Source organism: Cygnus olor, chromosome Z (assembly GCF_009769625.2).
Source record: "Cygnus olor isolate bCygOlo1 chromosome Z, bCygOlo1.pri.v2, whole genome shotgun sequence".
NCBI classification, from domain to species: domain Eukaryota; kingdom Metazoa; phylum Chordata; class Aves; order Anseriformes; family Anatidae; genus Cygnus; species Cygnus olor.
In genome coordinates, this window is record NC_049198.1 from 45,586,825 (window position 1) to 45,875,182 (window position 288,358).

General features: G+C 41.1%; 6 protein-coding genes and 2 long non-coding RNA genes across 31 annotated transcripts; 6 read left to right on the plus strand and 2 right to left on the minus strand.

The window, feature by feature from the left end:
• Positions 1–811: 811 nt before the first annotated feature.
• S1PR3 (sphingosine-1-phosphate receptor 3) lies at positions 812–36,672 on the plus strand. Of its 8 annotated transcripts, none has more exons than XR_005815291.1 (3): positions 1,581–2,128; positions 15,692–15,743; positions 36,631–36,672. XR_005815291.1 is itself a non-coding variant. In XM_040541173.1 (2 exons), the coding sequence occupies exon 2, from the start codon at positions 7,786–7,788 to the stop codon at positions 8,926–8,928; it is 1,143 nt and encodes a 380-aa protein (XP_040397107.1). In that variant the 5' UTR covers positions 1,580–2,128; positions 7,605–7,785; the 3' UTR covers positions 8,929–10,905. The 8 variants fall into 8 exon arrangements, 5 of the variants coding, with proteins under 5 accessions (XP_040397107.1, XP_040397108.1, XP_040397110.1 ...); XR_005815290.1 differs by lacking the exon at positions 36,631–36,672 and adding an exon at positions 16,156–17,725; XR_005815289.1 differs by lacking the exon at positions 36,631–36,672 and having other exon boundaries at positions 812–2,128; positions 15,692–17,725.
• On the minus strand, positions 17,729–81,679 carry SHC3 (SHC adaptor protein 3). Of its 3 annotated transcripts, none has more exons than XM_040541172.1 (13): positions 81,130–81,206; positions 80,831–80,992; positions 57,084–57,154; positions 45,113–45,176; positions 42,386–42,505; positions 39,100–39,153; positions 34,927–34,978; positions 28,521–28,647; positions 27,267–27,420; positions 26,158–26,254; positions 25,037–25,231; positions 22,480–22,775; positions 17,729–19,434 (listed from the first exon to the last, which is right to left on the minus strand). In XM_040541172.1, exons 2-13 carry the CDS (start codon positions 80,978–80,980, stop codon positions 19,306–19,308), a joined length of 1,509 nt encoding a protein of 502 aa, XP_040397106.1. In that variant the 5' UTR covers positions 80,981–80,992; positions 81,130–81,206; the 3' UTR covers positions 17,729–19,305. The 3 variants fall into 3 exon arrangements, with proteins under 3 accessions (XP_040397106.1, XP_040397105.1, XP_040397104.1); XM_040541171.1 differs by having other exon boundaries at positions 80,831–80,995; positions 81,130–81,187; XM_040541170.1 differs by having other exon boundaries at positions 80,831–81,679.
• Positions 70,146–71,385, plus strand: LOC121061808. Its single transcript, XR_005815292.1, has 2 exons — positions 70,146–70,564; positions 70,721–71,385. It is a non-coding gene; the product is annotated as an uncharacterized LOC121061808 (long non-coding RNA).
• A 31,957-nt stretch (positions 81,680–113,636) lies between the features above and the next one.
• On the plus strand, positions 113,637–116,531 carry CKS2 (CDC28 protein kinase regulatory subunit 2). The gene is made up of 3 exons (XM_040541750.1): positions 113,637–113,815; positions 114,970–115,097; positions 116,265–116,531. The coding sequence occupies exons 1-3, from the start codon at positions 113,724–113,726 to the stop codon at positions 116,315–116,317; spliced, it is 273 nt and encodes a 90-aa protein (XP_040397684.1). The 5' UTR covers positions 113,637–113,723; the 3' UTR covers positions 116,318–116,531.
• A 1,148-nt stretch (positions 116,532–117,679) lies between these two features.
• On the plus strand, positions 117,680–144,473 carry SECISBP2 (SECIS binding protein 2). 8 transcript variants are annotated; one of them, XM_040540420.1, is made up of 18 exons: positions 117,680–117,831; positions 118,575–118,720; positions 120,562–120,751; positions 122,770–122,899; positions 123,326–123,549; positions 124,276–124,363; positions 127,680–127,828; positions 128,394–128,549; positions 131,001–131,102; positions 132,217–132,336; positions 133,513–133,645; positions 136,054–136,223; positions 137,863–137,998; positions 138,684–138,813; positions 139,959–140,179; positions 140,920–141,074; positions 141,964–142,162; positions 142,969–144,473. In XM_040540420.1, the coding sequence occupies exons 1-18, from the start codon at positions 117,790–117,792 to the stop codon at positions 143,076–143,078; spliced, it is 2,601 nt and encodes an 866-aa protein (XP_040396354.1). In that variant the 5' UTR covers positions 117,680–117,789; the 3' UTR covers positions 143,079–144,473. The 8 variants fall into 8 exon arrangements, with proteins under 8 accessions (XP_040396354.1, XP_040396355.1, XP_040396352.1 ...); XM_040540421.1 differs by having other exon boundaries at positions 127,683–127,828; XM_040540418.1 differs by having other exon boundaries at positions 117,685–117,831; positions 120,493–120,751; positions 122,773–122,899.
• A 1,470-nt stretch (positions 144,474–145,943) lies between these two features.
• SEMA4D (semaphorin 4D) lies at positions 145,944–241,126 on the minus strand. 7 transcript variants are annotated; one of them, XM_040540430.1, is made up of 19 exons: positions 240,951–241,126; positions 188,586–188,649; positions 181,464–181,855; positions 179,009–179,154; positions 177,691–177,753; positions 175,736–175,834; positions 174,407–174,500; positions 173,363–173,476; positions 171,914–172,065; positions 169,988–170,163; positions 169,727–169,883; positions 168,763–168,985; positions 168,206–168,321; positions 163,891–164,063; positions 163,624–163,667; positions 159,527–159,733; positions 148,541–148,750; positions 147,052–147,149; positions 145,944–146,481 (listed from the first exon to the last, which is right to left on the minus strand). In XM_040540430.1, the coding sequence occupies exons 3-19, from the start codon at positions 181,555–181,557 to the stop codon at positions 146,437–146,439; spliced, it is 2,211 nt and encodes a 736-aa protein (XP_040396364.1). In that variant the 5' UTR covers positions 181,558–181,855; positions 188,586–188,649; positions 240,951–241,126; the 3' UTR covers positions 145,944–146,436. The 7 variants fall into 7 exon arrangements, with proteins under 7 accessions (XP_040396364.1, XP_040396363.1, XP_040396358.1 ...); XM_040540429.1 differs by lacking the exon at positions 145,944–146,481 and having other exon boundaries at positions 146,665–147,149; XM_040540424.1 differs by lacking the exons at positions 145,944–146,481; positions 147,052–147,149; positions 148,541–148,750 and having other exon boundaries at positions 158,915–162,526; positions 240,951–241,122.
• A 34,514-nt stretch (positions 241,127–275,640) lies between these two features.
• On the plus strand, positions 275,641–277,690 carry LOC121061990. Of its 2 annotated transcripts, none has more exons than XR_005815363.1 (3): positions 275,641–276,059; positions 276,684–276,807; positions 276,987–277,690. It is a non-coding gene; the product is annotated as an uncharacterized LOC121061990 (long non-coding RNA). The 2 variants fall into 2 exon arrangements; XR_005815364.1 differs by having other exon boundaries at positions 275,641–275,830.
• A 512-nt stretch (positions 277,691–278,202) lies between these two features.
• GADD45G (growth arrest and DNA damage inducible gamma) lies at positions 278,203–279,953 on the plus strand. The gene is made up of 4 exons (XM_040541637.1): positions 278,203–278,379; positions 278,494–278,595; positions 278,691–278,904; positions 279,271–279,953. Exons 1-4 carry the CDS (start codon positions 278,327–278,329, stop codon positions 279,379–279,381), a joined length of 480 nt encoding a protein of 159 aa, XP_040397571.1. The 5' UTR covers positions 278,203–278,326; the 3' UTR covers positions 279,382–279,953.
• Positions 279,954–288,358: the final 8,405 nt, after the last annotated feature.

Here is a 288,358-nt window from a genome sequence, read left to right on the forward strand (position 1 = left end):
TTTCCAGGTCAGAACAGACTCCATCATTGGGCAACTCAGCTGCTAACCTCCTGTTGCTACGAAAATTGATCATTGTTCCTTGTCATTGCTTTCTATTCCTTACCTGATTAATAACAATTTTACCCCACAAAAATGCTATTTCTTTTAAGAGTGCTTCAACACAGTTGAGAGCTTCTTGGAAAATTGAGCACAGTATGCATGTCCTTCGGGCTGCTACAGGATGTTCGGAAGTTAACCGGGGGGTTGTGCTGAGCTACCCCAGGGCTCTTGTTGGGCTGCTTTGGCCTGAAATACCATCCCAGGAAAGTCCCTGCCAGCCTCTGCACAGGGACTTTCTACCAGACATTGCTCCTGGGTGGCTTCTCTATCTTGCTCTGCGCTGTCCTGTGCCTGCCTTCCCAGTGGCAACAGCAGCCTCTGCAGCAGCCACAGGGTCTGAGAGGCAGCTGCAAGAAACCGCTGCTTGCTGATCAGATGGACACTGTTCCAGCACTGGAATGAGAGGGGAGCTGGGGTGTCAGATCCTCCTGCTCACTGGCGTGACCACATTGCTCGAGGTGCTTTGTAGCAGAAGAAGGGCCTTGGATACCAAACGTGACCTTCAGAGTTCTCAGAGATAACATCTGGTCTGCACCATCACTACAGCACTTCCCATGCACACACACTCTGCTGCAGCGAAGAGCAATTTCCTTGCACTGTGGTGGGGTCCTGCTATTCACCGCTATTACCAGCTTGTGGCATGCCCACGGAGGAAGCCAAATAAAAATCCACTGCAGGCAACAGGGCACAGTGTGGCACCTCCTGGCACCGTTGCCCAAAAGATCTTTCTGGTGGTGGATTCTTGAGACCTTACCTACTCTACTCAGATCAGCAAGGCTTTTTCCTCTGGCTCCTCTCTCAAAGTAGCAAAAAGGCACTGAAGGAGAAACAAGGAAACAGGGAAAAGGAGGAGGAATAATAGTAGACCACAGAGCAAGGGCAGGGGCTGCTTACTGAAACATCTGCGCTGCAAGAAGTGGGCCTTGGGAGCATTGTGGTAAGTGGCTGCCATGAGGACTACAGAGCTTCCTGGGGTGGTTTGTGGGGAAATAGTTGGACAACGCTTTTCTGTGGAACAGGAGAGCCCCAATTCACAGGCCTTGAGCCCCCTTTGCTGTAAAAAAAGAAGTTTGTACTTTTACACAGTGCAGAAGGTGTCCACTGCTTTTCCATAGCACAGAGCTGCCGTCACACAGCACACATGATGGGGAGACCAGGAGATTAGGGCAGTGCCACCCCGCTTCACCACATAGGACTACCCATAGCTAAGTGGGGCCATATATACTGTGCCAACAGCTTCAGAGCAATTTTACCAGTCTTGTGCTCTCTGCAGCCCTTATTTTCCTATCAAGGTCCTAAACCAGAAGTGTGTTGTGTGTTGTTTTTTTTGTGTGTGTGGTTTTTTTTTTTCGTCATCTTCAGTCGGATAAAAAGAGGTGACAGAAAACCACCTTGTGTTCTGTTACATTAGCTTTGTTTAAAGTTCTGGCTTTTAAAATCCTAGTTCTGCTTTTTTTTTTTTTTTTTTTTTTCCAGGTCTTTTCTTCCCTATGGAGTAGCAGCACAGGAGACCTGACAGCCGAGCCCGTGGCATGAGTCCCAGCATGACGATGCTGAGCTCCAGACAGGAGGCTCCCAAGAAAAACACTGCAGCAAGACAAGGCAACCCTACACGCCTGCCCACACTTAGCAGCGCTGCCGTGGCGCTCCTGCTTGCCAGCTCGCTCTATCTGCTTCTGACAGAAAGTTTTCACTCTCCGACAGAAGGTTTTGCTGTACCCACGGGTATCTCGCAAGTTTGTCTGAATTAGAAGGCTCTAGGATCCCGGATTCAACTTCTCTGGAGAAGCGTGGATCCTGCTCCTGAAGCAGTCTGCGTGCCTATCGCTACCCTCGAGTTGCTTCTGCTCGGTGACGCTGCCAAGATGTACCTCGCTGAGGACCTCCTGTAAGTGGCAGCTCAGGGCAGAACCACCACCGTTTTCGCTTGGAATTTCAGAATACTTCACTCACCCGGTGTCACCCCTGTCCGGCTGAGGACCGCACAGAATATTAGGCACAATGAAACTCCAGGGCAGAGGCAGGAAAGGTAAACCGCACTCTCATTAGCACGTTAATAGCTCGAACTGCGTAAGGACTACCCAGATTTTCCTCCCCCTCTCCCCCCACCGCCATTTTTACGGCCCCAACAAGCGCTCCCCGCGGGCTCCGCCGCCTCGCCCTTTAACCCGGGCTGCTCGCATCGCCGGCTGCGTCCCGGCCAGACGTGCCCTCGGACGGCACGGCACGGCTCGGCACAGCTCAGCACGGCCCGGCACGGGGTTAGGGGGCCGGGGGAGGCGACGGCGAGCCGTGAGCACCGAGCCGGGGCCCGGGGCCGGCGGGACGGAGGTGAGAGGGGGCGGAGAGAGCTCGGAGGTGAGGAGGGGGCAGGACGGACGGGGGGATGCCGCGGTGGGCCAGGGCCGGCTCCGGGAGCGGCTCCGGGACCACCCCGTCCCGTCCCATCGCACCCAGCCCCGCCCGGGCCGGCCCAGCCCCGGCGCCGCGCAGCCGGCGAGGTCGGGGTCCGCGGAGCGCCGGAGGAGGGAGCGGGGCCGGGGCAGGTACCCGGCTCCCCCCCACCCCAGCAGGTCGCCCCTGTCGCCGTGTCGCGATGGCGGCGCCCTCCTGCGCGGCCACCTGGCGCCGCGGCGCTGCCCCGGGCTCGCCGGGGGCCGGGAAAAGTTTGGGAGGCGGCGGCGGCGGCGAGCGCAGGAGGCGGTGCGGGGCCGCGGGGCTGAGCTGCGGCCCAGCCGGAGATGGTGAGTTGCAGGGGGTCCTCCCGACGGGGGTGCGCGGTCGGGGGCGCCGGGTTTGGGGCGGGGGGCGAGGGAAGCCTGCCTTCATCCCACGCGCGGCAGTGCGGGATCGGGACGGGTGGGTGGGTGGATGGGTGCACGCGTGCTGCCGGGGACTGCGAAGCGCAAACCGGTGTCTGAAACACGGACGCCAAAAAAAATAACCGCTCATTAAAGGCTTTTCCGAGGCCGAAAGCTGCCAGCAAGTTCACTTCAAAAAAAAAATAATTTTTTTTTTGAAAGTTTATTTGAGTTGTCGAGGACATTGTTCTGCAGCAGATGTTTGTTGTCTAAACTCCGTTTACATCCAGCACGGCATAATTTCGTGGTGGAAATGTGTATTGTAATGTGCTGTGGTTCTCAAAAGCCTTTTCTCTTCTAAAATTTAGCACTGCCAGGGTGTGCCAGACAAATTGCACGTATTTACTTTTCATCTGGAAAGGCTTTAAAAATAAAATATACAGAAGTTTGGCAGTGGGTATGCATTCTTGTCTTTCCCTTTGCCTTTCTTTAAATTGTCATTTGTGGCCAAAGCATATGGCCGTGTGTGAAAGAGAAGGGAGAACAGGAATGTGTGTGCTGGTGTTGGTGGTGGGGGGTGGTCCAGCCCCTTTGGCCAAGGCTTTTTGTGGATGTCTGGAAGGTAGGAAAATACGGACTCCAGCTGAGCTGCAGTGGGTGTACTGAACATATTGCTTTGTATGTTCTTGTGAAGACAAATGTAGGAAGCCGTGAGTTAAGTCTTGTTTTCACTTCTGTTGACTTCGGGCTATCGTGAAAATTAAGAGCAGTTTGGCACACTGTTTTGAAGACACAAATTTATTATTTTTCCTGCTCTGAAGTACCCAGTGACTCCTGAGATGGTAAAAGCCCTCAGCCCCTTGTTGTACTCTTACTGGAGTGCCTGTTAGGAGCTGAGGGCAGAAATACTGAGGGAATAGCTGCTGACAGGCTTGGCATCCACATTACCGCCAGCTTCCCATTGCCTCCTGGCACCTGTGTGGAGCTGGTGAGAGGTATGGCACTGCATCCCTGCCTGTGCTGCTGTGTGCTGGGGCTGGGAAGGGTGGTGGAGGTGCCCCTTTGCCATTGGGCAGGGCAAGGCGTCTGCACAGCACTGCCCTTCCCACAGCGCATGCAGCACAGGAACCATAAGTACCCTGTCATACCCCAGGGACATGAGCCGTGGTGGAGAGACCCTGCTCCAACCTGGAAGGGTGCTTGATCCTGTTAGGACCCTGGAGCTCTGCAGAAGACCACACAAACAGCTATGGAAACCACAAAGCATAGCAGTGGGCAGGGAGATTTCCCAGGATGGGCACATCATGGGCTCACCCGACTGCTCCCTCCATCCACGGAGCAGGGAGGACAAAGGTCAGCCAAGCAGCTGAGGAAGGCAACTGAGTTGTCCTCCACAAGACTCTGACTCTCAGTGTTGTAACACTTCCTTTATTTGAGCAGTTTGTTGAACACTGCTCTGGCCATCACATCCGCACGAAAGCATAGACGGGTTGCCCCTGCTCTGCCAATAAGTTTGCATTTCTAGTGGTACCTGGTGGTGCAGCAATAGGGACTCTGTTTCCTTTAGAGGGAATAAAATGAATTTCTGGCAGTATTGAGCGCTCAGGATATTGAGGTACCTAACCAGGGGAATGCCCAACACGCACAGACAAGCTCTTCAGGTCCTCTTTTTAGTATTTCAAGCTAAGGACCATACTTTGCAACTAGTAACTAGTCTTCTGTGTATGTGTCTGGGACAAAGACTTTTTGAGGAGTAATTTGTAGGGCTGTCATGAAGCAGTGGTTCAGATATCCTGGATCTGACTGCTGCTATCTTGTTACTATAATATACAACCAGCCGTATTCTTGCTAACTGTTAGAAAATGAATGTTCTTTTTGAGTTACTGGCTACAAAGGAGGAGAAAAAAATGAAAGCATTTTTTAAAAAGTAGCATGGCTGAAAGATATTACCTTGAAATGATGCTGCCAGAAGGAAGTAATTTACTACATTATTATTTATATTAACTTTCAAGTGGCTGGTGAATGAGATTCATTCCCTGAGAGTCCTGGCAAATACTGTTACAGCCTCCAGTGCCTTGCTGCTGGGCTGTCAGAAGCAGATTTACTTTTGTGATACTAAATTTGCTGTAATAATTTTAAGGGAAGGAGTAATTATGAACAATGGAAGAGACCCAGTGTGATTTCTGCTGGCTAAGTACACTGTCTATGCCTTCAGCCAGGGGAACTGGTACAGCGCCATAGCCTTTAGTAGAGTCATGACAGTTTACATCCATGGAGATATGGCTGATACAGTCCTATGTCTTGCATATCATTTTCCCCACAGAAATAAACATATTTGTCCTTTGGTAGAGGAGTATGAAAACTCTACATGGAAGAGGCTTACAGAAGCACGTATTTTGTTGCATGTGGTGCTGAATATGATGCTCTCAGGCATTCTGATGAGTATTGCTAGTTAAGCTATTGTTAACAAATGCTTTTCTAATAAAATATAGTTGTTTATTGTACAGTGGAAAGCACTTGCAATTCATATGAACACAGTGGCATCTTGTTATAATCCAATACAATGAAAGACTGTGATAATTTCTGTGACAGCAGTGTGTAGATTTTAACTGACTTACAATTAGATTGAACCTTAGCTGAGGTGAAGTTCTTCTGTTGAAGAGCTTCACTGTTACTGCGCTTCAGAAAAAGAGTCAACAACTTGAGGGCCAATTTCTGCTCCTTGGAAATGAATGAGGGGGTTGCCATCATCTTCAGAGAGTAGAAGACCTACAACACTAAGTGACAACTGTGTTTCTTGGATGATGTATCTCTGTCTCCCTATGGGTCTCATCACCAAAGCAGTTTGGACCTAAAAAATAGAATGGGCAAATAATAGTAGTAAATTACCCTCTCAGAAAATCATTTTAAAGCATCCTGAATGTATTAATGAATTCAAGTCATCTCACCATAGGCTTTTTTTCAGATAAATTCTCTTCTGACTGAGAGAATCCAGGAAAAGGAAGGGTGGGAGAAAAATGGTGTGGGTCATCCTTTAAATCCCTTTACATTCATCTGGGACCTGGTTTGCTCCTCCCCTCTTTCACAAGGCACTTGAAAAGGTATCTCCCACTCTTCAAGTGCCCCGGCCAGAGTGCTGGAATAAGAGCAGCTCACATGCTTTTGTGATCTTCAGAAACCTGCGTGTTTTCCAGTGGAAGTACAAACACTTCTGTGTTAAACCTAAGCCTGCTGACAGTGTGCTTGCTATGTTACACAGAATAGTAAATAAGAGATTCCTTGGGATGCACAGGCCACAGGTTGAAAACTATTGTTGTGCTGGTAGAGGCTGAAATCTCACTTTCTTCTCTTGATACCCTTCTTTTGAAAGCTTCTTTCACAAGTTTAGGAAGTGTTCATGACCTTTGTGTAAATAAGGAGTCAGGAGCTCTCTTCCCTAAACTAAGCTACTTCATTTGGGGGCAAAAGAAAGTGACCATCCTGCCCATCTAGCACAACTTTTTTTTTCATTTTTCCCAGAAAAAAAAAATGAAACCTTTACAAATTTGGTTCCAGTGGAACCAGTTCTCTTCTCATCCCCATCCTGGCTTGGTTACCAAGCTGAAAAATTGGCTCTCAGTTCAACCTTACTGCATACATTTGAGCCAAAAGCACTGATTCTCATTGGAGTATGCAGCCCCTAAACTGTAATGTTTCTGGTAAAGTAGTAAGTGCTTCTGGCATCTCCTGATATTTTTACAAAGCTGTGCAGATCTCTTCCAATACTTATGCTTGGCAATGGAAAAAAAAAAAAAAAAAAAAAAAAAAAAAAGACAGCTAGGAGAATCAATCTGCTGTGAAAAAGCAGCATAGCAAAGTCCATGGGAAAATGTTGCAGTTAATCTAAGTCATGATTTAAAGAAAAACAGAAGTAAATTGAAAAGGATGATCTCTCATTGTATAATACTTTAAAAAAAAAGTTAAATGGATGTCTTTTATACATATTTAAAATAGAAGAAAAGTGAACCAGAATGAAACATGATATTTAGAAAGATATGATTTACTTTTTTTTTTTTACTTTTTTTTTTCCAAGTAGTAGTAAAAAGCCAACTAATTTGAATTGGAAATAGGATTGGTTTTGTGATGACTGGCTTTCAGAGCACCTCTTTAATTGTTAATAGAATAATTTTGTATCATTAAGGGTGGGAAGCTATCTTAGGCATTGGCAGTGTGCACATTTGTGTCAGTGCTGACTTTCTCAGGCTCTTTAATACTGAAGGTTTGCTTGGGGAACAGGATCAAGCTCAGAAAGCAGTGACTTTGCTGTGCTACTGCTCAGGCAGTGAAAGTTGGGTGGTGTTTTGGTAGTGCCACATACACTTAGGTCTTTTTGGGAAGGAGTGAGCCAATTGCTGTGAATATGTGCTTGCCGGGAGCTTTTGCTAATCCTTTTTGACACTACTTCATATTTTTCATATGGAAATTTTGTAGGAGGAAACACTTATTAGCAATTCTCCACATTGGCATCATACTTCCACAGCAAGAGCTATGGCTTACCCACCACTGCCTTGGTAAACGCACAGCAATGCTAGACTTCGGCACCTCATCGTGGTCAACATCCCTCTTGGCTCCAGGGTTTGTGTTACAGCTTGAGCATCCACACAGGCTGTGGGTGACATGCAATGACAGTGAAACTTATGTTGCATTTGTTGTTTTTATTTTCAGGGCCTGGTTTCTGAGCCATTCTCCCAAATTAACATGCAAGACTCACTGGAGCTGGGGATACCCGCTGCCCGCCCAGAGGAGTACTTGGAGGAACGTGGCTTGATCTCCCTCTTGTGGAAAATTATTGGAACTAAATTCTTGTGATACTGAAGAAGGAATATCCCACATCAGCTCATAAACGATGTCAGCAGTTACTGTGCCCCCTGCTGATGTTGTTGGCCCTCACACAAGTGAAGGGATGGACTCTCTGATCGTACTGCATTATAATTACACAGGAAAGCTCATTCTAAGGGAAAAGGCAACTGATAAAATAGACCTGACCACTATTGCATTTCTGATCCTATGTAGTTTCATAGTCCTGGAAAACTTGATGGTGTTGATTGCCATATGGAAAAACAATAAGTTTCACAACCGCATGTACTTTTTCATTGGCAATCTAGCTCTCTGTGATCTTTTAGCTGGGATTGTTTACAAAGTAAACATTCTTATGTCTGGGAAGAAAACTCTGAGCTTGTCCTCAACAATCTGGTTCATTAGGGAAGGCAGTATGTTTGTTGCACTGGGAGCCTCCACCTTCAGCTTACTAGCAATAGCTATTGAGCGGCATTTGACTATGATTAAGATGAGGCCTTATGATGCAAATAAGAAATATAGAGTGTTCCTTCTCATTGGAACATGCTGGCTTATTTCAATTTCCTTGGGTGCCTTACCCATCCTTGGCTGGAACTGTATAAACAACTTGCCAGATTGTTCAACCATTTTGCCTCTTTACTCCAAGAAGTATGTTGTGTTCTGCATTAGTATCTTCATAGCCATTCTGGTGGCCATTGTTATCCTTTATGCACGCATCTACATCCTGGTAAAGTCCAGCAGCCGAAATGTCACTAACCACAATAACTCGGAGCGGTCCATGGCACTCCTTAGGACTGTTGTGATCGTTGTTAGTGTCTTCATTGCCTGCTGGTCTCCATTGTTCATTTTGTTCCTCATTGATGTAGCCTGCAGAGTCAAGGAGTGCTCTGTCTTGTACAAAGCCAACTGGTTTATTGCTCTGGCGGTCATCAATTCTGCAATGAACCCCATCATCTATACTTTGGCCAGTAAGGAAATGCGTCGGGCTTTCTTTCGCCTTGTTTGTGGTTGCCTGGTGAAATCCAGGGTAGCCAGATCTTTGCCTATTCAGCCCACGCCAGATCACAGTCGAAGTAAATCCAGCAGCAGCAATACCCAGAAGCCAAAGGAAGATTTCCCTCAGATGAGCATTCCCTCGTGTGTCATTGAGAAGCGTGAATCTTCATTTCACAACGGAAACTTCTGTAAGTAAGGGACTCTTCAAGTCAAGGACCTTTCTGTGGCTTAGAATTAAACTACAAGTGTAGTTTAAGTATTCATGCACTTAAATCATAGGGGAAAACACTAACCACTTATTTAACTCTGAGGACTTAATTATCAACAATCATTTGCTTTGTGTGTTCTTTCAGTAACACACCTGATTCAGAAAAGCTTTCTGTGCTACCCAACAGCCAGTACAGAGTCCATGTACATCTATTGACATTGTGCACCATGATGGCATTGCATGATAAGGTTGCATTTGGCACCACCTGATCCTGCAAGACATCAAGAAAACCTGTTAACATTCACTAAATATTCATCTAATAAATGTAACTTCAGCATTCACTAAACGCTGCTGATAATCAGAAAATGAGCCTGATTATTGCCAACTAGGAGAAAAGCTCATTACATATATTGGGGATTATAGTTCTGTATATGTATCTTGCTGTTATGTTAATGGCCTTACTTGTATGTGGTATAAATAGCTGTATATTTGTACAATTCCATATTAAAAAGTCAATGTTTGGTTAGAGTTTACAATATTTTAAACATTGTATTGTAGTATAGAGTGTAAGGTGACAAATTATTCAAAAAGACAGATGTGTTTTGAAGGGGATTTTTAAAATACATGAAGTAGTAGCTTTAAACTGACAGGAACTTTAACATGCCATATCAATGCAGTACATTTGTTTTTTCCACTGTTAGTCAAACTTTTCATGTTTAGTGAAAGACAACATGATAGTTGTCACTGTGACATTTCACAACTTTTAAAAAAACAGTAGTAAATAACCATTAAATGAGGTTATATATGTTTTCTATTTAAAGTAGTTAAAATGTGACCCATCAATACATATATCAAGGGTATGTACTATTTCAATGCATATATTTTTACTTACTATTTTCAATGTATTTAAAAATGTATGTCAAACCTATGTAAACCTGTGTACATTGTGAATGCACTACCTAAGCTGAGATTCTTCAGTTCTGAAGCAGAGACGTATCATTTCAGAAAGCAATGAACCACAACCTGGTCCTTGTGGAGTTCCTCTTTTCCCTCCAGGCACTACCACAGCATGGGATTGTGTTATAGCTTCTCCCTGGGAAGAAGCCCAGCCAGTAGGACAAGATCCTTTTTTTCTGGCAATGGGACCTTACACTTTTACCGTCTCTGAGCACTTTTGCAGATACAAGAGGGAAGATGCGGTACAGCAGGGTCATGCTGAAGGGCATATCTCCATTTATACCTGACCCTGCCTTGAATATGGAATAATCTATTCAGTTTGCATGATCTTTCAACTTTTCTGGAGCCCCAGAATCATTATTTTGAGGGGCTGTTCCACAGAAACCTGTACAAAAAAAGGTTTGTGGTTTATCACTGACTTACCAGCCTCAGTACAGGATGCTGTTCAGCATCAGGGGGGTTCCCTAAGACCTAGAGTAATTAAGACTTCATAAACATCTGGTTGCAAGTCTCCATGGAAGTGGCCTATGGTACTTCCATCAGTACTAGTACTTTATAGCTGGAGGCTTCAGTGTAAGTTTTCCCTTCACTGGAAGGGAAATTCTCAGATTAGTTCTCAATGTAAACATCTAGCTTTCTTGGGCTCCTTTGAAGATTCCTGCTTAATGCCTCCAAACCACACTTTGCCTTAATCATAATCAGAAGAAGTTGACGCTTTTTAATTAACAACTTGTAGGAGCTCATACTTGGTTTTACTCCTGTCTTAATCATTTAAACAGCAGCATAAAGACTCTTTCAAAGTACGTACAGTGTGTAAGTGGTGTAATGTGTGTAGCAAAAGCCTTTAAAATGTAGAGATTTGCATTGTGATTATCTTCTTACAAGCTAGCAGTCTACTTGTAAATGTTTTATGCTGTTAGAAAACAGCAAGAACAAAGAAGAATATAAAATGAATTTGAATGAACTGTGAAAGAGAGTAGAAAATGGACAACTTCTACCAAAAATGTTGAAAAGAAGTGCATATAGAAAAAGAACAAACTAAACTAAGCTAAGCATGAACAGGAGCATGAACTGCAGGTACAGGCTAGGTCAGCAGCTCTGTAGCTTTGTTAGAAATAGAACTGACAACATTGCGTTGTTGTGGCTTAGGTTTTTAGATGTTACAGTGCTATTTGTCTGTATTTTCAATCTTGAAGTCTCCCTTGAAGTTCTGATTTTGAAAACTGCCTGCTAAAATGTTTGTGTGCTTCCAAACGTTAGCTCATGAGGTGATGGCACATGGCAGCATTCCTTGCTATTTGTAGAGGAGATAGGCCTTAGCAGGACAACTGTTTGAGAAAACTTTGTGGCTGACCCCACACCAACCCTCACATTGTGTTGTGATATGTGATTCTCCGTATTTAGGTGAAAAGTAAAAAATATTTGTAGTGGCCAAAGTCTAGAAACGTGCCTGTAAAAGTGAATTTTAACATCTGGATGCTAGCCTTAGCTATTTGTTAGAGTTGATGCAAGGTGCAACCAACTGTTTGAGGCCATGTGATTGTGTGTCAATAAAAAAAAAAAAAATCACTCCACTTTGATATCTGTCTCTTATTTTTTGATCTGGATGTTGTTTTTGTTGTTTTATTTATTTTGTTTTGTTGTTGTTGTTTGGTCTTTTTTTTTTTTTTTTGCTATACTTTAAGCAGATTCCTAATACTCATGGGTTCACATTAAACACTGATAATATATCTAAAGAGATTTTTTTCCAGTGGGTACATCCCACTTGGATGTGTTAGGTAAAACACAGGTTTGGGAAGGTTTCAGAGAAAAATTTTAGAGTAGGATAAATTGAGGGCTTCACAGTTCTGGACCATAACCAACCAGGAAGATTTCCTGTCCTTGAAAATGTAAAAAGATAGAGGATAAGCTTCTTTTCCCCTAAAATTTTAGAAAATTCCTTAAAATGCTGCCCAGAGTCCAAGCTTTTTATTATCTAGGCTGATTTGAGCATGCTAGAAATCCGAATCAGATCTCCCCTTCATAAAGGATTCTACATGGAGCAAAAACCATAAAGCAGAGTCTCATTTCATTCATATTATTTCATGAATTAGAATATTTATTTTGGTTCCATATTACAAAAGAAATGCAAGTCCAACCACCAAAGGAGAATAAAAGTTTTCACGAGGAGCTTTCACCAGAGTCTTTTATTGCTGGCAGTCTTACAGAGCATTTTCAACTCATTAGGTACCATAAACATTTAGAAAACGTATATTTAAATCCCAGACCTTTGAACTGAAGTTGTCATGTAGCTGTCATCTTTCAAGGAGCGTAAAAAGGGTTTGGCCTTCCATAGAAAACATAGATTTAAATTCTAGGTGTTGTGCTTGAAAGCACTATTTGTGAAAGCAGTGTCGGCTGTGGCTGTGCCGCCCCTGGAGCTAGAGGAAGGCTCTGCCTCTTCTCCTGGGAGCAGACTCGGACCCTGGGCTTGCCCACTCAAAGGGCTCACCGTGCTGGCTGCAGCACACAGCGGTTCTGTAGAAAAGGCACATTTTACAATAAGCGACTGTAGTTAGGGTGTAGCATTGCCTTAAGCATTCGTTATTTCCAACTGCTTTAGTGAGGAAATGGAAAGAACACCTGGGCGTAAAGCGCCGGTTGCCAAAAAGCTAGCAGCCTGAGGGCAGCCAATCTGCCCCTGCCCAGCTCAGCTTTGCTGGCATCAACCCGGCTTAATGCCATTTAACCCAGCATTTCCAACAATATAATTAGATAGATCGGCCCCTTAGCCATGCTGGGAGCTGTGGACCCAGTGGCCACTTTGGGCCTGAAGGCAGTCCCTTCTCATGGCAAAACTCATGGGGCAAGCACGACAGCAGTGATCGGGGGTTTCAGCTTGGCCACTACTGAGGCACGAGGCTAGCTGCAGCCCTTAGTGAGCTACGGGCACCGTGAAGAGGCGTGCTGGCACCCCTGAAGCCTTCAGAGCTGCATTTGTTCTCTCCAAGAGCGATGTAACTTCCCAAGGCATCCCCGGGCTCAGCTTTTCTCCAAGTGGGTAAGAGGGAAGGACCTTTACAAGGTGCCACTCTGGTGTTGCAGGAAGGGGATTTGGGTACTGTCAGCCCAGCTAAGCTTTCTTCAGAGGAAAAGTTTTTCTCTGCTCCACAGCACACAAAATAGCTGCTCTTGCATGGGCCTTTTCCTTACTGTCACTCTTCATGGAAAGACCATGGAACTGGCTACCATCACCTACTTAGTATGCCAAGCCGGAAAGCTACCTTTTCAAATGAGCACATCATCTGGCCCAAATGTGTGGGCCTGTATGATTAATTATGTGTATCTTGAAAATGTTATTTGGCAAAATGGAAAAATGGAAGTCAAAGGTGCCTCTGTCAAAGTAAATAGAGCTGGTCTGCTGTATAGTCAGTGTAACCAAGGTCAACGCCCTCACGTGTTACCTCATCCTCTGACATTTTTGGTCTCTGTTTCTACTGAGGGGAGTAGTTCATTGGCTTAATAATATTCAATATCCAAGTAAACCCTGCAGATTTTTTTTTTTCTGCTACAAAACAGGTGTGCCTTCAGTTAAAAACAGTAAACAAACAAACAAACAAATAAATAGGGAACCTGGGCATAGGAGAACAGACTCAGGCCCACTTTAGATACATTTAGAGTTGATAGCAGTGCTCATTATTTTATTACTTTGGTTAATCACATACAAACTGAATAATCAGAAAACAGCTGCATGACACATATTCCAAATTCTGTTGCTCAAGGACTTTCTCAGAGACAAAATTTGCCTCTATAACCAGAATATCACAATCAGCAGACAAGCTTGAGATTCACAAAAGTTTGGGGGAATATAAATGATCACAATATTTCCACATACATTATTTTTCCTGCAATTCTCAATTAAAAATATTTCTAAAAGTAATAAATATTAATAAATATCAAATGTACAGTCAGACTCCCTTTTACAGTAAAATAGCCACTTTTTTGTTTTGTTGTTGCTGTCCACACAACGCGAAGAAAAACATTTAACTCAAAAGAAGAAACCTGGCTTCCTTTGAGATTTAACTCTGCAGGACTTTACTTAGAAGCAGTTATCACACCAGTCCAGCCACAAAGGACACAAATATATATCTCCTACCAATTATAATCTTTACATCCTTCACTTATGAAAAATTTCATCTTTTCTGAATGAACATTTGTCTGGGTGTTTTTGGTAGTTTTGCCTCACTGAAGAAAAAGGAGGCCTGCTAAAGGAAGCTGTCTTTATCCTTTATGTTATTTGACCTTCATGATAACTACATGAACTGTAATTGCGCATCTTAATCTCAAAATTTGAGGCTACCTTCATTAGCTGAGTCATCCTTCCTGGCTCCCTCAAAGTGGGGTAGCAGAATGAGTCACCTAGCTTTTGTTTCCTTTTTCTTTTGGTTTCCACAGCTTGTTCTGGTGTCAAACAAGGTTTAAACACCCTTTACTTAGCATTTCCTTTATACAATGCTTTTGCTAAAAATATGTAGCTCTGTAGCTCTATCCCCCTTACTTAGACAAAAAAAAAAAAAAAAAAAAAAGTGCTGCCTGTTCTCAGTGGAAGCCATATATGATGCTCATGTTGGTGGATGCAGATGAACAAAAAGAGATGAACCTTAGGCATTGTACAAGTATTTTGCAATTCTCTTCCTCAAGATTCTGCTTAACCCTATCAGCCAATTAGCATGTTTTTAATTTGGCGGCAGCTTTCTATTCTCATTAGTGGCTCATATGCCTATTGGCTCATGTTTCCAGGCCTCACACTTCTTAACCCTGGGGTTTTCTCTCCCAAGGCAGCTTTTCACCTTTTGGCGTTTCCAAGTCTCTATTTAACTGCAGGCAAGTTTTATGTGTTACTTCTCCACAGGCCTGCACATGTTCCAGCTGCACCCAATGCTGGTGTGAGCAAGGTGAGACACTGAGTGAGTGGGTAGAATAAGTGACTGAGCACAGAGCTTTGAGTAAGACTTCCTCCATATCTTGACAGCTTTGAGCCAGTATAGGTTTGTGGAGAGTGCAATCATAGTTTTGCAGAAAAAAAGGCTGTGCAAATCAACATATTTTTGACAGTAACTACAATAAAACAATTTAGATTTTATACAGACATATTTTGAAAATGTCTGGAAGACAAAAAGAGAAATGTATGTATTACATCAGCTCAGACTTAATGCAAACATGGTTTACAATAAAAATTCTTGGATCTACCATTTCATATAGTTTTCAAATGCAGCATTTACTACTTACAAACTTCTAAATATGCATAAATTCTATTATGAATACTGTATCTGGGACTTGATGTGTCAGCAACAATTGCACTGTGGTATAAATTTTATAAATTCTCCTCCTCTTACTGCACAACATGATACTTGGGGACAAAGATAGTAAGGAACATGAACAGTTTATTATGTGAAGGAGAAGAAGGATGTCAGGATATCAAAAATTTGGTGTTGGTAAGTGACATTTACTAGGCCATTTAGAAACTTTTTCTTTACATGACAGTGCACATTTTGCAATAAAATCCCAGTCCCAGGCCTATGTCCTTTGTCCTTTGCTTTTTGTTGAAAAAGTACAGTACAACAGAGAGGTATCTGATATAACTAGCATCAGCTCCCATTGGGAATCCTGTAGGATTTGAAGTGAAGGGAAGCTTCAGTTTAACCTTCTACCCTCACCTCATGTGCAAAGCCCTGGGCAGAGAGGCCATGGATATTGCATCTCCTCCTGCACCTAGGCATAGCCAACTTGAACATCCTTCTCTTTTGTTCTCCAGGAAGGGAGCCTGGAAGTCCTCACAGTGTGCAAATGCCCATTGAAACCAGAAGGTAATTCTGTTTTCAACTTGCATTTTCTACCTTTGGAGTTTCATTGCTTGTGAAGCATCTGAAACAACTAAAACTTTGGGAACATGACTATACCTCAGCTCTCAAATCTATCGCTTCCAGCTTCAGCATTATGAAATTGTTATTATCCTAACAATTAATATAGAACTTTAATAAAATCAATCAGAAGCGTTTGTTTCACTTCTAACAGTCTTGTTTAAAAGAATCTAATGAATTTTCATTAGTCATAGTTCATATAGTTGCAATACAACTGGAATCAAAACTGATAACCAGATTTACTGGTAATAGTTTCAATTCTGACTTCTCAGCTATTCCCTGGGAAAATATCAAAGGATAACTGAATATTGTATAATCTCAGTGATTTCTATTGAGTGTAGTAAATTTGTTCTTTCAGTTAAATCCCAGCTCTTGGAGTCATGGTACCGAATGATCACCATATTTTTACTACCAGTAGGTGTATAGCCCTTGAGACTGCATAAAAGAGAAGAAAACCAAAAGGTGAGGGGACTCAAAACCAAAGTCAAACATTAAAAAAAAAAATCAAATTATTATGCTGTCAACTGCACAGTTTTCAGCCAATCACACAGCATTGGTCCCATAGCTTTATGCCTCTTAAATTGCTAGCATTGTTGGCTCCTCACAGAAATGAGGAGAAATTACTTTCTAACAGGTTCAGTTCTCTCTTGCTGAGCTCAATGTAAAATGTCTCTTTCAATCTAACGACAACAGTTTTGGACCTGCTAACCAAATGGCTGTACAGTTTTTATACCATTCTTATATGGTGGAAAGCCAAATCTATGAGACTGACAATTACAAAAAGCAGTGGCAGGATCTGCCAAAGGAGCATTAATTTGCTTGCTCTTGCATATGCTTGCTCTTCCTTCCTGGTTGGTTCAAGATCATTTGGTTTCAGTGACTTAGAAAAGGCTCTGGACCTTCATGGCTGGCCAGACAGGATCTCCCAGGCCATTATGACAGTGAGGTATTGTTGCAGCCCAAATGTTGAAGCCCAAACCACCACCAAGGACCAAAGTACATATGATCTAGCTACCTGTAACCTTTGCATCATCAGTGGATAAGTTTGGCAAATGGGATGTGCTGGAAGAGAAGCTTAAAACAGCCACATTTTCTTGAAGGCAGAGTTTGTGAAATGTAGTTTGGGGAACTGAATATTTCTGGCAAGCTTTTTCAAGTCTCCTTACCATCAGCTTTAATTTCCAAATCATGCAGCTATTTGGCTGCTAAAGTATTAAAGCTACAGCTAGGGTAATGGTTAAAAAAGAAAAAAAAAAAAAGGAAAAAAAAATAAAAAAAAGAATCTGCTTATTTCAGTGGATGTTTTGTGCCTTCATTCATACCCCTGTATCTTGCCATATTTTCCCGGCATGCACTGGCAGGATACTTAGGAATCCAAAACAGAGATAGGCAGCAGGTGGGATTTCTGAAGGCATCTGAAGAAGTTAGGCACCTGACCACAATCATATTTGAAGTAAAAAAGAGGCCTTTTGTTACAGTTAGTTATATCATACTAAAAACTTTCCAGGACATGTCCATAGGAAGGTGGGAGACCGGAATGACAAGTGTTACATATGATGAAAAAGGAGGCAACTGAGATACTTCAGTGGGCAATATGGTAAGAACAGATACTCTTAAATAAAATCAGTCTGATTGATACTGCTTTGGGGTATATGATCTCTTCACTTCCCTTGCAAATTTCAACTTGGTAAAAGGAAAATCCAGATTTTAAGAATTAAATATTTTACGACTTTAAGTGTCATGCTAATTTGCAAGGCAGCATTTACTTTCTTTCCTTTGCTCTCAGCTCACATCCAGACCTAGAAACATCAGATAATAACTATCTCCAAAAAAATGAATCAGAAGCATTTGGTTCACTGAATGTCTTCTTTTGGTTTCAGAATGTTTTGATTACATAATCAAATGTATTTTTATTTCATGGGTCATTGGTCTTAATTTAAAAAATTCTTAGACTTAAAAAAATTCTTAAAAACAAATCTGACTACTCGAGGACAGGCAGGTGTTTAACCTAGACTTATCCTGCTAACTTTTGGCCACTGTAAATCAAGTCTGATGATTTGATTTGAGATGCTTCTGCTAGAGAAGACCTTTGAATGCTGAAGGCTAAATCCTAGCTCTGTCCCAAACTTTGCCATTATAGGAACTGTGTCTATTAAATTTGTCTCGATAATTTTACATAAATAAGAACTAAGGCTCATAAAACAGGAAAACAAATTAATATATTGCTTGCATTTGAACAGTACAGACCTTCATTAAAACAATTCCCAGTACCAAAAGACAAGGACACATCTGTCAGAAATGCATCTTTAGTGTATATGTATATTTTAAACTTCATATTTAGAGAAAAGCTGTATATTTGCAATACCTATCTCTTGCTGAAGGTCAAAGTCAAGTTATACTTTGGGAAGAGGCACCTAATAACTAGAAAAATGCAAATGACATCATTTGCAAAACTGATCACTGAGTCATAATAGTTTTCACTATCCATAAGACTAAAAGATTTTTCAGATATGTCTTTAACCAGCCACATATGTCTTGCATTAAACCTACTAATTACAAGTTACTGAAACTTGCCTAATCAGTATATAACATCTCACTGGAAACTGATAGTCAAGGACACCTAGATCTTCACCACAACCAGAGAACTATTTATAAATAACCTTACCATTCAAATTAACAAATTAAAGTTGCAGAATATTGTTGTATTATCATTAGAAAAATCAAATGCATACACCTTTTACACAGAGAGATCACACCAAATCATTGTTAAAGCAAGATACAAATGCTTTGGGTAATATCATATAGTAATTCAGACTTGACATCAGAAAGAAAGTGCTTTTGATATCTGTGACACTGAATAATGCTTTTAAAAAAAAATCCTTTTATGCTAAATTTCTGAGTTGGAATACACGTTGCTGAATTCAGTCTCCTTCCATGGTACTTAACCAACATGTTCCAACTGTAATCCCCATAATTGTGCTTCTTACATAAAATCATAAATAAGATGCCCAATATTTGTTTTCTCAAGAAATTGAGACTGCTGTATTCTATTTTTATCTGAACAATCACAATTGGCATTTTTCTTCTGTTAAAAACACATGGCACAGAAGATTAGTTCTATACCATCAACAGACTGACTTGAAAAATATAAATATATACTGTATTTATATATTATGTGTATATATATACACACTATCAATATTCACAATTGAGGATCAGAACAATTTTATTGAAATTACTTTTTAAGAAAACCTTCTGTTGTGACTTCAAGTCCACATGAAGCATTGAGAATTGTCAAGTAAACTGTGTGAAATAGGGCTTCTTAAACCTAAAGAAAATATACTGGTGAAATATATGGGAATATGGTGGGTGTTTTTTTGTTGTTGGTGGTTTTTTTTTGTGTCCTTTTTTTTTTCTTTTTTTTTTTTTTTTTTACATACATGTTTTCAGATCTGCAATTTCCACCAGTTATAACTTGCAAGTTACAAAAACTAAGAGTTATCTGGAGTCAGTGTTTCCTCTCAGCAGGCTGCTGCAAGCAGAGTTCACTCCCAGAAGAAACTATTGGCAAATTATTCTCAAGGTGATGATTGATGAGATGACTTATGCTGTCAAAGACACGGTCTTTTGTACGAACCTTCAAAAAAAGGATGCAAGAAGACAAGTTAAGGAGCAAAATATTTTTTCTCATAACTTTGCACCAAAATTCTCTAAAAATAAAATGGCACCATTAATTATGTCTTTGAGACAGATCCCTTTCCCATCAAAAGCAGTGGAAATCTGGCTGTTTAGTCTCTGTGTGTTTGTCTCTGACTCTCCTTAGTCTCTCCAAACAGATACTCAGCAAGATACCTATGAGCTAGTCTATTATTATTACTTTTGATGAATAGGCCTGCCTGAAAATTTCCATACAACATTTTGTTTCGCTGTAAGTTGGATTTTTAGACCAACTTTTCTTTTTCAGGGAATTACAGGTTCCTTTTAACTACTTTCACCTTTTTATTAAAAAGGGATAACCATCCAGGGATGCCAGAACCTCTCTGTGCATTTCAGCATCTTTGTGTTTTCCTCAGCAAAGCCCTTCTTCTTGAGATGCCAAAAAAAACTTCTCTGGTGCCCACTGGGAAATTCCCTTCCCCTGAAAGTGAACTATCCACCACTTGTGTTTGGCTTGAGTTTGCACAGTGCTGCATGGTACATGCTTGGGCCTTTGAAAGTGAAACAATTTAGGGTAGGGAATGTCATTTTTTTCTAGCCCATTTACCAGTACTCTGCACTGGAATCCTGCTAAGTGAATTATTACAGCTGTAATAAGAGAAAACTGACATTACAAGGTAAAACAGTCAAAGTTAGGGTAGGCCAAGACCTAATTCATATTACAAAACATCTTTAATTAACTTAATCTAATCTTTATTATCTTTAATTATATAACCTCATCTTCCCAGAACATTTCCTTCTAATGTTTAAAATAACTTAAGGCATACAGCTTCCACATGCAGAGCAAAGTTGTGATAATGCTTTTGTGTTGGGATAGTTCTACAATGTCTCAAGCAAAATTGTATGAACACTGCTCTAAAATGAAGCATGTCATCTATTCTCATTGAATGTTTCTAAAAAATCATAGAATAGAAAATAGATAATTACTTTCGTTAAAACTTTCAAAAAAACAGTCTATGCTGCAGTGGGCACCCTGCTTGAAATATTTCAGTCTTCACAATAAAGTTCTGGCAAAATTACAAGAACTTGGGACACAATGTCACAGGAAAAGCATGCAGCAAACGACACCGACGGCAAATTATGCTATCTGCTGAGTCTGCATTTAGCAGTGTTGCTGAAGAAAACCAGTTGGCTCTCATGCTTTCTCAAACATACTACTTTTAAACATCACTTTCTGTAATTATTAAAAGCTATATTTTTCAAAACTAAGATATCTTTAAAACATCAGGAACTTTCATTACCTATATTCAAACTAACACATTTTCAGCCCATTCAACTCAAGTGAGAGCTTTCTCACCCTCAGTAGTATGCACCATCATCACCACGGCTCAAGCTTCAATCCTAAACCCAGTAGAAAGCCTTCAGTACTCACCTTTACTCATCCCTTATCTAAACTAGAGATCTTTTGTGAGCTGGATCAGAGCAGAAGCGGCAGCACAGTTAAACTGTTCTGGAAACACACCTTAAGGAGTTGTAACATGCCACTTGATAATTGGGGTGTGAAATGACTTTCAAGCACTCTGTATGAACCAGTTTTTACAAATAATCGCAGAGGCCAGGCAGGAAAAACGCATGCCACTGGGGGACTGCTGAGGCTTGCCACATGCCAGCGTTTTATGAACGACTCTCCTCTCTGACAAGTCACAAACAAGGCTGCTGAGGAGCTGTGTCAGGACCCCACAAATCACACAAACAGCTCAGCTAACCTAAATACAGATATGAAAACGCTGTCATCACTGAGTGGTGCCTCCCGAGCCAGCTGAAGCTGATGCAGAGCAGCAGAAACACCTGGTGAGCCCTGCCGAAATGGTGCACAGGAACTTTCCCAGGCCTGGGTAAAACCCTGCCAGCGAGAGGAACAGCAGATATCACATCTACTTTTTGGCTTCCAGAGCTCCTGGTGAGACATGCCCGCACCTTGTAGCAGCTATTTCTGCATTTATTTTGAAGGGGGAATTATGACACAAAACAGCCGCCAAAATTTTAGAGAAGGAGGCCGCTCCCCGCACGGCCTGGCGTCCAGGCCAAACCCGGGACCTGGCACAGGGCGCAGAAAAAGTGTTAAAAACATTCTTTGACTGCCCTCGTGTGGCGAAGCTAAGTAAGTAGACCGACAAGTACTGTGGCCATTGCGGTGTTGTAGTCTGCAGGACCGCCGTAATGCTGCTGGTCTTCCTTCCGCAGGCTTCTCAGATGAAATAGATGCCAAAAAGCCACCTCCTTTCCAGGAGTTTCTCGTTTACTTTCCGGCTTTTAAAGCTGTCCTTTAGAGAGGAAGAGGGGTTGCTATCTGTCAGCTACCAGGGGACAAGAATAAAACGTGTGGCAATGCTCTTTCAGGTGAGGCTCAGCTTCCCCAGAAGCACAACAGACAGATGCAGAAACAGGAGTTTCTTTTCATTTGCTGTTCTGCTGCTGGGAAGCTTCATCAGCTAAAGGAGTGCCTGTGCAGCAAAGAGATGAAGCAATTTTATCCCGATGTGGCAAAGAGATGGCACAGTTTTACTCCAGTTGTCTCCTGGCCTTAAGAGGGGGAAAACATGATAGCCTTGGGGGGCCTGGTCTGTATCCTCACTGACAGAGATCATGTGGAAATTCCCAGCACAAACACTGGTTGAACATGCACAGCTGCCAGAAACTTCTCAGCTAGAAGACCAAAAAGGGTCTTAGCTACACTTTTGACTAAGTTAATAATGTGGTGGCCAAAGTTTGACATTGATAGGGAACCAAGTCCCTGAGGCCACCTGCAGATGTTATGCAGGAGGTCTTCTGCTATCCCTGAAATGTGCATGTATGCATGCAGTATGTCTTCTACTAGGCATCAGGAGAGAAATGGATATGATGACACCTTACATGAAGCTGTCATTCTGATCAGTTGTGGCTGAGCTGTAAACAAGTTTACACATATTCAGAGAAAATACAGGAAGTCAGAAAGCGCCTGTATTACTCTGTAATCAGCACTTACGGTTCCTTCTGGATCCACCAAAAGAAGATGCTTGGCTTGTCCATTTTGCATGCCTGTCAGCACATAGGAGCCTGGATTTGTGGTACTTTTTCTCACAAGGAAATCTCCACATTTCTTTAACAGCTGTTCTGCTTCTTTCCTGCTCATCTCTCCTTGATACCATGGCTCTGTACTTAGCTCTTGCATTGTAGTCCAGTCAGCAGCTCTGGATAAAAGAGGACTAGTACATTCAATGGAAGTGGATTTATTCAACACAGGCTCAGGAGTTTGGTTCTTGAGGGCATCTTCAAATGGTTCTGGTTATACAAGTAGGAACAAGTGCAAGATAATTCAGAGTTAAATCATGTTGCAAAAAGAAGTGATATTCCAGACATTTTTAACTGGATTTATTCTGTGTTATAGTCACTTTCCTTTATTTTCATGAAAGAAAAAAAAAAAAAAAAAAGACATACAGCTAAGCTTACTGATCTGTCATGTATTAAGACTGAGGAGTGTAATATGTTAAAAACGTGTGTTATACACACAAAGACAGTGATAAAAATCAAGAGTAAATGTTGCCAGGAACTTTTGAAAGGTACTGATTTTATTTCAGTAATGGCCACTGTCAACAGCTGTATTTATGTGCTCTGGTACAGGGCAAAGCTCCCTTTTTGCCTTACCAGTTACGTCAGACAGTTTCATTTAAAATAAATTGCATAATATGGGTACCCAAAGTCATTATAGCCATCCATATCTGGTCTCTCTTCAAGCAACATAATCATTTATCCATTATTATATATTACCAATTATTATATATTCATTATCCATTACTGAGTCTCCAGCCCATGGGTAGGTCTGGAAAGGATCAGTCACTGTTATTACTCGGCTTACTCCTAACCTCAGGCTAGGAAGAGGACTTTGGGACAAAGAGACGGGTTAATACCTTTATTGTGATTTACCTAATTGAAATTAGACCTTGGGAAGTAATCTTTTAAACTTCAGCTGAATCCTGAACTCAGTGTTACTTTCCCTAGAGTGGAATGGGAAGAGGTGTCATTACATATCTCAACAGTCTTACAGAAATAGTAAATAGGTCAGTGTATGTTTCATTATAGGCTCTACTGACCTACCAGATGCTATTTGCACTTTTAGATTTTCATCTGGCCATCTAGCACATATTAAAAAGACATATTGTTCTGTGTCCACTGGTCTTACTAAAGAACATCTGGAGAGCGGTAGTGTGAAGTAATACACGTGCTCAAAGTAGACTGCTCAGAGGCTAGGGGTACATAGCCGTGCTTGTGTGGGGTCACTGAGAAGTTAACTCAGAGGGATAGAATACATACTTTGTTGTCACAGTTTAGATAATTCTTAAATCTAACTTGTATATATGTCTTCACTATGTTGCAGTCGGCACTACTCCACATGTTTAGCTTGACAAGCCACTGACTTTGGGCTAGTTGACATACTTTCTGATAATAGTTTTCCCTTATGATCCAATGGTCAATAAAACCTAATGCAGGGTGCAAGATGAGAAATCAATTTGTCTTATTTTTAGGAAAAGAATGTATATAATATAGAGGTAAGCTTATCCATGTTTTAAGGGCATGGCTGTTAGAAAATACGGTTAACGTCCATCATTTCAGTCAGCAGACTTTTCTCATTTTAGATCTATATTGATAGATAGGTGCACTCTCTAACTTTCCTGCCTCCCCCTTTCTTTCAGTTCAAAATCTTTCTATGCTGTGGAAATAGAGCCATATTGCAGCAAAAACATGCCAGAAAGACAGTTTCATGTAGACTGAAATAACAGAAATGTAGGTATGTTATTTCACAAATAACATGTAGGCACCAACTGCTTTGTCTCACTGCCTTTTAATAATATGAACTAAATTGAATAAATCATGTGTCAGCAATTGAATGGAAGTAAGACGAATAGAACAACAAGGAAGGTTTTCTGTACATCAAATTGCTTTCCCCATACCTTTTGTTAAGTATCTGCTCATGGCTGTAAACATTGTATATGGGTAGCACCAGCATCAAAATTATGACTGATGCTTAAAACTTTATTTGAAGACTATAGCTGTGACACTGATTCCAGGAAAGCTGACTTCAGAGTTAAAATAAATGGCTAGGTAGGGCTGTAGACCTATCCGGAGGAAGAGAGAATTTACTTTTACCTCTCAATTTCCTTGTTGCACAAAGTCAAATGCAGTATGCATTGACTTCCTAGGAACAAGTTCACAGGACAGGCAAGGAGCTAGTTCTCCAGTCAATCACTCATTCACTATCATGCATGACAGGGCTCTCGATTTATTTTCCTTCTGGCACAGTTACCCGTGATGCTATGGATAACATAGACTGCAACTTAACACAGATCTAATACAAATTAGCTTCAGATCTTTGGTTAGCCTTATTTTTATCTCAGTCAGATATGAAACCACCATGAATTCTAAAGCTCACTGTGACTCCACCAGGGATACTAAAATTTCACCTGGAGAATTTTAGAATTATTTTTATACAAAATTAATGCATAAAGTCTCTTGCTAGAAAGGGAGTGAAAAGGAAGGGAACTCACTCATGTCGAACAGATCCTTTCCAGGGCTACTCTCTTTGGTATTATCTGTGTTTCCACTGAAGGTACTTTCAGCATCTGCCTGAAGTGCCAGTAGAGCTTCCATATTCATATGCTGAGTGTTCACGTAAGTTGGCATCTCTGCTGTTGGAGTTACTTGTGATCTCCCTTCCGGCACACTATAAATATCCAGAGATCCTGGAAAATTCAAGAGATGCTGATTATTTTTTTTTCTTTTTTATTTTTTGTCTTTTACATAATAGTGTTGTTAGAATGAACAGATGATATCAAAACCCATCACCACAGGTTTAAAATTCCCTGGAATGGAAGATAGGAAGACAGTAACTGCTGGACCTAATAGAAAAAAAATGCTGACGAAAGTAGTCATAATAGTGTTTCAGTGAATTTTATTTTTAATTATTCAGGAGAAAAGGGATTTTTTGTAAATCAAGACTGTGAGTTTCAAATTAGCTGGGGACTCATTGGGGATGAAATGCAACCAAGTTCCCAAATCAGTGCACATTAACAACAGACAACATATTCTGGCATTTGAAAAGAAACAGTCCGCCCAAGACACCTCAAAGCTGTCACATAAAGGTGGAGGGGGTCAAATTTGATACAGATGTTTTGATGTGGTTTGCTTATAACTCATAAACAGCAAAATGAAAATCATGCAGTATTTGTTATGTGTAGAGCCCAGATTATATGGAGACATGTGCATTGTTCTACATTCCTAAAAAGATTCTGACTTTGTTCCCTACCTTTGGAAAATCCACTGTGCATATCCTAGTGGGTCAGATTTTATGAAAAGACCAAAAGCCTGTCTTTAAATACCATGAACTTTTCAGACAGGTTTTTTCAGACAAGCTAGATAGCTGAATGTTTGGGGCAAATCTGTATATGAAGTGTTCTGCAAAAGATAAGTTTTTATGAAGGTGTGCATTTAATAACTCATCCAGGAATACTTACCAAACACTTTTCACTGATATCAACACCAAAATTCATGACAAAGGGGATCAACAAAGTGCAGGTTATTGACTTAAGTTTTCAAGGCATCAGACATTCATGTGCTTTGCCCACCTAAGACATCCTGCTACATTACAACCCAAAATGGTAAGACTCACCTTGCTTAACAGGCTCATGATGCCAGTCTTCATTGAATTTGTCTCCTAAGTGACGACTTTGGTAATAGATTCGCTCTCTTCCTACTCCTGCTGCAGACTAGAATGGACACGTGTACAAAGAAAATTGCAATTACCATTAAAACACTGATATATTATGAGTGGCTTTGACAATCTCCTTGGTTGTATTCTGTGTACTCCCACTCTTTATTTCCAATTCATTATTGTGTCAGAATATACATCTCAGAAAAACATTTGTGTAGGAATAAGACATTACTGGTGACCTTCATGAAAACTTCCCTCCTTCCTGCTTTTATCAACCCCTGCAATCCCAAATGATACATCATTGCCCTCAGTATGTTTGTCTCCACACAGGCAGCCCTGACAAACTGTGGCTGGGAAAACCATTTCTCAGAAACCACACATGGGATCAGTAGACACCCCAAACACCCTCCAAAACATGAGCTGAAAGACTCACACTGGTACCAGGGAACTCACTTAGATATTGACAGAATTATGTTTTCTTCAGACAAGGCCCCTCTAGATTTAAACAGAGTTGGACTGGATCTCAAAACTCCTCTCAAGTGGTTGTATGGATAGGAGTCAAACCTCTGACAGCAATCCTGGTAGAAATATCCAAGCTGGCTTCAGTTCAATGTGAGATGAAAGACCTACCTAGGAACCTGGCTTAATATCAGTTGCTTCTGAGTTATTAACATAATGAAATGTTAGTAATGACTGTATTAGATTGTTTAAAAGCTTCTCTATAAAATTGTTTCTAGTTTGTGTGCACTCTTAATTCATACTCTCTGAGACAGATATGTTTCTTAAAAATGTTGTAACCCTCAGTGGGTTTATCTTCTTTGAACCTTTTTTTTTTTTTTTTTTTTTTAACACCATGAAGAATTCAACTCCCTTTGCTCTGAACATGCCTAATTTGTTGTCTCCTAGATCTTCAATGCCCATTAAATATGTAACTAGCCACACATCTATGTTCCAAATAAATCCATCTTAAATATATATAAATATTCAAATTATATATATATGTTATATATATGTATATGTAAATTTTGGATCCATCAGCAAGAGGGCAGAGATGCAATTGCACTGACCTGAGCTGTGTCTGCAGCAGTGGGAATCCTTGCTTTGAGTCTGGCATCAATGAAACCACCAGGAGGGGGCATTTTATTTGGGATGTTGTTGTAATAGGGATGTTCTGCTACCTCACTCTCTTCCTCCATCCACGACTCATCAAAACTCTGCACCCTGTAAGAAAGTGAGTACTTGATTTTGTGCCTCACTTGCAAAGCACTTACAAACACTTTCAGCATGTTAAGACTGCCTGTGAGAGGATCACTATAGCATATTATTTTGAAAATTCAGCTACCATCATAGGTCAGGATCATGCAGCAGACACCCTGTTTAGATAAATTTTCTCTAAAGCTCGCTTTGCAATGGATGAAATTCTTTAGTCTGAAAAAAGGATTTTTTTTTACTTAGCTTTAAAGGCCATTAAATAATCCATGAACAAACTCACAGTAGCATTTGTAATATTATTACTTGATTGACTGACTAAGCCCTAAAACATTGTCTTTAACTATGTCTGCTCTATCACCACTGTAAATCTTGAAGAACTTCATGAAGTCATGAGATAGGATCTGTGCTTTCAGTCTACATTTAACAGTCATTTATACCATTCCAAAGCGAGTACAGAATGCTTCCAGATAGAAATAATAGCATTTAATATTCACCATGTGCTCATTTTACCCTTATGTAAGAAGTAGGATTTATTCTAATATTAGTGAGTATATACTGATCCATGATAAAAATAGAGATCACTAAAGGAAACAGAAAGCTATACCACAGCATTTTAAACGTATGCAAGCTAACAAATTTGACATTGTTACTCTAGAGAGCAATGCAGTCAAAGCCTGTCTATGACACATTGCATTCCTAAAACCTTTACCCCAGCTAATACCAGAAGTAGTGAAACATCACTGGTCATTTTGGAAGCCCAGCAACTCTAGCTCACTTCATCTAAATTTACAGAGCTGCTATCACAGTAACAACAATGACAAAATGTGACAAATAATATTAATTTGTGGCCAACCAACACTGCATATTAACCACAATGGAAAACACATAATCGTTTGAGTAATTTCACTGTGCAATCCATATTTAGTCCATTCTTTTAAAATGACTGTGCTCCTCTCAGATTCATTAGGCAAGCCCTCCTTTGCTAATTCAGCAGAAATCTCTTTTTGAAGCATTTAAATCCTGTTCATCTCCAGCAAATTTGTCCATAGCACATTTTATAAAGTAAAAATAAAGGAGATTCTTTATCAGTCTTCTGCAACCATACTCACCTATCGTGGAAAGTAGGTATCTTAGAGGGGCACCTTAAGTATTGCTTAAATCGAAGCTCAAATGCCTGCCCTATGGTGCTGATGACATCCTGGGCAAGGCCATCACAGCATTCCAGTATATGACAAGCTACATGAAAAAGATTGACACATTCAAATCAGTCTTTATATTAGAGTGGGATGCACGGACCTATGACAAAACGCCTACATGTCAGGCATAACTGCCCTATTCATGGTATGCACATTTCAATAAAACCTGAAACAGGCATGATGAATTCCAGACAATGTACTGTAAAGGTTAAATAAAATAGATATCGTGTGTAACTGCAACAGGCAAGAGCTCAAATCAGTTCCACAACATTAATAAGTCCAGAAAGACAGGAAACCCGATAAAATTCACACTTGTTATTAACTGAATGCAATAGGCTATATGAAAATTTTGAGCTCTAAATTGAGCTTATAAATATATTAGTAGACAGCAAAAGCAACAGCAACCTTAACTGCTCCATGCTGTCTTTGTTTTCATTAATTTTATCCCCACTTTAATTTTATTTTAGGTGTGGTGGGATGGCTCCCATGACTGGAGTGTTGGAATGGAAGGATACAGGCTTTTTAGGAAGGACAGGGAGGGAAGATGAGGAGGGGGCATTACCCTCTATGTCAATGAACAGCTGGAACACGTGGAGCTCTACCTTGGGATGGGTGAGGAGCTGACCAAGAGCTTATAAGTTAGGATTATAGAGAAGACAAGGCTAGGTGACATTCTACTGAGAGTCCACTACAGGCCACTTGCCCAGGAAGATTGATCCGATAAGGCTTTCTACAAACAAATAGAAACAGCCTCACTTTCACAAGCTGTGGTCCTCATGGGGGACTTCAACCACCCTGACGTCTGTTGGAGGGACAGAACAGTGGGGCATAGGCAATCCAGGAGGTTCCTGGGGTGTGTTGATGACAACTTCCTTCTCCAAATGATAGAGGTGCCAAGGAGGAGAATGTTATGCTGGACCTAATTCTCACCAACAAGGAGGGGCTGGTAGACAATGTGAAGCTCAAGGGCAGCCTTGGCTGCAGTAACCATGAAATAGTGCAATTCAGGATTCTTAGAGGAGTGAGGAAGGCACAATTCAAGATCACAGCCCTGGACTTTGGGAGAGCAGACTTTGGCCTCTTCAGGGATCTTGGCAGGGATCTGACAGATCTCTTCTTGGTAGAGTTCTGTGTGATAAAGCCCTGGAGGGAAAGGGCCCAACAATGCTGATTATTATTCAAGGATCTCCTCCTCCAAGCTCAAGAATGATTCATCCCAACAAAGAGGAAATCAGGCAAAAATGCCAGGAAGGTTACATGGATGAACAAGGAGCTCCTGAACAAATTCAGGAACAAAAAGGAATATTACAAAGGGTGGAAGCAAAGACGGGTAACTTGGAAGGAATACAAGGAAATTGTCCAAGCAGCCAAGGATCAGGTTCTGGAAAGCTAAAGCCCTATTAGAATTAAATTTGTCCAGGGACATCAAGGGCATCAAGAAATTATTACAAGGTTACCCTCTATAGTCTTTGCTCAACTGTGGCAACTGGGAGGAGTGCCTCAAGACTGCAGGAAAGCAAATGTCACTCCTATCTTAAAAAAAAAAAGCAAGGAGGACAATCCAAGGAACTACAGGCCAGTCAGCCTCACCTCAATCCTTGGGAAAGTGGTGGAACAGCTAAACCTGAAAACCATTTCCAGGCACCTGAAGGACAAGAAAAACAACAGGAGTAGTCAGCATGGATTCACCAAAGAGAAGTGATGCCTGATCAACCTGATAACCTTATATAATGAAATCATCAGCCATCATCAATCATCACCCATGATCCACTATGGACTGGATAAGCAGACAGCGAGGTGGATCAAAAACTGACTGAACAGCCTGGCCCAGAGGGTAGTGATCAGTCATGGAAAGTCTAGTTGGAGAACAATAATGAGCGAAGTACTCCAGGGGTCAAAACTTGGTCCTGTCTTGTTTGACATCTTCATTGTGGATGATGGGATAGAGTGCACCCTCACTAAACTGATGGATGACATGAAACTGGGGGAAGTGGTTGACTCACCAAAGGGTCAATCAACCATTCAGAGGGAGGCTGGAGAGGCTGGCCTGGACAGGTTGGAGAGCTGGGCAATCACCAACTGCATGAAGTTTAACAAGAGCAAGTGCCAGTTCCTGCACCTGGGAAGGGGCAACCCTGGCTATATGTACAGACTGTGGGACAAGATGCTGGAGAGCAGCCCCACAGAGAGGAATCTGGGGGTTTTGGCTGATAGCAAGCTGAATATGGGCCAGCAGTGTGCCCTGGCAGCCAGGAGAGCCAACTGTACCCTGGGGTGCATCAAGCATGGCATTGCTAGTCGGTCAAGGGAAGTGATTGTCCCACTCTACTCTGCGCTGGCGTGGCCTCACCTCGAGTACTGTGTGCAGTTCTGGGCACCACAGTACAAAAAGGATGTGAAACTGTTGGAGAGTGTCCAGAGAAGGGCTACTAAGATAGACCTAAGAAGGGCCTAGAGGGGAAGATGTAGGAGGAGCAGCTGAGGTCACTAGGCCTGTTCAGCCTGGAAAAGAGAAGGCTGAGGGGAGACCTCATCATGGTTTGCAGGTTTTTCATGAGGGGGAGTAGAGGGGCAGGTACTGATCGATCTATTCTCTCTGGTGACCAGCTATAGGACCCAAGGGAAATGAGTCAAGCTGCAACAGGGGAGGATCAGGCTGGATATCAGGAAAAGGTTCTTCACCAAGAGGGTGGTAGTGCACCTGAACAGGCTCCCCAGGGACGTAGTCACAGCACAAGCCTGTCAGAGTTTAAAAAGCGTTTGGACTATGCTCTTGGTCATATGGTCTGAATTTTTGGGTAGACCCATGTGGAGCCAGGAGCTGGACTCGATGATCCTTGTGGGTCCCTTCCAACTCAGGATATTCTATGATTCTGTAAATCTCATGAAGTCCAGTAAGAAATACAGAGTCCTGCACCTGGGGAGGAACAAGCCCAGGCACCAGGACATGGTGGGGGTCACCCAGCTGGAAAGCTGCTCTGCAGCAAATGGTCTGGGGTTGCTGGTGGACACTGAGTTGAAGCTAAGTCAGCCATGTGCCCTTGCTGGTAAGGCTAATGGTATTTTTGGCTGCATTAGGCAAAGTATGGCCATCAGGTCAAGAGAGGTGATCCTTCCCCTCTACTCAGCTGCACCTGGAGTGAGGCTGCACCTGAGTGCTGACCAGTTCTAGGCTCCTCAGTACAAAGGAGACCTAGATGTACTGGAAAAAGTCCAATGTTGGGCTACCAAGATGATGAAGGGACTGGAATACCTTTCCTGTAAGGAGAGGCAGAGAGAGCTGGGACTATTCTGCCTAGAGAAGGGGAGGCATAGTGGAGGTTGTATCAATGCCTATAAATATCTGAGGGAAGAGTGCAAAGAGGATGGAGCCAGGCTGTTTTCTGTGGCACCCAGTGCCAGGACAAGAGGCAATGGGAACAAACTAGCACACAAGAGTTTCTATCTGAATGTCAGGAAACACTTTACTGTGTGGGTGATGGACCACTGGCACAGGTTGTCCAGAGAGGTTCTGGAGTCTCCATCCTTAGAGGTCTTCACAAGCTCCCTGGACATGGTCCTGGGCAACTTGCTCTAGGTGTCCCTACTTGTCCTTGCTTGGACCAGATGACCTCCAGAGGTCCCTTCTAACCTTAACCATTCTGTCATGTTCTGATTATCACCCCAAGTTTCCAAGTTGTTCTCTTCATTTGAGTTCCTGATTTTTTTCAAATTTCAAGCTGAAGGAAGAGCAATAACAAGGATACTTCCTAGATCGCGTACCCTGTTACAGTTGCAGTAATACAAAGGATGCATGTTGAAAGTAGACTTGACAGCCAAAACCAGGACCCTCCACATATTCAGAGACAGAGGATGACATCCCTGGCTAGCAGCAGAATATTTGCTGTTTACACTCTCTGCACCAATGTTGGTGGTGGTGAACAATCAGTCCCAGATAAGGTACAAGCATATCTCCAGGAAAGTGGACCCACAGTAGTTAGGTCAAAGAAAGCTATAATTTTTGCACTCTGTAACTAGAGAGGGAATTTAAAGGGGCTACATTGCTTACTGCTGAACCTGTCTGGAGCTGAAATGAAGCATGAGTCATTAAGTAGTTTCAGTAGGTGACATAATGAGTAGCCTGTTTCCTTGGGTACATGAATGGACTTTCAGCAGGTAGGAGATGTGCTTCTTGTAAAAGGATGAGAACGTCTGGCTCACACAGAGATGATTTCTTGTGTAGGTTACAGCGGAAGACAGACAGCCTACAGCTAGCTAGATCCAGAACATAAAGCATGAAGAGAGCTTTTCCAGCCTTGGGAGTAAATGAGTCTAATAGGAACGTGCAAATTGTAGTACAACATTGGTCCTAGTGTCAATAAGAGCAGCAGTAACACTTGTTGTGAGATACAGAAGTAAAATCAAACTCACTTCTGAAGTGATTTATGGATAACATAAAAGCTGATGGAATGGCCAGTGAGGGTGAAACACAGCAATTTACCCGTGGTAAATTAGACCTTTTGAAAAATGAACTTTAATACTAGGCACATGCGAAGTCACTGATCTGCCACCTCTGAGGTATACAGGCAATTGGGAAAACCTCTTATGGAAAGCTGTAGCTCAGGAGGATGAGAGATCACAGCATGAAAGAATTTCACCTGAGATAACATCGCTGCACAGCAGCAAAAATGGCTAATGAGAAAACCAGCTAATGATTAAGCCAGAAGCAAATAAGAATAGGAAAGTGCAACCTCTGTTATAGATTGTTGAGATTAATATTAGATTACTCCAAACAACAACAGTCATTATCTACATTTTTAAAACAATGCAGAAAAGTTAAAGGAGAAACAAATGATATTAAGGATGCAGGACATGAACTGCAGATGGAGACCTACAGACTTCACTCTCAAGCCTTTCCTAAAAAGTGAGAAATAACTTCATCTAAATGCACCAAAGGAAAACAAGATCAAGCACTTAGATGACTCCTCATTCTAGGATAGACAAGCATAATTAGAAACTGTCAGGCTAAATGTATTCAATTAGATATAAGGTCCATATTCCATGAAACAGTTTCTGCTATAAAATCTATTCACACAGGAACAGAAAACAGGACACAGGGCTCCTCCAGACCCTACAGTCCATGTATCTGGCCTACAGTGCCAGTCCACTACACTGCCACTGAGATCTCTTGCTCTCCAGCTCAGCAGAGCAGTGCTGTAAAACAAGAGCAGGTGGAGAGCTGCTGCACACCGTATAGCCTCCAGCCTGATGCATGAGCCTTTCAAGAGGGAGGCAGATGATGTTGAAACATAATAAGCACCATGAAGAGCTGAACTGTCTCCCTTCCTCCCACTCCACATAAGTTTTCTAGATGTTTCACTAATATTCAAGTACTACTTCTGAGTTAACACTGGCAAGTCTGGACATTCCTGCACATGGCCACAACAGATCATTGAGGTACCTAAGATAACTAAAGGAAACAAACTACCAAAACTATTGAACTAGTCATGCTCACAGCTCGGTGGCAGCTTGGGGTTTGCAGGTTTGAAGTTAAAGTGTCTAAATTCTGCAAAAATCCTGTTGGAAGTGCTTCAGTCTTTTTTTTGGAGTAGTCTTTTATTCTCTATGAATCTATGAATAATAAACAGATTCTCAGGTACATTATACAATATTCTGTGTCTAGCATTAAGACCCATTGATGCTTTCTGCATTACAAACAGGAATGAGTTCTTTATCTATTATTCCACACTGTAATCTACACTTTTATAATGTACTATTATTTTTGAAACTCTGCACTGGATCTCAGTCTTTGAAGACAATCAACAAGAGGTTCTCTACTCCTGACTGATCACTGATAAAGCAGTAGAAACAGGCATCTGCATGAATAAAACTTCAACTGAGAGAAAAAATAAAAAAAAAAGAAAAGATTCAATGAGGAAGAATTTGGCATGTACTTAGACCTAACAGATTCAGGCTCTTAATCAGAGGAGTTAATCAGAGGGCTGCTTAGTTTTTGCATCTTGTTTGAGTGTAGGTATGAGTTAGCTGTTGCCTAGAAGCTTGCAGCCAAGACAGGCAAGCTTTTGATTTAAGAGATGAAGAGAATCCAAGTGATATTTGGAGATGAGCTACAGAAAAGACCTGTTCCAAATTTCAGAACTAACTTGCATATGGCAGCTCCTTATTGCTACACAGTCATTCCATGACTCTGTCAAAGGCAATTTTTTATTGGGCTGCATTTATTTTTTCTTGGGGAAAAAAAAAGAAAGACTAAATTATACCATGAATAATTCATGTTTCTCAAAGGCAAATAAATGCCAGATAGATATTTCTAACTTACCTCTCCGATTAACAGGATCTTTAGCTACATATGCAACATAGTCAGTTGTATCCTGTCAAAAAAAAAAAAAAAAAGATATATTTTAAATGTAAAAAATTCTTGCACAGATTATATCGAATTATCACAGCCGAGAGTGTATGTACTGCTGGGGGCACGGCCCCAGTGTGACATGTTTTACTTTACAGATGTACACTACTTAAAACCTATAAAAACATTTATGGGTTTTAATACTGATCCTATCGCTTTGCTTTCTTCAGACCAAAGCCATTTAAAATCGATTAAACAAATCTAGTAGAATATGGGTCAGGATTAATTTAGAAGGGATTAAAAATTTCAAGTCCTCATCTTTCAAGTACTCAAAGATTTTGGTTCAGAATACAAATTATCAACAGGTTCTGCGGCAGAAAGAGTAGCACTGACATCCCTGTTCCTCAGAAATATTGAGCAATGAGGTTTATTCATGGGTGACAAGCAGGTGTGCTTACATTACTGACTACAATGACATATGGAACAGAGGTGCTCAAGCACTGCTTGGCTGTTGCAAGCAGTCTCCCAGGATGTTCTCCCTCAGCCCATGGGCAGCACCCATCCATCCCCTCTCCCACATACCAGGTAGATTTTCTGACAAGAGCAGGCTCAAATCTTCAGGAATATTTTTTTGCTTGCTCTCCTACCACCCTCACATGATGCACAAGTGGTGCAAACTTTTATCACCATGGAGATGAAACAAAAAGGCCAGTTCACCCAGATAATGTGAGGCTTGCTGGCATATCTGGAAAACGCCAGTGTTCTTTGATACAGTCAGAAAGCCTTGGTTAGATCCAGCATATCTTGACATGCCTGGATAGTCATGTATATCTAAAGCTAATTGAGGTAGAGATTAGATACTAACTGAAGACCATTGACTGTTATGCCAAGATCTAATGTCATAGCAAACACCAGTCTTCAATGAATTAAGACTTTTTTTTTTTTAACTTAGCTCTCCCTAGCGCAAGCACACACACACCCCTACCAAAACAAATCACTGTGCTGCATGTACATGCAATTTCCTTCCTAAGTGGATGATAAGGGAGATGATAAAGCACACTCATGCTTCTGGTGACAGGTTTGTAGCCATATCACATAATGCACTATTGGAAAGCACTCAGACACAGCTGTAATGAGGTTGGTCTGGAGGGAAAAAAAAAAAAAAAAAACAGCAGAGAAGACTACCCTTAGCACTTTGTCTATTAATTTCTTAAGAACCCAGTGACATAGTGTCTGGGCTATGACTTGAGTGGAAGTAATGATGCATATCAACAGCTAAGGTGAAAAGAAAAGTAGCTATGTCTATAATGGTAAATAAAACAGGGCCAAAATAGAAGCCTGAAAGCTGTCCCACAGTTGTTCATGCTGCTTAAATGTTGCTACTCTCCCTTGCTTGCCTGTGCTGTTGTCCTATGCAATGCCCTGAAACTGTCCAAGCGAACAACACATGCTGGGCATCGATCTCACGAGACCACTGGGAGGAAAGAGAGTGGATGCACAGATGCAAATTGCTGTTTGGTTTCATGGCCTTAAAGCAAGCCACCGGTTATTTTATTTACTAGTACAGACATAGCTAATGGATATATTTACGCCTGAGTAAATAATAGATTTATCTCATAGCCCTTCTGGATGTGGGTGCAAGAGACTGTAACCACATATATTTCATTTCATTTACAGCTTTTTCAGACTTGAGCTATGATGAACCACTAAGCACAAGAGGTAAGCGCATTTCACAGTGGCTAAATTGAAAGACTCCCATCAAAAGGGTATGCTTTTGGAGGCATCATCTGGACAGAAACTGAAAAGCTACTGTCCTAAGGGACCCTTCAGAGATCTGCCTCATGAAAACTTAAGAGATCTGACTTCATCTTAACAGGCATCTAGGTTTTGGAACCAGATGTCTTGTCTAGCAGCCTGGAAACAGCCACCTGAAATGACTATGGATTAAAAATATTTGGTGGATCATAAGGAGGGGCTAAGATTGCTAAAGCAGAACCAGAATACAGTCCTAGAAATAAACTAAAAATGATCCTGAAATGGTGTGTAAAAGGATTTGGTAGAGAAATTTTAAGCTCCCATGCACGAATAAAGCCAGAAACTGACTCATGCAAAGGGGAATATTACAAATATATATATATATATGGTACTCAAGCTATTCTCCAAGACTGTGGAACACTTTTCCAGTGGATATATTTTGAGTGATGAAGGCAATTAATGCTTAGGGAGTGGGAGGAAAGTTGCAAAGCTAATTGCTGGCACAAATGTGTGGCAGAAATCCAGAGCAGAAAACTGGATGGGTTGAAAAGTGGGGGCAGTCTTGCTTCTAAATAAACCAAACTTCAAAATTCAGTATAAGGGAGGCATTCCCTTAAGTAGTTTGGGCACAGATCTGGGCTCCTCATGTTTAGCACAGTATGACCTTTCTCCCTAGAAGGAGAAGAGCTTATGGGCTGGGACCCAACTGTGTTTGCAGGATAAGGTGTGGTGATGACAGTCCTCCGCTAAATGGAAATCATTGAGGCCTGATTAAAGTTATGTTCTGATAACCTACAGATAGGTTAATAAAGCAGTGACTTAAGTCACATCCCTAGCATTTGTCCTCTTTCCTGTGCTCTCAGAACAAAGGAACCACCTGCTTCATGAACAAGCTTACCATATACTAGCCTGCTGAGATGAGCCTGCACAGTGTCATTAGATCCTTACACCTACCCTCTCCACCCTCAGAATGAGGTCACCATGCTGTGGTCTTACAGGGAATGCAACTTTACAATTTCACTGTCTCTTACAGGCTCCCTTACACAATGCAATTTGATATCTCTGGTAGCTTGCTGACTCAGTAACGTGATTTTCTCTAAAACATTTGGAAGAGCTTGTTTACTCTAAATCCAATCTCTACTGCTGCTCCTCTCCTCTTCTCTGGTAAATCACTCGATCAGTGGGCAGTGTGCAATGGTGTTTCCAGGACTTAGCATTTGGGATGGCAGATGGGGAGCGAAGAATCTTCTTACGGAGGCAGGGAACTGTGCTAATCACTCCTCTGCCCACTTCAGGAATTGTTCATTTACAGCATCCATTGCAATCTGTTGTATTTCAAAGCTGCTGTTGATCCATTTTTTAATTTTTTTAATTTTTTATTTTTTTTCCCCAGATTATTATGATATGGTGTCCTTTTCCCTTCTGGAACTTAATGGAGTTCAGCAGAGCTATTCTAAGACTGAAGTTTGCCCTTATGTTTACCAAGGATAGTGAAATGAACAGAGGAAGTTCTGTCTGTTTTCAACTTAATAGAGTTGAACTGAGAGAAATAACTCACAAAGCAGGCTATAAATCACCTTGCCTTACTATATGACTGATAAATAACATATAATCATATGACGAAGGAAAAGGCAGACATACAATTAATCTAGGTTTAAAAGCTTTCAAACCTCTAAGGTTATGAGGTAAGCTTTGTCTGTGTTTTTTAATTCTTCCACTTCTTCCTAGGTGAGAAATACTTTTTGAGCACATTTAATATGCCTTCAGATGGACTACTCATAAAAACAGGGAAAAGCATAACAAGCCAGAGTCTGCCCTTTGGTCTAAATGAATCAAATGCGTAGGTGTCTCTGAAAGCTTTGCAAATTTGCAAAGAAAGATCCAGCCTTTTCCCGAAAGTCCTGTCTTCAAACTGCACGTGTGTAATGAATGTACCTGAAGGCAGTATTTAGCACACTCCTTTCATTGTACACTTCAAAACAAGAAGAAAAAAATAAAAAGTACATATATTTCTATAAATATAAATGCAACATACTTGTCTATTACTGCAAAGAAGACTAAATAAAAAAAACAGTCAGGATGAAAATTCACACAATAACCATATAACTATGCTACATTACTCTGAAAAACAGAGCCCTACTTATCAGTTATTATAATGCTCACAACCTTTTGATACTTTTCATTTCAGTCATTCAAAAAGGAGGATTTATGACTGCTTGTCAGTAGTTCCCCTCAAAAAGAGTTTGATGGAAACAATCAAGAAGAATTTATGAAACAAGAAACAGGAGCTATTGTGGTTATATTTTTCTTTCAGTAGGCTACGCAATAAATTTTATCACACAGTCCTCAAAGCAATATCTATGTGGGGGAAAGCTTTAGAGAAATACTTACCGGATCACCTCCAGATGCAAAGGAGATAGATTGCATATGGTGATTTGCTATGATCTGTATGGATCAGAAGAAATAAATGCAAGTCAGTAGGTTTTTCTTACACAGTTTAACCTTTGATTTCTTTTTTTTGGTTCATGCAGGGGTGAAAATCCAAAACCAATATCAAAATAAACTCTGTTTCACCCACAAGGAGTCCAAAGAGTAACATAAGAATATAAAAAAAAAAAAAATTAAAAAAAAGAATGAATATATCCATTCCAATGTTCTTTGAAACCTAGCAGGACACAGTAAAATTGTTAAGTGTGCTTAGAAAGCCAGTAAATCATATAGATTTGTCATACAGTATAAGAAATTTTAATCTGCTAAAGTTCACTTGCTTTATCACTGTTAGTGATGAATGAAGCAAAGGATGCTATTCATCAAAATACTTTTCTGCATATTCAACTTTGATGAAATCAATGAAATCATGCCAAACTGCACACCAGCTGAGGTTCTTAACATTGCTTCCAGCAGCAACCGTGTCATTTTTAAAAGTTGGACTAGATGATCTTAGAGATCTTCTCCAACCTAAACGATTTTAGGATTCTATTTTATGTTTCAAACACAAACATGCTTGCAATATGCAAACAGAATTTTCAATCTAGCTGCAGTCTAGCATTATGGCCAAAATCTCAGCCATATTCCTGGGCTTTGAAATGACTAAATTCAATTTGCTTATGTACAATTTGAACTAATAAGATGTTTCTCTGGGAAGAGATGAATTGTCATGAACCTCTGATACAGGGATAACAGCTCTGCTGCATTGCTATTCTGATATTTAACTTATGATATCTTTTAATAATGAAATCATGTAACAACCAGGAAAGAAAAGGTCATTTGAAAGAAAATTTCACTTTGTTCATTTGACTCATAAAAACCATACCAAATAATTTATCTGCTTTAGGACAGGCCTCTAATTCAGTGATCAGAGCATATGACAGTAGTCATTTGGATCTTGGTTGCTCACTTTAGAGAGGGAACCATACACTTAAAAAAACTGTTCTAGAAAACAAAACGAAAACAAAATTTTAAAAAAGCTGTAAAAATATTGCATGAGTTCTGCTCTTATCCTGAATCCTGAAGACCTGAACCATCCTTCCTGAAAAAGAAAACCACCTGACACGTTTCTCTGAATCACACTGATTCACCAAATCAGACAGAACTGACAGAGAGAGCAACCTGAAGTGCTTGTTTCATGTAAAGAGTACTTCCATTTTAATACTTCTGCTTGTCCACAGCAGTCTCAGAAGATATGGTTAATTTTAAAGTGTTCACTGGAGAACCATCATTCCCTACTCATCAGTGAGGATTTCCTTCTCTTTTTCCCGTATAGAGGAGGTGAACTTAACAACAAAACTGAACTACTGAAGATTTTCTGCACAGTTAATATTGTGCAAATAACCTGTTCATCATCATAATAAATAAATAAAAGATCAGATTACCTCAAAGGTATTTTTTTTTTCAAATTTTAAGGAAATATAAAAGTTTCAAAACTATTGGTTTAATTCAGACTTTTCTTCCTATTCCACAGGTAAATATTTTAGGTTCTTTGGTATTTTTCCCCAATACTGAAATATTGAAACAAAGTATATCAAAGTGTCAATGTCTTGCACTACTTTATGTGAAACAATTCACTAACCTTGGCACATAGTTTTGAAACATCTCACTCTACCCAGGCCTGTACTTTATCCAAACAAACAAAACCAAAATAAAATGTCAGCTTCCATGCATCTCCACTTAGCATGCTCACAAAGATTTTATGCAGGGACACAATCCATTGTTCGCCTGCTAGCCATGGGCAAAAAACAGTCTTTTCTTTCCTTCCAGCTCCTCTGGGAAAAGAAGGCTGTTACAGACATCCAAAACTGCCTTCCTGGGTGAGGCTTCAAAGGGCAAAGCTGCTGGGCTGTGCTTATTTTCAAATCAAATGCTTGGCACAAACAAGAAACAAGAGAGACCACAGCCAGACAGGGGATCTCTGAGAACCAGATGTTTCACAGGCCTGCAGCATCCAGGGCAAGTCCACCTCAAAAAGAATGATGTGTGAGAAAGATAAACAGTTTTGTCAACCCTTGTTTTGTTTTGTTTTCGTTTGTTTTTTAGCTCACTGAAAATTACTTCATCACTCACAGGAAAAAAAAAGAAGAAAAAAAAAAAAAAGAAACAGCAAAGCATCTTCCCTGGGATAATTCAGTTTAACTTAATTTCTACCCTGATGTCAGCTGAAAACAAGGCCACTTCCAGGCTTGCTACTCTTTTGATAGATCTAATAAACATCAAGTTCATATGCTTCTGACTGGGGGCAGCCATCCTTATGAAAAACACTTCTGTGCCTATTCCGTAATAAGGCTCCAAAATACTGCAAGCAGCCATAATGTTGCTCTCACATTCTCAGTGCTCAATGTAGATGATTGAGATGCTTTCCAAATGAGGATAAGAATGAAGACAAATCAATGAAATCATAATAATAAACAGCAAGCCTTTTAACACGGTGTACGTATTCTTTTTTCTTCTTTAATGTTGAGGCTCCTAACTACAGCAAATATTTATTTATTTATTTATTTTTCTCTCTAGCTGTATCTGGGCAGAAAGTTGCACGCAGTATGTGGCTCACAGCAAATAGCACAGCAGTGACTACGCAAGTCCATCTGCTTTCTCTTTATATATACCCTGAGCAAGGATTTTTCTCATCTCATACATCATTTACAATCCACTGCAGTGATTCCCCAAAGCCTGTATATACCTTCAGCACAAAGAAGAAGAAACAGGCTGCCTGAAAAAGACTGCCTTGTCTTTCAAAAAGACTGGCATTTCACTGCACTGCAAAATCCTTGTAGCTGTATTTTTAGCAGTGTCTTAGGAACAGATTGTCCTTTAGGGCTCTAAATTGGAAGGATGAAAATAAAACTGGGGATGTGCATTCAGTCCTTCGGTCACCTACTCCAAACGTATCCCTCTGAACTCTCTGAAAGTTTGTAACTGTATGAAACAAGAACTCCCAGGACCAGAAAATGCCTTTTCGTATTACAGGTCTCTTAAGAGCAAAACCTAAAACATGGCAAGAAGAAAATAATTCATCAAAACTGTTCTGAATACTAGAGCAAACTATGACTCCTAATATGATTTATATTCTTTCGTTCATTTTATAAATATTATTGAGGAATAATACCTTTTGGCAGACAGCAAATAACTGTGCAGTAGGCTCTTCATCAAAAGTCTCACTAATTAACATGGCACTTACACTCACCTGTTTTGTATCAGGAGTCATTAGGTTTAAGCTGGTGGTGGAGATATTCAGCATTATGCTCATTCCTGCAAACTGAAGATTACTTTTTCCCAAGATGCTAGAAAGAACTTTGCTTGGTGGCTGTGAGGGAGAAAAAAAACACATTTTTTGTTCTGTTTATTTGGGACAACCTTCCTTGCAGGCAGGATTAGCTCAAATCTCAAAGGTTCCTAAAAAGTTGCTGACTTTTCAAAGATTGCTTCATTGGAACAGCTGTTTTCCTCTGGAAAAACTACTAATACTGCTAATAATATCTGGACAGGTATACACAACACTTGACCTAGCAAGTTAAGACCTAATAAGACCTATCTTTTTTTGTGGGATGTCAGTCCTATCTTCATCAGGGGACCATGTGACCGGACTAAGATGAATACCATAAGTCAGTATCTTAAAATGACATGTTCTTATTCACAAAAACAACTTAAAATCCTGAAAAAGAGTCTGTTGCTTGCTCTGCATTGATTGCCTGCTCTGCCCCCTTTCTGAATGGGAAGTGGGATTCCTGTGACAGTGGTGGGATGCTCACAAAAAATATGTACAGAGTGATGTTATGCTTGTAGACTTCTCAGCAGTAGGTAAAAGCCCAGGCAGGGTCTAAAACCTCTGTATGTGGGGATAAAACGTACAGCTGAAGATTACTCCTAACTCATAAAATCAGTACAAATGGTGTGAAAACAGAGGAGATGTAATAATATTAATAATTTCTGTAGGTAGGCCATCCATTAGATCCTAGAATGTTTTGTACCAACATGAGTTTCACTGCATATCTTCTGTGCTGCAAGCTGCATGAGAATGAAAGTAAGAGGTTACCTAGGAGGGGCCACAGATCTTACAAACTTCACACCTCTGGCAGCTGGGAGAAACCTTAAAGCCACAAGAGAACGGTAACCACAGCCTGACCGTTAGGTTGCCAGAAATAACAGACCAAGTCCAGTCACCTGCTGTAGGTGTACATGTGAATACTGACGTTGGTAATTAGGGTGTAAAAGCAGAGTTGTGACTGGAGGCAGCATCCTTCTGCCACTGTATTTGTGTTATGGTGCCTGCAAGCTTGGTAAGTTTCTAACAGACTGGCCACTTTTCTGATCCTCTTTAAAGCTTAATTCTTTCTTTTTTTCTTTCATTGATTCAAAACATATTGATTATTTATTACTTGTATGCAACAGTTGTGCTGCACTGTTTTTACTTCACCGTGCTACAGAGCTAGTATTTTCCCTAGCACCTCTTTACAACAAGCTCATTGAGTATTCTTGTTTCTCATCTTTCCTTAAACCCTCATGCTTCCCAGATGATACCTGAGGATCCCCTCTCCAAGAGGGTAAGTGTGAAAAATTGACCTCAAGAACTAAACTTGTAAACCAGTAGTGGCAAAACCATGAAAGTACACACTTTAAAAAAAAAAAAAAAAAAAAAAGATAATTGCCTTCAACATTTAGCTGAAATTCTGTTGCTGGGCAAACTTTCTTCTCAGCCAGTAGGCTTACTTTATAAATAGTATATCTTTTCAGTAACTGTTAAGCACCACTCTTTCTTAAAAGAGTAATACAACAAGGTGTTTCACTAGGCACTTGGGGCTCTGTTTAAACTACTTTTTGAATTATATTTTGCATCACTGAGCATTTCCAATAAAGGTATTTTCCTCTTTCAGGTTTAAAAACAAAGGTCAGAGCATCTAAAAATGACAGTGAGATAAATTTGTTGGGAAAGAGAAGGAAACCACAACTTAATTTCTGAAACAGTTTCCAATTAGGCTGTCATATATGTGGTTGCCTTCTTTTACCAGGGGAAGATTTCCCACTGCGTAAGTGGTGTTTCAGACTCCCCTTTCTGCATGGACTCTGCCCAGATGGCCAGGCGGGGGATAAGCGGGCAGACCTTGTCCTTCACCTTCTCCTTCTGCTCCCAACAACATGCACAAGGGCTGCAATTAATTGCATTCTGTACTCTTTCCCTTAGACTTTGTATTAAATTCCAGCTTTGCTCAGGGGCATGTGGAAGAGCAGGCGGTATAGGGGCTGAGCTGAAGTTTCCTCCACTTCATACCTTCACACCCTAATTCCTACCATACAAATAAGAATAAACACCTGAAAAGAATTGTGTCAAGCCAATAACACTTGGACCTGCCTTCAGGCCACAGAGCATCTGGCTACAAGTGTTTATGGAAAGGGTATGTGAAACAGGGAATCATCAAGTACATTCTCTCTTTTTCCGGAAACCAGCAATTTCCAAACTCTTGATTGTCACCAGTAGAGCTATGCTCCATCAAAAGATCTAATCAGTTTCAAAACAATGTATATTTTTGGCCTCTGAAATAGATGATTTTCACAATTTACTCATACATTTTATGAAAAGGCATTCCCTTTTGTTTGCTTTTAGCCTTTCACCTGCAAATTTACCAAAAACAAACAACCACACACACACACAAAAACAGAGTTTCTACGGTAGGAACATAAAGGCAAGCCACAATGCATTTCCTAGATGTCCTCATACTTCAAGATGTCTATAAAAGACGATTCTAACCAAAAGGGAGAGAGGCAAATAACAGTGGGTGAAAACAGTCAATACTTTAAATGATTAATGATCTGCAATTCTCAAAGCTGCTTTAAACCACCTACCTGCTGTGCCTGGTCTCCTTGGTGTTGAACTAAGAAAATAAAGTCAACTTCACTACAAGAAGAAAAAAAATACCTTTCGTTTCTTGAAGGCTCCTTTGGCGCCAGGCACAGCTTCACAAACACGACTGATTGCTTCCCTGAAGAGACAGAAAGAAAGGTTTATGGTAAGTGAAAGTGAGGGTTTCTTCATCGTACTTCTGAGATGCACTGGAAGAGAAGAGCTCCAGATGGTATTTCTGCTCACAGGTGAAGATAGTTAGTGGGTCGGTTAGCTCTCTTCTCACTATTAAAAGAGGTGCCATTCAGATTTAGGCTACTTTAGTATAAAGCAGAAGGCAGCAAACAGTCAACATTAGTGCAAGGAAGAGTATCTTGAGAGCTACAAAGGATAAAAATGTTTTCTCACACTATTTAAAAGACCTTTCTTCATTGTAAATTAGAAAATTTCTTTGACACCTTCCAGTTCTCTTTTTTGTACCTTATTAAGCCATGAGGAATCTGATCATAAGAAATGTCTTTAACTAGCATTTCTTTACACCTTTTTTTTAAATCTTTCCTATAAAGTAAAGGTTAGTTATTACCATTTTTCTCATTCATGTATTATACACTTTTTCAGTCCCACCTTTTTGGCTTTAGAAAATTTATTCTAAGTATAAAATATTCACAATAATATACACGTTGTATAGAAGACATGACAAGTATGTTTTGATACAAAATTTTAATTGATAAATTGTTCAGTGTGACCTGAATAATTTACTTGTGGCCCTATTTTTACATTGTAAACAAAATGAATGCCTTGAGCATTTTTCTTCAGTTTTCTAATATTGTTTAATTTTTCCCACTGTATCCATGTTGAGCGAAAGAAAAGCATGTTGAAAATGAATATGAATTAGGACAGTAATTATATGCTAGATTTTTTTTTTTTCAAATCATACAGCTACAACAAATATTTTAGATTCTTTCAGTATTGAAAAACTAATTATCTGAACAATCAAGCTGGTCAGTGTTTAAAATGTGCTACTGTGCACACCCAGATATTCCTATGGCAATTAGCTACAATGCTGTAATAGACCTGTCAAATTGTCACTGCACAAAACAGTTGCCCAGAGACCTGCAGAGGTGGCTGTAAACCTCGTTTGTTTTAAATATGAATCAGGAGTAACAGCACACTATTCTTAGACCTAGAACCACATGAATAAATATAGAATGTAAAACAATAAACTATGAACTAAAGAACAGTCAAAATACTCAACACCTCAATACAACCTTGATAAAAATACCTATTATTTTAATTGTGTGTCATATGCAGGATGGTATTTCAACTACTCATTAGGTCAATGCACAGGATCAACAAGTGAGCCAGGAAAGAAATGTCATATATGTTTCAACATTCAATATATAATGGCTCTGCAAATGTCACAGATTTATCCAGGTACAATCAGTAATTACTATATATTTATGCCTGGGGTACCGTTACCTAGGGCAGATACAAGTTCAAATCACCTGTTCACATGCTTTTTTGGGCAGAGAGAGGGAGAGGAACAGGCTTTGCAGCAGGTTTAAAATCCTGTCATTCTGAAGAAGAGCAAGATTTATAGAAACAGATAATCAAAAACCTTTAAGGCACACAATCCTTTCTTCAGGTCTAGAGGAGAGCTTGTTTGATCCAAAGCTTGTCTTTTTCTTTTTTATCTCTCAGCTACATCTGCTCACCTAATAAAATTGTCTCTCACTACAAACCCTGCCTTGCATATATCATCAGACCATCATAGCTATAACATCAATCCATTTCACAGTTCAGTGCTTTTATTTAGTTCCCACATTCACCACTATGTTTCTTTGATCCAAACAAGTATTTTAGTTAAAGTAGCTACTAACTTTTCTTACATACCAGGTAAAAATCATTTTCTTTCAAGAGCGGTTCTTATACATCCTAGAAATACAGCACAGCAATACTCAGACATAGGTTACTTGTGAAAACATTAATTATGAAAAATAAATATCCTTCTTCTCCACCAGGAAAGCTTTTCTTAGAATTAGGCAGAAATGGCAGCCATTATTTTTACAGAAGTATCCTGTCAACCTTCTTACTAAACTAAAACTTGAGGTTTTCTATCTCTCTCCTGCAACCAAACTGAATCCTTCGAAGGCAATGGAGTGAGAAGTCCATGGCTCTCAGCTCACTGATGTCCCTTGGACCCATACCTCATGCTTCCCCAGGTGAGTCTCAGCTTCCCTGACTCAAAATCACTGATATGGAGGCACCACCAGCACTTCATCTTCTTTGTCTCTCCCTCCCATGAGCTCTGTTGTCATCAGTGGTCTGACTAGTGTATTAAGATCCCTCGTAGGTTTTGCCTCTCACAAAAAGGATTTACATTTCAGAGACAAAAGCTGTGCTTGATGAATACATTTGCCCATAACTTCCTTTCTCTTCCTATTTGCCTCCACCGTATTCTATCTCTTGCAGCAACATGGAGCGTGCAGGAGAAAAAGGGAATTTTCTGGTCAGTGCAGTTGACAACAACTGTTCAAAAGCATGTTATTTTTCTAGTGCAGGACTCGGGTTTAAAAGCATATAACTCAATAGACCCACCTGACTCAAGGACCCTGTTAATCAAAACCATCTCTTGAGTACGGGACAGTAAATGAACCAGCTCAAGAGGCTGAAGCCCCAGGCTGGGGGCTGGCAAAGCAGTCTCAATTTCTGTGGTAGAAGTAGGAAAGTACAAAGCAGCTGAAAAGATGGGTGTTGTGGTTTAGCCCGGCTGGCAGCCAAACACCACACAGCCGTTCGCTCACCCTCCCCCCTCCCTCTCCGGGATGGGGGAGAGAAACGGGAAAGTGAAGTCTGTGAGTTGAGATAAAGACAGTTCATTAAGACAGGGAAAATAACAATAATAATAATAATAATAATAATAATAGTATTAATAGTAATAATGTGTACAAAATAAGTGATGCACAATGCAATTGCTCACCACCCGTTGACCGATGCCCAGCCTATCCCCGAGCAGCCGGCCCCCCCCTCCACCCCGGCTAGCCACCCCTATATATTGTTCAGCATGAGGTCAGATGGTATGGAATACCCCTTTGGCCAGTTTGGGTCAGCTGTCCTGGGTCTGTCCCCTCCCAGCTCCTGCTGCATCCCTAGCCTGCTCGCTAGCAGGACAGAGAGAGGCTGAAAAGTCCTTGGCTTGGTGTAAGCACTGCTCTACAACAATTAAAACATCAGCATGTTATCAGCACTCTTCTCATCCTAATCCAAAACATAGCACCCTGCCAGCTACTAGGAGGAAAAATAACTCTGTCCTACCTGAAACCAGGACAATGGGGTACACATCCTCCCACTCAATAACAAACAACTATAGGTTTTCCAGTTACAGGCCTTCCTTTCGGTAAAATACCTTCGTTTTACTGAACTCAGTGTTCCCAAAGTCTGTATGAACACTGGCAGTGGAGGGAAGACCTTGGAAAGGTGAGAGCTCATTGAGATAGATGTCAGGTAAGGCATGTCATCTGAATTAAATTTGACAATTTGTTTAAAAATTCATTTTTTAAAAACTCTGTGAATATTAAATGCATTCAAACAACGGCGGGTTTTGTGTTAACAATGTTTTTGATGAAAATTCTGGGAACTTCGGAACAAGATATTAAAGCAATTCTGCCTAAGCGAGATCAGAGCAGTTTGACAGGAATCCTTTATAGACCTGCAACAAAAGCTGCAGTACTTTTCTGCCTGGGATTTAAGGAGTCTTAAAGTATATGATGAAAACAGGAAGAAAAAGGACAGCTGAGTATCTGCAACTACACAGATATACACTCTTCCTGGGGAAGGTTCCTGGACCTTTCTGTTTATAATATTCTCAATTATCTTTTGGGGATCTTAACACAGACAGAATGGAGATGTGGAAGAAATCCTAAAGGCTTCACTCTACCTTGCATTGCCAGGCAGTACAGAGGAGACATTATCTTTTTTCAGCCGATCAGATTTGCAAATGCCTATGCAGCATAAGTACCTGAGCCACAAACCATACCCAGAAATAGAAACAGCTGCTAGGTTGAAAGTGCAATTATCTGAATTGTGCATGCAAGTGTTTGCCTAACGAATGTAAAAACAAAAGTTCTGGACATATTTGCACAATTAAACAGTTGCATGGACTTTGGAAAAGTAGGATATGACTAGACTAACTTTCTGATAAGAGAATTATTTAACACAGACAAACATTACACCTTTCCATGCCATATTCCGTTTCATTAGCTGGGCAGAGATTGATACCAGTGTAAAGTTATTCTGATCTCTTGTAAAATTAGCTACTGTGCTGTCTTCATGAGGGACCACATACTGAGTTCCAAATCTGTCCAAGAGTATTTTCTGCCTTGCAGATGGTCATACTGTGGAGTCATTTTCTTGGCACAAAACATGTTGTGTATTTTGAATATAAATTCAACATGCAAATATATTGTGAGAAAAATTACCAGTATGCATTTTCTCAGCCTGACTTATTCTACCTTAAATTGACTTGACATCTCTCTGAGAAAGCAAAAAAGACATTTTGCATTTATATTTTTTTCCATTAAAAAGGCAAATGCCCTGATATTTTTCATAGCTTTAGTCATGTTTTACTCTGGCAGTTATATAAAGTAGCCCACTCAGGAAGCTCATATCTGTTCTTCTATGAAACACCGTCACATGAAAATACCCTCCCTTCCTGTGGTTTCAATGATTTTTTTTTGGCTGGGATGTTGGGCTTTATTCTTGCTGTTTTTAATTAATATAATTTAATTGATTAAAAAAACAGAACTCTAAAAGTCATATTTCAGGGAAATGACAGCACATGAAAATTGCACAGATTTTTTTCAACATATTTGGAAAAAGAATAGCAATCTCAAGTATTTAGACTAGGTACTCTGACTAATTTTTTTAGTCTGAAATATTTTGTATGGGTAGACTAAAAAACTACTAATATTCTCTCATTAATATCCTTCAGCATCTGATAGTTCCCAAGTTTTTCTTTGCCACCTCCAAAGGTTAGGACTTCAGAAATTTAAAAATAGACATCAAAAGATGGACTTTTTTAATGTAAGCATGACACATCTTGGAGAGCTATAAAAAAGGCTCCTAGTTATTTCTTAACAGTTTTATATTCCTGCCAATTTTATTTTTTCTTAAATAATTTATAAATCATTACCAAGTGATGTACCAGAATCTGATGAGGAGAAACAATGTCCATGCTAAATATAAAAATAACTTGCTGCTGGAAAACAAAACAAAACAAAAACAAAACCAACACCACACAAAAGCAGAGACAAAATATATATATATATATTTTAAAATCTGTTTAATGATTGAAATATTACTTGTTTGTATGTGAAACAGGCAAAACAAGCGAGTGCTATCTGAAGTAGCACAGGGGACACGCACAGGCTCTGGAGACTAGACCAATACATTGCTGCTTACAGAACCTCAAATGCCGACAGGCAAAGAGACTACCAGTGTAAGGCTGAAAGAGCATCTAAGGAGGGCAGAGCAGAGAGTGCCAGCAGGAAGGGCAGGGTAAGAATGAAGGACAGATACACCTCCCCTGCAGGGAGCCCCCCAAATTGTGGGGCCGGGTCTGGTGCCACTGCCCTGACATGTCGCCTGTCCCAAGTGTGCCAGTGCCGGGAAGCCTGGCTGACGAGGAAGGCCGCGCTGGCAAGCAGGTTGTGGTCAACTGGTGGAGCAAGGAGGTTAAGGTTCCTCTTTATCTTCCTCTCATATCCTCGGTTTGTTTCTTGGAAAGGAGTCTTCTGTCATGTAGAAAATCTACAAGCAGAAAATGAAAGGAAGCTGGCCAAATTCAGTTTTGGTGTATTGAATAAACTTTGCAAGGTAGCAAAGCTGTCTTTGGCAACTGTTTTGGCAAAGGAGTAAGGACACCACAAGGTACATAGTATGCAATGTGTCCATTGATAATTCAGGCAAGGCAAAGTGGTTGTTATTTTTATTCTCCTATATCTTCAGTGCGAGACTAACATTAATTTTCTAACAGAGGTGGCTTTTTTTTTTTCCCTCTCAAAATATTTTTTTATCCATTTGTAAGGCTTTATGACAACTTAGGTAATCTAACTTTAAGGGATATTTGAGGCAATTTCAATGCAATCTGTACCTTCTTTTGTAACATGCAAGTTTCAGAAACTCACTCTGTTTCGTTTAGCACTAACAGAGAAGTCCATCTGTTTTGGTGGCTTCTTCTAATACAGTAGTTCTGAACAGTGGTTTGGTTTTAGGAATTTACAGTGAAACTGTTTATCCAATAGCACACATTATCTCTTCACTCTGCATGCACATACAGTGAGTTTGGCACTTAGTAAAACTGGAGCAAACTTAGCATTTTTTTCCTTATATTTATGCCAAATATATGTTACACACAGGTGACAGCAAAGAGGCTGCTGGGAACACAGTCATAGATATGCAATTAACCATTATGTAGATTCTGATAATCTTCTAACAATCAACATTTGGGGAAAATTTAAGAAAAGTTCTTTAAATAATTTACAGCTTTTGTGAACATAATGTAGACATATACAAAGCCTTGATGTTGAATGCATGCCTACAAGAACCTTCCTTCTGCACAGCCTTACATACGTCAAGAGTAAGGTCAATGATGACAAAAAAAAAAAAAAAAGTAACAATAATAAGGAAAAATGTACTTGGAGGCTTATATTGTTAGGTAGCTCTAATTCTTTAGTTTCTTTTGTGATGTTCAGGCTTTATTCCATTCATCCTGGTCTCTGGCTGTTTATTCTGGTAGTTGTCAGAGAGACAGACAGGATCTGAACCAGGAACACAGTAACCTCCAAACAGTGTCCAACCTCAGATCATTTACCACAGTATCCTCTCTCAAAAAGTAGCCAATAGCAAGCATTTCAAAGTAAGGCATAGGAAACCTTACAAAAGTAAAATGAAAAAGAAAAAAAAGTCTAAAAAACATTTTCCTCTTAGCCTTTATTAGCTTAACCTCTAAAGCAGGACTTTGGAGTTTAAAAAAATGTTTTGGAAGATATCTATTACAAATGTTCTAACATTGTGCTTTCATATAACCCCATAAGATTTATGACATTTTACAAACATGAAAGTTGTATGTCCCATGAAGGACTGCCCCATGTCAATGAACTGTCTGGTGTGATAGGACATGTCACCCAAAAGGCATACACATTTGTTATGCCTTCGTTTCTCTGCGTAATCTGGCCACTTGGTGCTATTAACAGAACTTGAGAGTGTCTCTATGCCGTAGGTGTTGGGCAGTTGTTAATTTTGAGTTGTGATTTTTGTTTAAACATATTAATACCACTCTGCCTCAGTACTTCTGCTCCTGCAAAACTGTATGGATTTACCAGCTTTCTAAAAAGGCAGGATGTAGCTATGTCACTAACTGCTTTCCTGAATCTTCAGCTTTGAACTCTCTAGCTTCCCCATCCTCTGAAACTCTGCTTTCTCATAAAGGCAAGTGGAATGGGAAACTTCAGCTTCAGTTAATTTCTCTCACTCAGGCTTTGTATTACCATATAATAGTTGAATTAATCCAAATACCAGTTAACATTTTCCCTACTAGTAATATATTAAAAAGAAAGATCTCAATATTAAGCATAAAAACCTGTGCTTATTCCAGGCCATTCTATACTAATAACAGCTAAAGAAGCCAATGTATATTATTCCCTGACAGTATCAGACACTCTAGCCATCATTGCCCCACTAAGTGGTCTGGTGTTTGATTTATAAAGATTTCCATCCACTTTTGGGAGCCCTGCCTCCTGGTAAAGCGAGCATTAGGCAGCATGCCTGCTTTGCAGAGCTTTAGTCCTGGGGTAGGTGTGCAAAAGGATAGAGGACTGTTGTTCCCACCCCTTCCTAGGCATAAACACTTATCTGCATGGCAGCCTGGGTGCTCATGCCCTGCCTGCACCCTTGCACTTTCCCCTAACCACGGCCCCATGCACAGAGCCCACACAGCAGAAAATGGGGATGGACTACATGCACCTTCTAGACCATAGGGTATGATACAGAGAAGCCTGAGCACAAAATTCAAAATGGTACCTATTTGTCCTCAGAAATGACAGCAGAAGCATTCTTCCTTTTCAGTATCTTCTTCTGTCCTTTTCACAGTGAATTTCTGCAAAGAATACAGGTATGTTTGAGGCATGCACTGTATCATCTTAATGTCATTCACAAGATTTAGTATTGGACTTGAACCCAGATCTAAAATCTGGATTTGCATTATCTCCCCCCCCGAAGGTTGGGGTGTTGGCGTCAGTGGGTTTGATTTCTGCTCTTAGAAAACATGGGCCCAGGTCCCAGATTTGGAGAGAAATCTCTTTCAAATTGTTCAGCCCAGCAGCGACTGAGGAGAGGAGTGGGACCAGAGTTTGGATTTGAGTTCAATGCTCCTATGAAGTATTTCACTCCTGACTTACTTGTCATTATCACAGCATGCAATACAACTTTTTTATTCAAGCAAAGGGAGGTGTGATTTTCTGAAGCTGCATGCAGTAAACTGATTGCTTTTAATTAGATGCCAGTAAACATGCAGCCCTGTAGTCCAGATAATGCTGTACGACAAACAGTGCATGCAACATTATTCTAATTCAATCCAGTGCATAACTAGACACATGCATTCAAGTAGTGAAGACTCATTACACTATAACAGATTAAACAATAAGCATAAAAACATACTAGAGGAATTGCAAATATTACATGTGTTGCAAAAGTATTTTACCTTTTTCTCTGTAATATATAAAAAGACTGTGGGCACTAAAAGCCTGGCCACAAAAGCTCAAGGGCCAAACAGCACCTTTCCATGATGATGAGAGTAGATTTCAGATGAACTTAGGACCACTTGCCACCTGCAGTTAGCTGAGCAGTCTTGATTGCTAGTCCTCCTTTTCCTCCTCTGTTTTGAAAATTAAATGCTTCTGTTCATCTTGCTGTTCAAGAATGTCATCTTGACCTCACATGTGTTACAAGAATTGTCACCGTATAATTAATGATGCATCATGTGGATTCGGCTGGCTTTTATTTTTCATTATGCATAGCTGCTGACCCTCAGCTTGGACCCCATCCATTTATTTGCTCAAAAATTCACATGATATTATATTCATTATACAAAAGAAAAAATGCAGTACAACTGGTTAATACTACTCTAGTTGTCCTGTAGTGAAATAATCTTGAAACTTCAAATGTGAAATAATAAAAGGAAAATTCTCTTATAAATTGTACATAGCTGTTCCTTTTTTCCCACATTATAACCAAAATTAGGATAACAATACCTTTTGTCAGACACCACCAAAGTTGTTAAATCTTGTGAAGAGTATGACAAGTGAAAGTATTTGTTTGCTGCTTTCACACAAAGATAAATGTATTGCTACAAGTTTAACATTTCAATTTACAAAAAAATGTAAAAGAGAAACAAAGCCAAATCATAGGTCAAGTATAACGGCATTAGATGGCACAGGTTGGTAATTACTGTCATTATCCTCATGACTATGACAAGAAAGAAAAGACCTCTGGCCAGATTGCTGACACATCAGCTTTGATCCAGTTCCTGGAGTTGAAATCACAATTTTTCATTTGTCAGAATGGTCCATACATGCACACTGACATATATGCTTTCCTAATGTGTTAGTCATAAAGGCTGGAATTATCAAAGCCATCCAGTTTATCTGGACAACCATTTCCTATTAGCTTCCTATGTAATATGGGTATCTAATTCACTAGATAACTGGAAATAGTAACCAAATTTTTAAGTAATTTCTACATGACACAGGTGCCCTTTACGAAGCACTAATTCACTTAATCACACAGTTGTTTGGGACTGGGATGAGGATCTACAAAATAACATCCAAAGTTTGCAGCAGTGTCAGAGACTACAAAACTTATCCACCCCATGACTGAGCCACAGATTTTTTCTTCTATGAAATGGTGATGCTCCTCTTCCCTTGGGGATTTGTTCCTGCTCAGGGCCAGCAGAAGGATAAACTGACCATAACCAGAAGACAGGAGAAAAAAAGAAAAAAAAATATATAGGAGCTTTGCAATGTGGAAAAAAAGCAAAGGCAAGAAAGCAAGCAGGTGTAGGGACGTGATGCTCTGCTAGAAACGGAGTGACTGTTTTGTATGTGTCAAGTGCAACTCATGTCTATTAGGAAAATATATATCCAGACCTCCATGCTGATCAGATACCTTGGTTCATCTTTTCTAAATGGCTTTTATGCTATTTAGTGAATACTGCATGATAACAGAAGTAATATTGGCCCAACATAGATCAGTTTCTTCTATGACTGGTTTTACAGAGTCTTGGAAAAAGATAGTATTATAATAAACAGTTGTGATGCAGGCTTATATCCAGATGGGAACTTGTGCCTGTAATATCAGAATATCATCAGTACTAATTCAGTAGATACCTTAAGGCCCATATTATGCTTCTTAATGCACATGAGCAAGCTAATCAGCAAATGTGAGTTTTAATCATTCCTTAATAAAAAATAGGCTTGCATGTGAAATGTTAATTGATGAAGTATAGCACAGACTGCTTCCTGTGTGTACTTAAAACTTAAGACATGGAATGAGGATTTTTGGATGAATTAATGAAATGCAGATTAAGTTGCTAGATCCTGATTCCAATTCCAACTCCTACTTTAAAATAAGTTTTAGATCGGAAACTACATGATCAGAATAATGAGTTAATAAGTCCTCATTATTTTATGATAAATGGAAAACGGAAAATGCAAAATAACAAACGAAACAGGAAAATATATCTTCCTGCTTGAAAAAAATATCCTGTGTTCTAGATGTCATCAGGGAAGATGAGCCAAGAAAATGTCCAGCATGTAGACAAATATGCTGTAACATAACAGAAAAAATGTGATTCCAAGTCTGTTTCACAGTAAAAGCCAAAAAACATTTTGTATTGAAAGAACTGTAAGACAAAGATACTTTGTTTGTGCAGATCATACTGCTTTAGATCACCAAATATGCTCATGTATTAAAGGTAGAGTTGTGCCTCTAAGTTAGATAATAAGAAAGGTGCATTGCTATGCCAATGAAAACATAAAGTGCAAGAGATTGTGCAGAAAAAAAAAAAAAAAGAAAGAAAGAAAACTCAATTCAGTCCACCTTCAGATAAATAATACGAAACCAAAAGGTATCACAACTGTTTCACAAGCCAGTATCATTCAGCTTCCAGTTGGTAATAACAGATGTGCCATCTGCATTGGAACTAGAAGTCTGCCTGGACATGAAAGCATTTTTAAAAGTTACTGTTGTGAATACTATAGAAATGTATGCTAGGAGTTTAAAACAACAAAATAGGAAAATACTCAGACGCCTCCACAGACTAGGTTGTCTGAAATACAGAATTCTATCATTTACCCGTTCATATACTTCTATGCCCCTCATCAACACAACATCCTGACAAATAAATGATTAACATTTTCGGAGGACCCACAGGGCCCCCTTCAAAGCTGATATATGCAAGTGTAACTCAAAGTCAATGCATGTAGTTCATGAGAATTGCATCCAAGCCTAAAAATAAGTATTTTTTTGTTCACATTTAATAAAGGAAATATTTATCTGTCTATAGTACAAAAATGTTTTATGATAGACTATTAGTGACAATAAGACATCTTAAAGAGCTGAAATTCAACTGTTGTTTCAATTCATATCATTTTATGTGCGTTTCTTTGAAAAGGGTTGCTTCATTACTTTGATGCCAGAATGTGTCTATGGCCATTTGAAACTGTGGTCTCCACTCACTAGAAGATGTCAACACCATGTGGTGTTGATGGGGGGGATGGGGAGAGGAGGATTTGATGGGGGAGGGAGGATCCTTAAACTTCACGGGAGCTGTATTGGTATTAGGTGAGATATTTCCCTATAAAAGCAAAATAAAAAGCAGACTTAAGGTATCCAAATATATTTAGTATGTGTTTTGCTATTTTTCTGACCTTTCCTCTCTGGGGACACAATTCAGAAGTGACTTTAAAAAAATGCTTGTACAAAGTCTTACCTTGTAATCTGTGTTCTCGTATTGAAGTCAAGAGATCTCATTGAGCGTAAGACTTCTATACACCCCAAGTACTGTAAGGAAAAAAAAAAAAATACATATGAAAAACATATTATAATTATTCTTGAGTTTTAGGAGAAAATGCTCATTGAAAGACATTGTACAATTTTTATTTTTACATTTGTTTTATCCTAACTGTCAGGTAGGTTTTTAATCATTATGTACTTGTACATCACAGATTTCTTCCATAAACATTTTATTTCATTTAAATCTCAAGTTTGGTTCAACTTATCTTTTTATGTTTAATCTAATCTGTGTAATACCTTGTTCATGATTTGTTGATGGGATTTTTAGTTTTCCCCTATCTTAACTGTTCAATTTTATATATAAAGTTAGTCAAACTAAAAATAATATTAATGAAAAAGGAAGTGTGTTGAAGCAAATCCATCTAGCATTGATTAGTGGAAAAATCCAGGGACAGGTGGGATTTAACATTTTCATTAATGACACTGATAGGAAAATCCTAAGAAAATATATTAATACCAAATGCTGGAAAATGTCTTCAACAGAAGCCTCTCTTCAAGAGGGGGTGGACATGAGGGTTGGCTAATGTTCAGAAAAAGGCCAGACAGATTGTCCCAGATATCTGCCCTGCATCTCTATGAAAAAGAGGAAGTAGGGTTAGAAACTATGTTAAAATGTAATGTGAATCTTCTGGACTTGCTTCCAAAAGCAGGCATAATTTGCATCTGCTAAAACTTACGTGCAGCTGCAGCTCTCGCCAGGTATCTGTATTGTGGCTTTGTACAAACCAGCTCATGATGGGCATATCCGACAGTAGTATCTTAGTATGAATGTTAAGCACTCAGCCACTCACCTGACTTTTGAAAATTAGGGGAAACTGGGATGATTCTTTAGATAATGAGCCTGGTAATGTTATTTTAGCACTGTGTTTTTATCAGCAAAATATTTATTTGCAGTGTAATGAAATCTAAAACTGGTGCAAAAATCAAGAAGACCAGCATTCTGTGTCTGTTTTTTCACTGAAAAAAAACAATCTTTTGATTATCAGGATCTTTAACAGTGTTTTTTCTATAGAAAAATGTATATCTCAAAGTGTTTACAAATGAAGGAAATTTCTTGGTTTCAGAAGTACATTATTATTTAACTAATTGCTATCAAATGTTATTGTCACTACAACAGTGAATAATATAAACTAAAATATAAAGTTACTCTTATTCATTAAAATGCTCAAATTTGGATTATAGTAGCCCATAGTTTCTGGGAAGGTGTTTTTCAAGATCAATTTCCTGGACTTTTTTTTTTTTTTTTTTTAGAATTCTCCTGCAACTTTATCTTAGATTTTTGAATAGTTTGTAAAATCATCAGAGAAATTATGTTATTATAGAGATCCTGGCACACGGAGCTTTCAAAATAAAGGTCGTACTCTCAAAATTTTTAGATTATCAGCACTCTTCTACTCTTCTATCAGTACAAGATTAGGTAACCCCGTGTATCTTATTACAGGTAGATTCCTTTTTAAATACACTTCTTCCTGAGTACTAAAAGCATCCAGAACAACATTTTCATTCTCTGATGCAAGAAGTTAACGCATTAACTCATTTTTTAAGTATCTCAGAAGGTGATTAAATTTTCTTGGAGATGAAGTTAATTAAGCATCAATTGAGATTATCAGATGAACTCAGTTAAGTTATGCCAATATACAGCAATGGAAGATGTTTTCCTATACTCTTTGCATCATTTTGTTTTAGTGCTATGATGCTTTTATAGATAATTTTTCCCAAATATTTATGTCCTATGAGATATTTTTACTATGAAATATGCAGTAAAGCGGTATAACTATTCAAAAGCATGCCAATGATTGTTTGTTACTGAAATACTTGGTTTCCATTATCTCTTCAACACATTCATTTAGGCTGCTCGATACTAAAAGACTTTTGGATTGCACTTGTTCCTTCACTGGTCTATATTTGCCACAGGTTTCTTAAAGCTAAATAATTGTGCAATTTTGAGAACCAGGCTAACATTTTAAAAGCAAACTCTGAAAGGTAGTTTGACAAGTACATGCAGGCGTGCAAATAAATACACAAACACGTGTGCATACACATATCAAAGTAAACACACAAGTAATTAGACAAATACCCATAAACATACTTAGAAGGCGTGCATTTAGACTCCTTTGAGTCATACTACCTGATCTGCATTAACAAAAGTAGAGACAAAACCAGACTGAAGGAAAGTCAAATGGAAAAATTATCCTGTACTTGTTTTATGTATAGCATGAAGACAGCTGAACACAACATAGTAAGGCTTGCAGTATTCCTGACTGATAAGGCAAAGATGGCAATTGATTTTCTGGGATAAAAGATGTGAACACTTAATCACCACGGCATGTTTTCAAGTAATGAAATTACTATAAAAACTGACATTCAAAAGGTCCAAAGGCCAACTACAGGGACATATAACTCACCTACTGCTATGCTTCAATTATTCCCCAAGACCAACATTGCTCTCTAAAAATATCCATTTGAAGTACATCCTGACAAGGATCCACAGAAAGGAGACATACAACCAAGATAGCAAGTAAATAAATTATTCATTTATTTCAACAAATATATATCCTGATTAAAAAGAAATGCTATCTTTTGCTTTAGGCATTCCATGAAACATTTAAAATATCATTATAAAACAGTCTACTTCTAAAAAAGCTCTTCTTCACCCAACAATTAATATATATTCTAATCAGTCAGCTACTGTGCACTATGATATTTATGAACTCCCATTATCATCCTCCCTCTCATTGCTCAGGAAACAAGCACACCAAGATGCAGCCCACCTTGAAGTAGGAAAATTTGGGACTACCAGTTCCAAGCTCTCTCAAATAATGTTCTACCTTCTGTCTTCTTTTTCATATTTGAATGAGGTTCAAGGTTGCCTACCTTCACTGGATGGTACTGTGCCCTGCGGATACATCTTTCAGATGAATGAATGCCTTCCCACTCAGAGGTTTTAGACTCATAGCCAACACATTGTGTTCTAATTGACATCTTGCAGGAGACTGATGTGAATCTGAAAGAACAGTGTCAAGTACTCCTGGGATCATGTCTCTTACTGTGAGAGGTTCCAAAATCTTGAATAGTCTTTTTTTTTTTTTTTTTCCCCAGGTAAATATCATACTTTCCAGGTTTCTAGTTCATCACATAGACGAAGATTTCTTCCATATTCCCTAAAGTATCTCTGTCTTCTCTATGACTCAGTCAGAAAATTCTTGTTTAACAACTGAAAATTTTTATGGTATCCAGTGTTAGACAGGATATCAAGTTCTCTCACCATGTGTCAGAAACAGACCGTTCAACAAATTAGGGTTGAATGCATTCATGTGTGTGAAGCAAAGAGGAAAGGTAAGTGTGGGTAGTCACCATCACAGTTGCCTTTTTCCCCTCAAACACAAAAACCTTGCTCAGTGTTCTGTAACACCATTCAAAACACCAAGTTACTGGAAGAAATCTTCCACTCTGAGTCAGAAGCTAGTAGCAGCAACAGCAGCAAACGTTTTTATAAAAATGTGACAAGATGTAGCCACCTACGGCACTGCAGTAGTCCAGCCTGGGAGGAATGAATGCTCGAATGTCAGGTGCACAGGCAGTACCTACTAGCAAAGAAATTTCTGCCCAAAACATGGGTAGAAGGAAGATACACCCACCACCCACTCTCAGACAAAGGAAGGACACGTAATCCCTGAGTCTAAACTAATAGAGTATCATTAGCTCACCAAAACAGCATGGTTATTCGCAATAAATTAAGACAGACAGGTTTTAATCTGTGCAACCAGCTGCCTGTCATAAATCTGAGTGGCTCACAGCACTGCAGATTGCACCTGCAATATACAGAGCATCGTGCAAGTTATATAACAGATAACATGGTTACATCAGCAAACAGACATGCACTTGGTGTAGTTTGCCATAAATTATACAGTGCCTTCAAATACTGATGTATCCAAAATCTGCTCTAGCATTGCATAAGTGTTGATAATAGCCTGGGTGCTCAAAGAAAAATGGAAGTAGCATCCTGTGATTCTGAGTGGTGTATATGGATCTAATTTTTGAAAACAGAAAGCCCTGAACCATATCGTAAGGTACACTGTAATAAGTCAGACAATTCAGTTCAAGTTTTTCACCCTCAGGCTTAGCCTGTGTTTTTACTTAGGAAGTATGCAAAAGTGAGCATCTTTTTACTTGCCACATCTGTTCCTCATGTGTATTTAGAGTCATATCCCTACACTTTCATTGTTCGTTATTTCTTTCTTCCTTTCCTTCCTTCTTTCTCTCTCTCTGTCTCACCTTCCTTCCTTCCTTCCTTCCTTCCTTCCTTCCTTCCTTCCTTCCTTCCTTCCTTCCTTCCTTCTATTCTTGTTAGGCAAGCAGCTAGTCCAGAATTATGAGATGCCAAAAAAATAAATTGCCAGTTAATATGAATTGACTATTGTTAGTTAAGTCCACTCAGGGACTCCCTTATTTCAAAACAAGAGCTTTTATTTCAAGTTCAAATTATTTTTTTTCTAACTCAACAAGCATTTATTTCTGCATTGAAATGGCAGTTCATCCTAATTTCAGGCGTTGTCATTAACAGCCCAAGGGTTGGGTAAAGAGCACTAAGAGTTCCATAATGTTCCACAATACTTACAACTTCTTTGTGAGCTTGCTGTCTACCCTAAACACCAAATTCTTCATGTCTAGATACACCCTAACAAGAAGGGTATCATACAAAAATTGTAACAAATTGTAACTTGTTTTCAATATAATAAACTTGTCTACATGTAACTTAGAACCCAATCAGATATCCATACTGTTGATATCTATATTGATGAATGAAAAAGAGAAAACCAAACCAAAACAAAAGCAACCCAAATCCAAGCCAGAGAGTGCAGGTTTAACTACGAGTATCTTACAAAATGAGTTTTTCTCTCTGGCAAATGAATGAGGAAGAATTAACCAGAACCCTTGTAATATCACATTATACTACTTTCCAAGCTTAACTGAATTTGCAGTGCCCACTTACTAAACCACTTAAGTGAAGAAAAAAGAAAAAAGAAAAAAAAAAAAAAAAAAAAGAAAAGAAAAAGGAACTGCAATCAGGTGTTCCCATTAATAAAATAAGCTAAATAAAAAAAAAAAAAAAAACTAATAAAAAGTGCCAAAAATACTTCATAATCTTTTAAAAGTTTACTTTAACTTAACATTGATTATCTTGAATATCTTAATGGTTTGAGTGAGACATCCACCACAAATTATTTACTCAGTTAATCAACACAAAAAGAAAAGATAGCTTATCATAAAAAATGTATTTGCTCCTCCATTTCATGAGGAGATTGTACCTTAGTTGTATGTACATTGAGAAGCTACATAATACATATATTACTGCTACATAATAGCAGTAAATCTATTAATTTTGTGAAGACAGTGGAATCTTAGAAGCACTGAAGCATTGTAACTTCATTAAAATGTTGAAATTTTAATAAAAAAAAAAAAAGTGAGAAAACAATAGTTTTCTGAAATACTTCAGGGACATCTGGCAATAATAAAATCCTTAGTAAAATCTATAAAATAGCCCCCTGATTGTCCTGTCTTCTGGGTACCACATATTACCCATCACTAACAAAGGCAATAAGAAGTCATTGAAGTCACCTGGGTCTACTAATATTGTAGCAATAGAGTCCTTGCTATTTTTTAATGCAAATTGGATACGGAGTTCTACCTGGAATCTGAAATACGTAATTACCCGTTCAGTTACACATAGCAAAATGGCACGCAGCAGGAGGACATTTCCTTCCACATCTGCAGGAGGAAAGTTAACTGCTCAACATTCTTGCAGACAAATCTTTCCTTACTCAGGCAGTCTGTATAAGGAGGACATAAAGCATTCAATGCCAATAGTTGGGCACATTTTGTGCATGTGATGTGGTGTTCACACCCCTGCATGAGGCTAGTGCATTGGATTTCTCTGGGACACACAAAGGTCTGGAGGCACTGCTCTGCATCCAAATAGCTGTGGGTGTCCTCTTTTTAATATGAAACACTGGTTCTTCATCCCGATCATAAAAAATGGCTCATGCATAGAAAAGTGGTCTCCCTCCCTTCTTTACTTATGATATCTGTGAACTCCAAACCACCTGGTCTCTTACTGGGAACACAAAATTAAAAGAAGGAATGACGGAGAGTGTGCTATGTAGCAGTGAGGACGCATCGCAAGTCCACAAAACCAATAAAGTTCTTCAGGAGTTTCCTCATAAGAACAGTTACTTTTAACTGCAGTCATTTACTATATGCTTAGTCTGTAACCACAGCTAATGCTGAAAGGTATTTGCAGTTCTTACGTATGTTTGGATAAAATATTTTTTCTTATATAATGATATAAAATATGATGTGCTTACACAGCAGCTTAAAAAGCCTAAATCCTCTTGCCAGTTAGCAGAAAGACTTTCAGACCCATCTAAAGCAGGTAAATGGTTCATTTAGTTAGGTTAAGTAGGTCTTGAATTCACATCGAATAAAAGGACCACTTTAGAAGTATGGGTATTGGGAAGACATCTCTACACAGCACAGGCTGAAGCCATGCTATACATGCTCCGTCAGTACAGCAGGCAAGAGTTAGCATATGAGCTGATATCATGATCAGTTGTGAGTACTGAACACTGTGGGAAGCTCCCAAGGCTGAATTTACAGTTGAAAACTTTTAAATACAGAGTTAACACATTTATGCTGAAAAGGAGTATATATAAAGGGAATTCATACACATGATGATAGAGGCTCAGACACTGATCTGGAACCTAGATCATTCTGGGAGCTCATTAAATCTTGCTGGACTCAAGGGTCAGCTATTGCACTGGAGCTTTGGACCTGCTCTGAACCTAAACCAAAACAAAACACACACAGAAGTTTAGGGAGGTTTTTCTCCATATCACCAAAAAAGTTAGCATTTTCTAAAAACCTGCACTCTAAATGTGCGACTTTTTTTTTCTTTTATTTATTTATTTATTTGTTTTTGAACTCAGCACATTTTAAGAGGCTGTTTGCCAAACCACAGGTAAAACTTCTCCTGCTTGTAAGCAAAGAATGGGTGTGTGCTGTCCTGCCACCACTGTACCCCAGTTCTGGCACCGTGGATATCTGCAGGACACCCCTTTTTTGCAGGTCCTGCTGATTAGGCAAAGTGCTAACTGTGGAAAAGGGGCTGCCTTTGGCAAACATGGGCTAACATCTCCTGAGCAGATAGCAGCACAGTGAGAATAAGGGCTCAGCATAACAAGCAGCCATTCAGAGTTATGTCAGAGTACCTAGATATTTTAAGCAGAAGGATGGAATAGAAGATTAGCTCTGTGACATTTCTAATGTAGGGTGAGTTACAATATTAGAAAAAGCTGTGGGCAGAAGGAAGACTGGATATTCAGAGAGAAATAAATTTATATGAGCAGCAATCAGAGAGCTTCAAGTCAGCTGTTAGAGATTTCAGTTTCTCTGGTAGTTTGGGATAAAAATATTTGCCTTTAAATGTTCTACTTAACTATCAAGTAAAATGATATCAAAATCTTACATAACATTAATGTTATCCTGCACATGCATGTTATAAAGTAACATAAAATATTTTTACAGTCCATTCTTTGAAATTTCATCAGTCTTCTGTGTAAAAAATATACTCTTGGCTACATAAAGAAGTATGCACATTTTTCAGAGATTTCTGCTACACACACACTTTCTGAATACCCAAACTAATCCTCTCCAGCAATTATCTCCTGCAGTGCAAGGACTGCACCAAGCCAGAGGAACCCCACAGTGTTGTATTGAGACATGTCTGGAGCTAGAGAGGGCTGAGAGGGTCCCTATTCACATGTTTCTGAGGAGAGAGCAGTATATCCTTCCAGCCCCTACACAGCCTCGTGTCCTTCCCTTCACCCAGAACAAGGCACTTCTTCAGGACTGCCTCTGAGGGTGCCTGATGCCTCTGCTCCATCAGCATATGCCAAAGGGAAATGCTCTGCTTCACTGCCCTGTGCTTCCCCAGTATCTGCATAATGGTGCACCTGCTCCAGGGCTCAGCAATGCTGTAGGAAAGAAACATTGGCTGCCTTATTCTGAATGAGGAAAAGGCCCTATATTTAGACATTGTCAGAATCTAACACTAAAAATGTGTCATAAACATATGCTACTCTGAAAAACAGAGAAGCACTCTTCTGTGCTTTCATACTCTTGCAGTTGGTGATTTTTATACCAGTAAGTAATCATGTATAGAGCTTTACAGTGAACCAATATGTCCCCCAAAGGGTTTTTTCTCATTAAAGAATGTGTGTTCTAATCCAGACAGAAAACTCTAAGTAAGAATTGATTGGATGGAAGTGGAACGGAAAATCTAAAAACACGTCTTCTTCAGGGTTTAACTACAAATAAGCCTTGACTCTTCAGCTGTAAATTTATCATCACGAATTGCTCCATGAGACAAGTAAACCAACAGGGCTTCTGAACTAGTACAAACAATGATGGATATGGCTGTCAATAGGTTTGCATTTCTCCCAAAAATGGGTAGTTCCCTGCTTCAACAAAGAGCAAGAGGAAAACAAAACATTCCCAATAATATCTCCAATTTTGACCAACACCTACTTCTTTCCTATTTTGTCTTGTAAAATAACTGGCTTCAGTAGTGTTAAAATAATATAAATATCCCTTTATATGCAGACTTTTTAACAGTTCTTGACTGGTGAAGGTTAGCCTATTCTTTCAACAAACCGTCTTATCCTATCAAGGCCTTGAGCTCCGGTGCAGGCATGTTCTGCAATGGAGCAGGGGATTGTAGTGCACAGGGTTGTTTCCTGCACCGGAGAAATGTCAGGGGAGCGCAGAGACCTGCCAGGAACCAGAATCTCCCATGAGAGTGGCTGATGAGGCTTGGGCCAGGCCAGGAGTAGTGTTGATCAGCCCCCAGACATACAAAAAGCAGTCTCAGGATCATGTCAACCAGGTTGTGGAAGGCAGATTGCATGGGCAGGAACAAGGGGAGGTCCCCTATTCTTGAAGGCCAAGTGGGAGACTCCATGTAACCAGCAACTGGGCACCATTCTGTGATCATATGCGCTTGTCAAGGGCACTCATCCTACCTGACCCTCAAGGCAGAATGGTGGGCACTTGTTTGAGAGCAAAGGCTGCAGCTTCCTCTGCGGGCCTTGCCCGATCTACACCAGCAAACGCCAATGCCTCCACCCAGTTGGAGCTGGTGAAGGGAGGGGCTGCAGTGCAGAATTCTGACTGATGGAAATGCCTAGACCTGTCTCCTGGGGCAGGGACTGGTGGCAGAGCTTCCTGCAAAAGGTGTGCCCAGGTGGAGGACTTCCTGCACCTGAAGCAGAGCTACAGAAAGCAGTGAGAAGGCTGTGTGGCATCAGGTAGGCTGAGGAGGAGTTAGCTGGTTACAAGTGCAGTCTTCAGTGGGCCCACAACCCACAGCCAAAAACTCCCCCAGCACACACAGAAGGGAGAGATGCCAATATCACAAAAGAATGAAAGCTTGCAATGGCAAGGAGCAGCAGGAAGAAGAGTCTTTTCCCAAAGTCTGAGTGCAGAGCCACTTCGACCCTCTGCAGGCTGAAGAGGAGACACCCATAACATTAGGAGAGATGCTGGAGCTGGCTAAGCCAGCACAATATGCACAACCAAGAAAAGGCAATGGGTGGTAGTAGTAGGCAACTCTTTTCTGAGAGGTACAGAGGCACCCATCTGCTGACCTGACACACGATCCAGAGAGGTGTGTTGCTTACCAATGGCTTGTATAATGGATGTCACCAAGAGACTACCAAGCCCCTTATACAGCCTATTAACTCTTATCCGCTGCAGTTGTTGCATGTGGGCACCAGTGATGCAGCCAGGAGCAGTCTAAGGAGTGCCAAGAAGGACTGCAGCGCCCTGGGAATGGTGGTTAAGAGTCTCTGGAGTGCTAGTGCTAGTGCTCTGGAGAGGTAGTATTTTCATCAGTCCTCCCGGTCAAAGGGAAGGAATTTGAAAGGGCCAATTGAATCTGGAAAATCATCAGATTGTTACAGGAGTGGTGCCACAGCCAGGTTCCTGGAACGCATTGATAACTTCCTTCTCCAAGTGGTAGAGAAGCCAATAAAGAGAGGTTCTATTCTGGACCTCATTCTCACCAACAAGAAGGGGCTAGTGGGGAATGTGAAGCTCAAGGGCAGCCTTAGCTGCAGTGACCATGAAATGGTGCAGTTTAGGATCCTGAGGGCAGTAAGCCCTCTACCCTGGACTTTGGGAGAGCAGACTTTGGCTACTTCAGGAATCTGCTTGATAGAGTACCGTGGGACAAAGATCTGGAGGGAAGAGGGGCTCAACAAAGCTTGTTAATTTTCAAAGCTTACATTCCCAAGCTCAAGAACAGTGCATCCCAACAAAGAAGAAGTTGAACATAATGCCAGGAGGCTTGCATTGACAAACAAGGAGCTCCTGGGCAAATCCAAACACAAAAAGGAATATTATAGATGGTGGAAGCAAGGACAGGTAACCTGGAAGAAATATAGAAAAATTGTCCAAGCAGCCAGGGATCAGTCAGGAAAGCTAAAGCCCTGTTAGAATTAATTTTGTCCAGAGACATCAAGGGCTACAAGAAATATTTTTACAAGTACGTCACTGATAAAAGGAAGACTAGGGAAACAGTGGGATGTGGGAGACCAGTTTACGTGGGATATGGAGAATGTTGAGGTACTCAGTGACTTTTTTGCCTCAGTCTTCACTGGCAAGTAGTCAAGACACTTAGCCCAAGTCACAGAAGACAAAGACAGGGAGTGGCAGAATGAGTAACCACCCACTATAAGAGAAGAGCTGGTGCACGAGTCCTTGGGACCTGATGAAATGCATCTATGGGTCCAGAAGCAACTGGCAGATGTAATCATCTTTCCATCATATGTGAGAAGTTGTTGCAGTCCAGTGAAGTTACCAGAGACTGAAAGAGGGGAAACATAACCCCCTTTTCCAAAAAGGCAAAAAAGGGAGACCCAGGGAACTACAGGCCAGTCAGTCTTGCCTCTGTGCCCAGCAACATCATGGAGCAGATCCTTCTGGAAATTATGCTAATGCACATGGAAAATAAGTAGTTGACTGGGGATGGCCAACATGGCTTCACTAAAGGCAGATCGTGCCTGACAAATCTGGTGGCCTTCTACAACAGGGTTACAGCATTGTTGGATAAGGGAAGGGAAACTGATGTCATCTACCTGGACTTGTGCAAACCATTTGACACTGTCCTATGTGACATCTTTGTCTCTAAATTGAAGAGATGTGGTTTTGATGGATGGACCACACAGTGGGTCCAGGAATTGGCTGGGTGGTCATACTTAAAAAGTTGCAGTCCATGCTTTGATGACAAAGTGGAGACCAGTGACAAGTGGTGTTCCGCAGGGGCTGGTACTGGGATAAGAACTGTTTAACACCTCTGTCAATGACATGGACAGTGGGATCGAGTGCACCCTCAGCAAGTTTTCAGATGACACCAAGCTGAGTGGTGAGGTTGACACGTTGGAGGGAAGGGACACCATCCAAAGGGACCTTGACAAGATCAAGAGGTAGTCCCATGAGAATACCATGTAGTTCAACATGGACAAGTGCGAGGTGCTGCACCTGGATTGAGGCAATCCCAAGCGCAAACATAGGCTGGGTGGAGAATGGATTGAGAGCTGAGGAGATTGGATTGTTGCTGAGGAGAAGGACCTGTGGGTGTTGGTGGATGAGAAGCTAGACATGAGCCAGCAATGTGCACTTGCAACCTGGAAAGCCAATCATATCCTGGGCTGCATCAAAAGCAGCATGGCCAGAAGGGCGAGGGATGTGGTTCTTCCCCCCTGCTCTGATCTTGTGAGACCCCACCTGGAGTGCTGTGTTCAGCTCTGGAGGCCCCAGCACGAGAAGGACATGGACCTATTGGAGTGAGACCAGAGAAGGGCCACAAAATTGATCAGAGGACTGGAGCACCTCTCTTATGAAGATAGGCTGAGGGAGTTGGGGTTGTTCAGCCTGGAGAAGGGAAGACTCCGGAGACAATTTATAGTGGCCTTCCAGTACTTAATGGGGGCCTGCAAGAAATCTGAAGAGGGACTTTTCACAAAGGAGTGTAGTGCTAGGACAAGGGGTAATGGCTTTAAACTAAAAGAGGTTAGGTTTAGATTAGACATTAAGAAGAAATTCTTCACTCAGAGGGTAGTGAGGCACTGGCACGTGTTGCACAGAGAAACTGTGGATGCCACATACCTGGAGGTGATGAAGGCTTGAGCAACCTGGTTTAGTGGGAGGTGTCCCCCATGGCAGGGAGGTTGGAACTAGATGGTCCTTAAGGTCCCTTCCAACCCCAACCATTCTGTTTCTATGATTTGAACATAAGATTCTTTTGCACAACTGCAATAAAAGGATTTAGGAGACAAACACGTATTTTGTGTGAGATCTATACCTCTTAGAAATTATTTGTATGACTTATGTACTTTATTTTTTTTTTTATTAAAATATTATTTTTAGTATAAATCAATGATATTTTGGCAATTTGTGAAATTTACAATGTACTGCTTCTCTGTTTTGTTCTTTGAACTGAAAGCTTGGATTTTCAGTACCAGTAATGCTGTTAAAATTATACTATTAAACTCTTTTGGAAAAAAAAAAAAAAAAAGAAAAAAAAAAGGTAATCTTCATAAGCTCTTGATTTAATTATCATAGTAGAGTTATAAAGCACTTTCCTAAGAGACTGCAGGGAAATGAGGCTTTCTCTGTATATCTGTGCCTTGATATATTTTGATTCACTGCACCAAACAGTAACAGTGTTTGTTTATCATGCAAAGTGCAAAATAATAAATAGAAAGGTCACGTTTTAAAATTTTCACTGCATGACTGTGAGTCACTGCATATTTGCTAGATGCCTAGCTTTAACCATATAAATCCTTTTACAGAGAATTTCCTGAAGATTTTTATAAAGGCTTTCAATAACATAAGTAAAGGGACACTGACTTCCAGAAGGATCCTAAGATAAATGATAGAACAAAGTGTCTTACATTGACTAATTAATACAGAATGACTGTGAAACTTTTTCATCTAAATTCTTCTTAAGTCTGACTCCCTGCTAGTAGAACTATCAGCTTCTAAACAAAGGAAGGCAAGTATTTTTATCTATGTTTCATGTGATTTTGCTCAAATTATAAAGAATCAATCCACCTTAACATGTCAAAAAATCTTTTTTTTTTTTTTTTTTTTTTTATTTTATGTATACAAAATAAACACATGGATGTTTTTAATTATATTTATACAGACACCATGAAGTCCATTATATTGACTACAAGTATGCCAAAATATGCGGTGCCACTGTTTTCAGGGATACTTATAAAGAATGATTGGAAAAAAAAAAAAAAGTTATTTCTGAAAAAGAGCATACAAATAAATGTAAGTATATTAATATTTTGTGGACAGTTGTAAATTAAAAATATGAGCTCTATATATCTATTAATAAAAGGACTTAGATGTTTATATATGAGAAGATACCAAGACTTGCCAACACTGAAAAAGGTGGAAATATGTTCTCCTTTCTTTTCCCCACAGAGACCAGAAAATCTTTAAAGTCCTTCTTTAGTAGCTAGGGATTTTTAAAAAGTCCTTAAAGAAAATATGAACATATTTTGAATGCCTTCAAATATTTTTGAGAATGATGCCCAGAAAGAGTGCAGCATTTGCCAAAGAAAACATGCCACCAATATCAGGACAGAAGGATAGAAGGTAGAACAATATCAAGCAATAATTTCTACATCTGTTAATGTAATTCTGAAGTATTATTAAGATTTTACGTGACTAAATATTAACAGTTGCTAGGAAAAGGGGAAATCTGAAGAAAAGCTGTGCAACATTGTACAATATTTTCTCCAGACTTCTAAGTATAGTTTCCTTCTGTTGCTAAAATGTATTTTCGCTTGGTTTTACTAGAATAAATGGGAATTTTTCTACTTTTTCTGTATCGGAGTTGTAGACAGGAGTAGCTGTAGAGAGCTTCACAAAACATGAGAATGCAGGGCATTTTACCATTAAGGAAAACAAAACAAAAGAAAACAAAACAAAACAAATAAAAATGTATCAAAAGAAGTATCCATTCCAATTGGGATACATCTATAATTTTCACAAGACATTAATATTGGTTTTACATTTTTCCTCCATGAAAGCCTTCTGGCAGCATCTCAAAATCAAATCATAGGATAATGATTCAGAACTCCTTTTAAAAAAAAAAAAAAAAAAAAAAAGCCAAGGATTCAGCTAGGGAAAGAAGAATATATTTTATCTTATCTTGAAAAGCAATTTCTTAAGTCAACTCTAAGGTCTCATTTCTTGCTAGTACGGGGAAAGATACCGCTGGGAAGCAAATTTTGCTTCTGACAATTTTCTAATCTCCATCTCAAATGGGGTTGAAAACAACACATCTTCAAAGAAAAGACCTTTTTCTTACTTCTTACTGGTGTGAGGATGAAAGAAGATTGCCAACACCTAGCTGAAAAATATTCATACACTGCAGATGCCAAATGGATTGGGCTTTCACAAGATTACACAAAAAAAAAAAAAAAAAAAGAAAAAAAAAAAGTATCAGTAGTTTTGCACATGCAATATTTCTTTTGTTATTATCTTCTAGATGCATGTTTTTGCATTAAAAAAAAATCAGAAATGCTAGAATCAGTAGTGCACACATTGGACAACCACTTATACTATCATTTCGTATACAAGCATGTTCTGCATTACGCCTCTATTTTTTGGATGTGCCAAAAGTTTTAGTGAAAAGCAAGCTGCATGTGTAAAAACTTTAATTCTATATTTTCAGGTTAATTTTTAAAGGAATATAAAGCAAGGTGAATGCAATTACTGCAATGTGATACTAATCAATGTGAACACTTACAATATGCAGTACAATATCACAAATTAAATGTCTCATTTGCACAGATGCATACTTTAATTGAGTGAACACTTTCCAGACTGTTTTGCTTGCTACCTTGAATAACCACTAAGATATATTTCCTTTTAAAGAACCATGAAGATTAGCTGTAGCAGCTTATGTTCTGCATCAGATTTCCTCTAACACAAACATGCAAAAGCTTCTGCAGCCAAAACATTATGCTTCAATAGCTGAACATCTTAATTAAATATTCAAAACCATAAATACAGAGACTGTAGATATATCCCTTTAATAAATAACTTACATTACCTTAGAAATTAAGTAGAACTGCTTAATGAGGAGTATTATTAAAGCACAGAGACAGAAGGTGGAAGATGTAACAGGTGCTTTTCCACTAAGTTGAGTCTAAACCTGAGCTAAGTTTCTGAAAAGCTATACTGATGTTTTCAAAACTGTACATTTGAAGGTGTGATTTTGGAAGGACAGGGTCAGTGTTAAAACAGACAATCCAAAATACACAGGGAGGGAAAGAGAGTCCTTTCATATATGAATGGTACAGGTACGCCTGTTTTTCTTCACAGGAGTCTAGCAATTAAAATACATTTTTATACCTGAATCTTTACCAATCTTCAACTTTCCTGCTCTTAAGAAAACATACTCGATAGTTGTGTTTGCGGTAACAGCACCCCACGTATGACTTCCAATGTGCAGAACAGAGGACATAAGGTTAGAGGCGTCACGGGCCAGACTTAAAGCACAACAAATCTCTACAGCCTGTTCATGCAGCTGGGAGGCCCTGAAGAACCCTGGAAGGCTAGGGGTCCACAACGACTCCCGTAAGGGACTGGAGGCCCACCAGCCTTGCCAGGATCCCTCCCCACAACACTTGCCAGGGGCCCTGAGGCCAAAGCCAGCTCAGGCAGGGCACCTCCAGCACCCAGCTCCTTCCCCACAGATCAGCTCTGCTTCCGGCTGTTTGGCAGAACTGCACATCCTTCAAGTGAGGTAATGGTTCTATTTACTTAGTGGTCTCTGTTTATTTTTGACTATAAAATTTGTTTACACAAGGTCCAAAATGACAGAAAGATACATCTTCAACAATCAGTATTTTGAGTTTTCTCATCTGGCGTGGACCTGCTATTTATCCAATATAACTATTGCTGTAACAAAGGAATGGCTACAAATTATGTCAAATCCAGGGGTAATCAATACCTCATTCTTAAAAATATTTTAAGTAGTCTCATCCCTGTTTCAACTTGAAAAGTCTGCTGCACCAACCTCTAAAGGCTGAGCGTCAGTTCTAGTTCTGCAGACATCTATCACGTAGCAACCTCTGCCTTCCACTGAACAACCTGTGCTGAATTTAAGAACTCTGAGCTAAAAAATAAAAATAAAAAATAATAATAAAAAACATAAATATTGCTAATATCAAGCCAACAAAATACACCAGACAAAGTCTCTAACATGAGCAAAACTTATTGCTGTGCTGCCAGCAGAGCGGCGAGGTTTCAAACTTGGCCCTTGTCAAGCTCATTAATCCCGAGGGTTTTTGTCCTGCACCAACATGATTAGGGTAAGAGGAGTAGGAGCAGGAGCAGGCCAGGGTGCCACCGCTTCCTAGCTGCTGCCTCTAGCCCACTTTGGGGTAGATTTGCCACACCTGGACAGTACCATGTTTGTAGGGCAGCCTCACACTGGGACTCCCCACAGCTTGCCCACCTGGCCTCTTCTCTCCATTCCTGCTCACACTTCAGCAGAGAAGCAGGCCAAAGTGAGTGAAACTGCAGCACCGGTGCTCAACACCTGGAAATAAAGTCTAGCCCATGCATTGGGTGGAGACAGTGTCATTTTGGAAACACTTTATTTCTAGTGGAGCTAAGGGTACTTTTAAAACACCCTGTGGGTAACTGAAGAAGCTTGTCTATAAGCAAAGGGGCAGCTCTGTTTTCGACAATTGCTTCATCAGAGTCATACAGTGTCAAATGCCACTCAGGATGCCAGTTTCCGGTGAGACATGCCCTCCCTTGTATCATTTCTGTGCTAAGAAGAGCAAAACATGGGAATAAAGGCTTATTAGTACAACAGCAAATCCAGGACACAAATGGTGCCAAGCAGTCCCCAAGATACTGTATATCTGTTTCAGTTTTGTCCTTGTTATTTCTGGTATTTGGTCAATTATTGTATCAGATTTCAGGATTTGGTCTGAGATTTTAATAAAAAAAAAAAAAAAAGAGATATACAGAGAGAGAGAGAAAGAGACAAAAAACCCTCTAACAGTAAATATCATGCGGTTCTGCTGTGGGGGAAAAGAAAAAAAAAAAAAAAAGCCTAAGCAGACTTTTCTGTTTACCTCACACTATTTTTTTTGTGTCTCTCTGCACCTCATTTATTTTTACTTGTTTTGTATTCTTGCTTGACACTTTTGTCTACTTTCAAAGAGTTTTTTCAATCTGTTTTTCATATCTTTTAGCCATGACTTTGCTTGTCGGAGTCAACTTTTTGAGATAGAAATCTTTTCTGGCCCTATGAAAAACTTATTTGAAAAAAAATCTAGGGGAATAGCTATCACTTATTATACAAACATGCTAGATTACCCTTATGAAATTGCCCCCATCCCTCTCTAAAACGTATGATGACTGGCACTTGGCTGCACTGGGCCCCATCCTTGTTCCCACTGCAAGTCAGAAGGAAGGGCTCTGCCCCAGGCCAGCCTGGCTCAGCCAGAAGTGAAGCTGCGTTGAAGGCTGTCATGAGTGTGCAGAATTGCATAAAATATGAATACTGCAGGACTGTCCAGAAATGCATGGAAGCAGTATTGAACCACTTGTTTCACTGTAACTATGGAATTTGTTTCATTGCTCTTCAACGGCATGCTTCACCCTAACCGAGCGTCAGCAGCCGGGAAGGACTGCTGTCTCTGGCACTGTCCCAGGCCAGATCTGCATTTTTCCCATAGAAAACGCCAAGAAAATTTAATACTGATACTTTGTGCATGCACTCCAACTTCCTACAACAAAACAAAGCCAGTCTAGAGCAAAAGAACAGCTAGTGTGCTAATGGAAACATTTCTCAATGGGTTGTGTGGCTGGGTTAAGTGCCCTGTAGCCAAGACAAAAGCCTGTCTTGCCACTAGCAGCAAAGGCATTAGCAGCAAAGAAAGCCATGGGTTTTGTCTGAAGATTGTGTTTTATCCGCACGTTTTCTTTGTATTTGTGGCTGATATTTACACTGGACACATGATATTCTTACTATAACCATTATTTGAGGACAAGTAAAGAAAACTACAGTGCAATTTCTAAGAGAAAAACAGAGAAAGAATTCTGGCTGAATGCAGTTTTGCCTCCTAAACCAATTTTCAAAATTTATCTGTGGATTTTAAAACTGTACCATTTTTGCTTTTAAAAAAACGTAGTTCTGAATTCAACTATTCAAATCAACATTAACAGTGCCCCAATTGTGTCACTTACAAAATAACCCTAGGTGCGGAAATTATGTCAAAGCTTCCATGGCATTTTGGAAATACCCTAGCTGTACTGCCGACCAGACATTCATATTGAGCATTGGATCCTTCAGCACTGAAATCATTAGGTGCTGTTCTTTCACTGAAAGGTGTGCAAATGTACAGTAATAATACTTGATTCCTGTAATTAGAATAATATTATAATTAAAGACTCTACTGTATGATTTCTGCTCGTAGGATCTGATTTAATTTCTGTGAGAAACTCTCTTTTCATATCAGTGCACTGTACAACAGACCCATGGTACCTCAGATGCAGGAAGCTTAAAAAAGGGGTTTTGGACAGAGTAACAAGCATCGATATTATTCTTTTACAGCCCAAACAACAGCAAAGCAAATGTGAAGAAATATTACTGCAAAGTAATATAGTACACTGTCAGGAATTAAGTGCTAAAACCAGTGTTGTCTTTGTCACCTATTTCTTTTCTGTCCCTTAATGAAATGCATGCATGCATCTTTAAAATCCAAAATGATGACCCAGTCTCATTAGTCTTTGAACTCTGGCTAAAACTGTTGGGGTACATGGGACAGCACAATCTGAATTAAAGGCTCAGTGTTCAGTGCTATTACCACCATTTGGCTGGAATACAGAACCCACTTCTTTAACACATAAACTCATTACAAAGAGGATGTTTTGGGAACATTTTCCTTATTCATGGAACCACATACACAAAATCCTACTTGCTGGGTTTTTGCTCAGGTCATATCAAACTATCATTGATAAACCGTTAACACCACTGCAACTTGAATGATAGAAGCAGAATTCAAAAATTAAAAAATGAAACAAAATAAATGTTAATTTTGCTACAAGGAAAGATGATAAATATAGCATCAATCAAAGAGGAAACAAGTCCTGCTGTAATGTTACTATTTTTGAAAAATAAATAAAAAGACAAAAAGTAGGTTGTAAGTTTGACTTTATGTCTATTTAAAGGAGTATGAAGGAAGCAAAGAACCCTCTTCTCTTTTTCTTACAGGTACACTGGGTACCTTTCAAACAGCTGGACAAAGAGTACCACCTTTATGTCTTTGTAGACATAAAACATTTGTATTTTGCTCCTACTTTAAATCAGCAGCAAACCAATTCTTGTTCAAACAGATGGAAAAATAAATATATAAATAAATAAAAGAAAGAATAATAATAAAAAAAATAAAAGTGAAATGTTCTTCCACAGAGCCCTGAGGTCTTCTGCAGGAAGGCCGCATATGTTGCAGTTTCCACCATGTTAGCTCCATTTAAGGCTGTGCTTTGCAGTCTGGGTTAGCCACTAAAAAGGAAAGTGATTTTGTTAACTCGGTGTCTACTTGCAGAGATCTGCTAAAATCATAGCTGCCCTGTATGTATGGTGAAGGCAATACTATAGTGCAACATATAGGGATGCAATAACAGCAAGTAACTCAATAATACGGTTCATACTTAAGCACATACTTAACTGTCCAAATATAACAGTATTCTCAATTATTTCAATCAGAATATTCCTGTAAGTTCATGCAGAAATGTTTACATAACGGAAGCCTTCACTTGGTGATATGTTTGAATGGTTTCACAGAAGATATCTGTTTTCCTCATTAGATGTAAATCAGTGTTATCTCCTCCCAAGATATAAATGTGTTAAAATGTTACAGAAATTACACTCTCTATATACTTTAATATAATCTTAATAACCTAGTTTGCTTTTCACTTTGATATTTGCAAGGATTGCCACGCTTCTTTAGGATGAAGTCCTGTTTCCTTCTTCTCCCATATATTATCTTCATATTTGTACTTAATATGAGATTTACCTGAGTCTTTTCTATACCACTGTCTTCTTTTTAAGGCTCTTTTGGATATATTGCATACATGATTTTAAAATTATATTATACATTATTTATACTATGTACACTATATATAAAATATACAGTGCTCTGTCTTTCTTTAGTTTTGAACTGCTGAAGAATAGTGTTTTAAACTCATCAGCACTTACTACGAAACCCAACTGTCAGTTACCTAAAGGCAGATGTACATTTGCCTCTTACCATGATTGTCGATTGTGCTCTTAATTAAATGCACCAAAACTCAAAACATCTATGCCATTGCCCAATTGAACTCATCAGTAGGCTTTTATCATTGGAAACAAATAGATTCCATTGTTTGAAACTGAAAACATTCAATTGTTGTTACATTACAGAAGTTTGAACTTTTTTATTGTATGTATTTGATTTTTTGACAACACGAACATTTAAAATCACTCTATAGTAATCAGTCCCTTTGTGGAGAAAACACTAAGCTGTTCAATGACTTCCATCATTGCAAATCATTTCATTTTTTTCATTATTCTATAATTTGTTAAACTGTTCAACAGTACTGTTAAGTAAAATATCTGTACCTCATCACTTTAAGTCCCAGGTTATGACTATAGCCAAAGTCTAATTTGCTACACAACTTATTTATATATTTGTGAAGAAATTTTCCCATTAAAATAATGTATAAAAATTGAACATAAAATCCACAGGGAGAAAAAGAAAATACAGAAAGTGCCCATAGTTTTATGGCTGAAAATAATTCCACCTCAGGAGACCACAGAGATCAGAACACAGTTCCTATTTATCATAACCCTGCACTCACTTTTAAGAGTTACAGTTGCAATGCCCATTTAAAAAATAGAAAAATAAAATAAAATAAAATAATTAGCACTGCCAAAAAAACAGTTAACAAAATTACTTTTGCAGGTTTAATTTTGGTGACCAATGTAGGCTTAGAAAATAGAAATTAATGGAAAGAGTGTCATAGAAATGTCATAGATTTGTCATACACTGCATGTAGGAACTTTGTTTCTTTTACTTCAAGAGATTCCAATATGAGTTATCAATCTGCCCAGTAGTGACAATTTACCCTGTCCCGTAGATAATGTTCAAGTTTTGAATGTGGTTTAATGAGAAAATATAATCCAGTGCACATTTGCACACAAAATGATAAAAGCTTTGCTGGTTAACAACAAATCCAATTTTTGTCTCCTTTAACTAATGGCATTTGGAATGCTCTGCAAGGCATATGGTACTAATTAAACATGGTACAAGTCCCCCATATAGTCAATATAGCCATGAGGTATCCAAGGAATGTTTCCCTTCAGTGTACATTATCTATATATTGATTTGATGGTCTGAATGCATAAAAGCCTTGGGAACTAACAGTGTTTAATGATGTGGGAACTGCACTTCTATTCTTATCTATATGAATGCTGCAGTTGCCAAGGAAAATTCTGAGATACTTAATGAACAGGCAAATTATGGCTTAACCAGGGCTGGTTTATTTTCATTTATTCATTAACCACTGATTTTGGTATTTCTTTTTAACCTTTAACCTTTTAACCTTTAACCTTTAATTTCTCTTTTAACCTTTAACCTTTAACCAGAGAACACAAAGTTAAAAGTATCACCTGTTTCAATAGAAAAAATATTCCATTAAAAAAAATCAATTCCATAAATTCTAACAATAGGAAAAGCACCAAGAACAGAAGTTGTATGGTGTTAATGATTTGTTTTGAAAATTCTAATACATGTGATATGTATAAATACACTTACATATATTTGAAACCAGCTGCACTAATTAAAATACTTATTCTAGTATCAGTACCTAGTATGAGTATTAGATATGGGTTCATGTATAATTTTAAATGTAAGTCGACTTGTACATAATTTTAATTTTCTTTTCAAGTCAAGGATTTTAGTTTCCTCTGGCATACATAAAGTCAACCACTGAAAAATTTAGAAAATGAATACTGTACTTGTTTTCAGGTAAAACAAACAGCAGCAGTGAATTCTCACAGTGAATGTCTGTCTGCTTAGCAAAATAACAAATAAAACAGCTGAATTTCCTGAGATAATGGGAGAATGTGTAATGATCTTTAGTCAACTAAAATATTTCAGTGCAAAAGAAGGACAGGGTCTCCACACCACTACATCTAGCATCAGTGGGATATTTTTGTCTAGACACTTCTCGAACTGTAACAGAACAGCAGTTTGTATTCTGAAAGGTAGCACTGACATTCCTTTTCTTTCGTAGTCCCAGTAAAATTCAAAATAGTCAAAAAGTGCTATTTCAGAGTACTGGTGCTCTGAATTGGCCAACTGACTCAGTCTACCATCGCTTACAAAATGTACTACTAACAGAAAGAAATGAAAACTGCTTCTTAGAGTTTAACTGTTAAATAGGCACTCTGCTATGAATAATGAGACCTCAGAAAAACTGTTAAGAGTTAAGCGACAAGGCTGTCACTCAGTTTTAAAGCATCCTGATACAAAGTCATGCTGTGACTTTTACACCCAAAACAAGATTAAAATAGACTTGTAATCTTACTAATAGCCTGCTACTAAACAGTTTAACACTTAATATGCAAAAGCCACTCAGCAAATACAGCATGGTGACTGAAGAATGAATTCTGGACAATAACACTGTTTTTACACTTAGTTCACACTGTGTTGGCAGGTGTAACTAGTATCTTACCTGACTACAAAAAACACTGCATATACCTTATTCTTAAAGGCTCCAATGTAATAGGTCATTTCAAAATGCTTTCAATGCGTACAAAAACATTACCTTAGGAACTTATGATTTGCTGTACTTGACATCAACGAACTGAAAAGAGCAATAACATTTAAGGTGGCTGAATTCTCATTATGTAAAAAAAGCTGCATTTTCCTGCTCTACCCACAACGGTATTTCTATTTGTGGAACATGATAAGAATTACACTCTGTGCCTTAGTGTTCCAAGATTTCAAATATATTTTTAGTTTAAAAACATATCCTATGCCCTTAAAGGTATTTTGAAACAGAAATATCATGCAAGATAAACAGTTCTTCATACATCAAGGTGTCTTTCTTTCCTACTGTAGATTGCACCAGACATATTGGAAGCCTATGTATCCAATATATATACAGTATGCTAGACAACACTGAAAACCTAAATTCGGAAGGGGGGGGGGGGGTGGGGGGGAGGGTGGGAACGACCAGAAAAGTAAGAAAAACAGCTTTTAGCTTAAAAACAATATTTTTACCCAGCAGTAGAATATTATCTGACAAAAAGCCTATTTGCAGGTTTGCTCTAATATAAGAAATTAGCACTGCTTTCGAACCCTGCCTTCCTGCATTTACATACCATGCATTATGCACAGAAAAAAAACGGAGCATACAAATAGAGATCCTTTCAGCCTGTCTAGCCTGTCATCAAAACCAGCAGAGAATTTTTCATTGATAAAAACAGAGAATGGAAGAAATCAGACCAACCTTCACAATGTACGTCACACCAGGTCCCAGGATCTTCTCACTCGAGTGCAGCCATCCTCGAGAGGGTTTATTGACAAAGCTGCTACTTTGATTCCAGTCTTCACCTCCCGGGTGCATTTCCTCTGATGGTGTTTTTTTCCCCATACTCATCTTGCTCACGTCCTGCTGAGAACACGAAGTAGCAGAGACAAGGTTACATGTGTTGTCTGAAGCTCCTGCTGCTGAGCTAGAAGCACTCGAGCTTCCCTGCAACTTGGAGACAGCAAGCTCCTTTACTGCAGAGGACAGGTTTTTGATACCCAAAAGGTTGCCTGTGTTAGAGAGTTTCAAGTGGGACACTTTATGGATGAGGGTACACAGGGTTGTGGGTCCATCTTCTTGGTCCTTGCGGAGAACCTCTGGCGAGACCAGGTATGAAGGTGCTGTTGAAGTCGTAGCAACTGCTGAGACCTTGCTGTTCATGGACAAATTGTGAATAAGATCATCAACTGATGTCACCGAATCATTCCTGAAGCGGTTATACTTGGTACGTTGAAGCATGCCCTTCTATCTAGTTTCCTGCATATGTTCTGGCAAATCTGATGCCAACGCAGGAGATGCCTGTGCTAACATAGCAGGCGATTCATAGCAACACGGACAGATAACAAGATTTTGGGGTAAAAAAGCAAGGAGTATAAGGAAGAACAAAAAAATAGATATATTTAAGAAATTTCTTTTGGTTCCACGTTAAGGTTGGGTGAAGTAACAGTTTTCTATGACAGAGATCCCAGTCCTGCTTAGAGCTGCCAACTCGCTCACAGCAAAAGCATGACTCACACAAATGAGAAGGACCCTTTTCAACAAAAGGCTCAGTGAACACTGCAAATCACTTCCTGTAGCAAAAAAAAAAAAAAAAAAAAAAAAAAAAAAAAAAACCCATCCACCCACTTACAGCACACCAGCACCAATCAATTCTCAAATTTCCTTTTCCTATCTCCTCAAACAGATATTTCCTTCCAACATTTAATTCCTCCCCCCACCATCCCTCTTGATACCAAAGGCAATTACCTTTAAAAAGGAATTAACAGCCTTTGTAAAACACCACACTTTATTCTTCTGCTTAAATATTCTTCCACCTCACATATTTGTGAATCTAAAAGAAGACACAATTAGATAACAAATATCTGGTTAATATATACACATATGCATTCCCCTTTTTCCCCCCAGCAAAGCACAGATACCTTGGTTTTCAGAATACCTTTAAGAACACAAGTATTTTAAAAGCAGATGTCAGAACTAAAGAAAATACCCATTTTCTTTCACAAAAGCAGCATAACAGATTTTACAAATGTACTTGTGTCAATGTTGTTTCTCATGGAAATTGTCACATCCAATTTTTTATAGAGAAAGTAATCCTTCTCCTCTGTTACTCCAAAGCCACCTTCTATTTTAATGCAGGATTACATAAAGTACCTATGTGTGAAGAAAAGTATTTTTCTGGTGTCCGACAACAAGCGTCAGAGATGTTTTTCTTTCACCACTGATATTCACTCTGAAGAAAAATGTGAAATAGATCTTCAATTCACTGGAATATTTCCTATAATTCTGAAAAACTGGAAAGTACTAAGAGAATATTCAAAAGTCCATTTACCAGCAAACAGATATCCTGCAGTAAAGAATAAAAAAACACACCAGCTGTTATTAAACATCAAGTCAGTCACAAACAGTTAATATAAGGAGTAGAAAAAATATGAAGAAAACAGATATTTCATTTCTCTCTTTTTGTTCTTGTTCTTTTTTTCTTTCTTTTTTTTTTTTTTTTTTTTTTTTTAAATACAAAATTTATACAATATTGTGAAATACAGTGCCCGTCACAAACCATAGGCTCTTTTCTATAAATTGATCTTCTTTGCAAAATACCTTTTAGATGTTGGACAATACACACTGCATTAAAATCAAATTCAGACCAGAGAAGTTTCACTGAGCAAAGTTGTTTTTTAAACAAATGACTAACTGCAGCACATTTTAAAGGAAAAATCCTCTGGTATTCTTTCCTTCTTCGGTAACTAAATGCTGCAGTATACAAAGTGCAAATATGCCAAAACATCTTAAATACAGGTATTTAATTAGTATATTTATGACAGTAAATTAAGTCAGCACCTCTTATCCCCGCAGTGATGAATAATAGCAATGTCCTAGTCAGTGTAAAAGCAGGTATCTAGTGATCTGCGGAATGGCCTCTCATCACCACACTGCAAACCTGCCACAGCATCCACACAGCATTCATTCCTCTCTTCATCCTCCTAGCATAGCAACAGCAAATGTACACACCGTGGCTTATTTCTACTTGTCTCTACTGCCCAGAAAACCCTATTGCTCCCAAATGGCTCTCTTCATTAGAAGCGGCTAGCAAAACTGCAAAATGTGAATGAGACGCTGTGTGTGTGAATGGAAGGGCTGGCTAGCATCCCCACATTTCTGTGAATGAAGCGAGGCCTCGCAGCCTCTGCCAGGCAATCCCTTGGGTGCTCACCAGCCCAGCCAATACCAGCCGGCTCTGATGACTCATTCAGCAAAGACTTGCTAAATAGTGGAAGATCCCATTCCCAGCACAGGCGGCATCTTTTTTTTTTGCAGCAACACCAGAAAATGAAGCCGGCATCAGAGCGAGCGACGGAGGATTGCAAAGCCCCTGTGGGAGAAAGGGTGCTGCCAGAGAAAGGCACGGGGTGTCTAAAGGGGTGGCAGGTGAGGAAAACGGGGAAGTCAGACCTGGGCTTCTCCCCGGTGTATCCATTCAGCAGGTTCATTTACATCCAGGGTGGGAACATGAATGTGCACATTTTGTTTGATGTTCGATTGCTCTGTCTGTGCACCAGCAGATTCACAGATTTCACAGGTCTGCATTCAGAAATCTCTGATGAGAAAAAAAAAAAAGCCTTTTTTTCTAAAAAAAAAAAAAAAAAAAAAAAAAAAAAAGCAGATTCTTATCTACCCTATTAGCACAGTGGATATTTAAAATATTTAAAAGTAGTTTGATCATCAGGCCAGTGAAAGAGAGGTGAAGGGAAAGCTAGAGGATAAATGCTTCCCATACCATCAGCAGCAGGACTAATTTCTGTCACTGTCTCAGTGGACACAGAAAAGCTACCAAGACATCTGATGGATGTTGAGCTCTCCTGGAAGTCTGACATTTAATGCTGTAGAAGAACACAGGAACAGTAGACATCAAATTCCCAAGGGCTTGAAATCTGGTCCTCATTTCAGTGTCTGATTGGGAACTGGTCTCCTTTGAAAATCTGTCCCCAAAGTGGGAGAAGTGAACATTTGGAAATTTGGCCTATTGTAATTCTAGGGGCCAGAAAAGGTAGAAAATTTTGCTTTGCAGGCAGCAGGTTCAAATCCAACTCCAGGAAATAATGAAATTAGGAAAACTTGTCAACTCTCTTAAGTTGCAATTAAAATTGGGATCTAGTCACTTCATCTGTACTGCCAGAGCATTATCAGGCATCTTTGGACATTTCTGTCAACATTTCTGTAGTCTGCACGCGTACAGTAGCACTCTAGCCTGAACCCACTGAGCTTGTTACTACTATTATCAGTGCACCATTGACAGTAAGACATTCAACGCACCATTTCCCTCTAATCTCTCTGCAACCATGCTAGGCCAGCTAGTAAAGTGAATCCAAGTTAAAAATGAGCCTTTTTTTTTTTTTTTTTTTTTTTTTTCCAGGGATGTGAGCCAGACACTACTACCATAAGTAATAAATGGCCATAGAAAAATGAGTCCATTGTTGACTCAGAAATAAAATGGCAGGTGGAAACTCAGCGTTGATAAAAGCAAAATAATACATAAACCTAGCAATGCATACATAGTGAGGGGGTGTTCGCTGTCTCTGATGAAATACACTGTTTCTTAGGAACTATTGATAATTTTGGCATCTCTGAATATTCTTTCTTGTTATGAACTTTTCTCCGTCGTTTTTTCAGTCCTGTTTCCTCATGGATCCTCATCTCAGCCCAATGCAGTCACTGCTACATGTCAACATTCCTCCTTTTTCCCCTTCAAGTGGCTCTTGAGGACTTTTTTCATTCTGTGTCTTAACCACATCTACATCCCCCACTTCACAAGAAAGGAAGTTTTATTACCCAGAAAGGGGAGAAAAAAAAAAAAAAAAGAAAAGAAAAAAAAAAAAGATACCGGAGGGTAAGATCAGAGAAAGGAAAGAGGAGAAACTTAATTTTGGTTTTCATTGTTAGGATGAGGTTTAAAGGGATTAAACTGCTACAAATGCAAAGGTAGGAGGCACTGATGATACAGATTTTTTGACCACCATACAGAGGGAAGCACAGGCAGCACAACCAGAGTGTTCCACCATCTTTGGTAAGAAGCTCTCCTCAATGCAAAGCAGGTGACTTTCAACGGCATATATATAAAGAAATATTAATCATATCATCAGAATCAGAAAAAAGACCTAGTTCCAGTACAACATTATGGTAAATATATACTATAAGCAGCCAAGTGCTAAACAATGTTAAAACTGTGCTGGAAATCCATTTCCATATTTGCCCAGTGCTGGAAAAATTGCTTTTGGATTCAAATGGATTTTCAAAAGATAAGCATGAGAAATAAAATGATTTTGGAAAGAAAGTATTGCAAACTGATTTAGGTTTAGCAAAGTTAAAAGAAACAGTGAAAATGTCAGATAACCTTAAATATAAATGGTGCCGTGAATTTTGATTGCAACTCACACAAAGTAGTAATAGGACTACTTATGATGCTTTCTTTACAAAAAGTTCTAAACACTTAATACAACAGCATTAAATCATTGGTATATAGGATGCTGTTCCTCTCATTGTAATCTGACAGATATAAGAGTTAATGTTATGTTTTAGTAAATCATCTTGCAGAATATTTAATATCACAATTGGTCGATTGTTCACATAAAAAGATAACATTTCAATAATACAAAAGTTTCCAATATCCCGTGGGAATATTTCTTCTCTATATTTGTTAATTGAGAAGGGAAAATACTTGCTTTCCTTGCATGAGAAAGATATTTACTGGAAATCTCTTACTGATGTATTCCTCAGGCCTAATGAGGCTTTATATATGTAAGACAACCTCAGATAACAGGGTTACAGACAAACAAAATAATGTTATGACAAGCTAAAAAACGTTATGATTTAAATTTCTTAACAAGGTGCATAACTATTTTAAATAAGGAAAAAAATCTACATGATTTTTGATATGTCTATTCTGTTTGTACATACTTAATAAATCAAGGTCTGTCTTCCTCTCTCTCTCTGGTATACCCGCACACAGAGCTCGGTTATGTGCTCCTGTGATTTTAAGGGAGACTTGTCACATTGCTGACAGAAAAATCCAAAGGAACTGAAGTTTCCATCAATGCCATTAAAAAGAGCCATGACTGTGTACCTCTATTTCAGAGCATTCTGTGTGTTGGGAAAAAAAAAAAAAAAAAAAAGCCACAGACTGAACTCACATCACTTTGAATTTTTACTTACTGGGTGTTTGAGTCAGACCTCAGCTTCTGTAAGACTAATGTGGCATTACTGTTCTATAAATGAATAAATAAGTAAAATAAGATAAAAAAAAGATAAACTAAAACACAATGAAAAGGCACAAGGTCTGTCGGCAAAGTCTGCAGTTCTGCTCTAGAAATATATATATATATATTTTACCAAATACTATTTGATTTATTTCAACAAAAACCTGCTTTAAATTGCCCCCATCTCCCTTTCATTCTCTCCTCTTCCCTCTCACACGATCAGTTTTGCTGTTTCCGTGGCAACCTTATTGCTAAGGGTGGGCTGTGTGAGTAAACGGGAGCATTATCTGCAGCTTTGCAAGTTATTTCTCCAGAAAACCATGTTGTTGGAAATATCACTGTTTAAAAACAGTGATTATTAAGTGTTAATGACCAAATTTTGACTTAATTTGTGGTAGTGTAATGTAATTTAAGTTCTGAAGTATGCCTGCAAATGTGTAGGTTTTATGCCAGGAGCTGACCCTAAACAAGGACATTTTTTCTGCTGAAAATACTGAAACAATTTTGCCTTAAGACACTTTCATTCTGTGAAATATGACATGAAATATATGGAAGAAAATGAAACTTGTAACTCCTCATGCTCCATCAGTGGTTCCTGTGGGCCTATTGCTAAAAGTCAACGCACTATAAAAGTTTGGAGCAAAGACGGATCTGAGATAATACCTGAATCCAAACACGGCACCAAGCTTTTGCAAGACAGGAGCAGACAGGGAAGTCCATTAAAATCTGCAAACCAGCACTAAATCAACCTTGTAACGTGGGACTTGCTCTTGCGAAAGCCCCACATTTTTATAGCAATTTCTTCCTTTCTCTATGCTAACCCCTGAGGTGAGACAGAGGAGCAGCAGTGGTAAAATAGAGCTGTAATTTCTAAGTGTAACCTCAACGACAGCTGTGTCTGCATGGGCTGCCGGCACCTGCCACAGTCCATTGCAGGCTCTTCCTCTGCCTCCCCATACATGCTCAGGGACGTTCCCCCTGTCCTCAGCAACACCCTTAGGTCCCACACTGCTTCTATTACTGGCTGAAAAAATGCTGCTTTTCTTACTGCCACTTCCATGACTTTCTTTCTTTTTTTTTTTTTTTTACTTTTTTTTTTTTACTTTTTTTTTTTCTTTCTTTCTCTCTTGCCCCACTCAAGCTGCTATGCAGGCAATTTTTAGGGAAGCCAACGCAGGTGTTTTATGTGAAGTGACACACTTTAATCTGAACAACTTTCCTAACTTGCTCAAGACATAAGGAACTCAGCAGAACTGCTTCAGGCCAATATTCTTCTTGAGCGACTGTAGGAAAATTACTCAGGTAGGCACAGGCTTGTGGGGCCATGAGCTACTGCCATCCTGTTGCACCAAGTGCCACTCTGCAGCTGAAACATCACATTGGATGGGGGACCCTGCTTCCCAGAGAAATACCTCCCAGTTGCATTTTCTTCAGTGTTCGTGAACTGTTATCACATGGTCAACAAACTGCAATGCATTGTGAAAGATAGTGAGAGACCCATAACCTTCCCTTTGGTCCCGTGGTGCACTTGTATTGATGGAAATGCCAGTTCTTCTGGGCATATATGCATTATCATCCAAGCTTCTCTCCTGCTGTAACAGCGGACACATGAATGAATGCTGAGAATGAGGATGTGTCTCATGTATGAGGATATGAAAGCTGTCATTCATCTAAATGAAACTTGGAAGCCAGAAACCAAGAAGGCAATTAAAACACAACACTGTAAAATTTGCTGGTGCTAATAATACAATCCATTTATGAAAGAGAGACAAATCTCAAATTCAGGGAAATGTTTAATCTATCCAAGCCTGAATGTTTTATTTTAAACAATTAGAAAAATTGAAGATTTGTAGGAGAAAGCAAATAGCAACCTACTTTACTGACAAATGATGAAAAAACTCTTATTGCTGTCTTGTTTTAAAGGGATGCCAGTCAATCATTTGTTCATTAACCCTACATATTTTTGGCTCTAATTCATGAGATGTAGTTAATAATTCAGTTGTTCTCTTTTCTACTTTGTAATAATGTATTTGTTTCTGCTCTAATTTTTGTATGCTTTTATTTATTTTTTTTTTCCTGTTTGTACTTTATTATCCTAGGAACAGCTTGCAAAGCTGCTTTAAAAAAAGACTTGTATATTCTGACTTCATGGGTTCCCATTGATTTCAATGGGAATGGAATTTTATCACAGGTTTTCTGATCCAAATGCAAGCCTGGGAATTTTAATTGTTTCTGAATTTTAGTACCTCCTCTTAGCAGGTAGCTGTCCAATAAAATGCTAAACTTCCCTAAATCTGTGTGTTCACTTCCTCTTATTAAAAGGTTAAAATCAAAATGGTAAGAACAGAAAAACAATAGACAGTATAAATGGGCACCTTTTCCATGAGCAGTACATTCACAGTCCTTTCATTGACTTGGCGTCACCTTTGTTGTGTTGGCGTAAGATGCATGCTGTGGCACCTGGCTGAAGAATAACATAGAAAAAAAAATTATATATATATAATATATATATATATTATATATATTATATATTATACAATATATATATATATATATATATATATTTTCTTTTTTTTTCCAGCCAAAACAAAAAATTGAATGGAAAGCAGAATATGTATAGGAATAGGTAGCCATGGACTGTGGAGAGAGGAAATATACTAATTGCACAGGTCAGGACAAACGCCTAATTGCCTAAATTCACCCTGAAATACAGCCCACCAGTTCATGCCGTCAAATTATACAGACTTTCTTGGCAAAGAAACACACCGTGCTGTGTTTATAGTGAAGCCATTACTGATCGCTCCTTTTACTGAAACAATTCCAACCATTCTGCAGCAAAGGATAACATCGGCAGTGGAGGGTTATTGGCAGCAGCACTCATCCCAGCAAATTGAGAATGTGGGGTAGTTCTGCATTATTTGTACAAATTGCTGGTGTGAGTCACTGTATCTGTTTACAATAATGCTGCTTGTTATTTGGCCTGAAGAGATGGTTAAGTTCTTTCTGGATACAGTCATGTGGAAGAGGCAACCATAGGCATGTGTATATGCACACCTGTGTGCACATGGGCATGTATGTCTTTTCTTGGCTAGCTTACTTGCCCTCCTTATGTTTGAGGTGACCCACCCCTATATGACAACACGTAAGGCAAATGGAGTGGGCAACATGCAAAAGGCCTGGTAAGGAAGCAGGTGTGAGTGGTGGGGTTTAAACAGCTGAGAGTCATTCACAGATCACTTAAGGGGACTGAAGTTTATAAAATCCACTGTTAGTAATGTGAGGAAAGACAAAAAGTAAGGCAGATGCAAATACGAAGACTTGAGAACCCCTACCTTAAACCCCATGCTTTAAAGCAGACCAGATGCAGCTTGAGCAGTCTAGCAGAAGTTGAAGGCCACTGGCCAAACACAGGTCTTTGGAGGATCCAGGTCAGAGGAGCTATCCCAGGCACATGAGAAAGAGAGAAAATGGTTGACTATGAAGGTGTATTCAGAAATTAAAAATCAGTAGCCTGAGTTTCAAGTTGCCATGTGGAAGTGAGATCTGGGCTTTAGGAAAGCACTGGTACCATGATGAAGACGGAGGAGGAGTGCCACCAGCAGAGACACAGACCACAGCTCCCAGATCCAGGACAAAGGGACACTGAAGCCAGCACGTGGCCTGAGAAGGCTTGTTAGGGCAGTGAGTATAGCAGAAGGAAAAATCCTACCAAGAGGCATGAAAAACAACCAGACTTACTGTCTGCCAGCAGCAGTAGGGCTGTTATCTCCAAGCAGTTAAAACTGTTGCAGCAGCAGCGCATCTGAAAGACTACCTGGACACTACTATTATAGTCAACGTTAGCATTGCATAAATGTTGATTGTCTGCTGTTATTATTCAATTTGACAGAAATAGGAAGGAATAAGGCTGTGCACTGCTATGAAATTACTACATGCCACTGAAGCAACCTGTTAAGCCTCTTCTCTCCAACAGCTATTACTGGCCACAATGAATGGTGATTAGCTTTAAACTAGTATTTCATTTTAATCTTACCAGCAGCGCTTTATCTCTCTAGCATTACTAAAACAATTTTACAGCTGTGCTTTGTCCTATTAATGCCGGTAGTCTAAGTGCAAGAAATTATACTGATAAAAACACGATTTTGTACCTAACCGTGTGTAAATACTAAAAGCCTGCTTTTGCACAGCACCTGACCAACATATGCCTGACCAGCATATCTAAACTGGCAGAAATCTGTTGTTTAGATATAAGCATTAGGATTGCCATGTGGCTACAAAATCCTTAAGTACAATTTTACTAAAAACTCAACCGTTAATGCCAAAATAAGACTACGGCACAAAATTATGTATCAGAATAAATACATACATCTGCTTCCTGTGCAGTGACTCAAATATCAATGATCGAACCACCACAATGACAGTCAAATGAAAGGTGTTAGGAGGTTTTACTACAGTGATGCATGGGTAGATGGTAATGTTCATGGTCTGATGCTCTCTTTTACCTTTCCAGTAACATGTTAATTTTGTTTTTAAATTTTTGGACAAAATGAAAGCTTTTAAAAACAAATAAAAATAAAAAAAAAAAATCTGTCAGAGAAAAACTTTATCTATGCCAAAAAAAAAAAAAAGTTTTTTGACCGCTCTATACTCTTTGTAACTCTTTCATGCACCCAGTCACTTCCATCATGTATACTCACACAGCCATTCCACACGATAAACCTTAAGACACATGAAACTAACACCCGCCCTCTGCTGTCCAAGACGCAAAAGAAGCTGGAAGGTGCCTTTCCTTTCTAGAGTGCATTAACTCTCTCTAGAGCATTAGCATCTAAGGGCAGTTAAATCATCAGCCTGAAAAGCACACCCAAAAGAGGGAATAAGGAGAATGAAAACCTTGCATTTAAGACATGGCAAGGTCACATTATGGCAGAAAGAAGTGACTGTGGGCCATCAGAAAGTAACCTTGTTTCAGAGGGCAGCAATGTCCTGCCTTTCGCATCTGTTCAGCGGCATATTGCACTGACCAGCAAACATATCTCTGTAACAAATACATGAAGCAGAATCAATCGCTGCTTCTGTTTTTCGTGCCTTTGAAAGAAGACAGTCTATAAAATATCACCAGCAGATAAACCACCTTCCTCAGCTTTGACGGGGTCCTTTGCAGCAGAAATGGTGTTTCCATCATTCAAGAAAAAGGATGGATATGTAGTGCCAGGAGAGGTGATACACAGTAAACAGAAGCATGAAGCATGAACAGTGTAGGGAGGACCATATGGCTCAACTTTCTACAACTTTTAATTATGTCCCCCAAATTATCTTGTAGTTATCAATCAGTAGAAAGAACAAAAGAAAAGGATGAGTAAAAAAGAGGTACGTTCTGCATAACATAGGTAGTAAATGTCAAAAATATGGAGGCAAAAGAGGTAGCTGTTTATTTCCAACTAATTTTCCCTTTTTTCAATCAAATAATTTTTACTGCAAAATAATAAAAAAATGAAACTTCTCAGCATAGCAGGTGTCCAGAATCTGATTCGTAAACAAACAATACATTGAACCAGCAGAACATTCTTTTGGCAGCATCAGAGATTTTGCTGAACTTCAATAATACGAAATTATTATTTAAGGGCTGTTAAGTGTCTTCCTGAGAAAGATATTCATTTTCTAAATCACCATTAGTTTGTTTGTTTTGAATAGAGCTTTGGCCAAGGTAAATTAAAATTAGTTGCTAGGAAACTAGCATAAAAGTGTTACTTATGAACAATGACTATCAAATTAAGCACCAGCACCCTTCAGCACGCTTTTCACCCTCTGGTTACCCCTGTAGGAGTTCAGTAACTCCATAACTCAACCTGTAAATTATTGGTCAATCAACAGGTACTGAAACAAACCACTGGCCAGCTTCAGTGAAATGTTACAGAGAAGGGGATGTTTCAAAGATGTCAAGTAACGACACTTTCATGGAGTGGGCAGGCAGGAAAAACAGTGAAATTCTGCCCATGTCTACAGAGAGGAAGATACAGTGCTGCTAGCCCATCCTTCTTAGAATCTAAATAAAAAGAAAATTTGATATAAAATCTCAATAAATAATCAACTAAATAAATTTAGATTACATATAAGTAATCAAAATTAAGTCTAGCAGGGATACAGTCTTTTAAGACAAGCTACACAAGAGACTCTGTAAATGCCTCCATTCATAGAAGCAGCTTTAATAGAGTGTATTTAGCCACCAGCAAAGCCAATCACAGTTTTATCCTAAAACCAGGTACTTACCCAAAGTAGAATATTTTTTCCAAGATCTGTTCTTCCACTAGTATTTTGAATAATATCCTCTAACATAGGTAAGCTATTTCTTTTGCAGTTCATGCTTTTGATAAATAAGTTTCACATGTTGTTACGGGAAATATTATCATTATTGTGAGACCTTGCAGACTGTGTCCAAAGCATCTGCAACATAATCAACACAGTTAGCAAGAGTTGTTTTGCTGTCATAGTATTGGAGTGAAAATATGTTGTATTATGCCATAAGATCACATTTACATTTAGGAGTAAAAATGCTTTTATAATGTACATTTGGAGCTTCAGACCACATTCTCCTTTCTCTGCAATCCTGAAATTGTTCATATGCCCTAAATCTGTCTCACGAAATACGCTAACCTACTTTTTAACCTTCTTTTTGTGGAGATTGGAAGAAATGTCATAAATTCTTACAAGAATCACTTGACAGTACCTTGACATATCATTGTACTTCTGTACACTTGTTTTTATTATGGGTATTTCAGTTAATATCTCTCATGCTAACACTCAAAAATTTTAAATCTGTTTGCCAAATTCCATATACTAAAGCAATTAGAACCAGCTCAGTTCATCTGTCAAATATCCATCCCACCATGATTATGATTACTATCACTAATTAGAATACAAAAATCAGGATTCCTCAGTATTTTGGCAAATCCCAACCACTAATCCAGCTGTTCATATGCACATTAATTTCAATAGCACTAAATATGACAGTATATAATTAGCAGTTTACCAATAGCCTTGAATAAGCTTAACCCTAATATTTACAGTCACTAATTCCTAAAGCAAAAGGCAAAAAGGAGTCGCTGTTAATATTTACTCTGTTCTTTTGCATAATACGTCTTCTGTGGATTAATTCTTCACTGGGCCACCATGCATTTTCAGAGAAAATACCTGGTTTTTATTAGAGGTTCAGAGGACCTGTAACAACTCTGGGTAAATTGCTACCATAATCAATTACCCAATTGTTTACTGTTTGTAAGCAGAAGCACAAAATAAAAACACATCTTATTTATACTTAGGAGTCTGTTCTTCACACAAGGAGCTAAATGAGGTCTGTACCAAGTGTAGATTTTCTGGGTAACTCTTGAGGCTTAAATCAACCCATTAGTAGCTACCAGTGCTGGGCACACTCCTACATTACGCAAACTAATGACAGACATAGATTTGCCCCTGCCTGCAGTGATCCATGCAGTCCAGTCAGATAATACAGTAACATTATTCAACAGAACAAGGGCACAGTCTACAGTTAAACACATTCACAAATTTCCCTGTGCTATTCTGGATCTTGATTATGGACCCCGGGAATTACAATATTCCATTGTTTCTACTGATTTTGATATATGACCATGGAAGCCCGCCCTAAAGGAAGAATGAAAGGAATTCTGAATCTGTGCAGGGTATTTTTACCTGGGAGAGCACAGGGCAGAGAAGACAACATACTTAGCAAAGAATGAACTGCAGTGATGTATCCTAATACTGGCCTTCCTAGCATTGGTTTCTAAAATGCAGCAATGTAAAAAAATTTTTAGTAAAACAAATGTTCACAAGAAAAATATTTTTTATTTTTGCTTTGCTGATCTTCTCACACCCAGATCAAGTAAACAAACATACATGTGTATATATAAACACACACAGTTTCTCTCATGCTCTATGTATAACCAACATAGAGAACCAATTTATCTCTAAAGATCTCTCTCTTTTTTATTATTTTTTATTTATATATATATTTTTTAATTTGATAAACTTCCTCCTATTACTTGCACAGCTTTGGTATAACTTGAAAACATTTTCTAAAGGCCAAGCAGCAGAACTAGCAGCCACCTTTAATTCTGTAATTCAATTATATTCTATCAGTATGCAACAACGTACCATGGGCAACCATACACATATTTTGGCTTGTAACTCAAGTTGCTTTCCTTATTTCTTGAGCATTATCGCCTGGAATGTATTTCAATTGCAGAATGAAATTCTCATTATTTAGAATATACGACATTCTTCAGTCTTCAATGACTACCTGCTAAAACTAGCATGTTGTATCAATTTTAATTTCACCAAAGACTGTTAGATTTAAAAATATGTAGTATTTAGTCATGCTTATATATATATATGTGTATATATACATATATATATATGTCTTTCTGTTAATTGGGAGTAATATCGCTTCTAAATTAAGGTTGGATTCCATTGACATTTGAGAATACTTGATACAGAAATTGGTTCTGGTGCTTGTAGGGTTAATCTGCTGAGTCGTGACTACTTGTAACTGTCAAATTCTCTCCAAGGATAAATAATTAAAGCTTCAGGAAGAATAAGCACACAGGAAGTGGTGGAGATTGGATGTACGTAGGTGTTGAGGGCATTCATTTTTATCCAATCGCTGAGTAAAAAGCACATTATTCATGCAATCTTGTTCATTCACTGCTACGTGACCTGCACCACAATAGAAGACTGCAGCATCCAGTGCTGAATTGAACTGCATTAGAGGCAAAGATGAGAGAGCTCCAACTGTATCAGCACACAGGAACAAAATGCCATGGTGTAGGTGTATACATAGCCTTCGGTTAATGCTATAATGAGATGAGTTACAGCTCTTATGACTAACAACACAAAAAATATTGTTTCTTGTATTTTTTTTTTCTTTGGGGACAATAAAAATAGCAAATATTAACCTTAAAGTGAAATGATTCTTTCACTTTCTCTTCAGCTTTGATCTCCCAAATGTGTTGCTAATGATCATTTAAAAAAAAAAAAAAAAAAAGTGTCCTTTAATTAGCAAAGCAAAACTAATGTAATGCATTGCAACATTTGTGGTACAGAAATAAAATAGAATAAAATAAATCAATAAAGTGAACACTTTAAGATGTAAAATCTACAGCAAAGCAATCTTTGCTTTTTACAAAATTTTTTTACAAAAGCAAAGCAGTGAAGCGAAATATAAAATAACAATAAAAAAAAACTGCTGTGTGTTCCTGAAGGTTTTTTTAAAGCACAAGAACAACACCCTGCACCAAAATAGATTCCTTTGCCTTCACATTCCTATTTATGTCCCATGTTTACTCACTGTGAATTCTATCTTTGGCTTGATTTATCATATGACTATTAACTACTCCTTTAAATGTAGTTGTTTACTTGCTTGAATATTATTGTACCTTATATATATAAAGTGAAACCCAAATAACACTCTAGTGAAAAAAATCTACCAAGAAACATTAAAAAGTCATGTATCTATAATCCCTAACTAAAGTCCATGGTTATTGGAAAGCAAAGTCCCACCTAAAAATGTTCCTATCATCTCCCCCCACTACCTACCCACTCTGGCAGTTTTAAATACCAGATCAGTTACATCATTCTTACTAGCAGATGTTGCAGCCTCTTATCTTATATCCAAGCATAGACAGAACCAATGAAGATTTTAACTCTCATTTGTCGTGAAAAATAATCATCCTACAGAAAGGCTTGAATGTTGAAGAATTTCATGATGGCATATTATGGGGGGTTGAAATGTTACCAGAAAAAAAAAAAAAAAAAACCACTATTTTTATTTTGACGTGAAAGACATGAAAACACTCTCCAGCACATATTTAAAGAATACAGGAATGTGGGAAAGTAATTAGTTTCTAATCACAAGCCAAAACAAGGAAGAAGAAAAAAAAATAGGAGATTTGAAAACTAACAATCTTGTTATTTAAACATATTCATTACCCTCGAAAGGGTAATGAAATGCTGTATCTGAAGAGAAAATGGATGCTAATAGATAAAAGAATGAAGGTCCTGCCTTACACATTAAGAGTAGGAAAAGAGAAAAATCCTATATAAGTGGTCAAGAAAAAGGAGATAAACAAAGGAAGAAGGAAAAAAAAAATAGACCAGAAATATCTCTGAAGACTAATTTAGCAAGAGACGCAGCAGAAATTTGGGTTGATGTTGGGGCTCATCCTCTAATATCTTTACTGATGATTTGGATGAGGGAATTGAGTGCACCCTCAGTAAGTCTGCAGACAACACCAAGCTGGAGGGAAGTGTTGAGCTGCCGGAGGGTAGGAGGGCCGTGCAGAGGGACCTGGGCAGGTTAGGTCGATGGGCAGAGGCCATTGGGATGAGATTCAACAAGGCTAAGTGCTGGATCCTGCATAACAACTGCATGAAGCGCTGCAGGCTTGGGGCAGAGTGGCTGGAAAGCTGTGCAGAGGAAAAGGATTTGGGGTTGTTGGTTGATGCTCGCCTAAACATGAGCCAGCAGTGTGTCCAGGTGGCCAAGAAGGCCAACGGCATCCTGGCTTGTGTCAGGAATAGTGTAGCCAGTAGGGCCAGGGAGGTGATCATCCTCCTGTACTCAGCTCTGGTGAGGCTGCACCTCAAGTACTGTGTTCAGCTTTGGGCCCCTCACTACAAGAAGGACATCGAGGCCCTGGAATGTGTCCAGAGAAGGGCAACAAAGCTGGTGAAGGGCTTGGAACACAAGTCTTGTGAGGAGCGGCTGAGGGAGCTGGGGTTGTTTAGTCTGGAGAAGAGGAGGCTCAGGGAAGACCTCATTGTTCTCTACAGCTACTTGAAAGGAAGGTGTGGGGAGCTGGGGGTCAGCCTCTTCTGACAGGTAACCAGCAATAGGACTAGAGGGAATGGCCTCAAGTAGTGCCAGGGGAGGTTTAGGTTTGAAATTAGGAGACATTTCTCCCCAGAAAGAGTAGTCAGGCATTGGAACGGGTTGCCCAGGGAGGTGGTGGCATCACCATCCCTGGGGGTGTTCAAGGAAAGGTTGGACGTGGTGCTTAGGGACATGGTTCATTGGGTGATATTGGTAGTAGAGGGATGGTTAGACCAGATGATCTTGAAGGTCTTTTCCATCCTTAATGATTCTATGAAATTTGAAAGTATATTAATGACTGTAATGGGACAAATTTAATTTAGAAACAGCTGGTAAACTTAGAAATATCGAAGTCCTCAAAGACAAGTATCTTCTTGTCTTGGACAGAGCAACTATGTTTCTTAACACAGAACTGAAAATATTAACAGATATTGTCAAAAAAAAAAATAGTATATTTCTAGTTAATACTTTTTGTTTACAATGGAAGTATTCCCTGTTTACAAACTGAAGCAATACATAAAACAATTTATTGGAGAAACTCATAAGACACAAGAAAATAAATATTCTATTATTATACTTGGAGAGTGTAAAAAAGCTTTCATAGAACACAATGATCCTACCAAAAGCACTGCTGCCAGATACGGAGTTAGGAACCAGCATGAAAGTTTGAATAACAGGTCATTCTTCCTTCACCTGCATTAAAGCTAAGGACAGTGCTTCACAGAATTTGAAATAGCAAATTGGAAATGGTGAGGTTTGTCCTCTATGTTCTTCATTGGTCACCTTATACACTGAGTCCCTAGTACAAAATTATATTACTATAATAGGACAGCATGAGATATAATTAATCAGAAGAACATAAAATTGTCCTGTGCCCCAGTGATGTAGTACTAATGGCTATCAGTGTTGTTAAACAGTTGCCCTACATTTGAAGGAAATTAATCAACATAATGATAAATTATATTACATAACTAAGCATTGTTAATGTTGAAATCTAAGATTACCTAGCTCTTAGGTAAGCTCAGGTCTGTGTGATGCTAACAACTGTGTGACATTATTGAAGAGAAAATAGTTTTCCTAAACATTGATAAAGAAAATAACATTAACCTCCCTCTGCTGTTTCAAAATTACAAGATGATTAACTGCAACAGAAAGGTAACATGAGACTAACTCCATTTATCATGGCCAAGACATAAATTGCTAGTCAAATTCATGATAGGTTCATTTCAGGGGTCATCCCAAAAGAGGTTACTGACTGGGGAAAAGAGCACTGCTGGAAGCCAAATCTTTGACTGATTATTTTATGGAAAAGAGGAGATTCTCCCAGTGTTAGTGGCATAGCCAGATAAAAGAAGATAAACGTTTTCAATTTTTAAAAATATTGCTAATATTACATAGCTTTTACAATTCATGATTGCCATTTATCATATTTGTGGAAAATTAATTCCTAGATAATAAGAGGTTGACCAGAACAAATGAGTCCTTACAGAGATACAAATAAGAGTGATTGATGACACCTATCAACGTTTGCTTGTAAAGTTCAAATATTTTAGTGAGATCTCAGTGTATTTAAAATAGCCACAGAAAGCTATCTCAAGTATAATTGTTGCACTTCAGCAGAAATGCAACCCGACTGTAATAGCAGTCAGATTTGTATCCTACCCATATGTAGCACGTTTCTGACACTAATATGCATATTGGAGGTGGGAGTTTCCAGGTTCAATTCTAGTTTTGTAATTGGGTGGCTTGTCCCCTAAGTCCATTTTCAACACACCTAATTTTAATCACTTATCAGAGGGTCTTAAGTTAGTCGTTGAGTCATCCTAAATGCCCTCAACGGTCTATGGAAAGAGATAGTCACCTGTAGAGGACAGATCAGATTTTACTGCAGCAGAATTACGTTTACTGAATGCCCTACTCAATAATTTAGACTGAAGCTATCTACTTTAGCAGTTCAAATGTTTGAATAGCATTTGGAACAAATAAATTCCATCTAATCATTAAATGAGTTGTATACTTCTCTCTCCTAATTTAATCTTCTCACGAGCTGTTTTTGTGAAAAGAAACTTGGTGGCTTTTTAATCATCATTGCTTCTGTATTTAGTATCTTTGAAAAGAGATCATTCTTCCTCATTTATCATCCTGTTTCCTTAGGTGGAAAATGAGTAACAATCTGTTTTCTAGGAGACTAGCACAACAGCCTTTTTAGATAACTACAGGTGGGTGAGCAGCTTGTCCACCTGATCACTTAGCATATTTTAAAAATATCCAAAATTCCCAAATATTTTGGCTGATGCTCAAGGATCTTCTATTCCCATAACCCAAACATCTGCTCTTTCCCACATGTTATTTAGTAAGATGAAGCCTGGGAAAGTAACTTCATTTAATGGTTTTATTCTAAAAAAACATCAGGAAAGGTTTGAAAAAGCAAAATGTCTGACAAATAACTTGTTGATAGTCATAGTTAAATAATTTTCCCAAAATACAGGATAATATGTCTAGTCTTGGAAACTGGTAATAAGGAAAAATAGGCCTTATTGCATCTTCTATTTCAACCATCTGCAAATTAACAATATGAATACTGGAAGCTATCTAGTAACTGTATAACGTAGTGATACAATTTCTAAGCCAAATATAGTTTGCTAAATAAAGACAAAATGTGGAGTGCAATTTAAAAGTAGAATCAAATATGAAAAAAAAAAAAGAATTTTAAACATCTTTAGATGTAATTATCTTCTGACTGCTAATTTACAATAAATACTTATTAAAAATGTTCTAGAAAAAACTTCTCTCTTGGAAAAAACAAAAAAGCATATTCATAACAGGCTCAGGTCTATGTGACATCACAGCTGCTCATAAAATTTACTTATACATCCTTACTCATTACCAGTTTCTGCATTCTAGGAACAACATACAGAGATGCCAAGAACTTTTTATTTTATTTTATTTTATTTATATTAAAGAGCTTGTCATACATACTAAGTACTAGCTTTTATTTGAAAAAAAAAATCAAACCAAAACGACGACAAAAAACACGCTGCTTCTTCTTTATTATTTTCCTCTAAGAATCTGAGAGGCACTTCCACAGTAAATCTTACAGGAAACTTTTCTACTTACACAGGGCCTCACTATATTTATTGAGATTTATTGCAGATATATACAGATACTACATTATAAACATTTCAGAAAAGGTACTATATTTCCTTAGTTACATTGCAAGAAGATTTGGAGATGAAGAAATACATGAATGAATAGATTAACGAACAAAAATACATTTCATTCAAGTATAAAATGGAACAGTATTTCAGTTGTGTCATTAAATATTTTCCTAGTCGGTATTCAGTAAGATAGAATTTTCTTTATGTAATGTCTAGAGACAAAGAAAGGTCAGAAGCTAACACATGCTTCTCTCAATAAAATACTTTTGGTGAGCCAGTTAAGGCCAGTGAAGCCCTTTAATTAACAATGGCACACAAACAGTGCAAGATTACAGGAATCTTTCTCATTTGCTTTAGATGGCTTCTTTTAAACTCAGCAAATCAGAATCTGTGTGTTCTTATCCTTTCTGTTTACTTGAACAAAGTTCACTTTTTTTCCCTTTTACCTCCTTAGAGCAGCTACAGCTTGCCTCCCTCTCTGCCCAGGAGCAGTGGTGTGACTGTTTGCTCTATAACTTCATACTGACACCCTTCTGGACGTGAACCACTTATGTTTACTAAAATATTGTAACCAAAGGAAGAAAAGGGCCTCTTCTAGAAAACCAAACTTTTTTTTTTTTTAATGATAGGGAACATGGGTGCTAAAATGATATGCACGTGGCAAAACCATCAGTTAAATCTCCATACATGGTGTAACAGGAAGGCACAGGTGACCATAGGATCTGCAGTGTTGTTTTTTTCTCATCCCTAACTGGAGGCAGAGAACTGAATTTGAGGAACCTACTTTTTTGCTGGCAATTACTTGCATTGGGAAAATTATTGCACGTTTCTTTTCCAAATAACAGGTCTTTAACATGTGGCTGCATGTATGACTGCATGGGAGCACTTCTGGCTGAATGGTTAAAAAGGAAACCTGGCCCCCTCACCCACATATCTGATGCTGCAGAGAGAGGCATCCTAAATAATGCCTCACATAAAAGTGCAGCTGAAATGCTACCATTGAATGGTAAGGCAGCATCAGTCACAGCTACAGATCTTACTCAGAGTGCCATAAATATGGCATCAAACCATCTCAAAAAAACTGTGATCATGCTTACCAGATGCTAACAACATCCATTTCATTTAGTTTTGCCTTCCATGCAGTGAAAAATATTGTAATTTTGTAGGAATTACTGTCAAAATCACAGCTCTAATTACATTCTGCCATTTTAAAGTGATTGTATATGCATTTAATGTTTCTGAAGGTGTCACCCTGAATACTGAAATTCTCTGTTCATTCACAGAAGAAATACAATATTAACAGCCAATGCGACAGCACCTTAATGTCTGCTAAGAAAAATCACCAAGGAAAGTAAGATTCAAGTGACTGTTTTCAACTTAAAAACTGAGGTATTTATGCAGTTACATTTGTAGTGCTGCAAAGCACCTGGCTCCTTGGTTTTACACTGCAGCAAGGATTCTGATAGAGCCAAAATATATGTTGAGGAACTTCTGCTCTTCGACCGAGCTTCAGACTCTTCACCGGTGTTTTCATCTTTGAATAAATCACATCTTTATCCCATGAAAAGCTGAAAGACGAGCATACAAAGCATTCCATAGTGATAAAGCAGTACATCTTCAACAAGCATGTTGTAGTTATGAAAGCTCAGTCATATGACTGACTATATTAAAAAAGCAACAAATTCAAACATATTTAAAGCCTCCCTACCTAACTCGTCTCCTGGAAACATCATGAAAACCACACTCGTTCAGGCACTCTGAAACAGAGGAAAGTGTTACATTTTGGCAGCCTTGAGGAACATGTACTTTGGAAAAATTAGGTAAACTGTGGATTTACCTACACATCTCTGTCATTCTTCCATGGATTGGTGAGGAACCTTACTGTCACTTAACGTCCTTCAGGAAGGTCTTTGCCCTTTCAGACCCCACTCCCATCTCCAGAAATGAGCTGATTGCAGTGACAAACCAACTCTATAAGTGTGTCGTCGTTTCCACATTCAATTTGATGTAACTATTCTAATTCTACCTTTTGAGAAATTAAAATATTAAACTTACCAAAGGTTATTTTTTTTCCACTCCTTTAGATATTAGGTTGATGGCTTAAATAAGGGGTTTTGAGTTAAGTAAAGACTGTCATTAGTTGTTACTAATTTACAGTAATTGGCTTTGGCTATATACAGATCAGATAAATGAGAGCACATATTTAACTAACAGATGATACATTACAGGACTGTTTGCTTTAATTTATCATCAATCATATGGAGCATTTTTATAACAAGTTTATTTTAGTATTATTCCATTCCAAAATTCTTCACTCAAACCTTTTTCTTTTTTTTATTTTTTTTTTCCCTTGTGGCTCCATCTGCTGATTAGAAAAATGTTACAAGGCACCATGGCAACGCTTGCTATGCTATAAGACAAACTGAAGAAAGTTTTCAGACTCCTCAGGCAGAACTCAGATATATCAAAAATGTACAACAATGTCAGAGAAACACTCCAAAGATATTATTTCATGTGATTTCATAGATATTATATATATTTTTATATTAAAATATATATATAATGCACAGAGTGGAAAAATTATCTTGCCCTAATAAAAGGTAATTTGGTATTTCATTGTTTTAACACATTTTGTTGTTTGAAATAAAACTCAAGTACTCTCAAAGTGTGACCTGGCAATTTTGATATCTAAACTTCACTGCTCTGCATCCAGATACCAATGTCAATGATCAATGTCACGAAGAGAAAAGTGATACTCATAAGGACGAACTGTCAGGCACATGGGGTTAATCTCACCAGACTTCTTCTCCAGTCAGGAAAAAAAAAAAAAAAAAAAAAAAGGACTCTTACAGGAAAATTCAGAGAACAGACCAATTTTCCCTTTATAAAGGTGTATCTTTGTCACAAAAGAGACCTTGGTGACCAGCCATGCTATGATTAGATTGCCCTTTTGCCCTCAAAAATCAAACCAGCCCTGATTTTCATTGAGGGCTCACTTGTAGCAGCACAGGTTGGTAACCAATATCAAGCAGCAGGAAACAGAGCATGATCAAACCACAGCATTCATCTTTTATGCAGCCTTCTATCTCACAAGAAAAAAATAAAAAATAATTAAAAAAAAAAACACATCTACATCATCTATACTGTGCTCATTTATTCCTGCCAAATGAAGCTCATGGAGGATCAATTCCATCTCCTGCTTTCAGGCTGGATAATGAGCCTGAATTTACCTTTTGCTATTTAATCTTCTTTTGCTTGCAAGCTTCCCTCCATCAAATATTTTAACAACAACAATGCAATAATATAATAATACCATTGTGATAACAGACCGATGTCGTTTGAATTTTCCCAAAGCCTGGGGGCTTGTTTCAGGTGTGTTTTGCCTTTAACGCAATGGTAGACCTGACCACAAAGGTCTTTGAAATCCGTGCCTTCCCACATGAAATTAAATGCTTTCTATCTGTCAAGACCCAACCTCCACTTATAACACCATCTACTCAAAGCATAATCATTTCTAAGCATTTTTTGTAAGGCTGAATGAAAACAACTGTGATTCAATCTAGGGAAACAATTAGTTTATGTGGTATCCTGAAAAACACCCTTCTTACTGCCAGGGTTTCTTCTGGTATGTCCCAAAACAGATTTTTAAGTCTAAAAACAATAGTACAATCACAAAGTTTTGCACACTTCAAGGCTTTTTAAATACTACTGTTCCAGATTTTTACCCTTGTCATATTGCAGCTGCAAACCAATAGCAGTGACAATATTGATCCCAGTTCTTTCTAAAGACAGCTGTGGAATTTGGTACTAAATTTACACTCAATTGGAAAGCTACACATACCAGAAATCTAGCAATAGTCTTAACACACCAATTTGTAAAACAATTTATCCAAGCTGAGAGGCAGAAGGAGGTGTCTCTTTGGGGATCAGGTTTAGATGAGTATGGCAACTGTGTCTGCCCCCCAAGTCAGAGGTTAGTAACGACATGGCTATAGGCCTTCTCCACCACTCACAGCCGTTTCCAGAGGCAGTAAGTCATGGTACATTTTAGCCAGTCCCCTGGTCTGTGCAATACAGAGACAGAGAGCCCAGGATGCACTCTGGCAGGCATGCTCCACAGGCACAGATATATGTACATCTACGGTTCAGAGCCAGTCAAGAACATGATCCAAGCTTACAAGCTCCCACTCTCACAAATGAATGTTGCAACTGCAGCGGTTATGTTACCAAACAGCCCGTCCCAGAACGCAGTAAACAGACCAACTAACAACATTGTTCTGTCTTCCTACGGCATCAAGACAGTGATTTCCATAGCCTCCGCCATTTCATTTAAGATTAAAATCAACATGGCTAGCAGTAGACTTAGGGAATTTCACAGGAAAAAAATAAGAGGAAGTTCATGAAGTCTGAGCTAGTGGTTGATGCACTTTGAGATACAGTGCATCATATGACCTCTGTCCTGAGTCTGAGGATGGGGAGAACAAAGAACAAGAACTGCATGGCGAGACAAAGCTGGTAGCAGCTTAAAGTTTGCTGTCTTCTGGCACGAGAAAAAGCTCATAACACATATCCATTTTTCAACAGTGGAATCAGACGTAAAAATATATGATGACTATTATGAAATATACTATTTAGTGGTATTGTACTGCTCACCTACATCTTAGTCCAAAATCTATTAAGATGACCAGAGACTTCACTTGTTTCAAGTCCAATCAAGTCCATGAGGATGGTTAACTCTAATGGGTGGGAAGGGAAAAAAACATTTTTAGCACATCTGCAAGCTGACAAAATGGGACCTGACTCAGTATCCATGACAACCCTGCTGATGTGCTACTATAAACGAGACAAAGGCATGAAGTTTTAATACCTATGCAGGAATCAGTTTGACTGTTTCTATTCTATGACTTTGCAGAACTTTTTTTTTTTTTTAAATATAAGTTTGTATATACATGTATGCAATGATGTAAGATTCAGCTATGGCCAAAACTTCAGTCAATGATATTCTTAGTATAGCAAAAAAAAAAAGGCATGTTCTCTTAAGTTCTTACAACAGGGACAGTTTAAGGCAAGGTCTGCGAAGGCAGGTAATTCCTTTTCTTAGATTAAAGGATACAACCAGAAAAAAAATGGACAAGGTTTCAAACTGAGCATGTTGCCAATATATATCAGTTTTAGAAATGAAGTTATCTAAAGCAGTTTTTTTGTTTGTTTGGTTGGTTGATTTGTTTTGTGTTTGTTTGTTTGTTTGTTTTCAAGTCAGATTTGCAACATGTCTCCCAAAACAGCAAGAGTGGGGCAAATGCTATGCAGAGTTGAGTTTGGTGAATGCTTGTAGTCTGGCAGGTAGGAAAGAATGACCCTTGCAATTTTTTTTTCAAGGCAGAATCATCTGCCCATCTATGTTATAACTATTACATTATTTTCTGTATAGATAGTACATGGTAATACGTAACAGAAAAATTTAACCAGTGGATATTTTTCTTTAGATGAAAGACTAAAAAGCTGGTTGTTAGAAAGATATAGATGAAACACTAAGAAACCAAAAATATGTGTACTTAATTATGAACAAGTTTTACTTGCCAAGGCAAATTCAAAGTTCTGTGTATTTCCTGCAACAAATGACCATTCTAGTACCAAAACTAAAGAAGCAAGGAGGGAAGTCACCAGGATCACTGAAAGTTGAGGTGTATAAGCATGGATAAAAAAGACAGATTTAGCTTGCAAACTGGAGGATTCAAACTCATGGGAAAGAAGTCAAATAACTATTCAGTGCAAGGGAAATATTTTGATATAAGCAGAACCAAAAATGACCACAAGAGAACAATAAATCTGATGAGTTTCCATGAAATAAGGCAACAAGACTGAGTGAAATTGTGGGATAATACATATTCACAGGAGCAGAATGAATTATATAGCCCTACATATAATTAAAATCCCTACTTACTGTTGAAACCCTACATACTGTTGAAACCCTACATACTGTCGAAATCACCCCAGGAACAATACACTTTGTTCTGCACATGCTTGTCCCATGAAAGAGTGGTAAATACTGCTGCGAACTGAAGCAAGATGATAATACTGAATATAAGTTTAGCTTCATTATAGCAGAGATAGGAAAATCGAGGCTGATATATGAGGAAAATAAAACATAAGATTAGATTCTGTAAACAGAATTGGTTGTTCCTGAAACTTCTGAAAATTAAGTTCTATTTAACTGTAATAAAAAATGGGATTTGGAATGCCAGGAGAAACTGACACCAATTAAACATATTGCATTTGCTCCCATCTCTACTGAGTAGTCCAGACAGACCACAGCCCTTGCTCTGACTCATCACTGAGCCTTCAGTGCCAGGCTCAGAAGAAAGAGGGAGGGGAAGATCTGTCAGATGTGTGTGTGGCTCCTCAATATGGGGAAACCCTGCTGCCTGGCAGGATGACTTTTTGGATTTTTATGGTAGAGGTGTGGGAAATCTTATCCTTTAACATGTATTCTATGACATTTAGATTCTCCTACCTTCCAATCTTTGTAAACGTTCCCTCACCGTGACAAAGGTATTAATCACAGTGTTATTCTTTGAGATGAAAATATATGTGCTCTCTGCAAAAAATCTGTCATGAAATTGTCTTCAAATGTTTAATGAAACAATTAAAATCATCTGAGCCAATAACTACAACTCCTAGTTTTCAAAAACCACTTTGTCATTTAACATGAAATCCGTGAGCCCTCCAGTGGTTATTTTAAATCTTATACTGTTACAATAAACATAAGACAAAATATGTGTACATATATATATATGTTTTATTCGGATTCCATTCAATTTTAATTGAATTCAGTCATTAGCTACTACTCTAATTAAGCATCGTATTGTGGCAACGTATTAAAAGGCTTTACAATACTTGCAAACCTCATACATTTTCAATTTAGATACACTTGCTTCCTCTCCTGTGTATGTGCAAAATGTACATGTTACTAGTTTTAAATATTTGAGGAATATTTACTTAAGGAGAAGGAAAAAAAAAAAAAAAAGAAATAAAGTCTGCATTGGGCTCAAATTCAAAATCCTAGCCTCCAATTCTCTAGTATTTCAATCCTATCCCTGGAAACTATAGACTTCTGAAAAAGAAAAAAATAAAAAAAAATAAATAAACAATTTACAGGCTCCTCCAATACAAAAACAAGGATGTAGCTGATTTAACATGAACAAAAGAAGATGCTTGCTTTCACAAATAAATTTGTTCAGCCACGGAACTCCTTGCAACAAGATACTGTGGATACAGAACATTTATATAGGCCTGTGAAATATAGACTATATAGACTGTGAAATTCATGAAACAACAATCCATCTGGGACTGTTACATGCAAACAAATCCCTGATCAGTAATCTGTAAATCTAGAGAATGTGGGAAGGTATCACCACATACTTCTCCAACTCTTACACTCTTCCCTAGGCATCCGCTATAGAAAGCTGCAGAGACATGTTCGGCTAAAACGACCTTTTCTCAGATCTAGCACTGACGTTTTTAAGATTAAATAAAGCCCTTGCTCTAACCATTTAAGCACTGTCCTAAAAATATCAAGCAAGTGAAAAAATTCTGAGAGATTTCATTGCAGATTTTCTTCTGTTGGTCCACTTTGAGATATTGTCATTTTGCACAGTCTACAAGACAAATCTGTGTGGGACTGTGCCTCCTCTGAGCATCTTCTTATGCTTGACTCTACAGTCATTATACAGTATCATCATGAATTTGCTATATGAGCCCTGGTTGCTATGGAAATCATCATCTCCTAAATTCAGTATTATTGATTTTGTTTAGCACGGGAACACTTCAGTGTCGCTCCTCTTCAGATCTGAGCTATACTCTTTAGATAAGGTTCTGATCATTCCTTTTACAAGAAAATCCATAGAAAGAGAGCTGAAGAGAATTAAATCTCCATGAGATGACACGTCAGCACAAGCCCCCAGACTGCAAGGATCTCCATGGATCTCTGTATTTCTATCCCCACCCCGCAGGCTGGGCTCCTTTATCATTTGGGAGTAATTTATTCATGAACGCCTTCAAAATGCAGTTCTTGAATCAGCGCAGGTACTGGGAGGAGTATACATAATTTTATCTATTTCTCAAGTCAATTTATCCTCTCTCTGATGACAATCCTCAGGAATTCAGCTAGACTATTTTCAACATGTAAACTAGCCTACTTAAAGGGAGCTAAACCATCAAAATACAGCATCATTCTCTAGTCTCTTCTCAAAGATCTAGTTCACATCTTTCTGTGAAATGAAAACCAAAAGATAAATAATCCATTTTCTTTAATTAACTGTGGGGAGGTTAATTAGCACACAAATAATTCCATGCTTATGAAAAGATTTTTCAGACTGAGTTAGGCAATAAATCCAAACTTAAGTATCTAAAATGAGACAAAGTAATTTTGAAGATCAAGCCTGCAAAGACAAATATTGTTAATTTCACACAGACTAGAAGTCTGATTTAAGTTCATAGGACCAGCGCTTTGAGGATTTCTGGGATGTGAAATATGAGGCAAATACCGTATCAAGCTAGAAAACAAAATCTCAGTCAAATAAAACGTTTGCTTACTGAGTATCAGAACTAAGTGAGACTGATTTTTTACAGATTCTTGGTTTTTGAATGATAGGCTTTCATGTCTTGGAAGGCCTGTGCACCAAAGGCTGGAGGATATTTACTGTGGAGGCATTGGTATGTTTTTTCCCCCTCTGCAGGTTCTTTGGTGTCTAGTAAGGTGTGAATTTAACTGTAATGCCTTGCCCCATCAGAATGTTTCTGCTCTGTCTGTCCAGCAGCTATCACAAAAACTGCAATAATTTATTTACAAACATTTCTGTTAACTGAAATCAGCCAATAGGTTCAATTGAGTCAAAGCCAACAGAGAGTACAATTGCTTAAGCCTTGTTTTCACATGAAACAGATTGAAAGTTTAAATGCTCTGATAACAGTTCATGGGTATATGAATGTGATTCACATGCAAATTATTCACAAATTATTAACTGTATATATGATTATGACTCATGAAGAAGTTACAAAAGATTCCTTGACCGTTACCTTTTTTTCAAATATCCCACAGAACTGAACAGAAAAAAAAAAAAAAAAAAAAAAAAAAAGCTGCAGAGAATTATAATGAGAAATCATTTTGCAGACCACAGATGGGAAACTTTTCATCTTCCCCTTCTGTCAAAACTCACAGAAAATATTTTTATCCACCATAACTTAGATCCTGAACTCCGTATATGCAATAGTAAGTGGCACATGGGTCCTTCAGTATGACAGTTTTGATTTACCATACCCTGCACAACTCTGTAGATGGCCTTGGTCACAACCAACAGGTTACACAAAGGGTTTTAATCTGCTCCTGTCTGGATAAACGAAATCATCCAAAAAAAGCCAGTGTTCATAGTCCATCTGCAGTTCTGAAAACATTTTGTGCTAACTACAGTCATACTAGTTTCATACAGATTTCTGCTTCTCAAAATTGTATGTGCCTACATAACAGCTACAGAAGAGAGAGAGAGGCTCAAGAATATTCTCTACATGTTTTTGTCATTTTCAGATTTTATTTTCTGTTTCAGCAGCAAGAGCTAATTGGACAGGGCTTCAAGCAGATGCATGCTTTCCATCAGAGTAGCTCTTGTGTTTCTCCTAACAGATGCACTATAGGCCTTTTCAGTGTGTTGTATGGCATGCTGTCAGCCAACAACTTGCATGCATGTGCAATATTCGGAAGTAAAATCTCAAATTCCAAGTTAAACTTCAAGATACGCTTCATTATATGCCTTCAAGCTGCTGAGGCATGAGTGAATAGCAAGAGATGATCAGCAGCTTTCCTCTATAAATAATTTAGATGTTTGTCATTCATTTATTTCTGATCTGGTTCGGAAGCTTCAAAGTCAGGATCTGGATCCACCACCTAATAACACTAATTCCTGAAATTAACAATAGCTATTTTTTTTTAATGAAATTATAATAATTCAAATAAAAAGATCATTCTAGAGTATTAGAGAAAACAAAAACAAACAAACAAACAAACAACTTACTTGCTGTGAACATACAACTGTCTAGAAAAGGCAAAAGTTGAAATGGGAAGGCATAACTGACACTGCCACAGCAAGTATCTCCAAAAGAAACCACTGATCAGAGACAGGATCCGTTGGATCTAGGATATTCCTGCAGGATGTATTTTTTCCGAACTGTTCTTTAATATGTTCTTATTCTAGTGCTAAGATAGTTAAATTAGGTACTGGTATGAAATGTTTCCTAAGGTCTACTCCAACCCTGCCTTAACAAAGACTAAGCGTTTTTGTTTTTTTCCACAGAGGAGATGGAACAGCTTACTCCCTTCTTTGCAATGATGATTGTCATATCCTTTGTGTATAATAATTATTCTAAAGAAAGTGCCGGAGAGCCTTATTTCACACAAAATCACACAGAATGGATAAGGCTGGAAGGGATGTCCAAATTTTATCTGGTCAAACACCCCTGCTCAAGCAGGGCCACCAAAAGCCAGTTGCCCAGGATTGTGTCCGGGCAGCTTTTGAATACCTCCAAGGACTGAGACTCCACCACTTCTCTGGGCAACATGTTTCAGTGCTTGGTCACCCCCACAGTAAAAATAAATAGATAAATAAATCTTTCGTTCAGGAGAAAGTTCCTGTGCTTCATTTTCTGCCAATTGCCTCTTGTCTTGGCACCACTGCCCAAAACTAGACACAGGACTCAAGGTGCAGCCTCATCAGTGCTGAGGGGAGGGGAAGGATCACCTCCCTCGACCTGCTGGCAATGCTTTGCCCACTGGATCCCAGGATTCTGTTGACTTTCTTTGTGGCAAAGGCTCATGTTCGACTCGGTGCCCACCAGTTCTCTTCTGCAGAGCAGCTTTCCAGCTGTGTGGCCCCCCACATGTTGCAGTGCCTGGGGTGTTCCTTCCCAGGTGCAGGACTCTGCACTTGTTGAACTTCATGAGCTTCCCATCAGCCCATTCCTGCAGCCTGGCCAGATCCCTGTGAACAGCAGCACAATCCTCTGGTGTATCAGTCTTTCCTCCCAGATTTTTGTCATCTGCAAACTTGCTGAGTGTACACTCCGTGCCACCATCCAGATCAACAGGAGATGTTAATGAGTCTGGACCCAGTATTGACCTCTGGGGTACAACACTAGTTATTGGCTTCCCAACGGACTTTGTGGCACTGCTCTCCACTCTCTGGGCCTGGCTACTCGGGCAGTTTTCAGTCCACCTCACTGTCTCCTCACCCTTCCCATACTTCACCAGCTTCTCTGTCAGGATCCCATATAGTACAGTGTTGAAAGCCTTTTCCAAAGTGGAGAAAAAAAAAAAAAAAAAGAAAAAAAAAAAGGAAGGAGCTGCAATGGCATTAGAGTACTAACAGAGTATGTCCTAACCCAGTATTGCTAAAAACAGTATGTTAGTCTTGTTAGCTCTGCCACTTAATTAACAAATACAGTTCTTCAGTCCTGATGAACAAGGACTTTCAAAATAATGAGGGATCTAAAAGAAAATTGAATGCCCATCTACCTGAGAATCCTCTTAATCCTCTTTAAAATTATGATTCGGTATTGTATTTTATATACAATATATAATATACATAATATATATATAATATACAAATAATTGTATTTTCAATAGAAGAAAAAGTTGCTTTAAAGGAACTCCAGGCTTTCAATTCTGAGTGTACTCAAAGGATGCTTATACATAGCATGACATTAAGGTCAATTTTCTGTGCTGTTTAATATGCATGAGAGAAGCTGAAAGGTTATAAATAAAGCACACAGATAAAACATCTTCAGTCCAGCAGAATTGCTTTGTTGCAGGGGTTTTCTCTCATTTCTCATTATTATATAATGCCATTCCTAACATAAATTATTTAGTGTACCCCCTGTCCTATGTATTAAAAGTAACTGTTGTTCTGCCATGAAAACTAACCTAAAAAAAAAAAAAAAAAAAAGTTTTGTTTAATCCAGCTAACATTTTAGGAAACTTACAGCTGGTTTGTACTTCTGTGATTGCATTGGGATGTTACCTGTTAGATAAGCAACCTCTTTTTAATAGTTGTAAGGGTTGAGATTGGTGTAAATTTCATCATTTAAAACTTCAGACTGCACTGCCGGTAAAAAAGCCACTTCGTTTGTGGCCTACTGCTAAAAGCAATGATCCCTATACAAGCATAGGTGTCAGCATTAGTGCCTCGCACAGCTTCACATTTGTTTCCCATCAGAACAGTTCTCAAACAGATGCATTGCAGGATCAGAGATAACACGTATGTTTCTGGTAGCATTGTGAAAGCAGAAAATTAAACTGGTCTTCTCTTTAGAAACAGTAAGGAGAGCAGGCGGGAGCACAGTGTAGGCACCGAAAGCAAAACATGAGGAAGAGAGGAGTTGCCTTTGAGGCAACAAACATTGAGCTTATCTAATCTTGAGGGTGACTGCACCCGGGAAATACTACCGGAGTTCAGGAAAATACAGAATTGGGTGTTTACATACTGAAAAAGTTTGGTGCCATAAACAACTGGTATCTGAGGGACTGCACCGCCTCTCGTCAATTTCTGGGAACTTGCCCGAAGTAGTTACTACCAGAACATTTACTGTGCTGCTGCTCTTCTAGATAAGGACGCTTCCAAGCTGGCCCCTGAGCACACTTGCGCCTCACGTTTGCCTGCACACCGAGCCTGAACCGAGCACACTGCTGAGGCCAAAGCACGAGCACGGGAGGCACTGCCTCAGGAGCTCCCTGCGCTGCCGTGAGATCCCGTGGCAGCCCCCTATTTTCCAAGTAACACACAACCACTAGAGGCCACGGCACCAGAGGCGTTCAATAGCCGGAGCCCAGCACGCTGTGAGGTGACAGGACCTGAGGGGCGGGGGGCAGGCGCTAACGGGCGTTAGCAACGGTCGCTAACGGGTGCCGGACGCTCCAGAAGCTACTGGAACCGCCCGCCCGCACCGGCCGCCGGCCAATCACCGCGCCGCTCCGGCTCACGCGGGCAGCCCGCGCCCCGCCCCGCCCCCCTCCGTTACGCAAGCTGCCCCCTGCAGCTCCCCAGGATTGGTTGGCACGGCGGCGGGGCGGGGCGGGGCGGGGCGGCGCGGCGCGGCGCGGCGCGTCCATTGGCCCATTGGCCGAGACAGCGGGCCAATCGGCGGCCGAGGTGTGGGGATTCAAACGGAGCGGGCGCGGCCGCGGCGGTTAGTCGTCGGGGAGCTCTGCCCGCAGAGCTGCCGCGGACCGACCGGGCCGACTGACGGACTGGATGACGGATCGAACGACGGACCAACCCGCCGCCATGGCCCACAAGCAGATCTACTACTCCGACAAGTACTCTGACGAGCAGTACGAGTACAGGTAGGCACCGCGCGGGGCGGGTGGCGGGGGCGAGCCGGCTGCAGAGTTGGGAGGGGCCCTCCGGGGCCGGCGAGGTGCTGCCGCCGGTGGCGAGCTCCGCCCCTGGCGGCGCTGAGGTGCATCGGCTCCCCTGGGGTCGGAGGGGTAGCGCCTCGCATCCAAGCCGAGGGTAGCAGCGGGGGCGGGCGGCCCGCTGGAGGCGTCTCAAGGCTTGCCCTGCCGGTGCCTCGCTCGCCGGCGTGCCCGGAAGGTGGAGCTGGGCGCTCCGAACCGAGCGGTCGGGAGGCGCCGCGCAGCTGGGAGTTCTGTGCCGTGTCGGTTGTAGCTCTGAGTGCGGGCGGAGCGTGCGTTGCCGTTAAACGGCCAGTATCTGAAGCGATTCGTAACTCCGTGTCGAAATATAGCGCTAACAAATGTACAAATAAACAAAAATAAATCCTGCAGGACTCTGCCTCCAGGTTTTCAACCGTGTGTCACTGCACTAGGTAATCGCAGTTTGAAATTGATACAAAGTTCAGTCTCCTAAGCTTAGTTGAAAGCACTAGTACGGACTATTTTTTTCCTCCATGTAGAGGTCGAGGACCTGTTAGCAGCTGACTCTGAAAGTTACTTGACCTCAGAAGCAGGACTTGAATGCTTTGCTTATACAATAAAGGAACCTGCAAATATGAAAAGCAGGTCTTGTGTTTCTCATCTGACAGATCAGGCTCTTAAGTGGTGTTAGTGTTCTGGCCCCACAAACCAGCACTATAACTGCCGTAGAAAATGTCTTGGTTACAAAATACAAACAAGAGTGACTTGATTGTTCTAAAAGTGCAGAGTTATATTTTTCAAATCCCTGATACGCCAGCGGATTGATAGTAATGTGTACTTATGTACAAGTAACATGACTAGAACATGCAGGGGAATTAATCTTTTCTAGGATGTAGGTTGACTGTCATAGTGTACAGTTGCATTAAAGATGTAACATTTAGTAGACAAAGCAAATATAAAACTGGATATTAGAATTGATGCTTCATAATCGGTATCCTAGGATTCTCTCTAGGGAATGGCTGGTATTAGTAAGTGAGCTCGCAAGCCATCTTTCAACAGAGATCTGTGCAGGTTTTGTAGGGATTAGCATATGTAACATGTTAATTACTGAACTTCTACAGGCATGTGGTGCTGCCAAGAGAACTCTTAAAACAAGTGCCCAAAACCCATCTAATGTCTGAAGAGGAGTGGAGAAGACTTGGTGTTCAGCAGAGTCTGGGATGGGTTCATTATATGATCCACGAGCCAGGTAAGTACAGCTGAATAGGATTAGATAAACAAAAGAGTCTAAAATATCAACTGCCTGGTGCTTCAACTGAACTATGAAGTGTATAGTTGATCCTGCAGTTGAACCTAACTGGAATTCACTACTCAATGTTTAGTCAGTTTCTTGCTATTTCAGTCAGATAGCAACATAAACAACACAGCAGCTTTTTTTTAACCTTCACCTCTTACTCCCAGAATTGGTCATACAAAATGCTATCTTTCTTCCAAGTTTATCAGCCTATTGGTAGACAAAGCATGCTAGATTTGAAACTGCTCCTACAGATTTTTTTTTGTGAGCTCTTGAATGATGTTAGTATATCAGCATATTTTTATACCGTGAAGCTGGCACACCTTCCGACAAAAACTTAACAGATGCTCATGTATACAAGCTCCTGCATAAATGCTTTGAAAAATTTACCGTACAGTTTGAGCTCTAGTTGTACTACCTACAAAATGCAGCACTAAAGCCGGTCTTTCAATTTACAGGGCACAAAGCACTAACACCTCTCCAACAAGAATCTACTGAAGATGGCCATTCCTGATGCATTGTAATCAGGCTTGCAAATGGTGATAGGTGAATTGCAGCTAGTCCCGTGAAATTCCCGGTTTCCAAAAATACAGATTCTAAAGACATGAGAAGGCAAATTTCTTGGAAAAAATTTCTTAGTTGTCCAGAGTTTTCCTACCTCACCACTTTTGAATGGGCTTTTTTTGGTGCAGTTTGCAGTGAAGTTAGTTCAATAGTAACAAAAGCAGGCTGTATCAACTGAAGTGACTTGATGCTTGACAGTGTGTACCTAACAAGGACAGTGTCAGCAGTTTTTTATACTGTTACGTTAGCAAAGCTCCCCAAGTACCTAATGTAGAGCAACGAGGCTAGTACCAATCCTGTATCTTCAGTACTTCCTTCCTGTACACATTCATGATACTGACCACCTTTGCTATAAAATTTTTTAAATCAGCTGCTTGATTCAGAAAAGGTTACTCCAAAATTGTAGATGCTACATATGTCCACTTTTCTGGACTTGATTTATCTGTTTTATTTAATTAATAAGGCTTAAATATTGCCCAAGTGTTATTAAATGTATGAAATATCTATAACCAAGACTTAGGGGCCAAACTGACACTTTGTTCAATTTTATTTCCGCAGAGCCACACATTCTTCTCTTTAGAAGACCTCTTCCAAAGGATGAGCAGAAATGAACCACTGTCTAGAAATCGTCTCCTAAATCTTCTGGAACTTTATGTATATGAGTGTATATATGTGGGTAGTATTCAGTGAATACTTTAAAATGTACAAACGTACATCCGTACCTGTGCATGAGCTGTATTATTCACAGCAATAAAGCTCAGTCGAATGCAATTCCAAGTAGGCTGCTATCTGTTCAAAGAGTAATAAAATTATCTTAACTGTTAATGTGTCTATCTTACTTTGAATTTAATAAAGAAAATCCAAGTTTACCTACTGCATGTTCTGACTAGATGATCACTTGTTACCTGTGTTCTGTAACTTTTGCACTCAGCTTTTCTGCTGCTGTGTTGCATGCTCAAATCCAATGGTGCAACTGTTCAGTAGCAGACAAAAAGAAATAAAACCATCTTTAATGACCTGTAAAACCTAAATGTCTAGAGTTCTAACTCACCAGGCAAACCAATGTGTCGAACGCATTAAGAGTACCTCCTTCAGAGAAACTAACAGGGTGAAGCTATTTTGTTTCTCTGCAAGAATTATCTTACACTACAGGACAAAATTTCTAACCCTGATCCAAATTAGTCTTATAAAAAAATCAAGGGTAAATAAAGGGGATTATGCAACTGCTTCTATTTAGTAGCTGTAATTTGGTAACTGCAGCCACCAACCTCAAAATACAGCTGGCAGTGGGAGGTCAAATTCAGATTAGCTACAGACATCCTGAAATTATAGGACTGGAGCTGACACAGGTCATAATGGAAATACATATCCTGCAATTACTTGGTATAAACTTGTCCTAATGTGTCAAATAGTAGTTGAAATATTTCATAAGACTTTTTATACTGTGATAACTTCTGTAGTACCATTTATAATCCACAAATTTTTTAGTCTGGGGTTTTAGTCTGCAGCTACTATCTTGCTCTGTGTTGTTTTTATTTTACTTTTCTCTGGGAAGTTAGCTTGCACTCTAGGTAGACTGCAGTGGTTTAGAGGGGTGGTCAGAGTAAACCGAGTGCTTTTCATCTCAAACACGTTGCTGAGTGCAGGAGAGTACAAACTCAATTTCCCTGCGTATAAAAGGTCAGAACTGATGCAATGAGGCTAATCGGCCCTTGCGTAGGAAGTTGTGCTGGTTCCCCCTTTGCCGGCACGCCGCCTCAACACACAGCAGACCTTCCCGAGCGCCGTGCGGTTGAGGTGTAACACGGCGCCAGGCGGCGGTGAGCGGCCCGGCGGGGGAAACAACCCGCGAGCCCTCGGTAAAGCCCCGCCGCTGGCCAGCCCCGCCCGAGCCTCGCTGCCCCCCGGCCGCGGCCTCTCGCTGCCCGCCCGGCCCCGCCCCGCGGGGTCCCGTCCCGAGGCCGGCCGCGGGCTCCGCACGTCATCGCCCCGCGCCGCTGCGCGCAGCCCCAGGCGGCCGGGGAGCGGCGCGGGGCGGAGGCGAAGGGAGCCGAACGGGCCCGGCCCTGCCCCCGCCCTCGGCATGTCGGCGGAGAGGCGGCCGGCACCGCTGCGAGGCGCCGAGGTAAGGCCGGCCGCAGCCCCGCGGCGCTCCGGGGGCCAGCAGGCCCGGGATGGCGGCGGGGCCGGGCCGGGGGGTTGCCCCCGGGGGGTGTTGCAAAGCCTCGCCTGTGCTCGTAGCTACCGGCGCTGGCGGTGACAGGCACGCGTAACTCGCTGCGAAAGTGACTTGTTGCAGCTGCTTGTTGCGTTGCAATAAACACCGCCTTATGTCGGTGTCCCGGCGTGTGTGCGCACCCAGCGCAGGTCGGCGGTGGTTCAGGGCGAGTGGGAAATCCACCCGAATAGATTGGTGTCGTACCAGAAATGGGAAGGCTTTGTAATTAAGCGTTCATTTCGCACAGGCTGCCTTAAAATACAGAGGTAAACAAAGAAAGCCGGTATGGTTACATGCGTGCGGCCTCAGACCTTGCAGTAGTGCTAGTCGGGAGTTTGAGCTTACATTGTTCATCTTCTGCTAAGCCGTCCCCTGTGCTTTCTGAAATGGACCCGTGTGACTATTTAACGATAACGCTTATGGGATTAAAGGAAATAATTTTCCAGAGCAGTCACGTTTCTCTTAGGGTTCCTTCATTTTTCTTCTCCCTCTGTTTCTTTTTGGTGAACTTTGTTGTTTTGCATGCTTTGTTAGAGCAAAGAGAGCAAACTGACGCTCTTCTGTGACAGTTAAGCTCACGGGAGTGAATGTTTTTCACTTATAATATTAATCTCAAAGTGCATGTAGCCAAAAAATGTTTTGTTTCTCAGGGCATCAAGTTATCAGCAGAGGTCAAACCATTTGTCCCAAAACATGCAGCAGTAACCATGGCATGGGCAGAACCCTCAGCAGCATGTGTCTTTCCTAAGTACTTGACTACATGCTACCCGTTTGTTCAGGAACCATCTTTGGATAAGTATGTACATTTTCTGAATCTTATTTCTTGGGGGCTTTTAGCTTTCCTGTTTTCGACACTGAGTGCTCTTGGAAAGTCAAAGCTCTGATACATTGATATTCTGCCTCTAGAAATGCTCCCCCTGTTGTCTTCAAGGTTTAGATTTGTGCATTTCTGTTGTTTGGGCATATGTCTGGTACCTCATCTCCTGTTCCCCAGGCCCCGTATTGTTAAAGAGTATTACAGAGAGTTTGTTGGTCTGTAATGACAGATCTGGCTGTCTCCTGCTCTGGAAGGAGTGGAATCCAGTCCTTGAGTGAAAGAACGGCCGTGTTATGACAGGGCTGGGGTAGAGACAGTCACGTAAAAGCAAGAGGAAGATCCTCCAAGAGGGTTTTTCCTGTTACAGAACGTTTAAATATTCCATGGATTTACTCCTGAATCTCCTCTTCACAACCTGCACATTTTAGTAAGAATTCTAGCGGTTTCTAAAAGTGTGGTTGTTTTTTTTTGTTTTCTTTTCTTTTCTTTTCTGAAGGAGGCCTGAAAACAGGCGTTCATGGTAGATTTGTAAATGCATTGTTAACCCCAGAGTTGTCTAGAAAAAGGCCCGCATTCTAGGATAGGAAATAATTGAGTATCGTAATAATCTTGTGATGCTATTGAGTTCTCTAGTTGCATCTCAGGCACTCTAAACATTGAATTAATTTTGCAGTTATTCCAAAATTACGGCCTTTTCAAGTTCAGTTAGAACCTTAGAGAACACATTAATTGTAGTCTTTCTTAGCACCTCAGCTATATTATCTTACAGGGAATCTGAGTACTTTCAGAACAATTTTATTTGTAATGTAAGTTGAACTTTGAGGAGAGTATGGCCTCATCTGTGGTATTTTTTAACATTAAAAAAAATAGGAGACAGAAGCAATATTCTCATTAATCTTTTGCCTTGTTGGGGCTGAGCCATAGTTATTATTGTAACTCAGAATTATTACTTTTTTCTCTCTGTAAGTTGTGATTGCAGGAGTTATTTTGGCTACAGTTTATCAGAATTCCAACAAGCATCTTGTTCTGATGGGGGCGTTTTTCCGGTTTTCATCATCTACCCAAGGTTGAGATGTTGGCAGCTTTATGCTGAACAGCTTTAAAATTTAGACAGAATTTTATTTTTCCCTCCCTTTTCTTTCCTATTAAACTGTCTTCATCTCAACGCAACAGCTGAAAAATGTCCTTCCTCCCTCCCTAATCAAGTTTGTACCTCAGCATGCAGTTTCTGTAGAAATTATAGAATGAAATCGGAAGGAAACTTTGAGTACATATTTGAAGGAAAAAGGCATGAATTAGACACGTGCTTTGTATTTCATACATGCCTTCTACCCCATAAGATGCTATACTCATCCTTTGTTATTATGGTATTTTAGGATAGATTTCACTGTTTAGTGCTTGTATTTTTGTAGTCAAGTGTGTAATGCATGTTGTGTAGTTATACTGTGCATTTGGTTTGTTTCACAAGAAAAAGCTGACCAAAAATAAGAACAAAGAAAGCTAGTTACCTTAAACAGAAATGAGGGCTATAAATATAAAGCATACTAGGTTTGCAACTTGGAAACAGATAACACCTGTATTTTTAAATATTTCCTAAACTGCATGTTTTATCCAAAACAAAATACGTATTTTTTAAACAACCTATAGCAGTGAGCAAATACTTAATTGCAATAACATGGAATACTTTTGTTTTGAAATATAGCTTTCTTGTTAAACAAATCCTTCAGACCAGGAATGGTATGTTTATCTAGGCACCGAGTATATGCTGAAGATTTACCCCAGGATGACTTCTCATCTTTTTCTCAATGTCCATCACATAGTGCTATGGGAGATCCTGCATTCTGTGAATACTCCAGCAGCTCTTACTCACCTGATGTTGTTTCAAATATGTATCTAGCTGGCTCACACCATCCTTGTAACAACTCAGCACACTGTAATGATTCTGGCATAGTTAGTGAATCTGCCCAGCAAAAGTATCCAATCAGACAAGAAAGTAAGAATCTTTCAAAGGTGAGCAAATACACTGTTTTTAAAAGTTATGCTCTTGTTTTAAATCAGTCTAAATGTTTTCTTCCTTTTTAAAGTGATTAATCGCTCTCTGTTCCTGTAGAAGTAATGAATGGTGGTTAAAGAGGATGTTAGTGTTAATGAGTCCGACTTCATATTTTGAAAAAGTTCATGGAATTCTACAATTCAAGCCGATACAGTTTTTCAAGCAGCATTTTTGGAACTCGAGAGGAATGTATTGTTTTTCCTAAGAAAGTAACATCTGGAGAAAAAAAAAAATCACTCATGAACCATGCTTTCCTTCATTCCTTCATTCAATATTTGGGCTTTCAGGGTAGGGAGGTGGGGCTGTTTTTAAGCCATTAGCAGCCTCCATGAACATAAATTGTAGAGAACTGATGGCTGTGATCAGCTATGTGGCCAATATGTGATCATATCGCATATATTGTTGACGCATTTCCAAGACCTGTTATAGTAGAAAACAGTCCCCCTGAGAATAGGAACGTGTTGGAGTGGAGAGGGGAGAAAGGCTCATGTTAGAAATGCTCTCTTGCAATCAAAAGTGAAACAGATGTTCAGTGAACACCTTCAGAGAATTTTGTGTGTCTGTCTGTTAGGGATAAATTTCCTGAAGCTTATTTTCAGGACAGATCTATTTTCTGACAAAGAAACAAACAAGAAAAAAAAAAAAAGGCAAGTTCCTCAAAATGCAAAAATCAGAAGAAAAAAAAATCTCATAGGTGTTACTAAACCATATACCTCTGTGGTTAGGCATTGTGTCTGTTGGATTTTCCGAGGCTGCTGTTGTTTCCAGCAGGCCTAAGTAATCTGTTCTTAGGTCCACATCCTTCTGGTGGACCTAACTGCCTAGGCAGAGACCTGGTAACTTCATCAGGTTGAAGCTGCAAGATTAGGTCCTAAAAATGCATTACATGACATAAGGTGTAAAAGCTAGAGATCTGCAATTAGCGTTTTTTAGCAGTTTAGTTTCCCTTGCTGAGGGAAAATCAAGCACTGAAGCTCTCTGGGGAGATGACTGGCTGAGTTAACATGGGTGAAGTAATGTGAAGAAACTTAGTTAAACTTTTGAGGGGAGTTCTGTGATCTTTGTAAGCCTAGGCTGAGCTGAGTACAGTTTGACAGTCTTTTTGGCACTGATCCTGTCATTTACATTTTGTGATCTTTAAGAGAGAAATTACTGATTTTTTTGTGTCTTTGCATTTATTTGATGACATCTTCTAAGGCTTTAACAATTTAGTTTTCAAGGTCAGAAAATACCTCATCCCCCTACCCAAGAAAATGGTATTGGTGCAGGATGTACTTCAAATTTAGTCCAGAATCCTCTAATCAGAAAGAGTTAAGCCATGCATCTAGGTTGATACAGCGTGGTTTGCATAGGTGCTAACCTTGTCCTTTTTCTTTGTCTGCCATACTGATTCCAGAGCCCAGCTCTGCCAAAAAAAGGTTTATTGTGACCATCACAAGGCTTCAGGATTTTGGTGTAGTGTAGGTGAATTGTTTCCTTTACTGGGAATGTATATCTGTATTTTTTCTACTTAGTGTTTTCTGCGAGTGTTTTGACTGCTGTTACGTCAGTCTTGCCTGGTTTTGGCCATAGTATGTAGTTTAGTCAAAAGCTTGGAATGCTTTTAGGATTTTAGTCCTTTTCTAGAAGAAACTCAGTCTCAGAAAATAAGACTGGACAATTTAAGACCAAATGATTTTAAGCTTTCGACAGTGCTATGATTAATTTTAATGAGATCTTAAAACACAATTGCATAGAAGCATGGAATAATCCATTTTCCATGGGCTACAAGTAGCACAGTTAAAAAGTAACAAAGTAGATAAAATTCAGTAACAAATCACTTGCTGGCTGTTCCCGGGTTTGTTGGTTATTTGTGGTTATGGTCTAGTGTTTATGATGTATTAGCTTCATTTTCAAGCTTTAGGTGCAGAGTTTGTTAACTTGGTTTTATTAAGTTCAAGTAGAATCTACTAAATAGGTCACAATTACTTTGCAGCAGAGGAGATCAAAAGAGGGTGAGAAAAAATCAGACAAGAAGAAGCATGATGGAGAGGAGTCTTCTGTCAGAATCATGAACACGACTTCATTCCAGTCTTCTGCATGCAGCAGAGATTCCGTGAAGCCAGGTATAAATGGCTTGTTTGGTTTGAAACATGTAGAATAGATGTAAAATATTTGACTGTGTTATAACCTCTAGTTTGTGATCATCTTTCTATATCTAGAGTGGTTAAGGAACAGGATTTTTTTTTTACTACGTGACTTTTTGACAACACATGGTAATGTCTTTTTGCTGATTGCACAAGCTCATGTAAATTGATATAAAAATTTCCTAAACAAGCATCAGAATTTACAGTTGCTTGTCAATTTGTTGTTGTTTATACAAGTTGGTTATAATCACTAGGGTTTGGTTGGTTTGTTTGTTTTTACTATGAGGTGTGTACAGCAATAGTTCCTGTAACAATTACAGTAGCTATGTCAACTGGTGTGCTATGGGACATACAGAGATGATCACAAGCAAGTTTTATTTTTTAAACTTTACATGCTTTATTCAGACAGGTTCAGTAAAACTGCAAGCAAGAAGTCAACTCAAACTCCAAAAATAGAGTCTCTTCCTGTACCTGCGTTTGAAACTACTATTTTGGATTTCCACAAGTCACAGAGTTTGGGAAGCAGTGAGACATTGAATGTACATCATAAAAATGGACCAGTATGTTCAGCGGAAAGTAACATTATGTGCCTTAGTCAACCACAGATGTCTCCTTTGTTGAACACAAAGGTTAGCTAATGCTTTCATGTTGCAGAACTCATAAAAATATTTATTTTTCCAAAATTCAAGAAACTATTTTTGCATTATGTTAATACCTGTTTAAGTAGCTTGCAAGTGGGAAGTTTCGTAGCTAGACGTTTTACACTTCTCTTTTACTCTTTCTCTCTGTTCCTTCGTTGTCTGGTGCTGCGAGCAGATACAGGAAAGCCAAGTACTATGACAGTTTAGATTGGTAATATTGACACATTCAGCAGTATGCTAAGCATGTTGAATCAGAGTTTTTAACAGTGGTTATAGATGACTTATTTTGAAAAAATCCAAATAGCATGAGACTTCCAGTACCTTTCAGTGGAAAACTGCTTGTGATGGAGAGAATACCTTTTTGCTGTTCCTTTTCTTCATTGCTAGTTTGAGTTTAGTGATGGACTTTGTTTTCAGTGTTCTTGGGAGATTAAGAATGAACAAGAAAATGTTTTAGAATCATTCTTCGGGTAATTTTGTAAAATGGAAGTAGTCACCTTACTTGTACAACACAGGAAAAGCATCTGCTTATATTTTATAATGCAGTGGGGTCCAAATGTTGATTCCACTAAGAATAGCAACAGAAAAAGGTGGGCTGCAAAATTCCCTACACCTTTGTTTGCATGGGTTGAGGATTTTTTAATTTTAAGTTTTAGCTCTGTTTAGGTAAGTGTTTTTGTTCATATTTGTATGACAACTGACTCCATTTTACAGGAAGATGTTTCTGTGGAAAACAAAGCCCCATCAAAAACTTTAAAAGAAACAGTAGCCGGCTTAATTCCCTCTTCATTTGATGGTAGAGGTAAGTGCTACAAACATCAATTATTTCCACATATTTGAACTGCTTGCGTTTATCAATTTGCAAAAATTAAGTATTGTCAGGATCTGCTGAACTATAAACAAGAAATTAGACAGCAAGCTCATAGAGAGGAAAAAAAAGCTTTTTCAGTTTCTTTCAGATGAGGTGACCACTTATAGCTTATTCTTGCATATAGATTTCATTAGCGGATCAAAATTGGGGTTGTCCTCATTCTATGTTGTCTCTCTGATGTTGAAGGGCTAATGTTACTGTTGTTGCCTTCTGCATTGTTTATAAGGAGAGGAAGTGATGCATATTGATTATTGGAACTCTGCTTAGTAATTTTCAAATTTTTTCAAAAATAAATGAGACTGAGATATTTGATCAGTCTTGAGAAGCAAATTCATTTTAAATAGCTGACAGTGTAGTGTCTAGTATGTACTCTTTTTTTATTCTGTGGCATATGTTATTTCTGTAAAAGCTGCTGAAGATTTGTCCAAGGATAAAGTTATTCCGGTAACTTTGAAGTCATCTGATAACATTTTTCCCCAAATGCTGCTGTCAGTTCCTATCCCCCTGAATAAAATTGATGTTTGAAATAAATGTTAGGGTTAACCTTGTGTGCCCACCAAGCTGCACTCCCCCTCCTCAACCAGCCAGAGGGCGAAAATAAGATGGAAAAGCTTGTGGATCAAGAGAATTAAAAATTCTCTTGTGGATCAAGAGGATCGAAAGACAGGGAGATTGCTTACCAGTTACCATTAGAGGCAAAACAGACTCAACTTGGAGTAGATAAATTTAATTTATTGCCAACTAAAAATAGAGTAGATGGTGAGAAACAAGGACAACCCCAAAATGACCTTCCCTGCACACCCCCCCCAACCTTATCCCAGACTCAACCTCACTCCTTCTCTCCCGAGTCTTCTACCTCCTCCCCCCAAGCAGCACAGGGGAACAGGACTTCGGTCAGTCTCCACCACTGCCTCACGGTCCCTCTCTGCCCCTGCTCCCCGTGGACGGGATGCCGTCCTTCCCGAACTGAGCCTGCGGGGGCTGCCCACAGGCAGCAGCTCTTCAAGAGCTGCTCCCACATGGCTCTGTACCACGGGGTAGAGTCCGTCAGAAAGAGACTGATGTGGCCTGTGTGCCAGCAGCCTTCTCCAATGTGGCCTCCTCCCCACAGGCTGCAGCTTCCTTCAGGGCATGTTCACCTGCTACGTTGTGGGGTCCCCCATGGCCTACAAGGTGACAACCTGTTTCATTCACCATGGTCATCTACATAGGCTGCAGGGGAACTTCTGTTCTGGTATCTGGAGCACCTCCTCCCCTCCTTCCTCAGTGACCTTGGTGTCTGCAGAGTTTTCTCAAATTTTTGTCACCGGATCTTTCACAGCTGCTGTGCAACATTTTTACCCTTCCTTTAATGTGGTACAACAATGTTGCTGTCTGTATCACTGTTGGGCTCAGGTTTGGACAGTGGTGGATCCCTTTTGTTGTCACTGGAACTAGCTGTGTACAACATGAGGGCAGCCCCTGGTCTTTTCTCACAGAGGCCATCTCTCCAGTCCCCTCACTACCAAAACCTTGCCACATAAACTCAATAAACTGTTGTATTTAATCACTCAATTATTTTTATTTTTATTTATTTATTTATTTTATTTTACTTTTGATGTGCCTTGCTATGTGTTATGAATATTTATAAAATGTGTGAGTTCTTTTCTTCCAAAACATCGATACTGCTAAATGGTAGTGGGTGAAACTCCTGTATGCTGAGGCATATAAGGAAGCCTTTTAGCTTGTGTTTATATATCTGCAAAACTGGAAAGTTTTCAGAAAGTAGAAAGTACTGATGTGGCCTTGTATGTAAAAGCTGTGTGACTCACAGTTGAATAAGTATTAAAGGAATTTTATATAGAAATATATTAGGAGTTCGTAGTTTAAAAAATATGTTAGAAAATGAGCATGGAATTATGTATTTCGTATGACAGTATAATTTCCAATTATAATTTAATTGGACTAAATGTATGCGTATAGTGCCTGACAATATGTGGAGCAGTTGTAACTCTGAAAATTTTCCTGAAGGAGTGAAATGTGTAAGGGAGCATCTGTAGTGGGTTTACGTGGCAAGGTTTTGGTAGCAGTGGGCTATAGAGGTGGCTTCTGTGAGAAGGATCTAGAAGCTGCCCCATGTTTGGTAAGGGCCCCACTGCTGACCAGAGCTGAGCCAATAAGTGATGTTGTTTTGCGCCTCTGTGAGAGCGTATTTAAGAAAGGGGAAAAAAAAATGCTGCGCCACACAGTAGTTGGGAGAGTGAGAGGAGTGAGGAACAGCCTTGCATGTGCCAAGGTCAGTGAAGAAGGAGGGGGAGAGGTGCTCCAGGTGCTGGAGCAGAAGTCCCCTGCGGCCTGTGGTGAGGACCATGGTGAAGCAGGCTGTCCCCCTGCAGCCCATAGAGTACCACGGTGGAGCAGGGCTCCACACTGCAGCCCGTGGAGGAGACCACGGTAGAGCAGGTGGATCTGCACTGATGGAGACTGCAGCCTGTGGAAGACTCCTGCTGGAGCAGATTCCGGGCTGGACCTGTAGCCCATGGAGAGGAACCCACGCAGGAGCAGGTGACCTGGCAGGAGCTGCTGCCCGTGGGGAACCCGTGCTGGAGCAGTTTGCTCCTGGGGGATGGATGGACCCCGTGGTACGGAGCCGTGTGGGAGCAGGTCTTGAAGAGCTGCTGCCTGTGGGCAGCCCCCGCAGCTCAGTTCGGGAAGGACGGCATCCTGTGGGAGGGACCCCACGGGGAGCAGGGGCAGAGAGGGTCCGTGAGGCAGTGGCGGAGAAGCAGCGCTATAGACTGACCATAACCCCCATTCCCTGTTCCCCTGCACCGCTCGGGGGGAGGAGGTGGAAGAGGGTGGATGGGGGGGAAGGTGCTTTTGGTTTCTTTCCTTTGTTTCTCATTTCTCTAGCTTGTTAGTAATAGGTAATAAATCTTACTATCTCCCTACGCTGAGTCTGTTTTGCCCGTCACGGTAGTTACTGTGCGATCTCCTCATCCTTATCTCAACCCTTGAGCCCTTTTCATCATATTTTTCTCCCCGTCCCTCTTTGAGGAGGGGGAGTGGGAGAGTGGTTGTGGTGGAGCTCAGCCGCCCACCCGAGTAAAACCACCACAGTATCTTATTTCACTCCCTCCTCAGAGAGAATATAGCTCTATGATGTATTTGCTAGTCCTTGATTAAATCACTATTGACCCTGTGTCTTCTGAATATTTGAGAAATATTTTGTGACATCTTTGGATATCACTTTTTTTTTTTTCCACAGCAGCATTTCCTGAAGCATCTACAGATGGTTCTGCTCAGCCACATCTGTCTTGGGCTATGGTACTTTCACAGCCCCCGAAGAAAACTACGTTGTCATCAGCATCTGAAGGTCTTCCCAGAGGCAAAGGAAAGCAGGATAGTCAAGTAAAGGTACTTGAGAATTATCTGCTTTAAACTAATTTCTCTTACTGTGTGGTCGTGTCTCTTGCTGTGAGACACTGCCTTTTTTCCTTAGATACTATATAATGTAAACTTCTAATGTAACTTTTAAGAAATAATATAAAGTTACATTGTCCTTATTAGATTTTTTTTTTCACTTGTGGTCAAAAAAGGAATAACTAGGTATCAGAAAAACAATGCAAATCCATCAACACAAAGTTCCAAAATAGCTGATTTGAATATGCCACTTTTAGGCTGGACTTTGTTGAAATTCCCACATTCTGAAACAGGAACAAAACATGGAAATCTTGTCCTACCGGGGTGGAAATTTCATATTGGAATCTCAGTAGTCCAGATATATTCTGATAATTATTTAATGTGCTTCAAATGAAGAGTTCTTGCAGTACCTCTGAGTTACTAAGAGATCTTGAATTTTCTAGCCTAAGCTAAGATGCATGTTATTTGTTTAAGTGAGGTCACTATTGTATTTATTTTCATAGGTGATAATGAAATAAATCAATTTCTAATAGTCATACCTCATGATTTTTGTTAACAGGCAGAAACAAAAACTGATGCTAATGGAACTGAGCCTGAAGAAGTGTCAGCAAAGAAGAAAAAAAAGAAAAAGAAGAAAAAGAAAAACAAGTCACCCACTGATGTAGAAAAAACTCAGAATGAATCTACTGCAATACAAGAACCACCAAGGATTGAGGTACAGTGAGGAGGTTTTTGTTGTGATAATTTTTTTAGTGTTATGAGTGCATATTGGAAGACCAGATGTTAGCTTTCCACACATTTAAGTTCAAACGCCATTAGTAGAGGAAATTGGGTCATGTCCATGTCAGTTAAGATTTTTGTTAGAAGTTACAGGTGGGGAGCGGTTGTGCCTTTTGACTTATCAGGGATTGAAGTAGCATAGTTGTGCAGGAAAGAGTGGAGAATCTGGATGTTAACAGGTTCCAATAAAAGGCAGATTTCCTAAATGAAAAATATTGCGCAGTAGCTGTTTCAGAAAGCAAAGTGTGCAGTGGATTGGGAGTATACTTGATACCGTAGTGTGCCACAGTATTAAAGAATGCGATATTGGTATTGTGCTTCAGCCCATCTCAAGTCTGGAAGCAATTCTTATGGAACATAGTTGTCACTATTCGTTTATATTCCTGATTGCTATTCCTGACTTATCTAAACAGAAAGAATGGCAGGAATTGTGGAAAATAGTAGGAAGGTGATGGTACTGATGAAGACAAAAAAAAGGAAAAAAGAAATCACATAGGATCATACAACAGAATGTACATATTGCACTGAAATCCATGATGTGGATGCAGCATCTGGGGTGGTAGTTGGGAACAGCTTTCAGAGCCTCCTCCTGGTTTGATAGGAAAGCTTGAGTGTGAAAAATGCATGAGATGCTTGTATGATATTCTTGAAATAGAAAAACATAAAAGAATCGTGCACATGGAACTTCTGGGGACCTTGAGAACTTAAGAAGGTTCTGTATTTGCAGCTGCTCACTGGAGGAATGTATTGGAATGCTTACTAGATTTCGTAAAAGTCACTAATTAATAGAAACTCCTAATATGCGTAAATTAGTGCATGTGGGGAAAAGTAATCCTGTTTTTATGTCCACAATGAATGTCTCTGAACCAGGTATTTTCCTTGAGGGAAGAAATTATTAGTAACAGCATCAAATCAGGCCAGTGCTAGTAGTACTGGTCAAACATGCAAACAGTGTTATGAATTATTCATAGAAAAATAGGGAAGAAAATGGAAAACATTATGACAACATATAAATCCAGGACAGATCTGATCTAAATAGAATGTGGGTACTAGTTTGTGTGCCCCTTACTCCTTAAAAAAAAATACACATACCTGAACTAAAAAAAGATAGAGGGAGGGCTCTGACAATAATCAAAGGTATCAAACTGTTCCTGTGGGAGGCGAGACTGAATAAACTAAGATTTCTCGGTCTATAAAATCGATGTCTTAGAAGGAATCAAAAGAGACAAGAGAATAAAAAGGAGATTATTTACTTCATTTCATTATTTTGTTTTTATGTCCTCTGCTTTTTCTATGTAATGAGTTAAGAACAAATATAAGGAGGTATTACGCCACTCTGAGTGCTAGATTTTAACTATTCCCTTTACTACAGGGTGTTGCAAATGCCAGAAGTTTATGTAAATTCAGTAAGTGATCGGACAGACTGAAATAAATATTTTTTCTACTGAGGGCTATTGAAATCCAAAGGTACTAACTCTGGTTGAAGAAATCCTTAAGATGGAAAAGTGCGTTCACGAAACATTTTCCCTTTCTTCCAGTCTTCTTTTGACCTACTTACAACCATCTTCTAAAATAATTTATTGAGTTAGGTGTGTCTGCACAGACTGAGCTTGCCTGTTATTAAACATGCTAACTTGGACTGTTTATACGAAGTCTTCCGGGCTCCAGAAGAAGTGTTGGTATGTTCAGCAGTATTGTCACAGCTGAAAAGGCCTCTTAGAAAGTGAGAGGAGAAGCAATTGAATTAAAACCAGGCTGGTGGTTTCGGGTCATTCTGATTGAAGCTCTCCTGGGTATAAAGTGACCAGTGTAGAGCGAGCTCCACCCTGTCTGTACCAGTGACTTAATTAATCCAGAATCTGGATCCTTTGCTATTAAAACTTGCTAAGTGTATAAGGCTACATAATCACTTGACTGATTTATCTGTTTATTTCCGTACTGTAGTCAAGAGTTATTACCCCTTTGCCTGCCCTTTTGTTCTTCACCACTAACATGTTTAAGGCAGAGTTGCACAGCTGGAGACTGTACTGGAAGAAGAGGGGAGTTGTTTGCAAGGCCGTTAAATGATCTGAAAACCACTCCTTTAGGAGCCATTTAAGTCTAAGTATTTGTATCAGCTGACAGCAATAACAAGCTGCTGTTGGAAGCATTTCTTTCCTAAGCTCTTTCAGCCCTGAATTAACTACTACTGCCTAGTTGATTTAACCATTGTAGTGCTGATTATAGTTGGTGGCGCTACCCTCAGCTTCTGAATTTTTGTACAGTGAAATTATGGTAAGTGAGTGATAAGCAGGGAGAAAACCATTTGAACATAGGAAAACTCAGTTTTGAGAATATGGACTTGATGGTTCATACAAAAGCATCATTTTCTGTTTAATTTATTTAGGATGCTGAGGAGTTTCCTGATCTGGCAGCTGCTTCTGATAGGAGAAACAAATCAGGATCTCAGAAACCACCATTTATTCCTGCTGTCACAAAGCAAGCTGAAGTAAGTAATCTTATAACTTTACCTGAATTCTAAGAAAATAAGCATGAAAAGACTGCAGATTTTAGTTGGATGAAGGTGGAATTCTCTTGACTAAATGTGAATGCCTACAATGTAGCTCTCTACCCATGGCGTTCCCCATAGGTTCTCTGTAAAGTCAATGTATTCAGTAGATTGAGGATTTTCCTACATATAATGTTAAGGTTTAATTTTGCGTTTCATAAAAGGACAAAAATAATAGGAAGACTCATTTTCTGGCTTTGCTGTTTGTGCGTACAATCAAATTTCACTGGCATCTGAATTGTGTAACACTGTTGTCAAACTGTGCAAGGGTAAGTACTTCAGTCTGACATCGGTCATAAATCCAAGCTACTTAATTTTCCATAAGTGAAATGAATTAAGGATTCATTTGGAAATTTATTAAGGATTGATATGGAAATTTATTCAATATGGGAATGAATCCCAAACATAAATCACAAGGATTGGAAATATGATTGCTCTTGCAGAGCAAATAAATAATAAAGGTAAAAATCTGTGTTCCTTTTTCTTTGAAGCCAGTTTTGTTGGTAGAAATTTTTGTCCTTGTTTTGTGTCACTGAGAATACTAGTGGTATTAACAAAACACTTTTTTTTTTTTTTTTTTTTTTTTGCTTTTTACTGCTCAAGGCAGTAAAAGGCATGGTGATTGCTCAAACCAGGTTTGCGATAAAGAAAGCAGTTTGCAGACCTGCAGTGAAAATGAGAGAAGCCTTTGACTTTTGTAAGCTTAAGTGGAATATCACCTCTCAAAACATGCATAGGTTGTAGAGGCATTATCATAAAGTAGCTTATATTCCTTCATAACAAGTATTTGACGAGGAAGCTGCTTTGCTGTTTTTAATTCCAAATATGAAAAAAGTAAGTAAATATGAGTCTGATGTAATAGGGCAGCAAATAAGTGATTTCACTGTTACAAGAATTTCATTGCTACTTAAGATGTAGATCATAGTTTTAAACCCCATTTACTGTAGATAGGATGACTGGCATACACCAAATGAATTTAATACCATTTTCACTCTACCCTTTTTGTGTCTTTTAATACTTTCTCTTCCTTGTTACCTTTTGTCTCTAAATAAAGATCCATTACCCCAAAGAGCCTTGGGATAGTCGCTCTCCCACACTGGATGGGACTCCTAAAGTAGATGTATTGTCAGGGAAGCAGGCTTCATCTTTACCATTAGAAAGGAAGAAAATGCAGGTAAATTAATTTATATTTGAAAATAAGTTGTCAATTCAAAATTACAAAGGAAACTAACATATTTAACTGTAAGACTAAATCCAAGCTCTTCCATGATTGTATTCATAGTTCCTCATTCATACTTCAAGGTAAGTGACAAGGTCCTCTTGACTTAAAACACTCAGGTGTAGTAATTGCTACCCTCCTGGTTTGTGTTACAATTTTTAGGGGAAAATACTAGCTTTTTAATGTATACAAGTTTCAGGTATTGCAATTTTTCTTTCTCCTCTCTTACTTGATCATGACATAAATCCAACCCTCACTGATTGTCTTAAGAAGCTGAGAACCTCTTGAAAATGGTTTGGCCAGATTAAGACATGGAGATCCACTTAGCCTGGGTCAAGAAGGAGAAAAACACCACAACAGTGAGGTCAATAAGTAGTTCCATGTTGGCTTGTAGGTTCTGGCATAGCTCTGATGAAAGGTAAGTTCTTGCACTCAGCAAGAGGAGATCATATTATCTCCTGTTTTAACACAGTTAAGGAATATAACTGATCTTCCAAAGTAAGTACAAAGTCTGTGAGTTATTTTCTTATCATGTTCTGCAGTCACAGTTTGCCCTTTCTTTGTCTTTACTAGTCTATTCATGTGTAATCTTTTTATATTCTGAATCATTACATGCGGTGGCAAATATGGGACACCACTTTCAACTTCTCTTCAAAGCAGACAGAAAGATTAGTGCTTATAAGGCAATGGTGCTTAAAGGAAGAGATGGTGACCTCTTTTTTAAAAAAGCATTGAAGATAGTGATGTATGTGTATTGCAATCACATGCCCTAGAAAATTCGCTGTACTTTTAACAAAACTTTCAATTCTGGTAAGCCTTTTTTCTTTTTCAAAAATAGGTGGCAATTTGACCAAAGTGTGATCCTGACATGAAACACCTGCTTTAATAAAGACTTGATTATTCTATGCTTTATTTCAGTAACTATTAAAAAGTAACAACACAGTATTTGAACTGTTTTTGACTTTTTATGTTTCACGTTAAAGTTCATACGAGTTTAAAGAGCAAAATAGTTTGATTAAATCAAGTTAAAAAGTAAAAGTGTACTGTGAATTAAGTTTTTAAGAATATATTATTCAACAGTCTCTGCATTCAGAAATGGAAAACAGTTTAACCTATTCTTCATTTGCTCAGGAAACATCCAAGAACAGTGGTAAGAAGAGTCAAATTCCTGTGCAACTGGATTTAGGTGGCATGCTGGCGGTCTTGGAGCAGAAACAGCAGACAGAGAAGTCAAAACAATCTTCTAAGCCTGTGGTGTTTTCAGGTACTGGTTATGATTAAATTTACTTACTTTCAACTTGAGTTGTGTTTCAGTATTCAAACTTAAAATGCAGCCTGATTCTGATATATAATCATATGTGAATATTCAGGCAGCAGCATCGTTCACAAGATGCAAGAGAAAATCATCTTGTGTTTTGTATGTATTTGTTGTTGTTTTTTAATTCATTCGTTTATTTTAAAAAAGACATGAAAGCCTGAAATTTTTAGAGGAAGACTTGGGGCAAGAAAAATATTCAAGACACTGAACTTTAAAAAAAAAATAATAATAAAATAAAAATAAATCATATAACTATGAAAGGTGATTAATATTTTCCTCAAAACTAAATTTCAATGTTTTTGGAAGTTTTTGCTTTGTCTTAAGTAAGTGTGTTACTGTTGTGCTTTTAGCTTACAGGAAGGGGTTACACAATAACAAAGGCCATATTAAACTCTTCTGATGCTAAAAACCCTAGAGCTGTTACCTTATGCAAAAAAACTGCTTTGTAAACACAGGGGTTATATGAGAGTCACTCAGCCCAATCCAAAGGATGAGTTCTGCTGTTCCTGAGAATTGTGCAATAGTGGCTTTTAACAAAATGCTAGATTTTGGTGATAGAATCCTTCAAACCTTGTTGATGCATACCAAGGAAACAGATAGACCAGTGCCTTTTCTGTTGTAGGTCAAAATTTAGTCCTAGCTGTGTTAGTGCTGTACATTTTGCAAAAAGAAACATGGTGTTTGCTGGAACTTAAGGATGATAAATGTTCTCTCATGATTTTGGTACTGTGGAAAAAGCTAATTGAAGGAGCGTTCATCTCACAAAGTTTAGTGTGGTATCTGTATAAGCTTTTCAAAAAAGCTCAAAGTACTAGTCTTCAATGAGGCTTTGTCGAGAGATCTTGTACGATGTTTTTTTTAATTCTGCAGTTGATTTTTATTTTCCCCCATTTGAATCAGCCGGTGCTGTAGAGGGGCTAACAACCAGTTTTACATAATTATATAATACACAGATGTATAATACATAATTATATAATACACGGATTGAAAAGTAGGTGGTGGGTCATGAATTTATGGGTCACAGTACTTCCTTTCTAGTAACAGATTACCTGCACAAGACAAATTTTTGTATCGTGTTGATACCCTCAAAGTGTAAGGCAGATGTTACCTCACTTTTCTATTTTTATTTTAGTGTTATTCAGTGCAATTAAATCAGTGCATATCGAAATGCAACATTAGTTTGTAAAATAGCATTGTGCTGACCTCTGTAGCTGGAAACAAAGCACAGTGAGCAAGAAAGGCAAGGAATGCAACTGCAGCTGAAATTATTTCATTCCACTTACTACTTCATTTGGTGAATAATGTATAGGTGGAAAAGCATAGTAAAGCAGTATCTAATTGAATTTAAATTAAATTCTGGAAATGCATCAGTCATTCAAAATGACAAACTGTTGAAGTCGTCAGTTTCAGCAGCATAAGAGCTCTGAGGTGCCTGCAGGACGTATGTATTGCTTCAAATCCAGTTTTAATTCTTGATGACGCCTATGCTACCATACTGCACCGCGTTCTTGGCAGTGTTCTGAGTTTGCCTTTGTTGCACAGTGCCTAAAGAGAAAAGTAGTGGTGTAAGAGATTTGTGAAGTAAGTGGCTTATGCTAATTGTGCTGTATGTGATATTGGAGGATCAGCACATAAAGACTTTGTAAGCAGTAAATGAAGATGGCTTATGACAAATTGCCAGAAGCTTTGTGTAATTTTTAGTGAGAAGAGGTTGCCTCAGGTGCAGAGGTGTCAAGCTCATTCCACTGTCACTTATGTCATCCTGTTCATTTACTTGGTAACGTAACCTGGTTTATATTGCAGGTAGTGGAAGTTACAAGATACAGTAATTCTTAGTGACCCTGGGTTGAAAATGGAGAGTATTTGTTAGGGTATGGTTTGGCAGTTCCAAGTTCAGTCACTCGGCCAGTCATTTAAAGCCTCTGTGCCCTAAGCCCTCTGAAAAGTGCAGGTAAAGTGGGCATCTTCAGAGAGATGTTTTGATTGAACAAAAGAGACTTAGCAGTAGTTTTACAGTGAAACACGGAGATTTCTGAAGGTTTACTAAGCTGAGGTGGCTTGGTGTTAAAGGCAGCATGGAGTGCAGTGATCTGCCAAATTCTACTTCTGAGACAGAGTTTGTGATTCTGGTGGTATGATAATAGTAGAGGAAATGTCATTAACTTGGGAGGGGTCTAAAAATATCTTTATTAAAGAGCACCGTTTAATGACACCGAATTGCCTATAAACATTCTTAGAAGCAACACAAATTTAATATGCTCATACTAGTCCTATTCCAGCCATTAATCTTGCATTGGATTCTGCTTTAGGTATTTTGTGCTAGTTGTCTGATACAGACTTCTTTTTTATCTCAGTTGGTGGTGCCATACCATTGCTTTCTAAAGAACCTGCTACAGCCACAAAAAGTCACCGGTTAAATCAAGGAAAGATGCCTCATAACCCTTTGGATTCCAGCGCTCCTTTGGTAAAGAAAGGGAAGCAGAGAGAAGTCCCTAAAGCAAAGAGACCAACACCTCTTAAAAAGGTGCTGATATTTTTAACGTTTATAGAATCATAGTACATTATAGGCTAACATAATTTTAGTATTACTCTGAGTCTGTTAAAATTCCTGTTACAGAGATAGGCATCTCAGCTTCTGCTTGCCAAAATTCAGTTTTGCCTTTCCTTGGTTTAAGTAGAAAAGGGGAGGAAGAAGAGAAGTCTTACCAAACAGCATATAACATTTCCCCAAAAAATATATTTCCTCACTTACATGACTTTATAGCTGAAGATAGCTGTCACTACAAAAGTGTGTGCAAATGACTGGAACAGGGGGACATCCAAAGAAACCTTGTTTGGTTTGGACAAAATACGCTTATCTTCAGGAGTGGGGATAATGAACATGCAAAGTTAGTGTTTAATGTATCTGGGTTCTTCCAAGCGAGAATTTCTGCTGACTCTCCAGCAACTAGTGTTAGATCAGCCTGGGGGTTTCAGTTCTCTTCCCTCTTTGCCCATTCATGTTGTTTCTTGTCATGCCTCCTATACAGAGTATTTTTGTAATACCACTGGTTTCATTTCTGGCACTTTCCTTTCCCCAGATGTAATACTTCATCACTGGGTTACATCTTGGTCTAGAAAAGTTCTTATGGAGTTAGTGAAGGTAGTTTACTAGTCGTTCCGTGCTGACTGTTTGAATTCGAAAACTGTGCACTATAAAACCATAACAAACTCTTGGGGGGGAGGAGAGGGGAGGGACAGTAATTACTGTTGAGTCTTTTGGCTGTTCTATTTTCATGCCATCTATTTTCCAAAGTGGGTCTGAGAAGACAAAGATCTGCTTCGTCTACATAGTATCGGTGTTCTGAGTATGGTAGGGATTATCTTTGTTCTTCTTTCTTCTTTGACAAACACAAATGGAGAAATTTACTTTGGCAATTAGGTTCCATGGTGTAGTTCATTACAAAGTTTGGCCAGACTAGCTGATCTAGGCAGCCATGTGTGTAATAACCACTTCTTAGCCAGCTACAAAGGCAGAGAAGGAAGATCGGTTTCAAGAAACTGATTAGTGATTTCACCTATAGCAGCATATTTGGATTGAGCATGTCTTACTTCCCTTCCTTCTTCAGTGTACCATACAGATACTGATCTGTAGTTTGGTTTTTTGTTTTTTTGTTTGTTTGTTTTCCAACCTGCAAGTTCAGAAACAGCAAGCAGTGCAATAGAGACTGACTTGGGATTCTTAACAGGGGAACAAATGAAGAAGGTAGATTGGTAGATTCTTGGTTAAGCAAATTGCAATGTGCATGATACAGGGTGGGTGGGTGAGAAAGAGAGAGAGTTTGAGTGCTTAGCTGAAGTGCTACAAATTGACAGTTTGAAGAAGAAAGGTAAAGAGGGAGGCATTTTTCATTTGCCAGTGAGGCAGCTCACTAGAAATGGCTTTCTCCACCCAGCTGCTGGTAGTCTAGGAAAAAAAGATCCTTTTTAATGTAGATTTAAGGAATATCTTTTCTTCTCTATAATATTATTTTGAAGAACTGCAGAATTTATATGTAAATTTAAAAATACATGTAAGCCTTGAATTATAGCACCAAAGTTCTTTGATTGATCCGTATGTAAACACTTGGTAAGAGAAACTGCTTTTTTATCTGTGATACTGATTTTTAATTTCTATGTTTTAGATTATTCTGAAAGAAAGAGAGCAGCGAAAACAGCAACACCTGCTAGAACAAACAGCAATACCAAAAGATGGAGATAATTGTCTGTCTGCAGAAAATACTACTGAAGGAGAAACACTTCCACAGGATAGTCAAGCAGGTATCTTTCAAGCTATAACATAGTATGTACGTTGAGATTTGAGAGTGAGCACACTTAGTACTTTCAAAAATTGTACCAAATACTGCCAAATGAAAATGTAACTTCAAAATTTTCAAAGATTCAACACTGGCTTATCTAGAGTTTAAAGTATGCCAAAGTTGATGCTCACTGTAGCTGAGTAATTGGGATTCTGATTACTATTTCACACTTTTATGCCTGTTGGATTTATTATATGTCATAATGAGGCTCCCCGCATCTCCATGGCAGTATGTTTTAAAAAGAGGAACAATAACCAGTGGTGACAGGGGAGGGTTCACGTTGGGAAACTGGAGAAGGTTCTTCACTGAGCGGGTGTTCGGGCACTGGAACAGGCTCTCCAGGGAAGTGATCCCGGCACAAAGCCTGCTGGAGTTAAGCGTTTGGACCATGCTCTCAGAAATACAGTCTGTTTTTTGCATGATCCCGTGTGGAGCCAGGAGTTGAACTTCATTATCCTTGTGGGACCCTTCCAACTCTAAGATTCTATGAATTTAAAAAAAACAAACAAACAAAAAAAACCCACTTGTTCACATACTACTGTTGTAATACTGAAATAACTCTTCAAGAGGTAGGTACTTCACGTTAGTCTCTTCACAGTAGCTTTGTCGTCTGTCTTTTCATTGAAACATCTTTATTTATCTGATAGCTGTTCCTGTAATGCAAGTTGCTGAAGGGTTTCTGGAGAGCACAGGGATCAAAGAGTCTACAGAAAGCTCTATGGCTTCAAAGCAGCTAACTTCTAATCTTCCAAAAATCCACAGTAGGAGATTTAGAGAGTAAGTACTGATTGTACTGATACCTGTTTTCCAACAGTACCACCAATGTGGCAATTTTCTAACAAGGTACTTTAACTGCATTCTGTGCAACACTAATTAGCGTTTAGTCTAAGATTCTAGATTTCTTTTTCTATAAGCTGGTGCACAAGTGAAAAAGTGAAATCCAGAGACATAGTTTGTACATCGTTGTAGTTGTCACTTCAGAATAAATTATCCTTGCAGGAAAAAAAAGGTGAAGAATTCATGAGAGACTCAGGAAGGAAAAGTAGCTGAGTATAAGTACCTTGCATTAAACAAATGGAGTACCAGCTTAATACTCAACAATAAGAGTAGGACACCTCACTTATTTTTAGTGTGTAGTTTGGTTTTCTTCTGATGGGAAAAATGGCAAGTATGTAAAAAATATTTACTTAAGATTTTTTTTCAGTGGCTAAGAACTTAAAGAAAGGTTTGATAGCACAGCTAGATACCACAGGTAACAAACCAAAGTAAAACATACATATATATAAATTTATACCATAAACCTATATATATATTTATACCAATAAATATGTCTTTATGTAATATTTTCTATTCAAGCATTTTTCTGAGGATCTTTATTTTGACCTATCTAAATCGAAGTTCAACAATGAGAGTAAATAATTCTAATTTATTTCTTTAAATACATGGCTACTTATGATAAAGATGGAAATCTGAATCAAATTCCTCCTCCCCAGAACATTAGGAATATGTTCTTTTTGTCTTTTGTCCTATTTCACTTAACTTCAGTATCAGACCACAGCTTTGTGGTTTTCATAATGAAAGGGTAAAAACGGATGTACTTCATCTTTCTAATATTTCCTGGGAAAGATGAGGGTTCTGAATTATTTTTTTCCCATTTTTTACACAAGTAGCCCTTCAGTAAGGAAGGGTCTCAAGGAAAAAAAATCTAAGGATGTCAACAGAAAGATGGCAAGTGGCAAATTCACATACCATTATGAGAAGAGAGTCCAAGGTAAATCCTGGCTCTTGAAGAGTTACAATTATCTTAAGTAAATATTTGTCTTCTTGTATGTCATAAGTGTGTCTGGAGTGGGAATAGAAAATGGACAAAGACATATTTGTAATTTCAGAGTTGTTAACATTTAATTTATTATTTCTTCCAGTTATTGCAGCCAGGTACTTAGCAAAGAAGTTGACAGTTGTGTGACAGATCTCTTAAAAGAACTGGTTCGTTTCCAAGATCGTTTGTATCAGAAAGACCCAGTAAAGGCTAAGATAAAGCGCAGGCTTGTTATGGGGCTTAGAGAAGTTTTGAAACATCTGAGGCTGAAAAAACTGAAGTGTGTCATCATCTCTCCTAACTGCGAAAAGATTCAGTCAAAGGGTAAATAAGTTAAAAAAAAAATAATAAAGTTTGTTTAATAAAAGAAATGTAAAAAAGTGGACTCATATACTTATGATGATGATTATTATTATTTTTATTGGCAGAACCTATCTGAGTAGCCTTTGAAATCCAATCATATAAAGAGGCCTTCCTTTTTCAGATTGTTTACTTTTGTGCATCTGAAGTGTGAACTAAGTCAAGAATATCTGGGGTGGGGAAAGTTACTTGAAACTGGCATCTGTTTACTTAATGATTTGCATTGCAGTTGCACAAAAGATTGCACTGGCACAGCTGAGAAGAGAAAAAGGTTACTGATATCAGTTGTGTCAACCCTCCTGTTATCAGTATTTTTAGGCTACAGATTGACAATAAGTTGTCAGTGATGCTTTGTTTAAAAATTGCTTTACTAATTATTGTCATTAATTTCTACTAACTTTTAAATATTTTTGTAGCAGTCAGATCTTTTTATAGTTGATTTGTTTCTGTAGTAAATCCTATTGTTCCTTACATACAAAAAAAAAGAATAGTAGCAGACTAAGGATACTGCTAATTAACAAAAAAGTGTCAAATTCTCCTTTAAAAAATGGAGATCTAACAATGTTATTGAGATCCATGTATTTGTTCTTGTAAACTCTTGTCATTTCTAAATGTTCCCATAATCCTGTAGTATTCATCATCTTTTAACACTGTCTTCTAGCTTGAATAGTGTTGTTCATTGTTAACTCTATTATCTGCTCCAGGTGGGTTGGATGAGACACTACATAACATTATCGACTGTGCCTGTGAGCAGAATATCCCATTTGTTTTTGCCCTTAATCGCAAGGCCCTAGGCCGTTGTGTGAACAAAGCAGTGCCTGTGAGTGTGGTGGGAATTTTTAGCTATGATGGGGCTCAGGTGAGTTGAGAGATCAAGTTTTATGCTTTTGTTTAGCTTTACTTTTTACGTGCAGGGGGAAAAAAAAAGTTCCTTCTTTAAGGTTTTGCTTGTTTTGCTTTTGCATACCTACATTCTTTATTCTAGGTAAGTGGCTTATATGAAAAATTAATTATAAATGTACAGCCACTCAGTAGTGTTCAAAAAGTGATTTCACAATCTTTTCCTGACATTGTCTCCACCTAGATGTCTTTCCAACTTGTCTGTTTCAGGAGAGTTAAGTTTCTGTAAAAGCTTGGTTTGTTTTTCTGGTTTTATAAACACTTAAGTGGTGGAGTTGCATCATTTACAATATGCCCTGTTCCTGGAAGTGTTGAAGGCCAGGCTGGATGGGACTTTGAGCAACCTGGTCTGGTGGGAGCTATCCCTGCCCATGGCAGGGGGGTTGGAAGTGGGTGATCTTTAAGGTCCCTTCCAACCCAAACAGACAATGGATGCTTACAAAAATATTCTTAAAAATAGGGAAAAAGCTAAGGCCAAAGGTGGAAGGTATTAAAGATCACCACCACCTGGTTAGCTGAACAGACGTTTCAATGAATCTTCAGGATAACAATCTTGCCTTGAAAATGGATGTAGCGTGTAGAAGACTGTTTCAAACTTTGCAGTGTTTACTTGTGTGGACAAACCTACATTAGTTGGTTTTGAAAAAAATTTCATTCATGATTTTGGAGCAAAGTATTGCTATGCACATTTTAGTTTCCGTTCTTACTGACTAAAAATACACATTGGGTTTCAACTTTATATATAAATATGCATACGTTCCAAATAAGGGATATTCATTCAGATTTTCATAGAGATGTTAAAACATGCTGTCTCATGTAAGTAATACTAGTATTTTATATTTATATAGGACCATTTTCATAGAATGGTTCAGCTGACAACAGAGGCCAGGAAGGCCTACAAAGATATGATAGCTGCTTTGGAGGAAGAAGCTGAAGGAAGACTAAGAGAAACTCAACTTAGCATCATAACCACTGAACATGAAAATAGTTACTTATCAGACACTGGTAGAACGGATTCCAGGGACTCTGAGGACGTACCAAATTATAGTGAGTATTTAGGGACTTACTTTGATTTAGTTTTCTCTTCATTCCACTTCACCATTTTCACTGGAAAAATGACACCTGGCATGTTAGTGGTTAGTAAGGGGGGAGATGTGCTTTTCTGTGACTTTTGTTTTCCTGATTCTGTGAAACTGAGGTCAGCTCCGGCTGAGAAACTCTTAGACAAAATCCCTCTGAAATCCCCTGATGGCAGGTGAAACACGTTGCTTTATCCAAGGAGGTTTTAATGGAGTTGTTATTTCCATTTGTTAGAAAATCCTACAAATGTGTTTTACCACCAATACCCCTCCCCCCAGGTGTATATACTCTGTACTTAGGGTGGACTTAAGTTCTGTATTGAAGCTTGTTTGAGATACATCTTCCTGTCCAAAATTGTTCATGTTTTGCTAAGGCCTTGCACTTCTAGAAACACATTCTTCCAGCTCTGTTAATGCATTCAGCACCCAACAGTAGTTGGTATAGATACTAGGCAACTTTAAAACTTCTTTGGAAGTTTTGAAAACTTAGGAGTTTTTGAAAGTTGGATACACCTTCAGAGTTGAGCCTTGCTTGAGTATGAGGCTGGATCAAGGACCTCAGTGCATTCCTGCATATTTAAAATATTGTTTCATTGGTCGTCTGATGTTTCATGATAGATGTGCCAACTTATCTCAGCATTTACTTTGAGGAGGAGGAGGAAGTTGAAAATCAATGACTTTACATTTTAGGTTTTGCCTCAAGTGTTATAAAATAACTTAGGGGATTTTGATTTGTTTTTCTTTGTGTGTTTCTTTTATTCTAATATTCTCTAGTTAAAATCTGGAGGAGAAAGCTTGAAGAAGAGTATAACCCCTATGCGCTGGAACTGGAAAAGAGTGCAACTGCTGATGTGGCGGTACTGAATTCAGAAGAGCATCACTAAATGTAGATCCGATTCTGTTAGGTGTTTTAAGGTTTTTCATTTTTCTATAGATCTGTAAATACTTTATCTAAAATTAAATATCCATCTATGAAAATGGCATAGCAAGATAAAATAATTTAAAAAAATTATTATCTGAAGTCAGCTAAGTAAACTGTTCTGAATCCCCTTAAGCAAAATGCACACTGGAGTACATGAGGCACTGCCTAATTCTTTTAAAGTTCTGTGTACTTGGCTGATTACTATAGCAGATGATAATAGCAAACAAATTGTCTTGACACAGAACAACTTGAACTGGCTTTGCATACTAGTAATGGTTTTATGGACTTTTGATTTGTAAACAGTGCAATATACCAAAAGAATTTGTTAGCAAGATGGTTTGCTTTGGGGAGAGATTCCACAAGATGGATGTTTGGAGCTTAGGGGATTTGGATTTATGATGATGTTGTTTTTGTTATGCTTTCTAAAGCTACTCAGGTGGGCAGGCTGGCATAATTGACACTCTCTACCAGTCAGCAAGAAGTGAATTCTGGGCAGGCACAGCTAGTTAGAACCTAATTAAGGAAGGCCATAATGATGAAGATTCCCAGTTAGTTCTTCCCCTGTGATAATGTATTGTTCTGGGATCATACTGCAGGTGTAAAGAAGAGAATATGAACTATAGAGGAAATTCATGAAGTGAAAAGGCTCTTTTTGGGAATGTTCTAAAGTTGATAAAGGGAACAGTGCTGATGCTTCTGTTCTCTGATGTTACTGAGATCAGTTCACTACAGGTCCTGCTTTGAAGTTAAAGGATACTGGAGGACACAGAGTGGGCCAGCCTGCTGTCCTATCTATCTGTACCTTTTCCATGCCGGCAGACTCCTCATTCCTTCATTTCAGGGTTGTGTCGGTGTATATATGCAAGAGTTTTTTAATCAGTCTCTGTTTGTATCTAAGGTAGGGAAAATTTTTATCTTATATTTGAAATAAATTTAAAAACTAAATGTGCTCATAATGGTGTGGTGGAGCACCTTAGTGGGAATGTCCTGTATAAACACCTCTGCAGCTTACAGACATAAGAGGACAAGCCTAAAAGAAGTCATTGGAGGATGCAGATGTGACTGGTCAGCTGTTCTGAAAAAAATATATAGATGCCATGTGCTGCAGGTGTGCTGCAGGTAGCATCTTTGAAGTGCATTAATAAATACTTCACCACATTTAACTGTTGTAGTGCAGTACTTTGAAAAGTAGCTGCCTCTTTAAGTTAGATGTGATACAAAAATCTTTCTTTAAATGATTTCAGAATTCAAACACTTTTGTAGAATGTAAGATGTATAAAATCTATTAGAATATATTGTTTCAATAAACTATGGTGGAGACCTTCTTAATGATTTAAATAAACTCTTCTGATGGGTACTTAATGGATACCTGAATTGTTAGTTGTGAGCAAAAACATTGGTAAAGGAAGTAAACCAGACTTAGGCTGAAATGCACAGTTGGTTACTGGTTATGATGATCATCTCCTAATTTATTCTAATCTTAAATAGAATTTGATCCCAGTGATGAAAGATGGTTTTGCGCAGCAGCTGTTCTTGACCCGGAGGTAGGTTGTGATTTGTTAGCATTCGTGTCACTTTGATACATGTCTAAAACTGCTGAACTGTTTTTTTCTAGTCTCTGTGTGGTAGTGTGGAATGGGGACCAGTTGCTGAAGGTCACAGCAAAAGCTTCATTTTTTGCCATATTTTCTATTTTGTCTTACTGTAGAAGAACATGAAAAATGACTTCGGAAACATTATGGGTTATTCAAAATCTTATGGAATTATTTTCTGCTCTTTGAATGTATCTAAAAATTTCACTATAAGGTGTCACAGCTGTGTTCACTAATTGTTAGACATGTTTTTTTCTTTACAAAGTAGAGCTAAACAAAATCCGGCAATCAGTTTTTAACTACTTGGAGTACTTCTTTGCACAAACAAGGCAAAATTCAGTTATGCTTTTCTAAAATTCTCTGACCTCAGCCTTATAAAGGTCTTACCTTATCATTCAGCAACACAGAACTAAACTGAAATCTGTTCCAAAGTTGTTGAACAAACAGAGGAGGGGCAATTCAAGAGAAGTCTTTTTTTGATTGTCCCTTAGCTATAAAAGATGTCATAAGCAGAAACAGAATGAAGGAAGGGTTCCCACTGAACCTTGGTGTCAGAGGTCTGTCAGAATTCATTTGGGATTATCAAGATGAAGAATAGGGAAAAAAGTTTGCATATAAGAATTTTCAACCTGAATGCGACTACCGTGTGGTTCAGTATTGGAAACCAGTGGGTCAGGAGTCCTGGAATTAGGAGAGTGCTTTCTTCAATGTGGACCAGATCATCTAAATAAATTCTTACTAGTTAGTTAGTAAATAATGTTGGGGCTATGTGTAAATCTTTCCTCTATTGCTAGGAGCAGCTGTCCCCCCGGACTCTCCCTATAACAATTCTTAGGTGACATCTTACTTGCTTACAAATTTTTGAAAACCATTAAGATAAAAAAACTTGGATTATTTCTGTCTTCTGTTTATTAGATGCAGAAGGCCAAATCTCTGAACAGCAACGTAGTAGAACAGTTTCACTGTGAAATAAATAGGTCCACACATTTTCAATCTGCAGTTGTTAACTAGCAATAATGAACTTGATGCACGTGTAGTCTTAAAATTCACTCAGTGTGTAATTTTTTAAAGCTACCATAACTATCTCAAATAGGGAAGAATAATTTGCAATAGCTGAAGATTTTAACTTGAGTACGTTTTAAGCTGTCTGTGTTTTGAGTGTTAGCCAGAAATTCTTTATCTGGTACAGAAACTTTATAACCAAAGGAAATGTGTTCAAATAAATGAACTTGCTAACACCAGAAAGGAATGTTCTTCAAAATACCACAAACAGAGTATAATGTTAAACACATCAAAAGAAAAGAAATGGGAGAGTAGAAGTGCCTTTAAATAAATGTGATCCAAATCTTATTTATCAATCTCTTATTTATACACCAAGACCTTCAAGCCCCAAAAAAACTGGTTTGCTTGTCGTGAACTCAAAACAGAGGCAATAGATCATATTACATTGCTTGAGCTGCACTAGGACCATTTTCATTCTGTGTTAAGATGAAATAACTAGCATAGAGATGGTTCCAGCATGGGATTGGTGGCCTCTCTTGTGGCACTGGTGCATGCCAAACTCATTCTTTGGTGCAGTAAGTATATCTTGTTCCAATTCAAACTTCAGCTGTTTTTCCTGAACATCAGTTGAAATGCCAGTCCTAACACTTGCAAATAAGTCTTCAAAAGCTACAATATTAGGAGTGCTGGGCACTCATAAGTTGCATACATTTCTTTCCAGCCTGTTCATTCCTTTGTACAGGAGCAGCTGTTTTTCTTGTTGCAGCTTTCCTGAAGAATAAAAAGGACACGAATATGTCAACTCCATTTTATTTTAAAGCTATGTTAAAAGATTAGCTGTATTAAGTGTTACACATGCGACAAGTACATGTCATATCCAGAAGTTAAATAATCTTTGCTCAAACTGTTAGAGAAATAAGCTGAAAGCTAAGTAGAGGTGTGTTTTCTGTTTTTTTGTTTGTTTTTAAGAAATGGCAGCTTTGATGTACAATATTATTTATGAAGACCAATAGTCTCTGCAACTAATTAAAGCCAATACATTCAATCAAATTAACTTACTACATTAAGTGCACAGACTTGCTTTTTGGGGCAGGATGAGAACTACTTCCTGATTTAAACCTTAGTTAGTGCACTGAAGGAGCAAGCTGACATAATTGTATGTGATAGATCACACAGATCATACCCTTGAGAGGGTAAAGAATGTCAACGTGTACAGAAACACTGATCGCTTTGTTATATAAATCCATTCAGTTGCAGAAGTGTTGTAGGCTATTTATAAAATTGAGTCTAGTCTATCATGTAGGAAACCCTGCAGGGGCTGCCTGTTCCAAAAATTCTTACCCAAGTCTTCATCCAGTTTTGCATCATCTTGTCATGTTCATTGATGGCAATTCTCCAGGTAACGAATTCTTTGGTCCATCCATCCTGACCAGCACTATCTGAAAAGTGTAAGTGGGATGATTACATGACCAAGTAATGATGAAGTAAGCTGATAACGACTCAACTGCAGTACGTCCTGTGGAGGACCAGTCCAGAAGGAAGACAAGACACCATTTTATCCTTCATTTTGCTCTTCCTTCTCTTCAGTTACTTGGAAATAAATTCTATTCAAGTGGTCATGTCTCCTCCCCTCTGCAGCAAACTTAACAGCCTCCAGAGTGAGCAGATTTAGTGCTTGAGGTTTAAATCCATTTAGAAGCATGGGAGTGTTCCACTCAGATTATACAAAGGCTGGGGAGAAGAATGGTATAATACAGCTGACTTTTTCAGTAATGTTATGTAGTGACTTGTCCTCTATTCCATCTTTGAGAACTTAAGATGGATTGTTTTACTGCATCTTCATAAATTTTTACTTCAAATCCTGTCTACCAACCATTTTTCTTCTTTCTGTCCCTACCACTATGGTGGTGGCATCCACAGTTGTACTATTTCTATTTTTCTTTCATGACACTAGTGGCAGTATATAATGCTTTTGAGCACAGTGGAGGTTTCCCTGTTTTACACTTACAGTAGTTTCACTGAGATGCTCTTCATTTAGCTTCCAAACCTGACTTTAGAATAACTGGGATGATAGCAAACCAACTTGTACCACTACTTCTCTGCTTTTCTCTGCCACTGAAAAGGGCAGGGTTGAGCTGTTCTTGAAAAATTCACATTTTTGACACTGACCAGCTAAATACGAATTATTCTTCCCCTTCTCCCTACCAAAACAATCCATTCTACATCACCTTCATTGTTCCCGCTACCTTTTTAAAGACTGTTCAGACTTTCTGTAGGTGTGGGTATGTTCTCCAAAGCCATTTGCAAATGGTGCTCAAGTTGCCCCGGTCAGTTCAGGGTGCATGAAGATCTTACCCAGGTGCTCAATTTATCTGACTGCCTTCAAGCCTAGTGAGCATCAAAATAAAGAGGTAGAAACTGACCCTGCCTGACTGCAGGCAATTCATGAAACACCTGACTTTTAAAGGCACTGTATAGTGGGCATTTCTTTTTATCACTCGAGTTCTTAGCATTAAAGATTTTTTCTTCATTACCCTGTACAGTTCTTGCAGAGTGTTTTTGTTTAATATTCACCTTACATCCAATCTGTGTCCATTAGTTTAGCAGTTTTGGTTTCATTTCTAGATCATAACTGCTAATTTGCAGGTTAGTCCTGCAGGAGAGTGTGGAAGAAGCAATTTTTATGTGTGTAAAACCTTCTCATACATAACTGAAGTGGATACTAATACAGTAAATGAGAGTTAGTATCTTCACATAAACACTTTATGTGTGCAGTGATTATAAATCAGGATCAGGACACACACATAGCATACATTCAGAACCAGCCTACCTTTATCTTCCGCTCTGATGAGCACTTCTGATGCTGTGTTCCCAACTTTTGAGATGAATGAACATTCATATTTTGTATTTTCTGATACTGCATCTTTCACCCAACTTAGAACATGCACTCTGCCATCAAACAGCATATGAGATTGCTCAGTGATGCATGCCTTCATCCTCTGCCCATTCTTCTTCCAGACAAAGTGTGAATCATTCGGACCTATAAAAATGTCAGTCAGCTTACTTTGGGGAAAAAATGATACAAGTTGTTTCTTTGAAAAGAGAACAAAAGCCTAGGACCTTAAGATTAGCCTCAAAGGCGTAAAATGTTTTATTGCAATGTCTTAGGTTCCTTCAGCTGCAATTCTGGGCACCAAAAGGATGGGGTAAAAAAGAGCTAGCATTGATAATTTAGGTTCAAGACAAAATTGTAAATAAGTTCATATGTACTAAGGAATTTTCTGTGTGTATTCTCACAAGGGGGAACTGACCCATAAACAGGGTGGACCAGATAATGAAGATCAGCACCATCTCCCAGTACGTGAAGAACTGGGCCACCCCACAGCTAGCGTCTGGTACAAAGCTGAAACCATCAGAGACATGCCTTCTAAAATTTGAAGTAGAGGCCAGGAGTGGAAAAAGTTCAAGAACTCAGGGTGTCAGAGATGCTGGGACTAATGAAAGAAACAAAACTGTAAGATGTGTAGAACCATTAGTCACAGCAGGCAATTAGACAAGACAGAACTTGGGATCGGCTTGGATCAAGAACAAAGAGCAATCTAATCTTTTACCCTTGTTGCTATTATTCATCTTAACCTGCGAGGACAGAACCTGAATAAATCAGAGATTGACAGTAGCCCAGAGGACAGAACAGCTGTTCCCAGAAAATTAGCAAGATTGGATGAAGTGTACTTGGCAACATCAGAGCCTTTTCATGTAAAGGAAAGGTATCTGGGCCAAAATAAGAACTTCACAGTAATTTTGACTTTTAAAACGTGCCTGTTTCTCCCCTGGGGCTTAGGATCCAGACTAGCCTTTGCAAGACAAGATGTAAAAAGAAACTCAGAGTAAAAAGAAAATAAAGGATTTTTGCAAGTAAGTGTTGAGAGAACAGGCAATCTACTACAAAAGTCAACTTTTACTATGCAAACTTTATTGCAAATTGATGTGGAATTTTCTCTAGATAAAATACCTGATTCTTGGCCAGTGTCCTGAAAACTAGTTAAATTTTGGATTGCCATGCAGGCAGACCAAGAAAAAAAATTTAGCCTGTACATCTATGCACTTCCTTAGCATAACCATTCAGAAACAAAACTAATAATCCCCTACAAATACAGAGAAATAAATCAGAAGTGAGTGCAAGGGTGAATGATAGAACGTGATCTAATTAAGACATGGTAGATTTCACGTCTGAGGGAAAGAGGTGTAGGGAAGAGGGAGGTGGCACAATCTTGAGAAGGACTGATGACAGCTGACAAAAGTGGGGAGGGCAAGCATAAGCTGAACTGCAAACAACTAGTGAATAATATTCTTAAAAAATAAAAGTCGTTTATAGATGATTGCACTACTTCTGTGATTAAGAGAAGGTAGGTTACAGGTAGCTAAAAACATGGGAAATTAGGACCATGGACAAATGACTTAAGAAAACTAATGAAGATGGTATTTGGACAAATGGGAAGAGTAGTAAGTAAATACAAACAGACCGAAACAGAAGTCTTGAAATAGAAAGCAAGGCTTTGAATCCACCTTTTGAAGAGTAGAGAGAACATGATTAGAAGTGCTAATGGATGCCGCAGATAAGTGCTGAAAAACTCAAAACCACTGCATTTATACTGAAAACAAATCAGGCAATAGCGTCAAAAGAAGTCACAAAGACTTGGAGAAGCAAAGACTAACTTGACCACAGTAAAGATCAATAGTATGTGCTGGGGTACAAGCCTCAGGATGAGTGTAAGAGTTATTACTCTGGCATTGTAAAGCCAAAAGCCAGGTGCTTGAGTAAAGCCACAAGCTCACAAGTTTTATTAGCTGTAATTCAAGCTCTAAGACATGACAATAGAGCTATTTATTACCTAAGACCACGGGCTTGAAAAGCACTGTTTTAGGGCCATGCAAGGAAGTGGCACATTGAGCACAGGACACTTCTCTAAACATACTTCAAATGTTTCATGTTACTATTCACACCAAAGAACCCACTCACTCTATTTTCCGGTGTTAAACATCACAGGTGTTTGGGAAATGCTGCCAACAGCTCGCTTTAGACACGCATTTCTCCAACAGTAAAATCCAACAGTTTCCTACTATGAGAAGTTTTGTAGGCCACGTTGCTTTTGGCCAGCCCCTTAGCAAGCTGCAACTGGGTGATTTTACCCTACCTTTGTTTTCTGTGCAGTCAGCACTGCAGTTCCTCAACAGCAAGATCTAGGTTCAAGCACTAGTCAGGGTTTCTTTTTAAGATAAAATAAATGAATACAAATTTATATTCTGCATTTGCTACTGTTGCTATAATACAAGTGAAACACACATCTAGTGCAAACTTTAAAATATTAATTGCTAAAACATTTCTTTACTTACATGGCCATCCATTTTAAGAATGCTTGAAAGATTTAAGAAAATGATCTTTTTAAAATGTATTAAAGCAGAGAATTAAACAGCAAACCAGATTAGACATGTAAATAGCTCCATTCAACAATGAAAGATATTTCAAACAGTTAACTTTGAAAGCATTGTTTCATCTCAGTAAAATCAGTATTCGTAACCTAATTCACCATCTTACCTGGTTTAGAGGTTAACACAACTTGGAGGAAGGTTAACATTTATACAACAAAATACTATTAAAAAACCCTTGTTGCATTTTCTGAGCTACCCCCTTTCTCTGCAGAAGTCCTTAATAATTTCTAGTGTGCATGGAAGCATTTGTTATTTTTCCATATAGATGTCATTTTCTGTACCTCTGCTGTCAGCATTTTGTGTGAAGTGTTACTGCCCAGGTAGTGGCAGCTCCGGGTACGTTCTGCTGGTGAAATGGGTCCCGTAACCTACTTCGAGTCAGGCAGGTTTGCACAAACCATGTACTTAGCAGCTGGATGATTTTGTCTCAGGATCTGCAGGAAGAACTCCAGCAGCTGCAGGTAGCGTTAAAAACTTGAACTATTTCACCTGCTTGCAGAGTAAGTTTCTACCTGCCCTCTAAATTTATTCATTGAAGTGTTGGTTTAAATTCTGTTTTTAGCTGAAAGTCAATCAATCAGTAAATCCAGCTGTAAAGAACCGAAGAATAAAGCTACAGATTCAGAACAGCATGCTGATGGACCCCACGAAACCGTACCGAATCAAGCATTTGCCACATATGCATGAAATCCTAAGAGACACACGGCTTTAAAGATAGCTTGGAGATACTAATTTAAGGGCAAGAGATTATGGATTAAGCAGAGCTCACTGACATACGGCCGGAGCAGGGGCGGTAAGAGGGAATACCAGCCCCTCCGGTTCCCCTTGCCAGATGCAGGAACGTGTACCTAGACCTGCACAGACATTTCAGAGCTACCTGCTGAGGAGGCCGTGCAATGAAACGCTCAGGAAGTGCTGCTACACCATGCTGTCAGCTTAACGCACTGTTTTTCCTCACCTTTATACAGTTCCTGAAGATAAAAGGGTAACAGTAAAACTAAACTTCCCCCAAAATTACTCAGAGAAACGTTTCAACACAGAGGGAGGCGAGCTGGGTGAAACAAAATAGTGCCAGAAAGCCCACACCTCTTAACCCCTCCCTCCCCCCCCAGCTAAACTCATCTCAGAAGGCTGACAGCAAACAGAAATCCAGTGAGGATAGCTGCTGACAGGTATCCCACAAAAGACTTCTAGCAGGGTAATAGTCGTTTTTGACAAATGCCTATAATGCGGACACAGCATTGCTACCAGAGGCTATCCTTATCCTCAGTGATGAGGCTTTAAGGTTTGAAAAAAAGAAACCTGTCCTTTATTCCCCAATACTCACCAAAACTTTTACGAAGTTCACAACAAGCACCAGATTGAGGCGGGGGGGGGGGGGGGCGGGGGGCGAAAAAAAATGAATTCGTGGCATCTGGAGTTAACACTTGTAATTTAGCTTGCAGTTTTGGCTTGTACTGAACGCTACTGAACCAATCATCCCCGATTTTTTTGGAATGCCAAGATCATATAGGCAGCTCATTCAAAGCAGGGATTAAGTTTTTAAAAGACACTATAAGCTGGATGCAGAAAGATTATGTTCAATCAGAGATCAAAGCACCGGAAAAGGTGACATGGCCCCTAGCCATTGATATGGAAAACAACCACCAGCACTACCCAGCGAGCGAATGAAAGTTCAGATAGGAGGCTGGTTAGCATTTCATGAGCTGTAGGGGTCTGAGTCACTGCTGGTGACAAATTACCAAAATAACAAATGGAGCAAACATTTGCAGTGAAGGGCTGCAGACTGGAAGTGGGGAGAAGGAATCATTAAATTGAGACAAGCATCTCTGTAATTTTCTGGAACTAGTGTATCAGACAAGTCCTTGTATTTTAGCTTTTATTTCAGATAACTGGGTTTAATTTTTTAAAAATTAGGTGCAATCCATTATCATTCTACAAGTGACAATAGTTTATCAGCAATTTAAAAAAAATTACTTAAAATGCCAAGGAAAACAGATCTCTCAGATGCCAACAAAGAATATTACTTCCAAGAGCAAATAAATCAGTCTGAAGAACCATGGTATACTCCTTCAAAAATCTGGTGCTTCCGTTAACTCACTGGTACCTTTGTGTGACAGCACATCTCAAGCTGATGCAGTCTTATCTAAACAGATTAAAAGCAGGAAGGGCTTGGCGTGAAGCACAAGCCACGTTATTGCACGACAAAGTAGCCATCCCCAGAGGAGGCAATGCAAAATGCATACCGATGAAAGTAGGACACGGCATCTGCCTCCTCAGAAAGAAACGTAAAAGCAGACTGGGAAAATGTCTGACTTGTCCATGAGACGAAAACGCAGAGCGTATCTGCCTGCGCTTCCCAGCACCACAAGCACTTGTTTCGCTATTATTATCTGAGTGGGTCCAAGGCAAGAGCTTGCAATTGTAACCTAGTTAATTGCCTGCAAAGAATAATTAAATGAAGCCAAAACTATGGACTAGAGCAAAAGAACCGTGGGGTTTCCAGTTTGAGTTTGCCTATTTTTGCCCCCACCCTGCCCTGGCCCTGTCCCACCATCAACAAGGCTACTACATTAAGTTGTAAAATACGGTGAAAAAAATAGAGACCATAGCTGTTTTAGGGAACAAAATGCTCTCCAGAAAGCATTCCTCCTCTCCAGAGAGTACAAGCTATTGAATTTGCTCCACTGTTTTCTGGACAGATCTAGCAGGGCAGAGACTGGAAGAGAAGAAAATGAGATATTAATCTCCACCGCAGGCACAGCGCATGCAGCATGTTGAAGCAGCTCTGGTAAGTAATGTCTGTGAAATGGCTTAAAAAAAAAGTGGCAAAAAAACAATAGCTACGCTCCAAATCAGTACCCAGCTAATCAGCCATCGTATTGAGGGATTAATTACTAAAAGCCTACAGGTTGTAGCTCTCCAAGGGAGGAAAGAGGAGAGGAAGTCCCTTTGCAAACAGGGCCAGTGGGGGTAACGAGAAGTCCTGAGGAAAAGCACACGGAAGGCAGCGCTACCTGCCAGCCACTCCAGCCCTGGTCCAAACCTCCCCTGTCTCACCAGGCAGGGCTGGGAAACCTGGCTTCTCCACCCAGGAAAGGGTTTTGGGGTTACTGCTCAGCGTTGAGTCGGAGCTGCATGCTGGGCAAGGAGAACGCAGCGTACGTAGTTATTCTGAATTACAAAATAAAGGCCAGGAGCTCAAATAGAATCCTCTAAGCAAATGGTGTAAAGGAGCAAATGTACAGCAAAGAGAATCTCCTGAGGTTCTCGGGAGACGTGCTGAGAGGCAGGGGGATGTGCAGCAAACTTCACCTTTTACCTACAGCTAGTTGTACCGTAAAAGCTGCCACGGATTCCTGAGCAGGTCTTTTTCTTACATGGTTGTGGTTTCCCAGTGGTCATGGGTACATGAAATACAGCAGGTGAGTGCTGCTGCTTCCCACAAGTTCTCCTTGGCAAGGTTTTTACCCAGACTAGAAGGTACCATCTGTTTTCCTCAGTCTCCAGAGACCTTCTGACAAGCCCAGAACGGCTTGGTTCAAACTGAGTGGATATTTACCTAAAACTTCCAGACCAGTGCAATTCCAGCTGTTTGAAGTACCATCCATGCGCTTAATTTGCCTAAGTCCCCTGCTGACAGATGATGCAGCTGGTAAAATTTAGCAATGAATACACAAGAACACTTACAGATTTCACTGGTATTTCGGTAACATGGGATAGGCTACAACACGAAGGCAGTTTCAGACATTTTAAGCTTTAAGCACATTACAACGGCAATAATTATTTGCAGGCTACAATTCCTAGTACTAGCAGACTCGTTTCCTCATGGGGAAAAAGAGATTTTAATGTTTCTTATGTTCTAAGTATTTATAAAATTATTGAAAGTCATATAAGAAAAAGTTCTCCAGCTGCACCTGATTATTCATTGCACAGGAAAAACCTGGGCAAATACAGTCAGCTGTGTAACATACAGGACAGCATTCAGTTCAGCAGAAAAATAAGGAAGAAAATCTTTTGAAGAGGAATTAATGACATACTCTTGGTTTTATTTCTTCCCCTCGCTCTCCTACCTTTATCTTTAGGTGCCTTGAGCTTAAAGTATGCATACATTGAGCTTACTCTAGTCTTAGACTCCTAGAGTCAAGACCCTTAGTCTTGAAATAAAACATGTTACACAGTAAGGAGATGTCTTTCTTGCACAAACCTCCATGTATTTATTAGTGTGGCCATAGCCTTTACCTATAAAAGTGCACAGAAAAGTAAATTTGTGCATAAAGTCAAACCTGCTGTTGATGCCAGAATTTAAGAATGCTGCATCCATGTCATAGTCCCTACAGAAACTGATTTTCAGCTGGCTTGCAGGTGTCACTAAGGAGGAACCCTCAGAGCCAAGGCAACGCCAACACTTAAAAAGGTTTGTCGTTCTGCACACAGGTGGACATGGGAGGGCCACAGCAGACCTCCATGTCTGAAACAAGCACTGCCAACATGCTGGCAAGATAGTGGCAGCCCGATGGTATTGGGAGGGGGCTACAAGAAAGATGGAGAGGGACTCTTATCAGGCAGCGTAGCAATAGGAGGAGGAGTCATGGTTTTAAACTAAAAGAAAGATTTAGATTAGACATTAGGAAGAAATTCATCACTCAGAGGGTGGTGAGGCACTGGCACAGGTTGCCCAGAGAAGCTGTGGATGCCCCATCCCTGGAGGTGTTCAAGGCCAGGCTGGATGGGGCCTTGACCAACCTGGTCTGGTGGGAGGTGTCCCTGCCCCTGGCAGGGGAGGTTGGAACTGGGTGATCTTTAAGGTCCCTTCCATCCCAAACCATTCTGTGAGTCTATGATTCTGTGATTTTCAGACACAGTAACATGGATGCTTCTTCTAGTGTCTGTGTTTTGTTCAAAATGTATCTGCAGTATGCAATTGATTCTATAACCTTAAGCGATGACTTCCAAGTCCTTTTTTGTTAATACATTATAGGAGCAATTTCAAGTTCTGAAGTTATCTTCTAGATGCAATTTAAATAATAAAAAACGTGGCACATCACAGATCCGCATGAAGGAATGGTTTTATCATACTAAGATCGCTTCAGGTAATGAATGTTCACTCAGTGCAGAAATCATTGAAAGAAACGGTACAAAACCACAAAATGACAAATTAACGCTTACTATCAGATAACTGTAGCCACAGGTGTTGAAACTGAATTGTAGGCAGGCAGCAGGCAATAAAACACCAGAGGTTTGCAAAGGAGCTAACTCATAAACTGAGATACAGAACTGCTCCACCAGGTACTATTTTAGCATTCCCAAACGAGGACAGGGATAAAGATAAACCAAACACAGATTAACAAGTAGCCACGCAGATTAAAGACAAAGTTATTGCTTCAAAGCATCACCATATAAAATTCAACATATACTACATAAAAATTGTCAAAATGTTTTAGAAAGTTTTAGAGTATTTATGTAGTGGATTGCCCTGTGAGATGCAGAGCTTTTCCCCCGTCCTCTCCCCCCTCTCTCAGTTTTAAGTGCACTGGCCTCTGTAAAGCCAGACCTCGGGCACCTGGACACAGCCTCGGGCACCGTCAGGTCTGGACTCAGGCTGCAGATGCTCTCTGGAGTTGAACTGTCTGCAGCAGCGCTCTGGGGAGCGCAGCACAGCCCGTTTTCCCCACTCTCCTGCACGCCTTTCAGTGTAACTTAACAGTTCTCTGCCAGCAAAGCTTCAGTGAATCGCTCATGATTCTGATTCTAGCGAGTTACGGATCTTTTCCTGGACTGACATGGAAAGCTGTCTTGCACTGCCTTTAAAATAATGAAACCAAAGGGAACAGCCACTGTAGTACATGGGATTTTATCATGTGCCCATCTCAGTATGTCTGCGAAATAACTCCTGTAAACTATGTTCCTGATTTTGCAGAGCTTTTATCTCACAGCATTATTGAAATTAGACCAAAAAGTTAAGAAACAGTTATGGGAAACCTCTAGCTTCAGACAGACTAAGGAAAGTGGTTAGACTTCTTGACAGCATGGAAACTGACTGAGTGTATCTGCAGACCAGAAATACAAGAGTAAAGCATAATGTTTTGCACTCTTTCTAGTTATCTGCAAATGTATTTAAAGTGTTGCTCAGCATACTCAGGATATTCTCGGACATCATTCATCTGCAATTACAAGGTGAAGGATACACTGCTCTACAGCCGGGAGTGGTGGTGGTGTCAGTGTCACCACAACTACTGAGATACCACCAAGTTCCTCCTGCATCTAAATTCAGCAGAGCACACCAGACAAATGCACGCAGATGTGTACATCGTCAGCTCACTGCCTCTCCCCTGCACCAGACAGTGTAGCATTTCGTTCAGTGTGCTTGAAGCCAGCCTGAAATGCTTTTAAGCTGTACTGAAGAAAGCATACAGTAAACCTAGCATGTTGTTGAAATGGGCCACTTGCAAGGTAGACAAGTGTTGTCCTTCTGAAAGTTTCCAGGTTAAAACATGTGGGATAAGCGAGAGATGAGTAAGAGAACTCACCAGCTCCTGCCGAGTTCCCAGACAGCTCGAAGCAGACATTTACAATTTAAAAAAAAAAAAAAAGTTCAGTAATTCTCATGAAAATAGTGTTAAAAACAATTAAAATAAGCTTCAGTCTGACTGGGTGGTGTGGCAATCTGTGCCTATAGTCCATCACAGAAGGGGAACTTGCCTATCCTGCATCCTTTGTTTGGAAGACCAAGCACAACACTTAACTCTGCCAGTCCCGTTCTGCCCCTCTGTTCTTTGCAAACACATTTTACCTTACGTTCCCTGCTGAGGGAAAAAAAGTTCCATTACAGCTATGTTTATAGGAAGAAGTATCAACAACCAGTGAAGGAATGTGAATAAACCCAAGCAAAGAGCTCCTGGTAGAGGCATTTGCTCAGCCCCCAGCCCCAGACAAATTTGTACACCCTGACACGCAGGCCCCAGAAGGAAGCAGCTGGCCAGCATCAGTTCAGCATGCTGGTTTGTGCTTGTTGTTTTTTTCAAACGAATGGAATAGAGCTGTAATTCCGGGTGCAGGAAGGATGTGAGGTACCAGCCAGGCATCTTGTTTGCTAAGGAGAAGGGAAGCCCCTTCCGTAAGACAAAGCCACTCCTTGCCTTCTGAGCGGAGGTGACTGCAGCTGGCTGACTGCCCCCCCCCCGCCCCCGTGCCATCGCTGCGGCTTTCAGGGGACAGGCTCTTGTCACCGCTCCTGCCACCGCCTGCCCCTGCTCCCTCCAAGCAGCAACCTCTACAGGCTGGCTTTAAGACGCTGCTTCTTCCTTCTCAAACTCACTACCACAGCAATTACTGACAAACTTTAAAAAGCCGGCCATGAATACCACGCTAAAACATATATGTTAAAGTAATTTTAAAATAATCGTACTACAGATCTGGAATTTATCAAATTGCTTAAATCCTTTGCACTATTTATGCTACTACTCCATTTTTTTTTTCCCTTGGTGAACAATAAAAGGATTCTTGAGCATTTACTGCAGCAGTGAGCAAACTATAGATAAGATGATCCCACTGTTGTTCTTTCTAGCCATGAAAATACAAATCGTGTCTTTGGTAAGACCTGCTTTAATAAAGATTGATGCATTTTGATCTGATTCCATGTAACATTTTAACAATCACAGACAGCCCAGTATGAAACAATGCTTTTAAATTAATCTATTTTTTCTTTTAATGAATAAAGTTACATTTTAAGACCTGTCTAGATTCACTAAATTCCACTTAAACAGGCAACTACTGTCCAAGCAAAAGCTGAAAGACAAATGTTGAATTTCTACTGAAAAAAATAGCTTTGACTTTCTCCTGTGCACCAGACAGTATGTTCCCCATAAAATGAAAATTATCATTACCGTAAGCACTTCACCATGTGAAATAAGTAAGAATGAAAAAGAATACCTGACCGGGTCTAAAACAACATGTAAAATTCAAATCTGACAGAAGGGTATTTGTTTTTTAATTGCATACATCCTAACAGTGAAAATATTTACCTTCTAAACATCCATACGCAATCATGACCCAGCAGGCTCCATCAGCATGCAAATGAGCCTACTGAAGTCAATCAACTATTAACAAACTGAAGTCGGCCACTAAATCAGAGCCTGTATTTTTGCATGACACTACGTGCAGTGCCTGAGTCTTAGTAAAAAGCATGTTCACAAGACATCCTGGAATAGTCCTCTTTTCTTTTTTTTTTTTAAATACAAAAAAGAAGAGCAGGTACATTGCATGGTCACACATCTAAACCTTTAATGCAGAAAATACTAGTTGACACAGGGGTCCTCCAACTTACCTGTGGCTTGGCAGAAGAGGTGAAAGGGTCCCCCGACACTAACATGCTGTGCCTGGTCACTTAGGAAAGGTGGCAACAACATGACCTTTACAAGGTCTGTGCTAGACCAAACATCAGGCTGGGTACTGGTGGGTGAAGGAGGTGAATCACTTCCCACACAGGACAAAAAGGAGGTACCAGTAGGAGGGAAAGGTATAGGAGATGAGGCTGTGCGACAGAAGAGGACAGAAAAGAAAAAAAAAGAGGGTACTAAGGAAAAAAGTTGCAAGAAATACATCACATATTGAAGAAATAATGCAAGAAAGACAAATGAATTTTAGGAGGGTAATAAATGGAAGTGTCCCTAGAGCACTAGAAAAGAATGCTTTCCTCCTTCACCCACGTCTTTTTCCATCCTTCCAATCCCCCACAGGGTAATAACCCATTTAACTAAAGCTGAGAAGAGAATCTTCCCCCAACTATTGACAAAAGTTTTCATTTTTTTCCCCCTTAAAGGCAACCACAAGGAACATTAGTACTTGCAGTACAGAAAGGAGCGTCGTTATGTCAACTTTCATAAAAGTCAAGGAGTAATACAATTTATTTTAATATTTATTCTGTTATATGTACATAATTAAAATAGAAAAATAAAACCGAACTGAATCTTATAAAATATAAACCGTTTACACTAAGATGGTCTAAATTAACTTTGCATGGATGTTCAACATAGAAAAGCAGCCCAGGCATACTGCTATTTACCGTTAAAATGTACTCTACTTCTAGTAATATTTACAGAAATACGCAGTGAGAGGAACAACTCTTCAGAACTGTACCGCACAAAATGCTTTTAACAGACAAACAGTGCTGTTGTGAACTGCGCTTAGAACAAATGCACATTTTCACTTTTGCAGGCATGATTCACATAGACAGTTCAAATGACTGATTGTTTGAGCAGCTCCAGTTTCAGTCTCCAGTTGCATAGGAGATTGATTGGTAGGTATCATCCAGAAAGGGTGACGCTGCAAAGATTTGTCACAAAAAAAGAAGTTGAGTTATATCTGAATCTGAAAAAGAAAAAAAAAACGGCAATTTTTTCTCATCAGGCTGTATCCTAACAGTCCGTTCCAGCGAGTCACAAGCTGAGTTATTGTCGGAAATTCTTCTCAATTCCCATTTCGCTTCCACAGTGCAGAAAACCTCTCTGTGTCACTGCTAACTGACAGTTGCTTGCCTGTATTGTTTCAGTTAAAAAAAAACTAAACAAAAGAAAATGAAGAAATCCAGTTTTGTATAGAAAAAGAAAATGTGTCCAGCTTGCTGTTTAAAGAAGAAAAAAAGCATTCCTAAACCTATCATTTTCTTCCTTCCCCCTCTTACTCCAGTCCACGTTTTGTACCGATATCGTTGTACCTAAATTTCTACAAAGCAGCAAGGAAAAAAGCCTTTAAACAAGATTATCCCTGAGAGTCTTACACAAATCAAGCCAACTATTATCCCCATGTTTCTTAAAATCTAAGATATTTTAAAAGCAGTTAAAAAAATTAACTTTAACAAACTAAAGAGACCTAGCGTGCTAAAACACAAAAAACTAAAAATAATCACTAGAAGCAAAGAAAAAAATGTCCCAATCTGGACAAAAGTCTATAATTTACCAATCTGATAAACTAAACTTAATTTCCAATTTGGAATTCAAATGAAACTAGAACTTTTTTTTAATGGCAGCTAAAAGATGTGCAGACTGAAGTACTTTTTAAAGCCAACTGAATTAGTTACTTTTATCCTATGGAAGAAAAGGGCCAAGAAAGGAGTGGGCAACTGTTCACCAGAGTGAAGTGCTCAGGGTTGGGTGGAAAAACCAGGAATAAACAAATGGGGATCTGAAACTGGCCATTTAAAAAAAAAATGACAGTACAATACAAGATGCTATGGTCTGCAGACAAGAACACCGCTTCAGTATCTGGTGAGATCCGAATGCAAAGTGGCTTGCTGTATAGCTGAAGCACGAGAAGCCCACGATGGCTCAGCGGTCATGACCACGCGCTCGGTGTTCAAAGCTAGCTGTGGTACCGCAGCTGATTTCCACCACCGAAACTGAAGATCGCGTCCTTCAGTCTCCCTCCACGTCTGAGTCAGCGTACTTGAGCTCACACTTCACATCGAAAGGCTTGTCCTTGGCCTCCCTGGGCGCCAGCACGTCCCCGGGCTGGAGCTGGCCGTTGCCGCAGTCCGGCTCCGTCTCGTAGCCGGTGTCGTGCGCCGGCTTCGGCTGCTCCCCGCTCTGGTGGCTGATGCTGCCTTGCTCCACCAGGGTTTCCTTCACGCTTTGTTCGCAATCAGAAAAATCTGACTTTGTTTTTTTCTTACCCAGCAGCATGATTGAGCGAAATTTCAAGCACTGTCCTGGCAAATACCCTTTGTAACAGTTGTAGGAGAGCAGGCACAAGAAGAGGATAAAAAAGAAGAGGAATAGGAACATCAACAGGAAGTTATCGTTTGACTTCAGGAACATTGTCTTTTCTGGGACTGCGTCAGGAATTGAATTGAAGAGCTCTGTGTTGGAGGCTGCGCTTGTTCGGACAGGGCCAATGGGCTTTGTTATCCTTGCAGTTGTCACTGGTACAATCTGAGTGGTTGAGGTTTGAGTGGTAGACCCCTCGGTTGATACAGCTGACACTTTTGGTACATCACTATTACCTTCTGTGGGTGCAGCTGCCACCGTCGGGCCTGCTGTAGTATGCTGGACTTTTTTCAGTTCCAAAACATGCTTAGCCAACACTTGAGAGAATTTCTTATTCTTCACTTTTTCTTCTGACAAACACTGGTAAACACCACTGTCTCCTTCTGATAAATTGAAGATGAGCAGTGCCTTTTCCAGCAGACGGTACTTGGGGCTCTCCACTCTCAGTACGTCATCTTTGAACTTCCAAACTACCTGCGCCAGATTGGACTTTTGAGAACACTTGAGCTCTGCTGTGCTCCCATGCTTGAATGTATGCTGTAGGGAATTCTCTCTTACTTTATCTGGAACATCAAAATAAATGTGCAAAGTATCAGCAATGATTCCTGTTTGGTCTAATCTGTACAGTTTCATGAGACCGTGCTAGTTGTAATGGAAAGATTATGGTGTTAAGATTATCTGACAAGACCAAGACAACAGCATGCAAGAGTCTCAGTGAAACGCTCAACTACAGCTGTGTACAGGAAATCAGAAAATACTATGAGATTGGACACCTCAAACTCCAAAACAGCCTCCATTTCCAGGGAGTGGGTGAGACCTTGTTGATCCACAACTGAGTGTGCCTCTGAGAAGACTCATTTGACAAAAGATGCTGAACTTGGTATCACTTTAAAAGCAATTAGTGCATTTTAAAGTAGATCAGCAACTACAAAATATCCGAGAAGAAATCTGACAAAGTGCTGGTACTCAAATCTCTTCGGAAAGTATCAGCACCTATATTTCACGCCCACAATGATGTAACTAACAAGCGAAACTCACAGCAGTCCTCACTATGCTTGGATTAGAAATGAAAACAGTAAAGCAAAGTGCTGTTTACTGCAATACAAATCTTCTGTAACACTAGTCTTCTTTAAGATCATGATCTGATGTCAGCAACACGCTATAAAGAAAGGACCTGTAGTTACTTGCCTTAAAGCACACTGGAGAGCACTTCAGTTGCTCTGCATGATGTTCTGAGCCCCCCTCCCCTCTGATCATAAAACTAGCTTTTTTCCAGGATCATTTCATCTGATCCAGCAGCAATAACCAAGCACTTATCAAGGCTCACAGCAGAATGTCAAATGCTGTTATATCACAGAGACAGAGGCCTCTGTACTAGAGATACTTATGGTAAATAGTACTTTCATTCACAAGGCGTTGTTGAGGTGCCCCCGATCATTTCAGAGGTTTGTGCACTGCACACTGAAATGTACACAAATACAGACATTTTAAGACAACATAGAGGCCAAACAGAAGCTCAAACATTAAAATGCAGAATTTCATACCTATTAAGATATAAACAAAAGTCCAAATAAACATGGAAACAAGCTGAACTAAACACTACTCTTTCACTATTCCCCTAGACATGTGAAGAAATAGCTCTTCAAAGACTGTAACTCACCAGAACAAGAAGATGCATCTCCACCTATGTTCTGGATCCAATTCCTGTAAAACATAGCACAAGTATTGCAACTCCAAATCTTACTTCCTAATTTTTCATGTAAAATGAAATTTATCTTATAGCACAAGCAGATATTTTTGACAGATGCAGTTAATGGATAGAAAAAAAAAGTCTGCATTTGAAAACATTCAGTTAAAAATTACTGGTAAGGAGCAAGACTGATTCAATACTGATTGCAACTTAACGGTAATCAAAGGCTGTCATTACCTTTCAATTTCACTTTCTTTAAAAATATCAACACAGGAAGCTTCAAGGGGTTTCCAAGCACAGTAAGGATCCCTTGCTAAGACACAGTCAACACAAGTGGTGTACTTGTCACAGAATGCCACAGGAGACTGAACCACACCAGAATTCGAACCAGCATAGAGGTATCTTCTGCCCTAAAAAAAGACACACAGCCAATCATTTTCTCAAACTGGAACAATCAAGTTCATGAAGCAATTGAAAAGCATTTAAAAGTAAAGAGGTACATACATACAGCTGTAAATCTGTAAAAGCAGCTTTAAAATATTCGTGATACCAGAAGTGGAAAAAGACAAAAGAATAAAAAACTGAATTCAATACACTTTATGAGAAACGAAAGTAACTGCCTAACTGTAGCTTTATTAAATAGTTTTTCCACAAATATGAATGCACTGATAACCTTCATAAAAGGGAAGCCCAGCATATGCTAATGACAAGGCTGCAAAGGGCACATAACACGCCTGTAAAGGGAAGATTTTCTATGTACTATATTTCTCTATATACTATATTTTCTACTACTCCTGCTCCCTTTAAGCCAAAGCAGCCCTACTGCTGACCATTCAGATCTCTGCAGAGCCACCAATGTCAGCCCTACATCTGAATCTTGTAACTGCCTACTTGCTACTCAAGGAATAGTGAATAGAGTTCAAGGAAAATAACGTTGGCATAATACCTAGCAAAAGGGGGGTATAAAGGCAACGATTGCTTGACCTGCTGTTGCTGGGGATCACAAAGAAGTCTCACCCTGAGCACACCAGGAAAATATCACACTCATCCTGAACCTCCTTGTCATAGAAGATAGACAACTGCGTTCACTCATCTGTTTCAAAGTTCAGAGAAACAGATGGCTGAAGGTACACTGTGAATTTACTTGCTGCTGTGCAAAGCTTCAAGAAAGACGTCTGCCCTGCAAGCCCGAAACTCAGTGACCTACCCTCTAGTACTTTTGAGAGGCAGAGCATACAAAGCCAAACAGTACACCCACCTACGCAGTGGATCTACTCCATCCAGAGTAGAATACTGAGTGAATTTATTGGCACTCTACAGCTGTTGTCATGGCAAAGAAGTCAGATCCAAGCATCAAGTGTTTCTTTCTGTATTGCAGCTGCACAGATTTCAGTATGTAGAAATGCACTCAAAGGGTTGTCTCTGCAGTGAGACTGCTTGACCCTGGCAGGATGAACATGGTTGCATAGGCAGGTATCCAAAAAAGCCTCCGAGTAGAGCAAGGCTCTTCATAAACCTCACATTCATGGCACAGACTTTTGTTCTTGACATCAAGAACAGCCTCAAGAGGAAAAAAAGCTAAGAGGGCATCTTAGAGCTGAATTGAGGTTCGGGAGCTCACTGTCACCTTTTCACTAAGTTATGTGAAGAGGCATTCCCATGAGGACTCGGAACAGGGAAGTCTCTTTAATGCGATGAGACTGAGAAAGTCTGTTTTAAGACCAAACTAAAGAATGATACAGTGTGTCTGACAGCAGTCTCTAGAGGACGGCAACAAGATCAAGCATAAATCAGTTTAGATCCCTCATATATATGAAGTGTTCAGATGACTTTCAAGGAAAAACTTGATCCTATAAGACAAAAGACAAAACAGGACAAAAAAAATATACCGGCACTGCTGGAAGATAGACTTTGAAAGAGAATGAAACTTCACAGACATACATTCAAATGCAGTCTTTCATCCTAAAACTTAACTTAGGTTAGTGTTAGTCTGTGCTCAAGCGTCCCCAGAAATAAGTCTGCAGCATTGAGAGACACACAGCTTTCTAGGAAAAGCTTCCCACCCTGCCAGAAAGCTCCCCCTGATGCACTGCAGTCTGTCTCCCTAATGCTCTGCTAGCCAACATCCAAGCCAGCAGGTCAACACTGAGCACAGGCTGCAGTGCCTCGGCAGCCTGGGAGTTCAGGAAACAGGTGGAGAACTGAGCAGACCACTTAAAAAAAAATCAAGACACACCTTTCAGCCAAACAGGAGTTTGGAGGACCTGCTGTAGGCTCGTGTGACCGACTGCAACCCTCCAGGCAAGGTGAAGGTGTAAGAGAAGGGCCTGGAGAGTACTACACTATGGTGTTCAGAAAGGATTCTTACTTCAGGGTAGTCTGAAGCCCATCATCAAGGGGAACAACTATTGCCCACTTGTAGATGATCATTTACTATGGGATGCCACTACACATATCAAAATACCAGCTGTATGAAGGACTTCAGTCGTAACTAACTGCGATTCCTTACTGGCTGTCCAAGGAGGCAAAAGCTCAAACTTCCATGACAGGGAGCAGAAGTAACCCCCATTTGGTTGGTACCACAGCTACACAACTTCCATGACTCCAGCACCCAAGCCCAGACTCCAGTTCATCACTGGAAAGAACTGCTGCTTTCATGGAAGTGTGCTGGACAGCACTGCTTCAGCTTTTGGTATCAGTTTTAGGTGTCAGAAGTTGTTCCAGCCACATGGAGGTTTTTACTTCCTGAAGATAAAGAGATTCTGCACCACAGGACCATAAAGGAAGTTGTGTTTTAGTTTCAATTCTGAAGTTTGAGAGAACTTTTGGCATGAAAAGACACGGCATTCCCTATGAAGTGCCTATGCTGTGCTTACACTGCCCTCTTTCAGGAATATTCTTGAGTAACTGGGAACTTGGCAGCTGGGTTCAGGGCAAGTAAACGCAGTGCCATCATTTCTACATCAGGTTGTAATGCCTATCCCTTCACTACCACTGCCCAGAAATGGAGGAACCATAATTAAGCCAGTACATGAATGATTGCATAGTGTACCCACAATTACAAGAATGAGTATTAGCTTGTGGTCCTATCAGTAGCGCAGTAAACGTGCATTTGTAATTTCAACCCTACACCTGAGATTTTCAAAAGCCGTCTGGACATGGTCTGGGCCAGCCTGCTGTAGGTGGCCCTGCTTGAGCTGGGGGGTTGGACCAGATGACCTCCAGAGATACCTTCTGATCTCAGCCATGCTGTGATTCTGTGACCTGGCCAGTGTGATGCATCATATATACAAATACAAAAGCAGAGATATTACTGAAATCTGTGAACACGGAAGTTTTTAAATCGCATTGACTTGGATCTGTCTGTCAAAAGTATATTCTATCTTCTCAATACTTTTTCTGTTACAAGCATGAAAGGACTGTTAAGCATGCAAGATGAGCTTGGAAGAATTTTGGCATTTGGCATGCAGTTCTTTTCCAGAGAATAGATCATGTTGGCAGAGCTTTTTTTTTTTTTTTTATAAATAGGACACAAAAGTAAAAGCTGCTCTTAAAATATCTTGGCAGTATTCCTAAATCCCTAATATCCGAGAATTCATTGATCACTGGGTACTTACTGAACATCAGTAAGATTACTACATACTTTTAAACAGAGTCATTCTTTCCTTGAGATGCCCAGAAATTTCAACAGTTGAAGGGTCTGATGCTACAAGCCACTGTTTAGGGTAATACTTTTGTAGGCATTTATGGATCTGCAAGTCTGATTAACTAGGACCAGAAGGGCTAGTGTACAAAATTCACAATATGATTATATTGAAAAATCATTCTGGGATTAAACCCAGCAATTGTTTAATAATGCAGAATGACCACTGGGTTTGTAGCCTGCAGCAAAGCTTGTGTCTTCCAGCTGCAACTGAAGCCCTCTCGTCTGGCAGGCAGGACCTCACCAGCAATCCTGTCTGGAGTACAACACCAGCAACGGCACCAAAGAGCCTACTCTCACAATAAATCTACTACACACAACCAGCCTTGAAAGTTTGGGACAGCAGAAATCAATTAGGTACAAAATCTTGAGTCTCTCTGCTAGACAAGACTGCTCTTCTGTTAGGTCTGCTTCCTCAGAAAAAATACACCACCACTCTTCTATTAATTCCCTGAGGATTTTTCCTCATAGATTTCTACTGGCCACAAGGGGTCAGGATTTTTACATTACTTCTAACCTAAAAACCGGTCCCTTTAATAAACAGCTTACAGCTTTCAGCTCCTGTACAAGCACAGTGAAGACTTGCACACCTGTGCCCTTCTCTCATCACCACCACCACCACACACACCTTCCCCATATCTGCATGCTTTCAGAAGCATGCCACCTATCCAGTGCAATGGAATGTATCGGGTAATAAATATATTGATACTGCTGCACAGATTACAGGTGCAGCCTTCAACGGTTTGCATAGCGATGGTCTTTCATCATGACAAGGTTACAAGTTAATACTTCGTTAAGTTTTGTGGAAGAGGAAAAAAAGATGAATGCTGTGATGCTTGTAGCACCTACTTTTTTGGATGAAAGCAAGAGTGTTTGGACAGGCTCAAAGTTTGGGAAAAGCTGTGTTTCTTCAATAATATGCATTCCGTTTTCATAGCTGATAGCTTTGTGCAGGGCTCCTTGATCTGCAACAACAGAGTAATGTATTTAAGTAAGATTCTTAAAATAGAAAGACAGGGAAGAACTGCACACTTACTATAACTTGTATCAATTATACGCTTGCAGTTCAGCTGAAGACTTCACACCATTCTGTGCCAAAGGCAACCATTACACCTGCCACTGTAAGGAGTTCTGAGCAAGAAAAAAATGTTTTGGGGCACAGAATAACATCTTAGGGATTATCTCATGTTTGTTTTGTTGCACTCGCTGCAGTTTTGCAGTTCTTCTCCTGCAATAGCTCTTCAAAGCATGCAAGGTTCTCCACTAACTCGCTGTGGCTCCCCACTTTTTAGTGAAAATACCACCTGATGTAGAAGCGCTGTAAATACGGAAATCTTTTGAGTTTCTGTTAGAGCATACTTCAGCCTAGAGAATCATCATTAAAAAGAGTGTTTTGCAGAACTCACCTGTACTGATGAACATAACATCATATATGGTACCATTGAGTGCTCTGACTCTGTCCACTACAATCTGGGTGTACTTCACATCTCGTTTTACTAGTCGGGGTCTGTCTCCCATTGGAGTCACAGAATCATCCATTAGAGGATGATCTTTAACAAACTGCAATGTTTTGTCTGGTAAATTCAGAGAACTCATGTAGTTTGATGCTCTGGCTTCATTGTTTATGCACTGGTATTTAAAATTAAAAAAAGAAAAAAAGAAAAAAAAGACACTGAATTATATCGTAACAGCAGGCACATGTATTTTCTTCTGCACATTATTTTGGCCAGTAAGGACACCACAGAAGGTACTCAGGTCCTGCAGCAACTTGGCTTCTGCAATATGCTGATCTCTGAGCAAATGCTTCATACTATGTTTTTGTTTAGACCCAAAATACATTTTAGCAAAATATTCTTTCTGGACTCCCATGCTTCTTAACTACCTCTAACTGTCCTCTTACTTATCAGTAGCAACAGGACAACTGCAGGAAACATGAGAAAATAAGAAACGTATGTAAAAGACCCAGCACTACTAGCATTTTAGTTTGTAAAGCAACATACTGCATTCGATAAACCTGCTGAACCTAGAAAGACAATGCAACAATTGTTTTATACTTCTATTCACCTGAACTAAAAAGTCTTTGATGGTCCCTGATGTATACTAATATCTATTTCACCACTAGAAAATGAGTAGCAAAATAATGAAAATATGAAAACAGCAATTAACTATAAATAAAAAAACACTTTGATCCCCAGATACAACATTTGGAATAAATCACTTGAAGCATTTTTTCTACAAAATCTGTACAACAGGAAATATCCGTATCAGGGCAATCTAATAGTATGCTTTAGTAGTTTTTTTGTTTGTTTCGTTTCTTTACTCTGGCACATTAACAACATTAGTCATTAAATCCAAGATACAGAAACTTACTGCACCAGGTCGAGGATTAGGAATTTCCCCATTGTACCGTACCCACTTGGTATGAGACTGTTCGACTGTAGCACTCTGCATATACTTTCCTTTTGAGAATACTTCTTCTACAGTAGACAGATTGTATGCACACACTGCTGACAGCCCCACATTATTCCTACAAGTACAGGAACAAAGAAAAATCATAAGTAATTATTACTTGCTTTAGTAACTAGTTGAGATCAAAAGTATTAATCCAGGGAAAGACTGTATCACACTTACAGTTGTGGGGTAAAAACTCCATATATCACTGGTTCCTTCAAGGTTGGGGATTTGAGAATAAAGACATCATTGATAATATTGAAAATTAAATTCTTATCAGGGATGGTACAAATCAATCTGGCCTTGAGAAAAGAAGTCCATTTCTTCTGTAAAGTCCTCAATCCTCCTTGGTCTCTCTTTTGGCATTAAAAAGAAGGAGAAAAAAAAAAGGAAGCGTAGAAGTGTTCGTGAGGAAAATTAGGCAGCATTTTTGTATTTAAGGACTATAGCTAAAATGCTACTGAACCGTTCTATTTTTTTCTAAGACTTTATCTATAGCAACATCAATAACTTAACATATTCATATACAGAAAACTAAAGAAGTCACAGGATTATTATTTTTTAATTAATTTAAGTCAACAGAAATAACACTGAATGGTTTCTGTCAACACCTGTGATTAAGATGAGACATGGGACTTCTAAAAGCACTGGACTTCAGCAGCATTTTAAAAACAGAGATGAGCAACGTACCTTCATAAAACACACATGTTCATTAAACGATTAAAATAAGTGTGCAGATATTATACATATCCTTTCCTTTAAGAGAGATCAATAACCTTGTATTTGTTCTCTGACATCTAAGCATTAATGATTTAAGTTGTAACATTGCAATATGCATTTAACTTCCTGATATTAACAATTCCATTAGAAAAAATGCACCTATGGCCTAATCCTGTGAGCAGTTACCATTTTTAATAAGGATATGCAGTATCAAGACTTGAAGAAATAAAGATATATTTGACTAGACTAAAATGTTTCAAAATATTTAGTTCTCGAGCTGCAACTGGTACTTCTTTACAAAAGCAGACATATTTGATCACTATTAATATTTCCTGTTCATTATCCAGTATTGTTATGCAAAGAATTGAAGAAAATCTGCAAAATTTAAGTATATTTAAGTAAAATTTAAGTATAAATGCCTATAGATCTGCAATGTGCATTGATTCCTATTCCTATCAAACAGCAGCAATAAAGCTCTCATTCTGTGATACTCTTGTTCTAAAGCATTCACAAGCTGTCAGTGGGCAGAGAGCCACAATAATAACCCCCAAGTAAACCTGCCTCCAGCTGCTTGTTTAAAGGAAATCTCAAAGTCACTAACTTGTTATTGATGTTTTGACTTCCATTTTTAAATATAAAACAGTAAAGTCAAAATAAAGCATTTCAACCTCATCAAAATGAAATGGCTTGATAAATTTCCTGTTGGAAAAAAAATACTAAGGAAATTGATACATTCCATTCAAAAGGTTTTTTGTTAAATCAACATTTTCTACTGGAAAAATAAAAATGTCTTCCATCAGCAAAATTTTTAATCAACACTCCTGGGTATATACTTGACTCAACCTAATATTGAGGTTTAAACATGCTAAGTGTGACAGAATGAGATTGATGGTGACTGTTTTGTTTGAGGTTCTGGCAGTCCTGCCAGCCTCATGGAAGTCCCATCTGCTACAAGTAGCTGTATCTACTGTAGATGATAGTCTTGCTTGTATACAGCTACTAGTCAAGAACTACAATTCTTCTCAAACGTCCTAGCTGCTCAGCAACAACCAAAGTCAGTTTTTCCCAGAGGACTGTACTTAAACTTACAGTTAAAACAAACCACACAACAAGAAGAGACATCTTTTCTGTCTGTCTTCTTGTTCTTCTCCCCTAGCCCCCAAAGGTGGGTAGAACTCTCAGATGCACTGAAATTTCACCATTAAGTTAAACCAAGTATTTGTTTCCAAAGCAACAATTAGACTTTTTCAGTTCTCAGAAACAGATTAAAATTGCTGATTCAATGAGATCAAGTTTAACCACTTCCATTTAATTTCTAATAAGTATTTTTTTACATTAATAAACAAAATCCACTTGAACTAGTAAAAGGAAATTGAACTCTCCCACCTTGCACACTCTAGCTATTCTTGGAATCATCAGTTTTCCAACAAACTCATACTCCACAGACACCTCGGTGAAAAAGAAGTATATCTTGTCATCTTCTCCATCTGTGCTGTTTTGGTCTGCTCTTACCACATCAGCAAAAACAAAATTGGGCTCTATAGATACAAAGAGAAGAATTTTATATTACATATAACTCTTATAACTTGATTCCCTCTAAGATGCTCTAGGAGTCCTCCCAAACCTCGCACTGTATTTCACTGCTCATTAACTAACAGACACTTAAAAATAAAAAATGTAAATACTGGAGAAAAAAAGCTATGTGAAAATACAACAGACTAAGAGATATGAGATCTCTCTAAGGTCTTGTATCTCACTACTTCACATTTTTCACCCACGCTCAAGAATGGTTTTCTGATAGGTCTGTATAGCTGCCTTCCCTTGCCTGCCTCTCCTCTGACCAAAAGCCAACGTGCTCCTTAAGCGAAATACAAATGTAAGAGAAATGATATGGTATATCTTTATATGGTTCATTTATATTTAAAGAGAAAATCAGCTAAAAAGTGCAAGTAATAACTTGCCAAGGTTGGCCAGCTATCAGCACCTGCAAACCTGGCAGTTAGTTGAACCCTTACAAAGGCCAAACAGCCCCAGAAAAAAACAAAAAAAAGCCACTAAGCATACTCCCAAACTCCGTTGGCTTTCAAATATGCATAATCACACTGCTGTCATCCAGCTTCCACATGTGAAATCAGAAGACATTTTCTCAAGATTTAATTCATATCTGCCTTGCAAGAACAGCTGTCTTTCGACTACATACACAGAATACCAGGCACTTAATATTTGTGCTGATAGCTGAAATACTAAACATAACAAAAACTACAAAATTTGCTACAAAATTCCATATCCTTTTTTTTTTTTTTTTTTTAAATATGCCGATTTTATGATTTTGGTCTGTTATGGCTGAAAGCCACAAACCTCTGAGAGTTCCCAAAACTCAGCAAGTTCTGAAATTCAAGAATTGAGATAATTGGGAACCATGGACTTATCGATTTGAAAACGTATTAAAGACAAAGAACATTCTCCTTCATACTATATCACAGGTATCCTGTATCATAGCAAAGATGAACAAGTGGATATGAACAAAAAGTTAACAATAAGTTAAAGTCTGCGTCATTTAACAATACGTTAAAGTCTGTGTATCTAAGCTGTTTTCATTGCCAGTATTGATAAAAGTTCTGAAATTTCTAAAAAAATAAAAATAAATCTCTTGAAGGCACACACAGGTGCATACACTTACACCTCAATGTACGCCAGTATTACATAAGCTATCCTCTTTGGGATAGTGGACAATTGTTCCTTACCTCTGAAAGGAAACTTAAATTTCTTTGTCTGGAATTGTGACTTTGAAGAAGGAAGAATGATTTGATCTGGCCTGTTCTCACACCCACTTACCATTAAGCCAAGGTATCGCATATTCTGTTCTCAGAGGACTCTGATGAGAATTCCGTGAAATAATAGGTTCACTTCCCAGGAAGTTGTAGGAAGTCCCAGAATAAAGCTCCTCATCTTTAACACAAAAACAAATATTTTAAACTTTCTTATACACTGGATACCAAAAAAGATATATAAATATTTCAAGAGACTATGTTAGCTTTAACTTCCCACAAGAAATGATAAACAAGGATTTCCTCTCAGTTGCCCCAGACATATCTTCTATGTTTATATTTCTGCTGACCACTCTCAAAGCTAACGCTTTTACACTTGGTTTATTATTGCTCTAACACAAGCAACTGGCAAAAGTTAGCACTGTTTTCAGGGTACTTTAACACTTCCTATGTAAACCTGCAGTTTAAGTAAACTTGCATTTTGATACATATGAAATGCCACGTAAGTTTTGAACTAAGTGTTTTTTTCTCTTTACATGCTGCCAATATTCAAACTAAACTTAAGAATTTAGGCAACAACATAGTGAGCAAGACCTTTACTTTTTCATTTCCTGTTTTGTCACTACAAGTTTCTCTTTTATGATCTTGTGACACCACAACACAGCCATTTTGGCTTTACCAAATGAAGATTCAGTGGTGTCTAACCATGTGGTTACGTTCCTACAATGTCTCACTTCCCTGTTCTGTTTCATGGATATGTCTACAATAAAGTTAAAATTCTACTTGTTAAATTTATTGAAATTACAGTAATTTATAATACAGAGACAGTCAAAGTACATTTAGATTACCTGGACTAAAGCATTTAAAACTATTATTTTGAAAGTTGTTATTTTAAAAGTTGCTTTCACAACAAGCCGAAGTTCTGTGCTCTCCTTTTAAGACACACACTAAGGTTGACTACATGAGTATTTTTATGTCTATCTAGTTACACATTAAAGATTTAGAAACACAGACCCCAATCTACCATTTCAATATTGAACAACTGGAGAATGATAGTGGAGAAGACCAAATATTTATACATAATAATGAGGTATGCAAAGAAGAAACTTACCAACCATAACAGATGTGTAACTTTGAGCAGGATCAAATGGACATCTGCCTTTACCATCCTCATTCTTACCTCCGAGCTCAAACGAAATCAAATTCTGCAAAAAATGAAGTTGAAAACCAAAAAACAACCATTTTTACTTTTTCCTTCAGCCACCCAAATCATGAAAAGGTAACAAAAAAAACACACATTAATAGACTAAACCAGTAACTTTCAGCCTGGAATACCTATTTTTTAAGATTATAGAAGGCACTTGAGTTTTCAGAAAAGTTTTATCAAGTCTAACAGAGAGGAAATGTGATCCTGTAATTTGTGAGGGCAGTAGCAGAAAAGAATAGACAAAAGTTTAAATCCAGACATAAAAAGAGACCTTAAGAAAGAAAACCCAAAAAGCCAGACAATATGAAAGGCCGAAAAGTTAACCAATATAAGGCAAAACTTGCAACTATTAAATTAGCTTGCACAAAAATGGACAGTTTTAGAAATCAAGATGACTTTCTGAAGTGGACTGAGCAATTTTTAGATGATGATAAAATGGTGAGATGGGGTATAATTATAATCCAACTACTTTTTTTAAAAGCAAGAGAGTACTTTGACTGCTACTTTGTAAAACCCTTAAAAATCAAGGGAATAAGTATCAGTAAGATGACTGAGACCTATAGCAACAGTACTGGGGAAGTGATTATTTACACTGTGTAATGAAGACATTCGAGGCTACGGACAGTGACTTCTGGCAATGTTCCAGAGCTGATAGCAGACAGACTTGCAGGAAGGGGAGATTGAAAAAAAGGATGAAACTTTAACATAACTACAAGATTTCTAAATTTCAGAATCATTAAGAGCCATAGTAAGGAGAACAATGTGAGAGTCAGCAACAAGAAAAGGGAGTTTTGATTTTGAGCCAAGACTTTATTCTGAAGTGCTCAGCATTATGAAGCTATGGCATTGCCAGAAGCAGAGATGAGACAAGCAGAGTCAGAAATGTGAGAAATTTCAGGGAGATTCAACAATGGATGGAAGTCACAAAGAATGTCATTTCAGTTTCAGAAATTATTTTTACGCAAACGTACAAGACACAGAGAATTATGAAAGCTATGAAAGAGTAAATCTGCTGTTAACCAAGGTGAATCAGTAATTCAGTGTTTTGAAAAAGGAACAGTATGGTTTATTTCTGTACTCTATCATCACTGTGAGACAGTATTATAAATGCTTCAATGCTATGACCAGCACTGAAATTACACGTGTCTTTGGGAAAAGAGATTAACTCATTGTTTATACGAGCTAGTTTTAAGTTAAAGTTGTTACTGGATTAAAAAATCTGTATGTTCTTACCAGGTAATCACACGTTGGCTGAAACGCGTTAGTTCCACACACGTAGAGAAAAGTGTCATTTAGCTGCTGCAGAACACGCACGTAATTACGACACTCTGTCTGTAATATAGGACAAGAAAAGGACCAGTCTGATAAACAACACCTTCCATGTTACAACATAAAAAAACAATTAAAGTTGCACTGTCAACTCTTGTGTTGCCGCTACTCATGCCACACCACCCCAGTAATGCTGGGTGATACAGTCACCACTGGGAGACTGCCACCTTACAACCTCTGGGAGCTCGAGTCCTGCAGCAACTGCTTTCCTACAGTCAGTAGTGCTCAACTGCCTCAGTAAACCCGTTAGGGTAACATGTCTGAGTACCGCACGCTCAAAGGAGGGCATCTCAGATTGTTTCATCAAAGCCCAAACTGCAGAGATATACCTGATCCATGAGAATGACTACCTAAAAACGGAGTACATCTTAGAATTTGTCATCCTTTACAAACCTACATGAAACAGTATGTGATAGCCAAGGTTGTATCTTAAGAGAGAGACCTCTAAGACCATTAAATCCTCAGCAAATCTTGGTTACTTATGTCTCTCTCCCCCACAATCCCCGTCATCCTGTGGTATCAAGTGCTCTTTCTAAGGGTCTGACATCCCTTCTAACAACCACCAATGATCTCTGCAAAGGACTGGTGGAGACCCAGACACCATCTGATGAAGTGCGTGCAGGTGCACAAGAGGAATAATTCACTTCTCATGCACTCACCACGGCTGTAAGTAATTATTATTGCTAGTAACCCCCACTGAACCTGGAGAACACAAAAAACTCCGAGTGCATCAGGAAGAGTCAAAGAGGAAATGGTCCTTAACTGCCTGCCACACCTCACCTTAGGCGGGTAAATTGCCTTGATGGTTCTCAGTCCAAGCAAATGCAGATAGCTGAGCAAAAGGAGATAGCCTACTCCATTTCAAATGAGCCCCCTGAATGCAGGATGTCTGTCGGCCCGGAATGCACCTGGGGTTTTATAACCGGGGGGGGGCACCAAAGAAACTGTAGATGTTGGGGTGCTGATGTCAAATCCCTTTAAGTGTAAAGTAGTACTGCTTTCTGTATCTGCAATGCACGCAGCTTTCCATTTTCAAACCTGTACTAAAAGCCCGACCATGAATCTTGCCAAGAAAACCCTCGCTTTACTGTATTGCTCTACCACGTGTCACAACACATAGGGTAAGGCATCAGGCATCCCCACCTACGGTCAATCACCTTATACAAACTACGTCCACGGAATGGCAATATGAGCAAGCCAGCCTGTGTGCCGACAGTCCAGAGGGGTCTGTGGATGCCAGAAACACCAAGGGAGCCCTCGGGCTGAGCTGACTGCACTGCCAAGCTGGGAGGAGACTGGGCTGCTCAGGCGCCGGGGAACTGTCTGAGCAGCCAGACTAGCAAGGAGCACAGGCATTCAGCGTCACAAGGTGGATATACAGTTAGTGAAAAATGCACTGGTGGGAAGTGCTGGCCTAATAAATAAACCCTATGCCCTACAGGAAAAAGATAAAATTACCCATCATTTTAGAAAATCAAATGTTGGTGTAGAGTTATTGTGCTAATAAAACAACAGTTACTATCAATTACCTCAGTGAAAGTAGTGTTTGTTTATCAATTTAATGGAAAAACTTACAATAACTAAGCGCACATTAGTGTGTTCAGATTTTTTAACATTCAAATAAAACTCAACAGCAAGAAATAATGAACTAGAAATTACCAAAAAAAGACTAAGCATTTCTAAAGACTTTTCTAAAGCATTTCTAAAGACTAAGCTTTCTAAAGCTCAAGTTTATTAAGGAATTTAGGTGATTATTTGAAAATTTTAATTGCAAACATTTGGAGCCTTTCTTCTTTAACATCACTCTTCTTGAAGTTAAGCATAAAATATCTTTCTTAAATTCCAATAAAAGAACATACCTGTTCTGATTTGCCCTTGACTGCACATTTAGTCCTTTTATCTTCAGTGACCTTCCAGTGCAACTAAGTGAAAAACAAGTAATAAGAAGGTACATTCAAAGCACTTTAACACAATTGCAGTATTTTCAGACCTTGCATAATGAACAAAACAAGCAATTCTAAGGTTACTGTCTGTAGCAAATAAGTCATTTTGCAAGTAGCTTTCATTTTGCAAGTGGCTTTCAAAAGTTCAAAGCCATTCTTTTCTGAGGAGGTGACATTTCCAAATGCATGTGTCATTAGGGAGTGCAGAACCACTGCTAGTATCTTTTGGGTTAATCATTATCTTTCCCCTCAAATTACTTATAAAGTTCTCCATTAACGTATGCTTTAGGGAGGTGCAAGAGTATCTGTTTTAAGCACTTCTCACTTTAATTCAAACTGGAGAAAACATTTTTAAAAAAATAAATAAAAGTTATAGGACCAATTTATACTATGTGAAGAGGTACAACTTTGACATTTACACACACAATAATGGAAAGCAAGCTTTATATACTCTTGAAATTTCCTATCATCATCCCTGAACATTTTGTTCATATTAAAAATCATAGAGCATCTTTCAGAACATCCTGGGTGATTCCATGCCACGTCTCTAAGCTTCAGCCTGTACTGCTGGTGTGTGAGAAGCAGGAGCCTGGGAAGGACCTGCAGCAACAGAATTGTGTTAGCAGGCTTCTGCATGGGTTAACCTACTCTGAGAACCAAGTGTCAGCACACCCAGAGAGCACTTCTGCAGCTGAGCTAATTCTGAGCGAGCTGGACCAGACCTCTTTGCACTGCTGCTTACTGTGCAGACACAGCTAGCGACACCGCACAGAAGCTGAAACTTAATGGACAAGGCCTTCATCGCATCAGAGGCATGCCTGCAGCTTGCCACTCCTGAGCAAGCTCCAACTTTGCTTCTGTTTCAGATTAATTTTCTTCTGATTCAGATTAAGAGGAGATACAGCCCACTCCCACCAATAAAATGTATATAAGGGCCACCTTGCCAGTTTATATACAAAGTCCCTCTAGTCCAGCACACTGCCTCCAAAGAGAAAATGCCTATGGAGACCTCTAGTAACTTGTTTGTATTTCATTTTCTCATTTCTTCGTCTCACCTGGTAACATATTTTACTCGATAGCATCTTCCAGAAATAAAACTGAGGTAGCCCAGACAGAGTATTTTCTCTTTTAGGTACGTAACATCTAGAGTACAGTGCTGCTGGTATCAGAAAGTGAAGTCAAATTTGGGATATGATTTTTATGTGGAGAATAGTGTATTAAAATGCATACTCACCTCATGCTGCTTTTCAGCAATATTAACTGCATTTAATGCAAAGATCACTTCTCTGGCTCCTACATACAGAACATCTTTGTCCTCACTTAACAGCAAGGTTGAATAGTTTGACACTTCTGATTCATGAAAATGTATTAGCTGGACCTCTGTTGAAACGAAAGGAAAATAGCACCACATGAAGAAACATGATCACTTAGGGTCAAGTTTATGGGTCATTTTTCTAAGCTGTCTAACAGCCCTTGGGTATCTGGAAAGCAACAAAGCTTAGTTTGGACAACACACATAACAGATGAGAGACCCCCTCAGAAGCTTGGTTCAGCAGAAACAGCAGCTCCCATCATTGACATCAAAATCAATGGTCCCTACTTTCTAGTTTATTTCAAATGCCTACAAATTTCCTCCTGCAGTGATCCCCATAACTCATGTCTTCCTTCATTTTTTTTTCCAATCGTTAATTCCTTTTTTTCCAAACCTCTCATTTTACACATCCACTGTCAGCTCTTTCCTCACCTTCTCACTTCCACATACCCACCTACTGTGGAAAACTAAACAGTTCACCGCAACCCTTGCACCCTCCAAAGACAAATCTCTCAAAAAAAATCCTGCACCTTAATATAAGACATTTCAAGAGATTATCACAGGAGAAAGGAGACAGAGAAGCTAGAAAGAAGCCATGTACACAGTGTCAACAAGCTGATTTTCAAGTGGAGGTTGGAGATAAATTGCATGCATCAGTAAGAGATGTGGGAAAATCATGATGAAAAGGAAGAAGAAGAAAAGGGGGAAACATGGGGGAAAGAAGCAGTGGAATGAGGAAGCACGCGAACTGGAACAGAAAGGCTTGGAGAAAGATGACACAAAATGATTAATATACAGGAATATTTATTCTGTGTGTACAAACAACATAGAAAAACTACTGAAAGCTTGGGAGGCCGTACTTAGTGCAATAATCTACCACGCAATAAAGCTTCGATTTTCAGAGATAGGCAGAAAACAACGTATTATTTTTCTCAATTCTAACATTAGAAATTGCACTATTTCAACTGCAAGACTTGGGAAAAAATCATTTTCAACTAGATTCTGAAGCACACAATTTTAAAATCTTTCACTTGGCAGTAACATTTTCCCCAAAAGGATGAACTGGTTTATACAACTCTTACCTGTTCACTCCTCCACTGAACTAAATTCCCCCTCCTATTTAAAGTAGGCTTCTTATACTTAAATGCAACAATCTTTAGCAGACAGAGACAGAGAAATAGCAGGAATGAACAAAAAATTAATTTATTTTGAGTAATTTGGATAGGTCTGTGATGTATAGTACCACTAAACAGCAACTTGCTAAGTTTGAACTATTATACAACGCAAGAGCACCAAGGAGCCTAAGCAGGAACTGCTAGCCTTGTCTAGACTACTTTCTGAAAAAGCAGTATATCAGCAACTCATTTATTGCTATACCAATAAAAAGGAAAAGCATCTCTACAGCCATCTCATAAATCAGCTCACCGTAACTATATCCTTAACCTCCATTTATTTTTTCCTACAGCCTGACTCCTCAGCATTTAATATCTTTACTTATGGTTGCTTCTTCATACTATCCATATGTTTATTTGGTTGCAGCACACTTGGGTGGCTAACTTTAACTACCAGTAAAAGCAGGAGTCAAAGACAAAAGCTTTTAAAAGCTAAAACATCCATGACACGAGGGTGCAGGGGGAAAAAAAAAAGATTATTCACAAACAGAAGCACTATGCCATAGCCTGTGCTCTAGATTTCTCTTCAGACCCAGGCTGAACAATTAAACCCAAAATCTACAGGAATATCTGATCCCTACTGGCTCTCTTTGTGCTACATCCCGCTAACTGTACTGGGATGTTACAACTATTTGCTGCAACTTCAAGCACAGCAAAAGTAGTGTTTGGTGGAAAACACTGGGTTGGTTCAACTCCAGGCATCAAATAACATTGTCAGAAGAAGGCCAAATGTTTTCCTTTACCTAGTGGTGTACCTAGAGCTCAGGACTATTCAGCATCAACATACACCTCAGTCCAAAAAAGTATTAAAAGAAGATCAATGACAAAAAAAAGAGAGAGTATTAGCTGGAGAGGTACATTTTGTTATTATGTTCTGTCTCTTAATAACTTGATTAAAACAAAATACATCTACTTATTGTTTTTTTTTTTTTTCTCTTGGAGCAAGGTTCACCTGTAAGAATCTTCAGCAGAGAAATCCCAATCTGAAATTCCTCCTTTAAAAAGTCACATTTTCAGAGCTGTTTGAAGGATATGCAAGAAGTCAACTCGGTGCTCAAGCCTCTGTTGGATATTCTGGTCCTAAGCACTACAGGTTAAGCAAAGCCAGCAGAAACTGACTAAATTTTCTGCAAGCAGGCTGGAAGGACACACACAAACCCTGATGTTGTTGCAATATTTCATTATTACACTATTTCTCTTCTTACCTCTGTGTTCCCAAGTGATCCTTGGTACCGGACCAAATGTTACTGCCACTTCCACAAAGATAGCCCAAACTGCATACAAAGCGCACAGAGCCATCTTCACTGTCCTTGCCCTTTTGGACTCCTTGGATAACTGCAGCAGGTTGCGTTTTTTTAGCAGAAGAAAACCAAATTCCAGGCAGTATTAGAGAGCAGGCATTTCAGAGCTTGAGAGCAGAGCAGCAAGGCAGGCTGGAACAGTCTTTTAAGTATGTGCTTTCAGCAGATCACTTCAAGGGAATGCACATTTTCCAGGATGCTGCGTACAGAGACTGCCCACACTCTCCACGGGCTGCAGGGCTGCTGAGAAGCGCTACTGAGCGCATTCTTCAGTTTCGCTGAAGAAATAAATGATGCTGTGGAGAGAGGAGGGGAACAGTAAGTAGAAGAGAAAGTGAACTGAGCATTGCCAAAAATAGCATATTGCTTGCAGTGATCTTGCAATACTTCTACAGCTGCCTGCATAGCTCAGCTTGGAAAGTGAGGGTTCCTTAAAAACTTCCCATATATTACACAGCATACAGACAGTAACTGAAAGTAGTCATTTCCATCTAGAACACATGGTATAAGTATCTTGAGCTGTCATTTACGTTTAATGCTCAAAACTTGACTTTAACCTATGCATTTTCTTTTAATAGTGAGTTGAAGAAAATCCCACCCTTACAATAAATACATAAACCAAGATAAAAATTACTGAGACTAATTTCACAGAGCAAGAGACATAAGAAGTGCAGCTTAATGTTAAATACTACTTACACAAACCTGCCCCACCTCCTGTTCTTGGGATCTTATGAACAGAAGCGTCATTTTTAGCAAAGTCTTCTTGTGCACTCAAGGTGCAAGGGGGTAGAAAGAAATTCACCTAACAAAGAGCTAATGCACTTAATGTAATTAATGTACTTAAATGTACTTTTAATGTACTTAAAAAAAAGAAAGAAAAAAAGGAGAAAATGCTTAAACACTCAAAGTGCTAGACAGTCATATGGAAGTCTGTCTGTTACTCTCAGGCCCAGAAAGATCACCAAAACCATTCACTACCTTCTGTGCTATCTGTCCACAAGCCACCACTGCTCCACCTTCCTACACTCACTCCAAGGTCAAGACTCATCCAAGTATTCAACATCAGTACAGACTGGTGAGGGGCAGTGAACGCATTCATCGGCCGCTAAATTACTGCATTTAGGTAATTTGGGGGGGTATCTCTGTGGGGCTGTACACTTTAGAGGGGGTGGGAGGGCAAAAAGAGGCATTTCATGCCACGACAAACAGCAGCACGCAGTGTCGAAGCCCGACGTACCGTTTCAGGGGAAACGGGCAGCACGTGAGGAGGCCAGTGCTAAAAGCTAGGCAGAAGCTGCAGCGAGAATGTCTCTGGGGAGAGGAGTGGTGCCAGCAGCTTCTCCTCTCCTCTCCGGGAGAGAGAGGTGCCGGCTTTAAACAGGCAGAGGCCAAGGACCTCTGGAAACTGCAGAGAGCAATCCATTACGAGCACAGAAGTAATCATTACCACCGAGCAGACGATCCACATGCATTAGAAGCTTTTACATCTGGTTTACTCAATGATTACACAAGATTTAAAAAAAAAAACACCAAACTATTTTCTTCCTAACAATCTTTTGCCTACTAAGAAAAAAAAATCACAGTTTGCTCAAACTGAGCCTGGGATTTAAATTATTATTACTATTATTTTATCATTAGTGTTTAGTTCTGGTAACCACTTTGGGTGAGATCCAACCGCTGTAATGGATCATAGAAATCTTTGTTTTTTATGGCATTGCTTACTTGTTTGTCTGTCTTGCACCTTTCCTGTCCCAAGCTAAGCAACCCCGCTTTGCTACCCAACCTGTTGAACAGTCCCCTTGCATCAGAGCTGCTGAAGTATCTCGCACATTCTGATGCAAATAGTTTTACAGGTAAGTATTCACAGAGCGAGCAGCAGTTCAATGGTTAAGTTCAAGGCAGTTTAGCAATCTATTTTAATGGAAATGTAAGAGGGAAAAGAGCACTTTGAAGAAAGAACCCTGGGCCATTATTTCTACACTATTAATTCTTTTCAAGCCATCTTTTGTTAGTAAAAGAGACTCAACGCAGTATCATTTCCCCTAAACTCTTTGTTTAAAAAAAAATGAAAACAACTGCTGGAACAAAACTATTCAGCACCAGTCCCATCAATAAGCAATCATGTACTGTCTCCAGAGAAGAATTCTCAAGTCCTATAAAATTTCTGGACTTTGCTGGTTTAGCAGATCTTCGTGATGAACGAACCTGAGCCTTCCCATAGCCATGATTACACTCCTAGCTTAGATCACCTGTCTCAGAAAATGAAAAATGACAAAAAAATCTTGTTACTACAACTTGTTATTACCTTCTGAAGATGACAAAATGAATGGTAAGTGCTTACTTTGCTGTGTGGCCACGGAACACCTCCAGCTACACAAAGCAGAAGTCTGTCCTTTCACAGATGGGCTTGCTGTATAGGTTTGTAAGACAGAGCCTTTTTGACATTAATACATTTGACTTGCAGAGAATTATTTGCTGAATGTAGGTAAAGTTTTGCGTATTAAAAAAGAGGGGTGGGACACCACAGTGCATGCTGCGTGCCCAACAGTGCAAGATGTTCTCACTCCCTTTAGTTTAAATAGAGATGAAAATGCACTCAGGAACTTGTCCTTTAATTTAGCCTTCAATTTAATTACTCTCCTCCCCCCTTCCCTGTGCTGAAAATTATCTGGAATAACTCCTTCACTCACATCCACTGGGACGTCATCCACAATCGAATATGAACCTGTTTTGATATAACACAAAGAGTAGAAGGAGCAAAAAACCCAGACAACGGCCTGATTTCCAAATTAGCTCAGCTCCATCAGTGTTCACTGGCTTTAATTAGAGTTGAGTGCTTTGCATTTTTGAGAAGTTAGGTCTCCTAATGCTTTAGGTTTGACTCCTAAAAATGAACTATAATTTGCTTGAAAACAAGAACATTTAAGAAGTAATTCAGGAAGAAACCTGAAATGCTTAGTTACACAATTAAACTCTAATTAAGTGGCCACACGTCTACTCTTCAGTTTTCTGTAAAATTATTTTAAATTTTCTAAAGTAAATTTAAACAAGTAATTTTCATTTAGGCATTCTTCTGCTCATGTTTTTAAATCAATGTATTATGATGAACTGCAGCAAAATAATGTGTACACCACTTGCATGAGTTTTCCATAATGCTTGTATTTATGGTGTCTGAAAACAGGGCAACTACAGAAGAAGAAACAATTAACAGAGCTCCTGTCAGTTTGGCAGGGCACAGCTGGAAATTGAGAGCTGTGAACACCCCTGTTGACACGCATAATTTTAGTGTACAGGCAGAGAAAAGAGAAGAGACGACATTCTGCTCTCTCAAAGGATAGAAAATTGAAATTGTTAGATAAAGGAACGTTTCAGGATGCCTAATTGCTTATAGTGAACAACCAATGTAAAAAAAACTAACTCAAATTACGAAAGCGGGGAGTTGCAATGGCTTATCTTACCATAGTAACTTATCACAGAACAGTTTGGGTCGGAAGGGACCTTAAAGATCTAACTCCAACCCTCTGGCCAGGGATCAGGGACACCTCCCACCAGACCAGGCTGCTCAAGGCCCCATCCAGCCCAGCCTTGAACACTTTCAGGGACAGGGCATCCACAGCTTCTCTGGGCAACCTGCTCCAGTGCCTCACCACCCTCATAGTGAAGAATTTCTTCCTAATATCTAATCTTGACTGTTACTGAGATGGAAAAACATCTGGCTCTCACATCGCCCACGTCAGTGGCATCCGGTGAGTACTTGACAGACTTGTTGGAAATAAACAGTGCTCTGGTCCACCTTCTTCTGGAAAAACACTCTCATCACAAAACACAAGCTCTGCAATGGGAGAAGTTGAGAAACCAGCAACAGGAAGAAGACTGCTATCTTTCCCATCCTCTGGGGCACAGGCACAAAAGGAAGCACAAAGAGGTATTTGTGAAAGTGAAGTTTCATCTTTCAGAGATGCGAATTCAGCAACTCTTATCACTACCAGATAAATTTTATAAATCAAGCAGTAAAATGCAACACCGAACAACCAGAGGTCAGTGTCTTCTCCCCAGCCAACATGGTAAAGCTGCAACATGTATGTGGGATACTTGCCCAATCCATCTAAATTCTGGAATTTCAAAGTTAGGAAATGCCCAGTTTTGCAACCTTGATTTTGAAATATTTTTTTTCCCTTTTTTTCTTTTAATAAGTACTTACATTGCACAACTCCTGAATTCGGCTCGGTGTTGCACAAAGTGCTGGATGGATCTTTCCTTATCTTCTCAACAAAGCCTCGGACCGCATGGCAATGAGCTGCGGCACCCACAGCACGCAACATCACGGCTGGGGCCTCGTCACTCCCCAGAGAGGATCGTTAGCAGCACAGCACCTACCCTACCTCCCCCAGCAAAGGCAAGGTGGGTGCAGGTCCTCCTGGTGTCTTCTCACAGCTCCCTGCTCACACCAAGTGCCCACAGCACTTCCCCATCTCTTCACATAGCCCGGCGCTCTCCCCTGGACAATTTTTTCTGGCAATGCTCCGGCGCTGCTCCACGGCAGGGCCCAGGTCCCACGCAGAGGGGCTGCAGCACTTCAGGCGCCCTTAGAGCAGTGCAGGAGATGGGACCGAGCGAGCAGCCCCAGGCAGCAGTGACCGGGCTGGCAGCAGAGACACTGCATGCCCAGGGAGAGGGCCTTGCTGCTTCTCATCCAGAAAACGCAGCTCCTGGGCCTCCACAGTGGCAGAGGCACCCACATTTTACACCTAAGAACCCACTGCACCGCCAGGGGAAAACTAAGGGAGAAAACAGGAACGCCGTCAGCTGCGTGCAATTACATTGCCACAGGTGATGCAAGCCTCGGTGAGGCTGCAAGACAGATGACCGCCTTCCTCTGGGCTGGAAGACAGACCTTCAAACACTCACAGTTCCCTGCCTCTCCATCAAATTACTTCCGCATCTTCCGCCGCCCTGGCAGAGCAAAGGAGGCCTCACCTCACAGTAAGCAGCAGCTGGCCACCAGGCATCCCCTGCCCCGCCAAGAGCAAAAAACACGCAGGCTTCCTGGGCAACTTACCTATCTATTTTTAAGATAGATAAATACAACAATTTAATTATGTGCTTGCAGAAGTAGTAGGGTTACGATGATGAGGGATAGGAAGCTCAATACAGAGACAGGCAAACTTAGAGCTGCTTCCTTTGGCAAAAAAGGGGGAGGTTAAATGATTCATCTGTCAGATGTCATAAAATGTTTTCCAAAAATAATTTTCTTCAAAGGCTTTAAGAAACTTTAGCAGAATACAGACCCGCTTCAATGTTTACTGATGCCTATTCGATAACAAAGATTTTAAGGCTCCATATGAAAAAGCAAACCACAGAACTCCCACTGTGAGACTTTGCTTAAACCTGATTTTTTCAATTTGCTTAGTCTTTGATTCCAAAAATAGAAGGAAAAGTTAGCAATACTTGTATCGTTACCTGTCAAAATGACAAAGACAGAAACATACAATTCACCTTTGACAAGTGAGTTTTATTTACGTAGTTTATTTTAAGCTGGTAGAAGGACAGACTGGAAATACCCCTTGCTTTAGATCTCACCCTTTCACAACCTGAAGCACAGTGCCATTTTTAGACTGGCTGATGGAAAGCATCACTATCATCTTTTCTTTATTATGCAACGCAAACTGTTTGCTAAAGTAAGTTAAAACCTCAAACTAACAGACCAGTGTCCCTTTATGACTAATATAAATGTAGAGCATGGGATTATTTACATTTCAAACTGTATCAAAAATACTTTATAGTTAACTAGGTACTCACAAATTAGGTGAAGCTTTTTAAGATCATTTGATGCATTCTTTACCTGCACCACAAAGCTTGCTGAAGGATGTGTGCTAGTGCTAAAAGAGGACAAAAATTCTGAGGAAACTGAAATTCCCAGTTGCAAGTCGTGCCTAAAATTTTTAGGCTGAAACCTTCCGTGAGGAGAGCTGCAGGGCTATGATCTTGGGATCACCAAGATGTGGTGGGATGTCTCCCACGACTGGAGCGCTGCAATGATGGGATACAGGCTCTTTAGGAAGGTCGGGTTGGGACAACAAGGAATCCTTTATGTGAGAGCACACCTGGAAAGCATGAAGCCCTGCCTGGGAATGGATGAGGAGGTGACGGAGACCTTACAGGTGAGATTAAAGAGGGGACAGGTAAAGGTGACATGATGCCGCAGGCCACCTGGACAGAAGAAAAAGCAGATGAGGCGCTCTACAGACAGGTGGAAGGAGCTTCATATTCTCAGGCTTCGGTCCTCATGGACCTTCAACCACCCCAATATCTGCTGAAGGGACAACAAAGCAAGACATAAGCAATTCAAGAAGTTAATGGAGTGTACCGATGATACCTTCCTCCTTCAAGTGACAGACAAGCTAACAAGGAGAGCTGCTACTCTGCTGGACCTCGTACTCTCCATTGACAAGGGGCTTATTGGGAACACAAGGATCAAAGGCAGCCTTGGCTGCAGTGACCATGAGATGGTAAAGTTCAGGATCCTGAGGGCAGGGAGGAGAGGGAAAAGCAAGCTAATGGTACTCTCAAAGGCACCTGAATGTCTAAATCAGTTGTTCTTATTTAAAAACAAACAAGAAAAAAGACCAGACAAGGTGCCCAGCAACACCTTCAAAGATACAGTTGTCTCAAAAAGCAACACTACTACCTCCTCACACACAATCTTCTTAACACGGTACAGCTGCAACCCTGAACAGAACCTTTCAGCGGTAACCAAAGCACAAGTTAAGCATACAGTATGTTCCTGAGTGAAAAAAAAACTCTTTTCTGATAAATTTATTGAGAAATATTTCAATCTTAGAGCAAAACAAAATAATAAATCAAGCTTATTATGAAATCCTTATTTATGTTTGCCATACAAATTAACACCCTAGTCTTCTTGCTTACATAGGCAATATATTTGTGTGATTAAGAAAGACACCCCCAATGCAGCCATTAAGAATCCCACTGCAATAGCAGGGAGAGGCAACCCACATTTTCCCGTACCTGCCACTTCTTGGAGCCTCCTGTGTGCTGCTGGAAACGTGGAGTCGTCAGAAATCCTTCTTTTCTGCAAAGAGATAATAGGCGGAATTTGACATCGTTACCACATAAACCTGAAGCACAATGTTTGATATGGGAATTATAATAAAACCTCCCCCAGAGGTTGGCTTTCATTTGCCAGATTCTCACTGAGAGACTGCTTCTGACAGAAACCAGAACTGATGTATCTGTATCCCATGAGCCAAGATCCTGATACTGCATTTAATACAAAAAAAAAAAAACACAACCAAACAAAAAATTGCTAAGCAGGCCTGATAAAAAGCATACACACAAGCCTTTTTCAGCCACAGTTTGTTCCCTCTCTCCCAAGCCAGCCAGTACAAAATTATTCAGCATTTGCATTGTGGTAGCAATTATTGATCCTCCTAAGCACCTGGGACTTCCCTTACGCTGGGACTGAACATACAGTGAAAGCTCAGGAAGTTTAGACACCGACCAGTCTCACAAACAATTAGCTTTACCAAATCCATATAGAGCAATTTCAACACTCCCCTGCATTACTAAACTTCTATTATGCACAAGTGTAGAGCAAGAATATCTGGATACTTATGATAAAACCTACTGCATTTGTATATATTTTGGTATAATCAAAGAAGAATAGTAGGACTACTCTGATGCAACCACAGCAGGAAACATTTATCTTAATGCTTATTTTAGGTAACATTTCTAAATATGCAAACATATCATATTGTTACATCAGTTTGTATTCAGCATATATATATATGTACTTCCTAATGTTCACCCAACAGCTCTTAGAAGGGTATGGGCTGCTTGTAGGGTTAGTGCTTTTAAACACTAGTCACAATGGATCTGTGATTTGGATTTCAGCGAGCTGAACAGTAAGGGGGTTCCTGCAGATCAAAATGGGAAGAAACTGCATCTAAAAAAATCACCGTTGTATACCTGAAGGCTCAGTTCTTGATTCAGAGGCAGAGCGAAAGGCAGACAAGACAGAAGGCCACCCAAAAAACAGACCATACCCAAAATTACAAGAAAGTGAGATCAATATTACATGGCAATAAGGGAAGAGAGCGCCTACATGTCTTCTCTAAAATAGTGTCTGTCTACCCTGTCCTTCAACAGTGCACATTTTGTGACGGCCAGTGTATTAGCAGGCAAACAGCTACATCAGACCCACTTTTGCTAGAGAAAAATGTCTTCTCTCCACAATGCAAAATCATTTGGGATACAGAACAAGGAATGCCTGATTCTTTCCCCACAACATTTTCTGGACAAGACACCCCAGAGAAATCTTTTTCTACAGCAGCCTAGCTTGCCTGTGCTATTACCCACCAGTTATTTTTCACAAGAAGCATATAAGCAACTTATTTTTGTTGCAAAACCAAAGCAATTGTCTATCTTTCATTCTGCTTGAGGAAAAAAATAAAAATTAAAAAAACACAGGTGAACTCTGGCAATCACGAAGCTCTCCAGAAATGAGCTAACATCAGATCATCTCGATGGCTGTACCTACTCAATACAGAAGTGAATTGTTAAAATTTGTAGGAACTGCTACTTGCTGCTGTAATAGGCCATTGATCGCCACAGTTGTTATTGTTAGCTGTGATTTTCAGGTCCCAGGGAGCTTCCTCACAGCTTATTGCTTACAGAGCAAACAGACATATCCATTTTAGCTGTAGGTAGATTAAAGGGAAAAGAAAATTCTCTTCTGCCTCCGCTTAGAGATAACTTCTAATACTCCAAGGCTTTTACAAGTACTTTCATTATAATAAAGCACTCACTTCTAAGTAGTTACAGGTAGATGCTAATTACTCGAGCAAACCTTTGCAGCAAATAAGCTGACCAGCAGACTTCAGTAGTTCTTAAAATGGTTCATCACAGAAATTCCCCTATCTCAAGAGACAACTAGCTCCAGGTTTCTCAGCTAACATTGGCAGCGACAGAGGAGCTGAAAGACATGTGAGGGACAGGCAAGTGGCCAGTGCCCAGGCTAGCTTTCAGCAAGTGGATCTCCACAGAAGTATGGAGATGGAGAACAGCTGCAAGGCTGCCTCAGCTCAAGAACTTGGCTCCTGCGAGCATTTCATTGCTCCTCAGAGCTTCCTCTTGAGAAGGGATGGGAGGAAAAGCCTGCAGCCAGTTACCTGGTCGTTGTTGGTGTCCTTTGCACAGAACCCCACAAACTCAGGACCTGGCGTGAGGGCAGCTGAACATAGAGGGAGGTTAGTTTGCAGCACAGGTAGGTTCTTGTCCTTTGATCAGGCCTCTGCTGGCTGCCTGTTTGGGCAACACCTGCTGTCACACTACACAAATAAGTAACTCGTCACAGCTTGCCAAAAGCGATGACGTAATTACACACTGATTCAACCAGGACTTGAATATTACATTAACATTCATGTAAATATAGCAAGTTTTCTGGCACCCTTCAGTCCTTCTGTTTGACCTATATCTTTCATACGGAACTCCAGAACAGGCACTGCAAGAGCTCCCGAGCAACCTTACATGCTGCCAGGTTTTAAGATTGTATTTCAGTGCAAATTTCAGGAAAAAAAAAAATTGTTTCTTCTGGTAGCAATTACTTAAGATGGGGGTAGATGTACATGGACAAAATAAATTACACCATGAAAGCTCATTATTTTGACAAGTGTGACTAAATCCTCAAAGATTAAAGAAAACACCTACTGGATTACAAATGAAAGACAGCCTGGAATATATTATGTAGAATAACATGACAGTCACTTTAAGGAAACTTTAAATAAGAGAGCTGCAATCTTTCATATATGTGTGGTGTGTGTGTGTGTATTTATTTATTCAAGGATCTCCTTCTAACCTCTCAAATTTCAAAACACATTAACCTATTGCAATGTACTTCTGACTGTCACAGACAACTTGAACTAAAAAAAAAAAACTTGTACTACTACCTTCTGTGTAACAATTACTATCAGAAGCATTTCTTTAATCCTTTATTCAGGCTTATAGCTTAGTGCTGAACTAGGTCCAAGAGACTAAATGAGAAAAAAGGAGAAAGGAAACGCAGAAGAAAGCTAGTTTATAAGCAAATTGTAATCACTCAAATAGCTCTTTGGGAGATGAAGGAGCCAAATTTTAACTTTGGAAATGTTTGTATTATTACAGCATCATTTATCTGCCTTACCAAAATATAATTTGCAGATCAATACCCTTGATGATTGCAAGTGGAGGTGCTTTTGCTACCTATACCTCACGTCAGACATAACCTATTTGTGGGCTAGCATTCTTAGAAGACTATTTTAAACGTGCGTGTGGAAACCGCAGGTTAAGCAGACAAATTGCAACGAACAGCTGGTTTACACAGAGCACGCTAAAAATGCTTCTGCGGCTACTTTGTGTGATTTTAGAGTTCTAAAATAAAATAATTACACAAAAAGGTAGGTTAGACTACAAAATTTAAGAACCGTACCTATTATCAGCACTTTATTTCGGTAATTTGGTATCTGCCAAATCAAAACACGTGCTAGTTTTACATAATTTATTTCCATAATTATTTCCATAATTCCTGCCCTCTCATGGGACTGGTCAGCTTGATGATACCTGCTCACCACTTGTGCAAGGTATTTGGGGGAAAGAAAGTCAAGCGGCAAAACATGCTTCAGAACTTATAAAGCAAAGCTTCACAGATTTTTCTGCTTTCCCACTTGCAAAGCTTCACTTTACATAAAAACGTTTTTATTTCAAATAGCTACTTACTGGTTCATCAAAGTCCCCCAACTTTTTCTAAACTTTATGTTGAAGATGCATTTGCTTTGTGCTTGACTTTGCGTGAACATGCTTCGAAATACAGAAGAGCATTGTGCTATTCCAGGTTTTGTAACAAAGCAAAAAAGCCCTCTTATGTCTCAGTCATTTTAATTTAGCCCAAACTGGAATGGGACCTTCAGCTTTCAATTCCCCCCAACTACCCTGACACTCCTCAAATCTCAGAAAGCTGAGAAGGAAACAGAGACTACTATGGAGAGAGAGCAAAAGAGAACTATGGGTCCCTCCTGCATCCAAACAACAAAATATAAATACAGAGACCAGGCCAGCTAGTACTGCTGGTTGCAATGGAGTTCCTTCGTTTTTAAGGATGTTGACAAAAACTATAATTAACAAACCTAACTTCCACAATACCAGGTGGAAGCATTCATGATGTTATCTATGCATCCCTACCCTTCTTCAGTAAAGGCTTTGAGTGTATTTCATAATTTTAACTTTCCTGCAAATATTATACAAATATTAACTCAAAACCACTTAAATAACATATTTATTACAAGCATACTAATGGTTTTGAATCAAATTTTAGCAAAAACAAAAGACAACAGAATTGCAACTGTGTAAGATCAAGAGCAACAGAGCACTAGAGAAAGGAAAGGAGGAAACACAGCTGCACAAAGATAATAGCAGATACCAGCACTTAGATTTCAGACTGAACTTTTTAAGCCATCACTTCAGGGACATGTAAAATTTATGTGTACTCACTATAGGGTACATTTGCTTAGCAAAGTAGTATGAGAATATTTTAAATGTTTGATAAACAATGTACCCTTTGAAAAGCAGAGGTCACTAAGAGCGTACCTGTATTCAACACATTTTTAGCACAAAAAGGTTAGTACAAAGGAGACAATTACCTCACCTTTCACCCTATAAGCATCATCCCTTATTATCCTAAAAAGTCTCCTTTTCCTCCTATCAGGAAAGGAGCAATACATAAAATGATTTGCTGGTTCTAAAATCTGAGCAAGAAGAAACAGCAGACGAGCCTCCAAATACTTTTAAGTATTCAACATTGTCTGGTTAATGTTCTGTAAGAGAATGAATTAATCACACTTCCAAAAGATCAGAGGTTTTTTTGTTTTTTAAAAAAGGAAGTCTGTACTACAACCTCTGCTTCATGGATGTCTTATCTAAATGGACTATCAGCTGCCAGGTATGTGGAAGTGCCTCATGGTATTCAACAGGTAAGTGAATAAACGTAATTTTTTCCATATTCACTATGACAATATAGCAACCCAGAAAAACTAAAGTCAAAAAATAAAATCAAAGCTAAAGCTATAACATAATATGTAATTTTAACATTTAGAACACACCTTTTGCAGCTTTTCAACTATTTATTACTCAAACACTCCCTACAATTTTTTTATTTTTTTATTTTTATTTTTTTTTTTTTTACACAAAATGCCTTACCACTGTTTATAGGTGATCATCTAAATAGTGTTCAGACATCTCATGAATATAAGTCTACAAAACACCCAGGTGCTACTTCATGTTGTTCGACACCAAGCAGTGTTCAACACTGTCTTTATTTTTTTTTCTTTCCCTTGCCTTGAGAAATGCATGGATTCTTCCAAAAAAATGAAGGCAAAGAGAAGACATAAAAGTGAGTCTTTAATGCATAAAGAACAGAGTTTTACATTACCACAATGCTGTACAATAACCTTATTCTTCAGTAACACATGCAAGCTTCTCAAGCTTTCAAAAGAGTTCAACAGGTTATGCCAGGTACTGAGACAGCTGACAGACCCTGAAGTTTTCTGGCTCTCAAAGGAGGCAAATATAAAAACCACCTTTTCCACAGAGCACAAGTTTTCAGTATCAAAACATCCAAGCATCCTCAGCCAGTTTGCCCATTCAAAACAGCCAACTGATAATGAACTTGTACATACCCACACGCCCTGTGAACAGTATGCACTGCTCAGGGGCAGTCACAGCGAGAGTCAAAATGCAAAGACAATTCTTAAACCTGAAAAGTACTTCCAAATCACTGCCTTTTTCTTTGTCTGGTTTGGTTTTGTTTTCTCTGAAATAAATTAGCAGTAGATCGAGAAGGAGGAGAAGAAAGAGTAAGCTTCATCTCAGTACACATGATAAAAAACAGCTCTTCTCTAACCTGTGCAGCAAAACGTTTTCCAGCTTCCCAAAGAGAAGTCTTAGTAAAGGTTACCTGTCCGTCGCGAGTAAAGGCTTCTGTGCCGAAAAAAAACACAGGGAACTTCATTTCCAGGAGTCACGGAGACACTTCCTGGGTTGTGTAAGCTACAGCAACAGCCTCCCTGAGGGAGCTGCACAAGATTGCTGAAGCAGGGAATTTGAACCAAGTTATTCTCAAAACAGAAGAGAAATAACAAAAACAAAACTTGCTGTGCTTGACTGTATGAAGTTCAGAAGCTGAACCTTGCAGTGGTTCAACTATTAAAAAAACTATTAAAATTCACAGGTGGAATTTTCCCATTTTTTTGTAAAAACAAAAACACCATGTCCAAACAAAACCCCAAGAGCTATAAAGAAAGGATTTCCTCAAGCTTTACAAGTTATGTAAGGACATCTCTGACTTAGGAACACAGGTAAAAATCTGTTGTGCTTCTGAACATCCTTATCTTACTGATCATGCATTACTACTCTCTTATCACACACACCCCTTTAAAAGTATCTTCTCTCTCACGTCCAATTGCACAGTCATATACATAACGAGAATGTCATTGGACTGGTTAGGGTGATACTTCATATTGCCTTAAAAACATGCTCACTTAATGGCAAAACAACCATGACAGACTGCAGGAAATTTGGACATTCCTGAATCCTCCTGCATTGCATTCCCAGTTTCACCTGGGACCAAGAACTGTGACACCCAATTGGCAAATGGATCTGCAGCAATAATTTGAGCCTTGGGCTTCAGAAGCAGAGGGAAGGCAGACTGCCTCCCATGTTTCAGTCTGCTGCTTCTGCTGCCCACTACACACAGACAACTTTCCATTTGACATGAATCAGCGTGGCTAAATTGTAAAAGCTGTATGCATGTATGTTGAAGGAGCTACAGAAAAACCCTCTTTTGGAATGCTACTTTTTCTTGATTGAGAAAAAAACACACACGTATTTGCACAGAAGCTACTTGAAAAGCCACCATCAAGCGCTGTCAGTACTCTTTACCAGGTATACAGATGAAGCCAGTGACCCCATGCAGATGCCACTGCTTTTGTCAACTTTTTTTTTTCCCTGCAACAAGTTCCAACACTCCCATTTCCATACAAGAGAGAGAGAGGCAGGGAGGTTTTGAGAGATACACATAAAATCAATTCCTTCTTCCCCACCACCAGGTCATGCGATTCAAGTTGCAGAGCACACTTGCCCAAACCAAAATCAGCTGAGTTTCCAAACTTATTTCCACGAGACTGCTCATCCCCATATTAACTGAAGAAATGCAGAAACACCTTTTTCTTAACCTCACTTTCATTGTCTGATACCTAACCCTCAGAGAACAAATTTGAAGTTTTATTTTCAGATACGGGATCAACAGCCTCGAGCAGCAATGCAGTTTTCCCTGCACTGTTATCACCCCAATTTGTTGTGCTTGGCTCTCACACCCAGCCTGTCACCAGGTCACTGCCCTCTTCCCTACCTGCAGTATTTGGTGACCCCCTCTTCTATCCATATTCTCACCTACTTACAGTACAGTTAGGCTTTACAGGTCCTAGACATCAACTGGACACTGATAAGAAAATACTGGAACATCCTGGTTTTACAGTTCCCATTACAAATCTACAAACACATCAGGGCGTGTGGATTAAAAATCACCTTCCGCTCCCCAAAATGGGACTGGAGGAAAGAAATGAGGTAACTGCACTCCTCCTTACAGTTAATAGGGGTCCGGCCTGCTTACTGAAAGAAGCCATCCTGCCTACCTGCTACCTCTGGCCACTTGAGCCACGGAGCAACCCGTTAGGGAAGTCGACTGATGAGCTTCTACATGTTAAAAGCAGCTCTGGCGGAAGAAAGGGTCAGGTTAGTTTAAATCCATCCACAATGCCTCTTTCAGTAGCAGTGTTAGCTTTTGTCAGATTAAATGTATGTGCAGCAGCAGCTTTGAGACATTAAGTCTGAGGCTTCCTTGGAAAAACGGAGCAGAAAACCCAGTAAGTGCTTCATCTACTCAAGCCCTCCCAGCTCGCCTCAGAGCTAAAACAAGAAAAAGCAACCCAGAGATCAGGGCTCCTCGCCTGCAGAAGAAAACTGTGAAGAATTCAGGGCTGTCTGGGATTTGGCCTGTGATCTGTCCTCTCTGATGTGACACAGTACCCGCTGGGGACTGAGCTTTCTCTTCTGCAGGACTGCTTGCTGCAAGAGGTCTTGAAAGAAGGAAAGTCAGAGAACCACCCGAGGGCAGGGCTAAGTCCCCAGCTGTAAACGTTGCTCTTTTCCTCCTGCAGCATCATTATGAAAACAATTTACTTTATTCTGCCAATGATGAGTAACAAACTACAGTTCCTTTTCATCAGCTAAAATCTGGCCACAAGGGAGTTACTCTTACGTTTACTTGCTTATTCAAGATGTTCAGCTTCCTCTGAAGCACTGGCAAGAGCACGTACTGTAGAACAACTGCGTGCCTCAGCCAATCCCACACAAATCAGGACATACCAGGTTTTGGGTCAAAATTCAGAATTCACACCAAACTGCAGAGATAGTTTTAAATACCTGAGACCCTTAGAGGACATGAGCTTCCACCTGCTGCTGGAGACTAATGATTTCTTGGCAAGCACCATGGAAACACAGAAAAATGGCTTCAAAATTTAAGAAATCATCGATTTGTCATATTGAAACACCTGAAGCAAACGGCATCAGTGGTTAAACAGCAATCGTGGCATTTTTGCTGCTGAAAAGTAATGCACTCATACTTCTGAAAAGATATGACTGGAAAAAAGTTAATAGTGCTTTTCACAGACAGCACAGGCTAATAATCGTTAGATAATTACACTGCCACTCACTATCCTTCACTATTTTTTAAACTGTGCATAGGTAGGAGTCAGCACACTTCTATTAAATATGTAAAGAAACGATACATACCAGCAACTACAAAAAAGTTCATGCAGGACAGAACGCGTTAACCACAGGTGCTCTGTTGCAGAATTCACTCAGCAACAACTCGGTTGGCAATGGCTCGCGGTGACCAGCTCCAGAGTGTGAAAAAGCAACTCTGACTTTGGGACAGCTGACACCAATGCAGTGGCTTATCGTGTGTTACTACGTCCACCCTAAGAGGTTACAGAACATCTGTCATACCTGCTCCTACCTCAGTACAGTCCTTCCCTTGACGTTAGCAATGCAAAGGTCATTTTGACCATTAGCTATAAAGTGCGTGTTGGTCCATGCCCACATTACCTCTTTCCGTACATTCAAAAGCATGGGTGCAGATCCTTCCAGTATTAATGCTTCAGATTTCACATCAAATTATGCGTGAGCATGTCAGCAGCAGGATTAATAGAAGCTTTGCCTGTAGAACATTCTCATGAGCATTACTGGGATTTTAACTCCTGCCAAGCCTAAAATGAGCTTTTTCTTATGCCAAATAAATGTAGCAGAGGGAGTCATTATTACACTTGATGATTAACTTTTAAGAATCTTGTTTGCACCATCATTAAGGACTTTAAGAAAAGATACAGTGACAGTCACACACTAAAGAGGTTCTGCCTCAAAGTTTGTTGAGGAAAACAGATAATTACTGTGAATTTCCAGCCCTTGAATGCTGAGAAAGACAACAAAGTTTGATGTTTTTAATATTACAGAAAAGCAGAACTGTAAAATCATATGAACACACTAGTCAGAAGCAAGACAAAATATATGTGCTTCCTTAGGGCTCAAGAGTAAAACACCAAGACTTTCTGAGCAAAGTTGACCTCTGAACACAACAGCAGCTATCCACATCTTATCTCAAATCAAAAACCGATACCCCAGAACCTTCACAGCTAACAGATTTCAAATGTCACTCTCAAAAATTAGGTTATGCTCAGTCATATGCAAAAATGAATTACAGCCTAGGGAGATCTGACAGAGAACTTGACGGCAACTAACATTTTTAATTGTGAAATGCATTCAGTAGAGGTGCTCATGTTAACAGGTGTTTGCCTGTATCCCTTGATAACTTTGAGTTTGGAAGCTACAAGTTGCTGTGGTTTCACACGGATGGGCAGCTCAGCACCACCATGCCACTCTCTCACTCTCCCTCCACAACAGAACAGGGTGGGGGAAATATGATATTAAAAAGAAGCTCATGGGTTGAAATAAGGACAGCAAGATTGCTCACCAATCACTGTCACTGACAAAACAGACTCAACACAAGACATTAACGTAATTTGTTCCCTATTGATAACAGACTACAACAGTGAGAAGCTAAAAGCAAACTAAAAACACCTTCCCCCCATCCACTTTCTTCTACTTCCTAACCCCAGGCAGCACAGGGAGAGGGGGAATGGGGGCTGCGGTCAGTCCCTGATGGTTCTTCAGTCTCCGCCGCTCCCTCACGGTCCCTCTCTGCCCCTGCTCCCCGTGGGGTCCCCCCCACGGGATGCCGTCCTTCCCAAACTGAGCCTGTGAAGGCTGCCCACAGGCAGCAGCTCTTCAAGAACTGCTCCCACACGGCTCCGTACCACGGGGTCCATCCACCCCCCAGGAGCAAACTGCTCCAGCACGGGTCCCCCACGGGTGGGCGGCAGCTCCCCCCATTTCCCCTGCTCCTGCGGGGGCTCCTCTCCACGGGCTGCAGCCTCCTCCAGGCCACATTCAAAACCTTGCCACATAAACCCGACACTGTATCACACCATCAGAAGACACGGAAACAGAAAAAGAGAACAGTCTAGAGTCAGCCAGGTCCACTTCCTTGCTAAATGTCTCAGGACAGACAAAGAAAGAACTCAGGAACGTATCGCATTCATCTATATATTGTGATTGCCATTCTGCATCTCAAAATATCCTTCTCTTCCATAGCACAATTCATAGAGCAAGAAGCAAACCTCATTTCCCATACTGCCTGAAAAAATAAACGGACCATTTCTGTCATTTTTTTTTGTTCCATGCTAATTCAAATCAGTTAAACTTTTAAGTTCAAAGTTCTCTTTGGATACATTCATTTCCTAAATTTCAGGTGTCATGTGGGTGATTTCCTGAAATAGTTTAACCAGATTTTTTTCTGTGCGTGTTAAAATAAGTGCAGGTTTCATATTGCAAACAAAATGTTTCTTGCTAAGCATTAGTTTCCTTTTCACTTTCCCTCCACACCTCTCCTATTTTTTTTTTCTGATTGATATTACTAGCTTTAAGCAACTAGAAAAGTATACTACATCAAATCAAAACGCTGTCCAAGTATTAAATTGTGACCTTAGCTAATTTTATTTATTTGTGACTAGGGGAACTTCTTACATTCTTCTTTCTGGCCGAATATTTAAGACTCAAAGAAGGTGATTTTTTTTTTTTTTTTAGAGATCAAAAACCACTCATCTTCAAGTTTCCAAGAGGATGAGCAAACTTGCACTGAGAATTTAAGTCTACAAACAGTCAGCTTGTTTTTCTTTTGTAGCTTTGGCATATCTCTTAGAAGTCATCCATAGTATACAGAGGTATATAGACCACAAGCTGAATATATGTATTGCAGATTAACTACCATTAATTAGATGTTTTGCTACTGCTTTTCTACAGGGAAAGTCTGAACAATGCTTTTCATTATTTTTGTTGCTATGAAACCTGTCTTTTGTTGGCCTGGTTGCTCATGGTCCTCACTTATTGAGATAGATTCTAAATAGCAAGTTTCATTTAAGTTTCCTTGTTCTTGAAGACTGCAGACATTTCTGCTAGGTAAAAATGCTTATCATCTTTAACAAAAGATTCACCTTTCAGTAACACAAGAAACTGTATAACAGTTTGCGTGCAATGGTCTGAGAAGCCCACTGGAAAGTTCAGCTGACACTGCATACCTCAAGGCACCACATAATCTGCTCCCTATTGAACCCCAGATTTCCATGACTCCCTCTTCACGAAGCCTAAACCTAATGTATTCTGCAGAAAAAAAAATATATAGGTACTGGGTACATATTTTCGAACAACTCCTCTATCTTTCTAGAATGAGGGGATTCAAGCATTTTACTGTTAGCACCTTTGAGCAAGGGCACTTTAAAAATATCCGATTAGGTTGTAAGTTTTTTAAATTCTAACATGCTTTGAAAGACTGGTAGCACATCCAAAATTTAAGTGACAGCCAACAGTTATGCAATTTCACTACAGCTGACCCACTCCATTAAGACTTCTAGCAAAACACTGTCACACTGTGGGTCCTCTTGGATGATATGAAGTGACATCACTCTTCAGCAGAAAAAAGCCCTTGCTCAAGTATCTTTTTGTTAGCATGAAACAAGGAATTCCAACATTAATATCTGAGAACACTTCCTGAAATAAACCTTTTGCAAGACAAGGTCATATACAAGAAGTAAGCTAAAAAGTCAGATATTATCACTGTAACATACATGAGATGCTTCATATTGTTGATGTATACTTATTTTCACCACACTACTCCTGATACTGCTATTTACTACTGCTTCTCAGGATATGCAAACAGGTTGCTTCGTTCTGCCTTTTACAGGATTTTTTGAGGGGTTTTCTATGGGAATCTTTCCTCAGCAAAGTTTCACAGGACATTTCCATGAGAAAGCCAGAGTTTTCCTTAGAAAAGCATGTCCTAAACACAACTGGGTCAGATCCTGACCAAGAGCTGACCTAGATTGCTGACTAATAATTTCTCACACCACTCTGTGGGTAACAGGTCTTCCCATCCAAGGCCCGGAACTTTTCAGTAGCAGTTATTCCCTGCCTAATGCTTAGGTATGTTTCCAGCTTTCACAGGCATATGGTATGAGGATTAACCTTACCTAATATGTATCAGTGTAGTCATCAGCTCTGTGCCTGAGAAACGGTGCAAAAGCATGGGTTCAACTGCTTCACCTCCAAGGAACACAGTTACTGCAAAGTCAGGAGATGGTGACTACGGCTGTGCTGCTCAGAAGAGCGCTACACCAGCTCCTGGGGTACACAAATGCTTCTGGTGAAAGACAGGCTCAGGAAGCCAAGAGAAGTTTCACGATGGACTCAAGAAAAGGCCCTTACTGGAAGGACACAAGAACAACAGTTGAAATACAAAACAATTTACTTACCAGGAAGACTTGAAAAGTCTTCAGCAACCCCAGCATAAAAGGTGAGAGCGCTGTCTACTGAGACTCACAAGCACTATATTAATGATTTCCCAGCCACTTGCAGAAATTGAGATTTGAATCTCTTCATGAAAGTCTGCTCCATACACAGCTTCTACCACTTTCAGCGTAAGCACCTTATGCTTATGGAACTCATCAGGTAATTTTCTCCTACCTCTAAGCCACCTCATTAAGCTTGCAGGGTGACAAACACGTTTAATAAACGTATTATCTTCCTGGTTCTTTAACAGGTTTACTCCTCACTGAGCAAGCAGTGGCAGCACAGCTCGCAGGGCCCCCAGCCACTCACCTTCTCCACAACTTCACCAGGACATCCCCAGCCGCATGCAGAAACCCCCGAAGTATTACTCCAAGAGCATGACCAGATTCTGCCATCACATTACAAGAGGGGTATCCTCTACTTTCTTCTCAGTTGGTCAGTGTAACATGGCTGACAAGAGCAATGCCTCACCAACAGGAGGTGCAGACGAGGACAGGACAGGCTCCACCACCACACAGGGCCTTGCTCCACCACTGTGGGTGCTGGGTGGTGACAAATTCTAAGAGCAACAAGCACCAGGATCTGCTACCTCATGGTTGGAGAGCCGCAGAGCCTGTTCTGGGACACCCCCTACCACCCACAGGTTTAGAAAGGTTTAGAAAATAAATATTTGGACCACCCTCACTGACTGGGCCAAAGGCAACACGAAAGACAGGGCTGGGCCATGTTCTTCATGCAAAAGCCCCATAAAATAAAAATCCTGTTGCGTTCTAGCCTTTGCCCCCAGTAGCTTTGAAATTTAGACAAACAAGATTATGAGATCTTAAAGTGATCCATTAAAGACAACGAAGCAAACACTTCAAAGCATAACTGCAGCAATCTGAAAGAAATGGACAAAATACAAATCCCTTTCCTGCAACAAGGAGGCCTTCAGCACCATAGAGGAGCATGGGTTTGTTTCTGCTATCAGTCTGCTAAATTTAAATGGAAAATACTAAATAAAAATCCTAACAGAACACTTTTTTATACATTTCAATAATGTAAATTGTAGTTCAAAAGAGAAAATTCTGTGACATAAACATGAGTGAGCTACCTCTTACAGAAATGGTTTGCTGTGAAAATTGTGTCCATGAGACTGCACAAGTCTGCAGGGGGATAAGGCAAACTTACAGGCCTGGAAATCAAGGATCAGTCGAGCATTGCAGACAAGACCACAGACAAGATAGGGTTTGGGCAGCATCTAGGGCCTGGAGCACCAGCCTCCGCTCAGACTCTCAGCCCACACAGCAGGTGTTGCTCTTCAACCACAGCTTGAGGAAGATTGTGTAAAAATACCTCAATTTTCTACCTGCACAGTAAACAACTGCTGATTAGTTGGATTCACGTTCAGCACCGAAGATGACACTGTAATACAAGAACAAAGTAAGCACAGCTTACTTGGGCATATAATGGTCCACACAGCAATGGCTACAAGGAAAGGAAAAAAAATCAGTTCAATATCCAGATCATTTCATTTTTCATGTTACATGTAGAGAAAGAGGTATTGTGAGGGAGGAAGGAAATAATTCATTCCCAGGCTGTTTCTGCAGCAGCGCTTTGCTTCTTTTGGAGAGATCCACAAGCACCATCAAATGCCATTCCTCTCGAGCTCACCCCTGTTTAGGCAAAGGCTGTCACTGCCACCCCAGTTTACCTTAAAAGAAATCAAATTCCAGCATCCTAGAGACTGCACCACTTCATCTATTCACAGGGAAGTATCAGCTTATGGTTCAGAGCTTTCCTTTACCACCACGGGCTCATGAGATGTTCTCATATCCTTACTGCCACCGCTGCTGCTTTCTGCAGCGTCTCATAGCAGTGTGAAGCTGCTCCTATTTACAAGCTCTAGTGCTGACAACAGGCTCCGAGCTGCAGGATGAATACAAGAACGCTAGTCTGGTTTTCTTTGCTGCAGGTTAGGAAAGCTCTGGAAACAAGGCAGACTGTAACTCCAGCTGAGGATTATTTATATTTGTGTCTTAGCGGACATTTTATCTTTTTAACATACAGGCCAGGCACTATTATAAATCAGGTTTCAAGGAAGCTGATAATTTACTCAAACAGTACAGAAAAAAACATCACCAGCAGCAGCAAAAGATGTTTTCAGATGTTGGGTATTATTTGGTCCAAACTGATGCTGACTGGACATGAGAAGCACCTGGTTTGTGGTATTTCTGCAGACAGATTTTCCTTTTTTTTTCCTATTTGTTAAGGTTCTATGTTTGGCAAAACATAAACACAGCAAGCACAAAAATAAAGTATTTCCATGGGCCTAAAAATCCTAGACTGCAAAGTGGCAATAATTTCTGCATTCATGGGAAAAAGCAAGAGTCAGAATAAACTGAGTGAATTTATTTAATCATAACCACATTAAGCTATTCATCTCTGTGGCAGAATGTCCTGGACTTCATAGCAAACATCTCTCTATGTGAATGGATAGAAACATTTGCTCACATAAGCTGGTTAAATGTGATTCAGCCCAGATGTCCAAAAGGCTTAGCAGTCTTTGTTATGAGATGTTTGCAAAACATCAAAAAAGAATAACAGATGCAAATACATGACGAAGTGCCTGTCCAGCGGACGTGCAAGGCCTGCAGTCTGACAAGACTATTTTTGGTAACATGTACTGATAAAACTTATTCATGTACCGTAACTGTAGCTATACAATATTCCATTCTTCTCCAAAGAAAAGGTAAAAAGAGTCCAATTTGTAAAGGGAGCTCCTCATTAAGGTCCTGTCTCTCCCCTATGCAGTGCTGCTGCACCCATCAATAGGGAAACAGCAGAGAAATGAGCTATGTAAAATACTGACAATCTTACATGTGCTGGAAAATACCTGACATACCACACAGCAGTGGAAAGTGTTGCACTTAAAGCCTTGATACAGACCCTCAGGTTCAACACATGCGTGCCAGGATAACTCTCATTAGGTTATCTTACACATAGTGGCAGATACTAGATAACTAGGGCCTGAATTATATTTACAGTGGGTCCACTAACCTAATTCTGTCAAAATAATAGTGCTGTTCAGCACCTCCTAGCACCATGTGGAGAACACATACAAGGGATAACATTTTACAAGTATGTACTATATACGTATAAAATTCATTAGAAGAAATTGGGGTAAGATAATGCACAGAAAAACTCCGAGCAAGGACAATAACACACCAGTAATTCATCCTTCCAAAACCAAGGTCGTTTTCTTCTCTCATTGTGGAATGTATTGATTCTAATTAAGCACAAGTTTTCCTGCAGCAACAGTGGTTAATATGTCTGGTTCAGACAGTTTCTGTAACATATATACGCTGCTGGTCTACCCTTAAAAAGCAGCTTGGGAAGAAAAACACAGACTTGTTCTATTATACAAACACGTTTTTCTGTCAGCACACGTGCAGATTTCTACACGTCTATTACACACAAGTGTTTGCTTCAGTATGATGAGACAAACTGATCCCAAACCACTGCCATAAATAAAGGCTTTTCCCACACACGGTGATCTCACAGTGTACGCATTTCAATGTCACAGGTCCAGATTACCTGCCGGAGGCATCTTAACAGACTATAGACCTAAAACAAGCCAGGCAGCTTGGTTAGAGCCCAAACCCTCCCCAGGACATAGCATTTACCAATAGACAATCCACAGCACAGGAGTTCAACCTACCAGCATCAGACCCTGTGAGTCTCCTCCTGCTACTGAGATGAGCTAATACCTAATTTGTAACAGAGGCATTTCACAGGTGAAAGAATGAACATGCAATAATCAATACCAATAAACTCTACCACAACACTCTCTTCCCTGCTACAAGGTTTATTGCCTCCAAATGTAATTTAAAATAATTAAGTAAATAAAGGAAACACACAACCCTGATAGAGCTTAAGAGGTAAAACTTTCATCTCTAACTTCCCATCCACAAGAACAAAAACTCCAGCTTCAAATTCTTCTCCTTAAATCCATCCCCATTTTTAAAGTCCAACACACCTTTTTCCATTTTTAGCAGGCTATTCAACCTCAAACCCAAGATATCGTAACTCACGCGTATTTGCCTTGAAGCAAAACTCTGAGGTTTGTGTTTTAATTTTAGGGTGGGTAGAAATCAAGTAAACTGTACCTAGTTATAGCTTAGGTCCAAGCTTTGAGGACCCAGGAGTTGACTCGATCCTTGTGGGTGCCTTCCAACTCATATATTCTATGATTCTAATCTCCTCATAACATTTATTTTGACCTTTGATCACATAACACAACTTTGATCCACACAACAACGCTGAACCCCTGAATAACTAGACCCTTTGAAATGCTACTGCTAGGAGTCTTATATTAGATGGGAGAGAAACTTTCTGGACATCACTCTCCTTCACAACTTATTTATAAATAGAGCTAGTTATACATGCAGTTTTTGTTAGTTCTCTGGAAAAGAAGGCAAAAGCACAAAACAAACCACACGATTTTGTGGCAAACACAACAAAACTACGTGAAAATGTTCAGGATTGAGAAGCAAAAAATAAAGCAAGAGTTTCCCCCGCCCAATATTTAAACTACATGTAGGAAGTGTGATGATTAAATATTAAATCTTCTGTTTATTAATTTATTAAATTAAATTTGTGCCTATCAGCTTATGGAGCAGAGGCTACACCCTGCTTCATTTTTTTAAGGTACTTGGACTGATCACTTTAAATAAAATTGTGATACAGATATTCTTACTACCTGCCACAAACTTGGAATTGCAATGTAAAAATAGTTGCTTTGGCCAATTTTCTTCCAAAAGCAGCAACTGCTCTCCTTGCTCCTAAAGAGAATTTAATGAAGCCATCTGCTCACAGCTGAGCATATTCTAAAAACATCCTGCATTCTTTATGCTCCCTTTTACAGTTCAAAGCCTGGCTAGCATCCCAAGGCTACAACCTTTGCAAGCAGCAAGGCAAAAAGCAGAAAAAAACATTACCGAAAACGCTGTGCTCATACGTACGTGAAGGTACTTCAGTATCTGCACATACATCTCATATCGTGTATCATTGACAAGAAGTCTGGCAATACTTAGTTTCAAAGAAAGGAGACAAAACAAATTGCAACGAGCAAAACTGAAGCTTGCAGTGCTCGCTTTTGTTGTAATTGAGTTTATGTTACTTGGTAAAGTAAACAAACACGTTAAATCAATGAAGCTATTTAACTGATCAACAATGTTAAAATGCCTCTTACACTACACTACCACATAAGCTTAATGAAGAAATGAAAAACGCATGTTCATTTATTTTCCAAAAGCTCTATCCAACCCATCTGCAAAATACCAGCCCAAAGATACAGATTTAAAAAAAAAAAAAAAAAACTGCTGTAGGGACCACAGGAAAGGGCTCTCCTATGAGTGAACACACACCTCCAGTGGCCACGTTCAGCCTTTCGGCTGAACATCAGCATCATCTGCCCCCTATGTGGGCGTAAGGGACAGGAAGAGGTAAACATGCACACACACACGGACAACCCGAGCACAGGAACGTCTCCTGCATGAGGTCATTGCTTTTACACACAGACACGTAACAGATACCCACTCTAACATTTTGATACTTACACGTATGCTTTTCCAATTTCCTGTCTGTCAGCACCCATTTGGCAGCAGACTTAAAAGATGACTTTTCAAGGTGATATACTACTGCATACGATCAACTTCTGCTGCACCTGGCAGTATAAATAAACGTAAGTGTGCTTTTCCAACTGGAAAACACACCCATTACATACAATGCAAGTTCAAAAAGGAAAAAATATGTCGCAATGTATTTCCAAGAAGAGTCCGAAATTAATAGTGTGCTTCAGGTCATCTGGGGACAGAACGTACATTCACCACAATGCCAAGCACAATGGAGCCTTCAATTTAGCCTGGTGCTTCTAGATCACTTTTCCACACAACTAATCATTGTGTATAGCTACAAACAAAACACCACCACCAGAAACCTCAAGAAAATTATGAGTGGTATAATGGAGTGTAAAAACAGAATTGCATTTGTAAGGGAGCGGACTGTAAAAACACAAAACAAGCGTAAGAGCCTCAGTATGCATCGTGCAGTGTTTTGGGTTTCATGGCTTCTATGGCAAGACTTTCCAGTAGATAGGGGGACAAGAAAGGGAGAAGATGCCCTGTTCCAAATGGGTTTTATGGCATAAGTTTTCAGAAGCCATAACCTCTCAGTAGGAGCTATATCTAACATGCTAGACTGGCTATTCAAAACTTCATTAATAACCTGGAGCCTGGGATAGTCACAGCAGTAGCACAGAACAGGCAAAATCAAAGTAAGACTGCTGTTAAAATATAGCAAAGTTCCACACTGAAATGTGAGCACAAACAGCTACTCTGCTCTTGCAGCACTGAATGACAAAATCCCAGTTCTGTGATCACACTTCAGAAAATTTGTGTCAAGTTGCTGTTCACAAAGCCAAGTTTCTTTCAGCATTAGAAAAAACTGAAATACGATCAGAATTTACTTTTTTTTCTCGGAGATTTTTCTATAATAAAAACTTGTCTTGTATTCATTTAAAAAAAAAGTGTGAATTCCAAATTTAGCCTTTTCACATTCAGAGAGCAACAAAGGCAAGGCTGTCATTTTTGGACTTTACAGCAGTGAGAAGCAGAAGCAGAGATGGTACCGCAGAGACTAAGACATCATTTTTTATCCGGTGCCAGGATTCTCCAAAAGCATGCATGCTGCTACAGTCACGGGCATAGCTAACTCATCTGAAATAGTGTCTGTCTAACAGAGAAAGCTCCTAAAGTAGGCCAAGGTTACCGGAGGGACTTTATCACCAAAACGCAACTTCCAGAAGAAGTCAGTTCTTCAGTTGCGAGTTGTGCCATTTCCTCATCCTGCATGTTATACAATTAAAACAGGAGGTTCATTAAAAACAAAGCAGAAAACACCAGTGTGGTGCTACGGGTATTGAAGACACACAGCATTTCCTGCTTGGAGAAGGCAAAACCACCCTGTAATTCAGAGGAAAATGGTGTAAGGAGGTTGTTTATTACTTCCATTGATTTAAAACAAGAACACGCACCTCCCCTCCTCTGCACTGGCACATTAAATTGTGCCCTGACTGCAAAATAACCGACCCACTCCAGCCTCACCCTCTGTGGTAAGGTGCATCTGGCAGACTGACAGCAGCACGGGCCTCGCTGCAAATCTTTTGGACACCAGCGCTGCCAGTGCATCCATTACATGCCCCCTTTCCATGAAGCTGTCTGTAATTTTTCCTGCCTTCAGACCATAAAACTGGCAGCCAAAACCACATCCCATCACTGCGAGAAAGAAAAGCAAAAGACCTTCCCGTCAAAGGCGGCAGAGGAACCTGTGCTCAGTTGCCCATGGCCATTTAGTGAACTGCCGTTCAGCGGCACCTTCATTCACCCTTTTCCTCTCCTTACAGCAAGGGAGGTGCCCGGCATCCCCCCCCGCCACTGTGGTACCACACAAACCCTGGCTACAGAAAGCTGGTGTCCTCCACTAACGCAGCACATGCAGAAACACTGCTACCCCCCAAACACAACTCCTTTTTAACCAGGGTCCTAGCTAAAAGCAGGGCAGCAGGAACCCATAATGCTACTTGTTCCAGCACCTCTCTGATCCGAGAAGATTTGCAGGGTATCTTTCTGGGATACATAAAAAAAACAAGATAAGCAAAAGCACATGTATTTTTCAGGCTAGTGCTAGAATCACTTCTCTGCAGGCAATCTTTTCCCCCTTGTTGGCTGGTGTCTGATCCGTGTTACCAAGAATTAAAGAGGTCATGAACTAACAAGTAACTGCTTGAAGTTCGCTCAGCAGGGAAAGCCCCAAAGCTCACTTGCTTGAAGTGTGGCGGGCAGGAAAGGGAAGAGACTTTGAACAAATATTAGCAGAACATTAATGAAGATGCAGAGACTTGCCAACAGCAGACACGATCTCCTCTCCACCTCCACAGCTAGGGGCAGAACGTCGTCGCCTGAGGGACCGGACAAACAGGACCAGACAGAAAAACTCACAGGAGACTCATACAACCACCAAGCTGACAGCGTCTGTAACGACACTCCAATAGCAGAAAATACGTAACTCATACACCACTCTCGGGGACTGAAAAAGCTGTGTGCACATAGTTGTCTTACCTTGTTCTCACAGATACATGAAAACACTAAATTTAACACTTTATGTTGGATCAAAAAAATTATCCTGCTGAGAAACTGAGCCTTTTGGTTTTCTGGGCAGAAATGGAGGTTGTGAGATGTTACTTTTCTGCCAGATCAGTATCTGAATGCAGCTCACTGTTTTAATATTAGCACGAGGAAACAAGTAAGAACTCATTTAACTGCAAATTTTCAAGGAAAATATGCCCCATCTCTTTAACTGTGCAGAAGTGCAGTTTTGGAAAGCACTAAGGTTTTGACTGAAATTCTGCCAGCCAAGGAAAATAAAGGGTGGAGGCGACCAGACCAGCTGCTGTCACAGAACAAAGCACCTGTAGGTACCGAACAAGCTCCTCGCAGGTTTGTGCTTCTGCTGACCCCTGTCCTGCTGTCAGCGTGAGGCTACCGGTGTGCACGTTGTACGTCAGCATCCTCCTGGTGCTGGCACGGAGGCTTGACAAGAAGTCAGAAGCGTGCTCGCAGCACGCAGGCAACTGATCCACCTCCCTGGTGCTCGTGCCAACCGAGTGAGAGCCCGGCCAAACGCCAGCTGAGAGGCACACAGGGTGGCTGGGACACACAGGCTCTGAGAGCCCCATGTCAGGGACATCATCTCCGCTCTCATCCCACCCCAGGTCCCCTTGCAGCCCCTTCCAGGGAGCTGCAGCCCCGTCCCAGCTGCCTCCTGAGCCCTCTCTGCAATTATGTACAGCGATGCCCAAGCTTTGTCGCACCATTCCCACCAAGAGCTGCTCAAAGAGGGTCACAAAACTCCCCGAAGTCTGCAGTACCCTTTAGTTCCCTTGCTGATGGGCCCCAGCAGGGCCATAGTGCTGCAAAACGGGGACCAGTAGCACCCAAGAAGGACCACTGAGGAAGAAGAGAGAGGCACAAGTCACCTGGGCAGAAACCGACTTGCTGACTTTTATCTATCTTCCGACTTCCCAATGCTAAAAGCCATTTGAGTGCTGTAAGATAGAGCAGATAAACCCCTGAACCACAAGTTTAGCAAGTACAATTTCTGCCACAGGTTGGCTTCACTGCTTAGATATCCCAAAAAAGTATGAACGAGCACTTTTTGTATGTTTTAGCTTACTTTCCCCATGTTGAAGGCTAAGAATGTACCATAAAGGCTCATCTTGCAAAACAAAAACAGCTGGAGTGGCAAAAATGCAGGCTGCCTGCGTGACAGAGACACAAATCACACAGCCCCAGTTCGGCACAGCTTCAGGCTGCAAAGTCAGGGAGCAAAATCCATCCGAAGGGCTCAGGTCTTTGAGGAAACAGTTTGAAACCAACTAATGTTTAACCAAAAACTCCCCGCCTGACTCTTTCCAAGTCAGACGGACATTCTCATCAGAAGATCCTCAACACAAACGCTGGAGAAACAGACAGAAGTGAGCAGTTAATGACTGCCCTCTCCGGATCAATGAACAGTGACGGACTGAACACAGTGCGTGTATGGCCGGTGTGTGCAGCTGGCAGGAACGGCTGCTTTCTACCAAAGCTACGGCCAGCACACCTTACAAAGGGAAGTTAACATACAACTAAGGCCTTCACACACACGGGCGTTTTATTATTTTTAACCTTTGCCTTCCATGCGTTGCACCCCTGCGCAGTGTAGATGCGGTATTTTATTTTACAACGTATGCCTAGCTCGCTGTAAATACACAGTATCAGAGGTTCCCCAAAGGGGCAGCATTACAGGTACGAAATCAAACTTAAGATGGGAATATCATCTGAGGAAGAACCAGGAGGTCTGTGACTAAAACCCTGGTACCCACACACATCCCCGTGAGGAGAGCTGTTTGCTAAGCCTGTCACTGGAAAGAAGGGCTTTGGAGCAGCTAAAACCTGACTTCCAGCCACTAGCTTCAGCCTAAACTGTCTGCCCATCAGCAGGCTCCTGAGGTTACAGCTCTCACGCCACTCTGAAAGATCTTCAAGGCCAAAGATTAAATCTTCGCATAAGTTAGCACATCACAGAGCACTGGGCCTGCTAGCACAGTTCCACTGGACTGCAGCAACAGACTGTCCATTAATTAAAGCTGACGCTTCATTACCCATCAGTCAACAGCACATTCAGGAGCTATGGCATAATAAAGCCATTGTTAGTCTTTTCTTTACATGTTCGACTGCAGAACAAAAGGTGATGGTTGTAGACGCTCAACAATGACTTGAATGTCTGCAGGTACCATTGATTCTCAAGAACAGGCTCAACAACAAAGACCTGGCACAGAAAGAAGAGCTAAAAAGTTTTAGTTATAAAAAAAAGAGACCAAAAAAAGACAACACCCTAAAAGCTGTGTGTTACAGTTGTTCAGCACCCTTCCACAAACACTGCCAGTCAACATCATACCGCTTAGCCATTATCATTAACTAGAAAAGACAGCACAAAATGCCTCCCAAAGAAGGATAGTTTAATAGTTTACTCTCCTTCCTTTCTCCCAAGTTGTCACATTCAGTGCTCTTCAAACCTACAAACACAATATGACATTTTGACATCTGAATATGACACTTACGAGACAAACGTCTCTAAAAATGAGATACACTCTTCTTCCAAAACATTTGTGCTAGGACAGAGTTATCCTTCAGTAAAACGGAATTAACAACAACACGATGCAAAACATTTAACGGAACAAGAAGCCTTACACAGAAGAGCACAAGGGGGATTTTGAACTTGTGGCAGTGTTCCATGAATTTGTATGACATGTTTAAAAACAAATTGATTCATACTCATATTGTTTCTAAACTAAATGTTTCATTAACTACACTAACTGCAAATAGCAATCAGTTGGCATAAGGCCCAATTCAAAAGAGCAAAATATATGCTTTCATCCCAATTTTCCTGAAAATAGCAAAATGGAGGAAATGATGTCCAAAGCTGCAGAGATGAGAAAAGATAGGAACCCCTGAACACAAAGAAATAACAGGGTAAGGCAGGTAAGGGCCTCTAATGGTAGTGATTTATTCTATTACAGCCTTTTACTGTCAGGTTATGTAATGAGCCCACATGACTTAGGAATTCATGTAGGGAGAAAGTGTTTTTCAATTAGCAATATGGATCTGGGTTGGCTCATGTCAAGTGCCTGTAAGTGATAATCTGGAGAAAATGTCAGATGGTGACTTTAAACAATAGCTTAAAACTCATTACTTTTTATGGCCTTAAGTTTAAGGAAGAATGTCTTAGCACTATCTTCAAAATAAACCGAAAGAAAATAAAATAGTAGATGTAAGCTATAATTCTCCCAAGTACCAGCCATTCTCTTACACACATACTTTCAGAAGTCTCTGCTTTTAAATTAGGGTGCAGATGAAATGATGTATGAAGCTGAAACACAGAGGTAGGTAACAACAGCTATGAATTAGAGGGGAGAAAACCCTTCTAAGCAATGAAGTGAAACCACAAAAAACAATTAATGCATTAAAGTACTTGCAGGAAGGAAAATGTAAAAAAAAAGTGCAGCTACAAAGCCAAAAGCTGACACTGAAACTTGGTTTGCCCTCCACAAACCAAGGACAGACAGCACCAGTTTGCCATGGCTCAGATACTACAAAAAACAGACAAACACACAAACGACAGCAGCAAAAAACTGCCTTAGGAGTCCTTGGCCATGGCTTTTAAATCTGTTTTACAAGGCATTCAGATAATGGCTGTCCAAGACCTCACCTTCTCGATGGAACCAAGCTCAGAGCCGTGACTCAGCTCAGCAGCCTCTGGGGGTTCCTCCAGTGTCGAGAGGCAGCTCTTGCAAGGAGCTACTTGCAAGGAAGCAGAAGCTTCCAGCAAGCACTTACTCTGCATAATCCATAAAACACGTTAATCTCATTGTACAACACCAGGGGCATAGCTCAGGACATCCCTTTGTTCCTTACCATTCTTTAAAAAAACAGAAAAAAACATTTTCAGCTGTTATCTCAGTGCACCAAGATATTTCATTAAATGACGCATGTTCAGCCACATTGGTGCAGAAGGAGAGCTCCTTGGGTGGGGAAACAAAAATTAAGCTTTAGAGCACTTCTACACCCTTTTGCTGACCTGAGATACACCACTTTATGTGGGTAAAGAAGCAGAAGTTCTTCTGGTGAAGTACAGATGTAGGATAAACTGAGACAGTAACAACACATTACCGATGTGGCACAACCTTGGGTGTTCCACAAACACAGGTACTTCTCTTCAATGTCAGTCCAATTTTCAATTTGTTAAGAAACAAGCAAAAAAACAAAAACAAACCCTCTTCATCTATCAGCTAAAATATCCACAAAAGTTTCCAAGAGGAAGGAAAGAAAATGTGACCAGTAAAAACAAAGTTATGCCCTCTGACTCACAGCCTTCCCCCCCCAGCTTCATTCAATACCAGTCAGCAAAGTCCTTCCCTTCACCCGGATTAACCACCAGCCTCTTCAGGCAGAGAGAATCTCAACATCTGCCTCGCAGCTGAGCTTCCCAGCGTTACGTGGACAAGGGCACGTTAACAGCAGGGGCACATCCAGGCAGGAGGGGCCACCGAAGGGGCTGGGGTCTCCCCGTCCAGCACGGTACGTGCCCCCAGACACAGGAGCCTTGTTCGCCGGTATGGAGGAAGAGAAAGAGAGAAGACAACACGTGTAAAAGAAAGGGCATTTTGTTGCCCAGCAGTTATCCTTCTGGTTCGGTGGGCCACTTCCATTTGGATTTGACTTTCTGACGACATAACTGATGCGGTCTCTGGTGGATCACTCGGTGCATCACGAAAGCACAGGAATTCAAGCTTATGGCTACCACCTGTTTGAAAAAGCTAAGTAACACAAAAAAAAACCCACTAACTTCTTTAAGAAAAGGATTTGGGGAAAAAGCATAGCAACACTAAAATGGGAAAAAAATTAATAAAATGCTATGCTGTAAGTGAGCCCAGTAAGTCACAGAAACACGATGGCGTGGGTCAGCATTTGGAAAAATCACGTAACAGCCTAGACAAAGAGCGCTCTCGGGTTACACAGAACACCTTACTAACATCACTATAAGGGCACATATTTGAAAGAAGCTGTTGTGAGAGAGGAAGTTCCACCTCTCCCGGACCTGTGGGAACAAATGCTTCACAAGAGGGTTTGGTTTTTTCTTTTCTTTTCAGTTTCTTTTTCTGCACCTGACTGAAGGTTAGCCCGGACAAACACTACACAGCAAACCACCCTTTTACTGTTTTGCCCAAACCACACCAAATGCGTCACTTCAAAACAAACAGAAAAAGTCAGTGAGAGCAAAAACCAAGTTCACGATCCCTGACCGCATCACAGGGCACAATGGCAGCTTCTTCCCAAAGGAGCCGGGGGTGAGCACACAGGGGTGCAGCAGGGCAGGAAACTCAGCAAGGCAGCACACAGGACAGAAAATAGTTGAAAAAAATGAAAAAAAAGGTAAAAATCCATAAATTGCTACAAACAGAGGGCACCAAAAGGAGCCTACGCAGCATCACACCTTCCTCAATCATTAACCAAGGCAGGGAAAAAAAAAAAAACATACGCTTCCTTCTGGTAAGTCAGGACACGTTTGCAAGTGCCTGGTTCAGCTCCAGCAGCCCTGAACAAAAGAAAGCATTTCAGAGACCAGGTACACCTGCACAGCTTGCTGCCAAGGACGAGCACCCAGGCACAGCGCTACACGGGTGCAGGAGGTGCTGGTGGCTGTCTACCCGTGACCATGGCCGTCTGTCTGCAAAAGGATGTGACAGACACAGAGACTTGTGCCCTGCCACCAGCTCCGGGCCACAGCAGTGCAACAGCCAGAGTCCTGGCTCAACAGGCACCGACAAACCCGTCAGGAGAAGGAGGGATGGGACAGAACTGTTCCTGCTGGAGGGGACCGACACGTGTCACCGAGTCCAGCTGGCGGACTGCTTCATGCTGTCCCGCAGTTGAAGCGCATCATGAAGAGCCTTGTCCAAACGCCGGCCTTCAGACGTGGCTGAAGAAGTGAAGGTGACGCACGAGCCCAGCAGCCATCATCTGACATTAAGAATTCAAGGCACAGCACCAGACAGTTTTATTATTTTATAAAGTGCTCTGCTCGATGTTAAACCACACAACTGATTTATCGGAAACTTAAAAGGTGCCTTATCCATGCTGAACACATTAACTGATCAATTAGTTCAACGGAAAGGTCAACCCTCTTTTCCTGAGGCAGTTCACACTCTACATCTCCAAATTTTTGCCACCTAGAACCTCATCAACAAACACTTTTCCTTATAACTAGAATCCAAAAAGAAATTTACTTGTTACCCAATTCTAGTTTACAAAACACCCACCTGATCTGCACTCTTGTGACCCACGCACACAAAGCAATGCTACACCCTTCGTAAAAGCACATGGTCCCCTGCCAAAGCAAAGGGAAAAGCATTAAAGTCTGAGACATTCATTTTCATGAATTCTTTTGTGAAAGCATACGATTCCTGCAGTACCTGGAAAGGAAGCTCTCTATATGCCATTTTGACGGGAAGGAGCCATAGCTCACTTTTTTGTTCTTTAAAATTCAAAAACACATGAATGAAAATTCTTTAATTTTTCACTATTAAAAAAACCACACTTTTGCAGAAAATTTCATATATCAGATGAGTCCTCACAAGTTCTAACATTTTTCCCATAACCGAACCAGATTTCACAGATTAACATATTATTTGAAATAAAAGCAGACTAGAGAATACAAACCTGGCAAACTAGAAGTTTAAAGTGCTAGATAAACACACACTACTTGATTAAGTACATTCTATTCTCCAGGCAGTCTTCAACAAACAGATTCAAGACTCAACAACCCTACAGCATCCTTTCCTTCAGGAAAATGATTAAAGAGAAGAAGCTGCACACCATTCCGTCCCTGTGATGCAAATTGTGACATAGAAAGGTCCCTGTATACCTGAAAATAAAAATAACCTCAAATCAAGGAGTAAGTTAAGAGCACATTATTAAACAGCTACGGTTTCCAACATTTCTCTCAGAATTTCTCCACCATTCCAAAGAAAACAGTACTGCCATATGAGATGTATTTAGGTAGAATATGAAACTCATAAATCCATAAAGGTTAATTTTCAAATTCAAGCACTGATTTTTGCTTTTGGTCTTCTTACTTAATTAGTAATGTGGCATTAAATCAAGCGGACCAACAAACATCATGGCAACTGTCACATAAGAGTTACCTGAAGCCAAATAGTTCTGCAGCAAATCAGTGCCTGCTGTATGCAAAGCCATTACTGAATGGCTTTTCCCCACTAAAAACCACAGCTTGCCCAACATAATTAAAATACAGGTTGGAAGTGGCATATTACATCTTGGGAAAACTACTTAGGCAGCAGAATGTGAATTGTGAAAAAGCATCATTCACTTACAATCACACAGACGCAGAAAATAGTCCCCAACTCATTAGCTGAAAAGCAATTAATCAATGTGAGCTAGTCATCATTGGAAAATGTACCCAAAAGACTGCGCAACAGATTACCCTGACTTTTCTCACCTTACAGACAGCCGTCCTTCTATGATGAAGGTCCATTTTTAAAAACAAGACAGCCTGCAGAACAAAATGCCATCTCCTGAGAGCAAACAAGACAGTGAAAATCTGGGCCTGAACAAACAAGATCAAACGCCAACCTGAAATTAAAATTGGAGAGTAAACAGAACACATACAGTCAGGTCTATAACTGTCAGCAAAGAGACATTTTGGTGTCGGATGCTGTTATTAGACCAGGCTGAAGAAGCTGAGGAGCAGAGGAAATCACTGAGCTGGGAAGTAAAAAGGAGGACATCGTGCAACAGGTCTCGTACACCAAGTCCCCTGCAATTCCTTCCTAAAACTTGGAAGGGGGGGAAAGAAGAAGATAACCTGACAACCTGTCATCACAGAGATTATAATCTCTCGCTCCAGGGAGAGGCGTGGAATGAAAATAACTTTCTTCTTCAGTGACTGCCAAGGAATATGACCTACAGTTCCACACTAGATAGCAGCTGAAAACAAGCCAATATTTATGAAATATTTTTTATCAGCTGAAAGAACCCGTCACTTCAGCCAAGTCAGATTCAACCCTAATTTGTCGATGCCTGTTTCCATGCTGCGGCTCACCGCCGCATGGATCACGCCGTGGCTCCACCGGCGCTCCTCTCCCCAGCAAGACCAGCTCAGGCAGCTCCTGCCCCAGCAGCGGGGCTGGGAGCAGTGCGACACGGCCCCGCCACCGCCGCTTCCAGAGGGACCGCGCAGGGGTGAGAGAATAAGGTTAGGCTGGCTCTTCTGGCACTGGAAATGAGGCTGCTGATGGCAAGGAGCGGCTGTCTCCCCAGCATTATGTGGATTGCCTCAACCGTGCCAAGAAGCACCACCGCCACCTCTGCTCGGTTTGCCTGGAGAGCATCGGCAACTCGAAAATTGGGTAGGGGTGTGAGTACTCACTGCACTTTTCAAGCTACATACGAACAACACATACAATCACCATGAAGAAAAGGCAACTATTTCTGACTACGGTTGCCAATAAAGTGAAGACACAGGAGATCTTACTTTGGGTTCAGTGGTACTGTCCCCATACAAGGGCTCAAGTTCATGCTTCACTCACCTCCAGGCACACTTAGGCAGGAGAAGGAGAGCATGGACACTGGCACACGCCCAGCAGCATGAACAGCAGCTTGTGCCCAAGCCACCACACCACTGCTTTTATCTCACCAACCTTGCAGGCTAACTCCGGGTACGATCCTAGTAGGATCCAGTAGCTACACGCCCCAAGAGCCACCGAACCACGCAGGTATCTCAGTGCTTGGATTCCTTCACAACGTGATGGCCACCTCAGCCCAGCCTGCTGGGATTGCTGCCTGTCCCCACGCACAGCGACTACACACCAGCCCTTCTGCCCCCGGTACAGCACTGACATCAACCATCAACATTTCACTGTGAAATCCCGTAGCACCTCTTCCCATGGGTTTTCATGGATGCGTAACCAGCATGCACGAATATTTACCCCCCTGCAAAGGGCACGCCTTTTGCTGTAGCTGAAGTAAAATGTGTGAATAATGTCAGCAGCCGAGAAACCATCACCATCCTCGAGTAATCTTTATAAACAAAAGAAGCCCCTTCTATGCGGGCTGTCTGGGTACACGCTGCTAATAAAGAGGATGGAAAAACAGAGGTCATAAAGCTAGGAGAGCTTTACATACCTGCTTTGGAAACATGCCTCAGCACAACATACAGATTGCAAATAAGGAACATGAAATGCTTTTTTGAAAAAGTAGTGAGAGATCCTCTAAGAACCTGCACCTCTACCTCAAATTTTAATTAGGTCTCTCTCAGTAACATGTGCATAGGATTATAGACATCCCCCCCCCCCCGCCCCCAGCAAATCAAGTTTCAAATTGTGGAACAGATCCAAGGAGCTGGTTTCTATGCATTCCTGAGGGAGAAAGGGCTATAGAAAAGCCTTTTATTTCTGCATGTATTTCCCAGAAGGCCTAACTAATGCAAAAGGAAACGTATCAGGCTTCTTCAATGGGGGGAGGGCAAGAGGGGATTAACACGTTTCACTTGCAGAATGTGTGCAATGGGAGGGGCGAGCGCTCCGATGTGAGCAATTAAACTCATTTCTTTTGTAAACCTTACGATGAGATAGCTAAAATATCCTTTCAATAGAAAACTACTTGAGTAAATGTCAAGGTGAATTGCACTGAATGTAACAAAAAGCTACTGTGAAGGGGGACACTTGAGACAGCGTACGTACGCACATCTCTCGAGAGGCACCACTTCAGCACGTCAGCATCGCGAAGTTAAGAGTATAAACACAGGAGTGCATGTTCTCAGTGTAAGCCAGCATCATCTGCACAAACGGTTTCACACACAAGTACTAGCAATGGTTTCCTCCTCCTAAATTGATTTTATAGCTGCTTTTCTGTTAAGCTCTTTGAGAGCTAACGAAGGTTGGTTCTGGGCTCGGAAGCACTTCAATCTAACACCAACTCAAAAAAAAAAAAACAACAATTAGGAGCAGACCAACGTAAGTTATTCCAGTTTGTCCCTTCAAAGAATATGAATCACGAAATACTCCAGCCTACCATGCATTGATTTTCAAAGTAATACACTCCCTTCAAAACTATTCTTTACAAGTTTATTAGCTCTTCAGCTTTGATTATTTTAATACTCATTCAGCAAAACGCTTTTTCTACATTGAATATTGCATCCAATAGGAACTCAATTTCAGGTATCACACATCAGTTCCCACCACTAAAATAAACCTTACAGAAAACTGAATAAAAGGCTATTGCTCCTGAAGTAGGACTTGAGCTGCTGGGTGCCTCACAGCCAAACCACACCTATAGGCAACGCAGCAAGCAGCTCTTACCCACCTCACGTCTCTGCGGGCCCTAATCCTGACTCCAGCCACCACATCCACCCTCAGCTGCCCCATGCTGCCTCCAGCCTCTGCTGCCCATCGCAGGTCAGCTGCTGCCCACATGGGGCAGCTCCCACCCCCTCGACCCCTGGGGTTTGGGCTTTTCTTTGTGTTCAAGAGCTGGTGGTTCAAGCTCCCTCTCCACCTTGCTCTAGCAAAGCAAGACTTACCACAAATACAGCAAATAGACACGGGCACAGTTTGCTGAAGGTGCAAGCTGCCTTCATTTCTACCAGGAGGAGAGGCAGCAGACCGCATGGCTGCAGCCCAGAGTTTAGTGTATACTTACCAACATGCAATTAATTGAACGAGGAGCTTAATTCAAGTTTTGCTGCACTTGCTGGTTCAGAAATTCCTACGCCACCTATATTTAAACACTGTTTTCATGTTTAATGTAATATGCAACTAATATATAGCTCTGTTCATACCAAGTAAACACAAATTCATTCCTCGTGTTACTTGACATTAGTTACAGTGTCAAGAGCCTAGATTATTTAACTAATCTACTCAATAACATGATCATCCATCCTTTGCCTTACCCTCCTGTAGAAAGGTAAAAGAAGCCAAATTAATTATTTACTTAAAACCAAATAATCAGGCTGATTGTTCTGGGACTGTGCTTTTAGGTGGTGTGCTACTTAGCATTATATTTAAAACATTTAATAACTCAAGAGGGAAAAAAAAAGCAAGACAATGCTGATTTTGCTCATTTATTCTTTCCTGTAATGTCATTTAACAGTATTTTAAGACTGATAGCTTTGGAGCACTACGTTCTGGAATAACAACTAGGCAAATGATGGACATTTGTACACCTCCAAGAACAGACACAACAACATTTTCAACAGTAAACCATTTGCTTAGGCAGAAAGAAACCACTTCCTACAGTCTACGCAACAAACTGTTAGAGCTGTTAACTAACAGGTGTTAGTAGTAGAAGGTGATATTGAACAGCATGGTCTTTCATTTAATTAAGTTCTAAAAAGATCCTGTGGCCAGAAACCTAAGATGAACTATAAGATTGAAATACTGTACGGACACTCAAGGCGCAGAATAATTAGCCACTGGACATATGATGAGGTGGGAGATTTGCCATCGTTAGAAACACAGAGTGAAGAAAGATCCTTTTTCTGGACAGGGAAAACAAGACTAGTACATAAACTCCTGGACTTGGTACCAGAATTTCACCCAACAGTACCAGAGACCCATGTTACTTAAGGGCTACGTTAACAACAAATTTGCTTTATTTCCCCAAATCAGAAGGGTTTAGGTTGGAAGGGACCTCTGGAGTTCACCTAGTCCAACCGCCTGCTCAAGCAGGGATGCCTGGAGCAGGTTGCCCAGGACCATGCCCAGGAGGCTTTAGAAGAGCTCCAAGGAGGGAGACACCACAGCCAACAGCCTCTCTGGGCAACACATGCCAGTGCTCCATCACCCACACAGTAAGGAAGTGCTTCCTGATGATCAGCTGTACTTCCAAGGCAATACGGGGTTACGTTTCTGTCAGATTATCTTTTTGACTCGGGCTAGCTCAAGTTCAGCACCCAGCCTCACTACCCTCTGTCTCAGACAAGCACTGAAGGGCAGGCAGGATACCAGCTGATGCACCTCTGGGATGATACAAGCCAACTGTTTCCCAAGATGTTTGACTGGCTTTTTCAAGGTTCTTCCCAAAACTTTTGCTGACAATTTCTACAATGCAGCTTTAGCTACAAGATCCAGAAGCAATGAAAACTGCAGCACAGCTGCAGCAGTAGCACGCAAGTCACTCCAGGCCAACCCCTGACCAGGGCAGCAACCCACTCACTTACCTTTTTCTCCAAGTGCTACCACCTTCTAAAGGTAAACCTCACAATCCTGCACGGTGCCCAGAAAGACTTCATGCACACCTCTTAGTGAGAGACAGCAAAAATCTAGCCTTCTGGCTATTTTGAAGGTGTTTCTCTATTTCTCCACAGAAGTTTCATCAGCACAGCACATATTTTTCTCATTATTGGTCTACCCAACCCATCACCAAAGTTGGAAGCTAAACCCAGTGTAACTACATGCACACTTCCAAAGCTGAATGCCTAGTCAGTACAGTGCAAGGCTCTACTCAGTCACCTATCTGAAATTCATTTTCAAAAATCTCCTCGACTTCCAGTTGGTTACATAGCTTGGAAAAATCCCACCTCGATTTCAAAAGTGTCCTTCACAAAGCCACACACTTTTAAGTCTGCTTATATATGTCATGAATCATTTCAGTACAGGTTCTCCATATTAAGCCCTTCAAGCTTGTATGGCATAATTACAAATGTTCTCTCTGCATATTTTTGCATATTTAACTGAGACACATTTCAAGCTATTGCAAAGGAAATGTCTTAGTACACATTTATTTCATATGTTATGCTTGTGTTATGCCATTTACTTCTCAATTTCCAGATAACCTCTAGCATACTGCAGATGTAATTTATAAACAGCAATTATAATACAATATGAATTTCAACATAAGTACACTGACAGAACATCAGCTGAAGGTAACGCACAGGGAACTCCCCAAACTGCACTCGATAATTAAGAGCCTTCATGAGAAATCCCACATGGACAAAAATAAATAAATAAATAAATAAATCTCATGGCAGGCCAAGAAAGTTGTAAAATCAAATTAATGGGAAGGTAACTTTCAGCCTCAAGACACTGCATGTTCTGCATGCATGCCAGACCTCAAAAAACTTTCTCCTCAAACCTGAAACAGGATCTGAAGACGTCTGGGACAGTCTGGAATGAAAGGAGAGCAGCAGTTTGTGGTGTTTTGCCTACGGTAGCATTATGATTTGAGGAACTTGATCACTATTGGTACAATGCATCATTGTCCAAATTACCATTCAGCTGACTCATTTGCACTGTCTCTACCCTGGTGAGGTGGAGGAGTCACTGAATGTAGCGCAAGTGTGGCAAACAGAACCAGCCTGAAAGGCTCAGTGTAAAGATCTCTTCTTTCGTGTTTCCAAATCTATTCTGCCAGCAACATTACAGAGGAAACACCAAACAGCAGGCAACAACCGGCTTCCCTCCTGCCAGACTTTCCCTCCCCCAGACTGCAAACTCCCCGTCTATCGGCTGGTGTGGAAATACTACTCACATATATTTACAGGTATTCTGCAGGAGCCCCGCAAACCTCACACCTCTGATGCAGGGGCAGTCCCTGCAGGAAATAATGCAGCAGTGCCCCATCAGCCACACAGGTGTTTGCACGAGGCCCAGACAGATTGCATGAGCTCAACTAGCCTCTCTTCTCCATTCTTTCCTGACTACTTCCGAAAATATTTCATCTGCTCCTGTCACCCATGGATCTAACACAAGAAGGCAGATCCTATAATGAGAGCTATAAGATTCCTCAGCTCTTAACTAGTAACTTCTCAAATCAAAGAAACAGGTATAACTTGTTATTTCTTCTGAAGTTCCTCATGCATCCTCGGTATAACACCCAAACTTCAAGCAAATAGGGCCCTTCAGGATCCTGTCCTCCACCAGATTTCCAGACAAGAAAATTTGTATTTACATGATAAATGTAATTACTATAATTACTTGTAATAACATATATTAGTATATATTATATGTTAGGTACAATAATATTAATAAAGTAAAATAATTACTTATAAAATATATTTTAGGAAGGTACAGACTTCTTTAATTGACTGATGCCTTTAAAGTTTAAAGCGACATTTAATATAAAAGGAGAGAACTTAACAGACATGAAAAGTCAGCTTATGTAGTCATTTTAGGTCGGCCTTTCAGGCAAATTTGAGCATCTAAATGCGATTTTCAAGAAGTGTTCTCCTAGCTGAAGCTTCGAACTGCAGATTTATGTTGTCTGCCTAGCTTAATTTCATAGTCACAGTGCTATCACCAAGTCCCACCAGACCAGGTCCCAGAAACAGACCTCATTTTGCATCCGGTGACGCTGCAGCCTTCCCAGAGGCCACAAACTCTCCCCGGGCCTGCACACCCTGGGAAGCACCTCTGGAGAGGAACACAACAGGCCTCCAGGCAGATGCCCACACTACTTGTACCACCAGGGATGCCTGCACTATTCATACAAGCCACGTTAGCTGGGGAAGGCCCTGTGTCCTGGCCGGCGTGCCGAGCTGCACACCCCCATCTGGTCCTTGCTCAGGCCGCCCCAGCAGTGACAGCCTAATCCCACATGTTTGCGGTGCTTTCAGAAGAGATCTCGCTCGTTTCACACACAGCAGCTCCCCTGGACCTCATTTCACACTGATGGAGGCAAACAGCTATGACCAGGAGAACAATAGCTGCTTTGTTCATGCAGTAAAACAATGCAAAACTGCCCAGATCGCTCTGAATTGCTAAAATTGTGAAGTTTTACTGCGCTACATTAAATAGCTGGTCCACAAAGCCAAGCCATAAAGCTGTTCTTAGAGGTTCTCCTCTCCCATTCACCCTCTCCCAAAACAGATGCCAACTACTTCATTAGCCACGTTTCATTAGCAAGAAAAGCAGGCGGCCAGCTGATATAAACAGCGGCAGCAACATGCCAGCATGGCTTTGGCCACATAGGAAGGGGACAACAACACCACACTGCAGACACCCCCAGTCCCTTCATCACCCCTCCCCCAAAGCCACCATTTTGGGAGCCTGGGGTCCAGGAGAGGCATGGGCCAGGCATGGAGGCCGGGCCAGGAGACCCAGGGGTGGTGGTGCCAGCAGGCAGGGGTCAAGAAAGGCCCCACTGAGCCTCCTCGTGGCCCTGGCGCCTTCACCCCAGACTCCAGCACCCACAAAGCTGAGAGGGAAGCTAATTACAAGGTGAGGAAGAGGTACAGGAACAAAGGCAGAATACTGCCTACTCGAGTGTGTTCAGGAATTAGGCCCTAGCTAGGGAGTGCTGCCCACAGAGCATGGCCTCCATGCTCAGGTGGAGGACAGGGAGGCAGCAGCGAGACAGACACCAAAGCCAGCACTGACAGGACTGCTACTCCAGCTGCTGCAGCAGCACGGGTGGCCCCATGCCACCACCACCCCTCCCGACCCACCTGGGACCTCCAGCCCACAGCATCGCCCAGGAAATCCTCCTCTCCATGGAGGCAGGCCGACCCCAGCACAGCCTCACGTGCCGCCTGCTCACTCACAGCCTGCAAAATCTTCCCCGGGTCCTTTATTTTCTTCTCCTGCCTGACTTCAATGAACAAGCTAATTAAGCACTTAGACCCTGACCAACGTAATGAAACAGTCCAATAAATATACATATATATCCGCTAATTGAACACAAGGCAAGTTTCTGCCTAAAGTCTTTCCTTCTCAAAATGCTTAAAAATTCCCCTCCCCCTTTGTTTTCTGTTTCCTATTAGGCAAAGGAACGATGTCAATAAAATCTAACAGCATTGTCTTGCTATTAACAGGTTCCTGTTACTATGCAAAAGAGAATTTTTGGAAGCATAAAAGATTATTTTGACGTCTGCTAAAAGGCAGGCTTATTCCTGGTTTGCTATTGTTGGAAAGCAAAAGGCAGACTACCTGCAACTGAGTTTGGATTTGGAGGCAATGAGTTCTCTTTGTTTATTCAAGTGAGCTTCGGTGATGCTGATAAGCAAGGTACACTTAAATTAAAAATGAGCACAAATAGAAAAGCATATGCTAGTTATGCAAGATACATGCTAAGTCTCAGCAAAAAAGCAAAAACACCAGCATGATTTAATAGCAATAACCAGAAAAACTAGTAGTACATTCTAGGGCACAACCACAACTGAGGGCTTTTTTTCCACTCCATTTTTCTTCTAACATCAGCAAGGCTATTCTTTGAAAAAAAAAAAAACACCTGACATTCTGCTGCCAGTTACTTATATAAACATAGACTGTTCTGTATATGCCAGCAGAGATCACTTCAAAGTTTCATGTCTTCGAAACAGATTTCAAGCTTCAAACTACAATTTTGCACACCAGCCGTGTACAGAAAGCGGCAGCCTGTTCAGCTACAATTTACACAATACATGCATCAAAGGGTTGGGCTTTTTTTGTTATAGTTGTTAATTCTTATTTAAGCCATATGGCAATAGAAACCATACAGTATCTATACTCAACCGGCCAACAAAAGACAGGTTCCCAGTAGGTCCCATCACAGCAGCACTGAGGTTCTTCCCTGGGCGTTTCTGTTTGTAGGGACTACACCTAACTGTGCCTGAGTACTCTTGAGCTACAGACAGGTGCTGAATCCAGGCTGTTAGTGAAGGGTATCTCTCTGCAACACGCGCACAAACATAAGACCATTTACAATTAATCTCCATACAGGCAACGTGACTCACAGTCGGTTTAAGAAATTCAATCTGCTGAGTAATTCAAACAGCTTTATTGTTAGCTGTGATGTAATGAAATCAGTCAGTCAACAGTGACAATACTGTATGAACCTCTCACATTTCAAGCCTAGATTACAGCATTTTACAAGCTGAAGCAATTATTTTCTGCTGCTACTAAATTATTCCCTGTTGTGACAACTAATTTAGTTGATAAAGAACCTTTAAATGAGCTTTCAACTTCCACTGACTTACAAAATAACCAAAAAATTAATTTCTTACCTGCAACCCAAGCTGCATGGCTGTTCTCACAGCTCTGTTACAAAGACCGTAGCAAAAGGTTGCCTTAAGCAGTAGGCAATGGACTGAATTTTGTCATCAAGTAATGAGTCTATCACAAAAATAATGGCCACATGGCAGCAGCCTGCTGGATATAAATCCTTCCACTGATTAAAACTGGATTTTGGATCAATATTAAAACAAAAATAAAAATAAACAAAACAACAACAAACAAAACACAATACTACATGAAAAAAGAGTAGAAAGAAGACAAAGCATCTGTGCTGGTCTCAGTAATCATACAACAGGATGCAAGTTAACACTAAATCATTTTATATTTAAGCAAATGTAAAAAAACTTACAAAACAGAACACTTAGCTGTGTGCAGTCAGCCACAAACATGCAGTGCCTCACCATGTCCATGGTGAAAGCCTTGTAACGGGAGAGCCCAAGACACAGAAATAGTAAAATAAATGTTCTGTGTTTTGTGAGCTCCCCCCTCCTCCCTCTCTGGCCCTGCTCACCCTTTCCTCCCCTAGGGCTTCAGTTCTTGGTTAACATCTCTCCAGCTGAAAATAATTGCCTGCCTCAGAAAGGCATCTGGGACAGTGTCACCCCTTAATCACCAGCAGGACAGCTGAGTGACACGAGGCACTTCCACCTCCTCCCCGGAGTAATCGCACTGTCTCCGCAAGGCAGTACCATGCTGTTGAGAATTAAAATGACTTCAGATGTGGTGCTCTGCCCTAATGAGAACCATATTCCAGCAAGGCCCCCCTCCAAAAGCCCACTTCATACTACTGCACCAGCTGCCTATTAGGACTTTGCTTATCAATACGGCTACCGCTGAGGGTCAGTCAGTCCAGCCTGCATGCAAACCTCAGGGAAAATCCATTTGCAGAAATGAACCCACAATGCTTTTGGTATACCTCAATACATACATAATCAGCAATAATCAACTGCGTTATCTCTAAATTTTTATCACAGTATGAGCATGGTAACAAGCCACAGTAGATTTGCAAGTCGTCATGCCCTCCCTGCCAGAGGCAGGATACCAATAAAACTACCCAGCGTCATAAAACCATGGACAGATTTACTTAACAAAGGACATTGAAGCAGCTCTCTGCAGAAATACCTCAGAAAATAAAACTAGGTATCTATTTCTCAATGAATTGGAGAGACAGAAAAAAATGTTTGTAGGCATTACCAATATGCTTGCAGCGGTTATACTGAAAAATAAATTTTGTGAATCAGAGTAACACTAATTTCAGCTTCTATCAACTGCTATAGCTTCACTCTAGGATGAAATGTCAGCATCTAGAAATTGTGCAGGTATGTTTCTTCAAAACAGTCACTGTCTCTTCCCACATCACAGTTGAAAGATAAAAATCTAAACATGGTCTTCAACATCCTCACTGTAAAAGAGGCACCAAAATCATCTTTTCTGGCAGGACATGACATGCTTAAATCCCGTAATTGTTTCCTTTTATCCACAACAGCCAGTTTTCTGTCCTTCACGTCATTAACTTTCTCAACTTAGTAAACTAACAGGTAGTCCCCCCCTTCCTTTTTTACCCCATGCCTTTGAGATACACGTTTGCAGCAAGACTTACAGGAAAGCATTCTCAGACACAACAGCCGAACAGTCTGACGCAGCATCACCACACAGTTCATCTTTAGCTTGCTCTTCCAAATTCTGCTTCTCCTCCTCCTGTGGGGTTCCTTTTCTTCTTGCTCCAAAATACGTTGTAAACTTCCCCAAGAAGGGACTGTGTCTCCCACATGTGTTTACCTATAAACACTGAGTGCACCGAAGCTCTCCTTCAGGCCTTCAAATGCCTACCTGAACACCACAGCCGTGGTACGGGAGTAAAAACATCAATTACGCCTGAACCTGATGGCTTCGGACACTTGCAGGAAATGGAAATCGTTAATTAAGGAAATGACAAACTGTCCTATCCCAGCCCTCAGGTCCCTCCTCTCTTCACTAAAGGAACTACCTAACTTGGTTATATTAGGGTTTGATTGCTGGGATGAGAATTTCAGGGATTGTAGAGCCTTCATATCCTCCTCCACAGCCTCTTATAGATTCAGGCAAACCTCATCTTGTTGCTACACAAACATTTTTAAAATGTTCACATTTCTGTCAACTGGAGAAGATTAAACTGCTGGTGGCCCACCCCATGCCACAGATACACAGAAATCTTCAAACCTTTTCAGAAAAGCGCCAGAGAAACAAGTGAAGAATTACAATTAAAGAGTTTTAAAAAGGGAGGAAGAAATGCCTGCTTTGGGAGACCGGAAATAAAGAGTTTTATATCCTTAAAGCGATCACAGGAACACAAGAAACTTGAGAAGTGGAAAAAACACAGTGACAACATCAGCAGATAGAGAAGCCCTGCCTTGCACAAGTCAGTTTGGGCAAGCCCTTAAATGTGTGAGTCAAGACACAAGCAAGCCAGGGCTGGGAAGGGGAAGCGCCCCGGCACCCCTGATTTTCAGAGCGCACCCAGAACACTTCCTCAGCGAGCGGACGCATGCCTCCACACCGCCCCGGCCTAACGGGGCCGCTGCCACACCGGGCGCCTCACAGCGAGACGTGCCTTCCGCTCTGCGGGCAGCCACCCCACTGCCGCGGCCTGACACGGACGGGCTGATAGACAAAGCTCTGTGAGGTTTTCAAGGGCCGATGCACAAATACTGCATGTAGTAGCAGAGCCCCTGAAAAAGACTGTCGTCACCAAGCCCCAAATCCGCCGGTGCTGTGCTGGACACCGTACACCATGCCCCTCGCCCTGCACGCTTCACCCTTTGGCACGCACCCCGCTGTTGGATCAGCGCGATGAGCCCGGACAGTCTGTGCCAAGGCGGGTGGCTATCTGCAGCACGTAATCTGCAAACAGAGCAGACGGCTACATATACATTTGTTGGACGCTGTAGCATCAGGAATTCGAGGCACAAGCAAACGTTACATACAATTCTGCTTTGTTCTACGTGTTGGAAATCCTGTGCATGCAACTCCATTTACATAGCTCACATGTGCTAGTCATTAAAAGTGAACTAAAATACCTACTTTGCTCCATGAATGTAAATATCTCAACAGTTTGATATGAAATTTTAGATTAAAACAATCTACAAGCAGTTTGGTATTAAAATTTAAAGTGGTTTTAATTCTAACAAAGCCTGTGGGACATAATTGTCTTTATAAGCAAAGTATCAGCTATGCTTTTTATCAACTGCTTTGAAGTAGACGAAGTGAAACATAAAGAACTAAAACTAAATTGTATTTTAGCTACTGCTTTTTCTCTTTGAATGAGCAGAAGTAATCATCTGTTTTTATTACAGTTTTGGCCTTTGCATTCTTATACTCAAGACAATCCAGGAAACAATAAAGCTGTTTGTTCCAGTACAGGCAGTACCCACCTGACATGTTCTTGTTCACAGCAGTACAAATAGTTCCATCGATGCACTTTCAAAAAATGACTGGTAGAAAAAAATGCAGTGGCTCAAAACTCTGTATTTTTCCTCTTTGAATGCTGAAATCAGTAGGCATCACTATAGTCAATCTCATAGCAATAAATCATCTTTTTTTTTCTACTTCTCATGAGAATCCTAATGTATGCCAGTATCACAAAGTACAGCTTTTGTAATGCTTATGGCTTTACAGTCAATATTTGATTAATTTTAAATCTACCTAAAGGTTCCACCATGAAGAGAGTGAACTCCACAGGCGCTAAAGAATCAACATATCCATAGAGCCTGAATAGATAAATATACCATTTTAGTATCAATACCACATTTACAATTTTAAAGGGTATGAAGTCTTTAAACTCAAGAATTCAACAACTCGCATGTAACCACGAAGGATTTTCATTAGCATAAGAAAAGCCTTAAAAAAACTCCTGAAGACATTTGAGCGCATCTGAGGGCCTTCTTCAGTCTGTGCAGCAATCACAACCCTACACGAATACCTAAGCAGCCAATGTTTTCTTGGTGTTGTTGGCTGTAATGAAAGCACTACATTAAAAATCTACATTGCTTTTTGCAGACTCAGAGCTAAATCACTAGGAATATTTCAGAAGTCAAAAGAAAAATATGCAAATTCGGAACAACACTATCTCAGATAGGTACATCTGTTCCTGTCGAGCTCTATCCAGACACTTCGGGATCTGGATGCCCTCCCTGATCACCCAGGCTTCCCAAATGTTACGGTCTGCACTACTTCAGAGCTGCCGAAGCACACCTGGTTGTACATGTTCAGATCATCAGAACTTCAAGGGTTTGAAGCTGTGCACATAAAATACTGAGCAACCTTCAACACACACTTTCAATACGGTTCACTTCAGAACAGCTCAGTTCCACATCTCCACACATTCCCATCTGCATTTGACAACATTTCAAATAATATTATTAGGAGCTTGCTTGTGACATAACAGCTTGCACTTACAAAGCTCTTACATGCTCAGGATGGAGTTCTTAAAGCTCATGAAACAATTTTTTAAGACTTTAAAAAAAAACGAAGTCTTAGTTGCGGATGACAAAGAAGCAAACTAACAAACAAGTTTATTATACATAACTGAACACCAGGAAAAAAAACACCATAGTATGCACATTTTCCTGATTGCCACTGTCAGAAATTAGAATCAGGCACAAAAATATGTTTAGCCACAGCAATTAGGAAGGATTTCTTTCCTCAAGCATTGACCTCGTTTACTTTCTGCATGTTACCATAGGTATTGAGTCCTCTCCCTCCCCGATACAGGAGCTGATGAAAACCTCACGGCTTTTGTTTTCCGCTGATTAAACACTACAACAAAATTACCTCAGAAAGCAGGTCCATGATTTTGGCCTTTCACTAAAAGCATTCTTTAATCACAACACAAATGACTACCCTCTTCACAGGTGTAACTGGATACACTCACAGACTTTTATTCAGGTGGAAAGGCAACTCAAACTGATGCTTACTTCAGCCTGAGATGCAATTGTTTTACTGTGGTTAAAAACAAGAGTTGCCAAAACAACAGCTCACACCTCAGCAACTGAAAAGGAGCTCAGTGAAAGAAATCCAGAGATTTCACCCTCAGATGGGTCTTTATTTCGCCACTATTTATATACTGGGACCCATTTTCCAGCTAACTTACGCAACCTTGGAGCTTTCTTTCCTTAGCAGATTGTTAGTGGGTCAACTTGAGCTGTTTGGTATTATATTCCCCCACGCCACATTATCATTCTTTTCCGAAATGCTAATGAGCTTGCTTTGGGAGCGGACTTCAACCAGCATGTAGCTACCAGCTTCGTCACTGGCCTGCCACCACCAGCCAAGCCAGCTTGCCTGCAGCACAGCGGGCAGCCTGTATCCTCTCTTGGTCCAGGGGATTCTCTCTGCTGGTACCAGGGGGCCTGCCCTGGGGCACTTCCATGGAGACCTGACCATGTGAAGCTCAAACCCAGCCTCTCCCACCCTGCTTGCACAGCAGCCAAGCCTCCGGCCTGGGACCAAACACCACAGTCCCCATGGGAGATGCTGGACGTGAACCTCTGGGAACATCAGCTTCGTTCTGCTCAGCATTGCCTTCCCCTCCATACACAGAGAGGCTGCATGAGGGAACTTGCGGAGTGCACTGCTGCAATGCAAAACTCACAACTACACCGCTGTTGAACGAGCCGTCACCGCGTCACACCACACTGCTGCAAATCTTACAGATTGCACGTCCTTTAAGACTTGTCCACACAGTAAATTTTAAGCCAAACAGCTTCGGAGACCCTGAACCAGCTCCATTCATATCTGAGGGAGGAAGTGTTCAAGGCCAGGTCGGATGGGGCTTTGGACAGCCTGGGTCTACAACTGACCCTGTCCATAGCAAGGGGGTTAGACGAAGTGATCTTTAAGGTCCCTTCCAACCCAAACCACTCCACGATTCTGTCATTCAGCTCTGTCCGTGCCTGCAACCAGGACACCACGTCCCATCAACACAAAAGGAGACCCAGAAACTGCACATGTCCTCAAGGAGTTTAAGCCTGGCACCCCGCTGCAGAATCCTACCCCAAACACAGCCCTGAGGGGACGCCTTCATGCAAGGCACCAGCATCACCCAGTGCGTGCCACAGTGTCTGCACAGGTCTTCAACCCCTCTTCCTCACCATATGCAAGCCATAAACACAAAGCTCCACCGCCTACGTGCCTCCAAAAGGGAAACAACATAAGGATTAAGCAGGAACTTTCACAAGAAGCTATTTGAGCTGCAGAACGGCTGATGGTGTGTAAAAACTGAGAACACAGTCATTTTAAAGGTAGGGGGATAAATAGGACATGGAAGCAAGACACAGCAAAATGAAAAAAAGAGCCACTCTGAAACACAGCATCTTTTAAGTTCATAAAACATAAAAACAAAGCTGACTCGTCTTAGCACTAGTAACATCCATACATTCACCATATGAGCAAATGAGCCACCCCATCACAAAACAGGCACTATATCAAAAGCATTTTCACATACTGTAGAAAGCATAAGAAATGCAACATAAGAATATATAGCACCAAACTGTCCACACTAGTACATACACATTTCAACACAGAGGAGCCCTTGGGCTGTTTCCTGAGACAGAGCAGTGTACTTTTCAACCTCTGACTACTCAGAAAGACAACCGACTAACCCGAAACCCACCCTTCTGATTCATCAAAGTGGTGGGAAACTCCATAACTATGTCACGGATCCATCTGACACGGTCCTGACATCAGGATGCTCTCTGTGTGCTGCTGCCTTTCAAAAGCATATCTAGATCCCAAACAGTATGTCCAAGGCTATACGTCACCAGAAAACGTTTTGTTGTTCTCCCACTGAGGCAGTCACGCCATTTCTATCCTCACCTATAGTCAGTATGGATTAGTCCAAAGCAGAACCAAATTTCAGCTGCCCCAAGTAAAAGCACAGAAGAAATACAGCTTTATTTCATCCTTCTTCAGAGCTCCCACTGTGCCAGTCCTGACGTTACAGCACAGCTTTCGACAGCATGACCATGAAATCCACTAGCACATTCAGTATTTCCTTCCATCTCCCCAGGAACGAATCGCAAATAGCGGCAGGTTGGTGGGAGGGTGGGAAGCAGGAAGGATTAAAAAACAAAACAAAAATATAATGGCAGATTATTCCAGCAGTGGGAAACCCCCAGAAACCGTAACGCCACGCACCCAAGCACCACACGTGAGAATCCCCAACCCAAACAGGGAGCATTTCTCCCACAGCACTGCTATGCAGCCATCATAGCATGAACCACACGTTAAAGAACGTGCATATGGGGAAAAGAAGGAGGGAAGGATGTGGAGGTACACCAGGCAGAAGCATGCCCTTCCACACAATTTGCAAGCTAGCAACCAGCCTGCAGTTTCTGCAGTTACAGCTTGCTCTCCCCCCTAGCATAAGGCTTTTGTGTATCAGCCATTACACTGCTTCAGAGTCTGTAATTTCGGGTCTCTCTCATCTTCCTTCTCTTTAAAAACTAATTTTATTCAACACAGAAATAGCTATTTTCCCCAAACACTTTTGTCAGAGGCATAAATCTTGCATAACAGACTTCAAGCACAATTCTGGTGCAAAGTACACTAATGTAAATAAATAGCAACTAAATTGGTGGAGTAATGTCAGTGCAGCTATGATCAAAGGCAGACTGCTATCTCCAGAACATTGCATTTGCCCCGAAATGTCATCTCGAAGCCTACCAAATGGGGAAGGGACAGCTGCGTTCCTTATAAAACCTCCACACTCCAAGGAATGTAAATAAGGGATATTGTTAAAACGAAAGACCTAGTTAAAGCTTTACATTTGTAATGTTTAAAAGGTTTTCCCCTCCTTTTTGTATCTTTAATCAAAGGTTATAAATGTTTAAATGATGGCCGTTGCCATGGAAATAGGCAGGCCAGGATCTCTCTGTGGGAACCTCAAAGCCTCCTCCACCGCCTAGCGCTGCGTAATGACAGGGTCACATTAACACCTCTGACTCTCAAAGCCCATTTGTTGCATGGAAATTAACACAGCTGACTCCATTCACCTTCTGCAGGCAAACATTAACTGCTCCTGCTGAACCGACTTCCTGCCGCTTTCGCCCCTTCTCGGACAGGCGCCCGGTCCACGCCAGCGCCATCATTTCAGCAGCAGCAAATCCATCCTCAGCACTCTCTGCAAACGCCAACCAGAAACCCAGAGTGCAATGGGATGCTTCACCTGATCAAAGGCATCGCTCCACAATCTGTGAAGGTATTTTTTTTTTTTCCCAAAGCTACTGAAATCCAACAAATTTGCATCCTCTTCTATACGATGAAGGCATAGCTATGAAGAAAAACAGAGGCAGACATGCAGCGACAGGAACTGAACTCTCATAAAAGCCAACAATTAAATTAAAAAACAGAAGACAGGCTCTGAATAATGGTTACTTTTTTCCCCTGGTGACTATCAGTGCTAAAGCAGGAAAAAGAAGTTCTTAAAAACCTCAGTGGAATTCCTGATTATCAGCATGCATCATTAGACGCGCAATCAATTTATGCACATGGGAGGCCCATTTCAGGGCAAATGCAAGCAGATACTTCAAAAAAAATTTTTTTTAATCCAGATAAGCAAATTCAATCATTTAAGAATATCTACATATCAGTATCCTCGTACTGTGAGCAAACACTAATCCAAGATTTAATATGCAGGCATTTGATTCGTATAGTATGAACTGTATGTAGAGTTATTTCATTCAGCCTCTGCCAATGCAATAGTAAATTCCTCCAACGTGTGAAGTGTGTGAGAATCAAAATATACTCAGTTACTTATTTGCGTATTTGAAAAAAAATATTTCTGTAGCATCTACCCTCACTGAAGACAATTAGTCAAATACCTTAAACAACCGGAATGCTGTAAATGTATCCGTACAGATGGGGTTTTCTTTATTATTATTATTTAATTCTTCTGGGAGATAGAATTGCACAGAGAGGAAAGCTCTTAAGCCTACGAAAAGGCCTGTCTTACATATTTATCATACAATCCCTCAAAACTAATTCCTGTGCAAAGGAAGTGAAATGAAAAGGCCATTATGTGTCTCACTTACCTAGCAGATAATCAGGATGACCTTTCAGAGCAGTTTATCAATTCCACTGACACCTGGAGTAAAGACATCGTCATATTCAACTGGACAGTGAACTTATTTCAGTAGGGCCAGGCATCTAGGCTTGTTAACTGCAAATTTTTGACAACCCCAATAATTTCGAGAGCAAGAAGATGGTTATTCTCTCTCACCTAAATAAGACTAGATTTTAACAGGAAAAATAAATAAATGTAATTCTTACTCTTGTTCAATTGACTGATAGTTTTCAGTGACTTTGCCTTTTTATTTTTTTTTAACTAGTTCTGAAAAAGGTGTTAATTTTCTTTACACCTGGAGTTGTCATGGACAACTCACTTTCTGACAAATGGCTCCTTCAGGTAGGGTAGATCTGCAAGACAAATACAGAGGGGGAATCTGTGTGCATATACATATGCATCTTTAGCAAATCCTTAGTAATTATGCAACTGCTGAGCAGAAACAAGAATGCCTAAATCTTTGCCTCTGGTCACTTTATGCACTTTTTGATAAAAAAACAACAGAAGTGTGGGAGAGAAGAAAGTTCTGCTAGCCCGACATCACTCCAGCAGACTTCTGCATCCCAAATGACAACCGAGAGCATTACTGAGCTTTTGTATTCACTCCAGATTTTCTATTGATGAATTCTGGGAGAAGCTGGGAAGGTGCACTCAGGTGGGACCCCCATCGCACAGGTAAAGCTCTGCAGGTGTACGCCAAAGGCTGCACCACGCAGACACATGAGAGGGGTCTGGGCCGTCGATTATGAGCTCCTGCCTGCAGCAGGCTCCTCTGTTTTTTAAAGGCTTTGCAGACAACTGTTACTGCACTCAAATCAAATACAGATTTACAGGCAGAAACATCTCATGACCCACACTACGACGTCTGGCAAGAATTAGGAAGCCCACGATGAGAATACAAGCTGGGGCTTACAGGGAAGCATAGTAAATGTACTGTTAGGTCAGGCTGGAAAAAGACTGAGTGTCCAAAAGCCTGTCCATACTCCCTTCTCTCTCCCAGCCGCACCAGCAGGTCCGGTGGGAGGCATACCCTCCTTCCACAAACCGTGTCTTTCCAGCACCCCAAAAAGGTGGTTTCACCGAGCGGGCATGTTCTCCTTGTGCTAACAGCTGGTGCTTTGCTTGCCATAGGTGATCTAATATGCAGCTCCTGAATAAACTGAAGCACTTATGGATAAGGTAAAGCGCACAGAAGGTTATTTTTAATATACAATATTGATGCATGTTCTTTTCGCTCTGGATTAAGAAGCGGCTAGAGATCCAGAGAACAAGCCAGCGCTACCCACGTGCACGTGACAGCTTCACACACCACCGGGCACAGCAGGTTTATTCTTTCCTACTTCCACAGGTTGCAACAGAACACATTTTACACAGTTAAATTACCACATCTCACGTGTCTTCACAGAAACTTCATACAGCCTATGTTATACTAAATGATGTAAGAAACAGCTAGCTGCTTCTGAAGCAGTTCCAACTTGGGAGTTTAACCACTGCACGCCTAAGGAAAGCCAAGCACAACCTCACGGATCTGGTTTTATGACATACATTCATAGGACACTTCTTTGAGGACAAAGTCTGCATAGTTCCACTCTCCCCAAAGCACATCAAATTTAAAATGAGAGAATTGAAACATAAATCCAAGACCTTTCACATCTCCAGGCCTCTCCCCTACATCCTGCATTGTTTTTCCAGTAACAGCCAACTATAATGTATTATCTCTTTCAGTGAAAATGAGAACAAAGACATTCTTTAAAAAGGAAAAAAAATTAGCCTCCACTTTTCTATGCGTCCCTTTGTATATACAATGACAAAGTTCAGAGAGCATCATTTGTTTATGAAAAAAAAAAAATCAAGCACAACTGAGCATATACATATAAAAAGCAATCATCTGGGGCTAGAATAATGCCTGCTTTATAGCAGGGGAAGGAGGAAAAACTCAGCAGAAACACAGCTACAGGCTGCCCTGGAAAACCACTCCTGAACAAAGCGAGAACTATAATCACGTTTCATGCATTTCTCCCCCTTTTCCTCCTGCCCTGCCACTCGCAGGGCAGGCAGTACCTCCCCAAGGCACCTCGCCTTGCTCCTGCGGTCCCCCTCCTGCATGAGGGCAAAGAGCTTGCAGGAGCTCCTGCTCCCCTGCCCGCTCTCCCAGCGGAAACACCCGCCTCTATACGCCCTGCCCCGCCTTGCACATCATCTTCTGTCCCCCAGCCCAGCAAGCAGATGCACTCAGGACCCCCTTGGATTCCCAGCCCAATAACTCCAGGCGCTCCCGGTCACCTCCATGGAAGAGCGCCATCACGTACAAGTCCAGCGGGCACGCACATCACCCTCTTCCTCCTCACGGTGCCGAAAGCATGCTCTGAGGACAGCCGCAGACAAGTGGCACGCAGCCGGCCTGCCCTCACAATGAGGCCAACAGGTACTGATTTCGCAGCACGGCGTTCAATCCTCTTTGACCTGCCGCATATATAGGCTAATACTAATTTTTTAAGAGGATCAAGGCAGAAAGTGCCTCACGGATAATGGGTTCACTGCTGTACACGAACAGAGAGAAAGAGAAACAGGTAGAAGAGGCGGGAAAGACTGCAAGATGATCGTTATTTCCTTATTGTTAACAAACTTGGTCAAAACTTGATATAAGGTTTTCAATTAACTTTATTTATTGCCCTCAGAAGAGTTTCTCATCTGCTCACACTGATAGCCCAAGTTCGTGTTAATTTGCCACCTGTTTTGTTTCCCCTTAGTACTTGTAGACTACGTACTTATGGCTCAAGTGTGCTGCTTTGTGCTTTGAAACACCTACCGTCAAAACTGTGGGATCTGCAGTGCTGCTGACATGCATGCCCCCTCACAGCAAATATTATATAAAAATATATATTTACGTATTTTTTCCTACCTCTCTCAGTCTCCTCCCTATTTAAAAGTGCCAACAGGATCAAAAATAAATGTCTGTTTATTGATTCATGCCATTTTCCAAAATCTGCCCATGCCGCCAGTCCTGCCAGCTCTCCAGGCAGCAGGGCATCAGCATCCTTTCAGCACTCACAGGCTCCACGAGGCATGGGATGCCAAAAAGCCACTCTGCGGCCGCTTTGTCCCCCTGGAACTCAAGACCCTGGGGAAACCAGCAGGACCTCCCCTGCTCTTTTTGATACACTTCCACCCATCTTCCGTGGAGACTCAGAGCACAGGGTTGCGTAAAGCCAGGTGATGACAGCCTTACAAAAAGCTTCATCATCATCATCAGAGAAACAGAGAGAAAGGAAGAGAGGGAGAACTTCAGAGAGAGAACAACCAGGTGCAGAAGGCAGAAGCACGTACAGGTGTGCCCCTCATGGTCCAGCCAGCCGCCCAGCTGGGCACGCCTTTCTTCAGCACGTAGCAGCAGAGGACCAGGCACAACAAACAACATCCCCGAGGTGTTCGGTATCACCACAGTAATGAAGATTGAACGCTCATCTTAAACTTCTAGCACAGGAATTTATATGCAGGCGCTAAAATAAGAGAAAGAACCTTTGAAGGATGCACAAGGGAAGTTTATGATCTGCTTCCCTTCATTTTGTTGCCACCCCTAAAACACCACCCTCTCTGTCACGTGCTACCAGGAACACAGTCCTCTGTTTCATGAGTTTTTCCAAAACTAAGCCATGGTGAAGAATTATCTTGCGGCTGTGTCTTTAATTAAACTTTAGAGGAAGGCGTAGTAGGGTAGCATCCATTCACATATAACACTTCCATGGTCACACGCCTTCAGAAATGACTTTTCAACTCATTTAAATTGCAGAATAATTTGAGTTTTTGTAAGATCCAACATTTGGAAGCATCAAAGGCTTACAAGAAGTGTTACTAAACCTTGGCAATTACATCTTCCTTCCCTCACCACTATCCATTTCAAGCTATCTTTGCACAGCAAAAGCAGGGATAACCCATCTCATCCCTGAACTCTGATGAGAAATGACTTGCTATGGATCTACACAACCCAGCGACAGGGCATCAGCCCGTCCCTCACCCTCATGGGACCTCAGCCTACGTGGTATAACGCCGCACCGGCGCGCAGCTGCAGCCACACAGGCGGACTCAGGAAAGGTTATCGAGTGTTTTGTGTGACAGCTGTTTGCACTGGGGGAGGAGAGGACCTCGATTCATAACACCAGCGAAGGGAAGGCAGCGCAGCACATCAGAGGACACCTCCGAGCACACCTGTACACACACTGCCCAGAAAAGCTGCGAATCAGCCCCGCAGCTCTGAACCAGATCCGTCCTCAAACGCTGACAGCACATGCTCCTTTCACCAGGGAAGGAGCTACCAGCCTCCCCACCAGCCACCCAGGCCTTTTGTTTCTTTTTCAAACAACACAAAAAGGAGACAGAAAATTCAGCAGCTGACCTGTCTGGGTAAGTGTGAGCGCAGGCAGCTTTTGCCAACACCCTCAACGCACCTCTTGGTGCACACCGCGTAATTGCTTTTGGGGGGTGTGTGCATTATTTGCTCTTCTGGCCAAGCAGTCCCGCTGGAGACAGGCTTCATCTGCCAACACAGCTCCACACCAGCAAAGCCTGGTTTCTTCCCTTGACCAACACGCATGCAGACACCTTGTCGCCTTGCTGTTCGCTTGCTTCTGGGGGCAGAGGAGCTGCCTGAAGGGAGCCGAACACCCACCCGCACCCTGCCAATGCCACCTCACGTCCCGTGGGGCTGGGGTCGTGCGAGCCTTGCAGGGGAGCAAGCACACACAGATGGCACCGGTGGGAGCAGGAGGAGGGCAGGGAGGTGTCTGGGAGCACAGCCGGCAAGAAGGAGCCGGAGGAGCCGCGGGCTGGCTCCCGCACTGGGGGCCAACAAGTGCCCGCTTGCGGTGGCAGCCACGAAATGGAGACGGGCTCTCACGGAGCCTCGTCCCGCCGGGCGCCCGCAGCAGGGAAGGGACACGAGGGGACACCCGGGGACACCGCGGGGCGAGCAGCAGCAGCCGCCCGGCCCCCCCCCGCCCCACGGCGGCCGCAGCAGGTGCAGCGCCCCCGGCCCACGCGTGCCCATGCGCGGGGGCTCCCCGACACAGGCCCCGGCACCCACCTCGGCTCGGCCCGGCGGCTGCGACCGCCCTGCTCCGGCTCCGGCTGCGGCTCCGTGTCCGAGCCCTGCCTCCTACGGCGGCCCCGCAGCCTGCCCCCCGCGCCGGGCGCTCCTACCTGCGGCGGCGCGGAGCCGAGCGGGGCTGGGCCGGGCCGGGCTGCGGGGGGTGTGTGGGGGGGCTGCCCGCGCCCGCCTCGCCCGGCCCCCGCCCGCCTCGGCGCCTCCCCGCCGCGGGGTGGGCCCTGGCAGCCCCCTCCTCCTCCCGGCGGCGGGGGCGGGGGGCGAGGGGCGAGGAGGAGGAGGAGGAGGAGGAAGAGGAGGAGAGGGGGAGGGCCCGCTGCCCGCGTGTAACAAGTTTGGGTTGCCCCGCAGTATGGCGGCCGCCCGGCTTTTATTTTTATTCCACCCGTACGGCGACAGGCTAGGTCCAATACCTACGACTTGTGTTGAGTATGGCAGAGAAACACCATCAAAATGAACTTACTTCGTAAACACAGCCGCTTACAGCACAGTCATGGTGCCTAACCTCAGCTGAAGATCATTTAGGTGCAAGGCAAGACATGGCACCTTGGTATTTCGGGGCCTTGGGAGGTGCCGGGTTTGCAGGAGGGTGCTAACAGGGCCGGAGCAGTTTATTACATGGTGTACGCTGGGAAACCCACTTTCCCTCTCTGCATTTTAAAGCGGTCGTTTGTCCTAGGCCAACTTAACACTGGGCAGCCAGCGTCTCACACCACCGGCATTGCTCAGGATCACACACCATCAGGGCGCCAGACCCGGGGCCTCGGGAAGCGAGCGCCACAGCCGGACAGAAGGAGAGGATGGGGAGATGCTGTCCTCTGGACAGGGCGAGAAGCACGTCTGACAATTTACCTGTCAGCAGCGTGGAAAAGGATCGTCCAGCTGGGCTGGAAAATCCCCCGTGTAAATACAGTGGCAGGATAAAAAATCCGTATGGCATATCATATTTTATTTGGGGAATTTGCTGCAATTTATGCCGGCAAAAGAGTAAGCTGCATCTCCTCTGGGACTGGCTGCTGGTATTAATAGACCAGCAAAACCTTTCTAGCGTAGACAAGGCTAAGCAACTCCTGAGGGATACAGCTATGAAATGATATTCCGAGGGAAGAAACAAAGATGTTTCTTAATCCCTTTTGCATTGTATGGTTTCCAGGCTGAGGCAGTTCTTAGCATAGAGTAGGAAAATCACAGGGGTTTTGTCAGGTTTCCCCAGGGAGCCCCCGCTCTGTACAGACTTCCCCAAACCCAGAGCAGTACAAAGGAATGGGAGCGAAGGCTAGCAGCCAGGCAAAATGCCCACTGCTGCCACTGTCTCTATCCGGGTTAGATTTCGTGACCTTTAAGAGTGGAGCTGTTCATCTGTATAGCATAGTTTTCAGTTTCCGTCCTCGGTAAAGCTTGTGGAGTTTTTTGGTATGTCTCACAGACTGAAAGGTCGGATGTGAAACAGGGTATTGGTGTCTGAATTCAGAATCTCCCTTCAAGTAAAATATGTTACCAACAGGGATTTGTTGAGACACAGAAAAAGCCCTAACAAAAATGGGAACGTTAAACAAGCAGCAGCGATTACACCACTCACAATTCCTATCAGTTCCCATGTTAACATCTTTCACAGTACTTAAACACAAATGGCTTCCTAGACACGATGGACTTAAATCTGGGAGGTTTTCCAGAGATCTGTAACATTATTCTGGATTGCATGTGAACTAGTGGTATAGGGCTAAAGACACTGATCCTCACAGTAATTATAACTGAATTTGTTTTGCTAAAAATGATCAGCATCTGTCAAATACTACGTGCTGCAGCAGTGAGATCATATAATGAACAGCTATTAATGAATGTCCAGAGCAACTTTATAATGGGTATTCAAAGATATGCATGAAACATACTTTTTAAAAGCTCGATTAAAAGTATAATCTTCAAAAGTACATATAATGTATGCGGTGAAGTAATAACATGTAAGGAGTACCTCAGTCATAATATACCTAGGTCTGAAATCATGTTCTGGGGAATATACACATGGGCATTTTAGTCCTAGGCTAGCTGTATCAAATCTGTGCTGGGGAAGGAAAAAGGCAATTAAGCAAGAAAAAGTTAGAGAAAGCATTAACAACTGGCTGTGCTCTTGAAACCAAAGTCCTTAATTAAGCTCAGGAAGAAACAAGCTGCAGGGTGGAAGATACCAGAGGAGAGAGAAGGGAATGAAAGGAAGACTGAAGCTGGCCCGGAAGCTAGGTCTGAAGCTGGGGATGGAGAAGTTCAAGAGTGAGTGAGTGAACAGGTGGTGGGTATTTAGTAAGTCGGTGAAAGGGGCAGTGAGCATGTCTGGAGGTTTGCAGACCAATATATAATGCAATGAATAGGTCAGCAGCAGAGTACGTGAGAGAATGAATGGGTGAGAGAATAAAAGAATAAATAGTCAGGATGAATGTATGTGAACAATTCCAAACAAAGTCAAAGTTTCAAGCTATACTGTTTTATAGCTGCATAGCTGCGATGCCATGACTTTTCCGATCGTTTGTCACTGATATCAGTGCTAGAGGAAAGCAACATGCATTCCTAAAAACAACAACAACAAAACAACCAACCAACCAACCGACAAACAAGCAAACAAACAACAAAACAAAACAAAACAAAAAACACCACCTTTTGAACTAACAATCTTGAAAAAAATACCAAAGTATTGATTTTAAATGCACTTTATAGTTATGGAGGTAAAAGTAGCTTTGGAAGCCTCAATACAAAAAAGTAAGCGTACAAGAGGCACTCAGAAGCACACAAGCACTGTCCAGTATATTCATGTTGCTTAACATTATCATTATTAAAATAATAGTAACTAACACAGCTAAAATTATTTGCAGAATAGGAAAATACCATTAACTCTTCATCCTAGCTAGGAAGAGGATGAGGATGCACAATAGCTCGAAGTGAATTATGCAAGATTATACAGTAAGTCAGTGGCAGAACCATAAGCAGATAAAACCTTGACCTTTTACTTCTCTGTATTCCCCATCAGGCAGAGAAAATGCCCTGCCATTCACTTTTGCAATTACAGAGGCAGTGAAACTAAATTATAATAGTCAAGGGGTGTTATCTCCTAACCCTGTAGGGTTTTTTTTTGGTCTAAACACTTCCTATGTCATTATGGATAAACACAGCAATTATGTAGAGGATACACTCCAAGACTTTAAAACTGTCTCTGCATTTACCATGTGCCTGTTTGTATGTCTAAGACAGAAGGAGGAAAGTAGGTGCTGCACAGAGGCATCTGCATTTAGTTGGAGTGCAGCAGAGGAAGCGCGTGACTGGATGGCATGGGAAAGGAGCATCTCTTTGTCCTCTTTTGGTCCATCTAGCACCCCATACTGACTGCAGAGAATATTTTTGTTTTTTCATCCTTTTATTTCCTAATCTGGAGTAATAAATTTAGTGGAGCTACACTGTCAGTTAGTGTCCGACCAAGGGACAAAAGAGTTGTCTCTCATCCAGTCTCCATGAAAGCCCCCTGCCAAGCCTGCTAACAAGGCTGCTAAAGGGATGGGGGACAGGTTGAATTTAGGGAAGGATGGCAAAGGTGATAGGAATTCCCTCATTCTGATTCTGTGTAAGAGTCCATAATTTACAACGAGAACTCACTAGCAAAGTCTGTTACTGGCGTGTTTTGCTCACAGACAAAGCAGCAACAGCTAAAACAAATGTTTTAAGTCTCACGTATCAGTGTTCAAATTCTGAGCCTTTAATTCTTATTTAAGCAGCTAATTAAGCCAAGTTACTTGCATAGGTACAAACGGAAGAATCTTACCACTCGACTGGTCTTCTCATAGCAGCTAGCATGGAAAAATGTAGGATCAACAGTCAATGAATGATAAATGAATGATAAAAGACACTTCATCCATGATACATAGTGGGGAAAGTGCATGGGTAGTAGAGGATGCACAATGTGTTTATTAATGAGAAAAATAATAAAAAAGGTGTCAGCAGTGCTTGCCTCAAGGGACAAGGCCTATAAGGCAACATTAATAATGTAGTACAGGAAGAATAATGAAGAAACTAAAACTCAATATATTGTTTTTCTTCCCTCTTGAAAATGTGATTACATTTCCAAAAAGACCAAAGTTAATGAAAATTTTAAAATGCAGTCATCACCAATCATATGAATTATCTTCCTTTAAATGTTTTTCACACAAGTCAATATCAAACTGTGGATGTGGGATAACTGTGCTAGCCATGAAGAAGTGTGAATCCAGAGAGGTAACAAACGTGTTTTGTTGTTGACACAGGAAAGGCAAATGTAGGGCGTGATGGTAATGGAGCAAGACAATTACAAACTTTATACTAAGCTTTCAGTCTTCCTATATGAACCCTACATTTTTATTGTCTGCATTATTGCAATACCTTATGACTTCTTTTATACTTTCCACAATCATTTTTATAGACTAGTAACTTCATGCCACAGTTCACAAAAAGAAACTAAGAAATGGAATTATAAGAGATTTGTCTGGTGGCCAACTACATTTTAAAACTTACTAGCCCCAGACCTGTCTCTGTTATGCAGAGAGTAAAGAATTTGCATAGCATAACACTATAATCCTATTTCTTTCCACACATGCCAGTTTATGAAGAGAGGATCACTTGACTGGTTAGATTCTTTCACTTATACCAGTGCCTGTAACTTATGCTAAATTACCCAACTAAAGCCTGTAGGCTCCGAGTCTGGATGTGGATAAGCGAAGAATATTGACTTAAAAACACGTATCTTGTAGCTGCTGCTGTTCTGCTGGACATCTTCCTCAAATAATGTACAAGAGGATGAATGCCTGACAACACTCAGGCAACCACAAACCTACAAAATAGGAAGTCGGCAATGGAAATGTACCATGAATAAAACATGAAAGCAGACTCCAGATCTCTCCTTCTGTGCTCTCGTCTTTTATTTATTTATTTTATTTATTTTTTTATTTTGTGTGTGTGTGTGTGCTGGCATCCCCTGTCCGTCTCACTCCAAAAGAATGCAAAAACCTGATGTGACTTGCTGCCTGAACTGGGCTGCCCTAATAAGCACCCCTTTGCTGAAGCTAAGCCGGGTCATGGTTTCTCAGTATGATGTTACAGAGACATTTCTTTCCTTCTCTACTGTAAGGTTTCAGTTTCCACCAGTTGCTCCTATTAGATTTCTGTTATTTCATGTAGAGAACAATAGCTAAGGATCCAATTGCCTCACCATTATAAATTAAATAAAAGGACACACAGCTCAGGAAAGGATGGGATTTTCTAAGATGATATGAGTAATTTGCAACTAGCAAAAACCTCTTGGGAACACATCACTGTTCCAGAGAATGAGAAAAAAAATGCAAATAAAGGATAGAGTGGAAGGGATCAAGGATAATCTTTGACAAGAGACTTATAAAGCCATAAAAGATCACTTTGGCGTGTAGAAACTAGGAAAATTGTATATCTTTTCTATGAGTTGCTTGACAATCAAAGTGAGTAAAAGTGCAGAATATCAAAATTCATATCTGTAACTCTGTCCTGTCTCCTCCACAAATAAAACAAATGCAAAGCTTTCAGTTACTGCATTTAATGTACACTGGGCATTCTGGTACACAGTGCAAAAAAAGTCTTTTAGCTATCTAAAACATCCCCCCTTAGAAGAGGAAGAAGAGGAAACAGAAGTTTTATTGTAGAGCAAGCTGGGAATTTTTTTATATAATCCTGGAAAATTTCCATTGGTTGACATCAAAACCATTCAAAAGGAGAAAGTTTCAGTTACTGTGATTAAATATTTATTTTGTGCTTAGGCTTATCAAGAGATCCTTAGCCAAAAGTTTTTTTTGTTGTTGTTTGTTTGTTTGTGTTTGTTTTTTATCCTGAGAGACTTCTTATATTGAAGCTGGTTTTACTTTTGCTGGTTAACAGTTAAAAAGGAAAAAAAAAAAATAAGAAGAAGAAAAATTCTGAAATGTAAATAAAACAAATTGATTAACCATTTGTCTGGGAACAATGTGTCTATCCCTTCCTGGCTTTGAGTTGGTAGCACTTTATTATCTTGGAAACCTGTCTGGGCCAGGAGAGGAGTCCCTATCTTTTATCCTTGTTCCTATTATCCTTTATCCTATCTTTTATGCCTTGTTCCAGGCAGAGGAGAGGTGTCGGACCAGTCGTGGGAGAGCCGTGCTGCACCTCATGGTGTGTGCAGGAGTGGAGGAGCTGCCCCAAGCCTCTCTGCTGCTTTCAGATTCAATCTGCTGCTGTCAGCTGTAGCTGCGTCCAATGCAGCTCTAACCCAGAAGGAGGAGTGTCATAATATTTACTCTTTCTTTTTTTATTTGGTTAATGCTTTAAATTTCTAATTATTTTGAGATAACAGAGATAAGAAAAAGGCTGAGAAAAATGTCAAAATAGGAATCATTAAGGACATTATAAGCTGATAATCGCTGCTGTTTTTCTTGGCTTTAGGAATGAAAAAAGGTAGAGAAAAAAAAAGTCTGGTAGAAAGAAAGCATCTCTACTAAGAAAAAGCCAAGAAAAGAAAAAAAGAAAGAAAAAAGAGGTAAAGAAAAAAAGATCAGATACAAATGTCAGAAAAATAAAATGACTCAGCTGGGCCTGTTATTTATATATTTCTCACATATGAAATACATTTTTCCATTGATACAAGGAGAAAGATAAGGAATGTTCTGCAATTTGGAGCGATAAAGAAAATTCACTCCCAGACTTCTAGGGTTTTGAAGCTGCTTTCAAGGCCTGTTGTTTCTGGTTGTTATATGTAACTTCAGTGTTAGGGCAGGCCTGGATTTTCCACCTTCTGCCATTTGTTGCACGATATGCCTAGAGGCAGACATTTTAAAGCGAGGCTTTTTTAGCATCGCTGGAGTACATTGCTATTGTGTATTCGGTCCACCTCTACTGAGTACATTCCCTTACAGAAAAAAAAAAAAAAAAAGTACATGATCCTACAGCAACGGATAAGAAAATAGTATTTATTGCTCTCCTTGCCCACTTTTCCTGTAACCTTGCACCTGAACAAATAGCTTAATCAGAGACAGTCTGAATGGATTTCAGGGATCGCTATCATATCTGTCCCTTCCAGGCACTGCCACACTGCACACGAATCCTCCCACTCACTTGCGGCACTAAATCTCACTGTTTTGGTGCAAGCCAGGCTCAGCCCTGGGCTCCCCGGCTGGCGCTTCATGCCCTGGTGCAGAGCCCAGCCTTGTTTGTCACACTGTGATCAGACATCCAAGGTTAGTCGCTCGGACATTCTTGCGTGCATAACAGACAAGGAATTCTGGTAATATGAAGTGATTAGATAGCATGAAATGATGAAACAGCAAACAGCATCCAGAGAGCAGCTCACAATTCTCTGTGAAGCAAAGAACAAGACAAATGCAAACACATTTAGGTCCTTGCAATTTTTTCAGGAATAACTTTCACAAATGTCAGGTCAGAGACCTGTCTAAATGCAGATCCTAACAACAGGCTTGGATTACACATTTCTGCAGTAACTGACCAGTGACAAGCTCGGGAAAAGGGTCCTGTGGACAGGATGAGAAGCCACGTTACCTCCAACTTCAGAGCAACGGACCAGTGACAAGATGCTCACTTCTACCCTATCTTTGTTAAGGTTTCATGTCACCTAATCATTGAACCTGTGGGGAAAATAGGATAACCAACAGCTGTCCCAAGGGGTTTTAACCCTTCTGGTACCATTGCTAGTTCAGCGTGCCCGTGCGGTGCGGGGACCCTTCTGCCTGTGGGAAGGGGCCTCGGGAGCGCTGCCAGCTCGGCTCCTGCACCACCGCAGCCTGGGCAAAACCCTGACCTGGCACCAAGGAGCAACGTCCCAGGGCAGATTGCTTCACCCCTGGCAAAAATACAGATGTAGAGGACAACTTGCTCGTCCTGGGTGACTGCTTCCTTCTCAGCAGGGTTTGCAAGAATCTTTGCAAGGGCAGCCTTCTTCCCCGAGGTTTGGTGCAGACGGAAACAGTACAGGACAATGCTGTTATTGAAAAGCAGCCTTGCAGTTTTCCCCTAGTTTTGCCAAGCACTCCCCTGTCCTTCTCTGGGTTTTAGTGATGACTCTTGGCCAGTTTCTGGCTGCTCTTTGACAAACAGGTGCAGCATGGACTTCAGTGGGAATCGGCCTTCTAATGGCTAGCTGGAAATCTACCTAAGGGTAAAAGGCAACTACTGACATAAAAAGTACAATGTGGATGTATTGCAATTCTGAGAAATCAAAATGGTTTTTTTGTCCACATACTTAACGCTCCTTCTGGTGTTTCAGACCAAGCAAATTAAATTAAGAAACCACATGAGATATTTCAGTGTGATATGCAGTCAGCCCCGGTGACTGACTTATGGCCAGCAGTGTGTGAAGGTTTAAAGGCAGTTTTGGAGCACCAGTTAATAATAAATTTGACCCTGTTTGAGCTAGGGATAATATTCCTTTATTTATTTTATCTATTTAATTTTTTTTTTAAAGGAATTACATTGCTGTCACCAGTGTATGCAGAAGTAGGTTGACAGGAGAGCCAAAACAGCCTGTCCACACCTCCTGTCCCTGACAGCCCTTGTGCAACTTAGGGGCCTCTGTGCTTCCACCTTCCTCCTGTCCTCAGACATTCGTTTGACCTTTATGGGGCCAGATTTCTGAAATGACCGAAAGCAATACGGACACCCAGTCAATAGGCATGGTTGTTGTGCTTGTTTCGTAATCTGAATGGAGGTAGGACGTGCTCTTGGGCTCACAAAACACCAAAATGTATCCGCCAACCAGAACTAATTCACAATATGAATTAATTAATGAGAAATAGAAGCCAGATTAGGATAAAAACGATGTGATTTTTCACCCTTTATTGTATATTGCTCCTCCCTGTTCTCAGAACAGCTCAAAAGGAGTTGCAGGAACTGTGATTTGCATTGCTTGGTCTTGTTTATACATGTTGTTAAACCACTCTTCATGCGGGTTTAGTTACACCCTGTACTGACACCCATAATAAATGCAGGATTTTATGAGGCAGCGTAGGAAATGCAGAGCCCTAAGTACTAGGGCTTTCGCCATAGATAACAGAACAGCTCAGATCGCAGTGAGCTGCAACACTCCCCTCTTTCTCTTCGTAGATTAAAGATGATTGATCGCTCAGGCTCACCCTTTGTATCACAGAGGTCAGAGCATTTCAGCCAGGGATTCCTGCAGCCGGTGCAGATGATAAGCACTACGTGTTTTTCCTGGAGCACAGTACAGGTAATCTTATTTGAAGGCAGAATAAAGATGGCAGGATGCAGCAGCTCTCTCCTCTGGGTCCAAATTGAAATACCATGTTTTATGGTGTGGGAAGCTCGTCCGGCTGGTATTCAAAGTGCATGTAATTGCTTCTCACACTGCTGCTTTGAAGGAGAGGATGTCAAATTTTCATGATTATCTGTCCAGCACAATTCAAAGACATAAAAGCAGCATACAAATGTATGCACGCGGATATACATACCCACCACACAAGATTACTATTCATCTTACTCTCTTACTTTCAAAGTGCCAGAAAGCACAAGAAATGCTGTCCTGGTGTATACATAGCCTTGTAAACGAAAAAGGATTGCATACGGTAAAATAATTCAGCACAAAGCTCCAGGGAGCGATGGTTTGATTGTTGGTTTCCCCCCCACACCCTGCCATGGAGCCTGCAAGTCTGAAAACCAAACGCATGTAGGAATCAAACAGATTTCTTACATGCATGGTAATTCTGCAAGAGCTGGTCTAACGGCAACACTGCCCTGAGAGCTAACCAGCGTATCTGCAGGATCTTAGCAGCATGTGATCGGTTTAAAACGTGGGGGCATCAAGTTATGACCAACTGGACACTTTTTTTAATGCACGTGAGAAAATCATAGCAACCCTTATCGCCTTGCAGATCCTTCCACTGCAGAGCCGCAGCACGGCAAGCCGCCGTGCTCTGTTGCTGGAGGTAGCAATAAGCTTAGGCAGCTTAGCCCAGTCCAAGTAATGAAATTACTTGTCACAATTCAGTTCACCCTGGTCAGTGCCCTCAGCCTCCATTTGGAGAATAATTTTCCTGAAAGCAACTGTTCTCAAAGCTTGGCAATACCATCCCTTGCCTCCTGCTAGCTTTTGTAGCAATAAAAGCCCTTATTTCCTTTTTCATTAAATAAAGTATCTCACAAAGCCAAAATGTCAACGCTTTAATGGTATTAGAAGGAAAGAACAATGCGTTTGGCTCTAGCCTCACAGACAAAAATACCAATCAGACCTGAGAGAGCAGAGGAAAAAGGAAGGAGCAGAGATAACTCTTTAGGCATGAAGCTGTCATAAGCACTCGATCACTCGCTGAACCCGGACGCAAACACATCTTCCCTAATGGAAATATTATCACACCCTGTAGCTGCTTTATTGCTAGTCACACTGGCTCTCCACTGGCACACAAAATACAGAGAGTTCCTCCCCAGGGAGCTCCCAGCCTACGTCCCCCTGCCCCGAACATTGGCACGGGTGAGGCCACCACGCGTTGGTGACAGTCCCAGCTCCACTCCTGGCTCTCTACCCTGAAATCGGCTGCTCGTGTCTGGTGCCCCACCACACACCATACTCTCTCCTAGTCGAGGTGTCTGTTTTTGGTGGGTTTCGTCTGCTTTTTAAGGTGTGTTTTTTCCTGGGCGGCTCACAGCAATACCGGTGGAGTGGTCTCACCCCCCGGGAGCAGGCGGCGAGAACACCTGTGGGCAGCATTGCCACCAAAGGCTCTGTGTCGTGAAACTGCAGCCCAAGTAATTATGCTTTTGTCAGCACTTCTCTTGATTTCATGGATTAGCACAAGGAAGACAGGCCATACTAGAAAGATCAAGGGCTGTGATGATTAAGGAGTTAATTAGGGAAGTCTGAAGTTCTCGGTAGCTTCCTGGCTCCTGCTAGACCGACTGCTGCTGTAGGGACTTGAGAAGGGCTGTGTGAAGAAGGCCAGGAGGTGATGCTGGGCGTGAAACCAGTGCCAGGATAATGTTGGGGCACTCAGGGCCCAGGAAGAGCTGCTTGGAAAGTCCAAGCCTGCGCCTGGGAGAGAGGCTGTGCTCCTCTGACAGCCCTCCTGCTTCACCCTGCCGACTCAGCCGGCCTGTTTATGCATTCCTGGGAGCATTTATCCTGCTCTGCAAGGGCTTGGGTGGCTTCTTATCAAACTAATTTCCCATCTTTCAGAAACTGTTGTTCATCAGTAATGCAGAAAAGTTTCCCATGCGCTACAGCCTTGTCAAAGGAATTGGTGCTGACGGCAGGAAATGCCACATAATGTTCCCTTCCCAGGAAGACGGTGCGTCTCCCCACTGCCAGTTTTCAAACACATTTTCATTTCTCAAGTGAAGTGTTGCAGTGGGGAGATGCAGGCTGAGCTCAGAAATCAATGTCTGCTGATACATGTGCCACTCCTCTGGGAACTTGTTGGTATGAACCAGCATGATGATAAATAGGGGGAATGATGTATGGTGGGCTTTTGTAGAAAGCAGTTCTGTTGTGATATTATTTATGCAGCACCATACAATGGTAAGAATGACTTGCCCCTGCGAAAAGTATTTTGGTGTAGTTTAATTGTACTCAGCATGCAGATGTGTGCAATTACTGCCTGAATCCGAATCAACAATACAAACATCTCTGTTTATTGCTAGCCTGTTATGGTGGAGGCTAAACTATTTGCTCTCCCAATTTATTTATAAACATCCTTGATCCTTCTTGCTAGAAGAGGGATAAAGTTCTTACTTGACATAAGTGTTCTGCATTACTCTATCTTCATTTTCTTTACACAGTGTCAGGCTTCCATCCTACATGCACACTGCAAACATAAAATAACTCCCAGCCTGACTCCTCAGTCCCCGCTGGGTTAACTACACAAAATTGCTGCTAAGTGGTAAGCAGCCAAAAAGTGCTTTAACCCTTCCAGAGAAGGCCCATATCTGTATTCCTTTTGAAAGAATGTTGTTATTTCTAAATAAATCATTGTACTTTTGTTAAATGCTTTATGAATGTAATGTCAATTACAGAAGATTTTTTTTTTTTTACATGAAGCTTAAACTGTTAAAGAGGCACTGGATTATGCAGAAAATACTGCACTTGGCTTTGCCATTTTCATGAAGGAAGTATGTGGCAAAACAGTTTCTTTTCTTGCTATTTTAAAAAGTATAACATTTTGGTTTTAGGGGTTTTCTCTTTGGAAGAACAGCCCAACACAGAAGCTTTGAATTTGCACAGAGATGCTCTGTCAGACTGGTGAAGTGCCCTCTCATTTGTGAAATATGTTTCCTTTTCAGAAAAAAAAAATGAGAAAGAAACATCTCCAAGACAGATGTGTGCTTCATGTGTGCTTCAGTCTGGCTGCCATACAGAGGTACATGTAGTCTGTGAAGCATCACAGAAAGATTTCCTTTTTCCCTCCAAGAACTTAATCTCTGTAAAATCAACCTGCAGCAGCAAATGAAATTTTGTAGTACTTCCTGTCTGCAGATTGCCCAGAAAGACTGTCAGAAGAGCTTTTCTGAGCTTTTTCATTTTGTGACTTCTTGTGCTTCTGCTTTTTTCAAAATATCTTTTGTTAAATTTTTGCACTTTCTGAATTTTGGTGCTTCTTCCTCTGGCATCGTCCACTTTCCCAAAAGGCAGTGTGGAAGCACAGGTATGTTACTTGGCAGTGACAGGGATTACCACTTGCCCAGCTCTTTTCAGACCACCTGCTGGTCATTGCTGGGGCAATCAGGTAAAAAATAAAGTCTAAATTTTAATTTAGGGCCTTCCCCCTGTCCTCCCCTCTCACTGTCCCCAAATCCAGCAGGGCCCTCTCCACCCAGACAAGTGCCCCTTTGTAGGGGTCCTGCGCAGGGCCACAGTGGAGGGCATGTGGGGACAGGGTGGAGGGGGGCCTGGGGAGGGACAGCAGGGGGGAGAAGTCGTTCCTGTACTTGAGTTGTGCCTGGTTGCAGTTTATTTTGGAGTAGCAGCCCGCTGTCCGCCTTTGTTGTGCAGCCAGGCAGGCTGGGCCGGCCAAGCCGCAGCAGAAGCGTGAACTTTGCTCGTTCCCTTTTTGGGGGAATTAGCTAAAAAGCCTTCCTGGCTATGTAAGTGCTTTATTGTTAAGCTGGGGAGGCGGGATGGGGAAACATTGTGTTAGGAGTCATGTCAACTCAATACTAGTTGAATGCTTTAGCTGAAGTAACAAAAATATAAAATGGGACCTAACACTATCCGCTGTGAATCCCCATGAGTAAGTACAGATAGTTACTCTTAGGATGCTGTTAGCAGGTCAGGTTGCAGGGATGTTAGTCAGCCTAACAAACACGTGTTCTTCCAAATGTAGGAGCTATGGTGATAGAAATAATGCTGTCAATATGTGGGGAAAAAAAAAAGAAAAAGAAAAAGAAAAAAGAAAAAATGCACCTTACATCCTTAACCATTTAATTCTCTTACAAAATTTTCGGAAACAGATTTTTCTTCTTAGCAAGCCTGTAGCCGGTCTGAATGGCGGGTAAGCCGCTGTGCTGGCTGAAAACGTTTTGATCTCAGAGGTTCCCTTTGTCTCCCAGCTGGCCTTTGAGTGCCGTGAAAACATATCAAAAGCAAAGAAGGGTTTGAAGTGCTGAGTGCAACCACAGGTAAAACAAAAAGCACACAAAACCTGGGAAAATCCAGGGAGATTTCCTATAACGAATTGCACAAACCAAACACCCTCTGGCTAGGGAAGCGTCTGCTGTGCTGGTGAGTTACGAATCCACAAGCTTCACAGCAAAGATACTGCGCTAACTTCTGCTAATGAGTACAAACCTGAGTATAATCGCTGGGAAATGCAGCCGGTGTTTAAAAACAAACAAGAGGCAGGAGTGGAAGACAGGCTCTCTCCTCGCCCTTTGCAGGACCTGCCTGGACTGGCTCCCTGTGGGGCAGCAGGGGAAGAAGGGACCCGATCCCCACATGATCCTCACATGATCCCAATCCCAATTCTGATCCTTATCCCAACCCAGTCCTGGTCCTGGCTGCTCCCCCCCTGTTCCTCATGCTGGACCCCAGGCCTGCTGCCGCACACATCCTTGTTATTCCTGTTATCTCCTGGGTTTTCCAAAAAAATCCCATATTCTGAGCACTTTGTTTCATTCACTGAAGAGACACCCCCTTCCCAGGAGTTTACTGGCTGTACCCCACATCTCCCTAGAGTTTGCCCTCCAGGATTTTGGCTGTAGTCCTTGCCCCAAAATAGTCCTGTAGACTCTTGCCTAGACCCTGCAAGGGCGCAGTGACCTATCCCCACAGTTGATATGACACGAAGTTTAAGGAACATTATTTTTGTTTCCTTCTTCATCTCTCATAATGACTCACATAGTCCCCGTGTCTATAGGCACCACATTTTTCTTCCCCTAAATAGGACATGCCTGACAACCCTTTTCCTTCTGACGGCAGACTACTGTGCTAAGCAGCAATCTGTCATCCACTGCTTCGGGCAGCAGGCCTGGAGAAGTGCTCTTGCACACTTGCTGAGAGCAAGGCTGGTGGTGTGCAACCGCTGGGCCCTATCCTACATGGGGTCTGTCACCAGCACAGAGCCCTTCTGCACCTGCACATTTCTGGTCTGTCTGGGACGTGCTGGCCCGGCCCTGGAGGAGCAGTACATCAGGTGCAAGGCTTGCAGGAGACGCTGCTTTCAGACCTGCCAGCATCAGTGGGTCTGTCAGGGAGAAGCAATTAGTTTGGACAGGAAACGAGGCACAAGAGCCAAGTGTTGTGCCAAACTGTGTGGGAATTCTCCACAGCAGACCCTGGGAATGAACGTCACCCCTGAGTATAGCTGTAATGGCAGAAACCATGGAGTGAATAAACATCAAATGTGACCTCACTTGAACATGTCTATGGTATAAAGAAATCATTTCTACCCACCTTTCCAACTCCATTGCCTCTTGCATGAACATGGCTGAAAGCTGTGCTATGCATTACCCTCTAAAAACTCTACAGCTACCCATGTATCTGACAGGACACCTACAGACCTGCCTGCCTGTCCTTACGCACTTCAGTTTCTGCAGGGCTAAGACTCCCTCTCTCTCTCTCTCTCAAAGTGTTAGACAACTTTGGTAGATTGAAAAATGTGTGTTCACAGAGATCTGATCACAAAACAAAAGCATCTGGATATTAGGTATGGGTTAAGTGACACCCCCTCCCCCTCCCAGTAATTTTACAGATTACTAGATCTACAGCATCTAATTTTTAATTTTTTTATTTTTTAATTTTTCTTTACTATGTAATAAATTTAACTGAGAACAAAATGTACCTCAGGCTGCCTACCCTTATTAAAAATCAGTAGATTTTTCACCCACTCTTCTCCCTTTGCTTATCTGTAGAGCAGATGCAGATCTCTTTGCTTAAATCAAGGCCTATGATTCACTGGCACATCAAAAGAGCAGCCCCAGTCGTGTCACTTTTATTATTGCACCTTGTCTGTGTGATCTCCACTGCATCCATGGCGCAAAAGGAGGTCCCTTTATTGCTTCCCTTCCTTTCCTTCTGCTCTTCATGGAATCTGAGCTAGCAATCAGAATAATAATGATTTACCTCCAAGGGAATGTGAATGCAAGCCAAGTTCTTCTGGTAGGCAGGGAAATCAGTTTGGTATTGTTTACCCATCCCCTGTGGACTCACCAGATGGCATCAGACAGCATTATTTGGAGCCCCTGCTCAAAAGAGAGAGGCAAGGCTTGAGCAGCAAGAACTGACCATGAGAACTTACCAGGAACAGTTCTGCTTTTTTGTTGTTGTTGTTGTTTTTTTGTTTGTTTGTTTTTAATAAATTATTATTTATTTATTTATTTATTTATTTTTATTTTTGAGGGTATGGTATGTCTTTTATCCTGATTGTAAAACACACGAGGAAACAAAAGATATTGTAACACACCTGGACTCCTAACATGTTGAACAGGCCATTTTTAACACTGCCATTTGTGAATGATTTTGGCTACTCCTCTAATAGCCGCTTCCCCCGGAGAGGATGATCTCCCTGGGCTGGGGTGAAGGTCCTGAGCAGGTCAGCAGAGGGGAGGCAATGGGAAATGAGGCATTGCAGCTGTTTCCTTCAAAGCTAGCTCTGCGTGAATTCAGTAAATAGAGGATTTAGGTTTCTGTTCTTTAAATATCCCAGGCATAAATTATTCACTCAAAATACATTTGTCAAAGAACAGAAGCACTAGGAAAACAGAAATGGAAAGCCTTAGCAGAGCCTGAACCAGCCGCAGCTTCACTGACCACAGCACAAAGCACTCAGTATAGCCTGGCTGCCCTGCCCCGAGGGACAGAGGAGATGATCTAATCATTCTTTTCCATCTCATTTCTCTGACTCTATGATTTGAATTGTTTTCGGTCCAGATACTAAACCGACGTAACTTTGCTCTGCTTTCCTGCAGTGAATACCACCGCATTGATTTAAAGCCACTGAGTTTCTGGCCTTTGAAGACTGTTTTAACCTTCACAACATTGATTTCTCTTTTTATTTTCCCCAGTGCTGGAAACAAGCCCCTCGGTCAGACCCCCGGTTTCGCAATGTGCAAAAAAGCACGGTGGTGCCCTGGTTCCTAAAAGTGGGCGGCCACAGAGGTGAGAGGTTCATCAGCCTTTGCTGCAGCACTGATCACCCCAGAAGATTGCACGGCGGTGACATTTGCTGGTGGCACCCATCCCATCCTGCTGGGGGTGAGGGACCACAACTGGAGGGAACCGAATTACGTCCCCGTTGTGGGCCCCCCCCCGTGCTCAGAGGAGCCACTGAGGAAGGGGGAGCTGCCGGCGGCCGCGGGAGGTGCTGGAAGTTTCTGGAGACACAAATCATGCAGGGGCTTATCCGGCGACACCGCCGCGCAGATCAAAGGGGCTGCTCTAGGAGCCCCAGCCCGTCCCCGGTCTTTCTGGCGACTTCAAAGAGTGCTGTCCCAGCCGGAGCGGTGTCTGTCGGGATGAAGCACACCTCTCTAGTTCTGCTAGCCCCGATACAGATCTACCACTCTGGAAGCTGCTAATTAGGGTGATAAGAGCGCCTATCGTTATGCCTCCCCACTCTGTCACGAGTGGCCGGTTTTCCAAGGGGAGCACACGCCTGCCTCTGGAGCTGCCCGAAGGAGCCCGAGCTGCGTGTCTTGTGCCGTCAGCTTACGGCACTCTGTGAGGGCAGCAGTGACGGACAGCATGCCGTGCCAGCAAGAAGCGGGATCCAGAGCTGAGAGTCTACCTGCAGGATGCACCTGGCCCTCATTTGTAGCTGATGAGTAGAGAAGACAAGGCTTTTCTGGGTTTCGGTTCTGAGTTACTCCTTACTGAAGGCTTATAATGCAGGTAAAAAAAAAAAAAAAAAAAAAAAAAAGAAAAAAAGAAAAAAGGAAAAGGAACATCTCATATGCACCAGCCTCTTTTAGAAGTATTTATGAGGCATATAGAAGCAAGCATTTACAGTGAGTGTAGAACATACATGGGTGCCAGGCAGAGGGTGTGATTTTTTTTCACATGCCATGCTTGTCCCACATGTCAGCATCCAGGTTTAATGTATGGGACTGTAATTATAATCATTTTGGAAGACACCTAAGACCTCCAGCTGGACAGGACCTGCACACTCACCTTCTTTGTCCCCCTGCTGAAGCAGGACATTCCCCAGAGGGTCTTTCTCAGCCTACTTTGACCTAAGGAAGAGGGCAGGGAAATCCCATGTTTCTCAAGGGTTTCTCCTTCTCCCTCACCTCATGATGTTTTTCCTGCATTTTCCTTCACATGGGAACCTCGTGCCCAGGTCCGCTTGTGCTGCTGACATTTAAGGTTGAGGCCAGCCTGCCGAGTACTTGCTGCTGCACTGCGGGGGGGGTTTTACCTGTGGGGCACCCCCAGGGCAGCAGCACATGGGTCCTGCCTTGCCAAAGGCCTTCTGGCTGAGCACTCTCCTGGAGCTGTGCCACAAAACAGCACACACACTTCCCTCCTGTGCTTCCAAACACCCATTTCTCACAGTTGCCCATGGTACAGCGTAGCTGGGAATCTGGCAATACCTTCTCACACCTATTCTGATGTGCCCCCGGGAAGGCCAGAGAGGCAGGTAGCACAGGGACACAGTGCCAGCTATGTGCTCCCCCAAAATTCCCCGCCGCTTCTTTCTCGGCAGCCTTCCAAGCTGCTAGTACCGTGTGAGCGATGCAAAGTGATCATCTTTCCTGTATGCTTTCATTTTTCATTTCTTTTGGTTATACATTAGCTTGCAGCTAATCTTACTGTAATTTATCCACATCCCTGACCGAGGTTTTTTGCCCTCACTTTTACTGTTGTTGCGACAACGGTGTCCCATTGGCATCAGTTGCAGCTTGCATAAAGTACCGTTTACCTCAGTATCTTGTAGACTGTCAGAAAAATAGAGAGAAAATGGTTGGTCAGCTAAGTATTTGTTCAGTTATGTTCTCATTGCTGAGCAACTGCATGAAAATTAAGAAAGTTAACATGGTCAAACAAGTATACTTTTAATATTTTGATTGTTATCCATTAAATTGTCTTTCCTACAAAGCTATACAATTAGCAGCATTTCTGCTTGTCTCCTGGCTTGGTGTGAGGATAGGAGTCAGGTCTCTGTCAGGAAGACAGATACCCACAGGAGTTCAAAATGTACTTAGCATGCTGTACTGGTTTCCATTGCATGTGCATTATCACACCGCCACTTCCACATTTGCTGGCAGGAATCAAGTCAGCAAATATATTGGAAGAGACAGCTTGACATTATTATTGTCTTATAGTAACACCTAGTTCTGTGCACTTCTCAAACATTTGAGACCCACGGATGGAAGCTCTGCCAGGGGTTAGCGGTGGCCAGTACTCCCTTAATGCAGGAACCCCATGACCTTTTCCATAATAAGATACATCATCATACACTTATTTCATTTATGTCTAAAGTCCGGAGACTTTTGGTTTTACAACAGCTGTGACAACTTTTAATTATGTCTTCTAAAAGTGTAACGTGTTTGTTTGTGTACCGATGACTGTGGAAAGCCTTGCTAACATAGTCACTAATCCGATCATCAGCAAAAAAAAAGTTAATATCCAAGGCAGAAATCAGGAGGAGCAAACCTACTTGTCAGGTCGGGTTGGTGGTTTCAAGATCACCTTAATTATTTCAAGTTCAATCCGAAAAAGTCTGAGGATTTTCGGCTTATATTATAATCGCTGAGAAGTAAGTGCTCAGGGCTGTGCAAGAGTGGGCCTGAGAAAAGAACAATTTCAAGTGTTGGATGCCAAGTTCATCGCTACAATGGCTCATCTGGAACTGAACCTGGTCGTTACCATGCATTGGTTTGGCTCCAAGGCAGCAAGGCAAGAGAGCTTGTCAAGACAAAGGTACACCAACGTGCTGTGTGAGAGAGGCCAAAGTACAAGTTAAAACACATCTTTCCAACTGCCAGGAGCTCTGTGTAATTATTTGAGAGTGCTGTTGTGCAGTGTCTCACTAAACAGGTCTCTTTCATTTTACCTATTAAATATGTCGAGTCCCATGACTGGGCTGCTTGCTGCTTCATAAAATGCAAGGCCTGTTTGTGAAATCTGATTTCTCCTCTCCTCACCTCCAGACCATGTCCTTTTCATGTTCTGAAGCAATCATATGTAGCTAATCCTGCACTATTTGTAATTACTGAATTGCCCAGCTCCTGTCAAATTATCTGCTCCGAATGCAGCACATTCAGCCGGCATCCCAGGTTGTTCATGGGACATGTCAGCAGACAGAGCCGTGTGGCTCTCCGAGGCATCCCCACGGTCTGCGTGACAGCAGTTGCGTGCACCTGGAGGACAGGCGGCTCTTTCAGAGCTGGGAGCAGGCTGCAGCCGTTCTGCAAGCGTGTCTAGGTCAGACACTTCCTTTTTTCCACAGACAGGGCTTTTTCCCCTCTTCCCCAATTTTTGCTCTTGCAAAGAGTTGACACGACTGGAATGAAAAAGCAATTATCTGCACCAAAAGTCTTTTGGCATCAATATCTAAATCAGAACAGGAAGGAGAGAGAAGGAATTCTAGGAGGGGTGGGGGCGTAGGGGGCATACCTCTAGCCCACTGGGAAGGGAACTGCATGGCTCTGTGTCCTGGTTTTGTGCTTAACAGCTCTCATACCATACACAGAAATGTTCTCTGGAGCAAGGTAAGGAACTCAGGCTTTCAGTATCCCAGATTTTATTCCCAGGTTTTGCTCTTGCATTGCTCTCTGTCCTGTAAATGATCCCACTGTGGCACCAGAAGGCATGAGGATGAGACATTTTTCAGAAGAGGATTTTGGATGGTGGGTTCTGGTGGCCCTGACCCAGACATGCATGGGATGGCATTTCCCATGTGCTTGGTGCTTGCCTTTTGTGGCACAGAGATGCAGGCATTTTGTCTTGCCAGTCTGAGTGCCAAGGACTTCCAGCTCACTGTGTCAGCAGCCCCAGTATATAACATAAGTTATTTATCGATCCTCATCCAAGGATCAAGTGTTTAAAAATCCATTGCAGCACTTCTGCGCACTCTGCTGAACCTAGCCCACAGCCTGGTCTTTGGAAATTTACAGATTGCAGAGAATGATTTCATTTATTATGTAAATGATTAAATAAAACATGAATTGATCCCTACAGTTACAGCTGTTTGGTAAACATATCTGATTTGAAATGCGCTTGGGAAAACTATTGTTTTTCTGTAGGTGCCAGTTTTGCAGTTTACATAGGATTAGGTAATGGCAAAGCACTCAGCTCAGCAGAACCAAGTGCTGAGAGTATTCCCATAAGTACAGCTCTGCTGGGGTCCGGGGCTGTGCGTTGCTGCCACGGAGGGAAGAATGTGCCCTGTTCAGACAGTTTCAACCAAAAACCGTGTTTATAAAGTTTGATGTATAATTCTTAATAGTCCACTAAGTTTCCTTCTAGTTACAGCACTGAAGCATGAATTCGAATCAAGAACATCATTTCCACTTTACATCAATGTGCAGAAGGGAAAACTTGCCCTCAAAGCCATGTGTTCCTAGCCTTAAGTATTTGTACTTTTCTGTCCTTCTTAAATGTTTCAGCCATTTGAAGAAAACTTTTGTTTGCCCTGTTACTTCATTTCTGGTGTTCTCTAGCAAAGCTTGGCCTCAGTGTACAAGGGTAAGCTTTTCTTAACCCATATTTTAGGAATCGGGAGGCCCTTTTCTGCCCAAACATTGACAGCTTCACACCTGCAGTGTTGGTTATGGTCACTAGCACCATCCCCAGGGGCTGCAGGGATATGTAGCATGCCGAGCTGCAGCACTCCATCTGCTTTGTGAGAGCGAGGGTGATGGCAGTGTCGGATGCGGCGCCTCCACGAGCGTCGGCTGCAGGCACCACGAACCAAGCTGCTTTCGTGCCTTATGGGATGTGAGCTGTCTGCAAGCTGCTCCCTGGAAGTGATTGCATCTCACCACCATCATCTCCTCAGCCTGTGTGCCAGCAATATGGTGCCGTTCTCCTACCAGGCCCAGCCTCAGGACTATTCTTCTACAAACAACTTTGAAAATGTGCCTCAGTGGGCCTGACATGAGTGCAACTAACAGTAAAAGCTTCTCTGTCTTCTGCAAGTAAGCGCAGTGCAATGATAGCCAGATGCTACTGAAAAATCCATAGGTCTCCACAGGGGTCTGGTTGGATATTTAAACCCTCTCTGACTGACTACCCGTGTGTAACAACACAGGCTGCGCAGAACCGAATGACAAGACAAGAATAAAAATTAACTAACTGTGTTTTAGAAACCTAGGGATCTCCTCTGCTTGCTGTCCACCCACTCATGTGGTCATGAACTGCTGACCAGAGAACAGCAGTTCATGAGTTCATCGGTTTCCAACCACACCACCACTTCTGCAGGTAGGCCAGTGGCCAGGACATCTGACAGGAAGGCAGCTGGCTCCATCGCTGCCTGCTGAACAACCCGGGGCCTTCTGACCTCTCTGTGGTGAGGACTGTCCTTCTGATAAACATGTCACCACAGCGCTGACCTCCTTGGTAAAGGCCATCCACACCTGCTGGCGAAGACCTCTGTTGAAGTTGGGGGAAATGGTTACTGTCTGACAGCAATGGTGCTTCTTTGAAGCTTTGGAGAATTATTTTCAGCTAGAAAACCCCTTCTCTCCCACAAGATTTTTCGAAGCACGTCTACATCTTGGTGACAGAAGCTGGGTGTATTCGAGGGCAAAACTAGTTTTGTCACGAACCTGATACAAGTTCATCTTTTTATAAACCAATGTTTGGGGGAATCAGCATTTCTGGGAAAGTAGGGACCACAGACATACCAGAAATGAGGAAGAAGTGTCAAATCCAGTTTGGGTCTGCCCTGGAGCCCACTTTCCCACATGCTCCACAGCGCTGGTGTGCAGCTTTCTGGCCATCCCTCTGCATTGCCCCCCTCTGTCCTCCAACCATTTTGGTCCTTCTGACCAAGGCAAAGGCTCAGCTGCAGCCAGGTGGAACCAGGTGAGCTCCTCAGGGCAGCTCCACCAAGCCCAGCTGAGGCTGGCTGCCTCCCAGGGAGAGCAAATCCATTGGGGCAGGGACTGTTCAGCCTGGAGAGGGGGAGGCTCAGGGGGATCTCATCAATGTCTGTAAATACCTGAAGGGAGGGTGCTAAGAGCAGGGATGGGGCCTAGTGACAGGACTAGAGGTAAAGGACACCAGCTGGACCACAGGAGGTTCCCTCTGAACATCATAAACTGTGGGTTACAGAGCACTGGCACAGGTCACCAAGAAATGTGGTGGCATCTCCTCCTTGGAGATCTTCAAAAGTTGCCTCTACATGGCCCTGGACAACCTGCTCTGTGTGTTCCTGCTTGAGCAGGGGGTTGGATCAGATGGCCTCCAGAGGTTCCCGCCATCCTCAACCACTCTGTGAGCCTGATTCTGTGACCACACTTGCCTCTTAATGTAGCGTTCAGTGCAGTGCCTGCCACATCCATTAGCCAGCTCCTGGTGGTGACAGCAAAGTAATAACAGAATGGTTTGGGTTGGAAGGGACCTTAAAGATCATCCAGTTCCAACCCAGATGACATCTCCCACCAGACCAGGTTGCCCAAAGCCCCATCCAACCTGGCCTTGAACACCTGCAGGGATGGGGCATCCACAGCTTCTCGGGGCAACCTGTGCCAGTGCCTCACCACCCTCATAGTAAAGAATTTCTTCTGAATATCTAGTCTAAACCTACCCACTTTCAGTTTAAAGCCATCACTCCTTGTCCTATCACTTCAAACCCTGACAAAGAGTCCCTCTCCTGCTTTCTTGTAGGCTCCCTTTAGGTACTAGAAGATTGCTATAAGACCTCCTTGTTGGTGAGAATGAGGTCCAGCCTAGCAGCTCTCCTCGTTGGCACCTCTACAACTTGGAGAAGGAAGTTGTCATCAATGCATCCCTGGAACCTCCTGGATTGCCTATGCCCTGCTGTGCTGTCCCTCCAACAGATATTGGGGTGGTTGAAGCCCCCCATGAGGACCAGGGCTTGTGAACATGAGGCTGTTTCTGTTTGTACAGGGGCTCATCTGTGGCCTGTAGCAGACCCCCGGGATAATGTCCCCTGTCCCTGGCCTCCCTGTAATCCTGACCCATTGGTTCTCAGTCAGCTCCTCACCCATCCCCAGGTAGAGTTGCATGCAGAGACTGGCCTAGGAGGGCCTCCAGCAAGGTAAGGGGAGGTAGGAAACAGGGGAAGAAAAAGTGAAACCAGATAGTTTGTAGCTGCAAGACTTCAAGGTGGCATTCTGCACGGCCTCAGCCCTGCCTGCATGCTGCCCAGGGCACCTGGCTGTGATGGGAAGGGACACCAGTGGAGACAAGGGATCTGAAATGGCTTCTCCCTGGAAAAGACGCGTTTGCCTTTGATTGATGTCTGAGAGGGATAAGAATATAGTGATGATTGCTTTCTATTCCATTAGTGAGTGACTAGGGAGGATATTAAATGGCAGATATTAAACTCAAACATTTAAAAATCTGCAGGATTGGATAACTTCCAGGAATTGGCCAAGGAGCTCTCTGAGCCATTAATGTGAAGAAGAAATTGAAAAGGTTGGAAAAAAGCCAATCTCTTAAAAGAGCAAATGGCATGACTGGTGTGCGCTCGGGCCTGTGAATTTGACATCCATCATGGGGACAGAATTGGAGCGGACAATACAGGTTGTAATTGGCAAGGGGCAAAAAGTCTCAGACCCCACAGCACTGGTTAAAAATCAGATATAACCAGCGCTATGCAGAGTGACTGTAGCCCCTTGTGGAGTGAATGAAGAGCGGGGTGCCCGGAGGCCACAAAAACCAACTGTACGTGGGGAACTGTTGTCTGCAGGGAGTGCTTTGTGGTAGGCCTCAAGATGGAGGCCTCAAGAGTTTGGGCCAGCAGGGAGGCTGAGGACAGTGGGGTGCTGGGGCTGGTGGCTGAGCTGCGAGCGCTGTGGCCAAGGCTGACCGTGCACAGGCTCTCCATGCCATGCCGTGTCCTGCCGTGTTCTCTTACACACACCTGCCAGCTCTCATGCGTGAAGCTGAGAGCTGGTGCATTTGGGTCCTGCCTCCCACTGCCCCATAAGTAAGTCTGCGTCTCACATGTCTTTGTGGCTGTGTATCTGCTTCTGCGTGTTAGCTGTTACTCTTCAGATGGCGTGAATTGGCCAAAGGTATTTTACGCTGGGTTGGGAGAGTAATTTGTTCATTCCCATAATCCTGTTCCTGCACTGGATTCCAGTGCAACAGTAAATTAAAAATCAAAGCTGAGCAACCCTGCCTGTTATGCCTCAGACAAGGTATGGCTGAGGTTGCTGGTGGCTCACTTTTCATTTGCCTTTTGCTGTATCATAAAAAGGTGAACACTCACTTCAAGGAATAGCACCGAGTTTGGGCTGTGGGTGGTTTGGTTACACACCCCTTCTTCCTTCTCGGAAGCTCTTTCACTCTGTCACGTGCTTGTTTTCCTTGTCTCAAGCTGGCCCAAGCTGCTACAAAATGGTTAAGTCAGACTCTTGCAAATTATTTTCAGGTTTAGTGTATGTCCTTGGGCTTTCCGCAGTTCTAGTTTAGCAAAATAATTCAAATTCATTACAAGAAGAAGAGTTGAAATGTTCCATGAAAGCTATTAAATCAGAGAGACAGTGAGCTCGGCTCATTGTGAAGCGACACAAGGGACCAGACTTCCAGCTCCAGGTTTCCTAAAATAAACTTAGCATCACATACATTCCTCCTTAATGGCTGCGAGACTCCCAGGCAGGCAAAGCCAGCCCGTGTGTGCACAGCATCCATTTGGTAGGCTATCAGAGTGGCTGGGCAGTCATCTCCTTGTCAATCAGCATGGGGACACTGCCGCACAAGCCTGCAGGCGGTGACACGGGACACAGGGTATGGCACAGCCAGCCCCAGCCTTCTCCCCCAGCACCTCCCCAGCGCCCAGCACTGCCTAAAACTGCAGCAGAGCAGCTCCCTCCTGCAGCTTGGCCATGAAAGGGTCTTTTCCAGGTGACACAAATCCTGAAAAGTCCCCCAAATGACTGTGAGGTTCTGCTCCTTCTGCACTAGGAACACACGGCAAAAGCACTGCAGGTTTTGGTGTGGCTGCAAACATGGTCTCAGTAATTAGCATTGATTTCTCGCAGCCTTCTGGAAGTTCCTTTATGGAATAATTTCCAGGCATGATATTGTGTTAATGGCATTATTTTGTGATCACGTGCCAGCCATGTTCCAGAGGCCCTGCATGCTGCCAGCAGGGCTGTGCACGGACTCTGGTTCATGCTGTATGTTGAATAAATGGCAGGGCCAGGCCGTGCTCTGTCGTACGGACAGGGCTATGCTGTGCAAAGGGCGGCTGCAAGTCTGCACACGGACAGCCTAAAATACTTGGTTTCTCTTTCGCTGCTCAAGACCTCTGAATGAGAAAGCAGAACACGAATCTTCACACGAGACATTTTTTTTTCCTTTGGTCATGCCACAAGATTCATTCTTGATTTCCTGAGTGCTGATGTAAGGTCTGTGTCTTGCACGTGTGCTGTTTACAGTGTGTCACCCAGCTGTGTAGGCAGGACCACAGATGTGCAGGCAATGATGTTTGCCACGGAAATCAGGGGGAAGCATATGACTGTGTTTCTCCAGGGAGCTGACTGACTCTAGTGAGAGCTCAGCGACCCCTGGAAGAGGCTGGGGCCTCTGCGTGTGCAGGGTGAGCTGCTGTGAGCAGAGACGGAAGGAAGAGTGGGAGACCCAGCGGAGCCAGCAGGCTGCAGGGGGCAGGGTGCCACAATCATACCACGTGAAACTGATTTTTTTCCTCCTTTCACTTCAGGTGCTGTAGATGTTGTTTTCCTGGGTTTCTGCTCCAGGAAAAAGAGCAATGTGTGAAACCTTCAGGTTAATAATTATCATCATCATCATCATCATCACCTAACTGTTGTGTAAAATAACAAATATTTATTCAGCTATTACTATAGTATAATTTTAACCAGACTTTGCATTTGCAAATGAATGAGGTAGTGGGATCTTTCAGACATTTTACAAGCACAGATACAATGATAACATCTAATTGCAAGGATCTGAGGCTGTCTGACTGCAGATGGGATGCTATTAACCTTTTTATATCTGTTACAGATGTGTTAGAAAATTTCCAAGGCAGTGCAAAGCACACTCCAAACCTGTGTGGTGGAACAAACGCTTGGGTCCTGACTCTGCAAGAATTTAATATGTGCTTAGGTTGATGCATTGCAAACAGTCCTGTTGCACCAGTACTTTCAAGGTACTTTCTTATATATAACTCACCTTATAAAAATAAATTATTGAAGAAGGGGTATCCTGAAGAGTAACCACAACTTTAATGTGCCTCATTTCAATATGAGCAATACTTCAGGTACCAGAACACTAATTGCATTTAAATCCGTGTCATGACATTAGGATACTGTACGAACAGGCTGATGTTGTCTGATGCCATAGCAGTCAATTGTTCTTTCCTTCCGAATTATGCTTCCTGATTACTTTTAAATTTCAAAAGCAATACTTTTTATAGGTGGCTGCCAGAGGTATTCTCAGTACAGGCATTGCTCTCTCTGAAAGCCAAGGGCTTTCTATGCAAAACATGGAAACTGTTTCACTGTTTCCTTCTGTTTCTCTGAAGCAGCATTACTAGGCTCAGGTACACAAGATCTATCCTATTCTGACTGCTTTGTACACAGCTGGTAAATTAGTAAGTATTAAAGAGACAGGTTTGTAATTCAAATTTAATATCAGAAAGTGATGACAAAAGGAGCTCTGGAAAGTTTTTAGGTGTGCTTAGCAAAGCAGTGACCAATAGCTACAAGCTCAGTCTTGCAGTACAGTGAGACATGATGACCCATCTGGTTGTGACTGTGAGGGAAAACCCAGTGCTAATAGACAGATTTGCACAGGATTAAAAAACTGGTGAAGAAGCAGAGCTTAGGAAACCTGAAAGAGCGTAATCCACGGCTGACACCTTGTGAGCAGTACTGTTGGAGCTGCTTCCACATTATTTATTCACATACAAGCTAGCACAGGCACAGCAGTTATTCCAGGACTGGTGGTTTTTCTTAACAGCTCACACATGAAAATACACTGAAAATTAGAAATCAGCAAACACTGCCCTGCTGCTGGTCAGGGCACCGGGCCAACGCCACGGCCTTGACTTTGCGGTCACATCGTCTTCCCTCCTGCTGATGGATTGTCAGGCTGCTGAGAAGAGAAAAAGAAAATTAAGACAATCCAAACTCAAGTCTTTCTGAAAAATAAATATATTTTAATATGGAATTATAATGACAATAAACAGGGACAGTCTAAGGGCATGGTTTTTAATTTTTTCAAAGGAAAACTGAATTTCAGGGAGTGACTGCTTTTTATGTAGAAGTTAAGCTGGGTTTAGCAAATGAGCTTTTACTCCAAGCTTGGCAGCCAACTTCACATTATAACATTGCTATTGCATACAAAACAAACAACCCCCCCTTTTTAATTGGCTCCCTTGTTTTAATGTTCTTTTACATTAACATTATCCACATTATGGTTGCACCTGAAGGAATCAGTTAAAAACAGGGCATCACAGTGCAGGAGAAAATATGGTTATGTGGCAAGAGACCAACCCTGTCCTGAAGGTATGACAAACTAACGAGGCAAGGCCAAGAAACAGTTTGAGAAATGTAATATTATTGCAAGCTCTTCAACCTCGAGTGATAAAAACAATAAATATAAAGTGAGTCAGGCTCACAAAAACAGTCATGAAGATTGGTTTAAGGATCACGAGTTTTTTTTTTTTTAATTAGTGGATTCTTCTTTTTTTTTTTTTTAATGTCAATCTAACAGTTCATTCGCTTTTCTCTCAAGCAGTGAGAGTCAGAAAGCTTTAATTAAAAAAGAAAAACAAAGCTTCCCTTCAATAGTATGAATCAAAGAATTGGAAAGATTTAAAATGACAGAAAGCATACTGAGATTCAGCCACTCTGTTAATCCTGTTTTGCAGATGTGGAACTAGTCCAGGCACAGACAGATCTAACATTTTGCCCAGCATTACATATCAACTTGGACAGAGCTAGATGCCCTGGCATCCAGATTATCAGACAAGTCTTCCTCCTTTGAAGAACTGAAAAGACCAAATTCTACAGCCTGTTCCCTCTGTCAAATCACAGGTAAAGTTTACTTGGCCAGCACCACTTTTAACCCTTGCTAGCATATATCAAGCTTAATGTATAATTTTGGGGCTTCTCTCCTTCAGTGATTATCATTTTTAGGGGATTGCTTTCCTGTTCTGAATGATCACCATTTGTCATGCTCTCAGTGCAAAGAGAGAAGATCTCTGTTGCAAGTTTAGTCTAGTTATTGTTATTTAAATATTGGTTCCAATGCCTGCAGACTTCTGCTAGCCTTGAGTGAGCCACAACTCCAGATCTCAGTATCCTAAACACTGAATGAGAGAAGAGTCAGTTGCAGTGGGAGTACTTTCATGGCAGTGGTAAAAGATATGCATGTTTTCCTCCTATAGTATCTGCACAAACTGGATCCAAGGGGAATTATATTTATAAAAAAATATTTTATCATTCTTAGACTTTGACATATTCATCCAGGATGCTGACTGGAGGATCTCCACAGAAGTGTGAGACATAGTGTCAATAGCCATTTGAAGATATGCCCAGTTTAGCCACTAGAGGTCCATTTCACACAAATCTTTTGCAGAGTACAGAAAAGACTGAATATGAGTTCCCAAACTTTAAGATCCAGCATAAAGATAATAAATAAATAAATACATCTAAAGTATTTTGCTTTAAGTGAGTAGTATAAGAAGACCACCCTAAAAAATAAGGTGTATTTTTTCTCTGTCATAAGCATTTCTTGTGGCAGCCGGTAGACCTTTATTTATTTTAGCATTTGTCTAGCAGATTACTAAACAAGAGATTAGATCAGTGTGCATCTGCTAGTAATTTGAATCATTTCTCCCCCCTAAATATGGAGGATGAAATCACTGTGCAGGATGATTCATGAAAGACCACTTTAGCATCCTTATCTCCTTCTCAGAAATTTTGGAGGCACAAAGGAGCTTGCTAATGGCCTCTCTTATCACTATTAGACAAATTACAGCGTCAGAGCTGCATACTGGGAAATGAGATACTCTGACCTAAAATGAATTATCAAACCTGGAGTCATGAGGAGAGGAGTCACTGCTCAGTGAACTTGTCTGGGACTTTGAAGTACTTCTGCCTGCCCAATTAAAGATTTGATATATGGCTTTGGGTAAACAGCTACAAAAAGACTTCAAGGGCAGAGATATGGTGGGTACAAGCTGAAGAGCAAAATTCTTAATCCTCCAGCCTCACCATCTGTGCACCTCAGATTTCACTACCGATGTTTCCAAAACTGAATTCTTGCTGACGTCAATGTCTAGAACAACATCAGACTTTGACTGCTGCTGCTCCATAACTAAGCCAAACCTGCCCCCTAAAGCCAAGCCCCGAGAGCCTGCATGCAGAGCCCATATCTTTACAGCTGGACCCTGCACCATGTGCTGCTGTTCTGCCTAGGAAAGCCAGGGATGGAGGTGGAATTGTTCCTGCTGCCACGTCCTTCACAGCTGGGCTGAAAAGTCCCTGCTCAGTGGTCTCACAAGTCCTCGTTTCCAGTCCCAGGGCTGCCAGCAGCTCTGCCTGGGAATAGCGCTTGTTCAAACCACGCACTATACTGGTACGGGCAGTACTTTACACCCTCTCTTTTCAGTCCCTCTCCCCACCAAACCCCAAAATATCTTGGGCTTGAGAGAGTCTTGCTCAGAGACTCTGGCACATTCTGGTCCCCATACTGAGGACTAATGCTTCTTTCACTTAGGGTTGTTTATTGCAGACAACATACATGATCCTCAGAATGTGTGTCAGAGGCCAGGCATAAATCATAGCTGATGGACCTCATGCTATTGGTGTGGATACTAAATTTTTAATCACCAATATAAGCATCTACTAGCGGTACTGTGCCACCCCTCTGTTGTACTCAAGGTCATACACAAATTGGCTGGAGTCAGAGAGATTTTAGGTATCCACATTTTCTGAAAACAGCATCATACCCATGCTCTGGATGGCAACTGATTGCAACGTATGCTTCAAGTGAAGGCTACCTGCCACCTCCTCCTTCTGTACACCTATCTTTGTCATGCCCCACACACCCCAGATGAACTCCTGGAGCGCAGAGGGAAACCTGTGATTTCTGCGCTTGGTCCAAAATCCCATGCTGACTGGCTGAGGAATACAGCTACTTGACAGAATGACAAGGAACTACAAGACAGGAACAAGAGAAAGCTAAAATGTGAAAAGCAACTGAAGAATAATGAAAACTTGGTCAGCTGGTATACACACATTTCAATAAAATTAGTTAAAATTATCCCAGTGAATTTTGAGACAAACTGAATAAAACTCTTCACTAGTAAACTGTGAGAGCCAAGAATAATAGTCCTACTACAGTAACTTAAAAATCAATATCTCCCAGCTGGCCTTCTATTCAGGACTGAACTGCATCTAAATGTTAGGTTATATTTTGGCACGTGTATTAACTGTCATCACTTTATTTTGGTAACTATCTATCAAAGAGTGCAGCTTTAGGGGGGGCATTCAGGGCACACTTCTCGCTATGGCCATTGAATAGTAGCTTAATTTACCTCTTTATAGCTTAAGTAAATGTCTCTGTTTAAGGTGGGTGAAGGGGAAAGAGAAAATATGTTCATTTGTTGTGGCTTGTGGTCAGGGAAAATATGCAGAAGAGTCTTGGCAGGTAACAATGGTGAGTAAAGATTTTTGCTATTCTCACTTTTCTGTTTGTTTTAAAGGAAAGCGTTAGGATAAACTAACTCATCAGGCCTCATGTCTAAACTGTTTATATATAAGCCAATTTCATAGTGCTTTCTGAAGACGGGAAAATACAACTGGAGAAGCTCAGAGTTCATTTAAGATCTAGGTTGATCATGTAAGTTTCCATTCTGAAGTTGTCTGTTTCATTACACCCATGACAAAAGACACAAAAGAACTAACGAAGGACCAGATTATTTTGGTCAGTCAAACACATCTCTGCCATAATGTTTGATTAGACAATCTTATGCTGAGATACAAGAGGCACTTGATATAGGACCACGTATCTGCATTCTTTGTGAATTACATTTCTTCATGCTGCAGAATTACCCAGTGAAATTAATAGTTATGTCAGCACCTGGACTGAGGGAAGACTGTGTTCTTCTTTCATTATAACATACATCTCAGGGATCTTCTCAAGCATTTGATTTTTAGCTTTCATTGTCGCCTATAGGAAAGTTCAGTATAAGACAAAATAAAAATCATATTCTTTAACATTGTGCTGATCAAGTTGTATTCGGCTGTTCAGAAATTCTCTTTGGCATCTTAAGGAGCCATCAGCACTGGGAAAGCTGACATCGTCACTCGAAGCGATCTTTAATAGCTTCTGGTTGGGCTGGAGAGTGAGCAAGGCAAGACTGTTTTTCAGTATCTTTGCTCTACTAGAAGAGAGGGGCCCCTGTGCAACAGATTAATGGATATGGCAGAAAAAATATGTGAAGGAACTAAGGGAAGTGGAGATGAAAAACAGCTACACCACAAGAAATTCCTGGTTTTATTTGTAACTGAGCCTGACTTGAGACTATTATTGGCAGAGACCAGAGGCCTTCAGTGCTGTGTGGATGGAGGTTCAGAACCTGGGATTTTTGATGCTTGGATTTGCCCCCGTTCTTCCAGCTAGCATTATTAGCAAACACTATTTTTAGTGTCACTTATGTAATTTACTAGCCATGAGTGTCTGCCTGAAGTCACCCTCCTAAGCAAGGTTCCCAGGCATTCCTGGATAAAGGTATGCACTCAGGGATAGTAAATCTGCCACTGCAGACTTCCTGGCAAGCAGACTTCAATTGAACATGCACGCACAATCTGTCCAATCTGGCTTAAAAACATAGGATTTTCTGATCTGGGTGTTATGCAGCCATGGTGCATATGGGCTGTGAATGTGTCTAGGACTTCCAGCCATTCAGCAGCCAGTCAGAGCTGCTGTGAATGCACAATAAAGTTTCAGTTGTTGGACCTGCAGGCATGTGGAAATCCCAGGAAAGGACTGATCCTGAAAAGTTTGGCCTGATAATATTTTGATCTGAAAGAAAGAAGGAAAGAAAACCTGGCATTCAGCACTTCTTAATGAAAAACAACAACAAAAACACCAAAAAAACCACCACCAACAAAAAATAACAGGTGGAGGAGGAGGAGGGGAGGAGAAGAAGAAGAAGAGGAAGAAGGAGAAGGAGCAGGAGCAGGAGCAGGAGCAGGAGCAGGAGCAGGAGAAGGAGAAGGAGAAGGAGGAGGAGGAGGAGGAGGAGGAGGAGGAGGAGGAGGAGGAGGAGGAGGAGGAGGAGGAGGAGGAGGAGAAGGAGAAGGAGGAGGAGAAAGAGAAGGAGAAGGAGAAGAAAGCAGAAAAAACCCACCATTCCTCTCAGTGTTTCTGAGGGCTCCCAGGCAGGGGTTGTGCTGAAGCAGCAGGTCCCCTGGCACTTTGTCTACCACCCTGTGTGAGCTGCTTCAGACTGTCCTGTTCTCTGTTGGGTGTGAATTATGAGGATTTTGGCATAAGGAGGTGACCTGTCCCAGGCGTATGATCTTTGCACACTTGCAGCTCTGCACAGTCTGAATACAGAACGCACAATACAAGACTATTTTTTTCTGCATTTTCCTTTTTTTTTTTTTTTTTTTTTTTTTGGGGGGGAGGCACACTACAGTTGGTGTCTCGAGAACATAACTTGGTGTGCTGCTAAGATTTTGAAGATAAAGATGAAAAGGAAAGCTTCTTCTGTCTGTACATGCATTAGTGACTCCTGGTGGGCAGAGATAGGCAGAAGATGCATGTCTTGTTTAGAATAAGAAACCCAAATATGCAATGCTCTTTAAGACAATATATTTGACTACCTTTAACTGAGGCGCCACACAGCCGGATAAACGAAGTACAAGAATGTAAGCAACTATATAAAGAAATCATTTGTGAAGAGGAGAAAGTGCTTGAGCTTGCTGAATACTTCTGTTTGAATAGGTCAATGAAGGCCAATGAAGGCTTATCTGCTGGGGAAAGCAGCACGTTGTTTGGGGTGAGAAGGGGATGAAGGAGCCTTTTTAATCAACCAGTTTCAAGGGCGGCCAGTTGCATGCAGATCCCAAACACACGGCTGCATCGGCTGGGCAATGCCAGATTACAAGGTGCGGCAGCCAGCGATGTCTGTTTACATTGCCAGGTAGGGGTGTCTGCTTCTCTGCAGCAAAACTAGGCAGGGAATGCAGAGGCACTCCAGCGCGAGCTGCTGGGCGCAGTATTTCTCCCCTTCCCTTGGCCTCTGTGGTAGTTGGCACTTCGTTTAAGAGGGCCCTTACCCGATCCAAGTATGTGTTTTCAAAATTAGCTCTTTCAACATTCCACCTATATAAAAGGAAAGAGTTGACTAAAAATAGCCACCCTGTATAAAACCTTTAAAGCAATCCTTTCTTTTCTTAGAGCAGGAGAGAAACATTCGTCTGTTACTAGAAAGGCGCTCCTCTATTATTAGATCAACATTTCTGGTTTCTTGCTTTATTTTAAGATTAGCATCTGCAGGAGGAAAAATGCACTAGTGGTGTGGATTCAGCAACATTTACAAACACACACTCCTGGCTACAAACAAACACTTGATGCAGCATGCCATTGTCTGTACAAAACCTCAAACAACCAAAATTAATGCAAGAGGCACTCTAGCCCTTTTTAGCTCAAAACCTGAAAAGATGACAGAAGTGGGGGGCTCTGTGCTCAGCTGCAGTACATCCTGTAATAATAAGGTCTATGTAGCCAATTAAGTGGTATCTATCCTACAGCACTTCAGTTATATTTGTAGGAATACTCAGTTTTTTAATAAAACAGTAAAACACTTAATGTAGATGAATACTGCTTCTATTTCCACAGCGTCATTTTCAACCATGACTTGTAATGTGCAGGTTTATTTATTTATTCTAGAAAAAGAAGGCACTACAGTAAGTCTTAATTCCCTCATTTCTCATTAAGTTAAAAGACTTTGATAACTATAAATCACAGGTGTTTGGTTTTGGCAGGTGGCATTTCTGTGGTTAAAGTGCCACCAAGCAAAGAGTATCGACAGAGGGAGCTCTCTGCTTTACTCCTCAAAACCTGCAGGTTTCGCAGAGAGGTTTTTGGTTTCATTTTTATCTTCTGAGACTCAGTATTTGGAGAAAAAGGTTGCTGGGTGAGGACAATAGGGCTGACCATGTGGAGGACTGGAACAGGAAGAGAAGCTCTGATGGGTTTGAAAAGACTTCAGGTTGGAGGTGCTTGACCTAAACTGAAAGGAGTAGTAGTATCTCTTGGTAAAAAGCATCTTTCAGATGGGAACTCCAGGTATGCAGCAGGAGCCAGGAAAGCACCAGACAGGCTGAAGCGTCCCACGTCTGGGACAGCTGCTACCTTGCTTGATTTTTCCAGTGCAGAGTCTGGAGTCTCCTCTGCCTTAAGCAAAAGCGATGTCTGTGTCTGCTGCTTTTCACTTGGCAGTATGTTACTATCCTACTCACTTAACTGTGACAAAATCATGTGTATTACCAGCAAAACAAGGTTGTAATGTATCTGCTGTCGTGTCTGCTATTTCCTGCTTTGTTACTTTGCCTTTGCCGTAATTGAATATGCTATTATTTACCTGATTCTCTGCACCTGACTTTTTATAAGATTAGGAGGCTGTTTTCCTGTTTTCTCTTTTAAGGTCTTTCTTCATCGAAGAAATACTGATTTTGCTTGTTTGTTTGTTTGTTTGTTTTCTTTTTCCCCTAAGCTTTCACCAGAAACATTAAGGGTATGAAATCAGGCACTGAATCTAGGCGTCATATGCCTTTGGGCTGGCAATTATTTTTTGTAGAAGTGATATTTTAGAAGCCCAGCAGAGGTCAGAGTTTTACTTTGAATGCAGCGTCACGTTTGTCTGAGAGGTGCTTGTTCGTGCGCTGAGGCTGCCAGTAAAAAACCCAAGAGCTTTAGGCTAGCTTTTTTATTATTATTATTATTATTATTATTGCTATGGAAGTGACACTGGCATTATACCGGTGCTGTCAAATTTAATGTCAAAATCCACTTATTCTTGCCTGAGTAGGACTGCCAAGTGATATTCCCACCCTGATCTGCAGGATGGCTTCCAGCACTCAACAGCTGATCCAGCAGAGAACTGGTGCCTATCAGCTTTCCATCAGATGCACAGATCATACTGAGCTGCATTTGCAGAAGTGAATTTTGATGCTCAGCATTTGGCTTGTAAGTATATTGGGGACACTTACACCCACCTGAGTGTGTTCAAGTGTCCTAGGACAATGGGGGGTGTAACTTCCACTGTCAGAGGAAAACAATCAGCACATTTACTTGGGTGTTTGTGGGCAGCAATGCTAAAAAGTGAAAAAGATGATTTTTTTTTTTCTTTTATGTATATATTAAAGACATGGGAGGCAAAGACCAAGAAAGTGAGCAGTGGAGCATGATGTCCACTTAAGTTGGAGTTTGCTCAGTAGACAACAAAGTCTGAGGAGCTGACTATTTCAAAACCATAGAAAAAAGAGGGAAGGGACCAGGAGCAGGTACAGCTCCCTTCCTGCACCTTTCTGGCTGCTCCGGAGGCCCGGTGTTGACACCGTGGTTTGAAATAAGCTGGATCAGGTGTCTGGTCATGCTCTGTGGCCTTCAGCACCATCTGTGCTAGGAGACACGGGAATAATGGAGCGATCTGAAAACTGCAATGAGGGGAAGCCCTGACACCAGGGTGCTGGGTTTTTAAGCAAAAAATGGAAGTCTAAATGTGAAAGGATTGCTGCGTCAATATGCTTGCATACGTGAGTTTATTACTTTGGTGCTTACATATGTTAACCTACTACATATGCTATGAGTTGCTTTGGCCTACTAATTTCTATCCATTTTAAGCAACTTTCCACCAATTTCCACCGTGATTGGAAGCTCAGTGAAATCATAGCTATAACAGGCGTCTTTCAGAGCACTGAGTCAGTGCTGGGTTTCCCATCTGTTTCACCGTGCGCTGAGGCTGCAGCACATGGCAAACCCTCCGGTGCTTGCAGCAGGTGTTCAGTTCGGTGGACCCTGCCCAGAGCTGCTGATTTTTGACCTGCTCTGCTGCGTTCCTCCCCATTCATGTACCTGGAGAATAAAGGAGGGAGACGCACAGAGGGTGTTTTTTACGGAATACGCTGCGTACGCTGTGCTCAACGAGGGGGGACAGCTGCCGTTTCACCTATATGGGGACCCGGGGATGGTTTTCTGAAAACTTGTGAGGTGTTTTTAAACGCAAAAGGGCCGTGAGTGCACGCAGCGCTGAGGCACGCTCGGTGTGCCAGGTCCCCGCACGGCCGGGCCCTCACAGACCCGTGCGCGCTCCCGCTGCCGACCCCCCCCCCCCCCCGCCGCGAGCGGGCTTTCCCCGCCCGGCGCGTGCCCCCGCCGCCCCTCCCCCTCCCCACGTGTCCTGCCGGCACGAGCCGCCCGCTCCCCCCCCCTCCCCGCCTCTCCCTCCCGCCCTCAGCCGGCGCGCGCCGATTAGCATGACAAAAGACCCCTCCCCCTTCCCCGCCGCCGGCCAATGGGAGCGCGGCAGCCGCCGCCAGCTGCCGGCGCCGCTGTCGCGCGGGCTATAAATAGGGGCGGGCGGCAGGCGGGCGGCGCAGAGCCGCGCGGTTCGGCGGGCGGTGAGGAGCAGAGCGGGAGGCTCGCGGCCGGCTGGGAGCGATCGGCGCCGCCGCCGCGGCTTGTCCTTGTCCGCCCGCCCGCTGCTATGACTCTGGAGGAGACCCACGGACAGGAGCCGGTGCCCGCGGGCAGCGACTGGTAAGTGGCGGCGGTGCTGGCAGTGGGGCGGCGGTTGGGCGGCCGTTGCGGCGGTTGGGCGGCGGTGAGGCCGTTGGCGCCGCGCTGACTGACCGTGCCCGTCTCCCCCCGCAGGATGCAGGGCGCCGGCAAGGCCCTCCACGAGCTGCTGGTGTCGGCGCAGCGCCGCGGCTGCCTCACGGCCGGCGTCTACGAGTCGGCCAAGCTGATGAATGTGTAAGTAGGGCGGCGGGGGCCCGGCCGGGCCGGGCCGGGAGGGGTTGGCCGCAGCACGGTCCGCAGAGCCTAACGCCGCGCTTCGCCTCTTGCAGCGACCCCGACAACGTGGCTTTCTGCGTGCTGGCGGCCGATGAGGAGGACGAGGGGGACATCGCCCTGCAGATCCACTTCACCCTCATCCAGGCTTTCTGTTGCGAGAACGACATCGACATCGTGCGGGTCAACGACGTGACCAAGCTGGCGGCTGTTGTGGGGGCCAGCGAGGAGGACGGGGAACCGCGGGACCTCCACTGCATCCTCATCACGGTGGGTATTCCTGGGTGGTGAGGGGCTGGGGGGGGCTCTCTGCACTGCTGTTTGCGGCACCGGCCTCTGCATGGGGTGGCCACACTGCCTGCAGGTGGCTGGATCCCCTTCTGGGCAGAGAAAGGGGACTTGGCACACATGCCCAAGAGCCAATCTGCTGAGTAGTAGTAGGCTGCATTTCTCGTAACTGTGGATTTCCTCTGCCCACAAGGGTGGCAGCTCTGCTTCCTGCTTTCCCCGTGCTGGGACAGAAGTTATCTGAAAATACCTCACTTACTAAGCTAATGCTTCTGTAAATAATGTCATGACTTCAGTTGGCAGGCAGTTCTCATGGTGTGCAATTTTTTTTTTTTTTTCCTCTGGCAGAACCCAAATGAGGATGGCTGGAAGGACCCAGCTCTAGAGAAGCTGAAATTCTTTTGTGAAGAGAGCAGAAATGTCAATGAGTGGGTGCCAACTATCACCCTGCCCGAGTGATGGTGACCCAGTGCACCGGGGAGGCTGAAACCTTTGTTGCATTCTCAACGTGGTGTTGGTTCACCGAAGTGTGCAACAAGCTGCTGATTCCATGGATTAGCCTGGTCAAGAGACTGGATTAAGGTCACTCAGACTGGCATGCAGTGGGCTCTTACAGAGGAGAAAGAGGAAAAAAGAACAGCTCACCCCACCAGTGAGCCTCAGTAGGCTGCAGCTGCAGCGGGGAGGCTGACATACCATGGAACTGAAACAAGTATTGCAAGTTTCCTGGTCGAGAGGAGCTGTTTCAGAAGACAGAGAAAGTTGGGGGAAGTGGGCCAAAACTTTACAGAAGGACTGGACAGAGTACTGTAACTAGAACTATTGGCGCTGTCTATAAAACATGGAGAGAAGGAAGTTCCAGTATTTGATGGACTATTAGAGACTGGTTACTAAAGGGGATATAGACTCTTAAAGCAGACAGACTTCCACAGGCCTCTGGGCTGCTCTGCAGAACTGGTTTAATAATGCAATAATTTTTATTGAAATATTTGCTGCTATTGAAGCTTTCATAATAAATTTTTGACAATTAATTTCTGGGAGTGTCTTGCTTACTGGGTGGGGAAGCATGTCACTGAAATACCACTCATGTTTTGCTCATGGGCTGTACTCAAAGGTATATACCACAGCAATGGGGCCATTGCTCAAACACTTTCTCTCCTGGGTCAGCTGAATGAAGAGCTATGCTTTCCAAGCTGATAATTCAACCTTTCACCCTCTGCAACAGCTGCTTATCGCAACAGCTTGCAAGACTAAGGAGCTGCATGCTTAATGAGCTCACTTATTGTAATAGGTGGTCTTTGTAGTCTACTGAAGGAACACAATACATGTTAGGAACATGGATTTTCCGGAATACAGACCTCCAGTAAATGGCATCATTACTTGCTAAATATGACTTACTCATTCAGAGCTGCGGTGTTCCCACTTGACAGAAGCAGTTTAAACATGATGGGGGCTTGCAGAACTCCTTAGATGTCAAATACATCTTACACTTGCTTTGACTAGAATGACATAGTTAGACTGAAAACTAGCTAATAGAGAATAAACATCACATCTGCCACAAGCTGCCCTCTGATTGCCATATGCTCCAACAATAGAAGCTGTCACTCCAGAAGGCAATTTTGTGAAACTTAATTGCACGACAACTCCAAATTAAGTCCAAAACAATTTAAGGATGGTGTGGCCTTTTTCAGAGATCTTGTCATGAAAAATTAATATGGGGGGACTGATTTTTCTCCTTGTGAAAAGGGAAAAAAATATCATCCCATTTCTGTGCACAGTCCAAATCAGTGCCCCAGCATCTGACATTAAAATGGCATAGTACTGATCCCTTCTCCTGAGAGCAAGAATGCTAAACTATTTACTTCCTCTGCAGGCACTAAAAATACTCAGTTATTAGAACTACATTTCCTCTGGCTGGGCTTGCAGAGATTGACAGTAGCACTTGCTGAAAAGTGGCAATTTCTACCCGGTGTATGTGAACAGTTGCAGTTTCTGGTAAGCTGCTTGCTCTTGGTTTCATTGTTCCTGATAGGGGAAGTTCAAATTCAATTCTAGCATTCCCGGAATATGCCATGTGGTATACTAGGTATTTAGTGCCTGTCGGCCTTTGTTACTGTATCATGAGGGACTGCGTGAAGCAACAGAATCAAGAGCTCAGGCTGAAGCTGAAACTCTGCAGCACTCAGACCTGCAACTGTTACTTCTGCAAGTTAGGACTCAGGTGGCCTGGTTTTCCACTGGCGCTCATCAGCTGGTGCCCCTCTGCTCCTGCATTTTGAGAAAAGTCACACACAGGAGCTAAGAGGGTAAATGGTTTCTGCAACCGTGATAAGCGCTAACAGAAACTGCTTTTAAAGCCATTGCCTTGATACAGAGAAAATACCAGGTCCAGATGCTTTAATTTATTATGTTTTGATTGTTTATTTGTTTGTTTGTTTGTTTGTTTTCTCTGAGCAAATGCAAAATTTCTTCATTTCCAGTGGTTTTACAGCTAAGAAACATATTTTTATTCTCTCTTTGGGGACTAATCAGTTCTCAGAGCCAGGAACAGATTAATGTGAACTGTCCTGAAATCAACTTTTATGTAAAGTAAAGGCAGCACTTCAAAGACTCAGGTCATGTAAACAAAAGCCGGAGTAGATAAGGTTGAAGGAAGTTCTCAAACACATATAACTGAGTACAGCAGGGAAAAAGTGTGGCGAACTTGTCTGAGGCTGTAGGCACAGATAGCTGTTCCCGGTACGAAGCTTAACTGTCCAGCTTTTATGGAAGAAACGCATTATACGGAAAACAATGAAATTAATGAAGCAATACCGAAGTACCATTGTGAGGGTGTTGCCTCTAGTGCAGCAGAGGATGGATGGCTGACCTTTGCCTCTCCAATAGTCCTCTGAAGCTGCGAACTGTGCCTTACGTGCGGCACAAAGTTCTTCCTACTTCAATGACCCTCCCGAAATCCCTCCTGGCTCAGCACAGATACAGTGCAGCAGGAACAGCATGAAGCCCAGGTTAGCCTGGAAATGCTATTAATACGGCATTACAACCAAAAGCAGCTGTAACGTGCAAGTTATGTACTGCTGCAAATATCTCTAACGATCAACGCTACTTAATGTAGCAAAAATTCAGCAGCTGGCATCAAGCAAGCTTCATTTTTACGTGCTCAGATACATAACTGTGCCACGAGCAGCTACACAGTTGTTGGAGACAGACAGACAGAGTGGACTTGGGCACTGCTGGAGGTGGTGGGGCCAGCTGCCTGGGAGGTGCTGGTGGGCTCACCAGGTGTCCAGGGGGCTTTGTCAGGCATGCAGGGGAGGGGACAGCAGGTCATCAAAACTGTGTATTTGAATACTGTAATCATAGGCATTTGTGTTGTGCTGTCTGCACTTCTGGGACTAAACTTTTTTTTTTTTTTACATAGTAATTTATGAAGTTTCGTTTAAAATTTCTTGAGCAATGGGTCTAGTTTCTTTGCCTGGGTATCTGTTTCACCATCAAATAGCACTGACTGACAGGAATTTCCCCTCGCATGCTCTCTGTTTCCTTCTCTTAATTCTGTTTTCTTCCTGTTACAATTAAGTGCATCACTGTGCTTTTCTCTCTCTTGCGGTTATGGTGGTGATCTTCTCTTCAGATGCCCAATTCTTTTCCTGTATGCTATATTGAGTTTACTGCCTTATCATCTTATCAGGGTTTATACAAACAGTACTTTCTCTTTGCTGTCGAGGAGAAAATACAAAAATGTGGCTAGTAAAAAGTGTACTAGAAAGAGACAGGCAAACTGCTGCAGGGAATATTGTTTGCATAAAATCTGTGTAAGTGCTAGAAAAAGAAGTGTTTTCAGCACGGGATGCTCGGGGGAGGAGAGGCGACATGCCCTGCTGCAGGCCTGGAGTTCTGCAGACTCGTGGAGTTTTGATTGTAAGGGGAAGCTGTTAAAATTAACATATGTTCTGCAAGGAGCTAGTCCTTGCAAGAGCTCTAATGACAGAAGCGTGCCGCAGCACCACAGTCAGGCATGTAAAGGAGACTGGTTCATGTCAACACATCTTTTAGCTCCAGCTCTCAGATCCCCTGTCATCAGGAGGAAAGAGCAGTGCGTGCCCAGGTTACACTGTGTCAAGCACAGAGAAAATATTTTACTAGTGGAAGCAAACACCATCACGCGTGTGGTCAGGAGAGAAGTGTGGGGAAGGATGTGTGAATATTGTAGCCCTTGTAGGGGCACACGTGGCGGTCAGCTGTGCCCATGACGGCAAGATCTCAGTTTGTTGTAAAGCAGCCCTGGCAAAACCCATGTTCGGTGGGGAGAGGGAGCCATGCAGGGTACGCCAAGCCACAGCCACGTTTTCCACAGGCTTTTGTGAAAACAGCTTTTGGTTCCTGCTCATTTCTTATCCATTTCATCATGGCAGGTGCGATTTGCTCACTTTGTGAAGTCTGGACATGCAGACTTCTTGGAAAAGCTGAGTTAGTACTTTTTGTGTAATTATTTCATGCTAAATGAGTGAATGTGCTGCTTATTCTTCAATGTCCTGCCGTAAGGTGTCCTTTTGTACACACAACATGCAAAGTTATCAACGTATTGATAACTTTAATAGTATAATCAGGTCTTAGGCTTGTTACAGTGATTGTAAGATCTCCTATCTCCCACTGCACTGGCACGTGATTATTTTGTCATGCTTATTTTCTGATTTTTTTTTTTTTTTTTTTTTTTTTTTTTGGTGCATGTAAAGTGCACAAAATTATTTTTCTTCTCCGTGTCCAGTCCTCTTTGTAGACCTGGTTTTATTTTTAAACCATTACTTTGAACTTTTAGTGTGAGCACACACTGCTGATTCAAAACTAGTTTGTACACTGTTTTTGTTTGTTTGTTTGTTTGTTTTTGTTTCTGCATTAGAGAGATAGCTATAGAGGAAAAGCAAGAAGTTTACTGAGATTTAATATTTCCTGCATGCAATAGATGATGAGAAAAAAAAATATATATATTTTTTCCAAGAAGAGTTGGTCTAACTCCCTGTAGGAAGTCCCACATGTTATAATCTATTGCAGAATGTTGTGATAATGTTTAACAAAGAAATCCCAAGATGAATTCCAATACCAGAAGCATTTTTTACTTTCCTGCCACACTGTGAAGGTAAGGTTTGATTCCTACTCTCTGTTTCAGAGTGCCCAAGCTGTAGTGGCCTAGATTTCACAGGTGACCACCTTCTTACTGACGTCAATAGGAAGCAATGGTGCTTAGCAATTTCTACTTAAATTCATAAACAAGTAATTAAGGCTGAAAAATTCAGATTTAGCCTCCAAAAAGAAGGCACCTAAGCGAGATACCTGCTAGGCACATTCAGATGCCTACATCCTCAGCTAGGGGCCCACAGCTAAAGCCCTCCAACTAACCAGGTAGTTCAGGTATATAGCCATAGACTCACACACCAGTCTTTGGGTTTTATTCTTCAGCTAGAGCATGTGTACCATAAGCATAACAGCATTAGCTCTTTGCTTTGGGCTGGAAGAGTAACTGAAATTAATCTGTGGGCCATTGACTGCTAGCCTGCTTTGGTTCACATGGCAGGACAGACTTGGAGCGTGCAAACGGGATTTCTTTTAGAAGAAACCAAGCCAGATGATGTACTCCAAGGGACCACCTAATGTTTTTCAGCTGCTGTTGAGCATTCAGTTCTTAGGACCACACTTGAAATACACACAGCACAATTATTTGCTGATTAAGAATAAATTGGCAAGTCTTGGCAATAAAAGAAGAGAAATACGTTGGCCTACTTTTCACAGAAGAAGAGATTTCAGTGTAATATACATACCAATTTGTTTCAAACAATTGCATACTCTTGAATTAACAGGGTTAAAAATGTGCTTTGGCAGCAGCTTGCCGAACGTAATTGTTTCTGAGGCAAGAACAATGAATGGGACTATTTCTAGAAGTGGTTGCCAGTACTTTTTTTTTTATTATTATTATTATTTTTTATTTAATAGACCAGCACTGCCCAACTGGCAGCACTGGGACAGCTTAGCCTGGCGCGTTGCCTTTGTGCCTGAGGAGCAGGTGTCCCCTTGGGCCACGCGTGGCCATCCTCCACCACCGCTCCGTGGGAGCAGCTGGGACCACCCCAGCCAAAACAGGGGCTGTCCCCACGGTGCAACCTGTCCCCTGCAGCTGCCACTCATAATGCAGCTGGATTGTCTTTGTAGATGTAAGTATGCAATACGTGCAGATGATTTCCAGATGACATAAGGATGAGTAGGATCATATCCTGACAGAAAATATTACAGCAAGATCTGAATCACTGGGCTGAATTGTTACAATTTCACAAATTGGCTTTTTAATATAGATAAGAACAAGATGATGCGTCTTCTTGCATAGCAGGAGGTGATAGCTACCAAATGGGAGACAATGTAATCTTACTTCAGTGCCAATGTCCCTAGTACCTCTTGCTGTTGTATAACTCTTCCGTGCTTCAGATGTGCCTGTGCTAAAAGCAAACTCCTTGTTGCAGGCTGTTTTTTCTACACTTAAGAGTTAATGCATTGAAAATGGACAAACAAAGACCAAAACAAAACAAGCATGCAGTCATTATGGGTGGTTTCATGCTGCAGAAGGCACGTTTATGGAAAACGAGCAATAAGTGCAAGCTAGTTGGGTATAGTTAAAAATAGGAAGATGGCAAAGCTTTATACATTTTACAGTGGGTTGGCTGTACCCTTCTTTAATATAGATGTTCTCTGTCTTCCATGCTGCTCAGTTTCTGTAGTGCTACAGAAAGCCCTTCAAATGAACTGCTGAAGAAGAAGTTGGTGGCAGGCACTGCATGGCTTGCACCGAGTGGTTGTGTTCCTGGGATGCTGCCCGACCTGGAGCACTGCAGAGGAACAACAGATGGGCTGTACACAGCCTGTGCTGCCTGCGCCGAGAGCTGCTCACCCCTGCAGACACTGTACGTATTTTCAGGTGCTCAAAACCAGGTGCCTGACTGTGCTTCTGGGCCGTGAGCAACAGGAGCGTGCTGTCTGCCCAGTAAAGGTGACAATAAAAATGTTTTGCAAGTCTCTCAAAACACCTGGCTAACAAGTATAAGCTAAAGCAAAAGTAGACGGCATGTCTTTGTGGAAAGAAGCATCTTCCAATACAGAATCTGCTGTCTTGATTTAAATACATCTTAGAAAGTGCTACTGCTTGCTTGTTTTTAATAATTCATACCTATTTCCAGAAAAGACAGAATGCACGCACCTAAATGCAACATACATACCCCCACATAGCATACAAGAGTGTCACACCCATAAACATCCACGATGGATGTTTGCACACATACACACGAAGGAGATGCAGAATGGTTCAAATCTTACACATAAATGTAATTGTATTTTATCACCGTGTATTCTGCTCCGTCTTTTGTCATAACATAAACTACCCTTGGACAGTTGCTGCAGAATGGAATTCCTTGGCTTATCATTTTCTACAAGCTAGTATTTTTTACAGAAAAACAAAGACAAAAACAAAAACAAAACCTTGATATTTTGCTATGAATGTCTGGCTGCGTTACACATTTCCCCTTGGGCAGGTCACTTCATGGCAAAATGACAGCAACTCTTGGAAAACCATGCAATCGATTACTGAACTCACCTCTACCTCTTCCATGGGGTCTGGACTGCATTTTCAAAGAGATATTTATCTCATGCTACACTTCTCAATAATTGCTAATTCACTGGTGTCTGGGGCTCATGGTTTTTCATCTGAGGTGCAGGAGCTGACAAGGTAGCAGAGAATTAATTCAAACAGGAAGGGAGTGAGAGTTGTGTAAGAGCTTGCCTTGCAAAGCAGTTGCGGACAACGCAGCATGGTGCTTCTTAAAAGCTGTGGTATAAGACAGTTTTGACATCCTAATTATTCCATATCTGAACAATCAGAAATACATGCAGCTTTGTGCCTGGCTTGCCAGAAAAGCTAAGTGGTGTTTTACCTCACCCAACTGTGGAACCAGCAGAAAATGCTCTTGAGGAAGCAAAGCCAGAGAGTTGTGGCAGAGTGGAAGGTGTCAGGCATGGAAATGGTCGTCTGATTTTGCTGGCAGGACAAGGTGTCCTACACCCACAATTGCAACACTGAGGCCCTTACAAGGAGCTCCACATTGGAATTTTGAACCAGATGGATAACGGCTGCCCAAACTTGCCATAGGACCAGAGCTCTTGAAAATAGCTAAGCCCTGCAAGATCTGTAAAAATTGTTGACTGAATAGATCAGAGCAGGTCAGTGCCCTGACTGGTGCTAGGCCTGCAGTGTGTGCTCGTAACATATTAGAGGTTCCAAGAAACCCTCTCTGGAGAAAGGGTTTCCAAATGCTTCAGCTGTGGAAACAGCATCAGGCAGCGTGCATAATCAGCTGTAAGATACATGTGCAGAGGAAACCAGGCCCCAGAGCTCACAGACACTGTAGCAGCCCCGCTGCAGCAGGTGAGCTCAAGGTGATTGCCCGTGTGGAGCTGAGCCTGACACCATGCTTTATTGACGAGGTAAACATTTGGCTGGCCTCATTGTACCTTCACCTGCATTACTAATAACTTACTGCGGTGTGTCGTTTGGACCAAATTGTAGAGAATTAATTATGATAATAATCCCATGCAGGCCGGGTCCAGGAGGACCCTGCGGAGAAGGTGCTGGCGCAGGCTTGGCTCCCAGGAGTGCTGACGTTACCTCCCAAACCTCAGCTGGTTAGGGGCATTTTGCAAGAACTGGTTCCCCACCTTCCAAACCTGCATTTCTCCCCCGAGGCCCACATCCTGTATTGCTGCCTCAGCAGTGCCCTCAGATGCTGCTTCCCTGTGCAGGACCAGGACAGGCTGGGCTCTCCGGGCTCCTCTCCATGTGGCCTGGTGACCCCCTCTAGGTCTCTGCAGGGAGGGAGCCAGTGCCTGCTTGCAAAAAAAAAAGCAGAACAAGGCTGCAAATGTGTCACCAACTGTTGCTGCAGGGGTGGCTGCAGGGGTATTCCTGCCCCAGGACTGCCCGACCCTGCTCTCCTGCCCCAGGGAAGGGCTCTCCTCCCTGCCCTGCCCCAGCCTCACCGAGCTCCCACTGCCCAGCTGGTGTGCCTAAACATATCTGACCACCTACCTGCTGAAAGCAGAATGTGGATGGATAACGAACAACTGCCTGAAGCCCTAGGGAAAACCAGCAGGCTAGGGAAAAATATAAGAAGCTGCATTTTTTTTTTTTTTTTTTTTTTTTTTGCCACAAGCTAAAGATAAAAAATTCTTTCTCTGGTAAGTGCAGAAGAAAGCAGCCACCTGATCCAGCTTTTGCAGTAACATTTTAATCTGGCATGGGCATATTGTTTACTGAAATGAAAAACTGAATGTAGCCTGCAATTGAGGTTACCAAATACACTTATACAAATGACGGGAAAGCTTTTCAGAGCAACGCACATCA

Excerpts from the sequence above, each read along its gene's own strand:
- S1PR3 (XM_040541173.1), top strand. The coding sequence starts at position 7,786 with ATGTCAGCAGTTACTGTGCCCCCTGCTGATGTTGTTGGCCCTCACACA.
- SHC3 (XM_040541170.1), bottom strand. The coding sequence starts at position 81,370 with ATGCTTCAACGTACCAAGTATAACCGCTTCAGGAATGATTCGGTGACA. Across the intron at positions 42,506-45,112 it reads GAGCCTTCAAGAAACGAAAG|CCACCAAGCAAAGTTCTTTC; the intron begins GTATTTTTTTTC and ends TCTCCCTCACAG. Across the intron at positions 19,435-22,479 it reads TGGTGGATCCAGAAGGAACC|GTTCGTACAAAAGACCGTGT; the intron begins GTAAGTGCTGAT and ends CTTTTTTTGAAG.
- CKS2 (XM_040541750.1), top strand. The coding sequence starts at position 113,724 with ATGACGGATCGAACGACGGACCAACCCGCCGCCATGGCCCACAAGCAG. Across the intron at positions 113,816-114,969 it reads GACGAGCAGTACGAGTACAG|GCATGTGGTGCTGCCAAGAG; the intron begins GTAGGCACCGCG and ends GAACTTCTACAG. Across the intron at positions 115,098-116,264 it reads TTATATGATCCACGAGCCAG|AGCCACACATTCTTCTCTTT; the intron begins GTAAGTACAGCT and ends TTATTTCCGCAG.
- SECISBP2 (XM_040540415.1), top strand. The coding sequence starts at position 117,790 with ATGTCGGCGGAGAGGCGGCCGGCACCGCTGCGAGGCGCCGAG. Across the intron at positions 124,364-127,679 it reads CTCTTCATTTGATGGTAGAG|CAGCATTTCCTGAAGCATCT; the intron begins GTAAGTGCTACA and ends TTTTTTCCACAG. Across the intron at positions 131,103-132,216 it reads CTGTCACAAAGCAAGCTGAA|ATCCATTACCCCAAAGAGCC; the intron begins GTAAGTAATCTT and ends CTCTAAATAAAG.
- SEMA4D (XM_040540428.1), bottom strand. The coding sequence starts at position 181,557 with ATGGCTCTGTGCGCTTTGTATGCAGTTTGGGCTATCTTTGTGGAAGTG. Across the intron at positions 170,164-171,913 it reads GAATAGCTAGAGTGTGCAAG|AGAGACCAAGGAGGATTGAG; the intron begins GTGGGAGAGTTC and ends TAATGCCAAAAG. Across the intron at positions 162,527-163,623 it reads AGATGCATCTTCTTGTTCTG|ATAAAGTAAGAGAGAATTCC; the intron begins GTGAGTTACAGT and ends TTGATGTTCCAG.
- GADD45G (XM_040541637.1), top strand. The coding sequence starts at position 278,327 with ATGACTCTGGAGGAGACCCACGGACAGGAGCCGGTGCCCGCGGGCAGC. Across the intron at positions 278,380-278,493 it reads GTGCCCGCGGGCAGCGACTG|GATGCAGGGCGCCGGCAAGG; the intron begins GTAAGTGGCGGC and ends CTCCCCCCGCAG. Across the intron at positions 278,905-279,270 it reads TCCACTGCATCCTCATCACG|AACCCAAATGAGGATGGCTG; the intron begins GTGGGTATTCCT and ends TTCCTCTGGCAG.